Source organism: Tiliqua scincoides, chromosome 4 (assembly GCF_035046505.1).
Source record: "Tiliqua scincoides isolate rTilSci1 chromosome 4, rTilSci1.hap2, whole genome shotgun sequence".
NCBI classification, from domain to species: Eukaryota; Metazoa; Chordata; class Lepidosauria; order Squamata; family Scincidae; genus Tiliqua; species Tiliqua scincoides.
The window spans coordinates 125,615,437-125,903,794 of record NC_089824.1 but is presented as its reverse complement, the minus strand read 5'-3'; the positions used below and the strand labels follow the sequence as shown (position 1 = coordinate 125,903,794).

Genomic DNA, 288,358 nt, shown 5'->3' with positions numbered 1-288,358 from the left:
GTTTGTTTGTTTTAAAATAGGGTTCAAAATGTATTATTGCCTTACTGCTTGCGCTGCTTTTGATGTTTATCTTTGTTGCTGTTTTTGGGGTCTTCATATATTTAACAGCATGAGTCTTGGGGGTGATTTTTCTGAATTCGTTGTAAGCTGCCTTAAATGCCCTGATAATAGTGTGGTTTACTAGTAACCTGTGAAGACTACATGAGGTGATAATGGTAATCTATGTACTGTTGGAATGCTGCTTGATGCCCTAAGGCCCTGTTCCAGCTTTGATTCTGTAACTTATCAAGGATGGTCACTTAAAGCAGTGATAAAATGCTATAAATTGATCTGTGCTTTGCATTCAATGTTGAAAGTTTCATGAAAATGCAAGAACTGTTACCCTGCACATGCCCGATCTTGTTTAATCTTGGAAGCTAAGCAGGGTCAAGCCTGGTTAGTACTTAGATGGGAGACCGCCTGGGAATACTGGGTGCTGTAGGCTTATACCATAGTCTTTCGAGACTGGAGGTTGCCAACCACCACCAAATTCAACAGGTTTAATATTTTAAGATAACCACCTGGTGATTGAGCAGCCACACAGTTCAAAACCCAGTCAAGCTGAGCTCTGCACAGCTCAGAGCTCAGTGTTGCTAGGAGTCCTGTGATTACTTATATGATGACATTGTGGTGCATCAGGAAACACCATCAAACTTCCATGTAGCTGGTGAACAGGTCCGAACAGTGGCATAAACCTCTTAGGAGGAATATTACTCATTAGGCAGTTATCTTAATTTATTAAGGGCGTAATCCAGAGGCTTCCTTGGGCTGGCGCAAGTCCCTTGTGCCTGCCCAGGAGGGTCACAAACATGCTGTAAGGCACTTTTGCACCTCCTTGGGAGTCGGCAAGGCCGGTGCGCAGAGGTGTGCCAGCTTACAAAGGCTAACACAAGCCTCCACACTGACACAGGCAGCGAGCCTTGTGTCAGCCCAGCTGGGCTGACGCAAGGCTCTCTGGTGGGTCGGGAGAGTAGGGAAGGAAGTGGGAGGGAGGCATTCTGGGGCAGGAGGAGGGTGGGCTGTGCGTGGCCCCGGAGGCTGGTGGGTGGGGAGCGGGAGGCGGGGCTGGGATCCAGCACTTCAAGCTTCAAGCTGCTCCACTCTCCTTGGACTTGTGCCACCTCATGTTTCCCCTTACCTCTGGCTGAGCTGCTTTGGGCCCCTATCCCTCTTGGCTCGCCTGTTCCAGCATAGGGTAGGATTGTGCCCTAAATCTGTTGAATATGCATTTTCATAAGCTTTCCAGAGAATGCATTTCTGTGGCCATGTATGCCGCTGAAATTCTCACAAGAGAAACAAGTGATGTGGGCAGCAACATCTTTAAGGTATTAATACCCCAAAATATAAAGTGCAAAATAATATATTTCACGGTAAACTATGGGTGTTAAAGAAATGTGCAGGGCAGATGGGATTCAGATGGAAGTTTTAATGAGAACCCTCTTGGTTTAAGACCACCCAAAACATGGAACCAGAGCTGAAAGAAGCCAACTACCTACTGTAAACTCATTAGTAAAACTGAATTTTGAGAGGTTAAAATTTAAGGAATAAAAGAGACACTCTGAGCCTGAAAGTTCTGAAATGTAGGGACATTTCAATTATATTCTATTGAAATAGGATATGAACTATGGAGCTGTGAAGTCTAAACTAGGCATTTAAAATAAGAAATGCCTGTGTTGAAATGTCAAAAGGAAACAGCTTCAGTTTCATGGAATTTTCGCCTTTGCTGCCCCTCATCAAGGGAATAGAGAGAGGCTTCAGCTTTTCAATATCTGAAGCTAGGCCTATCAGCTCACACCTTGGATACAGTATTTATTTCTGAACTGGAGAATGGTAAATGGAGAATGGGAGTGGAGGAGATTAACAGACCAATCCTGAGCTCCCATGGCACGCAGCTTCGGTGGCACCGAAAATGGCTGCCGCCAGATCCTGCGCACCATGGGCTACTGCAGGAAGCACCTCGGGAGAAGGGGATTTTCATCCCCTTCTCCCAGGTAGGGGAAGTAGCCCCGCAATGGGGCTATTCAAGTTACTGCCAACCAAAACGTCAGTGGTAGGTAAAGGCGTTCGTTTAGAGCACTGAGCCCCATACGAACGCACAGGATCCGGTGGAGCAGAGCGTCACTGGATCTGCCTCCCTCCCCCGGCACACCTCCCACCCACCCTCTCCCCACCTCCTGCCTCCCAGTCACGCCTTCTCCCTGCCTTCTCTCCCCCCTCCGCCTGCCTCCCCCCACCCCGGAACACCACCTCTCCACCTCCCTTCCCGCCCCCCGCTTACTGTGCCGTGGCTCGGTGGTCCATGCAACTGGTTCCACCCTCCCCCCAGCCAGAAACCCCTCCACCCACCTTCCTGCCACCCTCCCCACACCACTCAGTGCTCCTGCTGTGGCATGGACATGCTTTCTCTCTGGGTCTCACAGATGTGCCTTACAGCATGTTGGCAGCTCTCAGTGCTGGCACTAGAGCGCCTTAGGATCACTACTTTTCCATGGTCAAATCATTACCTGGTAGTGTTTTGTCTTTTCTGCGCTCCCATAGCATCTGTAAGGGGAGACCTAAACAGATGGTCTGCCTCTGGATTGAATGGATTCCTGAGGACTTTGGGGGATTTTCCATTTGCTATAGGTGATGGCTATAGGTTGATGTCTTGGTTGACTTCCGGAACAGAAAAATGGATAGCATCATCCAAATTTTCCCTTGTCAGAGCAACTATGAGTACAGTATTACTAGGTATTACTAGGTATTACTAGGTAACAATGAGTATTGTTAACTAGGAGCTTCTTTCTGTCAAATACCTCTTCCAGTATATGTAATACCTGAAAAGATGGAAACAAACAACACAAAATGGGTTTTTTTTACATACCTTTTCTTAATTGGACTCATTAATGGTGAAATTTTATGGATGTTATGAAGAGATACTTTATAAAGCAGTTTCAAGGCTACTTGTTTATCTCAAGAACAAGAATGTTCTATGAAAAAGTTCATATTTGAAAATAAACCATACAACATTTGTACTTAAAGAAATATCTCCTGCTTCTCAATTCCCTTGAGCTTTGCAGAAATCTTTCTCATGATCTTAGCTGGTATAGTAACCCACACTGCATTGCTATCTTCAAATCCACAACAGCAATTTTATCCTATTGTGTGTAATAAAATGGTACTGTGTTCTGCAGATTAGATGCTGGAGTAGCTCATTAGATTAGATGCTGGAGTGGCTCAGGGTAGACCTAGGACAAACCCGTGTAGTTTATACACTTCACAAGGGGAAGAGGGCTGATTAGAAACCCCCTCACTCCCAAGAAAACCAGCTATCACAGTTTGATCTGAGCTTTGAGGGATTCGAGGCACCTGCTTGGAATTAAGAGGCCCTGGAGTTCAGTAGCTTTAGATGGAATTTGTGTGAAACAGGAATATATGGAAGTGGAATTGAATTTTAACTTGGAAATTCATGGTCTGCAGAAGCACAAACATAAGAACAGCCCCACTGGATCAGGCCATAGGCCCATCTAGCCCAGCTTCCTGTATTTCACAGCGGCCCACCAAATGCCCCAGGGAGCACACCAGATAACAAGAGACCTCATCCTGGTGCCCTCCCTTGCATCCGGCATTCTGACATAGCCCGTATGTCAGAAAACGAAGTTGACTACAAGAATGCTTCCGCACAATGATATGAGAAAAAGGTAACTTTGAAAACCAGGAATGTCTCAAATGGAGATGAAAGATTTGAAACTCCTGAGGTTTTCTAGATTTCGGTTTTGGCAGTGCACTCGATCGGCTGCACATTTAAAAACGGAAATGAATATAATGCAGACATTTGTAATATTTTGACTCTGAAGGTTTGCTCTGTAGCATTTCTGACCAAGGCTAAAATTCAATATAAAAAGTGCAAGAAACCTCTAAAACAGCCAGTCCTGGGTATTATTTACTATGGTTGAACTTCCTCTAAGCTGGCTGCCACACTAATAGATTCTTACTTTGCTTGGGAAAACAGCTTTAGCTGGTTTCCAGGTGATTCCAATTTCCTACCTACATTTTATTTGTAAAATCTTTTTAACAGATGCTGACTACGTCAAGGAGGGGAAGCCCAAGTCTTGAAACGCATACGAAAATCTTCACATGTGCAAGGTCCTTTTAGTCCCTCCATGGCCCCTGCTTCCTGATTCTTTCCTTCCCTCCCTAAAAGAAGAAACTCTCTGATACCATTTCTTCCCCTTCTTTCCTAGCCCATTGCTTTGGGATATCTTGACTGCAGCCGGTTATGCACCCTCTGTCCAGTCTCTCATCCTAGGGATAGTAAGAACCAACATTTTCCTTCAGTGGGTGGAGAGAACAAGTCCTAGGAAATACAAGGATAAATGAAAGCTATGGCAGCAGCAATATCACTAGTACAGGACTAGTTGACCCATGGTGGCTTTTGGGCCTTACTCCAGGGCAAGGGGACAAATGTTCTCTTATCCTCTAGCCAACCCCCCCCCCCGAGCAGTATTTCTCACTATGGGTTGGGACAAACTAGGTGGGTCATGAACCAATTTCAGGTGGGTCCCCATTCATTTCAATATTTTATTTTTAATATATGGGACTTGATGTATGTGACTGCATTTGAGGAAATGTTACAGACCTGCACTTATAACAAGCTACTATGTATATTCTTTTAACAATGTTAGTCAATGGGACTTACTCCCGGGTAAGTGTAGGTATGATTGCAGCCTAGGATTGTTAAAAATGTCCCTGCTTGATGATGTCACTTCCGGTTATGACATCACTTCCGGTGCGTCCTGACAGATTCTCATTCTAAAAAGTGGGTCCCGGTGTGGCCACACCACCACTGCCACATCACAACATGGGGAGTTAGGACTGGGCCCTAAATGCTGCATTTTCAAGCAAGCATTCCATAGAGTGACAATATGGGTCTGATGAAATAGTTGTTTAAATGTGCAGAAGCAATCTGTGAATTGCTTGTTTGATCACCACCAAGTATTCTCAGTGTTGTCAGAACAAAGTGCAATGTAACAAGTACAAGACTTTAAACCGACACTATGAAGGGACATGCAAAGAGAATATTGTTTTTACATATCTTTTTATCATTTTAAAAGGTTGGGAGACCTTTTCTAAAGACGCTGCCATTCCAGCCCTTGCAGGGATACTCACGGCTTTTCATCAGAGGCAAAAATGAAATCAGCAAAAGCAAGGTAGCCCCAGATTTCACCAGTTGCCACCTTATGTTCTCAAGAAATCTGATATCTTAACTGTGTTTCCCTGATCATGTACATCAGGGGTGCTCAAACTTTCAACTTTAGGGATGCTGGACCTTTAACAAGTGTATAGAAGAGAGAATTTCAGCAGGTGCAACTTGTCATCCCAAAGATGAACAAGCTGCACCTGCTGAAATTCTCTCTTCTATACACTTGTTAAAGGTCCAGCATCCCTAAAGTTGAAATTTTGAGCACCCCTGATGTACAGAATTTCCTCCACTCCAGGGGAGTGAAACTGGTTTGTTTTTGAAAAGGTCCTAAAACTCCAGGTAATGTGCAACATGCCTCTCTGTGTAGGAAACGTTGGTCAGGATACCAGTTTTTCCAAATTACACTGCAAAATAATATCAATCGCCTTTACTTACTTGTTGTTAAGGAACACGACAACATGGCTGCACAGTACCTGTGTATATATACGTACATTCAGAGCACAAAATTCATGGCATACACATATACATCCCATTCTACAAATGCATCCATGACCCTCATCACTCATGCAGTAAAGCAAATATAATTTGGCTATATTTTTTCATCCAGCTTTGAATTCTTCAGTGTTCACAACCAGTAAAAAGGGAAAAACCAATTAGACCTGTACAGCTCTGGCTCTGGATCACCCTTAGGGCACAATCCTAACCAGGCCTACTCAGAAGTAAGTCCTATTTTGTTCAATGGTGCTTACTCTCATGAAAGTGTGGTTAGGATTGCAGCCTTTCACTCCCGAATGTTCTTCCTCCTTCAGAAGTGATTGACTTAAATTCTAAATTTTCATAAAAAGTTAATCTCTCCCCCTTGTGTCCCACTATTCCCCCTTCTCTCAAACCCCTAGAGAAACCAAAGCCCAGATCCTCACCCACTTTCCAGCACTGGCATAACTGTGACAATGGGGCGTGTGCTGCATCCTGCAGTTGGGTGTCACTCATTGAGGCCTCCTCAAAATAAGGGAACGTTTGTTTCCTTACCTAGGAGCTGCATTGCCCTTATGTTGGTGCTGGAAAATGGGTTAGGGTTGCACTCCAAGTGATCTGCCTGCATGTGAAAACAAGCCTTGAAACTCCCAGAGCATTTTCTTCCTCGTGATTGTGCAAAGTTGTGCATTGCTCAATGTATGGTCCAAAAGTTTGATGAGCTTAAAGTATTGCGGAACATGAAATCAGAACATTTCAGAGAAGAGGGGTTGATTCCAAAATATTAAGATTTTTAATCCTGCCATCCATCCATCACTTGTGTGAAAGATTGTTCAGTCACAAATAAGGCAGGACTGAAGGATCCAAGTATGGTGTCAAAATTACGTTTATTCCAGGTACTTTTGAAGAAATCAACAATTGGCTTGATCTTGAGCCTTGCTATGTATGAAGGGAGGGAAACAAACAAACCAGGTTAAAATATGCCCTCTGTGTCCTAGTATCGTGTTTACACAATGTATACTAGTGTCCACAAAATTGCAAATGTAGCCATATCTTCCTGCTTCCTAATTTTCAGGTTTATTAGCTACTAAACAGAGAGCCAGGGTGGTGTAGTGGTTTGGGAGGTGGACTTAGACCTGGATGATCCAGGTTCAAATCTCCCCTCAGCCACAAAGCTTCCCGGGTGACCTTGGGCCAGTCACTTTCTCTCAGCCTCACCTACCTCACAGGATTGTTGTGAGGACAAGAAGGAGGGGAAGAGCAGCTGTGTAAACCGCCCTGAGCTCTTTGGAGGAAGGGCGGTATAAAAATGTGAATAAATAAATAATAAATAAATAAACAAACGAACAAACAATTTCCTGTCAGAAGATGTGGGTACAACAAAGCTCTTTTTTCCAGGCCATCTACATTGTGAAGAGGCTCTGATGCTATAATTTCAAGCATATGTTTAAATACCCACGATTGTGTTTTTCAGCTGTTCAGAAAAAATATAGGGGCCAACCATACCTGCCCTCAGATGGAATACATAATTTTGGAGACTCCAATAATTCATGTATTCTAACAAGCTTTATTATTAATTCTTGTTGAAGATCATTTCAGAATATGAGCATGCAGGTAGGTCTTCAACTTGGGGCTTTAGATGATCAGGCAGAGATTTCATCTATGCACTGGTCTGGTCAAACAACTACAAAATGGAACTATCAGTCAGACCAGTACAGAAGCCTCATGAACACTGCTAGGCTTCAGCTGCCACTTCTTGCTCACAGCTTTCTCTGCTGCATCCCTGTTCTTGGCTTTGGAAAGATTGAGGTCTGATATTAATGATAGTGCAACAGAATTCCTTATTATTTAACCTTCACGGCTTTTCATAACTTGCCTCTCCGAGTTTGAGTTGCAGTGGTTTGTAGCGATGCATTATATATTCTATGAAATGCCACAGAAATGATGTGATGAGAAGCATCATCAAAGGATCCTTCTATAATCCACTAAACAAAAAAACTGTAAACAGCAACTGTTGAATTCAGTGTTCAATTTGCTGTCAAGGAAAGCAAGTGACATCCTAATAAGAGAGGCCTTACAGCCTCTTCTAAAATCTATAGGAGATCTCCTCTGTGAGGCTAATTTCTACCATAATGAAAGTTCTGCTTTCCTGATGATGATGCATTTTGTTCCATAATCTTTTGCTGTGTTCTGTGTAAAAGTTTGGACTGTACTATAGAACCAGAAACTGTCACCAGCAGAGTCAGTGCCATGTTTGGGGGGTGGGGTGGAGCTTAATTATAGCCCTGCACTGGGTATCCCATGGTGCAACTTCTAATTGTGTGTATGCACGAGCATGGTCATGCTCCCCCCCCCCCCCCACACACACACACTCATGGTAGAAGAAAGTATCCCTCAGTACTGATGAGGGAAGAAGACAGTCATCCCATTCCCTTTGTTGGGGATGGGGTAGTTGCCTTCTTTCCTCAGTAGCATCTACCTATTCAGTAGTGTCTACCTGCTCCCACTAAGATGATAACTGAATGGCATGCCTCTTCCAGGCCTCTTTTGTCATCTCCTCTTCCAGCCCTTTGCTTCTGTGAATACGTTCAATAGAGACTAGAGCCTCTGAGGAAGCCCAATTGCAGTTGTGAAAGGCAGGAGAAGGCAGCAATGGAATGACAAAGCTTGTCTGAGCATGGCACTCCATCACAGCTCCATATAAAAGGCAGCTACTAAGGGGAGGCTTCAAGAGTCACCCATGTGGACCAGTGACATGCAGTGAGGTCCAGGCCAGGGGAGGCAATATGCATGCTGTCCCGCCTCCCTTCCTCCCTTAAGCTCAGTCTCTGAAACACACACCTCTCCCCCTCCCCCCAGAAATAAATAAATAAAGATCAGCCTCTGAAACACCTTCTCTCCCCCCTCCTCTGGAAATTCTTTAAAAAAACAACTCGCCTCTTCTTTCCCATCAGAACTAGAGAGAGCTCAGCACAGCCCCCCAGAAGCAACCAAAAAGCTGCCTCTCCAAGTGCTATACAGAACATTCTCTATACAGAGCAGTTACACAGAGTGCGGGCTCCCTGCTTTTTTCATGGTTTTTGTTTTTTTTTAACAGAAGAGGAGCAATTCTCCCGGCTTCCCCCACCCCCCAGCTTGCTGATGAAGACATCCTGCTATTTTTTAAGTGAAAGACAGTCACCCTGTGTTTTGTTTTGTTTTTTTAATTGGAAGACTCCCATGATTCCAGCCTAATCTGCTGGAGGCAACTCTTCCAGATGCCTCCCCAGAGACTGATGACACAAGCACTGTCTTTTTATTCTGGGGCAAATGGAGGTTGCTTTAATTGCACAGGTAGCTTTAATTGCACAGGTGGCAATCCCTGGCAGCTTTAATTGCATAGGTGTCCCTTGCAAGCCACCATAGCAATTGAGCTGATTCACAGCTCTCCTTGTTCCCTCCGTGTTTGTGCACATGCTGCTTTAAATGGACAGAGCTTAAGCAGAAAGGAGCAGCTTGGAAAAGACAAAAGGTATTTTTTTTGTAACTTTTTGGGTTCTCTACTTTTTAAAAAAAACATGCTGGATTAGATGAGGCTCTGCCTCCCCTGACTGCTCATCACTGATGTGGACCCTCAGGAGTCTATACCTGATCTTGACCAGTGCTTGACCTGATTGACCTCTCATGCTGCCCATGGTCACCTATGACACAGGTGTGACAGATGCCTGAGAGAGAGAGAGAGAGAGAGAGAGAGAGAGAGAGAGAGAGAGAGTAAAATTACATTATTTTTAACCCCAAGTTCCAACATTTAGATTGAGATGTAGATTGAGATGTAGAGGGCAGGAGGTCTGGTCTAGAGGGTAGAGCCTCCGTCTGCCTGAAGATAACATCCACAAGGTTGCCAGTTCGAGGCCACCGGCACCATGCGACCTTGAAGCAGCTGACAAACTGAAGCCGAGCCATTCCATCTGCTCTGAGCGTGGGAGAATAAAGGCCAGAATGTGAAGCCAGATCGGAATGAAACACCTTGAATGTAGTGGTTCTTGAAAGAAAGAACCTTCTTTCAAATTGTAAAAATCCCTATTTAATAAGGGATTTAAATAAAAGCCTGCCTATGTAAACCGCCTTGAATACTTGAATAAAGTCTTGAATAAAGACCAAGAAAGGCGGTATATAAAAACCTGTTGTTGTTGTTGTTGTTGTTGTTTTGTTGTTGTTGTTGTTGTTGTTATTATTATTATATTAAATTGCACGGGGGCAAAAACCTGGGAGCTTTCTAAAATGAAAATAAATTTAAATTTAAAAATTACCATTTTTTTTTCACCATAGTTGAACGAAAGAGAAAATAAATAAATAAATAAATAAATAAAAGACAACCAGCAATGACTAAAAAAGAACAAAAACTTCTCTCAGGATATGTAATTCCTTCAGTGTTCTGGAACCCAGATGTGGAAGGCCTGTTAGGTCAGAATACGGCAACAGGGAGGAGAGAGAAAATTTTCTTGCTACTGGGCCAGCTTTACTTCATTGTAATCAGGCCATTAGCTGCCCAGAATAAGATCATTCTTCCACAGCTTGTAGCAAAAACAGTTTATATTGTGCAAAATTGCTACCAAATTTACTGTGATGCAAAAATCCTATTAGACACTCAGGCTCATGTCTGTGCAAGTATCTTGCACACATAAGGAGACAATTAGTAGCCTAGCAGTGGATACTGAGAACTTAGAGCCCAATCCTGGGCTCGGCACACTGGCTCACCACCTGCGTGCACTGTCACAAACGTGCCGTAAGGCACATTTGCGGGCCCTACCTCCAGGTGAGCACCAGTGGTAGCCCGGCACTGGCCAGCGCTGGGCTACTGCCGGGCAGGTGCCCAACCTCCACTGCTTGGCGGTTGTGTGGACCGCCGAGCAGCAGAGAGGTAAGTGGCAGCATGGGGGGAGGCGGGGGGGAGGCGTTCCGGGGAGGGGGGAAGCAGGCGGAGGGCAGGGAGAGGGCAGGAAGGAGGCGTTATGGGGAGACAGGAGGCGGGGAGAGGGAGAGGGGCGGTTGCTGGAGGGTGGGAGAGGGGAGGGAGGGTGGTAGAACCAGTAGAGTGACACTCCACCAGATCCAGAGCCTCTGTGTTGGGCTTGCCGCCTTACATGGAGGCTGTTGATTCACCCCCAACGTTTTGGTTGGGGGTGAATCAAGTAACCCCATTGCAGGGCTACTCTCTGTAGCTGGAGGAAGGGGATGAAAGTCCCCTTCTCCCGAGGAGCCGGCAGCGGCTGCCTGAAGCGTGCAGAATGCAGTGGCATCCATGCAGGATTGGGCTGCCCGTGGCCTTACTCTATCACAAGTTAACCAGTTTCAGAACAGTCTTCATGACACAGATGAACCAGGCTGTGGCAAGAGATTGGCCCTCACATGGTTTCTTAGGACCATTCTGTGTCAGATTCCTTTCTCCGTTTCACACCTGTGGAATTCAGCTTCTAAACATCAGACTTTTGGAAAACGGTTGGTTAAAGAAAATAGGTTTTACATTGACATCAGAAAATTTAGGAGCATCTTGTGGAATTATGAAGACTAGCAGCCCAATTCCAATAGGATCTTTCAAGTAGACCTAGCAGAGCTGCAAGGGCTTATCCTGGGGCAAGGGAACAAATGTTCCCTTACCTCAAGGAGGACTTTGTGGTTTGAAATTCCCCCTGGGATGCAGCATGTGCCTCTTTAGCATGGCTGCATCAGCATGCAGGAGGTCATTAGGATTGTCTGGTTCATCTGTTTTCCTGTTTTTCGGCAGTTATTTTTCTTGAGGACCCTCAAAATGGGACCATATCTTTATAAATGCTTTTAATGATGTACTGAAAACTATCTGAATTAACAGATTGCTCCTTTATATAATTTTGAGTGTTATGTGTACATTCTTATATGCGAGGACATGGATCTAGAGAGTCAATAAACCCCTTTCTGGTCTATTCTGCAGCAGTCTGATCTTTCTGGTCTATGATTCTGTTTACAAAAACCTGGGAGATAGTAAAAAAATTATAGGAGTCATTTCCCAGGAAAAATCTGGTTCATAACCAGTTGTCAGTTTTAGGTACCTAGATTTTTGCACCCCTGTAGTTCTGTGGGGTTCATTTGCTTTAAACTAATTCATATCAGGCACAATTCATTGGATTTACCCTCTACCTCAAACTGCACTAAAAAAAAATCCCCACAATAATAATTCCATCAACAGACATTTGGTTCATCCATATTATTCCTTGTCACTAGCAGTTTTTAAATTGGTTATTATAGAATTGATTGATTTGCCACCTCCTTCTAGATTCATTTTATCAAAATCATTTCCAGAAGCAATTTCCATCCTTCTCTCCAACCCGGTTTTAAAATCTCTTTGAAATTAAGAATGGTATTTTTGAGTGATGAGTGTCACATGCCTATCTCTTAAAGTCTCTTTTCTCCCTCCTTTCCCACCCACACCAAAGGCTCAGGGAGGCATATGGTGATTGGCTAGCACTGCTCTAAGCTGTTTTTCTGGCAAATCGAAGAGAAACAGTGGGAAGGCCAGCTTTATTTTCCAGATGGAGCTGTGAATATGCCACTGAAGTTACACAGAATTCAACCACCACAGCTAGCACATGGGGCGAGGAGCTTTCCAGAAGAAAGTTGTGATGTGCATGGGTGGGGGGTTATGGGGAATGAGTAGGCTCTGGCTTGGAGAACTTGGGCTTTGGATCTACAAGCTGAGGAATACACATCAAGCAGCCCAGGCTAACTATCACCTAAAATTTAGGAGGGGCATTTTTCTCCCTTTGCTTCCCCCTCACACCCCCTTAGGCCCAGTCCTATCCAACTTTCAAGTGCTGATGCAGCCTCAATGCAGCCCCGAAATAAGGGAACAAATGTTCCTTTACCTTTACAAGGTGTTCATGTCTGCCCCCACACAGCAGGATGCAGCACATACCCTGTTGGTATGGCTGCATCAGTGCTGTTGAGTAGAATTGGGCCCTTAGGGCCCAAATTTATGCAACCTCAGTGCTGGCGCTGAGCTCCAGCCTGGTACTGAGTGTCGCAAACATGCCCTAAGGCATGTCTGCAGCACCAGGAGAGGCCAGTGATCCTGCAGTGAGTATTTTCAGGGTCAGAGCAGGTGGGGAGTGGATAGAATGGGGTGGGGAAGGGCGGGGAAGGGGGAGGCACTGGCCTGCAAGGGGGTGAGACTGGCGGATCTCTGCTGAAAAACCTGACACAGAGGCTCTCAGGTCTGCACTGGCAAAATACCCGGCACAGACTTGAGAAGGCCCATTGTGGGGCCTGGGGGCTTCCCTGTGGAAAGGGGATGAAAGACCTCCAGCAACCTCAGTGGTGCCACCGGATGCAGCAGTAGCCATTTGGGTTCAGTTGCATCCGGTGGAGCCACCAAGGATAGGATTGGGCTACCTGTGTGGTTTATTTCATTTCATTTGTTTTAAAACATTTATGTCCTACCTTTCCTATCCAGAGGGCAGCCCAAGGTAACATATAGAGAATTAAAATACAAGAGCAGTCAAATAAAACATAAAAACAAGTTACACCAACAAAGCACTACATCACTACATATTGTAACTGAGCAACAAATGCAAACTAAAAGCCAACGAAAGATCACCCACTAAAGGCTTAATGAAACAATCAAGATTTTACAGTGATCAAAAGATCTTCAGACCTTATTGGCCTCTGTGGGAGGAGGACTTTATAGAGTGGGCACCACCAATATAAAAAAACCCTGCTCCTGGCAGACATTTCTCTGGCGCTAAAAGCAAGGCCTCTGTTGATGGCTTGAAGTTTATGAGGCGGCTGAAATGTGAGAAAGCAGTTCTAAAGGTACGCAATGGTTATGACCATTGATTTTCTACTCAATGGCTGTGTCATTGGTGTGTTCCCTTGTGAAAGTTGTGGATTCATTAGAGCTCTTGTAGGTTGGATTCAGACACTTATCAGGTGATCATCGGATTCCGAAAATGGAAGAATAGATGAAGTCCCTGACCACCATGGGCTGGTGTCACATGAACCCCAGGTAGAAACCCAAAATTCTACCCCATCTACCCAAGAGGAAGTTCACAAAGAATGAGGCTTATTATGGGAATGCTCATATCACATGGCTCATATCAATTGGCATGGTCAGTGTTTCCATGCAGGCTAGTCCTAGGGCACAGTTGTTTCCAAGCTCTGCAAGGAGTGATTGGATGGCAGAGTAGAGACAAAAAAAACAAAAGGCTTAGCTTAATAGTGATCCAGGACACTATTAAAATGGGCAACATGCAATGTCAGCATTACGCAAGCTCCCAGGAGAGGGTGGTGATGTTTACACTTGGTATGACACAATCTTAGTGCACATGGAGGAGCATAATACTGAACTGTTTCTATATGAATCTTTGGTCTGACACAGCAAGATTTTACTTTTAGGCAGGACTTAGCTTGTCACTACAGAAAGGACATGATAATTCTATGGTGCTTGGGCTAATTGTCAATGAGACCCTAGACTTCTAACCCAACCCTTGCTATTTTATCAACAGTCTAAAAAAACAGGACACAAGTGACAACCAAGCCACTCTGTCGCCAACATGTTCATGTTCTACACATCTTCTGGACCAAGTGGGAACGGTATGAGATATCATTCAGACAAAGGATTTGGACAGTATTATTGTAAAAAAAAAGGGGGGCCATTTAGTCAGATACTGGAGTCAGCCAAAGGAAATAAGACATATAATAAATGCTGCCCTTGTGTCTAAGTCTGTGAAACCTGTCCAGCATGACTTTATCCAGGACATAACACCTACCTTGGTGTCAAATACAGTGCAGCAATATTCTGGTAATCAATCAGAAATCACTTTATCCATCCAGTCTTAATAAAGATATATTTCAAGCAAACACCTTGAAACAAGTAGGTATTTCAAGTGTGGGAATGGATGAAAAGTTGCTTATGAGTGACAGTAGTTATTAAATCTGGCATTCCAGTTACTATTCAAAACCTTCAAGTACGTTAGTCATCCCAGGTTAATTCTGATACTTGCTGCCGTTTTAACCTATGCACAAGCATCACGAGCGAAACAATTCGCTGCAGAGGTATCAGGTCACAGGCTAAGAACATAAAAGCCCCACAATATCACTCTTGTGCAATTACACCTGGGAAGCTATGTTCAGCTGAAAGCGTTGGCAAGAGCACAGATGATAAAGTCTATAAATGGTTTAAGAGGTAAACATCAAGGAGTCAAAGGAATTGCTGAAGCCAGTACAACCAGTCTTCAGCTAGTAGTGATAGACAGGAAATGATAGAGAGGAAGACATGAAAATCACTAACAATGAAAGTCATAAGCGCAGTTCATATGTCTCTGAGGCACTGTGAGTAGTAACTAACCAAAAACTGCCTCCTAGGGTTTTTTTTGCACCTCCACCTTGGAATTTCCCCTCATGTGAGCTGCTCTGTTCATATCATCGCTTTCCAGTTCCCATGTCATCACTGGCCAGCTGGCTGGCATTTCCAGCACAGAGGATGAACATGTGATCAGCATAGCCCATGTGATCTGTTGCTTTCACCACTTGGAAACCATGCCACAAAATGATGCTTCTTTTTTTTTTTAATGTCTACAGAAAATTATTACTCAAATGAATCTGCCACTTCAGAACTGGAACTTATTCAGAACCACATGGACACTTAACATTTTTTGTTGCTAGACCTTTAGACTGGAGATTAAACTTCCAACACAAGGAGTAGAAATCATATTACACAAACAGGAAGAAGTATGTGCTGTTTCTTAACATTACAGGAATTCCCAGACTTTTGTTTGGTCTTTTGCTATGTCCAGGTTTTGTTTAAAGCCCTCTCCCGCAGCAACCCAGGAAACAGAAATCTATAACACTTTAGTCTACCTGGCTAGGATTCATCCAAATCCCCTGCCTTTTTGTTGTCACCACTTTGTAATTCAGCCATTTCACAAAATTAATAGAGTTTCATAAAAGGACATAAAAACAGAAACAAAGGGTGAAATTACAAATTGCTCCTGACATGGGGCTACCACCAAAAACATTCCTGCCCCTCTTCTCCTTAGCATGTAGTATCACTCTGTTTCATTCTATCACATTGTGCTTTTCTCTGAAGCGCATCATCGACTACTACTACTCGCCAGGTCAGGGAAAACACACACTATGATGACAAGTATGCTTGAATAATATAGGCAAGGGAATAAGTTGACTCAGGGATGCCTTATTAATTTCTGAGTTTTTGCAAAGTTAATGCATAGTTTTTGTTTCTGTGCTCAGAGCAAGTAGTAGTTTAATATTAAGGAATAGAGGTGAAGTATTAATCTTTCAAGGTCCCAAGCTCTGTAGGGCTTTAAAGGTCTTAATCCTGAATTGGGCCCAGCACTTTCGCACCCTGGAATGGGTGCAAAGCTGGTGTTACTCATTCCTAATGGCTGGCAGGGGATCCTTCCCCAGCATTGGCCACTCATTGGCTCTGCAACTGCCACCACCTCCTTCTCAGTTTACTCTGGCAGCACTTCTGTGGTAGCGGGGCTAATTGGATGCAACAGTTGGCTCCTTCGACATCACACCTATGGCACACAGATTACACAAGGATGGTGCACCGGGTTCATGGCGATGATGACACACGGATGTCATATGGATGACATGCTGACTTCACAGTGATGACACACCACTGTTAATGGCAATGATGGCCTGCCGTCAGGATGCTGCTCTGTGGATCACAAGCTGTGTTGGTGCTTCCATAGGCGCTTGGAGTCTTACTGGGAAGGGCTGCACCTAAACTGCTTTGCCAGAACAGATTTGGCGTTTGGCCCTTGTGCCAGTGTAAGTGCATGGTCAGTGTGACATTGCCATGACAGTGTTAGGATATGATGGATGTTTTGCCAGTGTCCATGAGACAAAAGCACAACCTCTGAATAGGATTGGGCCTTTACTCACCAGGGTTATTGTAAAGACAACATCAAGACAATACATACGAAGGACTATGCATGCTCAGAAAGTCTTCTGTGAATGTTCAGTATTCCTGTTAATACACCCTCCTCCCATAGACACAAACACACTTTTTAAATCAAACAACGTGGCATATACCCTGGGGTGTACAGTGTATGTTCACACAGACAGCCAAAGGCTCCAGCCTGGAGTATGAAATAATCCTTCCAAAGAATTCTATTATTGTGCAGTTCTTAAGAAAAAAGACATAGCGTGTAGAAAGTGCTTTGTTTGGTACATTGAAATTGCTTAAATATATTATCTCAGTAATCCTTCCAGCAACCTTGTAAAGTAGGTCAGAATCATGATCCCTTTGTTGCAGATGCTGGGCTGGTGGCTGAGAGAATAGCAGCTCGCCTAAAGCCCTCCTCGTGAACTCATAGATGAGATTTGAACTAGGGACTTCTCTCAGCTCAAACTTGGAACCACCAGGCTATATCCACTCTCCTCCCAGAGCTGCCTTTGACTGAGGATAGATCCCTTTCCCTAGATGAAGGAGGTCACACCAAATCTTCGGCATCAACAGGTGCTGAAAGGGATTTATTTATGGACTTATTTAAAATACTCCTAGCCCACCATACCGGGCCCCTTTGAGGTGCTTACAAAATGAGACAAATTTAAAAACACAAGAAAAAAAATAAGCCATCTAATTTAAAACACACACACACACACACAGACACACACACACACACACACAGAGAGAGAGAGAGAGAGAGAGAGAGAGAGAGAGAGAGAGAGAGCGAGCGCGCATACTGGGAAAAATAAACCCAGGAGAGAAGGGAAGAGAAAATCATCCCAAACTACAATAAAATGATATTTTAGTGCCTTGTCAGTGTGCTGTGAGATGAAAAAGGTTGAAAATTGCTGAGGTAAGGGAATGTACTCACTGAGGCTGCAATGGTCCTGGGAAGTTGGACATCCAATTTTCCAGTGCAGCCATGCCAATGGGGCATGCACTGCATCTTGTGGTGGGGCAGCAGTCACAGAGGCCTCCTCCAGCTATGGGAACATTTGTGACCTCAGGGCTGCGTTGTGGTTGCACTGGTGCTGGCAAGTTGGATAAGATTGGGCCCGTAGTAACTTGTGAGCTATGAAGGTAGAGTGGAAGACGGGTATATTATGAATTGAGCAAAAGGGTGATACAAGAGGGATTAAAGAAAAAGAAAACATAAATGGATTGCCTTTATAAATAGAAACAAGATGTACTTTTGGATATCAAAACTGAACGTGCTTTCCATTTATTATCCAAGAAAAAAAAAGTGCACCACCGTTTTCAGTGACACCGTGATGTGAAGACAATTTTTTTTTAAAATGTTGGAGAACTTGTGACACGTGTCCCTTTTGTTCAACAGGCTCCTGAACGTGCAAGTAAATTTTCCCCAGAGAATGTGCATTCCTCAGCACACAGACACACAAAATCATCCCCCCCCCCCACGGTATGGTGTTCATCATCCCACACCCCCCCACACACACACGCTCTTCCCCAGATCCTTAAGTGAACCCTGCACAGAAGCCCAGCCAGCAGCTCGCTGTCTTTCTTCTCCCGAAGTAGATTGGAAACATCCCCCTCCAGAGAAGGCAGAGTCTGGGACGCATATGAAAGGCATCAGCGTGTTTCTCTGTGCACCACGGAGGCAGAGAGCCCAAGCCTAGGCATGTCTACTCGGATGTAAGTCCCATTAGAGTCCATGGGGCTTACTCCCAGGAGAGTGTGAACAGGCTTGTAGCCTCACAGCCCAAACCTAGGCATTTCTACTTAGAAGTAAGTCCCACTGTAGTTAGTGGGGCTTACTCCCAGGAAAGTGTGGGTAGGATTGTATCCTTAGAGCCCAATCCTATGCATGTCTACTCAGAAGTAAATTGCATTCTATCAGTAGGGCTTACACCCAGGAAAGTGTGAATAGGATTGCAGCCAGAGAGCCCAATCCTGTGCATTCTTACTCAGTTCTTACGCAGAAGTAAGTTCCACTGTAGACAATGGGGCTTACTCCCAGGAAAGTGTGAATAGGATCGTAGCCTCACATCGCAAACCTTGGCATGTCTACTCAGAAGTAAGTCCAACTGTAGTCAACGGGGCGTACTCCTAGGTAAGTGTGGCTCGGATTGGATCCTCAGAGCCCAAGCCTCTGCATGCCTACTCAGAAGCAAGTCCCATTCGAGTCCAGGGGGCTTCCTCCCAGGAAAGCGTGGGCAGGACGAGTTCTCTCTGACACGCACAAACACACACGTGTGCGGGGGGTGTGGGTGTGTGTGAGGGCGGAGCGTCTGGCCGGCCAGTCTCCACCCCGCCCCAGCCGAAGAATGACTTCACGCTCGCAGCCTGCCGCTTTTGCAATGCTGTCAGCGCGCGAGCCTCCGGTCGTTCTTGCGCGCGAGGCCGGGCGCCTTGGCCGGCTGCGCGCCGGAGAGGCGAGGATGCCCGAGTGGGGCGCCAATGGAAGGGCCGGCTGCGCCTTCACGTGACTGGCTTTCCACACGGGCGCTGTTTCAGGGCTGGGCGGCCGTGGGGTGCCCGCGCCCCGAGCGAGCGGACAAGGGCTGCGCGGAAACGCGGGGCGCCCCGAGCCCGGACTGGGATTTGCTCGCGCCAGGCTGAGGACGGAGCGGCTGGCTGGCTGGCTGGGCGACGGCGGCAGGAAACGGTGAGCAGCCCGGCTCCGTCTCTCCCTGCTCTTTTCTCTCCTCGTGGCGCAGCCGTCGTGTGTCTCGGGCATGTGTCAAGTGTTCGCAGCGCTGCCTTCCCACACCCCTCGCCTGCCTGGCCCTTCTCCCCCACCCGCTGTGCCGAGGCAGGTGGGACAGGCTCTTCCAAGGCGCCTCAGACACCCAAACTGCACATGGGAGACTTCTCCCTCAGGGCACTGTCTGGCACAGCCGCGCTGCTCCGGGTCCTAGACAGTGTGTGGCTTTGTTCCTAAGTGAGGAGGGGGGAGGAAGAGAGAGCGAGAAAGGGAGGGGGAAGAGCCCAAGCCTGTGCATGTCTCCTCAGAAGTAAGTCCCATTATCATCAGTGGGGCTTACTCCCAGGAAAGTGTGGCTAGGCTTGTAGCCTCTCAGCCCTATGCATGTCTACTCAGAAGTAATTCCTATTATAGTTAGTGGGGCTTACTCCCAGGAAAGTGTGGATAGGCTTGTAACCAATCTTATATATGTTTATTCAGAAGTAAGTCCCATTAGTGGGGCTTATTCCTGGGAAAGTGTGGCTAGGATTGTAGCCTTGCACAGCCCAAGCCTATGCGTGTCTATTCAGAAGTGTCCCGTTATAATCAGTGGGGCTTACTTCCAGGAAAGTGTGGCTAGGATTGTAGCCTCGAAGCCCAAGCCTATGCATGTCTATTCAGAAGTAAATCAATGGGGCTTACTCCCAGGAAAGTGTGGATAGGCTTGTAGTCCTACTCCCTGTGTCTGTACCTTGTTCCTTCCCCCCCCCCCCATTCATATTCTGTGTGTAATCAGGATAGATCTGAAACCGAAAAAGGGGGGGGGGGTAATATATGGACAAACTTTGCCAAGTCAGCTGGCAGGGGCACACCACACTTTACAGGCATCTGACAGTTATTAAAATTAGCTGGGGTGGGGGAAAGAAAGAAAAGGAAAAATCAGTAAAGTCACTTTCCGGCAACTGGCTTGGAGATTCTTCACAATGTACTGAAGCAAGGTTCCTCTACCTTGTTGTGTTCTTGCAAAAGGAGCCAAGTGGAGCACTGCAAACAAAACACAAAAGAAAATCTCAGTTGTCAGCTTTGTTGAGCAAGTAAGAATATTTGAACCTGGAATAATTCAAGTCTGAAGGAGGGCATTGGGTGTGTGTGTGTGTGTGTGTGTGTGTGTGTGTGTGTGTGTGTGTTGCTCTTGGAATCCTGCCTTTGATTTCGAATTTGCTTAGATTCCCAATGGCTTAAAAGAAAGGGGTGTGGAAGTCTTCCTAGCAGAAGATCACAGGAGAGAAGGAATAATAAGGTATTCATAAGGAGACTTTTGGACTCTTTGCATACCCGAATAAATTGTTGCTTTGCTGCATCAGATTTATGAGTTCGTAGGCAGAAGCAACAGACAAAGCGTAAGGGTGTGTGTGTTCTTCTTCACTCCTTGACTAGCAGAGAAAATGAATTCAGGAGTCTTGCAACAGAGTAACGCACTTTGATTTACAGCTTATGCTCCCATAAAGAAACCTTGGCAGGCATTAAAAGTAGGGGGAAAAATGCAATCCTTTATGAGAAAGTTGCATTCTGAAACTTGCTTCACAGGGGAGCAGTTTGAGGATTGGGAAAGTGGGGTGGGGAGAGGCGGGACGGCTAGAAGGACAATGGAAACCGGATTCAGATTCAGACAGAGCTAGGCAGGGTCTGCAAGAAAGTGTGGGCTGGGAAAACACACACACACACACACACAGACATGCATGCAAACACACAGACCTGTTTCTAGGTTGGCCTTTGAAACAACTGGTTGAAAAATATGAATTTGAATGGGAGAAAATGGTAAGGAGACTCCAGACTTTCCTAATTACAGCTTGAAATAAATCTTTGCGGGCAGAGCTTTGCTTGCTGTGGTTGTTGGGGAACTGAACCCAAGGAATGCATTTTCGAAAGGAGGATTTGACGTAAATTATCACAACCTTTTTTCTTTTCCACACAAAGGAGAAAAAAAAACAGCTATCTTCTATTTTTCCTCTTCTTTGTCTGCTGTACTGTTATCTACACCTCCCCCAACCACCGCCCACTGTGAGCTGAGACACCTGAAGGCCAGACATAATGATCAACAGAGCGCTTTACTCCAGCCTGTCTGGATTCCAGCCAGGTTCCCCCCTCCTCTTCTCCAATCAAGGAGCCTGCACGCAATGCACGCCAAGCTTATTCTTCAACTGCATGCAGATGAAGGGTGGAAGTCTTACCCATACTGTGGCAAGGCTGAGCCAAACAATATTCCCTTTCTCTTGCTGGGCAGGGATCAGTTTAAGCACGTGCATTTCTCCCATTTACATTTGCAAGCAGTTCCACTGTAGGCACCCACATATGGTATTCCTCCAGTGTCTGCATAGGCACCCGCTCTGTTTCTCATTATATTTTTGTACCATTTGCTTTAGAGTTTATGTGCTGCACACATTACATATACTGTGACAGTTCTGTGACTGTGTCCACAGTCTATGGTTAACAGCAAGCATGCATTTTCTAAAACTGGACTATGCACATGTGAATTGTTTATGCAGCGGTATGCTCATCTGTGTTTTAGACTATGCAGAATAGGGGGGCACAAAAATGCCAAGAGAATTCAGGAACTTTATTTTTTCAACACTGAAATGTAATAAGCTTCAGGCTCTTTGATCTTCCTGATATCCCCATTGGTAGGCAGTTAGCATTCAATTCCAGGGAACACTGCTTGGCTAAATCCTAGGACTTCCATAAAGTTTGACTTCTGGACAGAATGCTCCTCCTTCTATCCATTGAGTTGCACGTACTCATTTGATGTAGTCTGTGAATGGATTTAAGAGGGAGCTAAGTAAAATGAAAAGCGTATTTAGAGGCAAGTTGCCAGCTGTTTCTGCCTGAAGCAAAATTCAGAACAAATCTGAAAGGTCTTATGCAGGTGAAACATCTGTAGGAATTTGGAAAGAAGTGAGCAGAATTTTGATAGGACTAGCAAAATACTGTATCTTAGGAGGGCTTTGCATACTTTATTTCCAACTGCACAAGCGTATGCATGTTTACTTGGAAGTAAGCCCCACTGTATTAAGTGGGGTTTACTCCCAGGAAAGTGTGTATAGGACTGCAAAATTGCCAAATGTCAAGGGAAATTAAACTTTTTAAATTATATATGATCAGTGATGTTTCGGGGAGGGGGATATGTGACAAGGTGATACATCTCTAATTCAAACTTGCTTCATATCTTTCCAAGCCAGTTTCATATCACTGCCAGGTTCATACCAAACAGTGCAATGATTGTTCTGTGTAAGAATAAGCATTATGATGTCTTTATCACAATGATTGTTATGGAGAACCTAGTGTTTATGAAGGAGGGCGGGAAATTATCCAACTAATATTTAAGTGCAAAATAGTTGAAATTGATGCGTCTTTTAGGTTTACTCCAAGTAATTAACATCCTAGTGAGGTTTTGTTTTTGTTTTACTTTGCAATGCCCCGTTCAAATAGTGTCCAGTATTTCTATTAATACTAGTATGAATATGTATATACAGCTTTTCAACAGGAGTAGTTCACAAAGCAGTTTACATAATAAAATAAATCAATAAATGGTTCTCTGTCCCCCAAAATACAGAAGAGACATGAGCAACAGCCACTGGAAAAGACACCATGCTGTGGTGAAGAGGGACAGTTGCTCTCTCCCTGCTAAATATAAGCGGACACCACTGAAAGTTGTCTCTTTGCCCAGTTAGCAGGGATCATGTTCTCTATTATGTTCCCAAAGTTTCCCTGCCCCACTGAATGAAGGCATTTATATGAGGGGAAATAGTGCACTGGGATTCTCCAAATAATTATCTGGAAGCATTGTCTGCACACGCATGGCAGAGTAACATCAGCTAACATGTTAACTGATATGGTGTAACAGAAATTTCCTCAAAATATATGTTTAAAAGAGGCAGTCTATAATGTGGTTCATGTGTAACACAAGACACAGTGTTGTATGTTTATCAGACTGCCCTCTGTCTTAGTGCTGCTACCTTAGAAACTCTTCACTCACCATCGGTGTGAGTAAAGTCTAGCTGAAGCCAGTGAAATTAAGTCAGTGTAAGTGTTCAGTATATAAGCCCCACAAATCTATTAATGTTAAGACACTCATTCCACTGTTATTAATTCAAAATAAATAGTAGCTCCTCATTCTGTTTTCATGATTAATGTCATTGATTCAAGTGTAATTACTTCTTAAAATGTTTTAATTGCTTTCTGTTCAAACAACCGGGGAGGTTATAGCATCCAAAAATATGCATTTATTCTCCTCACCTACTAATTCAGTGCATGGGCTGATAGTAAAAGAGACTTTATATTCCACAGTTATGTAGAGTTATTTCATAATCAAAATTGTGGTTTACAGTTATATATTTAAAGGGCACGTGGAAGAGTGTAAATAGTCAATTAGAATTTCACCACAATGTTTGTGTGTGCAAAATCAAATGCGGTAAGTGATGTGATTTACTCTAAATGTCAAAACTGCTTCTCCTCAGTAAACCTCCTCGATGGTGAAATAACCCAATGATCTAAGACAACTTTAAAATAGTATTGTTCACAATAGAGATAACACCCCATCCCCAAAACAGTGTGTGTCTACTGCAGGGTTGCAAGAAGAATGCACATCAGCCAATAAAACTTAACCATCTGATCCAATAGGGAAACATGCATTGGAAGCAGTCTTCTGTGTGCGTAGTGCATCCAGTCTACGTGTACATTCACACCTGGTTGCACTGGAGTGGCCGTCCAAGCCCAACTGAACTAGCTGGGTGCACCTTTTTGATGGAGATGGATATCATTTGAGGCCCCTATTTGTTTGTTGGTTTATTAGCAAATTTATATACTGCCTTTTCCCCAGGTAACAAAAGTGGCACCCAATTGCCTATATGTGACTTGTGCGGAGCTAGAGCTGGATTGTCTGTTTAGGACCCACAGCATATACACACTTTGAAAAATACCATGTTGAAATCCACAATCTTCTGTAGAATGTTTTCTTGAGGATAAGCCTGATTTCAGTTGGGCATAGGGTGGTACCACACATTCCGTATAGTTCCATTATTCTTTTTTCATTTTAAATAATATAGCCATGGGGCAGCAGTTCATTAGTGCATTAAAATTTCTTCCTCTGAAAATAGTAGCCACATCCAGTCATTAGCTTTTTGCACATTTGCATATGTTGGAGTTTTTGTAAGGAGCTTTTCATCTCTGTTCTAACTGAAAAAGTTAGGTTTGATTTTACCGAGGTTTTAACATTTGATTTTACCATGACCCCGAATTGCTCTTAAATTCTTAAATTACTCTTGTACGGTTTGGCATTTTGTCTGTGGCAGTTTACCTTCTGAAATTGTGACATCTGATTTAGAAATCTGGTTCCTTGGAATTCCAGTCATAAGAAAGGCAACTTTCTCTCCGACTTCAGAAATCAGTATGAAAATGTATTTCTATCATCTGCAAAAGGATCCAAGATTCAGGTTAGACTATCTGTGTCCTCTTTATCTTGTATATGTATGTGTGCATGCCTCCCCAGTCAAGCTCCTTCTAAACTCTGTTAGGATCAATTCAGGTGTTAGCTCATTTCCTGTATGAACACCAGCGCTTTCAGCAATATGGCCATAAAGTGCAGTTATGTGCATTTGTAAACATGTGGGAACATGCAGGAGATATGCTCTGGGAATTGCATTTGGGTGTGTCTCCTGTACCATGTGTCCACTCTGTGTGTGCAAACATGATAATGCTTCATGTGTTAAAACTGTTGATTGCTACACCCACTGGTGCTCAGGAGCAGATATGCTGGCTGTGTGAAGTATGAATTAGTGCTTATCCATATCTCTCCTCAGATTACGCTTGTTAAGGATTGCTGGGTGGTTCAAATTAGGCAACCAATGTTGATGTTGCTGCTTCCGTTCTAGAACTCCTTCCTTACCATCTGTCCTCACCCCCAAACCATCACAGTGCATCCTTCAGCTCAGTGCATGAAAAGAAAATAGAAGAGTTCAAAAGAGGAGCCATTCTGACTGCCTCTAGAACCTTTAAAAATGGGGCAAGGTTGACAATGCAGGAAGCAATGGATGTTTTCATGTGTGCCTGCTTAAGTCATTGCCTACTGCCATCGCTCTCTGCAAACTGAGATCAGACAGTCACTCAATCCCCTTTGCCCCAGCCCAACACTTCAGGAGGATGAGTAGGCACTGAATGTAGCAGCCGCCTCCAAATTAATCTAGCAATAACAGCTTTTTAATAGAATGGCTTCTTGTAACTGGCTGGAGTAGAAACGAACAGCCCAATCTTATTCACTACCCCTCCCATCAGTGCAGCAACCACTGCATCCTGTAGTAGGGGACAATTGCAGAGTTCTTATCCAGGTAAGGAAACAATTCCTAATCTGGAGATAAGCCTTTGCAGTGAGGAGGGATAGATTCAGACCTTTAACAGCTAAATAGCTGTCGCAAGTCTGCATTGACCCATGTTGCAGGATCACATCTGGGAAGGGGGTTAGGGTATTGACAGCGCCAAGACCACCAATCCATCCTCTCCCAGGCCCAATCCACCCATCCGCACCCCCTTCTTGCCTTCACCCTGCCCCGTTTCACCTCTCTCTGCCCCGTCCCACCCTCCCATCACCCCCGCACCTCTTCTGATGATTTACCTCCTCTGATGATTGGCAGAAGATGCCTTGATGCAGGCAGGAAGGTGCAGGTCTTCCTGCAACATGCTAAGTACTCGGCAGTGCTGCTGGCTACAGCAGGGAATGTCAGTAGAGTGTAGGATCTGAGGGTAACCGGTAAGTTTAAGATTGGTTTCTGTGAATATGAAAAATACTTAAGATTTAAGAAACACTTAACTCTTCACACTCTGTTGCATGAGAGCAACCAGCAAACAGGAAGTGCATCCTTTAAAAAGGTACCTCTCATTGCAAATGTTTCGTGCAGCATTTGGTGGGACTGTGACTGAGCCACCTGTGGTGAGCCTGCTACACTGTCTCTTGATTAGTGAGATTAATGGGGATTGTTTCCCCTTTTCTCCCCATTTCTCCACTATAAATGTGGTTTGTAACTGATTATTCACAAATTTGTATGGAAATTTTACAAATTTTACAAACTTTTACTAGTGTTTCTTACCAGCAGTGGGGAGAATTTGAAGAGGTTTCATATTGATTTATTTTATTATTTACTTTATTAAATGTAGGGACCTGTTTGTTTTTATTAGTGGAGGAGGTGGAACCTAGTAGCTGCTAGATTTTATATCTTCTAAAGACAGAGAAACAATGCTGACTGTTTCTTTGTCGCAGTAGCTGTGCATAAATTCTGAAATCGGTGTCTGGTACCTAGTGAAGCTAATAAAACTAAGTCTGCTTAACTGCTCCTGTATTCCATCTTAAGACTGTTACAAACTGCAGTTGTTGGGACTTGCCATCATTTTTCTACACCCTCCCTCCCCCCACTACTTTTTTGTTCAACTTGCAACCTGATGAAGAGTTTTGGGGCCTTGAAATTCTGCACACAAGTGAATGACTTTGTACTTGGCTCTAATAAAAATGTAGCTTCCCCCCACCCTGAATTTAAAATGTCATGTCTTCAGGGTACGATGTATGTCCCTGAATCCTAAATGATGCTGGGAAGATTACTACAGAACCATAATTGATAAACATCCTGCCAAAAAACCCTGTGATGCTCAGTCAAATGTAGTTTGTCCTAACTTTCTGCCAAAACACCCTCCCAGCTGCTTTAGTTCCTCATGGGAGAAAAATAGTCATGGGAGGGTTAGTGGAAAACATCGCCAAGAAGAAAGGGTTATGAAGCCCCTCTCCCTGTCACTGTAAAAGAGAAAACCCACGAAAGACAAATGACATGCACATTCACATACCAACAATATATAGTGTACTCAATTACAAAACAGATTCACACACTAAGAATGTGTCCAGAGCAGCACCCTTGTCACACTGAATTTCAATTCAGCTTTGTCAATCACTATCCTTTATGCATTTCCTGTTCATCTATACTTCCTCCTTCTTGAATTGCTTCCCCCCTTTAGGTAATGCTGAATTTTTGCAACTGTAGTCATTGCCCAAAAAAAGGATAGACAAATTTAATTTTAGATTTTACTAAAATCAGCAAATTGGCACATCAGTTGCAAAGGGGCATATTATCTTATTTAGTAAAGGCAAAGAGGGAGATAGGGCAATGACTAGGAAGAGAGACAGTATGAGGCTTCTGTCCAGAAGAAGCACAAAAATGTTTATATACAGTGCTTCTTTACATGAGGCACAAGATTTCCCATGACAAAAAATTAAAGTGGTATAATCCAGAGTATGTAACTAAAGCAAAATGTACACATGTTATGATCTGCACCCTGAAATCAAGTGATTTTTCCGTGTGGAAGTTCTTACTATGTAGATAGTACTTAATATGTGAGCCCACCCTTGGAGGCATGAATAGAAATTTCTCAGAGATATTCATAGAGCACTGAAAGGGTGGCTAGTGTTTTCGCTATCTTGAACAAGGCTGGGTTTGGCTGCTCCAAAATACTAATTGAACTTGGTAGACAATAAGAACAAACTCATGCATATATATAGAAAGGAAATTAGCCACATGGTCATTTTTTTCTGAATTTTTCTGAAACAAAAAAAGTATTAAGGGAACCTGAATGTAAACATATTGACCTTCTGATTCTTTGGCAAACTTGCAGAAAGAGAGATTCTACGTCTGTGTTGTAATGACTTTCTGTATGGTAGAAATGAACCAGATGGCCACGTGTTCTTTTCTTATTTAGATGAGAGTTTTCCTTTCAAAAACATCTTTCTTCCTGACCTGCTTAAAAATTCCAGCAAATGAAATCAGCACAGGATTTTCAATTCTAATTGACCATGTGCAGAGGAAGGGCCAGTGGAGAAATCAGTAGACCCATTGTGAGACACACTACATCAATCTCGCCTTTGTCTTGCATCCTTGCTAGCCAGAGCTGAAATAATTAGGAATATTTGATTTATATGAGTCGGAATGGAATGGTTGGCCGAACAGTTTGGAGGAGGAAGGCCGGGAAAGGACATAGGTAGGGTCCTCTTTCGAGACTAGCCGCATCAAAAGCAGCTGTGCCATCATCTCTCAGTCAGGTTCTCTTGTTGCTTATTCTCACTAGTTATGAGAAAAACCGCAGGCGTTATGGGGAAGGGAGAGAGTAAATTATAGCATGCTTGATTCTTTGCCATTGTTAACTGAAGGGTGAGGGAGCAAAGGGAAAAGTGGCTGAGATAGGTAATTTATAACTGTAGAGTGATAACAATCTGCAGCAGTAATGTATCCAGTACTTTCTTGCTGTGCCTTTTAATAATCTACAGACTTTTTCTAAGTGCAATCAATGACTATAAGATTCCAATGATAATCTATTAAAATAGTTTTCAAACAAACATTGCTTTCTTAAAAAAAAAGGAGGTTTAAAAATCTCCTGGGATTATTAAAATATCAGACTCTTTGTTTAACATTCAATAATAGGCATGTAATAAAACCATAGACACCATTTTTCTACAGTTTACTACTTTTATGTCCCACTGATTTGGAAAGGAGAGATTTAAGTTTAACAACTTTTCCACTGAAATCAGTAGTATTTTGGCTGCAATCCTATATCTACTTACAGCCCAGTCCTAACTAATTTCATGTGCAGTGATGTGGTGGCGCTGGCACGTACTATGCTGAATCCTGTGGAGGTATTTTGGCTGCTAGAGTTATCCACAGGGTAAGCCCTAGCAGCTACTATGGGCCAACTTGAACTCATGCCAGCTATATCACTGGCACAAGTCTGCGTTGATCTACACAGGCAGATTGGGCCCAGGAAGGGGGATAGGATACGGTGCACATAGGTGCTGTCCCTCTTCCAGGCTCAATCAGCCACCCCACCCCATTGCCACTCTTCCCTGGCCCTGTTCCAGTCCTTCCCACCCACTCCCTGCTCCTGCACCACACGGGCAGCCCAATCTGCGGTGCCAAAATGGCTGCCGCAGCATGCATGCAACCAGGCAGCCACTGGCGGCTCCTTGGGGGAAGGGGATATTTGTCGCCTTCCCCCAGGTAAGAGGAAGCAGCTCCCCAATGGGGGCTACTTGATTCTATGGTAGCTCTTTAGCTGCCGCAGAATCAGAGTCCCATGTCCAGGGTGATCAGATCTCATAACCACAAAAGAGGATAAGGAACCCCAAAATGTTGGACATCCAAGAAAAATGTAGGCCATGACAAAATAAAAGCTAAAAACACTTGTATATTGATTTCATGTGGTTTATTTAAATAGCATATTACTTACTATTAAATTTAAAACTATATTATGTATAATTTATTATAAGAAGGCCATGCACTGCCTGCAGGGGCCTGCTCACAGGGAAAAGGAGGACATTTAAGTTCTTTTCCAGAGTACTAGACTGAAAAAGAGAACATGTCCCCAAAAAAGAGGATGTCTGATCTCCCTGCCCATGTCGGACCGTGCAGTTCCACATGGGGCTCAGGATCTGGTGAAGCAGAGCTCCACTGGTCCCACCCCCTACCTCCCTGCTCCCTCTTCCCTCCACACCGTCTCCCTACCCTCCCCCACAATGGAATGCCTCCTCCCCGCCTCCCCCCAAACCCTCATTCACCTCTCCACTGCAAGGCGGTCTGGGCGACTGCCGGGTAGTGGAATGTGGACCCAGCACCAGAGCTGACCCATTGTGCGCTTGAGCTGGACTAGCTCTGGTGCTGGGCCCGTGGTAAAGGCTCGCAAGTGTGCCTTACGGCATGTTTGCAATAGTGCATGCTGGTGGTGAGCCAGTGAGCAGAGTTCTGAATCAGACCCTTACCAGGTTCTGCAGGTGTCCCTGCGACCACTGGGAAGGCTCTATCCTTCCCATTGGCATGTTGGGTAAGAGCGCTGTTGCAAAGCACTTTAAGGCACATTTGTGATCGCATCCGGTGCCAAACACGTTTTCTGCCAGCATGTTCTTTACATTGAATTGGGCCTTTAGCTGGGAGTAAGTTCTGTTGAACTCAGTGGGACCTACTTTTGAGTAGACATACATAGAATTGAACAATGCAAGTGCTATTTTTGTTCGTTCATGAGTCACATTTTAACATTTTCATTTGCTTAATTTATGTCAATCATAAAGACAAAATTACCTCAGGAGGAATTGAAAATCATTTTAAAATAGAAGAGAAAACACAGTTTGGAAATTATAGTTTTATCATGCATAAAGGGAGTCAGGTTATTTGGACATGCTCTGATCACTGTTTACACATTTCCTTTAGTCTTCATACCATAGTATCACCAGTGTTGCATAAGCCCATTAGAAGTGTTTGAAAATGGAGGTTTTTTTGAAAATTTATTGAATTAAAATGCAAAATGTAGTCTGTGTTTATATTCACAACTGAATGTATGATTCTAGTGCTCCTTACTCATTACCTATGGATAGAGGTGTTTGAAAATGTGGTTTTTTGTGTTTTTAATACAATGCAAAGTGTGGTCTGTTCAAGATCATGCAGTGAGTTCCTATAATGCTACAGTAAGGCCCAGTAGGTTTGGCCAATACCCCACGTGAACTATCAGAATGTTCTCCATCAGAGTGAATTTCTGTACAGATATGAAGGGGTTCTTAAGTGTGGAAAAGGTTCCCTTCAGTCAGAGAATCTGAAAACCACCAGCCTAGTCCAGAGGCATGCCTCCTGTTGTGGCCCACTACAAAAAACTTCAAGAGATTAAACAATATAGTACTTCTAGTTTTCAGTAGGTGATGATATTAGGTAGTTTCTGTCATGAATATTCAAACTTCCATTAATTTGCTTAGTCTTTCTGAACATTTAGTTATACTGGGTCAGTGCCATATCTGGTGATAAGGTGTTCCAAAGGTCAGTTGCACGAGTGAAACAAGAAGTCTTGTTCCTACTAATTTTTGCTTGCAGTGCAAATATCATGAGGTGCTCTAGTTCTTTCAATAACTATTTGATTTACTTTTCCAAACAGTTCATGATTTTAAGCTCTCCATTAACATTTTTCTTCATAGTCTCCTAAATCTTTACCTAGTTAGAGTTTTCATAATAGAAAGGCATGCAGCAGTAGCATTGCTAGGGGGCAGAGTGCCACAGTAAGTATTGCAGGCACCCCACTGCACCATGTAAGTGGTTCCTCCCACTCACTGTCAGAGCCATTCCTGGCAGCGATAGCAATGTGCTGCATGCTGCTGTCACTGCCCAGAACGGCTCCAAAGGTGAATGGCTGCTTACATGGCATTTGGGGGCTCCTTTAATACTTACCGTGTTGCTCCCACTCCAGCCATTCTAGTGGTATGCAATAGCCTGGTACAGTCGGTCAGGGCTGGTCCAAGTGCAGTGCAGATAGTCTTCACCCATAACATCAACATCAACCCATAACATCAATGCTTGCATGTGATTTCAGTTGGTACCCTTAAACATACTCTTGCTGGTTCACAGCATTTGGATTTTGCTCTTCTGCTTGTGGTCATAACTGGAATAGGTGATCCTTGTAAACATTTTACACGTTTGATGTTTGATAGTAGAATGAGAATCGGTCAAGAAGAATGTTGGCCAGTTTTAAAATTTCTATTTATGTGGAGTGAGAAAAGAATTGGTAGAAACATACAAGAACTGAGACACAGGGTGGAAATCCTGAGATGTTGGGATGAGCACTGTAGTCATCCTGCCAGTATTGGAGGCCATAGAATAAATCAGTGAGCCCCAACAGTGTGTAGTTTCTTCATGCAGGTGGGTAAATAATCAGATCTCAGGCTAGTGTGGGCTGCCCCCCAGGTATAAAATGCCATGCATGATTCCAGGAGAATGGTCTGCATCATAAACACTGTGTGTGAAGACCACAAGTTTGAAGGTGTTGGTCCTTTCCATTTTTCATTCCCAGCTTTGTCCCAGGTCTTTTAACCAGTTATCACATCTGTAAAGCAGAAGTATGACATGTCATATTTTAAAGTCTCAAACTGTGATTCCAGTGGAGGACAAAATGTGATGCTAATAAATAGGTTAGAATTCATAGACAAGACATGTGTCGCATTCATAGACAAGGCACAAGTCACACTCCCTAGAGACTTCAGACTGAATTTGTCTACATAAATGCTGTAAAATTAACCCTTGTAAACAAAGAGAGAGAACAGACCTTGGTAAAGCTTAGGGATAAAATAGGCATTGACTCATAGTTAATTACAAAGTAAGAAACCATATCCCTAAGAGTGTTGCGGTGGCTGGATCCGTTCCACGGGATAGAAGATTTAAAATGGAAACATTGGTTGGTATAAGATGATTTTCACTGTTCTTCATTGAATAGAATGGAAAGCTTCCTCAAAAGCAGCTAACTCTAACAGTTGTCTCAATAAATAGCATTTCATCCGTTTGCATCTCTTTCCTAGCAGATTGTTTTCAGTAAATGCTATTTATTTGTACACTTTACTGTGACAGCAACAGGAATAGGAAAAGTCAGCTACTATTAGCATAAAATGGTGGTTTGTTTCAGTCAGATCTTAACAAACTCATTGATCCCAAGCTTACCTAGTTCTTCCTTTGGGTTTAGTGGCAAAGAAGGATAACATTGCTCTCTGGGTTTTGCTCTTTGTTGTCTCTGTGTGAAACTTGCATCAGCAAGACATACAAGTAGTTAAATGACATTATGTGAGAAGTTCCATTGGCTTCAAATGTGATGCGGTTTGTGAACTTTCCTCAGTCCATGGGGAAGGTGGAGGGGGTCGCAGCAGCAGTTGAGAGAGGCAGGGGTCAGAAATGGAGCACGTCTGATGCTTGAGCTTGTGTACCATAGGCTGGTGGTCTTATCTGTCAGTTCAGGAACGAAGAGGCTCCCATCGCAGCCAAAAGAAGCACAATGTCGTCTTTTTATATTACCTCTGTCTTCTCTGTAGCCTGACCAAAGAGTGCAGGCTAGGTTGCAGTTAGATGAGGGCAAAATTTGCCCTCGCAGCAGACTCTGATGTCAGCTGCACAGAGAGAAAGCCTGAGCACATTAACCTGAGCACATTAGCCTGAGCACATTAGCCTCACCCCAATGCTGGTGCCAGGTTGCTGAGGGTCCTGGAGCAAAGCTCTGGACAGGGCCTGCCAGCATTCCCTGCCTGCCCTCTGATGGCACTATGAGTGCTACCACTGCATTTAGTACTGAGTGGTCAGGTTGTTCATTGGTATTTTGGCAGGTGGGCCCTCTGTGGGCATAGACCCTTAACACCCAACCTGGCTGGCCCTGTCACAACCCCTGTGTGTTCCCTAGTTCTCCCCTTTTTTCTGCCATAAACCTGGATGGTTGTTATTTGCTCCCACAGGAAAATGCAGCACTGCATTTGTGGACACTTTTGTGGTGAGAGCAAATCTTATCTACTTTCCCAGATAATGCGGGTCACTAGACTCTCACAGACAGAGATCACCGCACAAGTATAATGTACCTCTGATTGGAGAGTGTGCCAAAGATCCTTACAGTGGACACAAGTCCTTGGTCCAGAAGCTCACCACCCTTCTTAATGAGGGACATTGTGGTAGTTAGAATGAATACACTTTTAACCCTTCAATAGTTAAAAAAAAAAAAAGTGTTCTTGGGGAACAATTGTTTCCCGGGTGCTGCTGAAAACACCACTTGGACCCTTTTCCTTTGGTTTTTGACCAAGACCAAATAAAAGAAAGCATCTAGATTCACAACAGACCTTCAGTGGCTGAGCAAAGTCTGGAGTCTAAATAACATTTGGTGTGTCAGCCTGCCATTTTGTGGCAACAGAAAATTGCTTTCTGACTCACATACGTGGGACTAGAGCAACAACAACCAAAAAATAAAGGGTCTTGCTGCCTTTTTCCACTTCTGTGCAAACACAGTGATATTCTGCACCAAACAAGGAAAGCTTTATTCTCTCCACTGGGCAGTTTGCAGTAGCCAGCATTTGTGTGCTTCCCAGTGCCTTTTCGTTGGCTTCTGGTGATATAAAAATGGATTAAGAAAGTGAAACAGTAGCAGTTGCCCCATTGTCCCTTTCTCTTTCACATTCTGGGGTGGGTGAAGTGGGAAGGCCGGCAAGGGGTAGGGTGTCCTGCATGGAACCTCAGACACAAGCCATGCACATGATGTCATTTGCTTACAAAGTAAGTTCTGGTAGGGCTTTCTTTGCCTGTCTAGTTTTAATGACAAGGCTTCCGACTGCATTAGCATTTGAACTGGTCCTCTGAGCCTTCAGACAGGGATAACAGAATTGCATAAAATAATTAAAATATGTTTACAACAACAACAACAGTATTTATATACCGCTTTTCAACAAAAAGTTCACAAAGCGGTTTACAGAGAAAATCGAATATCTAATGGCTCCCTGTCCCAAAAGGGCTCACAATCTAAAAAGCTATGTTTAGCTTCATAATGTCAGTTGGGAAGTGCATTGGTAAGAATCTAGTAGTATGGCCTGAGGCATGCAAGTGAAACTGTGCAACTGTTGGCAGAGTCAGAAAAGGCCCTCTGTACACTGGTGCTGCTGCCCTTAGCTGTCCTCGGAATCTCTGTGCAGATTAAAGCCTCTGATTGAAGCCACAATATCCAGTCCTGAGGAAGTTGGGTAGTAAAGTCAGAGTTCCTTTTTTCCTTTCCCCTTCTTGTTTTGTTGTATATTTCATAATGTTTCCTTCTTTGCATAAGGGTATAATTAGGAAAAATTAGTTTTTTATATCTTGCCAGCTGTTTTCTGGCAAGGTTCTTAAGTCTTGAACAACTGCATGACAGAAGGAAATTCAGCAGGTGAACTTCTATCACTGCAAATATGTGCCAAGAGGATAGTAAACTGCTGCATTTCTGTTTGTCAACAGCAGTTTAAAATGCAGAAGCCCTGGCAGTGGAAAAAGTTGGCAACTTTATCAAAGCTAATTTCTTTTATATATTTTCTGGCAAGTTGAATAAGGTTCCTAAAGAAAAGGCATAAAGCAATAATATGAACATTGGTCTTTAATAAATAGAATTATTCAGTTAATTGCCATCCTCTCTCTCTCTCTCTCTCTCTCTCTCTCTCTCTCTCTCTCTCTCTCTCTGATATTTTTTCATTTGTGTTGGATGCAGTTTAACCGTATTCCCAGGAAAACAGAAAGCTAGCAAATAACGGTGGGAAAGAAAAATCTGTACTTCTTTTTAAGTTAAATACTGTGTTCTGGTCTTTTAGAAATGGAGAGAGGTGAAAAGCGGTGTGCCCCAAGGATCTGTCCTGGGACCGGTGCTTTTCAACCTCTTCATAAATGACCTGGAGACAGGGTTGAGCAGTGAAGTGGCTAAGTTTGCAGATGACACCAAACTTTTCCGAGTGGTAAAGACCAGAAGTGATTGTGAGGAGCTCCAGAAGGATCTCTCCAGACTGGCAGAATGGGCAGCAAAATGGCAGATGCGCTTCAATGTCGGTAAGTGTAAAGTCATGCACATTGGGGCAAAAAATCAAAACTTTAGATATAGGCTGATGGGTTCTGAGCTGTCTGTGACAGATCAGGAGAGAGATCTTGGGGTGGTGGTGGACAGGTCGATGAAAGTGTCGACCCAATGTGCGGCAGCAGTGAAGAAGGCCAATTCTATGCTTGGGATCATTAGGAAGGGTATTGAGAACAAAACGGTTAGTATTATAATGCCGTTGTACAAATCTATGGTAAGGCCACACCTGGAGTATTGTGTCCAGTTCTGGTCGCCGCATCTCAAAAAAGACATAGTGGAAATGGAAAAGGTGCAAAAGCGAGCAACTAAGATGATTACGGGGCTGGGGCACCTTCCTTATGAGGAAAGGCTACGGCGTTTGGGCCTCTTCAGCCTAGAAAAGAGACGCTTGAGGGGGGACATGATTGAGACATACAAAATTATGCAGGGGATGGACAGAGTGGATAGGGAGATGCTCTTTACACTCTCACATAATACCAGAACCAGGGGACATCCACTAAAATTGAGTGTTGGGCGGGTTAGGACAGACAAAAGAAAATATTTCTTTACTCAGCGTGTGGTCGGTCTGTGGAACTCCTTGCCACAGGATGTGGTGCTGGCGTCTAGCCTAGACGCCTTTAAAAGGGGATTGGACGAGTTTCTGGAGGAAAAATCCATTATGGGGTACAAGCCATGATGTGTATGCGCAACCTCCTGATTTTAGGAATGGGTTAATTCAGAATGCCAGATGTAGGGGAGAGCACCAGGATGAGGTCTCTTGTTATCTGGTGTGCTCCCTGGGGCATTTGGTGGGCCGCTATGAGATACAGGAAGCTGGACTAGATGGGCCTATGGCCTGATCCAGTGGGGCTGTTCTTATGTTCTTATGTTCTTAAATAAGTGGAGTAGAGGAATAAGGATTTCTTTTTTAAGAGCAATAAACTTCTGGTTATTTTGGTTGTTTATGGATTACTTATGCCTTGAAAAGAGAACACCCTCAGAGCTGGAAGGTGACACTGCAGGGGTTGTCTGGACTTTTCACTGAGTGTAAAGTCTGTTTAGTCAGTGCCTTCATGCCTGACACTGACCTTTCCCCTCTTCTCTACTCCCTTGTCCAGGTGCACCCCCTTGAACTGCTAATTAGTTTGTGCATGTTTTAAATACACATTCTGCAAAGTGTATTAGTATTAGTATTCAGTACAGCGTAGATCCTGTCCCATAAACATAACCTCAAGGCGTACTGTTTAATGCACAACCAACCTTGTTTCCTTAATGTTTCCATTACTGTCATCCTATTAAATTCCCCAAGGCCCAAATAATTCAGTGTCCAATTCCCAATTCCCTTGCTTGTGGCATTTTGATAAAATCCCAGTTTTTCTTCTTCCCTGGTTAACCAGGGGCCCAGAGTGTACATTTGTAAGAATTGAGTGATAAATCTTTTCTTGCACTGTACTTCATGCTTCAGGGGTGTGTGTGTGTGGGGGGATTTGCATTCTTGAACATCTCCACCAAGTTAAAAAAAAAAAAAAAAAGGTAAACAGACCAATCTTGCAGAACCTGGTTCCCTGAAATGCTAGTGGTCTGTATGTAGGGAGTTGTTCATGAAGAAAAAGGATTCAGACATGCAACTTCTCACTGGCAGCCTGAATTTGAACATGTCAGGTTTTATTCTGCTGATTGTGTAAATCAATGATGTCCAAATGACATATATTCCATATGGCAGAGATGTGGCCTGAAATTTTGACTTTGTAGTTCTATTTGCTAGCATTGCAGCTGCTTACTACCTTGCACTTACCAGTTTCATCAAGTGCACTGTATGTGTTAACATCTGAATACAGTTTTAAGAAGGCAAACTTCTAGTCCCCATGAGTGCAGAACAAAACATTGGCACTGTAGAAGATAACACAGCTGCAGCTTTATTGCTTCCTATAGCTAGTAGCAGATGTGTAATTAACTCTGATACCTATCCTATGGGCTCTCTGTGATGTCCGAACTAGTGTTGTGGCAGCACAGGATGCCTTACGGTAGCACAAAAGCCAGGAAGCACTTGTGCGCTGCCGGGCCACTGCTGGGCTGCTGCCGCCAACACCAAAAGGCTTGACGCATCTGATAGGAGCTCCAGGAGGTTCCACCAGCACCAGTGAGTTGCACCAAAAAATATTTTGCAGGCTTTCTGATAATCCACCCCCCCAACACGCAGGGCAGCCTCTGCTGGTATGTCCACATGCTATAACATGGGAGGTGATAGGATTGGGCTGCTAGACTACATTGGTAATACAGTAGAACCCCTTTAAGTTGACCACCCAAGGGACCAGAGGAAATTGGTCAACATAGGGAGGTGGTCAACATACGGGGGGGGGAAGGCATTTAAATATTATCATGTTTAGCTCCCAGGTCAACTCCCAGGACAAATGCAAGGCCAAGTTATTATTTAGATTGGATTTTTAAAAAGTTTTATTGCAAATATAAATGAGAATTGATCCTCTTGTGATGGTTACTATTTATATCATCTATATCTATATCAAAAGACGGAGAATAAACAGCCCACAATCAGTGTTTAGAAAAACCCCTGAAAATTCATAAGCTTAAAAAAAATTGTAAGTTAAAAAAAATACTTGGTTTCATAGCAGACAGGCAGACCAATGCTATCCCTTGCCAGCCCATAGCATTTAGCATGTTACATAGCCCCAACAATTAAAAAAACAACAAACCAAAATACTTTTTTACTTAGGCTGCCTGGCCTCTACTGGGTCTCCTCAGATTCACTAAATGCCAGAAGGTGTTTGATATGGTCCCTCGCTAAAAGTTGTTGAGAAAACTCCACAGTCAGGGAATAAGAGGACAGGTCCTCTCATGGATTGGGAACTGGTTGAGGACCAGGAAACGGAGATTGGGTGTCAATGGGCAATTGACAAAATAATGAAGAGAGGTAGAAAGTGGAGCACCTCAAGGATCTATCCTGGGACTTGTGCTTTTCAACATCTTCATAAATGACCTGGAAACAGGGATAAGCAGGGAGGTGGACAAGTTTGTGGATGACACTAAACTTTTCTGATTGATGAAGATCAGAAGGGATTGTGAAGTGCTCCAGAAGGATCTCTCCAAACTGGGAGAATAGGCAGCAAAATAGCAGTTGTGTTTCAATATAAGTGTAAAGTAATGCACTGGTGATGGGAACCAAAGTGAAAGGACAGTGGCTTCACTATGCACAAGCAACTTCATGTCCCTCACAACTTGGTACATGTCCAGGTACAATCGGCAGCCGGCGCAGGTCTGTCGGCTATGTGCAGTGTGCTCACCTATAAAAGCCCTTTCTGCATAGGGAAGGGATTGTCCTGTGGCTTCTTGCTTTTCCAAGATGGGACAAACCAGACAAAACACAGGCCCACAGTATCGCGTTCAGTGGGCAACTTACGGAGGGTAAATTAATACTCTGTGCAATGGTTGAAGTGGTCAAGATACAACTTACGGAGGTGGTCAATATAGAGAGGTTGGTCTCCCATAGTGTGTATGCAGTGTCTGTCCATACTGTGAAAATTAGGTCAACTTAAGGAGGTGGTCAGCTTTGGAGGTTCTGCTGTATATCAGGATCTATACTTGAATCCTACTGGAGCATCCGCTGTAGATGTTAAGGCAGCATGCTTGCAATTCCCCGTTTTCTTCAAACCTAAATGAAACAAAATGTAGAAGTTGCACTGTTAGGGACTTCACTGTTGAAGATACCTTTCTTTACTATGAGTCCGGCTCTCAGTAGAGGTAATTTTTTGCGAAGTTCTACCATCACAATAAATAGAAAATAATGACTGAAATTTGGGGGCTTCTTTACCATCTTGAGCCAAATTCTGCTCTAGTCTCATGTGATAGCTGGTGCCCCTGAATGAATCCAAAGAGGCACCCAGCAGCTAAAGTAGAGCTCTGATAAATGTTGCAGTGTAAATGGGAAATGAGTGTACACTGTCTTTTGGCGGATTGACTGAATAGCCAAAGTCTGTTTAAGGAAAAGTTGTTGTTTTCTGGGGGCCGTTATTGCTTGAAAATAGGTCCACTCACCCAAGCATTTGCCCTATCCCCTGCACTGGGCAAAGTGGGAAAAGGGTTGGGGCGATGGTTCAAGCAAAGGGTCTTTGGTTGCTTGGGGCACTGATTTGAGTCCTCTTTGAGCAATGATTGCAAAGTCTAGTTCAAGCGCTTCTCTGCCTGGGATGGGGGGTGGCTTCAAGTTCATAGCTTCCTTGACCCCTTACAAGGTTGTGATACAAGATGAGTCGGGGTGGGAATGCCAGAAAGGAAGACTAGATTAGGAACAGTCACTTGTTGTTTCCTCTTAGATAGGTCCCACATGAAATAGGGATGGAATGTGAGGAGAGTTCCCTGCATATTTCTGTTTGATCTTAATAATGTTGTGACCTGTTTAACCCAAACTCCCTGTCTCGTGTCTCCTTGGGACCATTCTGGGCAATTGGCACTTCCCGTTTCTTATATCTACAAACGTGTTCAGGTAACTAATACGCTTGCTTCTCTGATCCTATGGCTAGCGTGTATTCTCCTAGTGTGTTTTGATTTGGTCACTGTTGTGACATTCCCTGTGTGTGATGCGCTGCTGCATGTTAGTGCTCTGTTGCTGGGTTCTATACCAAAGATTGCTGTGTTTTGCTCATGCTTTCAACATCCTTTGGATGTGCTGTTGTAATAGTGAATTGTCCAGGGAACCCAGGGCCCGGTTTTGCTTTTTATCATTATGCTTCATATTTGGAGTGCAAATGTATCAGAAGAATGGGAAACATCAAGTAGATAAAAGCATGGTGTGCCTTTAGGCTGGTGAACCAAAGGTCACTTCCACCCTAGCTGCTAATTCTAGAATTGCTGGCTTTTGTTTACTTGCTGTTCACACCCTGTGATTGTGTATACGGTCCACCCAGTTTCTGAGTGGCTGCTCCATTGCATTCCCTGGGGAGGCTGAGCTCTCATCTGCCTCAGCTCTAGTCTCCTGGAGAGACTAGAGCTTGTGGCAACAACACATCAGTCACCCCTACCCCATGATAGCGTAACCACTCAGAAACTGGAGCATGTGTGAAATCGCATGGGAGGCTGAGCTGTTTCCCTTCATACTGCGATTGTTATCCTGGCTGCACGGCTCTTACACTTTCCAAACTTCCATAGCCAGCTGCAAAACATGTCTCCATCTGGTTCTCAGTATGTTTTCCATTTCTTGCCATTTCTTTGCATGGCATTCTCCACACTTTTCCACATTCCTTCTTCTCTTGTCAGCTGCTTCCAGTCACCTATCCAAGGTGAGACTCAAGATGATACTGCTTGGCTTTTTCAGACAAGGCGATAGCTCCAGGCAACTTTTCTGGCATGTCAAAAAGTATGACATGTGTCTTTGATTTTAATTCAGAAAAAGTAGGGATTGCACACCAAGTGAACTTTTAACACATCAATATATAATTGCACATATATTGCATTCAGTGTTAGTTACAACAGGTTAAGGAGAATACATTCTAACTGAAGATTTTGGGGAAAAAAGGATTTAGATACTATTAAAGAAATCAGGAGGTGCAAGGCACTTTTAACTCAGAATATATGCCTGGGGAGCACAAAAGGTCAGACATAGCACATTTGTAGTAAACTATCAGTAAGTGAGAGCATGAGGGAAAAATCTACAGATAGCAAAAAGGTTTTGGTTCCATAACAGCCCAAGACATTTTGGTGTCCAATAAAGAAAATCCATTATGTCCCTCATAATGGTGATGAGAAACCTTTCTTACTCCTGGCATTCTTGAAAACTGGTTTAGGGGGTCAGAGTTGGGTTTGAACTTTAGAATTATGTCCTGAATGTGTGTAGCAACTTTCATTTTGATATATCTATATCCAGTGGCATTATCTCATTATGAACAAACATACAAATGGACCAGTAGTTAAACTGAAGGTCTCACTTTGTCTAGTAAACAATCAAGGCATTTCCAGTCTTTAAATGGTACCTTAAAACCTGCTGTCTGAGCTGGACTGCTTGCCTGGTCTAATATTAAATCTGCCCCTACTTATGTCAAGAAAGTAGATAACTGCTTTGTCCAACTCTGATTAGATTGTTCTTTGTTCTAGACATGTAGAAGGGCAAGAAGTTATGCAGAGTGATTCAGCCTTGTCCATTTAAGTCCTGTTTAGCTTCATCAGTCATTGCCTACATATTTTCAAACCCATTTTTATAGCCACATGGACTGAAAATTACCTTAAAAAGAAAAGAAAAAAGATTCTGAAAATAGAGACTTGCAGGATTTTAAGTTCTATTCCGAATACCAGGCTGATGAACAGTCCTGTGCAAGAGTAGTGCCCACGGGTCTGACTGATTCACTGAAAGGCAGCTCCTTGTGCTGCTAGGGTTAAAAAGACATAACAAGCGGCTTGTTTTACAAGACATGTTATATTTTATTTTGTGCCATGTAATGCCTGAAGAATGTTATCCTACATTGCAAAGACAATGGAGCTTCCCTCCTCCCGCCCCATTACACCAGAACATTTTTTGAACGTAGAACTCCTGAAATCTGTTTCACCGAGAGAGCCTTTGACTGTACCAGCTGTCCAAACATGTTTTTCAGTCTTTCTGTGCCCGGACTCAAAGCCGCTGAATTAGAGCTTCACTGTTAGGTCAAAAGTTAGTCTAACTGCAGGATCTACTAAATACAAAAAGGAAAAGAACTGCATACTCTTTGCATGGTTTCTGTTGACACAAAGAGCCTGGTCTACTAGAAATGCATTCCAGCTCTGACCGAACACTTCTACTAACTATTGTAATACTTCAGAACACTATCTTTTTGGTTGAGCACTAAATATTATGTCAGCACCCCCAGACCTGCATAGAGTCAACTTAGTTCACCTGAACCCTCCAAAGGAGACCAGAGCTCTGCTCAGGTCACCTCTGGAGCGCTTTCTGAAGCCCACAGAGGCTATGCGCTTCTGCTTCTGCAGGCTTCAGAATGACCGAAAAGGCCAGTTTTGGTGTAAGGTTCTGGTGTAGGGTTTTTTAACCTTCTCAGCCTTTCTGAAGTGTGCAGAGGTCGCATGCATGGATGCACGTGGCCTCTGCAGGCTTCAGAAATCCCTCCAGAGGCAACTGGAGCAGAGCTCCTGTCCCCTTTGGAGGGTTTAAGGGACCGAAAACTGTCCATAGTTTTCTGTATCCACGGGGGATCTGAGAACAGATCCCTCACAGGTACCAAGGCCCCACCTGTTGGGCCAACTGGTAGAAACACAAAATATATAAATGTGTCACTATTCCAAAAAAAGAATTATAGAACTTTTCTTGAATGTAAATATTCCTAAGATTTAATGTTCTGTTTTCTGATAACAGTTCATTAGTATTTGCAAAGCCATATGAAACCTTTGATCATCTAAACTCCAGATAACCAACACTCTGTACTCTAGAAAGATGGAAATTTCACAATTTTTACCATTTTTCACAATTTTTGGCAAATGCCTTATTCATTAAAACCAAGTAATTGAAAGAAAAATGGCATCTTTATAGACACCATTGTTTGTTCATCTTCTTTGCTACAACAAGGTCCTCTTACAGTCAGATCCTAGCCATAATTCCTCGAGAAATAATTTCCATGGGAATCTGTGCACAAAAAGTGAGGTGATAAACTGAGGTGGTAGTATCTGGACTGCTTCATATCACCCTGTAGGTGAGGAGTCATACTTTTTTGAAACCTCTTTCAGGCAGCAATACAGTCAAGCCTTGGCATCCACAGGGGTTCCATTCCTATAAGTCCCACAGATGCTTAAACCCACGGATAAACAAATCCATGGGTGAGAACACGCCAAACCTCCAGAGGTGCCCTCTTGACATATCTGGAGGTGTTCTGAGCCCAGGGAGGCAACATGTGATCTCCCTGGGCCTCAGAACACTTCCATGGCATGACCTAAGACACTCCTGGTAGCAGCTGGAGGGTATAGGTTGGCCCTCAGCACAGGTCAGGGGGTCCATGTTGAATCACATCTATGGATGCAAAATCTGCAAACACAAAGGCAGGACCTGTATAACAATAAAAAAAACCTCTGTGTATGTAGTAAATGAATATGGTGAAGGAAGGGTTTGGTACAAATCTCTCCCTGATATTCTGGTTTTCTACATGTAGGATAATTTTTATCTGGAGAATACTTCAAAAATATGACTCCCACCTGCAGTCTTATGTGGGATAACTCAGAATTTTACCATATCACTTTACCACCTCATTTACCCAAGATCTGCTCTAAATAATACACTTGCCTTGCACTGAGGTGATAAATGGCTAAATGAACTCAAATATAGTGTGAATTAACACACAGGGCTTCCTCCCTGTTCCGTCTCCAGAATCCACCTCAACTCCCCAATGCCTTGTTCCCTTGATAAAATCATTACGTGGCATTATATCATTAAGGCAGAATCTAATGATTGTTTTTACTGCCACTGTTCTTTCTTATATTTGTATGTTTTAATATTGTCTGCGGCTCCTTGATTTTGTTTTTGAATATTATGATTGTTTTAAACTTATTTTAGTCACTTTGAATGTCCATAGTTGTGGGGGAAGGGTAGGATAAAAGTATATTAAATAATATGTAGGGGTTTTTCACTCCCAAAGGTGAGACATAGGATTGCAACAGCAATAGTGGAACATCTGAGTAACAACATATAAAATGTGGCTACATACCAGGACGCTCCTTTCTGAAGACGATTAAGGTTTCAGTCTAATACATGCTTACTAGGGAGTGAGCTCCACTGAATACATTGACATTTATTTCCACATCCATTGGATTCTGTTTCACTGTTTTAGTCCTACAGTTGCTGACTTACAAGTAAATTCCATTGAACATTTAGGTCAACCTGTGTCAACTTGTATAGGATTGGGCTTTGTGTAATACTATTTTCTCTTTGGCATATATTCCTTTTGTATCACACCTTTTTATGTTTTCCTTCTGTATTTATAAATGTTACATTTTTATGTCTTTATTTTAAAAAAAACTACAACAAACTTTTGTTTCTTACAAAAATGCACTCAATAGAAAACAATAGAAATAGAAACAATAGAAATGGTAACTAAATGTACTGACAGAATCTTTATCTAAAACGAAACCTTACCCATATTTTAGAGGTCTCTTCTTACATGCTCCACCTAATTTCTCCTGCTTCTGCATGTTTCTTTTTCTTTTAATGCAGTAATCTAATAAGGGGAAACTAACTGCTGTTGGAAGTGTTCCCTAGTTAACCATTTGTTCAGTGTCGTTCAAAAAGGGAGTCCATATAGAGAGGAGGAGGAGCCAACAGTGGATGAACAGACATGTCCCCAGGAGCTCCTGGGAGACAGTTTGTTTTCCCCCAAATACTGCAGGTCTTAAGAGGACCTGAAGATCTTTGTTAGGAGAGACAAGATCTTCATCGGTGCAGGTATCTGGGAAACTGAAAGCCCGACCGGGGGGGGGGGCTTCATTCTCAGAGAAATCTAACTGTTTGTGACAGTATTGGGGGAGATGCAGTGATCTGCAATCAAGCTGCTGGCTCCATGCTGAGATGCCATATGGAGGGGAAAAAAAAAAGCGTGAAGTATAAAGTTTAAGCTGGAAATTTAAGATAAGTGTTAATATTGTCCCCTGCTCTGATTGACTGATTTGGCTAAAAGCCCTGGATATACTGGAGGCATTAACGAGAGACTTCTTAAGGAGGTTGAAAGTGCTCTTTTTCTCTGTCGTGGAATAAATTGGTGGTGGATTATAATTACAACTATAACTTGGGTGTGAACTAAAATCCAGAATTATTCTTGGACATAATTGGATATAAATATAATTCTCATTAGATTTGAAAGAGCTTTGTTTTCTCTACACCAGAGACAGTGAGACTGTTTTCTTTCGTTTTGTTCCTCTCTCTGTTAACCGCACTGAACTGTTATCTGCAAGAGGTATGTAAGGAATGCGGATGGCAGAGTAGTAATGACGTGGTGAAAGTAAGGAGAATAATACATTGTGGACATCTAGTGGACTAGAGAGAAATTGCATAATGGATTCTGTTCCAGAAATGCGGATGCAGAAAATCTTGATTAATACAGAGAGATTGCTTGTTATGGAGCGACAACAGCTGAGTTGGTCCTCGTAGATTCAAGCCAGTCTGGAGATTCTTTCCCAACAGATAGATGTGTGTAAGGAACAACTGGAAAATGTGAAGAAACAAGCAGAAGATAAACAAGGGAGTGAAAAAGCGGACAAGGAGGAAAATCAGCAGGATGATCAACAGGACGAAGAAGAGGCGCTGATGGAGATCAAGAAAGATAAGATGGGCAGAGTAACAGGAGTGCACAAATCACAAAATGTTTTGGAACAAGGAGAAAATATATCCCAGTTAACTGGAAGAATGAACACACCCTATATAAGAAAGTGTGGATCTATCATATTCTGTTATAGAGATAAATTATTAAAGATATTACAGGAGAAAAAATCGAAAGTAAGAAAGAAAAAGAACCCTGAGGGGTAATTTGAGAGTTAAAGAAAATTGGAGGATTTATTCAGCTAATAACAATGGCCCAAATTTATTAGAAGAAAAAAAGTATGAAATTGATAAATATGAATTAAAATGTATTAAAAAATATAGCTGGAATTGTTTTATATGTGGTTATTATGTCAAAGAAAAAAAGTGCAATTAGATTGGAGTTGATATAGCTGAGGTGATAATTTTGGTAATTAGATTATTTTGTTTTAATATTAATGAACAATTGAAGTTAGTTTACGCTTGGTAGAAAGTGAATATTTAGAAAATACAGTATAGGGCATTAGGGAAAATTTATTGTATATTATATAAATAAATGGATAAATCAATAAGAGGTAGAAATAAGTAGATTAGGAGATATAGTATGATTAATTAGTAATGGTATATGGTATTTAGCATTCCTAAATGTATGTTATATGTTTGTATATGTTAATAAAAAATAAATATAAAAAAGGGAGTCCATATAATTAAGAAGCCTGACACTTAGGAGACTACCATTGTTGTAAGCTGGGAACCTGTCCCCTTCTCCAGAATGGTAAAGCCATTGCTTTTTCCACTATCATGTGTGCTCTTTTGCTGCATTCAGATTGTCGTTCTCTGTTCATCATGTTTTCTTTGCTGCTCAAGGTTATCTTTCATATTTAGAAGACCAAATGGTGGCAAATAGGAATGAGCCTTCCAGATTTGCCCTGAAGTTCTCTCATTTATTCCTCAAATGTTTTTACAACTGGTCATCACCATGCGTCACAACCGCCATCCCAGAATGTTGGGTTGATTCTTCCATTCTGTCATCTGCCACAAGCATAGTTGTAGTGTTTCCTTTGTTTCTGCCTTTTTGAAGCATGCATGGTAGAATAATCTCTTAGCCTCCAGTTTGATTTATGTTTTATGTGCCCATGCAATTAGATCATAATGACCAGAGAGGGACAGTGAACTCAGAAGGATGCACTTATTGCAATTTTGGATGATATGTTTATGATTTATGTGCATGTTGAAACTAGGAGCTGCAATTATATTGGGATAATCCAAATGAAGATAAGTGACAGTGGAATATGCTAGTCACGTATTCATTATTCAAACTGGATAGCACCAAGATATTTTAACATTTCTTTAGAAGTAAGATGATGAAAGCAAATTTTCCTGTTCCCATAATTTCTCTAAGCCCAACATCTGGATGAGGCTGAATGGAATGTCTGAATAGCACATCTGTTTCAAGAAACATTAATAGAAAATGTGGAAAGAGTAGATGCTATACTATTTATAATGTCATGGTAATATCATTCAGTCTTCACCATTAAGAGGCAGCATTATAGATTTCTCAATATGTTTTAGAGAGCAATATTTTTTGCCTTGAAATCAACTTATTGAATGCACTGGAAGATTTGAACTTCTATTTATGCTGATTAAAAAGAATAACAAATAACACTTTTCAGCCTAATTATACTTGCATGGCATTTTCTCAGATTTGCTGCATGCCTCCAGAAGACTGAAAAGTGCATTCTGAACTATAATGCATAAAATGGAGCCAGTAGAAAAAAATGCGACTGCATTATTACAGAGGATGGTTAAAAGTGAATAGTCTTGGCTTTCCCCAGCAACTTCAAATTAGGCATCTGCAATTCCTTCCAATTAACTATCTTAGTTTGCAGAGGTACAGCAGATCTAAGCGTGGCCGTTTTGTAAATCCTCAAAGCTAAAGGATCTCTCTGTAGAAGTGGAGAATGCCTCTTACCTCATCTCCTCCTCAGCAGAACAATGCCGACCCAACTTGAGGAGAAATGGGGAGGAGTGGGTAGGGATGCACACCTGAGATGAGGTAACATTGATGGTGATGACTGTCTTATCCACTGCCTCCCCCCTTCACAGGCTGAGGAGGAGGAGCAAGAGGATGGTGGTGGCAGAGACAGCAGCCCTCTTACCTTGCTCACTACTGCAAACGGGGAGGAGGCTGTAGCATGCAGCCTAAGAGGGATCCTGCCACCATTGCCATCCTCTCTTCTCTTCAAGTGAGGAGGAGGTTCAGGCCCTCTTTCCAGTTCACAGCTTCTCCCTCCCTTCTTCCCCACATACCTACTTCCTCCTCATGGCTTTGCTGTGCAGTTTTGAAATAGTGCAGCAGAGCAGGAAGAAGAAGGAAGTCAGGAAAAGCAAGAGTGGAGTGGTGCTTCTTCCAGTTTTTGTGTGTGTGTCCCAATCCACAACTCCGTTTCAAACCAAAGAGCAGAGGGATAGGCAAGGGGACAGATGGGGGCCATGTGAAGTGGAGATGGTGGATAGACCCAAATTGCCATTTATGCCCATCCAATGCCTCACCTCATAACTGGTCTGACCCTGGAGCAGTGGCGCTGCAAATAATATTACAGATCTCATTAAGAGATGGAATCATTGCATAGTGCAATGTGTGCAGTAAAACAGTTTAGCACTGACTGGCAGTTCCAATCTGTGGTAGTTTAAGGATTCCTCCAAATGGCCAACATTGTTCATTTTATGTGAAGTATTTTTCTGTTGCGGATGCTAGTTTATTCTTTTGTTCATAAATGGACTTTTCCACATTTGTATTCTGGCTCTTCTCAGTTTGGAACTATGAATTAACTTGGTGGCTGTTCAAAATTGAATATAATGGGAAATTGGGTCTTTTTCACTGAAAGCAAAGTAAAACTTTCATGCGCCTTTTGGATGCCCATAAAATGAAAATTTTTTCCCCTTTGTACTTGTTTTCTTTCTGGTACCATGCTGTAGTAGTAGTAGTAGTAGTAGTAGTAGTAGTAGTAGAGTACCTGAACATTTCATACCCATGAACAGAAAATGGGGGGGGGGCATATCCATGGATCCTGTTTTCAAAGGATTCCCTTATCTGTGGATCAGGTCTGCCCCCCCCCCAGTACGCACACTCCTTCCAGAGGTGAGGGGAGCAGAGCTTGCCTCCAGAGGTGGGTGACCCCACAAGACTGCAGGGATCTGCATTTGCCTGATTTCACAGTTTCAGGTATCCTCAGGGGGTTTCAGAACCCCCGAGGATAAGGGTGCATGTCTGCATAGAAATTGGGAACAGCAGAGGTGCTGCTGGATTTCTGTTATGGATACACTGAAGTTACAAGCATCAAAATAACAGGGCAGATCTCCCCTGAACTCAATGTAAATTAAAAATGAATGAAAAATGAATGAAAAAGTAGTGCATTTTTAAAATGTTGTTAAAATGTACCTCTTTTCCAATCTCTCTGCAATTTTCAAGCAGATTTCCTAAGGGAGTAGAACAAACCAGAAAATTTCATGCACTTACTTTAGTTGAATGATAACCAGCCCACCCACCCCCCATGTGGTGATGTAATGGTGCGATTGTTGCCTCTGCTGCATTTGGTGGGGGAGTTTTGGCTGCTGGAGGTCTCCTTTGAGTAAGTCCCAGCAGCCACTATGAGTCACATTGGACTGCCACCAGCAATATCACTGGTGCAAGTCCCTATTGATGCTTGCAGGGTCAGGCCTGGGAAGGGGGTTTGGATTCTGCAGGTGCCACCACTGTTGAACCTGCCCTGATTTAACCATCCCCATTCCATATCTTTCTCATTCTGCCCTTTCCTCACCCTGTTCCACCCGGTCCCTCCACACCCTCTTCTGCTTATTTCACCCCCTGCACTGGGCTAACCTACTCCAGTGGGCCTCCAACATCCGTCAGCACACATGAGAAGGCTCCGACCTTCTCACCAGCAGCTTGCTGCCACAAAGTGCTTTATGACTGCTTTGTTGCAGCCTGCACCAGCAGAATGTGCATTTCACCATCGCTACTGTTTCATTAGATTGGCTGAAAGTTATGATTCAGAAGATGGAATGAATTTTTATCAAAATCAATGCAAAATGAAAACTAACAAAATGAATCAAATGGTCAAGAAAACAAATGATACTAAATGTAGAAAAAAAAATGAAAATGAAAATAAATGAACATTGTTCTTTTGCATATTCCTAAATCTGGACATAAATTCTTGGTCCTTGTTTTATTGTGTGACTTTGGTCCAGTCACTCTGTCTCAGATTCGGCTCCTTATTAGTACTTTCTGGTATATTTTCGGATGAATAGGTCAATTGAAAAAGACTTGTGGAGTAGAACACGTACAGGTGTGCCACCGTATCTACAGGGGTTTGTTCCGGTTAAGTGAAACTGTGGATATTGGTGAATGCCTCCCCCTCTCCAGAGCCATGGGAATCTCTGCTTCCCTTGTTTCCGGATGGTCCTCTGAGCCCAGCAGAGTTCGCAGAAGTCCATCCAAGGCCTCTGCCGGCTCAGACTGAGCCTGACTGTGAAAAAAGTAACTTCTGGTTTCTCCTGTATGTTCTCCTGTATGACCTATATGTTTACAATAACACAAAGGATGTTGCTGTTTTAGCACAATGTATCATGGGCTTTAGCCCAATATTTAATTTCTTGGTTTAGTTAGAGCACAATTGGTGCAAATATCAAATACTCAGTTCATATTGGGCAAATACAGTCTGTTCTCTTTGTATGCAAATTGGCTTATCTGCAAGGCGCAGAATTGCCATCTACATCTCATTATCTGCAAATTGTTATCGGTGAATACTGTGCTGGTGCACTAAGGGTGGGGGGGCTTGGCACAGCTATGAGCAGGCAGGCAGGGGTGAGACGCTGCGGAAGAAAAGAGACAGTTGCCTCTTCGTGAGCAGAAGACAGTGCAGGCACTGTGTGGGAGGAGATAAAGAGATGCCTGTAAAATATAGACGTAACAGGAGAGGGGGTTGCAGTAACTGTCAGCCAATTATATTCCTCATTTTTTTAGAAAGTTGTCTGGATTTGGTCAATTTTCCACCTCAAGCGGGCATTGGTAATGGCCTGTGGAAAATCTGATACATTTGTGTCCAGATTTGCCTCACCATCTTGGGTACTATCTTGGAGGTTCCATCTGAACCTTCACAACCCTGGTGATGATGAGAAGCTGATTGAGAGGTCTCTGGAAGGCTGAGGGCAGCTCTGGGCTGGGGCAATCCCAACGAAGGAACTAAGACAGGTGGAGGAGGAGGATGGGTGAAGCAACCTCCCTCCCCACTGCTGAACTCTGAGGCCTCATTATTGGGCCGGCAACCTTCTAGATGTTGAGGGATAGCCAACACAGAAAAATTGTCATCACCACGTTCTTCAGAGCATCTAGGGATATTGAGCATGGAGAAGGAAGCATTAGATCAGTGTTGCTCAATCAGTGGTACAGGTACTACCTGGTGGTGTGTGGTGGTACTCATAGGACCCCTGGACACCTGCCACCCAGGAATGCAACACAACAAACAGTGGTGGAAGGCTCCAAAGAATGCTTTTCTTCTCTCAGAATGCCTTCCCATCCACCCTGAGCCTCTTACTGGTATTTGTTGCATTGCCTCTAGCCTCCCAACCCAGAAGTAACTGGCAATGATGTCATCACCATTTACTTTTGGTGGTACTTTAAATAGGTGGACCATGTGAAGTGGTATGGAGGAGCGCAAATGTTGAGAAGTACTGCATTAGATGTTCAAGATATTGATGAGCCCTTGCTGTCACCCAACCTCATAGGCTTCTAGTTAAATTTCAGGTTTAAAGGGTTTATGGTGAAGAGGGTCCCCTGAAACCTAATCCCATTTTTCCCATAGGTGCAGTGATTCAGTATCTGCTAATTTAGTATCCACTAGGGTTTTCAGGAACCTAACATCAGCAGATAACAAGAACGGACTGTATTCAGAGGATAACTGGTGGATATCAGAGATTAGAATACATAGACATTACACAGACTTTCTCATTAGAGAGACTTTCAACTATAGGGTCAAATAATAGTTTATTTCCTACCATGCAGTAGCGTAGCTAGTGGGGGTGGGGGGCAATCTGCCCCGGGTACCACCCTTGGGGGGGTGACACACCACAAATACCCCAACACTCCTAATATCACAAAGGTTAGGAGTAACCCCATCATGCCATATACCATTGGATGCGGAATTTCAAGCGGAATGCAATGCAAAACATCAGATTGAAATATCTCCTTACCATCAAAGGTTATGGCCAAAAAACCAGAAACAAAAAATGTGTGGAACCCTATGGAAAATGAAACCGAGCCATATAATGCGTTTACTCGTGAGTAGGCGAACTTGCCATCGTTCGTTGGAAAGGGCAGGCTGAGAGGAAACCAATGACACCGGAATGGTTCCTATCCAATGAAAGCAGCCCCCCAAAAATACCCAAAAAGGAAGACCCTCCCTCCAAGCAGATGAATGTATTGAGCCCTATGAAAAGAGAAAGTAAGCCACAGGATTGCATTTACTCGTGAGTAAGCAAAAGTACCTTGGCTCCTGGTCGAGTCAGGCAAAGGGGAATGCAAGGCTAGCTTCATGGTCTCCATCTGATGAAAGTGGAGCTCAACAAATGCTCCAGAAGGCAGCATCCCCCCCCCCCCAAAAGGATAAAACAGAGGCTTCAGCTGGTAAGGTCCATTTTATTTGTTTTTAGACCTGTAAAGCCAGGTGGGTCCTGATAGTGCTATGCTTGAAATATAAGAATTTACACTGAACTGGGCACTGGGGAGGGCTGAAAATCTCACATATTTTTGTGGAAGGGGTGTTCTTGCAGGCAGGGTACAGAGAAAATTCACTTGGTGGAACAGGGCTGGCTTCCCCTTATTTATCTGTTTTTCTTAATTATAAATAATTAATTTTGCTTGATAATGTCACTTCCAGCCATGAGATCACTTCTGGTGAGTCCTGGACAGATTGTCATTCTAAAAAGTGGGTCCCAGTGTTAAAAGTTTGAGAACCACTGCCTTAACTCAAAACACCCAAGGAGACGTCCTGGGGGCGGGGGTTGACACCCTAGTGACCAAAACTCTGGAAATCGTGACTTTTAGGAATAATACCATCATTTTATATATACCACTTGATGCAGAATTTAATCAATTGCTTGTGGGGAAATATTCACTACGTTTATTTTCTGGCCATTATTATTATTAATTTCGTGTCATGACTATTACTATCTCTCAGTCTCACCTACCTGACAGGGTTGTTGTGAGGACAGTATAAGGGGAGGAACCATGTACACCACCCTGAGCTGCTTAGAGGAAGGGTGGTATAAAAATATGAATTAATTAATTAATTAAATTAATTAATTAATAATACAATTAATAATTATGTCGTATGGGGTGACAAAAATTTATGGGCCCCGGGTGTCAAATGACCTAGCTACGCCTCTGCTACCATCAAACCATAGACTGGGGAGTAGAAAACATTTTATGTAACATGTTACGTGACTACACAATTTATTAATGCATAAAGGCACTTGTGCTCACTGTAAGGGATAACTGTGCAAGATACTCAGTTTATGAAAGGATCATTTTCTTTTCATGTAAGCGCATTTCTAAGAAATCTATTACCAATAAAGGTCATTTCAATATGTTAATTTATTGCAACATAAATGTCATCATTCATTAAAACTATTTAACACAAGCACAACTTACTTAGTTTAATTACTGAATCCTTGCAAGAATAATTGAAATTTCAACAGAGAAAGCAATACACAGTTTCTCATTACTGCTATCCTTATATACATTTTACAAGTCAAACCACAAAATATCCTAAATTATAATAGATGTAAATGATAATTAGGGATAGCCCAGAGCTTTATAGACAAGAGCTAGAAACTACCAGAATTTAGCAGATATTTTTCAGTCAAAGCACAAACATTTGCTTTTCTTTTCATATTTTAAGCAGGAATCTAGTGTAGTTTTTATTTCACAAAACGGCTTGCAGGAACTGATCACTTCCCCTCCCCCATATGAAAGACAGTCAGGGCCTGGTGCCCTCAGACCCAGTATCCACTGTTTCAGTCATCTGCTGATGTGATACCAGGGATATCCTTTAAAAAGATAGGGAATGTGAAGAGAATGCTAACAATAGTTTTTTCCTATTGTGCAGCGAAACTGCTGCAGGGGGTCTTCTGAGCAGCCTGCAGCCTCTTCTGGTCATGGGAGACACCTCCTTTTACCTAGTGTCTCTCCAGAATGCATCACAACCAGAAAGATAATGCATCACAACCAGAAAGATAATGCATCACAATGACTGAGGAGAGCAAAGAAGAAGAAAAACTGAATCCAACCTTAAGTTATGGCTGAGCAATTAGTTAAACCTTACACAAGAAGACATCAATTGTAGTATTTGTATTGGCCCTTGGCTATCACAAAAAGAGGACTGAAAATATCGATTTTCATTTATGAAATCATAGTCATTAGTTTTGATTGGTTAATGCTGTGCTTTGCCTATAAATGGGAGCGGTTTTGCCTCTCATAGTAAGATGGTTTGTATTTGCCATCAATTTCCCTCTGATTATCTATGTGGTTGACATTTTTCATGTTTCTCTCATGTTTCATATCATTTTGATACCTCTCTACATAATTAAACCAATACTGGTTACCAAGCTACTGTTTCATTCATGTAATTCATTTTTGAAAAAAACCCAACAAATAGTTATGTGACAAAAAACCCACAAATTGTGCATGAGCTTTGGCAGGCAAGTTCCCACTTCTTCAGTCAGAGGACCTTGTGCCCAAAATATATCCTACAGAAAATATGGTGGGCATTACAGTGACACTGGACTCTTAGCAACCCAATTCTGTCTAGGATTGGTCTGCCAACTGGAGTCCACTGTGATGGTGGAAGGCACTTCCGCTGTCACAAAATGTCAACAGCATGCAGAGTACTCTGTTTTTCAACTCCACATCTGCTGTCAAACCCTGCCGCACCGGACTGAGAGGATAAGGCAGTGGTGGGAACAAATCTGGGCAGGGAGGGGGAGGAATGGAGGGTAGGGAGGCTGTGGGACTGGGTGAATCTGGCAGCAGTTGTCCATGCCAGATTCTTTCCCGTTTTGCAAACCTCCCTGCCCCCTTTCTCCAGTGACCTTTCCAGGCTAGGACTTTGCCTGGACAAGGATAGTCTTTCCTGTCTCTGGCTCTACTGACCCCTGACAATACTGAGTCCCTCTTGACAGCTGCCTATGGCTTACCCCTGCCAGCTATTCCTACATATTCTTCAAAACAGTGGCATTCCTTCCAGGATGATTTACAGATTTACAGAGAAGTTGTGACTTAGTATTCAGTTCCATGCTCATGTACCATATAGTTGTTAATTTCACACGTACAAATGAGATTGGGGGAAATGGTTATTTTTACTTGTCTTGCCAATATTGAATGTATCAGACTTTTGTATAAGAAGATTAGGAATGAAATTTACAATTTAGTTGTTGTCATGAGCTACTTATTTTGTGGCCAATCCTAAAAAGATCTAGGAATATACAACTTCGTACATTTAAGAATTGGCAAAAACCTCATTCCACCGTTTGTTTTCAAGGTCACTGCCAAGACCATGCTTAGTATACAATTTGCATAGGAGACATGAGAGTAAATGGAGCCATAATTCAGTACTTCAAGCCCTATTCACCCAACTAATGTTAACTATATATTTCTGTGACTTTTTTCATGTAGTTGACTTCGATTTCCATAAATGCCAGCCTTTCTGCAAGCAGGGTACATCAAAGAAGGAAATTGCTTGACCCCGATTCTGATCTCGTTTATCCCAGTGCAAAACGAAGGCAATTCCGTGGAGTTACTACAGCAATGAAACCAACATTGTTTCTAAATATTTGCATTTGTGTAGATCAGAAGAATGTAGTTCAACAGCCCCTCTCCCTTTTTTGCAAAGTACAATGTAGACACAGTACTTTTTGGACAGACAGTGACTGATGCAAGCAATTACTGTATAATGAACTTACAAGCAATCTATGTCAGTGCTTTCTAGTCAGTGGCACTAGTACTGCTCGCGCAGAGCTGTGCCCCAGTTATGGAACAAGCAATCCCCTACTGTACACCCTCAAAAGGTGGTATTTGGAATGGCAGTACTTGCAAAAGAAAGTTGAAAAATTGAAACAATAGATTGTGCAATCCTGTTGCAGGACTTTTTTCTTTGCAAAAATTTTCAATTGCAAATGGGTAAAACATGTGATTGAATGTTTTTCCAAATTATAAAAACCCTTTCAACATGTCATGCGAGGCAGGAAGTTCTATCCTTCCCTTCTCTTTGGCATACTGTTGGGAGTGTGCAATGAGTTTTTTTAAACATGAAGAAGCCTCCAAACATGTAGCCCCCTCCTGCTGTCTGAAGTGGCATGACCTAGGAACAGATTTACAATAGAATCTGTGTATAATATAGGACCTGAGCAGTGAGATCACTAGACAGTCCGTGACAGGTTGACTGAAAACATTCATCAGTGCATCATTGGATTACCAGTGGACTGTCTGTGCGGTGAGACAAGTAAAGAGCTGCATCATTATGATTTAAAAGATCAAAGTGCACTGTGTAACCCACCGCACAAAAAGGCATTGTACAAGTAGCCCTGACTTCCTGGATAGTCACAAAAGTGTAACTTTTTCCATGTTTTAAAACACACACATGCAACTTCTTTGCTAAACATTTTTCAAAAGGACATTTAAAAAAAAAAAATATTTGGGCTGTTCCTCCTATTTCTTATCATTGCCTATTTACATCTTTGTTCCAGGAAATGTCTAGAATGCCTTCTGGTTGCTTTTAAATAAACATGAAAGCCTTCTTTGCAACTGAGTGGATTTTAAATAATTACAAAGGGGGAAGTGTGCATGGATTATGACAACTTGGAGTTTCTAAAAGGTCAAGAATGGGAGGCAGTCATTAAAATGCATTAGCTTTATCATTAGACCCCAAGTCATCTGCTTTCATGTAACTGCATTTGACTTGGGAAGACTTTTAATATGTTTGCAGAGTAATCTGTTCCTATAACCTTAACACCAGCAGATCTAAACTACACTGCTCAGCTGGGATCTAATGTTTTTCAGCACAAGTTACTGTTGTAATTTCATTTGTCAGTAAAACCTTGTTTACTTGCTTCCTGTTATTAATTATGGGAAACAAGATCCTTTCAGACGGGAGAAGAGGCTCTTTTAACTCCTGTCTAGACTTTTCAAGGAAAGTATTGATGAACGCTTTCATATTTCTGCTAACCCAGAGATGGAGATAACAATGTGTTTTAGCATAAACAACGTAAAGACTCGTTATTTCATGCCACAAAATATCCTTGCAACTCCTACCCCTCTTATTAGTCACTGCAGTAATAATTTCTTACATAGTTGGATACTTCCTTGGCTTGTCAGACTGATTAATTAAGGGCTCACAGTAGGAGCTCAGATCTCAACAGCCTACAGAAATGGTAAAAGAGCACATTCCTGGGTCATAAAATATTAGAAAATAGGCTTACTTGTTTAGCAGGAAGGAAACCGCCCAGTACAAAACTAAATTTTTGATTTATTTATTTTTGTTTTGTTTTGTGAGACGTTTTGACATCTGCATATTTTTTCTAAAAATGCTCAGATTGTAGAAAGAAGCTTTGAGGGGGGGAAAACTGCAGCTTACCTAGTAGGAGTCTCTTTATTGAGAAAATAAGAGAACATAAGAGTCCAAGCAATTATTTGTAAGATAGTTTTTTTTAAAATAAGTTAGGGGACTTATTCTAACTCTCAAAAAAGGAGGAAGCACATGAAAACAGCAAATTTGCCCACTGTAAGAAAGCATGCATTTGCCTACAGTTTACTTTGTGAATTTTCTTCCAAGCCCAGCCCACTTCCCTCCCTATTTTGACTCTTACTGTCTAGCAGTTGTTTTAAGAGCTTTTGACTCTCTCCAGCTATGAGAGCTCCCCTTTTCTAAGCCCCACTAGTACTGCTGAGTGGACAAAAAATTACAGATGCGGGAAAAGCTGACAAATGACTGCGCGGTCCCTCCCCCTCCCTGCCTTCCAGTGCCTCGACAGTCAGGCTCCTGCCAAAACATGCCTGAAAGCTAGCAAAGGAGACAAAGACACAAAGATCCCATTTGCTCGAGGAAAATAGACTTCATGTGTAAAACACCAGTGAGAAGAATAGAAAGCTGGCAAGATGTCCGTAGCTTCAGAGGCAAAACGCAGGAAAGAATATTCTTAGGAAAATGGGAATTGTATACATCAAGCTCAGCAAAATAGCTGCAAAGAGACAGTTTAGTAGCATGATAGCTTATACGAAGAAGATTGAATGGGAAGTCTTGAGTTCTGTGGAATACAAGGTAATCCTCTACTCCAGGCTATGTGAACTCTTTGCCAATTTTTGTTTTCAAGAACCGCAACAAGGAAACTCAGAACGTGCGCTGGCAATAAATTATGCAGATAAAGTAAATTTGCATAATTTATTTTCAAACAGATTTGGATTCCCAGAATTTGGAAGGTTTTCTATAAGTGGAGGGAAGATGATGGAGGACAGAAATGGGTCAGGGAAAAGGTAATTGGAAATTGGTCCATGTCATGAGCTACTCTCCATCTGATACCACAGATCTCCCATAATCATCAGATTATGATACATGAAAGTGAGAAGTTCTAGGCAGATAAGGCAAATTTTAGAATGCTTTATAGATTCCAAAAACACCCAGCAGAATAGTCCTAGAGAGTACCTAGAAAGTGCCCTTATGCAAATATTTAGCACCCAGTGAAACTGAGCTTTCAGACATGAAAAATGTGAAATCTGCTCCCTCCATAGAAGCATAGTGTCTCTCAAATCCTATTCTGCATGTTCTGCTCTGCCTAGCCAAGGAGACCTCAGAGCATAACCTTGCCAGAGGCATGAGAGACACAGTGCAAACCTGGCCTCATGAAAGGTGGACAGAGTTTACGTTGTAATTCACCACAGTGTGCATGTGCATTGCTTAGTTGATCAGTGCAGTGATGTGCATTGCTTACTGGGTCACTCTATTATTTTGTCAAGTGGGGAGGAGAATTGTAACATGTGCCTGCACCCAGTCATAAACCAGTGAAGCAGAGCAGCATGTGGTTAGATGTTATGGGTGACCTATATTTACCCAGAGATACCAAAGTATTTGACTGCCCAAAGCGTAGCCCTCTAAGAATACACAATAGCAGGTGAGGAGTGGTTCTCAGGCTGGTTATTACCTGTGGATAGTAGGGCATTTCTGCTGCTCTGTAGCTATGCTCATGGCTAAGAAGTGACTGCCTGTAGCTTGCTTGGCCACTCTGGTTCTTGGCTTTCTTCGTTTTAACCTTGACCTTTCTAGTGGCAGCTATCATGTTATCTCCCTTTCATCTTGATAACTAGTTCTGTTTCAGTGGCCTCAAGCCATTTTGTGGCCCTGTATTTGCCATGTGTAAGACAACTGAAGGTTCACCCACTGAAACTTCAGCTATTTTCACAGAAAAACCATCCTCTCTGGTTTACGGTATATTTACATTATCTTGAGTCTGTGCTTGGGAAACCTCGGTCCTGGACCACATGTTACATTTGTCACATAGATTTTTATCTTGGGGCAAATTGTTCATCCCTCTCCTGTAACTTCAGGCCTCACTCACTGCCATCATTTGGGTCTAGTTCTCAGAATGAACAGATAAGGTTTGCAGATCTAGATTATACTACTTCAGCTGAGGATAACATAACTTTCCTTACACACAGAAAAACTAGGTACTAGAGAATAAAGTTCTAGCAGTCTTCTCCCTGTCATGCTTGATTTGTACCTGGAGAAGTGTTTTTCCAGGATGGAGCATTCTGTTGTGTTGGTCTTCACCTGTTGTATGAAGTGACAGAACAGAAATGGAGTTATTGCCTCAACTCTCACTAGTGTGAAATTGGCTTTAGTGAGTTTCTCCTATCTATTTCATTGTGACCACTAGTGAAACCAGGGAAACTCACTCCATGATAACATAAAGGTACATTCCTATCCAACTTCCAGCGCTGATGCAGCCGGGCAAACAGGGCGTGTGCTGCATCCTGTGGTGGTGGTGAAGTCACAGAGGCCTCCTTAAGGGGCTGCATTGCAGCTGCATCAGTGCTGGAAAGTTGGAAAGGTTTGGACCCTGAGTGATGCTTGCTATCATAGCTAAGAGGTGGGAAGGATGCTTGGAAAGATGCCATTCCCCATGGGGAACACATTCACAGCTCACAATATTTACTTGCCTTCCTGTTCAGCTATTTATCATTTCTCTCTCTCTCTCTCTCTTTCTCTTTGTCTGTGTGCGTATTTTAAATCAAAAGTTCACATACAGCCATTGACTTAATAAAATAAGTATTGCTGTAAAGATGCACATGAGCTTAGCAAAGCAAAAGTTTAAGAGTGGTGCAGAACCAAAGTTTTTCAAGATATGTCAATCTTTTGTGAAGTTGTTTACTAGTCAGAGTGTCCTTACAAGAGCTGTGCCAAAGTTTAGCATTCTTGGCACATCATCCTTCTCAAACACAGTGCAGAAGATTTGCTGCTGTTTGGCTTAATAAGCCCCCCTTGGCTGGTGTTCACTACCAAGCTAAGTCTAGCCTGCCTTTGAGCCAACAAATCAGTGGTTGTAGTTGCATGGGACTAACTATAAAAGGAGATCATGAGATTTCTCTAAAGAAAATCAATTTGTTGAGCAGGAAGCTGGGATAAAGTGGTATAAGCCAGGATGGGGTAACACAACCAAATCTATCTTTAAAAACGTAAGATGCTACTTTTCATTATCCTTAGACATCAACCACAGTCTGTATGGCAGGATTGCCCAGATTTGGAAACTGGTATTGGAGCATTTGTGGGCATAGGTTGGTTCATGTGGCCATGAACAGAACCATTTACAAAACTGGAATATAACTTTCTGATGATGCAAAATGGACAATTGAATCAAACAGATGTTATTTTTAGCAGAGGATGTGGTACCACATTTTATTTTAGCACAGGATCCTGATGTTTGTTTGTTTGTTTGTTTGTTTTTAAAGGACCTACAAATCCAGTCTTATTTTTCTTAACACATATTCTTTGCAACTTTGTACTGCTGGACAAAAACTGGCATATTCTGTGTGCTTCAAATGAAAGTACATAAACACTGTGATCTCAACCACATCACATATGTTTTAATAGGACATGATTGACTTTAGTCATTTTCTGTTGAGCCAGAGACAAGATCTGTTCTAATCGCATAGCCTCAGTAGTCCTAAATTCATCAGTTTTCTTTGATGGAACTGATAGGGCAAGTTTATCAAAGCATTATGTTTATCAGGATCCATGCAAGGTCTTCAGAAAGAGTTTCAAAGGACACCATCTAAAGATCTAGCACTTTGCTACCAGCAGCAGAAAAATGAAATGTGCATCTTCCTCTCAGTAGGGCAAGAATATAATAGATTGTTGCAGGAATGGCAGCCAGAGGAAAAAGTAGCATACACACTTCAGATGCATTTGGGGTAATGGACTGCACATTTAAAATCTTCACTTCTGGCAGTGAAGATAACCAGAGGGTGGGAAGTGTTACAGTGGGTGGAGCAGGGTGGGGAGGAATGGGGGAGTTTCTGAGTGGGAGGACAGGAGGTGGAATGGGAGAAGGAGGGGATGGATCTCATCAGCACAAACATGCACCAAATCCTAACCCCATTCCCTCTCCTGTACTTGCCTCAAACATGTGCTAGCAAAATGGCTGGTACAGATTTGAGGAGACCACTGGGGCAGCGGAAGATTACCCTGGGATAAGGGAACAAAAGTACTCCTACCTTGAAGAGACCTCCAGACTGCGCCCTCCCCTTTGCAGGATGCAGCACACATTCCATTGGTGTGGCTGCATCAGCAGGGAGGATCTAGTTAAAATTTGGCTGTTAATGTCTATACCATGTTGTGTTTTGCTTTCTCTGTTTCTAAAGGCTTCATCCACTTTTTATGTTGTTTTGGTACTTTTTTCCCTTGTGTTTGTTGGAAGAAGGGACATATGCAAAGTTCCTAAACGACACTTTTTTCCATCTAAGCAAACAGAAGAAAACAGATCTGTATTTCATTTGGGTGGTCATCCTAGTGCTTGATTTGCTAGATCTTAGGGTTGTTTCAAGGGTTACTGATTTATCTATTGAGTCATACAGCCCCCAAATAGCAGGATTAGCATTAAGCAGGGTAAAGTGGCCTGCCATTTGGATTTTTGGCATCAGACACCAAAATGTCCTGGGCCATCATTACCAGGTAGGACAAAGCAGGAAAGAAAAAAAAATTGAGTCCTCTGACTGAGACTTGAAATTATTGGTTCCCAGACACATTCTGCCCCCACCATTGGCAAAAATGCAATTGTGCCAGTGGGGATGTGTGCTACGTCCAGTGGGGGGGGGAGGGGGGTGATTGAGAGGTCTTCCAAAGATAAGAAAAAAATATTTTCCTCTTGGCTCTCTGTAGGCATCCTGGTGGTCTATGAGTCTCCTCAGTCCTATGCCACCTATATAACTGGCATAAGTCTAAGGAATGAAAAGGGAAGGGATGGTTTGAGAAAAGAAGGGATATTATTATTATTATTATTAACAGTATTTATATACCGCTTTTCAACTAAAAGTTCACAAAGCGGTTTACAGAGAGAAATCAAATAACTAAATGGCTCCCTGTTCCAAAAGGGCTCACAATCTAAAAAGATGCAAATGAATACCAGCAGACAGCCACTAGAACAGACACTGCTGGGGGGAAGTGGGCCAGTTACTCTCCCCCTGCTAAAAAAAAAGGAGCACCCACTTGAAAAAGTGACTCTTACCCAATTAGCAGGGGTGAATGGCTAGTGCCATTAGCGTTAGGGTAGATTAGGGTAATGCTACCATTAGCGTTAGCCATTAATGCCAACTAGCCATTAATAGCATGCTAACTAATGCTAACTAGCCATTAATGGTGTTAGCTAGCCATTAATGGCTAGTGCCATTAGCATTAGCGTATGCTAGTGCAGCCAGGATCTACCCTTTGCCCTCCTCCTTTTCTGCCCTCCCACTCCCCCTCCTCACCAACTTACTTAGAGCAATGGAGCCCCTTTTTGCCCATTTGCAGCAGCAGCCTGGAAGTGCACAATAGTAGTCCAGCTTTTGCACTCCCACAAAAGGCTTTGTGCTGCTGGAATTCTGGCAGCACAAGTCCCAAATAGGATTGAGCCATTAATGTAGGCCTGTCGGTTCAAACAAAGCTTGCTGCTTTAGGAAGTGGTCTAGTGGTCTGCAGCCCCAGGAAGGTAGTAAGTTTATCGAGCCTGGTGGGCTGCAATGCATGAATGATGGCTGCTTTTGGCTTAGTGGATTGTGCAAGCTTCCTATTACTGAGAAATAGGTGGGCAAAGTTTCCCAAATTTCTGAGAAAATAGATCCCAATCCTAAACATTTCTAGTTTTCATGTGTTTGTATAGCAGCCCTATAGTGTGGATACAATGTTATTTGCAGTATTGCATAGCCTACAGCAGAATAATACTGAACATTTATTTGCAAGAACATTTATTTGCTAGTTCATACAACTGAGTTCTTGGGACCACTGTAGACTATTAGAAGCAACTGAAATAGTTATCAGGTGCAAGGTGGAGTGAAAGTCATATACAGGTGGACCCAATTTATCCACGTTAGTTCCGTTCCGTGACTCAGCGCAATTAACAAAAAACGCATTGTGCTGAATTCCCATAGAGTTACGCAAACATGCTGCAGCCTGACACTTCCGGATGGGAGGAAACTAAGGCCACTGTCCTCAATCCCCTTTCCTCTGCTCCGTACTCAGTTGCCAGCTGTCCTGCTTCTTTCACAGTTGGAATGGTGAGTTTGCTTGGGAAGTCTTGTCCTTTGTGTCCCAGGTGGCCTCCCAACAGTGTTGCAGGTTCTTTTCCTCCTCTTTGCTGCTGCTGCTCCTGCAGCCCTCCCTGGCCACCATCATGGAAACTCCTCTGCCCCGGAGCATTCTGGGACTTGTAGTCTGGCTCTCTGCTCACCCTCACCTGTCTCTCCAAGGCTTCCCAAGGCTTGTTTGGGAAGGCTTGCTGGAGCAGGAGAGCCTGCATCATGGGGGGGGGGGGGTAATTCGGCAAACACTCCCTGGGTTTTTTAAAGCAATCCCCTCTGTTGCTACCACACCTGCCCTGTGTGTGTGTGTGTGAGAGAGAGAGAGAGAGAGAGCACTGCAGGTGTTCTGGTTATAGAGGGTTTTCTGCTCCCTTCTTCAGCCTCGGCTGGCTCAGGGGCTCCAGGAATGTTACTGTTCCTCTGCAAGGGGAACCTCTTCCATGGCTTCAGGGTTATTCCCTGCCCAGGTGAGGTGGAGCCTTTTTGCAGTGTTTTGGGCTGCCTGGAAATGGAGCCAGCACAGGGCAAAGGAGGCAAAGGTGTGTGTGACTTTTAGTACCCCCACCCCATTCGTGTTGAAACAAATCTGAAGATAAAAAATCTGTGGATAACTAGGTTGCACCTGTATTACAAGTATTAATGGGATCTCCACTGCTGTCAATGGAAGCCAAGCCACCCAGTATCAAAACAGCATGCAGGTTTTGCCTCCATCACAGTGATGTCCACAATTGCAGAGCTTTAGTTTTGCTCATGAGAGGAAATGGCAACTGTTTATGAATATGGGAAGTTGTGGAGATACCACTGGGATTGAATTAATCCCATCCCTTGCACATGCACATCCTTGTGTGCATGCACACACACAGACACCTGTTGTTAGTAAACCAGCTGCTTCTGGTAACCCAGGGAGCAGCTTTTCCCTGTACTGGTGTCCTAGATTTTAGTCAGTTTCTTTGTTTCATAGAACATAATGAGAATCAGCCAGCTCCTATTTGTATAGCCCTGCTTTGAATTCCTTTTCTTGGTCATGACTGAGTAACACTAAAGTGTGGCAAAGAGACCGAACCTGGGAAATGTATCTATATGATACCTTTATGTGCAGCTTACAGTTGTGGTTATTTTGTTATCTTATATTAATAACAGGGATAAACAGTAAATTACATTCCAACCCTGTCCTCTGCCACACCGTAACAGGCAGCCGTGCCAACACAGTTTGTGCTACATGCGGCTGTGGTGGTGGTGTGGTGATCAGAAGGCCAACCAGTGGTAAGTAAAAAAAAAAAAAAGTAACCTCTGGGTAGACCTTTTGGCCACCTATGGCTTTCCTCAAACTCATGGTTGCTATTTTGTTGGTGTGAGGAGAGGTGGAATAGGCTAAAAAATTGGGGATTCGATCCTGCGTATGCCTTTTCTGCCAGGATGTACACCTCCAGCCTGCTCCCCACCCTTCTCCCTCTATACCCTAGAAGCCCTCAAATCTCCCCCATCCCAATACCAACTTTTTTTTTTTCTATTCCAACATGGATATCAGGCCACTCAACAGCATTGAATTTGAATTCTTTTTTTACCTGATAGCATGCCAAAAGAACATCCAAAGGCTTCCCCTTCTGATGGCATGCATTTGTCTGGTATAGAAAAGCGAATGAATACAAGCGATTTAATACCCGTATATTAAGGAAATCTTTATTATGCATCTGGGTTAAAATGCAAAGACATATACGGTAAAAACCCCGATGGGTGGCGCCGTTGGAAGCATGTACCCAACCAAGTTTATTAGAGACAACTAAAATGTTTAGATATGAAAATTTATTGAAGAAAGTTGAGAAATTAAAGATAAAATAAGAATTGTCACGGTAAAGTGTGGAGGTGGACTGGTGGACTCGTTTACAATTAGATTCAAGATTTGGGAAAGATAAACAAGAAGGTTTTTATATGGAAAAGACACAATCTGATAGATTATTTTTAGAAATAAAAAAAATATATCAAAAGAATGTATATGTTCTTACTGGATTTTGAGATGCAAGAAGAAACAATTAAAAAATGTATGATAAAATGGGAGCAAAATATAGGCCATAATATCACAATAGATCATTGGGAACAGATTTGGAAGCATAATATAAAATTTACTAGAGCAACAAATGTTTTATAGATGGTACATGACACCTAAAAATTGGTAAAAATGAAACAGAATGTATCAAAAAGTTGTTGGAAGTGTAAATGTGAAGAAGGAACATTTGATCATATGTGGTGGACAAGTAAAAAAACGCAAGTATTTTGGAGAATGGTAAGAAATTTAATACAAGAGATTGTTGGATTTACTATACCATTGAAACCTGAATTATTATGTGTTTTGTGTTATGTGTTTTTGTTTATATTTGTTTTTGGAAAAATAAAAAAAATAAAAAAGATTTCCCCTCCTCCCTGAACCCAAACAAACGCTCTCTGGATAATAATGAACGATCCATCCCCTCACCTTCAGCAGTCAGCTTTTAGATGGTGTTCCAGGTATTTTTCTGCATCCAGTAAAGGGGAGACTAAGCAGCCTTACTGCATGCAGAATTGCAAGTGCAGTCATTCTGTTTACAAACGCTGGGATATTTTTGAATCATCTTTCACAGTGTTATATGCAGAAAAAGTGCCATAATCTATTGTGTGCTCTCCCTGCCTCTCTAGGTCTTTCTGTGACAGAAGGCCAGTTGCTTTTGTGAGAACCTAATCATTTCTACAGAGACAGTGCCTGTATGGTGGCTAAATGGGTGTTTTCCTAAGTAAAACAGGCATCTGATGAGCAACAGCAATGATTTATAGAAAACCTCACTTCAAAGAAAGGAAACAAGATTACAAGTAGATGTATGCATAATTACATAATGATCCCATCCTTTTGTGTGTGTCTGGCATGGTACGTTTCACTTGGAAATACTTTTTTCAAGACCCTTTGTAGCCATTTAAGAAAAGAAGGGAAATAGATACACACTAAGGTGGTGAAAAAAGACAGTAGCATAGGATATCCTTTACCAATAAAACTTTGTTTTTGGCAAATATGTGTAATATTTGTGCTATTATATAAGACTGACAAAATGGCAGTCATTATGACAGCTGATGGGGGACAGGGAAGGGAAGAGAGGGCTTCTATATTGATGGGGGATGGTCCAATCTCTCCATATGTTGAATTGCTAGTGAGGACAAATCACCTGTTGTCAGGAGGACAGATTTTGCCTATAACCAAAGGTGTTCCTAAGTGTTTTGAGGTTTCCCCATTAAAGAGAAGAACAAACATTCACTGATATGGAAAATGATAAAGGCGTATACTTGGGGATCTCTTTGAGATGGTGGCTAAACCTACCTTCTCCCCTGATCACCCTAGGCTTTTGGTGACAGCTTTTACCATCAAGATTGTTCCTATCTGCATAGCCCCTCCCTGAGTTCCTACAAGCTGAATGTGACGGAATGTTGAGAATGCAGAATGGAATGTTGGAACTGCTTGAAGCAGCAGAATTTGTGACTTGCAACTGTTTGAAGCTGCAGGAGTATCTGTAAATAGCTCTCATCTTATCCAGGGGGAGCTTCTGTGACTTATAGAATAGCGCAAGTCTCCCTCATACACGCATTCCTCAGACTTCATATACCACTTGTCCTATCATACTGCACATCCCAATATGCTTCCTCTGCTTTTATATGTAGAGATATGTACTCCTAATTACATTAGATTTCCTTTTATTTCTTTACCAGATGGATTGGGAGAGATAAACAAGCAACAAACCTGACTCAAGGTATCTGGTATCTCCTGTGTTTGTTCAAGAGGAGCAGATGTTATCAGGTCTCCAAGGTACGATACAGAAATTAGTCTGTTCTACCATTAGATTATTAGAAAATGATTCAAGTAAGCGGTTACTGTGAACTGTATCAAAATGCTTGAGATGAAGAAATGTTTGAGTCATTTTCACTTAATTGCAATATCTGGTTCTTTTTGCATGTATTCATTTGTAGGTACTTTGTACCAACTTCGTTGCATGTCTGATATTTGGCACTAAGACCAGTTTTTTAGAATGCCAGATTTCTGGATGTATTTTAAAAGGAAATTTCTAGTTCTAAATAGCATGGAGATTAATTTGCTGCTATTTGAAGCTGCAGGATTGCCCAAACAACATTCTAATCTTGTGTGGGACTTGTAGAACAACATTGATCTGTCTCAAAGCTTTCAACTATATTCAGGCTGTGATCTCATAAACTCTTACCTGGCAGTAAGCCCCACTGAACACAGTGGGAAATAGTTCTGAGTGAAAATGTTTAGGATTATCCTATTAAATGTTTACCTACACATTCTACTGTGACCTCCACACTGTTTCTGTCGTGATCTGAAGGGTCCCCCACTGCTCTCTGCAGGGGCAGGCTGAAGTATTAAAATGAAAAGAGGATGAAGCAAGGTCATTGACTGATCATTATAAGCCATTTTCAAATCAAAGTGAGGTGCATTGTCCCATAATTAATGGAAGCACTTTGTGTACTGACAATGCCTGCTACAACAGAGAAGATATTATACAGGGTAAAGGTGACCAATCACAGTGGGTAGCACTGAAACAAGACCAAGAGGCCCTGAAAGTATTGAAGCCCTAGAAATCTCATGACTTTCCAAAAAGCCAAAATGGCTCAAATACCGTACTCCAGCTCAGCTTTTGGAGGGAGTTTGAGCTTTTGTCTGCAGTTTGAGTACACTTGTCACTAATGTTCAGAGCCAACATCAAGGATCTGCATTGTAGGGCACCTGTTGAGGGCTCAGAGTCTTCAAAAAGGCCCACTGCTGATCCCTGAGACCCCATTTGTGGCTATAGCCATAATGTGGTGATATTCAAGGATGACCTTCTTGCGACCCACCAAGGTCAGATCTTTGATGGCAGTTTGACTTGGGCTGTCTGGAGCCAGTGCTGCTAATAACTGTGATAAATCTTAGCCATACAGCCCAATCCTAGGTATGTCTATTCAGAAGTAAGTCCCATTATACTAAATGAGGCTTATTCCCAGGTAAGTGTAGATAGAATTGCAACCCAAGTCTCAGGTGTAAAAATCACTTCCAGAAAAATGTATGCATATTGAAAACAAAATGTTTTCAAACAAGCAAACTTGCATGCATTTTGAATGCAAAGACTTTAGTCAATCTTAAGAACAAAATAAGGGGTATGGATTTTCTCATATCCATTCCACTATTCTGGTTCAAATACATTATGCGAAGAACTTGCTGTGTAAACAACTAAAATAGAGATAAACTACACAGAAGAGACTAACAATGTAAGTCACTGAAGCAGAAACATTCCAAAATCAATGTACTCCAGATAAATGACACCTCTGAATAAACCTCCTCCTTCCTTCAACTGCTGGTGCACATGGCATGCCTTTTAATATTGCCAGCAGAAAAATTTTTATGTGATCAAAGTTTCCAGGGCTATCTACCATTTCTGTATACACAGAGTGTATTTAAGACCCTTCCTTTCCACCCCAACTCCCTCCAAAGAGGAAAAGGGAAAAAAAGAGATCCACTAATTTTAAAAAGCCTTTCCAAGTGGTCAGACAGACTGGAACTTGGGAATTATAGATGAAAGGAATGAAATGAAGGTCTGAAAGCTATAATTTCTCTTTTTGTGGTGGCATCAGAAGTAGCTGTTAGAGGCAGGCAAATTAAAGATTTGGGCTTCCTCAGACTGTTAGCCTAGGAACAGAAAACTACCAAGAAGAACAAATAATTTGCACCCATTTTTAAAACTTCAGTAACTTCTTAATGTTTTTTTCGTGCTCTGTTGGTTTCCTTGTCTTCTCACTTTTTCCAGTGGCTACTCTCTTCCTTACGCACGCTCAGAGATTGCAACCCTAAACTGTTTTGTTCAGTGTTGTTAACAGTGATTGTTAGAACTCTGAGGGTTTTCACATGCAATAGCCATCTTCAAATTCACTGAACAACTTTTCAGTGGCAAGTGTGTTCTTGTGGAAATAAGCACCTTGCAGGTATGGGGGCTTGTTATCCTAAGGAGCACACGTGGAAGGCAGCTGGAGAAAGCATACTTTCCTGCTGCCTCTGGGGCACAGTGCTGCTCCATGCCTGCCAAAAAACCCCAAGGGGTTGTCTCCCTGTAGAGAATTGCTGCAGAGTTAAGGGAAAAAGTGAATATCCACCTCCTATACAAGGGAAGAGTTACATTCATCTGCAGATGAGGAAATTATGATACAAGCCACTCTATGAATGGAGCTTTACAGCCCAATCCTAACCCGCACTGGTGCCTGCACTGTATCCAGTGCAGCTTAGGAGCGTCCAGAGCTCTCAGGGTATTTTTGCCCTTATCCTGAGTAATGCCCCAGTCTTCCAGACCTGATCCACCCCCTCTTCTGCCCTCCCCTCACCCAGACATGCCCTTTCCCGACCACTTACCCTCATGTCCCCCTCTCCTAACACCTGCGCCACTTGGTGGCGTACTTGCCTCCACCGGTGGCCAGGTAGCCCCACTGGCACTGTCTACTTGTGTGGTGTCACCAACGTGCCTTATGGTGCAGGGGATTGTGTTCTTAGAATTGTGCAGTTAAGAGTGACATGTATTAGAATAATAATAGCCCTTACCATTTATGTATATGTGTTGCAGGAGTTCAAAATGTTTTATAAACCTCCATCTCCATCCGTCCCTCCATCTCACAAGTAAATTGTTTGATAGAACTCACCCATATGACTTCGGGATTCATGTTATGAATTTCCCAGTCCCCACTCTGCATCATTGGCGACTGCCAGAAGGGGCAGTTAAGGAGGGACAGATCTCTCTTTATGTTCCATCCACAATTGATGCCGGTTCCTTTGATTACTGTTCCACTCTCCTCTACTAAATAATCCATATCCCTAAAAATCCTTATTTAAATATATTTTTCCCCAAACATTTTTTGGGAAATATTCCCAACTATTTTCATGTATCTCTTACTTAAACAGGTGGTGCAATGATATGTAGCAAAACACATGTTTAAATAGTATTTTTCTGCAAACATGTGGAGTTTATAGAATCCATAGACATGCCTGTATTAGAACCTTTGGAAGGTTTGCAGTCCAGATTCAAAGCTCATCACAAACTTGAGCCTGAGATGAATTTGCTAACATCCCTAGAACTCTCTGAAAGATGGGTTTGACTCAGATAGTGAGTTCCACTAAGATACTCATGCTGCATTCTTACAAACAGGGGAGTAGTCCCATTTAACTTGATGGGATTTACTTCTGAGTAGACATGTATCAGATTGCGATCTCATTGTGGGATGCTGAGCAGTGGTGCATATAACATCAAGCTCAGTTCCCAGGAAACAGTTCTGTAAGGGGGAGTCAGAATTATCTCCATATTGCACGTAGGAAGCCTCAGTTAAAGCTGAAAGAAGAGTGATTTGCCTCCTAATGTGCTTATGGCCAAGGTGAGATTTGAACTGAGGATTTCCCTGGTTCACAACTCAGCCTCATATACTGCATCTTACTTTCAGGGAAGCAGATCTTGAGCACGGATATGGATGACACATGCAAAGCCTCCCTTGCATCAGGGTCTTTCAGCAAATTATGAGGAATGCTTATCAAAGCAAGGGAAGTGAAATGGAGGAGAAAGTATTCTCGATCAAGGCTGGGGGCTTGTTTGCCCCTTTCGTATGCTCATGGTTTTTTTAAATTGGGGGATAAATAGCAGCTTTTATGAAGAGTGAGGCTCGCCACATTTGCTGACAAGCCATTGCCTTCTCTCTGTTGAGTCAGCCAGTCTCCCAGATAAAAGAAGTTTGGAAAGAAGGGTGGGAGCGAGTTCTTTCCCCTGCAGTGAGGACAGACAAACCCCCACCATTATCTGTGCCTCTTTCTTTCCCTAAGCAGCGTTCACGTTAAATATGCTCCGTAAATGTTTTAAGCTGTTTATGTCCTCCATTCTGGTCATGTCTACACTTAATGCCAGACTGCAGAAGGGTGTTAAAGCTCACCTTCTTTAGTGGACTTGGATATATTCTCTCATTGCAGATTTGTTAAGGGCTACATGCTCTGTCTTTCCAAAGGGAACCCTTGAAAAAAGTTGGTTTTTTCCCCCACTCAGATCCCTCAGCATGGTATGTACTCTGAATTTCTTTACATCAGAAGGGGAGCCTTCCATTCTGATTAGGATAGCTTTGGGGGCCCCTTCATATGGCATGTTGCTGGGACTGAAGTTCTGTCCTACTTATTATATGCATAAAAAACCTCAGCAATGGACGAGAATCAGATACGAGGGCATGTATCATGAATGCACATCATACCATCTGTCTGTTCCATTTGTCTGCATGGTTCTGCAGTCAAAACAAATCCGTCATCCCAGATTTGCTGGTGGTGGGTTGCCTAGGAGCCAGGATTACAGCATTACTCTCAATTTTTTTTCCGTTCTTTTTGGTGGTTCTGTCTTTCATGATAGTGCTTGCCTCTTCAATTATGTTTTTATCCAAGATCTCAGTGGTCCTTTGAAAACTTTTCATGAAACACGCTCAGTTCCTCTAAGAGACAGGCTCAGTATTACCTCCTAGTTTAGGCAGCAAACTGGAGGAGAACAATGATTTATGTGTCACATTCCACGTTGTGCAAAAAAAATACCATCAGAGGAAAAGCAGACAATTGTTTTGGGTGGACCTGTGAAAACTCATAGGTTGCTTACCTCTGATTTCCTTGTTTAATCTGACAACTTTATCTAGCAGAGACCCTGTTTCAAACAGACTTAAATATTTACAGGGAAATCTTATTTGGAGAGGAACTGAAGTCTATATGCTTCATGCATAGGTGAAAGACGGATGCGGGTTCCCCCCCAATGGTTGAAGATGGTATTGTAGAGGCCTCATTGCCTGTGGCATGTACACACCTCCCTCTTTTGCAAACCTGCAAAACCATTTTGTTCAGAGACAATAAGAACAGTTTTCTGATGTAAAAAAAAGAAAAAAACAACGCACATGTACTTTTGAGTGTGCATGGGAAGGAGGCGGATTTAAACTGGCAAATCGTAATCCCCAATTTATGTGTTTGCACATTTGAAACATGCCTACATGTGCATGACCTCTGCATAAATAAGCTCAAACATGACTAAGGATGGCTTTTTGTGGTGCTCCCTGGACCTCTGTGTGTACAGGTTGTACATGCAGAGTGACAATGCAGATGTGCAAATAAGCATGTGAGAGCAGGGCTTGCTCCTGCAATTACTTTTCCCAATATGCGTGCTCACAGTACGGCATTTAGATTTCTGGAATGTAGCACGCATTTTTATTGTCAGCTTTTCTTGATTCTCCCCCACCTCATCAACTTTTCATTAGCAAATACTTTGTAATGTCAGTTAGTGTTTTAGTTTCATACTGGAAAGGTCTAGATATGGATTTCTTAATTAGCCGTCCGCAAATTCTGATATCAAGGAATCTATACCCAGTGCTTTGGACTTACAAAGTAATTAAAAACAGCGTCAGAACTAACATAGGAAAGAAGAGAGAGAGGAGTTATTGGTATTAGTGTAGTCAAGTGGGCTAAAGGCTAGACAGTGCTCTGAAATATTTGGGTGTCCCTTTCCTTCCCACAATCTTTGAAAATGCTGTTTTCAACGAATGTATTAATGACTACCTGACATTCACAAAATCTCCATCCCCTTCCACTCACATTCAGTGCTTTCCAACATGCAGAAAATATATCATGTCTAAAAGTTGTAAAATATAGTTTCTCTCAAGTCTACATCAGAATAATTAGCTAAACATAAGCACAGAAAAAATATAGTTTGTGATTAAATCACATGTTTTGTTTAAATCACATGATTTTCCCGGGGAAAATGGAAACAAAGCAGGGAATGCACAGCCGCAACTTTCCTTAGTTTGAAGAAGAATGGGATTTTTAAATTCATATTTTTATGGCGTTGTCACTGTGTGCCAAGTGATATCAGTGGCACAGAGTGCTTTTCACCAACAGAAGCTTGTGTGCCCACAGTGGTAGCCTGGACATATTGTCCATGCTCTGGTAACCTCCACATCAGACTGCTGTTATTGGGCTCCCTTTTATGAGTGTTCAGCAACTGTAGTTAGCTCACAATAGAGTCACTAGGCTGTAGAAGGGAACTGAACATTGTGACCATATCGCTCCGGTGCTTAAAGAGCTCCACAGGCTCCCAGTCTGTTTGTGATCACAATTCAAAGTACTGGTGTTTACCTGTAAAGCCTCAGATGGCTCGACACCAGGCTGCCTGAAGAATTGCCTCCTGCTACCTGCCCAGGCACTAAGAACTTCATCAGAGGCACTCTTCTGGATTCCTCCCACCCTCTGAGTTGTGGCCTGTGACACCTGGAGAGTGAGCCTACTCATCATATTCTGTCATTAAATTGCATGAAATTTCTGGAAATATTTATGTGTTGTATATATTTGTTAGCATCGTATCGCATGGTTTTGGTAGCCTGTTGTATGCAAGTCAAGGCTACGTGTTCTGTATTTCTGCAACAGACTTTAGTTGCTCACTTCTGATTACTTGCCTGATCCCCATTTACACTGTAACATCTAGCGCTGATTACTGTGTCATTCCTTCTGAACTCTTTGAGCATGGCCAGCACCTCAGCACAGGTGTCCCAAGGGTGCACGTCACCAGGTGCAGCACTTACCTGCTTGAGCTTGCCATTCTGGAAGTTCAGGGGGTGGCGTAATGACATAATCATGTCTTCCCCTACCTTCCAGGTCATCGCATTGGTTTTAATGCTAATAAGCTCGCCTCTGGACCGCCTCCGTTCAATGATCTTTGGCCCTCTCCGGGCTTAGTTACTTCATGCTCTCGCCAGTGGGAGCGCAAAGTGGCTAGGCCTGGAGAAAGCCCAAGGGAGCCAAACAGAGGCTCAGGAGGAGAGATTTGGATGGGTGCTTTCCCCCTATGATTAAAAAAGATCCAGACGTGAAGGGAGGTGCTTGGATGTGCATGCCCCTTGAGCAGATGTCATCAGTTGCATGGGGCTGTTCGAGTATTGAAATGTCATCTTAGCCAGCTTGCAGATAAAGCTAAGCATAGTACTTATGAAATAACTCAGTGCCTTAAAACACAAACACACATATGCATGGTTTCCAGCGCTTTATATCAATAATTTGGGTTTTTTCCCCAAGAATTCTTTTAGTGCCATATGAATGCAGTGAATCGCACTTGGCTGTAATTGTCACCAGTCCTTCAGTGATTATTATCTGTGGCAAAAGGAAAGCTCTGTTATAAATTGTTTGAGCAAGCAGTTGGGAGTTTACAAAACTTTACAATCAAAGTGCAGTATGTGAAATTATTACACACCTGGAACATGAGCCAGGCAAAGGTAAGCACTGTAAGTACTGTTGATTTCAGTAGAAATGATTTCAACACATGCTTCCAATTGAAATCAGTGGATCCAAAGTGGTCTTAATTTTGTATAGACTGAATTTGTGTTCATTGGGGGGGGGAGAGAAGGGTTAATCCAGGGTTAGCCATAGGAGCTGTGGGGCCCTATTGAAAGCACTTTTTGCTGGGCCCCAGGTTCACTGCCAAGTTCTGCAGAATTTTAGATATATAAATAAAATTTATTATAGACTTTATATTTGTATGGTAGAAAAGAAAGCAATCAAAATGTGTTTAAAAAGTGAGCGCGGAGCACATTTTAATACAAAAATTGCATACAAGACTAGAGTAGATGACCCGAATGCAGGGGGCCCTTGGGCACAGGGTCAAATTGGGAGCAATTGATCCAAATTGCTTAAATCCGGCCCTGGCTTAACCAGCAATATACAGAGTCACTATTTGATTTAAAGGTTTATGAACACTTATATCAAATCTCAGAATGCTGGGATCCATTCGTAGCTTTAATCGTAAAACTATACAGTAGTCCTTCATCCATGCTAAGTTTGCTATTGTAATGAAAATAAACATCAATTTAGGCATTTCTGCTATTTACTTAAAACATTCAGGTTGACTTGGTGCACACAATTTTTTGAAAGCATTGTAAGAAATTACAGGAAGAAACCCCTTGGTTTTTCCAGTGGAACTACTGTCTTCATTATATGCCTGTTTGTGTAGAGGAGGGATTGTCAACCTTTTTCATCTCATGGCACACTGACAAGGTGCTAAAATTGTCAAGGCACACCATCAGTTTTTTGACTGTTTACAAGGCGCACTATGCTGCTGGTAAGGTGCTCAGATCCCCCAGTGTCCCTACTATTAAATGACCCTCCCTAAACTCTTATGGCACACCTGCAGACCATCCACAGCACACCAGTGTGCCATGGCACAGTGGTTGAAAATAGCTGGTATAGAGGCAGAAGCAGTAACTGGAACTAAGAAGATAATCTCCAAAGAACACTTCATATGTAAAGTATATACTAGCTGCTCCATAGAGCCCACTTCAGAGAATACTAAATGATGGTTTAGGTTTCGTGCTACTTGAGAATCTTAAAGATGTGTTAAACCATGTAATTCAATTGCTGTGATCACAGATGCTGTGTGATTTTTTTTCCCCACCCTTGTTTTCTACAAGAATATGATCTTTTTTGCTTGTATGTCATTTTCAGTAAGCCATATTATCTTTTTTTAACCATATAAAATATTGTTGTTAGATTGCTCTTTCTAGCTCAATAGAGATAGAGAATACACACAAACCATTGTAGCAGGTGGACAGAATGGCATTCGCTGGGAGGTGGAATTATAAGCAGATTGTGTTTTGATGGAAGTTGTAAATATATTTAAAAATACATAGATTTCTCAGCCGCTAGCCTTCTTCTTGAAGAAATGGGAAGACAGACATTCAGGCTTTGCTATTACTGTGCCTTTGACATAATATACATAGCTGAATACTGCCACTGTTTGTACATCCAAATGCACTGAACTCATGTAGGCTCAGGAATTTAGGAGACAAAATGGAGGCAAGCAGCAAAATTCGCCAAAGGTTATCATAAGATATTATTGAAAGGGCATAGAAATATGTATTGCTGATGAAGTAGTACACTGTTTACCAACCGGGGGGGTCACGGCCCCTAGAGAACTGGAAACAAGCAGCTACCCACTTAAAGTGAGTGGTGACATGGGTTAACAGGTGGACAGTGGTGATGGCATCTCCGGGATCATGCCGCTGCCATGAAAAAGAGGGGTTTGTATACCTGGGGGTTTCCATGACCCTTCAGAGGGTGAGGGGAGCACACAGTCCCCGTGTGGCCTTTGCACGTCTCAGAACAGCTCCCTAACTTGATTGCAACCCACTTCTGGTTTTGTGATGAAAAAGTGGGTTGCTTTTGTGTTCGGGAGCCATTTTGAGGCACAGGGAGGCCCAAAGAGGGGACCGTGAGCTCCCTGCACCCTCTGGAGGGCCATAGTGAACTTTTTTTTTGCAGTGGCAGCATGATCCCAAAAGTACTGTCACCCCTCCCCCACAAACACTTAAAGTGATCCGAATCTTTGTTGGGAACCACTGGAGTATTATGAGGAAATACCAACAGACACACAGGCCTAGGTCAGGGGCAGTGAGGAACCATGGTAGCGTGTTTTGCTAACAAGGGGGCACAAGCCTCAGGTTCATAAACTCATCCCTTCCCCCATACTTCATTTGCAAGGATGGAGTTTAAAACTTCAGTTGCAGTTTGAAGAAATAAATGACATTGAATTTGGGAAATTGTGGCTTCTTCTGATTCTGATTCGCTCCTGGTTTGTTTTAACTAACAATGGTTTTCCTGATTTAGATGTAGCAGGAATTCAAACCATGATTGGAAGCTTTGTCTTTAAAGGGCGAAGCCTATGGGCTTGAGAATTACATCATGAGATGTACATGAGAATTGCATGTCACATAATTCTGATGCACTGATGCTTTGACATTCTCAGAAACTAGAGGGACTATGAATATGAAGCCTACCAGTCTAGCGGTTTTCATTTTCTGCTGTTTGCTATGTTTAATTTGCATTTTGCGCTAGACGCATTGGGGAACATTTTAAAAGGAAGAGCCATGGTAGATATTAAGGATGACATATTCTTCACTAATACCTCTGTTTAGTCTTTTATGAACGTATTGTGCTCCCCAGGTATGGTCAACATTGCAGTTTGCAACTTCGCTATAAGGAAAACAGGATTATTGCTCTGAAGGATGGGTTCGTGTGCAGCACAAAACTATGCATGCCTGTTCAGAAGTCATTTCCACTGTGTTCATTGGGGCCAGATCCCTAATGAGTATGTTTAGGATTGCCCTTTTATTTGCATTATGATCATTGCTTAATATGCAAGTGCATGAGTGAAAATTCATGCGGAAAGCTGTTTCCGCATGGCTTCTCATGTGTTTCTGACAGTTACAACCCCACCATTTCAAAGCTGTCCGTTTTTCTGAATTTGTGGTTGCGCAGTTGAAGTTGCCACAATTTCAGGGGAAGCTGCTGCATATTGAAGGCTGACTGCATGGGTCTGTGTCCATAGAGTTGCATTTCAGCAACAATCACATTGCCGATCAAATGCCTATCACCTGTCAAGGTTAAAAGGGGTCTGGACCTTTTCTTCGCCACAGTATTTCAGCTAACTGCAACATTGCTCCTAACAGTGGTTAAGATCAGACTTAAAAGTATGGAAAGATGAGATCCAAAGACAGATCAGTTTCTCAAAAACCCTTTTAGCTATGTTTTAGAACACCAACTTCTTTAAAAAAAACAAAACTCTGCATTACTTCCATGATTACAAGGATGGTTCGGATGCAGTAGGCATTTCAGAAGAAACCCTTGTTACTTACACAGTGTAGATGTGTATGTAAGGAATTTGAGTAGAAGGTAATCAACTCATCCAACCGTGATCTATTTCTCTACTAAAATAATACAAAGTCTGACAACAGAAAGGACATCCAGCACTAGATCTGCCATTATGATCTCGGTTCACTCTGTTGAGTTTCAGCAGCTCTGGAATCTTTGTCTGTTGTGTAAGCTTTCCTATATGCTCCAATACTCCGTGGCAATTAAATGAGACTCAGAAAGGCAGTTTTGACCTCAATTTGTTGGTTTTCATCAACTTAAAAAAAAAAATGACCTGAAGCATTTTCTTGGGGGTGGGGAGGAATCTATTTGTGTTCTACATACCATTCGTGGCTGCCTTATCCTATGGAAACAGCTGCTCTATGGAAGATTAACTGCACATATTTTCAGAGATGGGGCTATGACTCTAAAACATAAAACAACCTTTGTGGAGTGAAAGTTGCTTCCTTGCAGTGCACTGTAGAAGAATGGATGGTCCTTCATTCCTATTTTTTTTTGAAAGGCAAGCTGATGATGAAAATGGCAACATAGGTAACTAGTCTGGAGACAAATTGGGGGGGGAGGTGCAGGGATTAGACGAAAGGCTCAGAAGGGCTGGCTGCTGAAAGCAGCAGTTGCGAATTGGATTTTTATAATATTTAGGATATCACAATGTCATCTCATTTTGTGTTTGCCTGCACAATCATTACTTGCATTGTACACCATGGACTGCTGCCAGCAAGGACTGGCAGACAACGTGGGTCATTCTGCCTAGATGAGAGGGGAGGGAGAAACTGACGCAGAGCTGACTTTTTTTTGGTGACACCCTGGTGCCAAACGTCACATCTCATTCCACCCCCATACACAATGAGACCCCAAAATAGACTTGTTGACATGCTTTATGTAGGTGTTTATTTTTTATATGCATGGAAATGGTTTGAGAGAATACACTCTTGCCTTTACCAGTAAGATACATATAGCATTAATAACAGCAGACTTCAATCTAATGCATACAGCATTATCTGCAGACTTGCAGTACAGTCTGTGTCATATCAGTGAGATGCTGGGTGTTTGACAACATCCTCTGATAGCATAATTGTATCCCTTCCTTCCTGAAATTACACCACTATTCCACATAACATACAGACATCTGGAAAACCTACTGTGTAAGGAGCAGCTGTGGTTCCTGTGCTAAATCAGGAAGTCAACTGGATTTTCCTTGCGTTTTGTTCAAACCGTTTGTGTAACTTTAGAGGTATAAGTATTAACTGTTTTCAGCAGCAAAAAAAAAAAAATGTTAAAAGAATTGGAAACGAGCATTTCCTTGTACGGCAGATTTTGCAAGATGTTCCATCAGATTTTCAAAAGTTATGTTTCAAACAAACCAGATTGAATCTTTTGTTAATCTTTATGACCTCCAGAGTTATAGGGACAGCAGCCAAAGAGAACAAGGGACAAGCATTCAGGGAGAGAGAATACAACTTTATTGATAGGACCAGTGATTGCAGCCAGTTCAGGAAGCCATCACATTGCACATTTGATATGATCATATTTATTGTTTAAGCCAGTAGTTCTCACACATTTCGCACTGGGACCCACTTTTTAGAATAAGAATTGGTTGGGACCCACCGGAAGTGATGTCATGACCGGAAGTGAAATCATCAAACAGGAGCATTTTTAACCATCGTAGGCTGCTATCCTACCCACACTTACCCAGAAGTAAGTCCCATTGACTATCATTGTTAAAAGATTATACACAGTGGTTTGTTAAAAGTACAGTTCTGTAACATTTCCCCAAATGCAATCATGTACCATGGGAGCATCAAGTTAATATATTAGAATATTTAAATGAATGGGGACCCACCTGATATTGGCTCGTGACCCACCTAGTGGGTCCCAGCCTACAGTTTGAGAAAGACTGGTTTAAGCTACTATACCATAATCATTTGAAATACATGATGAAAAAGTGGGAATATTATTATTATTATTATTAAAAATATTTATATACTGCTTTTCAGCCAAAAAAAGAACAAAAAAAAATTCAGGATAAACAGGATAAGCATTCCATGTTGCTCAGATTTATCTTGGTACAAAATGTTTCCTTGCAAATGGAAAACAAAAAATCCAAATTCCAATTTCAAGAATGGACAGGCCTGAAAGCCTTAAATATCCATATTAGTGAGGCAAAATGTGTCCTCCAAATACCTCATTTGAGGCCATCCAGATGTGGAGATTTTGACTACTAGATGCATTTGCTCCCCAAAGCATAGCCAAAGTCTTTCTCCTGATTGACGTCCCAGCCCAGCTCCCCCGTTGTGATCTTTTATTCTGTGCTGAATTGTAAAGCTTACAGCCAGAGCTCATGAAAGCAGCCTCCACCTGGAGGCGGCTTTAAATTGCTCCCCGTTGCGGCTGCTTCCATGCAGTGAGCTGTTTGTGCACAGTGGATTGCTGGGTCAAGCTGAGGGAATTTCTCTCCACCTCACCATAAGCATCCTTTAAAAAATGGAAAGCGGCTTCCAGGTGGTGGTGGTGGTGGTTCTGTGTGCACTAATGTTAGTGGCTCCAGACACATGGATATCCAAGTTGTTCGTATGCTACAAAACCCCTTCACAACAGTTCTGACAACCGGGAGTTTTGGCCCTTGTGTAGTCAGTTCTTTCAGCTACAGTTTTCTCCTGCACACTTCTGAAGGTTATGGTGTGAGGGCCCCTGAATGTGTGAGCATGTATCATATCTTGGAGTTGTCTGGAGCCTGCTAACCAGTACATTCTTAGGATGCCTTGCTGGATCAGACTGTACCAACTTCCCATTTTCCACAATGGCCAACCAGATGGCTCTAGAAGTCCGTAAGCAAGACTTTAAGGCAATAACTCTCTCCAGTTGTTATTGTCCCTTCACAACTGATAGTCAGAAATACACTGCTTTCAATATGCATGTTTTATAAGTCATGGCTAAAGATAGGCATTAGAGAGCTTATGGAAAAATAAAAATCACAGTTTAAACCTATCTGAACCAGTTGTCATTTCCACATCAAAAGTCCATGAATTCCATAAATTGTGCATTGTGGGAAGAAATCTTATTTTTTAATAAAAAAAAGTTAATTGATGTTCAGTTCCTATGCTATCGGAACTAGCATTTATTTTTAAAACTACTTATGCTAGTGCACTCTCCTCACGCAAGCAACGTTCCACCAGACGATTACGGACAGGTGATCACATTAGTAACTTCCATAAAAAAAGTTTCCCAGTTTCCAGTACATCCTGCTTGTGGAAGTAATCACTGCAAGTTTGCAAGGGTGCCTCCACTGATGACGCATTGCTCACGTGATAAGATGGCTTGGATATAGTCCAGATGTTACAAGCTCGAAGAAGACAATTTCTAAATTACAGTAACTGAAAACAGGATATAGAAGTATCCCACACAGTACATAGCATTTGCTTAAGATGACAGATTTTTAATATTTGAGAAGATTCAGATATGTTGCTATTTGATGTATATACCTACTGCACAGATTGTCAACTTTCAGGCTTCTCAAATGATTAAAGATTTTTAATTAACTAGTCATGTGTATTTTAGCAGTTGATTGAGTTTAAATCAGTCTGCATGTCACCAAAACCATGTCTACAACTTTTGAATTCTAAGGAAATATAAGACAGATTGGAGGTGTGGGCTTTGGTGGCATTAGTGTATGCCGGATTCTGTCCCACCTTCCCTGTCCAACCCCAGCCTAAGGGCCCATGAAAGGGGATGCGGGAGTGGGAGATAAATTGTACTTGGGCCAGGGGTCTAAAAAGGGGCCCAGGAGCCAAAGCAGGGGGCCCAAAAATTTCCTTAGATCTTACATTTTCTGACCTGTGTGTGCTCCCTGAGGCATGTGGTAGGCCACTGTGAGATACAGGAAGCTGGACTAAATAGGTCTTTGGAGTGATCCAACAGGGCTCTTATGTTCTTATGATCTCACCAGGCTCCAATGAGAGGGGGAAGCAGGGGGTACATTGTGCCTGCGCCTGGGGTCAGTTTCTTGGGATCTCAGAAGGTGTTTGCATATATTATGTGAAGACTAGCATTCCCATTTTGTATAAGCCTACATAGTTTTATATGTCATAATTCATGGACATTATAATCCAATGATTGTATGAAATTATCGTCCAATGGAGATAGGAAGGATGAGTTGGAGGTGCTTGGACATGTGCCCTAGTTCATCTTAAAGGTTGGACATGTACATTTAAACTTGTCTGTTTCAGGGATTACCTTGTGTAGCCTTTGCTTGCCAAGACCATACATGACCATACATGTGACCCAGACACTGACACACACACATGTGGAATGGTCTCCTTAATTACCACAGGAGGCACTCTGTGTGGGAGTTGCCTCACTAGAGACTTCAATGAAAAAGGAAGAGGAGCTCCAACAGATGAAAGTACAGCTGGGGCCTTGGTATCCATGGGGGATCTGTTCTTGAATCCCCCCATAGATACAGAAAACAGCAATCCACGGTTTCTGCCCCTTTAAGTCCCCCCTCCGCAGGCAACTGCAGCACAGCTCCAATCACTTCCGGATGGTTTTCTCAAGTTCACAGAGGCCATGCGCTTTCGCCCATGGCCTCTGCAGGCTTCAGAATGGCTATTTTGCCCCCAAAAATGTAACTTATGGTTTCCAGAGGGAAACCGAAAGTGACTTTAATGCCCTTATAAGGCATTAGGAAGGAGGCCTAAGGAAGGCGTAAAAACGTCACCTCCATTTTCACTTGGGAATCTGGAAGTTGCATTTTTTTTTGCCCGAAACAGCCATTCTGAAGCCCACAATGGCTACAGGCGGATGCACACGGCCTCTGCAGGCTTCATAAAGCCCTCTGGAGGTGACCGGTGCACAGCTCTGATTGCCTCCAGAGGGCTCAGGTTGGGCCAAGTCTGGCTCAATGTGGATATGGGGGACCCGCATTGAGTCAGATCCACAGATACAAAGGCCCCATCTGTACTTAATTCTGTGCACCTTCAGAAGTAGTTCCATCTGTTTTCTCTTACTCCTGAAGATCAGGTGCAACCCTTAATCCATCGTGTACCACACTTTCAGGCCTAGGATTTTCAGGCCACATTGCAGCAAATATTGTGTTATTGCAGCGCCACTGGATTAAGACTACTGCAGAATGAGTGGGGTTAACACTGGTTCTTATCCATGTGGGGGACCACTCTATTGGCCCTGCTCTTCACTAAAGAAAATCTAAGTCTATCAGAACTAATACTGCTTTCAACATTATATAAGTGGAATTTGATGTCTCCAGACCAGCAACACCTTTATTGCAGTGAGCCTTGTAATCAACCTATTCTTGCAAACCAACACCACTGGGAGCTATCTGTGGTTCTGACCATATGCTGTCTAGCCAAAATATCTCACAGGTCTTGGCTTGGAACAGAAGAGAACCAGATCTTGGTCCACCTATCTTTTCACTGGAAGAGTATAGGGCATCGACCTGATTTGTGCAGTATCCTTAAGTATATTTGAAATCTTAAAGAGAAGATGTGACACTTGTTTTATATTATCAATTATTATAAATGTTATAAATATTACAAATGTAAATTTTTTGCATGGTAATTCATTGTATATAGTCACTGAGGGCCCAATCCCAACTGGTCCTTGGGCTGGTGGAAGTCCCTTGCGCTGGCCCGGAGATGTAAAAGTGCTGTAAAGCACTTTTGAGCCACCAGGAAAGGAGGAAGGCTGGCACACGTGTGTGCTGGCCTCTGGAGGCGACACAGTTCCCACAGAGCCGGAGCACCTGTAGGCTCGCGCCAGTCGAGTCAGGCATGGGGGCTTGGGGAGGGCAGGGGGTAGAGTAGAACGGGGATGTTCTGGGGTGGGGGTGGGCAGGCCTGTGGGTGGGCCGGACCTGGGCTGGGGGTAGAGCCAGGATCTGGCCCTTGTGCAGGATCCTAACCCCAGGCAACTTGGTGCAGCATCAGGGTGCTTGGATCTGCACTACCTCTTTAGGTGGCGCAGATCCAAGTAGACCCATTGCGACTGCTGCTGCATTACCCAGGATAAGGGGAATGAATTCCCCTTGCCCTGGGCTGAGCCGCAGGTAGCCCTAACCCTGTGCTGGATATGGGGGCAGGCCAGCTGACCTCCCTGTTCCAGCACAGGTTAGGATTCAGTTGTGAGTGATCAGTAATGATTATTTAAGCAACAGGTTCACTTATAAGAACATAAGAACAGCCCCACTGGATCAGGCCATAGGCCCATCTAGTCCAGCTTCCTATATCTCACAGCGGCCCACCAAATGCCCCAGGGAGCACACCAGATAACAAGAGACCTCATTCTGGTGCCCTCCCTTGCATCTGGCATTCTGACATAACCCATTTCTAAAATCAGGAGGTTATACATGCACATCATGGCTTGTAACCCGTAATGGATTTTTTCTCCAGAACCTTGTCCAGTCCCCTTTTAAAGGCGTCCAGGCCAGATGCCATCACCACATCCTGCGGCAAGGAGTTCCACAGACCAACCACACGCTGAGTGAAGAAATATTTTCTTTCGTCTGTTCTAACTCTCCCAACACTCAATTTTAGCGGATGTCCCCTGGTTCTGGTGTTATATGAGAGTGTCAAGAGCATCTCTCTATCCACTCTGTCCATCCCCTGCATAATTTTGTATGTCTCAATCATGTCCTCCCTCAGGTGCCTCTTTTCTAGGCTGAAGAGGCCCAAACGCCGTAGCCTTTCCTCATAAGGAAGTGCCCCAGCCCAGTAATCATCTTAGTCGCTCTCTTTTGCACCTTTTCCATTTCCACTATGTCTTTTTTGAGATGTGGCAACCAGAACTGGATACAATACTCCAGGTGTGGCCTTACCATAGATTTGTACATCGGCATTATAATATTAGCCTTTTTGTTCTCAATACCTTTTCTAATTATCCCAAGCATAGAATTGGCCTTCTTTACTGCTGCCGCACATTGAGTCGACACTTTCATCAACCTGTGCACCATCACCCCAAGATCTCTCTCCTGATCTGTCACAGACAGCTCAGAACCCATCAGCCTATATGTGAAGTTTTGATTTTTTGCCCCAATGTGCATGACTTTCCACTTACTGACATTGAAGCGCATCTGCCATTTTGCTGCTGATTCTGCCAGTCTGGAGAGATCGTTCTGGAGCTCCTCACAATCACTTCTGGTCTTCACCACTCGGAAAAGTTTGGTGTCATCTGCAAACTTTGCCACCTCACTGCTCAACCCTGTCTCTAGGTCATTTATGAAGAGGTTGAAAAGCATCGGTCCCATGACAGATCCTTGGGGCACACCGCTTTTCACCTCTCTCCATTGTGAAAATTGCCCACTGACACCCACTCTCTGTTTCCTGGCCTTCAACCAGTTCTCAATCCATGAGAGGACCTGTCCTCTAATTTCCTGACTGGAGTTTTTTTAGTAGCCTTTGATGAGGGACCGTGTCGAACGCCTTCCAAAAGTCCAGATATATAATGTCTACAGGTTCTCCCGCATCCACATGCCTGTTGACCTTTTCAAAGAATTCTATAAGGTTCTTGAGGCAAGACTTACCCTTACAGAAGCCATGCTGATTCTCCCTCAGCAAGGCCTGTTCGTCTATGTGTTTTGAGATCCTATCTTTGATGAGGCATTCCACCATCTTACCCTGTATAGATGTTAGGCTGACCAGCCTATAGTTTCCCGGGTCCCCCTCTTTCCCTTTTTAAAGATTGGCGTGACATTTGCTATCCTCCAGTCTTCTGACACTGTGGCCGTTTTGAGGGACAAGTTGTATATCTTAGTCAAGAGATCAGCAACTTCATTCTTCAGTTCCTTAATAACTCTTGGGTGGATGACTTATCCACCTGGTGACTTATTGATCTTTAATTTATCAATGAGGTCTGAAACATCTTCTCTTTTAACCTCTATCTGACTTAATTCCTTAGTCAGGAGGAGCCGTTCGGGCAGCGGTATCTGCCTAAGGTCTTCTGCCGTGAAGACAGATGCAAAGAACTCATTTAATTTTTCTGCCATCTCTAAGTCTCCTTTTATCTCCCCTTTCCTTCTCTCACCATCCAGAGGGCCAACCGCTTCTCTGGCAGGTTTCCTGCTTCTAACATATTTGAAGAAGCTTTTATTATTCCCTTTAATGTTGCTGGCCATGCATTCCTCATAGTCTCGCTTGGCCTCCCGTATCACCTTCTTACATTTCTTTTACCACAGTTTATGTTCCTTTTTATTCTCCTCATTAGGACAAGATGTCCATTTACAGAAGGAAGCTTCCTTGCCCTTTACAGCCTCTCTAACTTGGCTCCTTAGCCATGTGGGTACCCTCCTGGATTTAGTGGAACCCTTCTTTCTTTGTGGTATACACCTCTGATGGGCTTCTCTTACTGTTGTTTTAAGCAGCCTCCATGCACTCTGGACTCTTTTTACCTTCCCTTTCAACCTCCTTTTAACCAGCCTCCTCATTTGAGGGAAGTCCACCCGTCGAAAGTCAAGGGTTTTTGTGAGAGATTTGCCCTGTATTCTTCCCCCAACATGCATGTCAAAACGGATCGCAGCATGATCACTGTTCCCCAACGGCTCTGTAACATTGACATCTCTAACCAGGTCCTGTGTACTGCACAATATTAAATTCAGAGTCACCTGTCCTCTGGTGGGCTCCATGACTAGCTGCTCTAAGGCACAGTCATTTAGCACGTCAAGGAATCCAGTCACCTTTTTGTGACCAGAACACAAATTGACCCAGTCAATATGAGGATAATTGAAGTCCCCCATGATTACAACCTTGTCCCTCCTTGTCACCTCCCTGATCTGTTTCTTCATTTCAAGGTCCCCTTCCGATTTCTGGTCTGGAGGACGATAGTACGCCCCCAGTATTACATCGCTCCACAGGCCTGGTAATTTAACCCACAGAGATTCTATGGTGGAGTCAGACCCGCCTTCAGTCTCTGCTTTGCTGGATTCTATCCCTTCCTTAACATAAACGGCCTCCCCACCTCCAACATGCCCCTGTCTGTCCCTCCTGTAGAGTTTATATCCCGGGATTGCAGTATCCCACTGATTCTCCGCATTCCACCAGGTTTCCGTTATGCCCACTATGTCAATGTTTTCCCGAGTCACCAGACATTCCAGTTCTCCCATCTTTGCTTGGAGACTTCGGGCATTTGCATAAAAGCATTTGTACACAGAATGCCTGAGGGTGGGCTGCTTATTCGCTCCTTTGTCCCCACATCCTCTCACTGTGTCAAACCGTCTATCACATCCCATCACGCTACCATTCCCAATTTCTTCTCCTACTCTACTTTTACCTTGTTGTTCTCTAACCTCCCCATCTGTGTCCCATAGGGATGAGGAGTCCCAAACCGGATGCCCCTCGGCTCCTGTCGGCCTTCCCCCAGGGATCAGTTTAAAAGCTGCTCTGCCACCTTTTTAATGTTATGCGCCAGCAGTCTGATTCCATTCTGGTTCAAGTGAAGCCCGTCCCTCTTGTACAGGCCCCGCTTGTCCCAAAATGTTCCAAAATGTGAACATTATATCAGTCTCAACTAAATTCACAAGAGGCTGTGTGTATGCACTTGAGAGTAAGCACCATTGAATTCAGTGGGACTTGCTTTTGAGTTAACCTAAATAGGATTTCCTATATAGACCACATATTCAAACTGATTTACAAGCCAAGTTGTTACTTAGTGAAGTTGTCTAAGAGTGAATTCTCAATACTGGCACTAGAATACAATTTTCAGGGTGGAGAGGGGTTCCAGAAGGCGATTAAAGCAGTTTAAAACAAATTCAAGTTTGCAATCAGATATGCCCATCGTATGTCCCACAAGTTTAGGAAAGAATTCTTTCCTCACAGTCAGCTACTGTTCTTGCTCATGACTTTTCTCCTTCGGATTTTGCATATTTATCAGTGCATTTTGAAAAGGTTCCCTTCTAAAGGCCATTCAGAAATTAGCACTTTCTGTAACTGGACTCCATATGAAGGAGCTGTGGGACAGCTAAAATGTTCAAATGGATCTATCTTTCATTTAAGACTCTTGTTAAAGTTAGGGGTAAAAACAGACAAATTAGATCCTGAGGAGCAGGAATTTTGAAAATGCAATTGTTCTGTAAAGCCTGAGTAGGAGTGAACCTATCAACTGGAATTGCACTGAAGATTGCCCTGTGAACACCGCCAGGCTGAAAAGCACACTTTCAAAATGGCAAAAAGTTTCCAGACAACCCCCTGCATTGTTCTAATTCCTATTTTTTTCTTTTTACTCCTGTCCAGAACCCCAAAGTGTAGTGCCATTTTGAGCCAATCAGGGACCATGCCCTGAATGCCACAGTGCCTTCCAGTCAGTCCAATGTAGCTGAGCACCATTGTCAACATCAGTTTCCTTATTGTAATGCAGTACAACAAAACAAGGAGCATTGGCCTAGTTGTTACAGCAGCTGGAATGGAATTCCTCCTTCCAGTACCCATTCTAACACATGTACATTTTTTGCCCTCTTTTCAAAGAGCCTCTGAAAATCACAAGAAAAATTCAACTAAGTGTGCCCCCCTTTTTCAGTGCAGTCCTGCTATCAGCATTTACGGACCTATGCTACGTTAGTATGAATCAGGGCCAAACTGCTCTGTTTGGAACTGATGTGCTTGTTTCTCCCTCACTCTCAGTAGCAGTCATGGGAGCACACAGTCTGGATTGCACCATTACGTGGGGAGAGGTGGGTGTCCTTGTTGTCATCCTGATCCATATCAGCATGCCCCCCCCATATGCTGCCACTTGCCCCAGGAGGGTAGCTTCTGTTGGCACCAAAAGGAGCTTCCCTCTCTGGGAAAATGGAACTGGGATTGCGGCAGAGACAGAGGCTTAGGGTTCCCCTCCTTAATGTTGCAGTCCAAACTCAGATAGTGTCCCCTGCAGCTGCTTTTTAGAGAAAAAGGAAAAACCAACACATCAGCTCCAAGCATTTGTTTAAAACAACATGACGTTTGTTCTTGAATCAATTTCCTTACTAATTAGAATATGAAATCCCTGCTTTTGGGATATGATGTTTGCTTGTCTTTTAATACCAGTTTGTGTTGCAGTCTCCCTACTCTTGATTCATCTGACACACTAAGATTGCAATCTTGTACAGACTTACCTGAGAGTACATTTCAGTTTATTCAATGAGACTTACTTCTGACTAAACAGAGTTTTGCTGCATCTATGTCATGCCCTGATAACGCAGGACCTTGCTCATGAGTATGCATGCCACGATAAATTGGTTAATCTTTACGGTGCCATAGAATTCTTGATTTTCCTTCTGCTTCACTTCAATAAACTATGACAAATAAGGACTACTGAGCAACATCTTCTAAATTCTTCACTGCTGAATAATGGAAAGGGAGACCCAATGTATGTTCACTGAAGGCCACTCAACTTCTTTTCATTTTTCTCCCTTAGTCTGACAAAAGTCAGGTTTGTAACCCTTTCAGAAATGGTGTCAATCTAAGCAGGCCGCTCCAGGTTTTTCTTGAAGTTGAAATTTCAGTTTTATCAGAGTGGAGATTAGTGAAGTGCTTGTGTTTGTTGACAGTTGCTTGCTTTGTATCACATCTGTTACTTCAGAAAATTACGTTTTTGAGCTGAGATCCAAACAATGACACAAACTATACTTCCAAGGGGGCCTTGGGCTTGTGTTTCTCAGTTAGCAGCCCTTCATGCCACATAGCAAGCAAGTTTTGAAACTGAGGGAACGTTCAAGAGTGCTTGCAACATGGCATGAGGTTCTTTTATTCAAAGGCAGTCAGAATTTCCATTGGCTGTGTCCAAGCCCTTGGGCTGCCTCAAGTGACTGTTTTGATCCCAGCTCTTTTTTTGATAGGCCAGTGCTGTATTCCATCAGCAGCAACACAATGTGCTGTGGCTGTGAAAAGGTCAAACTCATTGTTGAAAAGTATTAGGATAGAGATAGAAAATAAACCCATGGTGCAACCACATTGAGAAAACTGTGCACAGTTCTAGTTGCCCCACCTCAAGAAGAATATGACAGAGCTGGGAAAAGGCAATCAAAATGATCAGGAGATCATATGGGGAAAGCTAAAGCAGTGGAGGCCTTTTAATTTAGAAAAAAAGGTAACTTCAGGCCAAATCCTATCCTCCACCAGTCCATGGTATGCATTGCTAATCACTGAGCATGCGCTGCATTGCTATTGGGAGTGGGCGGGTGGGCAACCAGGCAGCCCAGAAGAGGTAAGTAAAACTTTTTCTTACTTACCTCTGTGTAGGTCACTGCACCACCAGTGGGTCTCCTCAGACCAATGCCAGCTATTTTCACCAAGGTTTGGGTTAAGGAAAGAGGATAGAATCTCGGCATGTGCTGTTGCCACTGAAATCCTCCCCCTGCTGCCCCTAAATTGCCCCCTGTTCAGCCCACTTTCTGCCTCAAACTGCCCATAATCTCCTGCCAAACAGAACTGCCACCAACCTAGTTACTCGGTCTGGGAGCCACTGTCTTGCATGGGGGCCCCCCTGGCTGTTTGTACCAGTGTCCCCAAAGTGCATAATAGTGGCAATGCTTTTGTGCTGCCACTCCAGTGCTTATACAACGGCAGATTGCAAGATCCACCACTATAAGCCCTAGATAGAATTGGTCTGTAAGAGTCCAAACTTATCCTTTGTTGGCTCAGACCGTGCAGTGCTGCTGATGGAACACAGGTTGCATGCTGTGGGCTGGCAGGAGAGCAGGCAGCCCAGGAAATGCAAGTAAAGAACATTTTTACATACCTCTCAGTGGGTCTCCAGAGTCTCCTCAGACTTATGTCAGCTCTTTAGCTGGCATAAGTCTGAAGAGATTCAGTTCAGGTAGGTCCGGGCTGGAAAGAAGAGAAAGAATCTGGTAAGTGCTAGTGCCACCGAGATTCTGCCCTGAGACCTCCCCCCCCAGCCCACTCCATGCCTTTATCTGGCCATGATCCTCCTCCAAACCACCCCTGCCACCAACTTAATAACAACAGCAGACTGGTGCCTGCGTGTGGCCTCTAGCCATTTGCACATGTCCACTCCACAGAATGGCAGAGCCAGTTTCATGCCGTTGGCCTGGAACTGACAATGGCAGATTGTGAGAACTGCCACCATTTTGCTTAGATTAGGGGTGTCAAATTTGTTTCATACAGAGGGCCAAATAGCATTCATCATGTCTGCTGAGGGCCGATAGTAATGTCATTAAACAGGCCATCACCAAAAATAAACACTTTTTCTCACTTAGTTGCAAATGACAGAAGAGAAAACATGCAAATCTTGATCATATTTCAAGATAAGGGACAGCCCAATTTTCATGTGACTGCCCTTTCAGCAGTAACACCTCAGCACTGCTCAGAAGCTGAGAGCCTGAAGGCCAGATAAAAAGCTTTCGAGGGCCGCATCCGGCCCCCAGGCCTTATGTTTGACACCCCTGGTTTAGATAGTATTGAGCCATAACAGAGGGGCACCATAGATGTCTAAAAAATTATGACCAGTAACAGAAAGAGAAACATTTTTCTCCCTCACTCATAATTATAGAACTAGGAGTTACCTAATGAAGCTAATTGGCTATATCTTCAGGACTTCCTTCAGGAAAGGAAGTACTATCTCACACAGTGCTTTTTAACTTTTGGAATCTGCTAGTACTGGAAGATATTATGACGGCCACTCGCTTAGAGATTTTTCCAACTCAACTCAATGCAATTGTAAAAGATATATCTATTGTCAGCTATGATTCACAGGTGAAAATATGCAGAGGACGTATAACAGAGAACCAGAAGCTGGGAGTGTTCCCACATGTATCTGGCTTACCTCTGTTGGAAGCAGAATGCTGAAATAGACAGACCATTGATTTTGTCCAGCAAGGCGATTCTGATGTTCTTTACCCTTGGAGGAAAGGCTGCGGTGACAGCTATTGAGGAACATTGTTGCACAGGACCATAATGAACGTTCACCTCTGATCTCACACCTGCGTCACAACTCTGCAGTGCCACAAATAGGCAGATCAGATTACAGGTTGCCTATGGGTTTCTCTATTATGTGCGTGACAACAAAGAACCACTATACTGTACATAGCATTGGTAATTGGGAAGTAAATTTAATTTCTCCATTCTGTAACCCAAACCATCCCATCCCCACCTCATTGATGTGCATTTTCTCCAAACCTTTTATATTTGTTTTGGTAATTTCAGATGCTTTGTGCCCACTTAGAACATACATCCTACCCATCAAAGTCCAAAAGGCCACCTATTAGTGTTTTGGAAATCATGGTTGATGGCCTGATCCCATTATTGAAAATCAAGAGCAGGTTGTTCACAGAGATCAGTGCTGAGACCAGAAGCAAAGGCAGCATTGCATATATATACATTGGAACCCACTAACTGTATTTGTAACCTTTTTATTTATACATACTGCTCACTATTAAAGCAATTGACTATCATTTCCATATGCCCGTGAAGAGACATTTACAAATGAAAATAATCTGAGTATAGCTCAACAGTTTTTCCATGACTAACTTAGATGATGCTACAGAAGATGGTTTTAAAAGCCTTCTTTGTTCTCTTCTCCCCCCACCCCCACTCCCTCGTCCCTTACCAATTTTAAATACTTACATTTCTAGGCAGGCTTGAGTTGTAAAGTAATATTGAACTTCTTATTGAGGCCAGACCTTTTTTCCTTTGTTTTTGTTTTATATGAGCCTAATGGGATTATATTCTGGGTCTCCCACAGCTCCCATGAAAAAGATCAACGTATATTTTACTCAAAGTCTGATATTTGTTTTTGAATGAGTTATGAAAGAAAAAAGATGGCATCAGATGTAACACCATATAAGCTCTTCCTCCAGTAAGGAATCAAAGACACTGCCATAAATGTTAGTTCAGAATTGCTTTGCCCCTGTGTCAGGACCTTGTGCCTGTGGCAATTTTACAGGCGTGCTGAAAAGCTCCAGAAAATGATGAAAGCTGTAGAGTTCTACCAACTAAGAATGGCATCATGTTTTTCTTTTTAAAAAAGTAAGTTCCTAGTCCTTTTGGTTATGGAGTTATGCTTGAAAGTGCAGGTTTATACCTGGTGACTACACAGAAGCCAGAGGAGTGACAACTAATGAAGATTTTTAAATGCTAATTAAGGTTGAGTTGCATAGTCCAGTGGCAAAGAGATTGAGCTGCAAATCAGAACTTTCCTTGTTCATTTCATCACTGCCATGAGCTCAGCATATGGCCTTAGGCGAGCCATGACCACTTCAGCCATAGCTACCCATCCATCTGCACTATGGGGATAATAGTTACTTATCTTACAGAGTTGTTGTAAGGACAAGACCAATATAATATAGTCGATGTGCTTGCACACTCAGAAAAGTACTATAGAAATGCTAAGTACTATCCAAAATATTCAGATTTTGGAGATGGGATTCTCATTTTCCTTGCCCCTGACTAGCAGAATAACAGCCCAATCCTACTAACTCCCTGAGTGGAGGTGCAGTGGTGCCAACGTGGCATCTGCTGCATTCCTGGTTCAGAAACCCTCGATGCAGGTGCTGGAGTATCGGCTTGCGCTGAATGGGGTTGCACTCCCTCTGAAGGAGCAGGTCCACAGCTTGGGGGTCCACCTGGACTCGCAGCTTCTCCTGGATTCCCAGGTGGCAGCTGTGGCCAGGGGGCCTTTGCTCAGCTTCGGCTGGTGCACCAGCTGCGGCCATACTTGGATCGTGCAGACCTGGCCACGGTGATCCATGCTACGGTGACATCAAGGCTAGATTATTGTAACGCGCTCTATGTGGGGCTGCCCTTGAAGTTGGTTCAGAAACTGCAACTAGTGCAGAATGCGGCGGCCCGCACGGTTACTGGAAGTAGGTGGTTTGACTCTTTCAGTCTGCTTCTCCAGCGGCTGCACTGGCTGCCCATTCGTTTCCAGGCCCAATTCAAGGTGCTGGTTTTGACCTTTAAAGCCCTATACTGCTCTGGGCCAGGGTATCTTAGAGATCGCCTACTCCCGTACAATTCGGCTTGTCCTCTTAGGTCATCAGAGAAGGCCTTTTTACAAGTGCCGCCGCCTAGGGAGGTACGTGGGGCGGCGGCAAGAAATAGGGCCTTCTCAGTAGTGGCACCAACGCTATGGAATTGCCTTCCCCTTAACTTAAGAACGGCTCCCTCTCTTGTAACTTTCTGGCAAGGCCTGAAGACCCTTCTGTTTAGACAAGACTTCTGAGTTCCTGGCCTTTTTAACATCTTTTTAACATCTCTTAACATTCTTTAACATCTCACAGGCCTGATCCTTTTCTAATTTGCTGCCCTGTGCTCTTACCCGATTAGTTTTTATCTGACTACTGTTTTTATGATATGTTTTGTTTTTATCTGCTTTTAAATTATATTTTTAACTTGTTTTAACCTTGTTTGTAAGCCGCCTTGAGTCCCTTCGGGGAGAAAGGCGGGGTAAAAATAAAGTATAATAATAAAAAATAATAATTCCGTGAGGGAGTTTTTTCTCCTTGGAGAAAGGCCCCTGCCAGGCCAGTAGGTCAACTTGGACCTGTACCAGTAATATCACTGGCACAAGTCTGCATGGATCCATGAAGGATGATTGAGCCCAGAAGGGGTTAGGAATCAGCAGGTGCCCATCCCCTTCATGGACCCGACCCATCCTCCTCCCTGCAGTGTCACCTCCCAATTCTGCCCACCCCTACCCTGTTCCAGCCCTCCTCACCTCACTCACGCCCCCTGTGTGATCTTATCTGGGGCAATGGGCGTCCAGGGTCCATTGACATGTGGTGCTAAGCACTTGCTGTTTACCTTCTCTGGCAAGTGGGAGAACCAAAGGGGCATACTGACAGAACACCTTTTGTGACAGGCACTGACTACTTTATAGTAGTCGACACCATAGCAGGGACGGATCTGAGGACACGCGGCTCTACGACGTCTGTATATGATTGTGCTCTGTGACTCTTTATTCCGCATGCAATTCAACAGATATTTGAAGAGACCCAGTGGGCTGTAACAGATGAAATGTTGGATCAAGGCAATCTAGGTTCAAATCTCACCTCGACCACGAACTGCAGAAAGTGATTGAAGGGGCCAGAGCTTCCTGTTAGAGCATGTGTGTAAGGTCCGAGTTTCAATCCCCAGTATCTTCAGTTCAAAGGCTCTCAGACAAATTGACAGGTGCTGGAGAAGATTGTAGGCCTCTGGAGGGCCTTTAAATGTCACTTCCTGTGTTCAACTGAAAACATGCATGGCTTCTCTGGCCTTTAGAACACCTCCAGGGGAGACAGTGGGCATGGGAGGGGCATGATTCCAGGTGCCACAGTGGCTAGGACTGTCACTGTCCTGGTCTAATTGCATAAAAAGATGGTTCATATTGCTGACAGAGCTGCCTGGGGGAATCCCGTGCATACCAACCTGAGCCTAGAGGATAAGCAGCATGCAGGTGTGATAGCAAGGTACTGTACATTTGATCCAAGGTGGAGTGCTATCCATGGAGATATGCTACTAATATTTTCCTGCTACTAAAAAATAAAATCCATATATGGCCTATATTCTGCCTTTTGATTCATTTGTATAACACCTTCAATAAGTATTTTACTTTACAGAATTCTGTCAATAAAAGATGAAAAAGACAGGCCTCTGCCTCAAAGGAGCTTACAGTGTAGAATCATGGTTCCCAAACTGTGCGCTGCAGTGCCCCAGGGCACCCACATGAAACTCAGAGGGGCACCACAGGCTAGTTTAAAGGTGCCACAGGATATTTAAAGGAAAACAACAAGGGGTACCATGAAAAAATTACAGTGGGCCTAGGGGCGCCATCAGAAGAGAATGTTTGGGAACCACTGGTATAGAATTTAAAGTTGCCCTGATCACAGCCAGGATAGTTCAAAAATGTGCGATTTGGGAAGCCTTGTAATCTACCCCCCTAGCAAATGTTGTCACGGTTTATGCAAACCTGTGAGTAGTTTAAAAAAATATTTCATGTGTCTCACACTGCATTATGTCATGTAATAACTGGTGTTAGCTAAAGCTTTGTGGAATAGGGCCTCAAAGAAAATAGCTGAATTACCCCAGAGAGTGCAGTTAAGGTCCTAAATATACACAATGTTGAAATGCTATTTTCATAACAGTATTTATGCTGGAGAGTGCAACTAATGGAACCAATATGCTTAGGATTAAGCATTTTATGCATCTGAGGACAGAATTTTTGTACCCGTGAGAAACGATTAGAAGATTTTTGAAGCATTTTTTTTCCCAATGGGAAGGCAGACTTTGCCTTTATCTGGATATACAATATATAGGGTGAAGACTTGCCTCATTGTCCAAATGGCAGTTTATCATATTGGCGGCCCAATTCTATCCAACTTTCCAGCACTGATGTAGTCATGCCAACAGTGCATGCTCTGCATGCTGGTAAGGGAGCAGTCACAGAACTCTCCTAAAGGTAAGGGAACAAATGTTCCCTTACCTCAGGACTGCATTGCAGCTGCATTGGTACTGAAAAATTGGACAGGATTAGACCCTTGGTATCATTTGGTGTTTGGTCAATACAACTGCTCACTTGTTTTCTTCTCATGCCATCAGAGAATGTGGAAGAAGGAACAGAACTGTGTCTGCTGGCCATGCCCCGAAGATGAAGCGTGTGCTGACCAGGCTTTCTGTCACTGATGTACCCGATGGCCACGTCTTGTGGCAGCCATGCATTCACCATGCATAAAATAAAAGTCATATAAGTATAAAAAGTCTCCCTGACAGCTGTAATCCTGGATGGTCAGGGCTCCAGCTAGCATCATTGGAGGAACTGTTACGTCTGTCCCTCACACTGAATGTGTAGCTTTTGGGAGGCACAGCCAGCAGGCATGTCAGCATCAGGGCATGACTGGCTGGCATGATTCCACTCCCCTATTCATCACTCATTGCTAAAGAGGGAGATGTGCATAGCCCTTATAGTTTCTCGGAAATGGTGAAGTGAATTTTACCACTCCTGTTTCTTCAGATTTCTGAGCATATGGATGTGTGGTAAAATTCTCCTCACTGCGTGGCAGTAACAGAAGACTGGTTTACCAAATGTGTAGGGTGCGCAGCCCTCCACGAGCACCCTGGATCCCTGTGGAACTTGGCTCCACAGATCCTCCTCCTGCCTGCCCCCCAGCACGCCTCCTGCCCACCCCTCAGCACGCCTCCTCCCCGCCCCTGCTGGCCTCCCCCCTCCCCAGAACGCCTCCCCTATGCCCCCATCCACATCCGCACCTCCCGTTCCGCAGCCCAGCGATCTAGGAGACCGCCGAGCCATGGAACTTGGGCCACCGGCCGGCACTGGGCTAGCACCGGTGGGAGCCCGGCGGTGAGCCTTACGGCACGTTTGCGACAGTGGCCAACAGCACGGAACTAACTAACTAACAGCCCAATCCTGTGGTCGGCGGCTAGGCTCCATCTGCTCAGAAGTAAGTCCTATTATAGTCAGCGGGGCTTATTCCCAGGTAAGTGTGGATAGCAACCCTGCTCTGGAACAGGCAAGCCAAGAGGCTTGGGCTGAATCCAGCATAGGAAAGGGACCCAAAGTGGCTCAGCCAGAGGTAAGGGGAAACTTTTCCCATTAGCTCTGAGTAAGGCACCCAGGCCCAAATGGGTCTCTTTGCACTTGTGCCACCTCCTGAGGTGGCACAAGTTCAAGGACAGTGGAGCAGCTTAAAGCCGCTCCAAATTCCCCTGGAAAGGGGACTACCAGGTTACAGTCCCGCCTTCTACTCCTCTCCTGCTCCAGGGCTGTCCGCCGCTCGCCCTCTCCCACCCCGAAACACCTCCCTCCCCACCTCCTCCCCTCCCACCCGAGAGCTTTGCATCAGCCCATCTGGGCTGATGCAAGGCTTTGTATCTCCGTCAGCACAGAAGCTTGTGTCAGCCTCTGCAAGCCGGCATGCCTCTGTGCACCAGCCTTGCCAACTCCTGAGGAGGCAAAAACATTTGTGGCCCTCCTGAATTGCACCAGCCCAAGGGCACCTCTGGATTGCATCCTTAGTTAGTTACAGTCCACCAGATCGTGGCTGCCAATTTCTAAACATCAAGTCCTTCCCAAGGACCTAGGACAGTGGTTCTCACACGTTTAGCACTGAGACCCACTTTTTAGAATGAGAATTTGTCAGGACCCACCCGAAGCGATGTCATAACCGGAAGAGACATCATCAAGCAGGAAAAATTTTTAAAAGCCAAGGCTGCAATCTAACCCACACTTACCCAGGAGTAAGTCTCATTTACTATAATTGTTAAAAGACTTTCAAAGTACAGGTCTGTAACATTTCCCCAAATGCAGTCACATACCATGGTAGCATCTAGTCTAATATAGTAAAAATAAAAGTGGGTTCCGACCCACAGTTTGAGAAACACTGACCTAGGATATTTAGAGGTATTTGCTATTCTAAGTACTTCTGCTTTTTGCAGCTCATATGTGGTAATTTCATTTACACAGAAGGTGTGCAGGTGTTTTTCCAAGTTTTTTGGTATGGCACCAGAAGCACCCACTACTATTGGTACAGTTTTCACCTTTCTTTGCCAAAGTTGTTTTCAGAAGGTCTTTGTATTTGGTTGCTTTTTCATGTTCTTTGTCTTCAATTCACACATCCCCAGGTATTGCCAAATCTGTAATACATTTTTCTTTTCCACTACTGTTAAATCTGGGGTATTATGAGCCAGCTGTTTATCTGTTCGGATGCATAAATTCCACTACTACTACTACTACTACTACTACTACTACTACTACTACTACTACTACATTCACCGTGATAGGGCAAAAAATGCTTCTAAAAGACAACTCAGGAGTCTACAGATGGGGTATAGTCCTCATAACCCCATTGAATCCAAAGGCAATACACTAGATTGTCAAGACCTGTCTTGGATTACATATTCCAGACATAGCAAATGGGGGTAAGAGAGTTGAAAGAATATCTGTAAAAATCATGTGCCTTAACTGTTCAAAGACTTCTGTAGCCATTCTGAACTATTGGTTGTTTACTTCCATTACCTCTGAGAAGCTTCTCTTCATACAAGGCTGCTTCATAAGTAATGCCTAGATAGGTAGAAGCACTTCTACGTGAGAAACATGTGCAGCATACATTATGGTACAAGATATCTCTGTGGCCTAAGGTTGAGAGGTTGGAGGCACTGAAGACAGATGTAGGAAGGAAAGGGAAGAGACTAAGCAGGTGGACAAGTGCTGCAAGAGATTAAAATTCTGATCCATCCCTATTATGATACAGGAGAAGAAGGATATAAGTCTGAGCGCTCTGACTGAGGGCATAGTAGTCAGAAACCCATGGAAGCTTTTCTTTAGGAAGAGGAGGATTTGGGTACTATTAACCCCCCTCTCTTCCATTATCCCTGACAGTCAAATCCTATGCAATGCACTTTGCGTCAATGGAACAGGGTTCACTGTAACAGGAAGATGGTTCATCAGAAATGTCAGAGGAGGGAGGGGTGGACTTTCGATCATTTATTTTGCTCTGCTCCTCTGCCCTCCCCTTAACTACCTGGTTGCTTTCCTAAGCAGTCAGGCAGGTGAGGAAGAGGTGGCTGTGATGTGTGTGAAGTTTTTTTGTTTTTTTTTAATCATACACTGAGGCAGGCTCTACTTACATGCACAAACGTCGACAAATGGAGCTCTGGACAATGTATATCATTTTTTCAATTATACATAAGTGAACAAAATGTAAATCACTGGTATTCAGCAGCAGATCATTTCTAAGTAGGATCTGACAGCAAGATGTACCAGAAACATTGAAGAAATGGAAAGATCAGATCAGTGTTAATCCATCCAGTTTCCGATTGGCTCTCATTTCTTTCATGTCCACATTCCAATATGCATTCAGCCAGGGAACTAACATTCATCATATGTGGCTAGCTCTCTGAATGCCCCCTTCCAAGGGGGAGAAAATGTATAATAAAATACCACCACATTTGGGTGTTATTGAAATCAAACATGTTTTGTAAAGCAGAATGGATTTAGTAAGGGGTGTTGGCTTTGTTGACAGTGTATGAATTTTATTGTGGTTCATGCATGTTCAGTAAAATCTTCTTTGGTCTGAACATCTGCAGTACAGACAGCTTCAGTTCATTTGTTTGAAAACATATTTTGCCTTTATACGCCGTTGTACGATTTGTAACAATTTGAATATGATATTTACCTGGGCTCAAGGCTGATTTTGTGGCTCATATGCTTACCATTTTACAGAACAACAAAATAAAATGGTAACAATTGTTGAAATGGGTTTTCCAAAACAAACTAAAAAATTGCTTCTTTACTCCATCCTCAGTCTGATCTTTGTTCTGCCTGCCTGCCAGTCTGCCTGTCTGTCTATTCATGTTGTATATTGAAGGTTTATTTCCCCTCCTTTATTAAAATATAAAATGTGTGCCAATTCCTTTTTCATTTCTCATCATATGTAGTGTCCCCTTGAGCTGAATGAGGAATGTTATGCTTACCTTTATATAATGAAAATGCTCTACAACTGGTTCTAAATAAAAGGAATAACAGCTACAGTAACAAACCATTTTGATCTAATTTTCCAAGAAGTTGTTTTTCAAGGGAGATAGTTACTACCAACATTCAAGAAGAATTTGGGCATTCTGCCTCAGGTAAATCATGTGCTACGTTTTGTGGGGAAACAAAAATCTCTCATAACATTACTTTTGGACTTGCTACTTATAGATTTTTAACAGGCACTGTCCATCTGGCCAGAGATGATAGATTTCATCCATTAAAGAACAGTAATCTTGAAAATGTAAAAATCTGCATTGTATGTTGTGGTCTCCTGAAAGTTTCGTAAGGGATTCAGTTCCACACATCTGTAGTTTGTCACCAGATTTTTTTTATATATACATGTGGTGTTACATACATCTTCATGTGGAAAACTTAGAGCACAATAGTGTACATTTGCACCTCCATTCGAGTCAGCTGTGCCGGCACAGGGATGTGCACTGACCCGCAGAGCCTAGATCCAGCCTCCGTGCCAACCAAGCTCGGTGAGTTTGCACCAGCCTTTCCAGGAGGAGGTGTATCGGGGTGAGGGGAGGACAGGAGGTGGGCGGGCAGAGAGCAGGAGGCAAGGACAAGATCCGGCAGTTATGCCGGATCCTATCCCCATGCCTGGGCAGTGTGGAGCGGCTCCAGGCTGATCCATTCTACTCAGATCTGCACCACCTCTTCAGGAATTTTTTCCCCTTGCCAAGCCTCAGTCAGCCCTAAACTTCCACTGTATACAGCACAGTCCTGCCGGTCTGCCTGTTCCAAGGCAAGTTAGGATTACGCTACCCAAATTTCAAGGGTAACCAAGGAGAGTTTGGATATAACTAGCAAGGTTTCTTACATTCATATTCTTCCATAGAAATGTAAGCTGCATCCTTAAAGTGTGTGCAGTGTAGCCCTATGCATGCTGCTCAGAAGTGAGACTCACCGAGTTCAATGCAGTTTACTCCAAAATAAGTGTGTGTGGATTGCAACCTCTGAGAGCTAATCCAACTGACTACAGTGGGGCTTTCTTCTACGTAGGGTTGGGCTCAGTTGCTCTGTTATTCAAATAAAAATATTTGGTTCCTCTCATGGTCACTATAAACCTACAGATGGCCATAAGGCAGATTGGAACATCCGCAAGATGATTGCTCTTTAATGGTTGAAGGCTAACATTTTTCCCTTGGATGGACAGTGCTAGCTTTATAGAAAACATGTATGAGGCAAGTCCAAAAGCACTGAGTAGCATTTGAGAAGGCTGAATTTGGATTTGGTTTCAGATTCATTTCTGCCTTTCCTCACAATCAAGGCAAAATTGTCTCCATGTTTGTCTCAAATCCATTATGTGCTTATGAAAATTGTCTTCAGGGTTAACATTTTCAATTAAATAGAACTCAAAATCTCCCCCTTTGCCATGTTTCCTTTTTCTCACTAGCTGTCATATTAAGATATTCCCCTCTCCATGCTGACTACAAATACAGGCATGGTCTCTTGGCTGCCTACACTTATAACCATCTGTTACAATGGCTGAGTGCCCAGTGCAAAGGAGTTTGCTTCATTTCTCAAAGACAGAGGTGTTAAAGGTTTGGATGGACAGGTGATAGACAGCTCTGACATCTTTCTGCAGACAGGTTTTTCACCTTGGGGCATTTTTTCCCCTGGCCTAGTTTGACAAGATTACATCTGTTGGCAATTAGGGCCCATAATTTCCCTCAGCAAAGCACTGCCGTATAGTAGGAGATCACCAGTATCTTCTTCTGCCAAGAGAAGGATTATTTCATAGCCAGAACTCTGCCAAAGAGCATATCTGAATAGTTACAGCTTCCAGACACACTGTTCTGACAATCTCATATAACCATAAAGAATTCTGTCTGGTGCTAACAAAATACTAGAAGTCCAATCACGTCATTGGCTTCACATGGCCAGTCAGACCTCAACATTACACCCCAAGCTAATGTCTAATGCAAACTTACATTGCCAAATTATTATGAGTGTAGGAACACAGGATACATACATGATATACATGAGAGAAACGAGTGGGGAGTTTCAACGAGTAGTGATGGTGCCATGAAAAATATTTTCAGAATCCTCACGTATCCAAAGTTTGGGAATGACTTAACTTGTGTTCATTCAAGCTTCCAACCACTACTGTTCTATGCCCTTTCCCTGGCCCACATTGACCCAGTGACAGTGAGGATTCACATTTGGAACATTAATTAATATTGCTACGGACTACCGGGAACCATGGGAATTGCAGTTCTCCTGGTTCCTGACATTCCAAGATGTCAAGAACCATACTTCCCATAGTTGGAGACTACACAGTGTATACTGTGGGCATTAGGAACTATGGGAACTACAGTTCCGACGGTACATGTTCCTGAACCTATCCCCTCTAGCAGCAGCCTCCCTGCTCCCTTTTTCTCCTCAGACTTGCACCAATTAAAGAGATGGCACAAATCAGAGAAGACCCACTGTAGTATGGGAGGCTTTTGGAGGAGGAAAGGGATTTAAATTCCCTTTCCCTTCTGAAGCCTTCCTCTCATCCCCCCTGCCCTGCATACAGTGTGCACTTTTTCAGTGCAGCTGCACCTTTGGGGGAGGGGGGAGGATAGGACTGGGCCATGAGATTATTAATCCTGTCTCATCTCCACTACAAACTTAAGGTGCCCTTCAGCTAATCATTTTGTTTCTGCCTCAGCATCCCCGAGTTGAGCCCTGAGAATATAGTAATAATTTTAACCCTTCTAGCTTCTGCAGTTGTTGTCATACCAAAAAATAGCACAAAAAACACAAGAAGTACATTGAACATTCCGAAAACATAAGATAAATGTGAAGTATAATCATTCTTAACTAGCCAGTGGTCCGGCCGTTCATGTTTTAAAGAAAATCCACTGTTTCCCTGAACGCAAAATGAGACAGAGAAGTTTCTAGCTGTGCTTTATATACTGTAGGTGGGGGGCCTCTGTATCTATGGAGAATACGTTCTTGGGCACCCAGGGATGAACAGTGTGAAAACTGCGGATAAGCAAATTCACAATATTGGGCTCCTTAAGCCCTCCTGGTACATTGATCACTGAACCTGGAAACTTGTAAATGTTAGAAAATCCAGATAGCATTATTCCACTGTTGATCTGGAGACACAGGGCCAGATCAAGCGACTTCTTTTCTCAGCACTGGCAATTATAGGTGAAGCCTGTTTCTCTGCGGATTTTACATCTGTGGATCTGGCTCAAAGTGGGTCCCCGGACCCACTTTGGGTCAGATTTGGGCCCCACCTTAAACCTCTGAAAGGGACTGGAGCTGCACTCCGGTCCCCTCCGGAGGACTTTCTGAAGTCCACAGAAGCAGTTGTTTTATGTGACGTTTTATGCCTTTTAAGGCATTGTGGGGCCTTTTAAAGTGACGTTTTATGCCTTTTAAGGCATTCTGGGGAAGCCCTCCCTCAGGAAACCGGAAGTTGCATTCTCTTGGCTCTACGAGCCATTCTGAAGCCTGCAGAGGCAGTGGGTAGATGCACTCTGTGCCTGCAGACTTCAGAAAGTTCTGTCTATTTGGAGGGTCCCCTTCGCAGGACTTAAAGGTGCCGATCACCAATTTGATTATTCGTGAATTTTGGCATCCATGGGGCGTCAGAGAATGGATCTTCCACAGATACTGAGGCCCCACCTGTATCACATTTTCAAATTTAAAACGAGATACATACACAAAGCATACTATAGCTCCTACTAGAACAACACCAGGAAAGCCATTTTGTGCTTTCTGGTGCACTCCCAAGTGCCTTGGGTCATTTTCCATGATACAAATGAAAGTGCTGGGATGTATCTTTTCTCCTAAGCTGCAGTGAGTAGTTTTTGGGGCTAATTATATGCCTAGGTAAAACTACAGTAATTTTCCCAAGTACTTTGAAATGCTTAGACGGGTTTTTTTTCATCTTACAGTATAATTTTTAAGAGAAGCAGTAAATCAGCAGAGTTATGGAAACAGCCTTCTTTCAGCAGGAACCCATTAGATATATCGATGTGATGTATTTCACTATTTTACTCTCGTACTTTCCAGACCCTATTTTTTACTTACTGGTTCAGTAATAGCCTGATCCAACCATAGCTTTGCATGCTGGGGGAGGGGGGAGGCAACCTGAAGGCAAATCAAGCTCTGCATAAGCTTACAGGTCATCTATGGGTCTCTTTGAATCCGCACCAGCCCCTATGACTGTGAAACTTCAATACCACTGTTGTAAAAGACTCAGTGGTACTATGAATATCATGCTGCTGCAAGGCCATTTGGAGCCATCAACGCAAAGCTTTTGATAGCTCTGTGCACCCGCTACCAGGCTGTGTCAAACCCTATAAGTTGGCAGCAGGAACATGTTGTGGATTGGGAGGTGGTGGATCTCAGCAGCAATAGAGTCAGAGTCCTGTTCCCTCTTTTTGACCCTGCCCCTTTCCTCTCCTCAGACATACGCCAGCAATATAGCTGGTACTAGACGCTGTTCCAGAACCACCTTTCAGAGCGCGATACCATAGTCTTTCGAGACTGAAGGTTGCCAACAACTGAGGTTAAAGGAGACTCATAGGCACCCAGGAGCCTATGCAAAGATAAGTAGAAAATATTTTTACTTTTCTCTGGCAGATCTCCTGATCACTCTCTGCCCCACCATTGGATGCAGCACATCCTCCATCAGGGTGACTGCATTGCAGAAAATTGTGGGAGATAGAATTAGGTTGCTAATCTCAGATGTCTTCTGGCTGGCTGTAAGTAGCAAAAGAAAGCATTTCATACCATCCCAAGGTAATTGTTTCTCCCCCCTCCCCCACGTTTAGGAGCAAAACATTTAAAAAGGCTCACCATTAGCCTCTTGCCTAACAACCCAGAAAAATTAGGAGCTTCTTTGGGTGCCTGACAATGAGAGGCTGGAGAAGCATGCAGTCCTTGCTGGAAAAGTGACTGTAGTCATACAAACATGAACTGTTCATTTAGAAATGAGGCTTGGGAATAGATCTGCCCATTTGCCGTGGTCCCAGAACCAGTTTCTTGATTTTTCAGAAGGGTGTGAAAAGTACAAAAAGGGCAGCAAAGAGCAAAAAACAAGGAGATGGTTTGCACAGTGCAGTAGTCAGATGAAGCCAACACAAAAGCCTACATCGAACTTACACCACCACTGTTAAGAGCTCTTTTTATCAGCAGAAATCTGTGGTCCAGTGAGCTCTTTCAACTCACACTTGTCCTTGCAGGAGGAGGAGGGAGAACGGTGTTCAGATTGGAATGTTCAGTAGTCTGCAAGAGTTGAATGTGGTTGTTCATCCGCAGAGTGCTTCTGAAAGAGCAACCAGATTTCCTGGAGGCAGGGGCTGTGAGGCTGCAGGTCCCAAAACCGCATCAGGAGCCTCGTTGACTTCAGTCATTGTGCAAGCTAAGGAAGTGAATGAAATGCTTATGAATGCGGATGTTTTTTTTTAAAAAAATAATGTCTTTGAAAGTACAAGGCCATTTATTTTGAAGAGCCATGATCCACCTTTTCCCCCCTCTTGCAGTACACTTCATCAATTCACATCTACAGTTATAATCCAGCAGTTTATATTTTATATCACAGAATTATAGTCAGATTTCTAAGAGGTAAATGAAATACTGAAAGGCAGCTGACGATAGCATTTCCCAGTGAGGTGCTGCTAAATGGGCTGGCTGCAGTTATCTGCGCACTTCCATGGGGATATGTCTGGGCAAATGGTCATGCATTTTTGCCTAGCGATAACTCACCAGAGCAAGCATGTAATCACTTGGCAAATTTGTTATGTGTGAGCCCCCCCCCCCTTCTTGCATTATGCTGGTAATGCAAAAGTAGGTCCTTCCAACAGGGTAAACATCAGAAGCTTTGGGCTGCATAAGAGGTGTTCACTCTGCGGCTCTTTCCCACACAAGCACTGACCCAGTTTCTGGAAGAGGGAATGCTGGTGTGGGAAATAGCCTTTGCATGAGCTTCTCTCACATGGCCAGGGTTTTGTCATGTTATGGAAGGAGCCACGCAATAGTGGATTCTGTAATGCCAGTGCAACAGAAGGAGGGGCCTGTGTATCTTCTTGTGAAACAGTGCGAAAGTGTCATAGGTTTTCTTGATATTTCTTTCTCCATTGAGAGAACGGTAGCCAGATATCATAGAAGATGATAGCCAGTAATAGACCCCCACTAATAGATGGTTGGTCACATTAGGCACAGGCCAAGGGCAGGAAGTTGCAAAACTATTTTTTTCCTCTGCACTCATATATGCATACACTATGTGCTTGTTTTGCACAGTAGAACTTCAGAAGCTGAAAGAATCTTGCTTTAAACTCTCTTGATACCACTAGATTACCAGGTCTAATAGGATGATATATGCATACGAGTAAATGCTGTGTGTGCATTTCATTGGAGATGGGAAAGGAAACCAGATCAAGGAGCTGAATTAGATTCTTTTCAATATCACTGATCATCTGTTCTGGGGGAGGTACAGAGGGAGAGGCTGGATTCAATTCTCTTCCTCCATCCTCCTCCTGAACAGATGATCCGTGGTGTGTAGTTCCAGCTCTTAGAGCAGACTTTTTGACCCAGGGAAATGTGCACCCAGCACTTGTGTTCTCATGCATTTCCTCCTTTTGCAAAGGGGTGATTATGTTTCAGACAAAACACATGCATAATATGAATCTACTTTTTATTCCACTAAATTAAAGCCAAGTTTAGCCTGATTATGACTGATTGGCAACCTTCAGTCTCGAAAGACTATGGTATAAGCCTACAGCACCTGGTATTCCCAGGCAGACTCCCATCCAAGTACTAACCAGACCTGACCCTGCTTAGCTTCTGAGATCAGACAAGATCAGGCATGTGCAGAGTAACAGTTGCTGCATGACTGTTCACAAAGAAAAGACAGATTTGGAAGTTCATTAGTTGGTTGTGCGCAGTCATCAAGGAAGTCTGTGGTAGAGCTGCCTTTCCTCAGCTCCAAAACTATGTCATATTCTCTCCCACACACAAGCCAAAAAAGAGACCTTCCCAAATCAAATTGCAACTGTTAAATTCCCATCCAAGAGAGGTGATGTGGATGGGAAACTACATTCAGAATTAACTCTCTCCCTACCTCCCTCCCTCCCTCCCCCATGTGTGTTGTCTTTGCCATGAACTGATTTTCAAGTCTTCATCCTGTTTCCAATGGTATCTGGATCTTGGCCTGCTTGCTGTGTGCCAGACTCTGGTTCCAGTTCCCACCGTCTAGAAAGTTGGATTGCCAAGATACTTGCTAAATTATTAGAACTTAAAACATGAAGTCAGGATGAGAATATTTGCTTCAAGGATAATAATGAGAAAAGCAGTTGTCATATGACTTCGGCTGATTTACAGAACAGATGCGCATATATGATTTATAAACACTGAAATATGTGCCTCTCATCTACAAATAGTAGTGTGTTCCATTAGCAAAGCTGGTAGGGAGCCTGTAGTCCAGAAGTAAGGAGCAAGTATTTATTTTGTTTAACCCATTACTTCCCCATTTAAAGTTAGTGCTCAACTTCTTTTGAATCCAAATGTGTACCCTGTGGGCAGATATAAATAGCAGTTTAGAGACCCCATCATCATAATCATTAAGTCCCAGCACTGCAGGTCCCTGAAGGTGAGTTCACATGCTTAATGGACCTGATGACCCTCTTCTTTTGAGCCTGATTAAAGTATGCGTGTCCTTCACCACCACATACATATGATGCACCATTCCATGTAGTGGTCTAATTGGTGTGATACACAGACTGAGCTTCCGTTTGTATAGAATGCCCACATCCTGTGTTCATGGTAGATCAGGTTGTACACACCCTTTCCTCTGCCACAGTAAGAGGATCATCAGGCAGGCTAGCTAGTCTGAAATGCTGAGGTGCAACTATTATAAATATGTCCAACTAGTTCCACCTCTAGGAACTAGAGGAACTAGAGGTTGTAGGAAAGTTTGCTCGAGTTGCACTAAAGAGGCTCCAGGTACTTGCAGAGAGCGTTTATCCAGAATCACAGTGCGGATTCCGAGCCAACAGGTCCACCACTGATATGGTATTCTCCCTTAGACAACTGCAGGAGAAATGCAGGGAACAACGGCAGCCACTCTTTATAGCCTTCATAGATCTCACGAAGGCTTTCAACCTGGTCAGCAGGGATGGCCTCTTCAAAATTCTCCCCAAGATTGGATGTCCACCCAGGCTCCTCAGCATCATCAGATCCTTCCACAAGGACATGAAGGGCACTGTTGTCTTCGATGGCTCCACATCAGACCCCTTTGACATCCGAAGCGGCGTGAAGCAGGGCTGTGTTCTTGCACCAACCTTGTTTGGGATCTTCTTCGCTGTCCTGCTGAAGCAGGCCTTTGGAACTACAACAGAAGGCATCTATCTCCGGACCAGATCAGATGGAAAGCTCTTCAACCTCTCCAGACTGAGAGCAAAGTCCAAAGTCCAGCTGAAATGTCTGCGTGACTTCCTCTTTGCTGACGATGCAGCTATCACTATCCACTCTGCTGAAGATCTCCAGCAGCTCATGGATCATTTTAGCAAGGCCTGCCAAGATTTTGGACTGACAATCAGCCTGAAGAAAACACAGGACATGGTTCAGGATGTGGACTCACCTCCCTGCATTACAATCTCTGCGCATGAACTAGAGGTTGTCCATGACTTTGTGTACCTTGGCTCAACGATCTCCGGCACTCTTTCTCTTGATACTGAGCTAAACAAACGCATCGGTAAAGCAGCTACCACGTTTTCCAGACTCACAAAGAGAGTCTGGTCCAACAAGAAGCTGACGGAACATACCAAGATCCAGGTCTACAGAGCTTGCGTCCTGAGTACACTTCGCTGTACTGCAGCGAGTCATGGACTCTTCACTCACAACAGGAGAGGAAACTGAATGCTTTCCACATGCGCTGCCTCCAACGTATTCTCGGCATCACCTGGCAGGACAAAGTTCCTAACAACACAGTCCTGGAACGTGCTGGAATCCCTAGCATGTATGCACTACTGAAACAGAGACGCCTGCGTTGGCTCAGTCATGTCGTGAGAATGGATGATGGCCGGATCCCAAAGGATCTCCTCTATGGAGAACTCGTGCAAGGAAAGCGCCCTACAGGTAGACCACAGCTGTGATACAAGGACATCTGCAAGAGGGATCTGAAGGCCTTAGGAGTGGACCTCAACAAGTGGGAAACCCTGGCCTCTGAGCGGCCTGCTTGGAAGCAGGCTGTGCAACATGGCCTTTCCCAGTTTGAAGAGACACTTGGCCAACAGTCTGAGGCTAAGAGGCAAAGAAGGAAGGCCCATAGCCAGGGAGACAGACCAGGGACAGACTGCACTTGCTCCCAGTGTGGAAGGGATTGTCACTCCCGAATCGGCCTTTTCAGCCACACTAGACGCTGTTCCAGAACCACCTTTCAGAGCGCGATACCATAGTCTTTCGAGACTGAAGGTTGCCAACTACTAAGTTCCACCTCTAGAATATATCCTTAATATAGAGCATGTTCCATTGTCCAGAGTACCATGGGAGAAAGGTGGGGTAAAAATGCCATAAATAAATCCATAATCCCAATCTAGTTTCTAGTTTCCTGTGTGCTCAAATGTATTCCTCAGTTTCTTGGATGTGTGTGCATTAAGAGCCATATCCTATCCAACTTTCCTGCGGGTGCAGCTGTGCCCATGGTGCATGCACTGTATCCTATGCTAGGGGAACAGCCACAGAGACTTTCTCCAGGTAAGGGAATGTTTATTCCTTTTCTTCAGGGTTGCATTGCGGCTGCACCGGCACTGGAAAGTTGGATAGGATTGGGCCCTCAGTGGAGGGAACAGAGATACAAACTTGATTAGCACCCTCCACTGAAGTGAATGGAGAAGATGTTGCAGTCATAAGAACTCTGCTCATGCATCAGAACTTGGGAGCATCATCATTTAAAGATTACTTATTAGAAGTTGGGTACCGTCAGTACCAAAGAAAATTCTTAACAAGATCCGATCAGATGCAGTGAAATCTCTGTGAATCATTCTTCCAAACAGCAACTGCAAATGTTCTAAAGTGGATAAAGTAGTAGTAGTGCACACATTCAGGGCCGCCCATCTGTGAGGCCAACGGAAGTTGTCACCATATGCAACGAATTGGAGGGGGGCGCTCATCTCTGTCCACCTACTTCTCCCATGCTGTTCACTGCTCCTTTTCCTCCTTCAACTCCTTGGATTGGAATGGGGGGGGGAGTGAGAAAGAAAGAGGAAGTGTGGAGAGGAAGAGAGTGCTGAGCTAGAACACTGAAGAGCAGGAGGAGCAGAGGCTGACACCTCATTGGGTACAGTAGGTATTGGGGGACAATATTTGCCATGAGGACAATATTAGGGGACAATATTTGCCATGCAGCCTCAGGCATCTGGAGGTCTTGGACCAGCCCTGCACACATCTCTGCTTGAAATTGGCATACCTCATCATCATCCTAGGATTGTGTTGCCCACATGATTGATTAGATGAAGCATTAAAATTTAACAACGCAGCCCATTTTCAGAAAGCAAGAACACTCCAAACATATTTCAAGTGCCATCAAAGTAGCAGTTTGCAAACTTGCGTAAATGTAGGGAGATAAATGTTTGAGTGTCTTTTTTCTGGTGCGTTTTTTCCCAAATCTGTCAATGATAGGTAGTGGTTCACATAGTTGTAGTTCACATAACTGTGGAAAGCTGGTTCACATAACAAGGGGCGCAATCCTATCCTGCGCTGGAACAGGCAAGCCAAAAGGCTTGCACCGTATCCAGCACAGGATAGGGGCCAGAATCGGCTCAGCCAGAGGCAAGAGAAACATTTCCCCTTACCTCTGGGTAAGGCGCCCTGGCCCCTATGGGTCTATTTGGACCTGTGCCACCTCCTGCAGTGGCGGGAGGAAAGCGGAGTGGCTTGAAGCTGCTCTGAGCTCTCCGGGAACAGGGGTTGGGATCTGGCATAACTACCATATCCCAGCCCCACCTCCTGCTCCCCACCTCCTGCTCCCCACCCGCCTGCCCCTGGGGCCGCCCACTGCCCGCCCTCCTCCCGCCCTGGAACACCTCCCTCCTGCCTCCTTTCCACCCGTCCCAGAGCCTTGCATGGGCCCAGCTGGGCCCATGCAAGACTCAGGGCCTCCATCGGTGCAGAGACTTATTCCAGCCTCCGCAAGCAGGCACGCCTCCACGCGTCAGCCTTTCCAAATCCTGAGGAGGCACAAATGTGCCTTATGGCACGTTTGCGACCCTCTTGGGCCGGCGCAAGGGACTTGCACCAGCCCATGTGCAGTTCAGGATTGAGCTGTAAGCTTCTCAAGCCTTGAGGCTATTCATTAGGGCTGCCTCATTACAATAAATGGATCAAATTTTTTTGCAAACTAACAAATATTATTTGTAAATAAATAAATAAAAATATTTCTTTCTAAATCACCTTTTTAAAAAGGCTCATAATGTTAGGTGGGCCCTGTTACAGTGTCATTTTAGAAAGTGGGTTCCAGTGCTAAAAAGTTTTGAGAACCACTGGTCTAAAGTACCTGACACAGTGCTATAGATCCATCTAACAAGTTGTTTTTCTCTTCACAGGCTGCAGGTCAGGCAGCAATATGATGCATCTATGATCAACAGAAGTTTCAAGACAGCATGAAGTAAAACCATGAAAAAGGGTAAATATTAACTAAGGACACGATTGGGAGGGTAGGAAAGGTATGTGTCTATGTGCCACCAAATATGCAATTCTCATCTGGTGCAAACTGACACCAGCTTTCCAATCACTTTACATCACCTTTCATTGGCAGAAAATCAATTGGCAGAAAAGAAAATGTAATCTTTTCTTTTACATGAAAATCTCTGCTTTAAATCCTTGCTTGCTTTTTCTTTTCTCAAATGGCAGCTTTCCTTGTCAAAGATTCCTAAATATCAAAAACATAACATCTACAGATGCATGGTTTTCTCACTGGCATGTTTGAAAAATGGAGAGACAACCAGTGGGGAACCAATCTTATGTGTACCGCAAAATAGATCTCTCCAACTAGGCTGGTGGGGGGGAGGGAATTTGGTGCAAATGCCTGGTTTATCAAGCTGATGAAAATAGTATTCAGGACCAGCTGAATTCAGCTTTGTCTGGCAGTTTTTTTTCCAAAATGGCCAGTTGGGTGATGGAAATCTCTCTCACACACTCACACACAAATGCAAGTGAGAAATAAAGGGAATAACTCTAGGAACAAAATTACACATTACAATTTATGCATGTGTTTGGCTCTTTTCTCTCCTTTTCTCAACAAATATCATGGGGGGAAAAAACCAAAATTATGGCAGGAGGTTGAGGTGTTGAACTCCTGCTGTAGTTCCTATACTGATCACACGCCTGCACACATGTAGTTTATAGGTTTTTAAAGCTTCTGTGGACCGTAACATACCATAAGCATTAACAGATGTAATAAAATGTAGACTAGCACACATGTAATTTTGATATATTATGTTTGCATGAATCACATATCATAATCCATCAACGCATTAACAGAAGCACCAACAGTGTGTGTATATTGTCATTTTCAGAACATTGTCTTAAATCTACAGCTATGTTGACTAATCAGTTCATAGTAAAGATTTTACAAGATTTCTAAAAGTGTATTCCAATGTAGTTTTTCATTCTCCCTTACTTAATAATAATAATAATAAAACTTTATTTTTATCCCGCCCTTCTCCCAAAAAGGGACCCAGGGCGGCTAACAACATATAAAACAAATTAAAACATAATTTCACAGATAAAAACATATTAAAAAACACATTAGCAGAACCCATAAAAACAGTAGTCAGAAGAGTCAGAATAAAAGAGCATAAAACAGCAGTTCTTAGAGGAATCGGGCCTGTAAAAAAGCAACTAAAAGATATATAAAAGATGTTAAAAAGGCCAGAACGTCAGAAGGCTTGGTTAAACAACAAGGTCTTCAGGCCTCGCCGAAAGGACTCAAGAGAGGGAGCCATTCTCAAGTCAAGGGGAAGGGAGTTCCACAACGTTGGTGCCACTACTGAGAAGGCCCTATTTCTTGCCGCCGCCCCACGTACCTCCTTAGGCGGCGGCACTTGTAGAAAGGCCTTCTCTGATGACCTGAGAGGACGAGCCGGATTGTATGGGAGTAGGCGATCTCTAAGATAACCTGGCCCAGAGCAGTATAGGGCTTTAAAGGTCAAAACCAGCACCTTGAATTGGGCCCGGAAACGAATGGGCAGCCAATGTAGCCCCCGGAGAAGCGGGCTGACAGAGTCAAACCGCCTAGCTCCAGTGACCACACGGGCCGCCGCATTCTGCACTAATTGCAGTTTCCGAACCGTCTTCAAGGGCAGCCCCACATAAAGCGCGTTACAATAATCTAACCTCGATGTCACCGTAGCATGGATCACCGTGGCCAGGTCTGCACGATCCAAGTACGGACGCAGCTGGCGCACCAGCCGAAGCTGAGCAAAGGCCCCCCTAGCCACAGCCGCCACCTGGGAATCCAGGAGCAGCTGCGAGTCCAGGTGGACCCCCAAGCTGCGGACCTGCTCCTTCAGAGGGAGTGCAACCCCATTCAGAGCAAGTTGATAATCCAGCACCTGCATCGAGGATTTCCGAACCAGGAGAGCCTCTGTCTTATCCGGATTTAATTTCAGCTTGTTAGCCCCCATCCAGATCCTCACTGCTTCCAGACAGCGCTCCAGGCCCTCAACCGCCACCCTGGAGTCTGGAGGAAAGGAGAGATAAAGCTGGGTGTCATCAGCATATTGATGACACCCCACTCCAAACCCCCGGATGACCTCTCCCAGCGGTTTCATGTAGATATTAAATAGCATGGGGGACAGAATTGAGCCCTGCGGCACCCCGCACCTCAATGGCCAGGGTGTCGAACAGGCATCCCCCAGCACCACCATCTGGGACCGACCTTCCAAGTAGGAGCGGAACCACCGCAAAACAGTGCCTCCAACTCCCAACTCGGCCAATCGGCCCAGAAGGATACCATGGTCGATGGTATCGAAAGCCGCTGAGAGGTCCAGCAGGACCAACAGGGACGCACTCCCCCTGTCCAGTCCCCGGCGTAGGTCATCCACCAAGGCGACCAAGGCAGTTTCCGTCCCAAAGCCCGGCCTGAAACCAGATTGAAAAGGATCCAGATAATCCGCTTCATCCAAGACCCTCTGGAGTTGGGCCGCCACCACCCGCTCAATTACCTTGCCCAGAAACGGGATGTTGGAGACTGGCCGATAGTTGTTCAACACATTGGAATCCAGGGAGGGCTTCTTCAGGAGGGGGCGAACCACCGCCCGCTTCAAAGCAAGCGGCAGTGTCCCCTCCCCCAAAGAAGAGTTGACCACCCTCCCCGTCCACTCAGCCAGTCCCCCCCGGGCAGCTCTTATCAGCCAAGCTGGGCAAGGGTCAAACAGGCAGGCAGACGGCCTCACACTCCAAAGGAGTCTGTCCACATCCTCAGGCTGCACAAGCTGAAAAGAATCCCACAACACTGGACAAGCAGTTGCCAGGGGGACATCGTCAGACACTGTCAATGTGGCATCCAAGTTGTGACGAATACGATCGATTTTATCTGCAAAATGTTGTGCAAACACGTCACAGCGGCTGACCGTGTATTCCTCCTGGTCCACTGGCGGGGCCTGATGGAGGAGGCCCCGCACCACACGGAACAGCCTTGCCGGACGGTTATCAGCAGACGCAATGGTAGCAGAGAAGAATGATTTCTTCGCTGCTACCACCGCCACGGAGTAGGCTCTGTAATGAGCTCTACTCCGTGTCCGATCGGATTACTTTGATTTTGATCCTTTGTTAATATGTCTTCATCAGTGATTTCTCCCATACATAAATGACCTTGATGATAGCATGCATTATGTGGTATTGTAACTCTTCCTTCTCTTCATTCACTAACAGAACAATCCTATGCATCTTCACTCAGAACTCAGTCCCACGCTCTCAAGTAAGTGGGGCTTATTTTTTGTTTGTGCTTTGCACTGCAAACCTATACACACTTGCCTGAGAGTAAGTCTCATTGAACACAACAGGACTTACTTCCAAGTAAACATGCCTAGATTGTGTTGTAGATTGCATTCTTTGTGGCATCAGTAGAGTGTGCTATCCCATATCACATAAATGTTGCTTGAGCACCATGGCTGAAGACACTGAGTGAACGGACAGCCCAATCCTATCCTTCCAAAATGGCGACTGCTGTATCCAGTGGGGCCAGGGAAGCAACACCAGCTTTCCTCAGGGTAAGGAAACTGTCATTCTCTTACCCCATATAACACCCAGGCAGCCCCAATGGGTCTCCTTGAATCTGCACCCACTATTGAGGGGGCGCAGAACCCAGGAGACCTGTCTCAAGTTTCCTGGCCCAGGAGGGGGATTAGGATATGGTAGCAGAGTCTGCCACTGTCTCCACCTCCCTCTGGGACCTGCTTCTTCCCTCCATGCCCAGTTCTGCCCCCTTCCCACCCTCCCCCCTGCCCTGAAAAGCCCAGCCACCACGAGCGGCCTTACTCACTGCTGGGAGCTCTCAGTGTTCATCTTCAGGGGCTGAGCTCAGCGCCAGCAGTGCACTGTTAGCGCCAGTGCAAAATTGCCTTATGGCAGTTTTGCAACAACCTGGGTCAGTGGCACCAGTGGAGCACCGGCACTGCGGCCCATAGGATTGGGCCCTGACTATGCCTGTGACATCCTGGAGACAGACAGGTTCCATGCTGTGACTTTTCCCCATTCCTGCAAATGATGAAACAGTTTCACAGTGTCAAAACTAGCAATGTCTTCTCTCCAAGTTGCATGGCAACATCATAAACAGCCATGCATTATAATTGTTCGCAGAACCAAAAGGCCACGCACAGCTGTTCAGTAAAAGTCTGCAGAAAGAAGAAATATTGAGGAGTTCAATATCAGAATTATCAGTCCTGATCAGATTTCTCAAGCAAGCATTACTGGCAGCAGCTTCTTGGGCATGGAAAATTATTCTTGATTCCACTTCTTCATAGTCTTTGCTTCAGACCCAAGTTCTCTGAATGCTAAAATAGATGGCATCCAGGGTTGGATTTTTTGTTTGTTTGTTTGTTTTGTGGTAAGTTGCTGGTTAACTGCATAATTTTTCCATGAGTTGTCAATGCCTGACCTGTTATAGGAGCATGTCAGTCTGTCCTGGACAGTTCGCCTGGATGAAGTTCAGTTGAAATGCCCTGTTCAATGCCCTGTTCAAAGCCTCAGCAATTCTGGTATTGGTTTTCTGGTCAATGCTCTCTCCAGCCACAGCTGTAAAAACAGATCTTCTGAAAAATATAGTAAACTGCACCCTGTTCACAGATCTGATCCTGTGAAGAAACAACCATAGAAATGTACAAACCAAGACGCTACATTATTCCAGACTGTTTTAATGCTGTCCCATTTTGGAGTGAGCTTTAATGACTGGACATACTGCTGCTGGCCCTGCCACACTGAACAACCTCAGATGGTGCCTCCGTGCTCTTTCGCTTTGCACAGTTGGACAACTGAAGTTGTGAAGCAGTGAGTGCTGAACAGCAAATGAGTCCTCTATCTACAATGCTTGTGCTTTGCAAAATCATATTTACACAGGCTGTGGGAGAATTGACTTTTTCCACAGTTAGGTAGAAATGAACCACTTAAAAAAAGAATCGGGTTAAACTACATACGACATCTCACACTGTTCTCACAACCACGGCTGGATGAAATGTATCAGTGTCAAAAGTCATGTTCACACACATCCGTGATCGTTTTTTCACTGTCGTTCATTTCCAAACATCAGGAACTTATCCCATCCTTGAGTATAGGCCTAGAGATTGGGAATAATTGCTAATTTACTCTTGTAATACTTTGGGCCCAATCCTCCCCCCCCAATAGCATCCAGCCACACCAAACAAGGGTGTGCTGCATGCTATGGTGGAGGTGGAGAAACCATCAGGAGGCTGCAGAGGGGAAACTTGCTTTCCTTTATTCCTCCATAAGTGACTGCCAGTGGGGTCTCCTTATTTTTCTTTAGCTGGCACAAATCCATGGAGACAAAGGGGCTGTGATGCTGGTGGCCATTTTGCATGTGCAGCCACAACCAGCAGCAATATACTAGGCTCACCGCCAAACTGAGAAAAGTAAGTCTGGCAAAATGGGGCAGGGAGCGGGTGGAATGAGGGAGTTCTCAGGCAGAGTGGAAATGGAGAGGGAGGCGAACCGGGGACAGGATCGGTGGGCAATATCCTGCCCCCTTCCGTCTCCACTGCTGTTACATGCCTCAGACTTAGCCTGCTGATCAAAAGTGTTCATGGCACTGTTGGTGGATTTCCCCTGAAAGCCAAATAGTTCACAATAGTTCACTTACCCTATAATTCTTTCCAAAGCTCTCCGGCAAAGCCATTGGCATGGCTGCATCAGCGGGGGGGGGGGGGGGGGGAGGTCAGATAGGATTGGGCTGTAACAAAAGAAGTTTCCTCCTCTAGGAAATCCATCTATTTATCAATCAAAACCTGTTTGTGGAAATTCTTCAATAGATCTTTTGAACAGCATTTACCTGTACTCATTGGTCCTGCCCCCAGAGAAAAGATATCAGTCCCAGTGGCATTCATGTCAATAAGCACTGCAACTGTCTCTTGACTGAACTAAGCCACTTCTGCCCAACTTTGCATATATGCAACAGGGATCAAATGTGTACACCTATGGGCTAAGCAGGAATGGGTTAAGCTTATTTTTTTTTCCCAGCTAAAAAGTGTTTATATTTAAATGGAAATATTCTGAAAACATTGGGTCCAAGTTGGCCAAAATTAAGGACCTCTGTGTCCCACTGATTTCAGTGAGAGAGATTTATGCACATGTCTGGTATTCCCACTGAGACCAATGGAATTTAAATGTTCTTAATTTGGACAGGGCTGAGCCTCTTTTTATTAATTAGACATTGTCACGTATTAAGGTACATAGGACTGAACCCAGAAAGGTGCCAGCAGATTCTGCTCACACAACTTACAGTGTACCCTTGACAATCAGAAAGTGCTCCAGATAGGATAGGGAATAGGAAATGCAGTGGGAGCAAGGATGCACCAGAAATCAGGAAGCCATCTCAGGCAAGCAGAAGTACCTTTCCAGTTGCACAAGGCACCTTTAGATCCAACACACATTGGGTTTTTTTTCCATTCACAAAAACTAAACAGCACACAAGAACCAGATACATCTCTGTCTCTGAATAGTCTATAACATCCATGTTCTATTTACTTATATACGGAATCCACTTGTTTCAACACAATCACATGCGTGTAGGTCAACAGACAGTCATAAGCACATGTATCTTGACCCTCTAGCCTCATATGTAAATGAAAAAACCAATTGTTTCCTCCTAATTAATGGGCTTGAAGATGCCACTTGGCCCAGAAGTAAAGCGAATGTTCTGTGGAATACAACACCCATATCTTCAATTTAGGTCAAGCCATCAAGATGATGTAAAGGACTGAAGACGGAAGATGAGATGCTCTATTTCACATATACGCCCTCTGGAAGGGCTGGCAAAGGCAGCCACTTAAATTAAGTACAGGTCATCAGACAAGATATTTAATCTATTCCTAAGACAGACAACTTCCACAGCTGAAATCCCCATGGCCTTTAAAGCAACACAATGAACTACTTCCTCGTGTATTCCTGTCAAGTCACGTTAGGTTCCTTCTTTTTTAGAAGTGATATTTCATGTATGCTTATGACTGTATTGCTCAGAGCAAGGAAAAGTGTTTTGGTTTATTTATGACCTACTAACCTTAAATAAAGAGCCAAATAATAAAAAAAAAAAGTTACAGCCAATCTGAATGTTCTCAGAAGCCCGGAGATATGAAATGAACATAAAATAAATCTGGCATTTGTAGCACAAGCCAGCAAAGGCACACATGGCCAATCTGCAGGGTTTCTTTAAAAAGAAAAAGATGGAAACCAGATGATGGAAGGAGGTTGGGGGGGTCATTGTTACCCAGTGTATAATGTAAAAGGCAGACCACAGAACTGAAAGTTTAGGAGAGAGCTGGGATTTTCAGATTGCACTCAAGGTGAGAAATAACAGAAGAATGAATGGTAGTACTGAGCTTTCAGATATTTTATGGGGGTAGTGGTGGAAGTGAAAAGCAGCCAACTCTATTGTGTGGAGCCTGAATGGAATGGAGTCCTCACAGCTAAGGGTCCCCTGACTTGATACCATAGAAATAAAATGATGTCAGACGAAGAAGACAGCGCTTGAAAAATGAATACAGAAACGAGAGTATAATAGGGAGATGTTAAACATGACTGACCCTAAACCATGAAGTCTCTTCTCTTTATTGGGACGGTTGTGAACACATGCAGATACATTCAAAAGACTACAGGACCCAAGCATTTGGTAGCAGTGACACAGAATAAGTAGAACTGAACTGAAACTACTCAGTAGTTTAAAGCATCAGAATAGGGAAAGGATTCCAGGAGTTTCAAGAGTTTCAAGACCTGTTGGGATGAACATCACTAACACTGGTGGTATTTTTTGGAATCAAAATTTGTATAAAGGAGTCGCTCAGGTTGTTCAATGCAGGACAAAAATCGGAGTTAACAAGGCTTACAGTGTGATAGTCAGTCATCACATAGAAAGCTAACCATGTGGTTCCCCCAGCATTTTTCAAGTCAGAGCCAGATACCAGTCTGAACCTACCAAGGGAATGCCCTTTAAATGGTGCCCCATCATGAACTCTCCTCCTCTCTGCCATACCATTGGATGCTCTCAATGGATCATGATGCTTTTGGAGTTCCCACCACCACCACTGCCCCTAGTTGTGGCTGAAAAATAGGTTGTGATAGTATACACACTTACAGTGCACATACTTGTGTGGGAGCAACGAATGGAACTTACTTCTGAGTAGACATGCAAAAGCTTGTGAGTAAGTTTAAAGGCCTAGAATCGATCCACCCGTGAGTAAGGTATGAGCGTGGATAGTTTGGAATATAGAAAATTGTTTATGAAGCTAACTTTTAAGTGATGCACAACCATTTACCCCACAATTTAGAGACTTGATAGGCATGTTAGCATACTTGGCATATATTGCCTTCTAACTAGTCAGCAAGTACAGGAGCTGTTTTCAGAAATAAAAAGAATAAAGCAAATATTAGGAAGAACTGGACCTCTAATAGAGATAACTTGGGCGGTGATCAAGATAGGACTTTTTGTCAGCAACTACCAATTTGCAATGTGCTCTCACAGATTCTCACAATGAGCCTGAGCCAGATATTGGTATTTGGTGGATTATCCTTTGGAGGGAATTCCCTTCAGTGAAAGAAAATCTGCTCATCCTACAAGGAAAAAAGGAACTAACTTCATTCCTGTGTCATTTTTTGATCACAGGTCATAATTTCAAGTCTCTTCTTCCCTTGGTTCTTATTGGGAATTAATCAAATTTTTGTTATAATGTATGCAAAAATTTTACCTAAGGTTGCAGGAAGATTTAAAGAAATAGAACTCCTTATTGTTGTGTTTTGTGCTGAAAGGACTATCACAATATGTAGTATGAAAAATGTGGTGATCACAAAAGATGACAGCTAGATGCAGTGCATTATTACCAACTCACCCACCAAAACCAAGCCAAACAGCTTTGAGACAAATTTGTTACAACTGTATGATAATCTCCCCACACAAAATCCAGCAGAGGCCATATAATCTGGAGTATGTGGGAAAGTGTGAAGTTCTGCCAGAGGTGTCACTTAGGCAGTGGCAGAAGACTAACATCCTCACACTTATACTAGGCCCAATCCAGAGGTTCTATACTGCCTGACAGTGGCTGGTCCCTATGTTGTATATTCCTTTATGAGCTTGAAGAGGGCGCTGAGGTTTGGTTGCTTACAGAACTCAGACTCATATCATGTCTAGACCAAGACTTTCCTAGTTCAAGCCTCAGAGTTCCTGACATCTACAATTTGATTTTTTTAAAATAAGCAGTTGCCATGACAACATTGCAGTTACCTTAGGGATACTACTCATCATCATGTTGGCAACCTTTAGTCTCGGAAGACTATGGTATTGCGCTCTGGATGGTGGTTCTGGCACAGCGTCTAGTGTGGCTGAAAAGGCCAATTCGGGAGTGACAATCCCTTCCACACTGGGAGCAAGTGTAGTGTGTCCCTGGTCTGTCTCCCTGGCTATGGGCCTTCCTTCTTTGCCTCTTAGCCTCAGACTGTTGGCCAAGTGTCTCTTCAAACTGGGAAAGGCCATGCTGCACAGCCTGCCTCCAAGCGGGCCGCTCAGAGGCCAGGGTTTCCCACCTGTTGAGGTCCACTCCTAAGGCCTTCAGATCCCTCTTGCAGATGTCCTTGTATCGCAGCTGTGGTCTACCTGTAGGGCGCTTTCCTTGCACGAGTTCTCTATAGAGGAGATACTACTAAAAGTTGCTTAACTATGGCAAATCATCCCCATCTTGATCATAATGTATAGGAGCAGAACCCAGGTTCACTATAGCCCTCTTCAGATGTTGTGGGACCATAAAGAGTCTCCATGGTTTCACAAAATCCAAAAGTACACCAGAAAGCTCCATCCTCGGCCACCAAAGTACTCTAAAACCAGTCCACTATCCCTGCATAATTTATCTACAGCGTCCTAATCACTGGTGGGATCTGCTCCTTATTACAATGCAATTTCTACGAGCATGGTGGAGACAAAGCAATGGAGACAAAGCTTGCTAGCACACTCCAAGATCTTGCCAGTGTGGACAGTGGTTAGAACTTTCATTTTGTCTGCTTTTGATTTCTCGTTCTCAACAAAGAACTTCTGACTGATGCACATTTACTTGCAAGTCCCATTACATTCAGCTGCACTTACTCAAGAATATAAAAGTGTGAGGTTGGACTGCTTCCCCACAATCAACTGTGATCTAAAACTACCTGAGAGGCTGTACTCTTAACCATGCCATCTTTGCATTAAGTTCTTATGGCAAGGGAGCATCAAGGGATTCTCAGTCATGCGAACGGCCATCCCCTTGAAGCTTACACAGTCGAAGCTTGAACATTTTTGAAACTTCTTTTCTTTTTGTGGCTCAAGGTCAAATTGGTACATGGGGAAGATAGAGTCATCTGCATGTGTTTAATAGTCAATGTGTTTTATGTTTCAATAATGTTCTCTGTCCTTGGATTCATAAACAATAGTATTTGTTTCTGAAACCCCAGAAAAGGCATGAGAGAAATTCAGAGATGTACAATTGGGAGCCATCCTAATGTAATGGCTATAGTGCATCTTATACATACTTAGCTGGGAGGAGGCCATACTAAATTCCATGTGACTTACTCCTGAGTAGAGACTGATTTGATAGTGATGGACATTTGATTTGCTTTTGCTGTAAAGCTCCATTCCCCAAACAAATAAAGTTTAAGCTTTTTCCAAAAACAAACTACATCACAACAATAACAGGAAAGAGACTTCAAGCCCAATCCTATTCTATCCTAGTGTTGGCTCTGAGCTCTGGCACTGTGTGCCATAAATGTGCCATAACGTACATTTATGACACCGGGAGAGCAAGGAGCTCCAACACTGGATCTGTGCCAGTCGGTGCTGGGTCCAGCGCCAGGCGACCAACTCTAGGGGAGCACCCATGGTAAGGTGTACTGCTGGGCAGTGGTGCAGGGTTTCTGGGCAGAAGGGGAGGTGTTCCAGGGCAGGGTGGAGGGAGGAACTGGGGCGAAAGTGGGGTGAGACTGGCAGAGTCCTGCCCCGCTGGATCCTATGCTCTGTGTCAGGCTAAAAAGCCTGACATGGAGCTCCTCCAGTCTGCACTGGTAAAATACTGGCACAGTCTGAGGAGACCCAGTGCAGCCCCTGTAGCCATTCTCGGGTGAGAAAGTCCCTTTCTCCCAAGAAGTCCTCCAGCAGTCCTGGCAAGACTGCTGGATATTGCGGTCACCATTTTGACACTGCTGCACTCAGAGCCACCGCCACCGTTAGGATTGGGTTGTTAGGCTGCAATCCCATACACACTTACCCAGGAGTAAGGCTTCTTGAACTCAGTGGTGCTTACTTCTGAATAAACATGCTTAGGATTGCACTAAGTACATACAGAATTGCTTGATAGAGCAATCTAATGGGATAGGTCACCAGCCAAATTCTATGAGACCATTGACTTAAAACAGAATGATCTGTGGAATTAAAAACAGTTGTCTTCTTTATCTCTCTCCTCCCCCATTTCCAGACATTTAAGGATGGATGCTACGCAGTCAGTGGAGCCTTGCTTCTTGTGGTTGCTTCAGTGAACATTCAACGCTGTCGGTGAGTTTGGGATTAAAGTGAAAACCATCGACCGTTGATTGTACCCTCCAGCTAACCATCCTCCTCCTTGCTTCATGCTTTCAAACCTTTTACTGAAGACAGTCACAAAATCAGCACACAAGCGTTTGTCTATTTGTCTTCCCTTGCAGAGTGTTCTAAAAAAAAAGGTCACAATCAACATTCATTGCTGTCGGTGGGTTTAACTATGTGGACAAGCTCACTGAACAATGAATGCAACTGTGGCCCCACTTGTGACAATTCCGGAGGAATACTGGCTTTGAAAGCAGCATCAGAAGTGGAAACCTTTGACCGAAAGCCTGCCCTTCTTAGGTCAAGAGGCTGAAACATGATCCAGTTGTCTGTTTAAAACGTGTTTTTTTGGAATGGGGTAGTAGGGAATCACCAAGAATGCCATTGCATCATGTGTAAAGCAAAAGTTAATTTCATTATTCTCTGACATTTACTACCTGGATTGGAGATTCTCAAACTTTTCCGCCATTAGTATGAAAAAACTGTTACTGTCCAAGCGTCTTCAGGCTCAACCAATAACTCTCATCGCAGAGCTCAGTACTGCCCTCAACTACGAAGAAGAAGGCTAAAGAAAAGGGGATCTTGCAGAGCTATATGAGTATATAGTATAGTTTGAGAACTGTGGTGGTAGGGTTGTAGGGAAACAGAAAGAAAAGACAGACTCAGTTGTTCCTTAAACTTGATCAGCAGCAGATAGACCGAGGAACATGACTTCCTTGATGGCAACAGTTGGGCCAAGTTAAGATCCAATGAAAACACCACCCAGGAGGTATCAGGGAGGAGGTCACCCTTTCTAAAGAGACCTGCCTCACATTCTGGACATCATCAATCCAACAAATCTCTCTCCCCACCACCACCACACACACAGCTCCTTCGTTTTCCTCCAGACGACTGTCTCTCATTCTGAAAGTACTTTGGGGGTGATATGGAACTCGTATGTGCTGCTGTGATAACAGCTTAATTTAATTTTGTTCTGCAATGTTACCCTAGCTTTGCGTATGTGATTATTTTGCAACGTTATACTTTAAAGGCTTACTTCTGGGAATATAATTATCATATCTGTCGAATATATTTTTTTTGCTACATGCTCCTTTTAATGATACCCACACCCAGGGTCCCTTTAATTTCCTAACAGCAAGACTTCCTATACAACTGACACCAACAATCACTTGCCAAAAGTGCTGAAAGGCACACACAGACAGAGAAAATAATCAAGTGATATTTTTGTTTTAAAAAAGAATAAAAGGAGTTATTCTCCTTTTCCAGATGAAAACAGCAATTCATGACAGAAGCTGCTACTTCAAATAATTGTCAGAACTTAATTTAGGAACATAATGCGCAAGTTTAGAACTGCTGCCACAAATCACTTGCTCCTGAAAGTATTATGAGTTAACTTATTTCCCTTATGTATTATGTGCTTTTAAAATATTCTCGCCATTGATCAGAATAAAGAAATTAGTGGTTGGAACTGACAGGGTCTTGTGAAGACAAATATTCTTCTTTTAAGTCGATTTTTCAATGAGCCTCACTGAGACCTAGCAATAATTAGTCATGCGATCATGACAGTTCCAGGTGAAACAAGCTTCATTTGAGATGAAAAATGGCGTATTCTCTCATTATTTCATAATATTTGGTTGAGTAAATATTTAAAATTGTCAGTGTTTCAAGTGCTTCATATTAGAATTGTATAACACTCTCCACAATATATGAAGAGTTTCTAATATTTGTAAATTGTTACAGAAGCAAAGGGAAAGACATGGTTCCCATGTACCAACCAAAGAACCAAAGGCTCCTGGGAAGCTACACCTCTTCATTTGCAACAAGAATATATATAACTGCAAGCTGTTTTCGCTGCCATAAGACACGTCCTGTTTTGGGAGTCTTGCCATGTCTTTGTATGTGCTTTTGCATGCGTGTATTAGGGATGGAGTAGAATATACGTTTTAAAAAGTAATTGAAAGATGGTATTAAAACGTATTTTGATTAGAGAACAACACAGGAATTCTAAAAGATCTGGAGAACATGCTAGGAGTGGAACTCCACCTTCAATCCACACAGCAGGTACATGGTGCTACAGGAATCAAGAGATTTACAATAGCGTCAGGGGGTAGGGGAGAGGAGCAAATAAGAGTAACCCAGGAACTTGTAGAGGAAGAAAAGGAGGGAAAAACATGTCTCACTGAGGGCTCTGGAGCCCTAAAGAGCCTCTAGGAGTCCCAGTGAGCACCCATGGAAAGTTTGTTGATTCAGTGATAATGCCATTGCTGAGCACATGGAAATGAGAGTCTGTTAGAACTGCAGCTGGGCAGGGCTAAGGACCAAATCCTATCACACTTTCCAGCACTGGTGCAACCATGCTAATAGGATGCGTGCTTCATTGTGCAGTGGTGGAGCAGTCACAGAGGCCTCCTCAAGGTAGGAGAACATTTGTTCCCTTACCTTGAGACTGCATTGTGGCTGTATTGGCACTGGAAAGTTGGATAGATTGGGCACTAAGCCAGTGCAGGAGCACTTTAAGAGAGCTAGGGAGGAGACAGAAAAGATGAGAGAGGGCAAAGGACAAGGAGGCAGCACAGGGCAGGCAGATGGAGAAAGACTGAAATGGAGAAGAGAAGCTGGCAGAAGCAGTCAGAAGCCAAGAGGTCAGAACACTAGGAGGGAGGGAGGATGGACTGGAGAACGAAAGAAGAGGGAGTAGAAGCCCAATGTATGAAAGAGGAACAAAGTCTTTTATTCCCAGGGCTGAAAACCTTACTTCAGGCAGGAAATGGATTGTCCTCAGCAGGAAGAGGAATCTGTATTGCTTAGCAGCCACTCTACCATCTGAGAGCTGGTCAAGGTGGAGGGCTTTGGTGCAGCAGCCAATAAGTCAGCCAGGCCAAAAGGATCTTTTTGCCAGACTTGCTCTTGAACTCCATCCCCTCCTTGCTCTGTGCAGTCGAAGATCAATCTGACAGACCTAAGTGCCATAAATGCACATAAAAGCGGACGTGATGACATGTCTTGGGGCCAAGACCCTATTATGGTTCTGCGTTTCCCATAAGACACAATAAACCTTTTATGAAACCTTGGTCTCTAATAACATTAAGGTCCATCCAGTCCAGCATCTTGTTTTCAACACTAGTGAGTCAAACACAATCAGGGCAGGAAAGTAACCAATGTTCCCACCTAATTGGTTGATGTTACCTGCACAGAGCACTATGGTGGTTGAGCACACATGGCTGTAGCCCTGTAGTTTGCGAGCTGTGTGGGGTCAGTGACTCCCGGGGCTGGGGGTACATTGCCTCCCAATAGCAGAGTGGTGGGCCTTGTCTTTTCTAAGGTGGGTGACCACGCTTCCTCGGGCAGCCAGCACTGCAAAATCAGCCTCCCTGCTTGCTCTTATCTTCATATGGCTCAAAATTGAGCCGCTTTTGGAGACAAGGGCTACACATGCACTGGAGAGGGGTGACAGTGCAAGCACAGGTGGGGTGCCACGCTACTCCATGATGTCACCTGGCCCTGGAAGCTGCCAGGCTTGGCAACAACATCCCAATCCTACCTAAATCCCTGTGCAGAGATGTAGCATTGCCAGCATAACATCTGCTATATATCATGGGGAGGTTTCAGGCTTCAGAGGTTTCTTCAGGGTAAGGGAACATTTGCTCCCTTTGCCACAGGTTAAGTCCATGGCAGCACACTGAGTCTACTTGGACCTGGACCAGCAATATTATTGGCATAAGTCCACATGGACTTGTGAAGGTGGATCGAGTCCTGGAAGGGGGTGACAATTTGGTGGACACCACCACCAACAAACCAGCCCTCTTCCCATGCCTGACCTGTCCCTGTTGCCTCCCCATTCTGTCCACTCCCACATTCACCTGCCACCTGTGCAGACTTACCTGCAGTTGTCAGTACATTGCTGCATGAACCTGGTCATTCACTGCTTCCAGCAGTGGCTGGGCCGCACTCTCTGGCATGTCACATTTGCAACAGCTGCAAATGAATGAATGAATGAATAGAATCCTTTATTGGCATATAAAACACACAAACAAATCTTCAACTATATAGGTCAGCCAGGTAGCAAATCAACTCCTTGATGCTGCAAATGTTACACTGCTGCAATGCATGTTCCGGCAGCATAAGTGGGGGATAGAACTGGGGACTACCCCCCATAATTTTAATGCTGTCAAAGCAAGTAGCTATCACTACATCTTATGGTTCCTTTATACTTACTTTCTCTGCCCTGAAGCCCCTTGGCAGTCATTTTCAGTGGAATCTTCAAGAGCTAGTATAATGACAGAAAGGAAAAAATTTTGCTCCTGCAATTCTAGAACTCGAGATTTCCTAGTTTCCTTCTCAATGAGCTCTTGCCGCCCATTTCACCTTTTCTTCCTTGCAGTTCTCCACTATAATCATTACCAAAAATTTACCCTGAATCTAATAAAATCCAAAAAATATATTTGCACAATGTAATTTGATTATATGAAGTTGTTTTTCCTTATCACAGCCCATGGGCATCTTGCACACATGAGATGGGTGTGGGACTTGGGTCTCTTCTTCCTAATACAGAACCTCCAAAGTTGACCACCTCTCTATATCTACCACCTCCTTAAGTTGACCTAATTTTCACAGTATGGACAGACACTACATATACACTATGGGAGACCAACCTCTCTATATTGACCACCTCCATAAGTTGTATCTTGACCACTTCGACCATTGCACAGAGTATTAATTTACCCTCCATAAGTTGCCCACTGAACACTAACAAGGAAGCAAGACCACAGTTAGCAACATCAAAAAATGTAAAGATGAGTACTTTGAGAGATACCGTAAGGAAAACGGAGTCCTACGGTGAAAAAGAAAGAAAACTTCACTTGATGAAGTAAATGAAGCTACTATGCTGGTTCAAACAAATGAGGGCAGTGAACGCCAGCATCTCAGGGCCAATGATCCAAGAAATTGCTAAGAAGTTTGCACAGGAATTTGGGGTAGAAGATTTCCAAGCATCAAGTGGTTGGCTTGAAAAATTTAAACTGCGACACGAGATCTCCCAGAAAGTCTTGTGTGGTGAGTCAAATGAAGTTCTGGCAGAAGTTGTTGAAGAATTCATTACTAAGTTCCCGGACTTTGCAAGAGGCTTCAAAGATGATGACATTTTTAATGCTGATGAGTCCAGACTCTTTTTCAAAGCAATGCCTGATAGAAGCCTCGTCATGGAAGGTGACAAATGTAAGAGCAGAACCTGCAATGAACCTGATCCAGAAACAATATTCCAAGCAATATTGTCCGAAGTACAGCCCAGCAGAGAAGTGAAGGACGCACCCGGGGAAGAAGAAAGTGAGGACTACATGGACACAGAGATTCCAAAGGAAGGGGATGTTGGGCATCTGATATAACAGTTGAAGTCATATGCCGTGAATAAATGTCCAGGCATGTTGAATGGGATAGCCAGCATTGATTGTGCATTTTCTTCTTATCTTTACACAAAAAATAAGAAGCAAACCAGGATTGACTCTTTTTTAAAAAAAGAATAATAATTCACATACAGTATATGTACTGTATGTATGCAATTCTGAATGCATTTTTTCTATATCTTCACTGTATAGGTATGATATCTGTAGGTATGCTATCTGTAATAAAGACTCTAAAAATATTTTAAGTACAGTATTACATATTTTTCCATATGTTGACCACCTCCCTATGTTGACCAATTCCTCCAGTCCCTTGGGTGGTCAACTTAAAGAGGTTCTACTGTAGTTATTTTTTTACTTGAATGATATTCCCTTTGGCTGGCACCCTTAATTTGTTAAGAATGTTAGGAAGGCCCGGGAATATATCCTCCGAAGGTAAATAGACTGCCATATTAAAATACCAAGAGAAGACACAATCTTGAAATCATATCTGAGATAAACTTATGATAAGCATACTTTGTAGATTAGTAGTGCAAAGTATCCTGCAGATAGACCTACACACCATATTCACAACCTGGTACACAGTTGTGCACACTTAATCCTGGATGAGGGATTATTTGTCTGTTGTTTTTTTTTAACATAAAAATTAATGATGTACATTTTTCAATGATGAAGCAATTTTAGAAATAATTCATACCAGATTTTGGTGCAAGATGGTAAACGAATTGGCCTTGGCAGTTTTTTGTGGGTTTTTTTGTGGTTTTTTTTTGGCCTCTTGTTTTTTAAAGGAGCCAGTTCAAAGAAAGGGAGGGAAGGGAAACGCAAACCACAACAATCTTTATGGGATTTGGAAAAAAACAGAGACAGAGTATGTCTAGAGACACAGAAATAAGATACTGCTTCCTGTAATATTAGTGAACACACAGCCGAAGTCTTTAAAATAGTCATTTAGCATTGACTGTGGTTCAGTTTACAAGTGTTACACATCCTACAAATATTCCTGGGCCCTTCTGTACTAATGGTATAATAATAGCAAAAAATTCCAGTCCAAGGACTTAGTGAAATTCAATCCCCCTCCCCCCCCAAATTTGGTAAGTAATGGGAATAAAAGATTTCCCAGGATAAACAGCTAGTCACATTTAACGTCCTGCATAGAATCAAGATGGACTTCCGCAGGTGCCCTTAAACCAGATAGGAAGCTGTTCCCTCTGAATTAGCAAAAATGCAGTTTAAAAAAAGAAAGGATGCTATCTCCCTTTGCTGTGCTCCAGAGAAGTCTAAATGTGTCCTGAAAAATTCATACCCAGTCATTCATATTGAAATTCTTTCAACATTGTCATTTGTAGCAGCCGGTAACTACATTCTCTTGCAGGGGATGGGTAGGAAACAGCTTGTTCAAATATGCTGTGAATATGCCAGTGTTTGCAAACTAAGGTGGTCTCTCATTGTGGAGCAGATGAGAGCTAACAAGAGTGTAAGGGCAGCAAAATTGACAAGAGGTTTTAAAAGATGCCCATGTGTGCTGTTGTGGTTTCATCAGTGGTAAAAGTTGGGCATTCGTGGAAGACTTGTCTAACTGATACTAAATGCTTAAAGCAGGCAAAGTCCTTTTGGACAAAAAAGGGTCCTTTCAGGTAAAAAAATATATTAAATAGACACTTACATGAGTAATAATACTCTGCAAGTGCTCCCAAGGAGCACTTGTCCCTTAGAGATGAAAATATTTTACCCACATACCCTGGGGAACAGAAGGGGGGGGAAGGCAGCTGCCACGATCAAATGATGGCTGCCACCAGGATCCTGGAGCATATAAGTAGAATAAAAGTGGCTGCTGGCAAGACATGATTATCCTTGGAAGCTCCTTCCAAATGCTATGGTTCAAGTAAGAGTTTACCTCTTATAATATTAATTTTAAACTGAAACACACCCCTCCTCTCTCACAGAAAAACATCAACTGTCTTCTGAGAAAGAGAAGGAAGAGGACAGCATTCCCTCCCTTTATTGTCGTACCCTTCTAATTTGTAGAAAAAAATACTATAAGCCATCTTGGGTTCCAACCAATGGGGAGGAGAAAGGCAGAATATGAAGACTGATTGAAAAACACATGGTGATGAATGGGAATTATATTAAGATAGGGATGGAAATGACTTTTGCCCCAACCAAAATTTGGTCTGGAAACATGGGTTGCAGCTGGAGAAGAACAACAAGCAGAATGTGCTACTAGACCTCCAGAGCATCAAGAAGGTGATTGTGCCCATCTAGAAACTCCACGTAAGCGGGTGCAAGTGTAGAAACAGAAAATATGGTGGCATTCAGGCTTGACCTAGTGATAGTTATAGATTTGCTTCCTTTTGCATATGAACAGCCCCAAGCCATTTGTGGACTAATTACATAGTGCCTGGCTACTACAGCTTTAGCACTAATTTGTGGCAGACGGAAAACTTTTAAAAAGTATAAATGTTAAAAGTTTGCAAAATGGCATATAAGAAGTTGTTATACACAAAACCACATTAAAATACAGCCACAGATAAAAATGCAGTTGCATCACAGAAATCACTTTCAATGTTATTCAGATAGATCACAGTGTACATCTCCATTTTCCTACAGGATATGCAGTGCCAGTGATGGTTCAGTAGTGCTCCCTTGCAGGGAAAATTCACTGTGTTAATGAACCTCAGGTACTCCTTTCAACTCCTGCAGTAAACAACTGTAGCTCTTACACTGATGAGCCACATATCAATTGCACGATTGATCAGACGGACAGCCAGACAACACTAGGGAGATAAACCTTTTGACTTTGCATCATCCTGTCAAGTAGCAGAATTTTATCACACATCAGAAACAGATGCTACCATGTGTTTGTTACCATGTGTACAGATGGGTGATAAAAGTGGCAACCTGTGTTCACCCATTGTCAGATCACCGTTGATCATGTTATAGCCAACCACCTTTTGGAAACCTTCCCGCAAAGCACTGAATGCATGGCAAACAGAAGGCCAGGCACACAGTGCTGAAGTTTTAAGATTTGGGCATATTGACATTAGAGATCAAATGTTCACATCTAAGCATAGAATCTACCTCTCATTTGTGTTGTTTACAAATGGCCCCATTCATGCATGATTGAGAGTGTATGCAATCACATCCTACTCCCCCCCAAAACCACCCATGCCATTAAAATACTGACATGAAGGGGAAGTGATGAATTCCGTCCATGCAATTATGAAAAACAAAATGGGGTTCAGGAAGGGGAAGCAGGACATGAGCACATGTCTTACATAATGTGTGAGCAGAGCACGCTAGGGCCCAATATTGTCAAAACAGGCCCAAGGTGAGTAAAAAAAACTGTTAGGTTTGTCACGGCTTCTGTCACAACCTCTAGGATGTTGTATTTTTTACAATGAATTCAACAGATCCTCACTGGTGACACGTACAGTAAATGCAAGATGATCCTGAGCTTGCTTGACATCAGCAGCACCATTTTGTGCTGCCTGGCCAAACTCTGTCTTAGGGACCAGAAAAGCTTTTCAGTCAGTCTTGCCAGGTATGCCTCTCTGTGGCATTTCCTTTATTATTTTGCCATGTCTGCCACACACAAGGGTAAGGTATGTTTGATCAGTTCCCTCTAGTTGTTGCCTAGGATGGTGACATACAACACCAGGGACCAGCAAATCAGTTCTTCCCGACTAATTAATGATTGAGTACTTTCGTCAACTCTTATTAGCATGATAAATGGTGTGGGGGATTCACTGTCCAATCCTTATGGTTCATTTAAAAGGGCAAGACCGTTATTTCCAACGAGAGTCAAGCACACTTCAGACAAATATTCAAAGTGGGCAGAGCGATTGTGTGAGGGGGGAAGCATGCCCACACCCTCTAGCCATATTCACTAGATCGTCTCCCTTAGTAGTTGGCAACCTTCAGTCTCGAAAGACTATGGTATCGCGCTCTGAAAGGTGGTTCTGGAACAGCGTCTAGTGTGGCTGAAAAGGCCGATTCAGGAGTGACAATCCCTTCCACACTGGGAGCAAGTGCAGTCTGTCCCTGGTCTGTCTCCCTGGCTATGGGCCTTCCTTCTTTGCCTCTTAGCCTCAGACTGTTGGGCAAGTGTCTCTTCAAACTGGGAAAGGCCATGTTGCACAGCCTGCCTCCAAGCGGGCCGCTCAGAGGCCAGGGTTTCCCACTTGTTGAGGTCCACTCCTAAGGCCTTCAGATCCCTGACCCCCTGACAGGGGACAGATCGTCTCCCTGACCCCTGGACATTCCTGCATTCAGTACTATTTTGCAGAGGCAAGTGCTGAATGCACTCAATAGGAGCATGGCCAGTGGTGCACTGGGGCATGGCAAGCTGCCATGGTCCCATGCCCCTCTCTGCATGTTGGTTCCCCACAGAGGCTGCGACATCTGCACACAGTTTCAGTTCTCTGTATCTGATACATGTATAAAGTACATATGGCTTGACTGGAGTTGCTCCAGGTCAGGGATGGCCTAGACAGCTTCAAAGCCATGTCAATGCTATCTTATACTGTTTGAAATGGCCTAAGCAAACATCTGACGGTACATACAGGTGACAGAAAGTATCTGCTGAATTAGTTTCAGCATTTCTTGAGAATAAATGCCTTGGCCATTTTGTTTATCCATTTTGCACCTAGAGAGCCTTCCCAAATTGCATGAGTGCACCAACTCTTGACACTGACTTTTCGGAGGCCCTCAGTCCCCCACCCTCTTCCACCTAGTTTCTGAGCATAAGACAAGTTCTCCTTTGTGCTGCAGGAGTGATGTAAAGGTGAACTGTGGCTGCTCCTTCCCTTTCCATTGCCTGGCAAGTATCCCTGGACCATGGCTGGCAGGACAATGCGACATGGAGTGAGGAAGCCTTTCCCACTCACCTTTGCTGCCCCGAATAGCTCTGATGGTGAGTGGGAGGGGGCACTTACACATTGCATAGTGGTGTCTGCAGTACTTATCGCACTACCTCTGCTCTGGCTACACTACTGCCAGGCAGCGAGAGGGGGAAGCAGCAGTGACAGTGAATGTTAGTGGCTGTGCTCTTCTGCCTCCAGCTCATAAACTGAGGAGAGCTCTCCTCTGCAACGCTGCTGCCCAGTTGAGCACTGGGGCTTCCATGGATAGGGCAGGTGGGGCCTGAGGGAGGCTGGGCCCTCAACTCATGTCTGACCTGGCTGGCCTCTGACCTCCAGTATGCACCTTCTTGAAAAGCAGGTTGTGTCTAGAGTAGCGACTGAGGCACATAGGGTTGTCCCAAATCTTACAGAACTTCTTCTCCATACTGTGTGTTTATTCAGAGGCATTCCCAGAGCTCTTACAAAGTGGTGGTGGTGGCAGTGATGGAGATGTGGTCTTGGTTAACACAATAAATTGTGGAATTGGTTTGAATTGACTGTTTTCCCCTCAAGCAAATGCACCAGGAGTTTAAAAGCAATGTGTGTTTTCTTTTTTTTCTTTTTTTAAAGAAGTACAAAACCTTTACACTGACAATAACAGCCTTGTCAAAATTACAAGCTTGCAGCCATTAATTTCTCCCTACTTCTCTCTATAATGTTGCTTGAACACTTCTCAGTAGGACACCATGACCAAAGAGAAAATTGAGACTGAGCCAGTCTTCTGCTCCTTACATGCCAGAATTCAGACTTTTTTCAGGTATAAGAGCCAATAAAGCTGAAAAAGAAATATTCATATCGGTACTGTATTACCTTTTCCTTCCAAACTGGAAATACTCCAGGAATTAAATGCCTAAACTGCCTCAACTGACAGAGAGCTTCGTCAAGAAAAAAAAATGACCTTGAAGTAATATATCACTTGGAAGAAAAAGTCAGATATCTGGAGGCCAAAGAAAATGTTGTGAAATCACTCTTCCCCATCTCATAAAAGGAAGAAAAAGCCACCAATCTCCTCATTTTGGCTACACTGAGATGGCACAGGTGGTTGCCCCAAATGTCAATAACACCATCTGATGTGTAAATCATTTTAATTACCAAGTACAATCAGTACTAATGGATGCGTTTGTGATGAAATAAGAAATTGTAGCAAGATCCCAGCTCTTGCTGAATCTGCTTTTTAAAAAAAATTCCCTCAGAGATCTCCAGCCACTCAATCCAAATAATGCTGTAGTACGGATCTTTCTGGACTGAGGCATTCACTGGTGGCTTCAGTCAAATTGAAGATGAAGTGAAGGCAGTGGTATCCTTTGTGTTGCAGTCCCTTTCCAGTTTGCTTTTCAAAAGTTTGTCCCTAGAAGAGGAATCTGGTAGATGGAGAAGGATGAGGAGGAAGGGGGGAAAGAAGAGAACACAAAAGCAGAGTCAGAGAATAAAGAAAGACATTTCTTGGTGTGTCCAAGCCTTACTCTCCATGTTCTTTTTATCAGTGATACAGAAGCAGGCTGTAGCTAGCAGAGCAGAATGCCAAACCAGTTGGCAAGTCTGACTCAGAGATCAAGGAGTAACCCCAGACCTGCTCAGGCCTATTGGTGCAAAGAGACTGACTCGCTTGTGTGGCTGGACTCCGTGCAGTTTCAACATGGCCAGAGTTGATTGAGCATAGGCTGAATCCCTGCCCGGTGTTCCCCAGACTCATGTCTTTGCACCACCATAGACTGCATGCGATCTACCACATGATTGAGAAGAGAGACCCTGTCTAAACATTACATCTACCAGGAATATATAAGCAGCCATGGCAGTTAAGGTGGATTGTTGCCACATGAGTCCTTCAGACCAGACTCTGTGTGATACATACATAGTTTTTATGTGAGAGGTTTGGTTGACTAAGGCTGCAATCCTAACCGGCGGTTATGCCGGCATAGGTGGCCCTGGAGGGTTGCAATTGTGCTGAAAAGCACGTTTGCACCTCCATGAGCAGGAGCTGTGTCGGCACATTCAGATGCGCTGATGCATGGACAGAGGCAGAAACCTCCACTGCGGCTCCTGCGCTGCTGCTTGTGTCAGTGCGAGTGCGCCGACACAAGCAGCAAAGGTAGGCGTGGGCGGGAGGGGGCGTTACTGGGCAGGGGGAGGGCGAGGGGAGGGCAGCCCCAGGGGCAGGCACGTGGGGAGCCGGGGGTGGGGCTGGGACCCAGCGGTTATGCTGGATCCCAACCCCTGTCCCAGGGGCAAGAGGAGCGGCTTCAAGCTGCTCCACTCTCCTCGGACTTGCGCCAACTCCAGAGCCCTGACCTTACCCACAGGTAAGGGGAAGAGCTTCCCCTTGCCCGTTGCTTGCTGCAAACCCTCCTGGCTTGCCTGCTCCAGCGCAGGTTCGGATTGCACCCAAAGATGTCTAAAACATTTTTTTTTCTTGTTCCCTGGAAAATACTCCATGATCCATGTCTTGTTGCTAGGTTGAATCCCTTTTCCAAAACAATGTTGTTGCAAATACTACTGTCAGTCAGACAACACTCATACTTTGAGGGAGAACCATGGAGACTTGCAAGTTGGTATAGGGCGCAATCCCAACTCCTTATGTCAGTGCTTTCCAGTATTGACTTAAGGGCAATGCAGCTGTGAGGCCAATGAACAAACATTCCCTTACTTTGAGGAGGCCTCCGTGAGTGCCACCCAACTGCAGGATGCAGCACATGTCCCATTGGCACTGCTATACCAGTGCTGGAAAGCACTGACATAAGAGGTTAGGATTGCACCCATAGTCTCCACAAGAATGGCCACTCTAGCATTCCCACATGCTGCTGTGGTGGAAATACAGCCTCATCATACAGGAACTGATTCTAAACATTACAGATGCTTCACACATAAAACCTTGTGTATTTTAATCTGCAGTCAGTTGAGGGGAATACCTGAGCTGGAATGCAAGACCCAAACCACACATGGTAACAGTTCTAAACAATCAAACTTATCACACAAATACTTAAATCAACACATGGTGAATGTGTCATCTAAACTTTAGCCCTACTCATGTGTTTGCTCTCTGGTGGACAGCAAACACATAAGGAGCTTTAGAGAATTATGTAAGTTGTTTATTTTAAACAAGAAGAGCGAAGCATGCTGGTGTGCTGGAGGGAGAAGGAAGCTGCTGCTGTCTTGATCTCTCTCAGGAAGCTGGAAGAGGAGTACAGTGCTGACTGGAATGGCTCCTTGAAAGTGGGCTGCAGAATGTAGTGAACAGATGGGGGAGGGGTGCTCATCATTTTACCATTCCTTCCAACTCACCTCTTGATGTAAGCCTTTCAGACAGTGTCATGGGTGGGCCAGCCCTGGGTAGTCATGCATTCCTGCAAAGCCCCTCACATATTTGCTCACCACAGGAGACATACATCTGAATAGGGTTTAGAACTTGGTCACACAAGAGCCAGTTAGTTACCCTTCAGGAATCATGAATGAAACATTCCCCAGTCTCTTCTGAAGATCAGTATTTTCTTCTCATGTTAATGCATATATCTATCTGATATAACCTGATCTAGGTTCCAGAGTTTGTGTCAGAAATTCTGAGTCTTGAACCAGAATCTTTCATGGTCTGAGATCAGGCTCAGATTTCAGAGCCTTCTTCTGGTTCAAAAGGGAATAGGCAATATGGAGCCTATGGTTCAGCTAGGCCCACCATACATATTTGAAGCCAGGCATTCTGCCTTTAGTGGTTGGCAGAGGAGGCCCTTCTGCCTGTTGCACCCAGTCTTTGTGTCTCCATCCCCTTAATTCAGGAGCACTAAACTGAGGAGAACAGCCTCCAGGGGTAGCTTTGTCTGCAGTCTAGACCTGGCAATCTGCTAAAGATTGTAATCCATACATTACTTCCTTCTTTTAATCTATCTTCAGGGATGGCACTTAAAATCACATACATTATATTATAGTAGAATAACTACAGTAACAAACGTTGCGTAAACATGCTCATTTATGTTTAGAAGATTAGGGCAGTCCACACCACCTGATACATATCTGGAATGTTCTTTATTCTATATGGAAATTTTTTAAAAGAGGTTTGAGACATAAATTTGCATCCAAATTCAGTGCACGGGAATAGCAGGACAACCGGGAACACAATAGGACTGAGAAAATAGTAGGACAAGCCTTTCTCTGCTCGGGCTTGCCTCTTTTCAGTTGTTATCGGGTTTAATCACGAGAAGAAATTCAAGGTAGCTCAGGCCTTGTGCGTAAGGTTACCTTACAGACCATTGCTTGTGAGTACATGTAACAACTCAACATGCTAAATTATGTAATAACATGCTAAACAACATGCTAAGCATGTAACAACAAGCAAAATTATTCCACAAGACTTTCTTGAAAAAAAAAATTTTTCCTATCAGAAGAATTTTGCAATACATGAAACTCTTACGTCACACAGTATGCATGCCTACTCAGAAGTAAGTCCCTTTGTACTCAATAAGACTTACTCCCAGGAAAGTGTGCATAGGATTGCAGCCTACAGCCCATTGTATCCTCAGGATGCAATGGTGGACCTCGCAATCAAGTGGGCCTCCATTGCACAAGCTGCTCCAACGGTGGGCGGCTCACTGCCAATGGTGCAGCAGGGGGTAAACCCTGTGCTGGCAGCAGCAGGCAGCAGAGCATCGTAGTAGGTAAGACCACAGCAGGGGCAGGGGGGATTGTGCTGGGGCAGGACCAAGGCAGAGCAGCGGTGGAACTTGGTGGCACAGTACCCATGAGATCTGGAGCACCATTGCAGGCCCAATAGTCTTCCCTTGGGGACGAGGGAGCAGCAGAGGAGGTAAGTTTAAAATTTCTTCGCCTGGTCCCCAGCTGGCCTGCAGGATGCAACAGAGGCTGTGTCCGTGGTGCTGCATCCTGCAGGCTGGCTGAGGATAGGATTGGGCCCTCAGTTTCGTACAGTATTTTCTGTCTAAATCAGCCATTTTCAACCACTGTGCCGTGGCACCAGTGGTCCACAGGTGTGCCACAGGAATTTGGGGGAAGGTCATTTATAGTAGGGCCAATGGGGATGTGAGCCTCCACTGGCAAAATGGTGTGCCTTGTCGATTGTCAAAAATCTGATGGTGTGCCTTGACAATTTTAGTGCCTCATCAGTGTGCCACAAGATGAAAAAGGTTGAAAACCACTGGTCTAAATGGACCGGCAGCAGCTGTCCAGTATTTTATCAGGCAAGGGTCTTTGGCAGCCGCACCAGGCATTGTACATGAGGTACAGCACTCTTCCCAACCTCAAAAGAGACACTAAGAAGTTTTTTCTTAGTCCTGCAATTCCTGGTGGACAATAGGATCACTGCTGGTCCACAGATTACGACCATTAGTATGCAGCAAAGGTTCCATTTACTTGGTTCTGTTTTCTTCTGCTGAACCAGGAAACAGCTTTGCCTTCTGTTATAGCACAGCTTCTCTCAACACCAAGAAGCTGTTTGGCAGACACAGGTGTGTAAGGAGCATTCGGAGCCTAGTCAAACTCCGGCTCTCTAACTAGCTGGCAGGATGTTTTGGCTCTGCTTCAAACACAAGGGAAAAAATACAGTGGCAAGGCAGCTGGACCAAAACTGAATTCCGCTGGATTTCAAATTCAGATTAATACATAAATTAACCGCCAGAATTTACAGCCCTGAGACATAACAATGGCCAGTAGCTTACATGTTGTTTTTTTTAATGATCAGTCAAACTTATGGAGGAAAGTCTAGCAGTAGTCATTAGCCACGATTTTAAAAAAAACAAACATCAATGCAGAGAGGCAATATATTTCAGAATACAAAAGAATGGGGATAAACAACAGAAGCAAGACATCATCTTAATCTTCTGTTGGTGACAATCCAGTGGCATCTTACTTGCCACTGTGGAAAGTAGAGTACTGGACTAGATGGACCCTGGAACTGTCTTTCTGTTTTTCTGAATCATCACCGAGATGGCATCAGAGGGACAGAGATTCAAGGCGGCTTTAAATAACTGAGGTTTTGAGTTAGGTCTTTGTACAGAAAGAAATTCTTGCAGGCACCTTCTGTATGGGGGGCTAAATTCAGTTTTGTATGGTTTATTTCTCTCCGCCCCACCCCAATATCTTGCCATCCATCAATATGCAGTAAATGGAGAAGAGTGTATATACAAGATCTCTAACAGATAAAGCACAGGAAATTGGTGGAAACTGAATCTGAGAACTGTTACATGCTGCCCACTTTCTCAAGTGATGAGATGTTCCAAGCATAGTGCTGCCAAATTCTCCTTTGGAGGAGAGACCATGGGAGGATTATGGTGTTTTGATAACACAGTGTAAGAAAATGAACACTTTTGTATTCATCTCAGTGTTTCAGTGCTTATAATGTTGCTGCAAAGATTTTTTTTTAAATGCCACTATTTTTGGCATAGCTATAATACCACGTGTATTACAATGCATTAGGCCAGTGTTTCTCAAACTGTATGTCAGGACATACTAGGTAGGTCACATGCCAATTTCAGGTGGGCCCCTATTCATGTAAAATATTTTATTTTTAATATAGTAGATTTGATGCTACCATGGTATGTGACTGCATGTGGGGAAATGATACAGATGTGTACTTTTAACAGGCTATTATGTATATACTTTAAACAATGATAGTAAATGGGACTCCCAGGTAAGTGTGGGTAGGATTGCAGCCTAGGATTGTTGAAAATTTTCTTGCTTGATGATGTCACTTCTGGTCATGACATCACTTCCAGTGGGTCCTGACAAATTCTCATTCTAAAAAGTGGGTCCTGGTGCTAAAAGTTTGCAAACTGCTACATTAGGCAATAGGATAGATAAGAACACAAAAGATAAGATAACTAAAAAAAACTTTGATGGCATAAAAAAAACCAAAATTACCATTGGAATCAGTGCCTCTGAATTGTATAAGAAACATTACAAATTTGACATAAACAATGTTTGTGTTGCACAGTGTAATGTTTGGTTTACAAATATACAAGTAAAGCATCCGGCGGAAAAAAAACAGCATGTGATACTTTATATCACATCCCCAGTCAAAAGGCCTCCATCTCAATGCCATCAATTTTCAGCTCCTTCTTTCTGTCATTCATTCAACCCCTCCCAAACACTGAAAACTCTTGCTTTCTTCACTCACACACCTAATCACCCTTAATGGGGGATGGGGAGTGTCATTTCCTCCAACTCTGATAGGTTTAAAAAAAAATTCGGAATATTTCAATATCTCTGGATAACACCCAATCAGCTCCATTAAGAAACATCTAGTGGCCATTAAGGAACATTAACTAGGGCTTCTGGCTATTACCCAGGCATCTAACTTATAAAAGAATTCCTGACTTTCAACCATACCAGTATGCACTTTTGATTAGGAACATAAGTGCTTTTCTGGATCAGCTGAAGACCTACTTAACCTCTGTAAGAATCCCAGCAACCAGCAGGCACTATAAGTAGGTGCTCCGCTAGAAAGTGGCCAATGGTCCACAAGTGGACTGAGATCTACTTTCTGCCCAGTAACATAGCAATTTATAAACAAAACATTTATTAAATGCCACTGGCGTACCCAGGGGAGTTGGGGGGTGCAAATGCCCCAGGCAGCACCACATGGGGAATGGCACCACAACCCTTCCCTGCCGCCATTTTTTTTCTTCTTTTTGGGGGCCCATTTTTGATACATCAGAAGGCCTTCTGGGGCCTTCAAATGCCAAAAAAGCACTTCCAGTTTTCCACAATAACTAGAAGTGACATTTTTAGGCGCGAGGTAACATTTGGCAGTCCTGGACCCAGGTGGCACTGGGCCAGGTTCACAATTGTTAGGTGCCCAACACGATCATTAGCCTACCAAAGAAATATCAGAATGATGTACTTCTACCTAGCATGCTAAGATTGGCTATAATTCCAAAACAGGAGGCTGTATTAGTATCACCTTCACAGGGACAGGCAAGTTCACCTTCTTGGGTATCGTAGAACATGACGTTTAAGTAGAGAGAAGGCATGATGGCTCCAATGCCTTTGCGGTTGGTTGCTAACCCAAGAGCCATTATAAGCAGCCATGCAAGTGGGTGGGCCAGGAATGGAAACACCAAAGTCAAGGCCATGGGAAATAAAACTAGGGACATAGTAGCATCCAACAGTGCTTGGCAGGGCTCTCAGCAAAGTTTGCATTTTCAGCATTTGCAGAGCAGAAAATGTCAACCACGGTTGCTGCACCTTTCCTGGGCTGAGGTCCTCTAGTTTCACCATCAGTGTACTCCTTCTCGCATGCTGCTAAAAGCCTATAAGTCTGCGGTTTTCAAACTCTCCGGGAGTTTGAAAGCTGCAAGTGTTTTGCAGGGGAGGGGAGGGAGGCAGCGGGGGCGGGGGAAAGGCAGTGACGCGATCCCCAGGATCGCATTGCTCAGGGAGACTGCAGGGACTGGGATGTACTCACCAGTCCCTGCAGCAGCAGCATCCTGGGGATGCGGGGAGCCCTGCATGAGTGTCTGCAGGGCTCCACAGCCTGTAGAAAGCGAAAGTGGAGTGATTGCGCTCCACTTCCGCAAAACCGGGGAAAGCTGCTGCAGGGACTGGGGCTACATCCCAGCCCCGTTAGCGACGCGATCCTGGGGATTATTTCACTGCCTTCCCCCTGCTCCTTAAGGGGGCAGAGGCCAGGGCCCTCAGGCTGGGTCATCACGATGCCCCAGTCTGAATACCACTGCTATAAGTAGATATTTTGCAAATAAATTGTTATCAATGGTGTGAAGCTGCCTGATACTGAGTCCAACCACTGATCCATCTAGTTCAATATAATTGGTACTGCCTGGTAGCAGCTCCAGGATTTCAGGCATGGTCCTCTTCCTACCATACCTGGAGATACCAGGGTTTGAACCTGATGCCATCTGCTTGCCAATATTTGCTTTCTAACTGAGCAAAAATCTAGCAAGCAACCATTTTCTATAAAGTAACTTCAAAACATATGCAGTGTTATACAATATCTTTTCCCCAAGAAATATGGTGGCATTTTGATCATCTTTTGAAGTGTGTGTCTAATATTTTCGTGACAATTAGAGCTCTGCCAGCTGCTAAATTTCTTTACTCTTCTTTACATGCAACATATTTGTGTTTTCAGAGGAAGCCTAGGCTAACTAGAATTTTTGGATCCCATATACCCCATTCAGTATAAATTAGTTATTTTTATTATTTTTCATCGTTTGGCAGCATTCTAATTAGCTTCCCTGCTTTCAGTTCATTTCACAGGAGGGGCTAACTTTCTGAAAGCTCTAAATTAGCTCTTGGGTAGAAGCCACTTTTAAATTTTGGTCTACAAGGACATTAAATCAGTCCCTAGGAATTTAATTCAGATTTATCTCCAGCAGTAGGGGAGAAAGTAGGCTGTGTGTTCTTTTGCTAAAGGGAAATGCCAAAAATAAACAACTGACTTTTTCGTTCTTTAAAGTCATATTAGAGAGGGAAATAGACTCACAATGAGCAATTATGCCTTTGACTTTCATGTCATTTTACATCATTCTATGTTCAACCATGCTCAGAAGCCAGAAGACAACATTCTAGGTCAGTAGCTTTTGCCTCTAGAGTATTTGTTATTTTGATAATTAAATTAGATACATTTAAATAACTTAAAAATTCTGAAGCGGCAACACAGTCACTGACAATGCATGGCCCACTGCCACATTTAAGCTATAATGTTTTAACCCAAGCATCAAAGTTAGTCCAGATGTTTACCTATCAATCCAAGGGTTTTCTGGCCCAGTTTCAAGACTCAAGTTTCCCTCATCTTTAGGGTTGCCGTATCCCAGTTCTCTAAGTCCTCCGTGCTTCTTAGTCTGGGCAGTCTAATTTGCACATTAGACAAATTGCTTCCTAACTATGCAAATCAGGCACCCAGAGCCATTTTTTGAGTCATTTTGACTTGAGTCCGAGACTTTTTGAAAAGTGAGTCAAGACACAGGAGTGGCAAGAAAGCCCACAAGCAAGAACACTCACAAAAAAGAATTGCAAACACAAACAAAAGCAAGTCTTGATGCAAGTCTATTCAAGTCTTTTCATTTTTAGGGTGAAATCCCTGAGTCCCAAGTCAGTGCCCAAGTTTTTAACACGTGTAGCTCGAGTCTGAGCGAATCACCCAAAAATGCATGTTTTTGTGACTCAACTCAGAGTCATGAGTCTCAGCCTGTCCCTGTTTAACTCAGTATTTTTTTTCTTCTCACTGGGTGAGGCACCAAAGGGTTTCAGACAATGGTCTTTCCCAGCCTGCTATCTGAGATACTATTAAGTGGAGATGGGGGGGGGGGGGGAACTGAACCTTGGACCTCACAAAACATATGCTCCACCAGACTTGCTTAGATTACATTATGAGATTACTGTTCTAGGCTACTCGGTTGACAAGAATCATCAGCAAATCCCAACTCAGCATTCCACATGGACTGACTCGGCACCCTGGAATGTGTCCCAGAATCCTCTGCAGTGCATTTCTTGCAGACTTGCAGATGTGGAAAGGATTTCCTGAAGGTACTTGGGGGGGGGGAACCACTGGCATAGTACATCACCACCAATCATTTCAAGATTCAGAGACCATTCCATCCAGAATTAAGTAGGAAATGCAGAACAAACCCATTTGTTGCCCTCATAAAAATGATTCTAAACAAAAAGGCCATTGTGTCTGCTTCTGTGCCACAGGAAAGGAAGGTTTTCGGCGCTGAACATTTGCAGCTGCCAACAGGTGCTGTTGCGGGTATCAGTGTAAAGGTTCCATTCACTACACTTTCCCGCTCCCATTACGTACCCTTCTGAGAAGGAAAACAGGAGAAAACAGAGAGATCGTTATACCAGCCTTAAAAGCCTTCACACCCTGACCTCAGTTATGTGTCTCAAGCTGTGCAGATCATAGAAAAGAGGTAAAAGTTGTCCAGAGAAGGGTATTTTCTGCTCCAATAACCTTGTCTTTGTTAATATTCAGCTTGGAGAGGGGGGAAAAAAAGAAATGTCAGCCCATTTTTAAATGCAACACACAGGTGCAGTCCCTCCGCTATGAACAAATAGATGTTTACTTGTCAGCATTTGAGATCTCTAAAAGCGAGACAAAGAAGAATCAGAAGTTAAAATTCAGAGGCCGGTAAAGAGTTTACTTTTTTAAATGGACCTTTGAGTATGTGATTCTTTTAACTATTTTAAAGACTTTTTTTATTTGCTGTGTGGCTTTTGGCTCTTGGGATGTTTTATATTGTTTTTAAATTGTGACATGCTTTATTCTGTTTTCACTTGTGTACGCTGATTCTAAATTTGGGAAGTCATTTTAAACGTATAAAGATATGCAGCACCTGACAATATTTCTAAAGAGCATAGTGGCAATTATTATTATTAACAGTATTTATATACCGCTTTTCAACTAAAAGTTCACAAAGCGGTTTACAGAGAAAAATCAAATAACTAAATAACAATCCATATAGTCTGTGAGCCCACTAGGTTTGATGGCTTTAAATTTGACAGAGTCATGGAGGAGACCTCTGTAGCTGGATGCTAACTCCAGCTTCGGAGGCAATATGTCTCTGAACACCAGGAACAGTGGAAAAGCAATGCACCTTCTGCAGAACGAACTGATGGGCTACTGTGAGAAACAGGATGTTGCCTAGATGAGCCTTTGACCTGATCCAGCAGGGCTCTTCTTATGTTCTTACATGAAATGTATAGAGTTCATAAGGCTAATTAACGTCACCCCTAGCAGAGATGCTCTATGGGTCGAAGCAATGGATGCACAGATTGCCTGCCCGTTTTTATTCAGTGGTTTTGTCACTCCTGGGGTTCCACTCCAGTCGTCTTCCATCACGAAGGGAGTATTTCAGAATGCTGATAACTGATTTTGTGGAAGAAAAAGGTTCGTCCTTTGGGATTTATAAATATTTAAAAAACACATTTCCTTTATCTTCGTTGCTTTAGCACACATGCACACCAGAACTTCAGTGCAGTATAAAGTCAATAAATAAAAAATAAGTTAAACAGCAATACACAATTTTTAAAAAATGTTTAAAAACACATTTGTGCCCAGAATCATTTTTTTTTAAAATTTAATTCTGTATTTAATTTCAATTTTTTTCTTCCTGCAAGAACACACCGGTATCCTAGTGCAATATAAAAATAATAATAATGAACTAATTTACAGTCAAAAATTTACAAAAAAAATATGGAAAAAGTCACTTTATTTAAAAAAAAATAATTTTGATTATTTGATTATTGATTATTTGATTATTGATTATTTGGATTTTTTTTTGTTTTGCTTCCTGAAAGAAGCACCAGTGCACCCCAAGTCATACAGAAACATCAGCAAAAAAAGGATCAACCTTTCAACCAGCACATGAGCACAGACGTTCATTCCAGAGGGACTTCAGCAGAAATCTTCTGCCGAGTGGATTGGGCCCTCATAAGGAAGATCCATCGGTCTTCCACATCCAAAATGTGCTGCTTGGGGGTCTCTACATCATCTTGCCTCATAATGGCTGGACCATTCCTGTACACAGAGCAGAGGAACAGAGTCTTTTCTGCAGATATCAAGGAATGGATGGACCTACACAGTAGGCAGGCACTGAAACCCTGTATCCTGCTTTTCCTAGGGACAAGCTACTTCCGTGGGTGGGGAAAGTTCAGAGTGAAGGGGAAAGTATGTTGGATTTTCACAGCCTGCTGCTGCTCTGTTTCCTAAGAAATACAGCCATCAGGCTTTTGTTACCCATGTAAGCATGTGACATTTGAGCCTTGTTCAGGGGGGAAAAAGCCCACCCCCAAGCTCAGTGAACATACAACAGGAGGAGAGGAGTGGGCTCTCTCTCTCTCTCTCTCTCTCTCTCTCTCTTCCCCCAGCCTCATTCTCTCCCCAATATTCCAGGTGGCCTTCTCTCTTGGCTGCTGTGCATTTACCATTTCCATGAATGGGAAGGGCTGTGGAGGACTTATCCCTACTTTATTTGTGGAGGGTTTATCCCTTCAATATGGAACTCTGGGTTCCAAATATTCTGGGCCCAAGCCATGATTATTGAAATATTGGTCCTGCCATGTAGTTTATCATATTCAGGCAGAGTGAATTAAGTGTGCATTATAATCCTTAAATACTGGATTATTTAAAATCCTTACATAATCCCCAACTTCCAAATTCCTCCTCCTCCCCCACTTTTTCCTCTTAGACTCAGAGAAGCCCTGCTGCAGGCCTATGTTTAGAGCCATGCTACAGATATGCATATAACCCTGTTTAGTTATTTACAAGTACCTGTATGGAGGCTGAATCCTGTTGTTGAAGTGCAACACGCAACAAATGCAGTACCCACATTTTCCAGTTTTCATCTGGCTCAGAATGTGTTGGAAATGAGAGATCTAAAATTGCAGAGCTTATCTCAGTGTTTCAAGAGGTACAAATCCTGGGGGCGTGTTGGCACTGAGAAGTGGGCAGGTGAGAGGTGATAATTGATAAGATGAAGAAAAAGAACCCTCTAGAATGTCTGAAAAGAACCTTTCCTTTGAGAAATGGGAAAGAAGAGTAGTGTCAATTTCTTAAGTGGTATGTGGGAGTGGTGTATAATTTCACACACTTCCTACAAGGCACAGGTCTCTGCTGCAGCAGACAGACCTGAGGAATGTCAAGGAAAGTGAAAAGAGCTTTCGGTAAGAGGAACACAATGTCTCTGGGGATTTTTGCCCGTGCCTATGATGGTGGCATTCATGTGGGAATGTAGGGAAAAAGATGCGTCAACATTGTATTACAGATGAAGCAAACCCTTTAAAGACAAGCAGCCCCCACAGGAATTGTAGCAATGCACTAATATATTGACCGCCAGCCCCACGACAGCTTTCTCAAAAACGGAAAAAGGCACTGCCGCTATAGTTCAGATCATGAAACCGGAGCCTCAACCCTTGAAGCAATCTTTCACACATTTCTACTAAACTTATCCACCAAAAAAAAGAAAAAAAGGCAGCAAGGAGTCCGCTCCCAGAATGGTGCCTGGGTGTCTCAAGAGCTGCTCATACATCGCACATTTGTAGACAGGATGACTGCAAAACAACAATGCTGGGGGAACTTGCTTTACTTCGTCACTTTCATCTCTAAGTATCTAAGTTACTCACCAACCCGTGTATCTTTATGAATGACTTGAACACAGCAGGAAGTACTATTAAAGATGTACATTCCAGGCCCATAAATCAGAAATTGCCTGCTTGTTAGTAATAACTGTACAAAGTATATATTTTATAAGGAATGCAATTAAAGACACAAACATATGTCTAAAATTACTAGAGACTTTACTACAAAACCTATCAACAGACCTTGGCTCTCCATCAGGATACACTTACTTAGCTAGTCAGCACATTATTTTTTTAGGGGTCATGTGGCAAGATTACATACTTGCTTGGAATAAAAGCTTAAGCTGCTATCACTCATGTCTCACTTGACACCTAGGTAAAGCTTCTGTGCTCCACACATAATAGAAGTATGTCTAAGAGTCTTGTGTGTTTTTCCCACATTGAATGTTTCAAATGAATCTGAAACATGTTCCAAGCAGCTTCAGAAAAGGACATATGAATGACTATATATGCAGTACTATACTACTTATGGGATGGGACTGATATAACTGTTCAGATTTTCCTGAAAATGTTTTTTTTAAAGGGGTGCCATAATGAAAGTTAAATTTTGCAAAATCCCAATCAGGGTTGCTGCATAGTAAGTCTACATGCCAGGTTGGTCCATGATTAAACATCTCTCACCACAGCTGAAAGGACTAACCCATGTTGATGGTGGGTGGAGTTGAGCACGCTCAGCTGTGTCCATCTGGGTTATTGGCACAGCACCAAGAAAGGCTTAAGGAATGGGGGAAGGGGTTTTGCCATGACGTATAGGAATTCCATCTCTCCAGATTTCCTGTCAAGCAGGGGATTGGTTTTCAGTGTTTGTACTGGGTACAGGGCACTATGGACAGACTGGGTATTCAACTGAAGTACCAACACCCCACTGCCTAAAGTTTCCCTGCCTGTACTGATGGGGGAGATCTTGAATTTGGTGTTGACACCCAGGCTGATGCTACTGGGCAACCTCATTAAAAAAAAGAAAATTAAAAAATTTCCATGCCCCCTTTCTTGCCTATGAAAGCAACCCAAGGCAGCTTGCCATAAGACAAAATAAAACACAATCAAACAAGATGATTAACAAAAAAAAAAAAAAAAAAGCAGCATAAAACAGTGGGAGGGAGGGAGGAGGGAGGCGTTCCTGTGTGGGGGGAGGGCGGGCAGTGGTTGGTCCCGGGGATGGGCAGGTGGGGAGCAGGAGGCAGGGTTGGGATCCAGCACTTATGCTGGCTCCCAACCCCTGTTTCCAGGGAGTTTGGAGCAGCTTCAAGCCGCTCTGCTCTCCTTGGACTTGTGCCACCTCAGGAGGTGGCGCAAGTCTAAGGAGACCCATTGGGGCCAGGGTACCTTACCCAGAGCTAATGGGAAAAGTTTCCCCTTACCTCTGGCTGAGCCATTTTGGGTCCCTATCCTGCACTGGATACAGTGCAAGCTTCTTGGCTTGCCTTTTCAAGTGCAGGGTAGGATTGCGCCCTAAGTAAGTATGCACAGATGGGAAAAGACATGTGTAGCAGCATAATCCTGTGCACATATACATAGAAACAAGCCCCATTAAACACAATGAGACTTCCTTCATGAGACACTTTTAGGATTGCACTATAACTTTGGACGCCATTAAGTTTCTCCTGCAGCCACTCCCTCATGGTGCCCCACAGGTTACTGGTAATCATGGTCTACCATTTAAGAATCTCTAGAATAGGGGACGCTTGTCTATATTTTATAGCCAATTGTATAATCCTAACATATGGACCTTCACTAACAGATGCTGTAGAGCTTAACTGAACCATGTGTACATGCTGTTTCCTTCTTCTCTCAGGGTGTAACCACCCATTTTCACAGATGCTGACATTAGTATGCTTTAAAGATCATCCATCAGCTAGTTAATCAAAGCTGATTCCACACCAGATGTTAAGGGACACCTCAAAAAGAAACAAATATTCACTGTCTCCAGGTTACAACATATATTCATTGCACAGTTATATTAAGAGAATGATAGATTACATCAAACAACCACATACACATATGCACACTCAAATAGGGGATCTGAGCTCCTCCAAATCTCCTCATGCACATGTTTGTACAAATGGAAATGCAGTTTGCTAAATGCAGTGCCGTTCAGGGCTCCAGTGTCTAATTTTTTGAAGTGAAAGGTTTAAAAAAATATATATATATATCTAATGCACACTTTGATCACCGAAAGTCTGCCAAAATTCTTCCCCTATACAACCTTTAGAAAACATTGAATCTGGCAAGTACCAAGATGCATTATTATAACACATGAACCTGCAAACGTTAAATGTTGCCTTTCAAATGCTGTTCCATAAAGTCAATATTTTGTTTTTAAGATATTAAGCGCAGATTAATGGCCCAATCCTATCAGGGCCGTATACTGACAGATCTCATGATCCATTCGTGTAAGGCTGGGCCCGACATCACATGAGCAGCTCTGACAGTGGGTGGCTTGCCACTAATGGCGCAGAAGCCGAGAAGTTCCACTTCCTCCCCATAGCATGCAATGCTGCATGGTTTGGGCTGTCAAAGGGATAGGTTTGGGCTGTGAATCCATTGTAACATACAATGCTTATGAGTTTGTGAGAGATCATTTTAATATTTCCCTCCTTCTCTGTCTTTCATCCTCTCTCTTCATATCCATTGTATGCAGGATCTGCCTGTTTTCACAATGGAGGTGGGGGTTAAATTGCTTGGATGAAGACACTATATAAATTATTAGTGTTATAATCTACATGGTCTGAACAATTTATAGCCATGATATATCATCTCCATGAGATCTGCCTGAAGTGTAGGTAGGATTCACAACACCGAGGGGAGCCTTGCAACCATCACGAAGAATATATTGTTCCTCCAGAAGGACTTTTCCCCTCTGTCTGGGTGAAGTTTCTCCCTTCCCTCCCTGTATTTTCTTCCAGTTTTCTGTATAGTCTGCCTTGCTTTGCCTTTTTAAACTGGTCTTTATTCTGTACCTCTCAGTTTGCACCTTCCCCTTTGCAAAGTCTCCGCTTCCTTAAAGGCACCATGAAATTATGCAAAGCTTCCCCCCGCAAGTCCTCCCACATTTCCCTCCTGCAGACAAACCCTCTCACTCCTAATGAGGGGAGCCAGTGAAACTCAGCAGCTGCCTTCACTCACCCCAGATAAGCTCATAATGAGAGGCACTGACTTTGTGGAACATTAGTCTTCCATTGTGTGCACATGAAGGGCAGGGCGAGTCTGCTACAGGCAAATTCCCTGGCGAGCACCAAAGATTACAGACAAACACCACCAGAGTCATGCTTCACATCAGGAAATTGGTCAGAGGCAAGCAGAAGGGAACACTTTTATGGAAGCCAAGGACAAATGTGTTTGGCCAGGGCTGATGTCAGGGTCTCTTTGTTACCCTTGCTATTCCCCAGAGCTCAAGACGGTAAAAACGTACGATGGTGGGTAACAATACATACTGTCAAGAATCCCAGTGGGGTGGCTGGTGTGTGCTGTTTCATATCGGCATGAACCTCTGCTCTGAGAGAACCTCAGACAAGCCTGGTTAAACTCATTAACTTCTAAGCTCGAGCTGAAATAGTTGGTGTAAATAATTGTAATTGAATGTGAATCCTCCAGATAAGGAACCGAAAACATGGCAAGAGTCAGAAGGATTCCCTTTCTTCACCACTGCAAAACAGAGCCACACATTTGAAAAGGTATGGCTGTGTTGTCTGGTAATATGAAAATCAGTACTATGTGCACATTTTCAGTGATGGTAGCCATAGAATTAGGGACGATAGTTCAGGCAAAATCAACGAGGGTAGGAGCATAGGCTCAGGCTGGGTCATGATGGCCATGTCTGCTAGTGACAGTAGGAATAAATCGGATAATAAATGGGATAAATGGGTAGGATTAAATTTATAATAATAAATAAAGTGATGGGAGCAGAAAAGAGCCCTTCAATTTTTTGCTTCCATTTCTATTCTTCCATTGAGTCACAGCAGACACAGTTCCTGCATGGATTTTATCAAAAAAACGGCAGCAAAGAGAAGTTTTTTTAAAGATCGCTAAACAGATCCCTTCTGACATGACCTTCACAGCGTGTGAACTGCTGGAATCCATCTCTTTCACATACTACGAGGTAACATTGGAAGCTTGGAACCAAATGGGAGGAGCCATAGGTTGGACACAGCGACCATCATGGCTAAGGCTGCAATCAGTACTACAACTTTTTTTTTTTAATTGGTACTCAGAATAAAAAGGAAATGGATATGCTTCCAGAAAGGCCTTCTCTGCAAAAGTTGATGTCAAAGATTCTCCAGGTATTATTAAAATAAATATGTTACTGAATATACCACAAATATGCACTTAATGACATTTTCTGTCTCTGGATTTTTGTTTCCATTTGACACCTGTAGCATTCATTACAGAACAGATTAAAAAAATATATCTAAAAGGGTACAATTCAGTACATTTTTTTTTCATTTGTTTTGAAATGAATTGAATGTTCCTATCTAGGAACATGTCATTCTATAACTATATTGCTGTATGCCTTGACCTGCTTGTTTTAGGCATGAAGGCTGCTCTCCCTCTCTCTCTCTCTCTCTCTCTCTCTCTCTCTCTCTCTCTCTCTCTCAGTAGTTAGGGACTACCTCGGAGCTGCATTGCTCATATCTTGGTGCTGGAAAGTTGGCTAAGTTGGCCTTTCTCTCTCAGCTAAGCCTACCCACAGGGCTGTTGAGAGGACAAAATGAGATAATCTCATTATTGCCATCTTCAGCTCCTTAGAGGAAGGATGGGATACAAAACATTTTGGACATTGTCTGATGCTTAGAAAGGAAATGAAAGCACAGTTGTATTCACCTTCTATCCCTGTTTTTTTCTCAGCAAATATTCTTAAAGTTTCTGAAGTTCCTGGTGTTATTGTTTTGGCCACTTGCTCTGCCCCATAATTCTTTTTTCCTAGCCATACTACTCATAAGAACATAAGAAGAGCCTTGCTGGATCAGGCCAAAGGCCCATCTAGTCCAGCTACCTGTATCTCGTAGCGGCCCACCAGATGCCTCTGGGAGCACACAAGACAACAAGATACCTGCATCTAGTTGCCACTCCCTTGCACCTGCCCTTCTGAGGTAGCCTACTTCTAGAACCAGGAGGTTGCACAAAACCATCACAGCTTGTAACCCGTGATGGACTAAATCTGTCCAATCCCCCTTTAGCAGAGGATCAGGCTCTCAGGCTCTCTTTTTAGCATTTCTAGGACTGCTGGGAAACCATATCAATCACATGATCACTAACAGCTGTTGCATTAGACTTTTAATGAATCACAGTATTCAAAGTGGGGAGGGAAGAATATTGGAACGGATGATGGAAAGTGATTGCACAGGATGCCCCAAATAGGCAATAGCAAACAGATTCAGATTTCAGGAAGGGAGAACTTTACTAAGCCTTGTAAAAATGGCTCATATGTAAAGAACTTTGTTACAAACACCATAAACCATCCCAAATGTGCCAGGAGTCTGCACACAAAATAGCCCAGGCCTAACCAAATTCCATTACAGTATGCAGACATATAGCAGCCCCTGGAGGCACCAGATTCTTTAAGGCTACAATCCTGTGATGGGAGTGAGCACCACTGAAATCAGTGGGACTTACTTCTGAGTAGACATGCATAGGCTTGCGCTGTAAGGTTGGTAAGTGCTCTCCCATCAGTTGCAGCATCATGTTCATTAAAGACCTAATCTGTAAGAAGGAGGAACGATTAGCAGATACTGAAGAAGATACTTTAATCCAGAAGCAGCACGATCTCCAGTCATTTACCCTCCCTCAAAGAGAAGGTTAGACCTCTGGGAAGGTAGAGAATGCCTCAGCTCCCAGACTCTCTTTTCCATCCATCTGGCTCTCTTTTCCATCCTCTATACCAAGGATTTTCAACCTTTTTCATCTCAGGGCACACTGGCAAGACACTAAAATGGTCAAGGCACACTATCAGTTTTTTGACAATTGACAAGGCACACTATGCTGGCAATGGAGAGCTCACATCCCCAATGGCTCTGTTAATAAACTATCCTCTCCCAAACTCCTGTGGCCCACCTGGGGACCATTCGTAGCACACCAATGTGCCACGGCACTGTGGTTGAAAATATCTGCTCTATACTTTGCGCTCTCGCTCTCTCTCCCCTTATTTTGGGGGTGGGAAGGGAGAAGCCCATGCCAGGTGCATTACTTTGCCAGGGAAGGAATAGAAATATGTTGTTGTATCGAATAGAACTGTTTCAAAATAGGACAGCACCTTATTGAAATGTATATTCCTTTTAAATGAAGAGATTGATTCCAGGTCATATCACAAAGGATATATTCACTTTGCACATTCAAACACTTTCTGTTATTCCACCCTTTATTACACTTCCACACCAAAGTGGCTTGTTAAAAATAGAAAGTGTTTCTTTCCCAATTCACCGCCACCCTGGGATAGAAGAACATATGCTTTAAGGCTGCAAAATGCAGTGTGACCACGAGCAAGTGAAACAACTTCCAGGGCTTATATTAAACAGACAAATTGAGAAGTCGTTAACATCGGGAGAGGCGGTCAGGCACAACCAGCCAAATTCCAGTCCAGCCAACACAGTTTCTGTAGACATCCTTTGTGCTGGGCTTGGCAAACAATATTTGTGAAGGGATTTCTAGTTTCGCATCCTTGCCATGAAGCTCACTGGGTGGCCTTGAGCGAGTCATTTGCTCCGGGCCTAGCCTACCTAAAATGGTTATTGTGGTGATAAAACGGAATAGATTTGGGCACTCTGAGTAACTTGGAAGAAGGGCAGGACATAAGAAAAAAATATATACTGAGGGTCTCAAGTGCAAATACTTCAGTAAACTGACTCCATGTCTCTAGCACAGTCTTAAAACAATAACTGGTGATTTTAGTAGGTGCAACTGTTAATGAGACCTTAGTTAGTTTCTCTCGGAACAAGATCTGCCATACTGTACAACAGAACCCAGAGGGGCCACTGCTCTACGGCAGGGTGAGGACCAGAATACACAGAAGGGGAGACTTCTTTTTCATAGCAGCCATCTTCAGTCTTATCCTTCATGATAGATCTTAAACTTCCTCCTGTTGCCAGCATGTGTCCTAAGCCTCAGTCTCTTTCTTTCAGAATAGTCTGAGAGGGGGCACCAATGTCGCCATAATAAATATGGAGAAAAGGGCAGGAACCTGACTGGAGAGGTTCTGATCTCAAAAATAAGCATATAAACAAACACCAGGCTACTCAGACAGCACCCGCGTGTCTAACGTCTACCCCCTGAATTTCAGAGTCTCTATGCAGTTAGCTTCTGCGCTGTGGTAGTATCAACCTTCTCCTCTTCAACTGTTTTCACTAACTTAATTCTCCTCAATGTCACTCTCCCCCCTCTTCTTTGGGAAAGTGAGATGCTCACACTGAACAGTGTTAGTGTAAAGAACATCTGCAAGTCACTCTCAGCAGGCTGAAGCTGCCCTGAGAGCATGGAACTCCAGGAGGATTCACACATGCATGGAGATAACATCACATGGTTTCTCTCATATGGTTTCTCTTCGTTTTTGATTAATCAGCGCTGGATGGCGATTTGCAGCTGAATGGATTTCATGGCAAAATATGGCATTTTTGAAGCGACTGGCTGTTTTTGTTTGGTTCGGAGGCCTACTCCATGCCTGAGGCCTGGGCTACATTACTGTTGCCATGGGGACTGGGGATTTCCATGATGGGTCCCTCAGCTGTATTATTTAGAAGCTCTCACTACATAAGGCATGGTTGCCACTAAACAATGAAGCTGAAGCAGGTGAGACAGTTGCTGCAGGGGTGACGGTCCCCACAGCAAGGCTAACACGTCACAGTATTACAGTGCTGGACACCTGGCTCATTTGATGACAAGCTGAGTTGGATAAAAGTTCTACCTATAGCATGAAAACTATTTCATACGTGTAAGTCACCATTTGATGCCTATGAACGTATGCCTCAGTGCTTCACTTGATCACATACCAGAAGAGGGCTAGCAGTATGGGGAAAAAACAAAAACAAAACAGTGTGAACAAGCACAAACAAGCAACTCGGCATAATATCAGCTTCACACTGTCAAAATCATCACTATCACCTGTCCAATTTGGTACCAGTAAGAGTGCAAAAGATGTCAATAGCTTGGTTTTGGATAACTAGGAAAAGAACATCTCAATCCGCAGTGATAATGGTGATAGTTAATATTCAAATCTAACAACAATTTTTAAAAAAATTGTTCATAGATTGAATTCCATAGCCCCATCATTACCCCCAAGGGGCATGGATACCCCTGGTTAAGAATCCCTACCTAAGGCTTTCCTGAAATGATGCTACATAAACATAAGGTTGGCAGCAATCTCTGTTGCTTAATCTGGTATGGTTCCTTCCCCCAAAGGCATCCAGCAAGCTAACAGCTGGACACCTGTGTGCATATATATGCAGACAGCCCTCCTACCTGCCTCCTGTTAGTGTTGTATTGTTTTCAGTGCCCCCCCCACTTCCTGTTTGCAGACAGCACAGAGATAGCACTAGCATTTATAGATAGCACAGAGACAGCGACACACAGGAGACAGCAACAGGAGGGCTGCAATCAGAAGGAGATAAGTCATTTGGGCAATGAATTGCAGTTACGTGAAACCACGGGTACAGTATCCGTGCATATAGGGGGACACCTGTACATGTGAACAAATGCATCTGAAATGTAAGCATGGATAAACTATGAAAGACTTGGAGAGGTCCTGAAAGGAACATTCATCCCCAGTCTGGAAAATGATTGAGAGATGTCTGGAAGTGGACTGAAGAGCTTTACTATTGCAATCTTTGACACTGTATGAAAAACTCCCTACTTTGACTAGACTACACAAGCCAGGATCAGGTCAGAGATAGTCTCAAGCAGGCAGTGGCACAGATTGTTATTCTTAGAGTGTATTCACAATGCTGCACACTGGGGCAGCAGAGAGCTGGCTGTGGATTCCTGAGCCAGACAACCCCCAGTAGTGCTTGGCTGGAAGCAAATCAAAGGGTGTTTTGTCCCTTTAAGTATTTAGAAACATTTTGGAGGGGACAATGGGGGAGACCCACCCTTCCCTTAATCTCTTTGGCAGACACACTGGTGAACTGGGTGATCAAGCAATTTGTATTACTTCTGTATTAGTTTTGATACATTTTATAAAGATTAACTTACATTTGAAATGCTTTAGCACAGCCTGGTGGACAAACAATGTAATTATACAGAAATATACACACATGTATCCTCATGCTTCAAGTGCCTGAAATTAAGACTGATGAATAAAACACCTATATACACATCAGAGTGTTAAGATAAAAGACTTTACTATCATTCTTTCATTGATCCAATCCCAATCTCCCACCTCCATTTCCTTCCTTTTCTTCCTATGGACATAGTTCTAAAACTGCCTGCTATGCACCTGCCAGACTGCCTTGCAAGTCCAGGTAAGACTAGAAAGATGGCTTGGAAGAGATCCTTGCTGCACATCACTATCAGGGGCTCACCAAAAACAAGCAGCAGTGTTGGATGTCATCTACCTCTTCCCAGCACTGGATGTCCTATGTAAGGAGTTCAGAACAGGTAAAGAAACAAATCCAGACAGGGAGCAGAGTTACTGTGGAAGTCAAATTGCTCCCAGATTTCACCTAAACCTTGACATTTAAGGTGAATTTGGGTCTTTCCTGTACAGGTGAAATGCTTTGGGGAAAACAAAAAAGTGTCCATAAATCAACTTGCAAAATGATCTTATGCACAGGCTGCATAAAAGTCAAACAGCAGAGACAGGATACAGTTCTCTGTCATACGTGCAGGAAATGTTAAAACAGGCAATTCTCACTATGTCTACTTCAAAGCAGTTTTTGTACATATATAGTCCTGGTACATAATTGTAGAAGCTCTTGATTTGTATCATTATGCAATCAAATTATATTTTCTGCAGTAGTATTACTGTTATTACTGAAATGCTATTGTGCTGCAAAAAGTGGAGCAAAGCCTTTTGGCTAGCTTGATTGAGTTCCTGATGAACACTGATGCCTGGTGGTTATCAGAGGCTACTAGAATGTGCAGGTTGCCCCTACTCAGTGTCAGATTTACATATGGGCCTGAATGGCCCATGAATGGGCTGCAGTTCAGGGCCTCATAATCTATGGGGGCCTCAGCCTCCAGCCAGAAAAGAATAATTAAATTTAAAAAAAATTGCCATTAATTGTATTTATTTCATTTGAAAAAATAAAAATCAGGGGCATACCTAGGCCAAAATAACATAAGCAAAAGTTCATGTTCTAGACTGAAAAGGGTAAAGAATTATCTATGGTCAATGATGTTCCAACAATGGTTTTCTGATCTAAGCATTCTCTGCAGAGAAAATGATCAACTGTGACTTGCTGATTTTAATAATTGATAATTTGGCATCCCAAAAAAATTGAAATAAGCTGTTCTGACTTTGTATATAGTGTAATGTTTAGCTATGATTCTCCTGCAAATGTTCAGTGTGAATGTCTTCATTAATTCCATACTTTTGTAAAACTTATTAAAGGTTATAAATTTATAAGTTTCCTTTCTATCAGTGCTAAAATTTCAACAATGTCCTACTTTCACTGATAAGGAAGAGAACAAGGTTTGTTTCTCATGATCAGATGCTATTAGGTTTGGGCCTCCCACGGTCTCCTAATCCAGAGCCATCAGTTGCTTTAAGCAAGGACTGCCCTTATCTAGGGGCTAAAGTGGTGTGTTCTCTCTCTCTCGCTCTGTCTGTGTGTGCGTGCATGCACAGTTGGATAACAAAAGAGAAATAGCCTGTTGGTTTGTTCTCATGTGAATTTTTAGGATCTTAATTGGAAGATCTTCTCCAGGTCCTTCCACCTGCAGAGATGAGGCGAGCTGCAACTGAGTCAAAGGCCTCTTAAGCAGTAGCACAGCAGTAGATAACTTCTTTTCTGAAAGAAGTTTGCACCTGTTTGCACTTGTCTCACTAGTTTTCTGATGTCAGGTGAAACCAGTTTTATTCCCCTGAATTTTTAATAGACAATTGATGTTATTCTTCTCACACATTTAGCACCGGACCCACTTTTTAGAATGAGAATCTGTCAGGACCCACCGGAAGTGATGTCATGACCGGAAGTGACATCATCAAGCAGGAAAATTTTTTAACAATCCTAGGCTGCAATCCTACCCACACTTACCCAGGAGTATGTCCTATTTACTATCATTGTTAAAAGAACATACAAAGTAGTTTGCTAAAAGTACAGTTCTGTAATATTTCCCCAGTCACATATCATGGTAGCATCAAGTCTAATAGTTTAAAAATAAAATACTGAAATGAATGGGGACTGACCTGAAATTGGCTTGCGACCCACCTAGTGGGTCCTGGCCCACAGTTTGAGAAACACTGCTGCAAATAAATAGAGAGAGTAAGAGCAAAGAAGTGATTTTTGCAGCTGCAAGAAGCAATCTTGGAGAGCTGCTTGACATTGACATGTTGACATTCTGGGGGGAACTGAAGTGTCTATAAAGAGCAAGTCTGTTGGATTGAGACGGTTGTATCTGTGAGCCTTGCCCACCATGTGTTGAAGGTGAGAGGACCCGTCTCACTCCCTACTGGTGTGCTATTACACTTCTTATAATTGCAGGGGGGGGGGTGTTGATGTCATTCTGGATTCCAAGCTCCTTTCTCCAGGGGGCAGAGAAGAAATTGCAGATGAATTTAGGAGCTGATCAATGAGCATTACTAGTACTACTGTATAAACGGTACATTCTTGGCCCGTGTCAATGTTCCCAAAGTTTTGATGTCTGAGAATACTTTTTTCCAAATTGAAATTGGAGATATGCAGCTTTAGAGTAATCATGTATGGTAAGAATTACCCTCAAAGCAATCCACCCATTAAGGGTTACTTTGGACAATACGGCCAATCAGTTTGGCCCATCATATCTTACCTCCTTCCTACTCCAAACTGCAAACTGCCCCTAAGCCAAAATGTAGAAACATACATTTTGGGTTTCATGAATCTATCTTTAAACAGCATCAGCCCACCTTCTTATACTAACACCAACACTTAATATGCCTCAGAATAACATTTTTTAGCTGATACATTATTTTTTATTTTCTTGGAACATTAAAGAAAGCTAAATTCCATTGCAGTGGAAGTGAAATGTCACCAGTATAATATATAAAACTCTTTCATATCATATTTGTGAGACCCACAACATTTCAGAAAGAGTAGCATAGAAACCAAGACGTAAGAAGAAAACACATTGTAAGAAAAGTTATATTAATGTCAGAAAAAAAGTTTAAAAAAACAACTGCGCTAACATAACAGAATCAAAACATCAACTCAATATTTTGCCAGCTTTTTACAAAACAATCTATGCTTTTATCAGATGTCTTGGAGAGCCAAAACTGAACTGTTAAGTGAATTTATTTGAACACAGTGACATCTTGAGGCCAGTTTTAGAAATGCTAATCTTGATAGGATTTTGCAGCTCTGTTAATGCCCATTGCTTAACTTCAATGCCCTTGGTTTGTGCCATTCCAGTTTATATAGGAATCTGTCTATCAGATCTATCTTTGCTTGACAAATATCCACTGATTAAGTTATAGTTTATCATTACTGTTCTGCACACCTATTCATTATGCTGTGCATTAGAACCAAAGGATTAGGGTGTATTTCTTACCTGCCCATTTTGGAAAGGCCATAAAATTAATGTTAATTACTGCAGTCTGCATACAAAGAAGAACTTCTTTAGGTTTCCCCTTGGCAAACCCAATGGGATTCCTTTTTGCTTTGATGCCTGATCAGAAGCTTCTTTTTCAAACTCCTCTTAGTTTCAAAAGTGGTTTGTCACATGGCATGCTGTGCTTTGTATATGGCCTTTACTAGAAGGATAATGGCTATACAGAACTGGTGGTATCTAATTTTGTCCTAACTATTTTTTGTTGTTAGATTTACTTTAAGATCATAGGTAAAATAATAATAATTATAGCTGCTATACAATTTAAGAAAAGAACAGAGTACAAATTAAATCAAACAAGTAAAAATGGCACAGCCACACACAAACACAAAAATTCACAGTGCATTATAACAACCCACAAGTTTCAAGTGGCTTACTCCATATCGTACCATGGGAAACACAATTCTACATTCCAGGATTGTACAAAAATATTTCTCTAAAGAAAATAGAGGCTTGGATTGAGAGAGAAAGAACTATTTCTCTTTGGGGTCTTAATTTACTTCAGAATGCAACTAACTGACATCTACAGATGCTCTTAATTGGAAGGGTTTAAAAAAGCTTCTAGTTTATGTCCATTAAAACTGGATTTGTGGGTCCGTTTGAAGAACTTTCTGCTTCCCTAGAGTCATCTTTGGCTTTGGAATCTTCTTGCATTTCCGCATCATTTCTGGTTTCCTGAACTGGATAAGAGAGGTCGATTTTAACTGAGTCAGCCTCATTTTCCTTCTCCACATTTTTTTCAATATCAACTTTGTGCTCTTGGCATTTGCTTTTTTGCAGCTGTCCATTCTGGGCAGGATACATACTAGCAACAGTATCATACAGAAACTCATAATCTTCCTAAAAAGACAAAGAGAAAGAATTAGCAGGGGCAACCCACTAATGAAGCCAGGGAAAGTGGCTGCCTGGGTGGCAAAATTAAGCACTTCCATGGCAGAATGATTGTTTACAGCATTTACATCCCACCTTTTACCAAGGGCATCAAAGCGGCTTATAGAGTGAAACACTGAATGTCAAATAACAATCAAAAATAACAAATAAAAAATCAGACAGAACTGATGTCTGGACCTGAAAGCAAAAATCTATATTACAAACAGCAGTTAATAGTCCTACTTGGTTGTACATTGAGGGGAGAAAGAAGTATAATGCTTACAGGTTATTGCTTTATTGCAGTTTTAGTCTACTGTATTAGGTTTTAGTTTTAATTGTTTTTTACTATTGCATTTTGTTGATTGAACTGTTATTCTTTTAAGCTGTTTGTGCTAGCCTCTTTAGATTCATTCAGTAAAAGAATGGGGTATACATGATTGTAAATAAATGCCTCTCCACCCACCCATTGAATTGTAGTGATAATGACAGAATTAATGCAAAATAAAATCCCAATTACTCAATACAATTTACTTACAAAAGAGACAACCATTCCTGATCTGGCTCTACGAAGACCTTTCACAACTTGGAACACATCTATTACACCTTCTGTCTCCGCACAATCCAAGAGGTTCATCAAGGCACAGAATATTCCAGTTTGCTGGGAACCATCACTACAAAGTATCACAGAAAAGAGTGCTAGTCTATGGCAGCAATATGACTGAAAATCAAGCAACACCTTTGAATAGTATGGTACTGTTGTGGCAATCCTGATGTTGGTCTGAGCCAGCACCGCCATCGCTGCGCCAGCTCAGAGTGTTGCCAACGTGCCATAAAGCATGTTTGCGACTACTTGTGAGTTGGCAGCACTGGCTAAAAGACGTGTGCTAGGCCGCCAGTGCTGAATCCAGGAGCAGCACTGGCTGGAGCAGAGAGTCTCTCACCAGGGTCATGATGAAGATGGTGGGGACGGGACATTTCTGGGTGCTGTGAGGTTCGAAAAGAGGCGGATTGGACCTGGGAAAGGCCTGGATCAGTGGAGGCCTCCTCCGTTGTATTATAACCCCCTTCCCGGCCCTCCCAGCTTTCCACCTGGCTTTCCACCAGCTAAACAGCTGGCATGAATCTGAGAAGTTCCATTGGACAGAGTAAAGGGAAAAATATCCCCTTACCCCAAGGAGACCTTCAGCTGCCTCCTAATCTGTGCTGGACACAGCACAGGCTGTGCGGCCTCGCTGGGTTGGTACAGGTTAGCATTGGGGTACCCTTGTGCAAAGCCAGAGTGCAATGGCAGCAGCATACCAAGGGTGGGTGATAGCAGCACCTGCCCTGGGTACAACCTGGACAGTAACAAAATGGACATCAAAGCTTATATTGATAGTTATTAAAATAATCTTACAGCCCAATGCTACATAACCCCCTGCATGCTAATGCAGCTGATATATATACACTGCTGAAAAAATGAATACGTTGTCCGATCCACACTGTTATGCGATTAGGTCATTAAGTGAACATTCAGCCCAGTCTAGTGCCTTTGATGTGTAAAACGACACTCCCTGCCAGACACTAGCTGGCTGCACAGGCTACTGGAAATAGATTGCCCCTTCTTTGCATTAAGAGCCTCTTTATTGTATACACAGACACTCTGCTGCAGGCTACGGGAGACCTGACTGCCTCATTAAGAGCCTCTTTGTTGTGCTTTGACCACCGTCGAATATGCAGTCTGTCATTAACTGAACGGTTGTTAAGCGACGCACACCTGTAGAGCAAGCATTTTTCCCACTCTCATAATTCTAGAGCAGGGGTGGGCAAACTTTCAACTTTAGGGATCCTGGACCTTTAACAATTGTATAGAAGAGGGAATTTCAGAACAAGATGCAGCTTGTTATCTCACAGATGTCAAGCTGAACCTGCTGAAATTCTCTCTCCTAAACAATTGTTAAAGGTCCAGGATCCCTAAAGTTGAAAGTTTGCCCATCCCTGTTCTAGAGCTTGGTGGTCAGCCAATGAAATCAAATTGCCTCTAAATTGAGTCAAAGTACTTTGTCACACGACACGCAATTAAGTCATGAATATCACTGCTAGAAGAACCCCACAAGTTGTAGGGATAGATACTAATTAGGATAGATGTAAAGAGGGATTACTTAGACAATTCATGGAGAATAGATCTCATGCAACCGAAACCTTTGATCTGATCCAGCAGGAGCTAACCACAGCTAGCACCTTTTCTACTCTACAACTCCTGAACAGGAACAGTTTGACTAGCACACATTTCTGCAGCAGGACCCTTAAATGTTCACTCTAGTGCAGGTTCCTGGGCAAGGGAGTGGAGGCACAAAAAGCTGCCTCCCATGGCACTGTGCAACACAAACCAGCCTAAAGTAAAAATGAGTTTTGAAAATGCCACACACAGATGAAATCAGGCCTTGGCATGATGAAATTTCTCCAAAATCGACACCTACCGGCAGTGAACCACAAGTGGAACATTCTTGTTGTATGTTTTTGTTTCAGCTGTTGCCTCTGGTGATGGAAGCTTCTGTTTGAGATTCTGGATCATGGTGATTAAGTCACTGGGGTTTTCTGGAAGAGCAAACCCTTTCCACTTCTGATACTGATACTGGAACACTTTTCGAGTTTCTTTCCTCTGCAAGAAACAGGGGCATAGAGAAGCTCTTCAAAAGATGGCAAAACAACCCAGAGAGAAAAGGAGTCATATAGCTGATAACATGAAATAAACTATGTGCTGGCACAGAAACGCCAGTTGAATCCAAAGGTGCCTTGGATGAATAGAAAGGCATTTCCACATGTGCAAGGTGGCTCCTCACCTCCAAATTCTGCCAATTCACCAATTCATATAAATCAAAAATCCATATTAAGAAATTATAGCACCAATCAAACATATAAAGGAAAACAAATCAGACCTCAGAGTTTGATGTCTGTGCTTGTGTTTTAAGCTCTCCTTTAAAGAAGAAAATAATGTTGGAAGGTAGAGGGAGTCAGTTATTATTTTACCTTTGTGTGTGTTAGATCAAAGACACGAATGGTGTAGCTGGAACAACAGTTTGTGTCTTTCAGTTCAACAGTCAGTCCATCATATGTCTGTTTTCCATCTCCCCAATACTGCGCGCAAAGTTCCTAGGAGTGAAGAAAGGCAAAATCAGTGGTTCCAACATTGGAATAGTGGTAGTTTTGAGTTGGAAAATTATGGTACAGAGGTATTTGCAAAGCCAAACCAAGTTCCCCCAGACCTGGCTGTTCAAGAGTCAAATTAGTATTTCATCTTTGATTTGTTAGGAAGAACATGAAAAAGACTTTGATATCAAAGGAAAACGGGGCCACTCACACCCTATATGCATGGAAATAGACAAAACTCTTGTGGTAATCAGATGCCAATAGAACTTTTGGGACCTATTACTGGCTGATGGTCCTCTTCCATTAGACTCCCATGATAGCACAGCGAACACTGCTATGCATTCAAAGCAAATTTGAGCCTGAGATGTCAACAGGCACTGTAGACCAAATTGAAAAAAAGCCTAATAATTAACTTTGAAACCCAGGACTCACACTCCAAGCAAACAATAGCAGTCGTGCATTTATAGCACATTTGTTATGTTCATACATTTATAGCATTTAGTTTGGTGTAGAAATTATCCTCAGAACTCTGGAGTATCTGTAGGAAATGCCTTTTTGTCTGACTAAGCAAATCTGGATTTATCATTTTAAAGTTTCAGTCCAATGCACACTTCCCTGGGAGTAAGAACAGATGAAAATCATGGAATTTACTTCTGAGTAAACATGTACAGCGCATCTTTTTCAACTGAAAACACCTTTGGCTTTTGGAATAAAATATTCCTTTTCAGTTAACAGAAACTGAATGTTAATATTTCTGTGTCAGGCATAGAATGCCATGGCATAATGCTGTGAAGACGTGACTCACTTGAGTTTCATCTTTCAGCTCAGTCAACATAACAATAACTTTCACTTTCTTTTGATAAATCATGTTCCAGAAGTCACCAATGGTTTCTGCAAGTGGCCCTTGTGTTGCTATCATTGCATTCTGAAGCCAGTAGCCCTGCAAAAAAAAAACAAAAATAAAATAAAAAAAAAACCACCCAGAAATCATTCTGAAGTAATATAATTAAGAGTCACTTGTCACGATACAGAAATTAATTTAATAGTAAGTCAAAGTAGTGTGAGCGAGTTTTTAAAAAATCACTGTTGGAAGTCTCCTCTGTGTAATGACCAAATTCAGCAAAATAGAAGTAGGGTAATGTTTATATTAATTCAGGGTCAAGTTTTTCAAAGATCAAAGGATAAGCCCATGTTTAGAGCCCAATCCTACCCAACTTTCCAGAGCTGATGTAGCCATACTAATGGGGCATGTGCTGCACCCTGAGTGGGGGCAGTCATGGAGGACTCCTCAAGGTAAGGGAATGTTTGTTCCCTTACCTTGGAGCTGCATCGGTGCTGGAAAGTTGGATAGGATTGGGCCCTTAGTCTTTCATAGCTCCTTATGCACAGAACCCAACGAAACAAAAATCAAATCAAGCCAAGGTGGGCAGAAAGTTAATCCACTGCCCAACACAGCATGGGTCTCTCCTCTACGGGGGCTTGGGAAGTGTACCCATCACTCCCCAGGGTGCATCACCCAGAGCAGACAGTCCCCCAATGCCCACATTACTGCTCTTTTAGGAAGTCCAGTATCACACTTTGAAAATGATAGATATAGATGGTAAGTCCGAAGTACTATGCTTCAAACTCACTCTCCGAACAGATATGTGGTGTCCCCTCTCTTTCACCACTGCCCCAAAACCCGGTATTTTTTTCTCTCCGATCCTTGTAATTCTTATTCTCAGACGTAACAAGCTTTAAGTGCACCTAGTATCAACAAAGTTAAGTTCTCCAGACACATACAGTTATATAGGAAGCGTTGATATATTTGCTGGGTTCCTCGCAGTCACTTTCCTCATCAGAGGATTCATTGGAATCATGATCACTCTCTCTGCTCCCCTCCTCTTCATGTCTGAATAATACTCTGTTGTAGTCATCTGTACCACAAGAAAGTCAGAACAGGATCGTTTCACAGGGTAATGCCAATCATCACTCTATTACAGAACCTGTATGCAAAATCCACAGCTACTGAACATTCTATAATGACAGGGAGTGCACTACATGGATCTACATTTTAACAGGCTATTCTTTTGTTATATAAATTAGAATGGAGTAAAATAATCTGGTTTGCCCCCCCCCCAACTTTCTGATTTCCCAAAATATCCCTAGGTGTAACCTCCTTATAACTTCTCCAACTCTATGGATCTTAGGTTTCATGCTTTCTTAAATAATCCTACTTGTTTTCATGAAGTCTTTGATTGTTTTAAACCAATAGTGTCAAACATAAGGCCTATGAGAAGCGCTTTATCTGGCCCACAAGCTCTCCCAGCACCATCAGCAGCAGCTGAGCTTTGCTGAGATGTCACTGCTGAAAGGGCAGCCTGTCAGCCCATGTAACCATTGAGCTTTTCCATATCTTGAAAATATTATCAAGATCTGTGTACCTTCTGTTATTTGTAGCTAATGATTTCCTAAGTGAGAACAAAGTGCTTATTTCTGGTCCTGACCTGATTAATGACATCACTTTCTGCTTAATTACGTCACTACTGATCCACAGCAGGCATCATGAATGCTATCTGGTGTGCTGTTAGGCAATGAGTCTGACACTCCTTTGGCTTCATCCCAACTGCAACAAAGTCTGCAGGCCAGATCAGACCATACCTCTCCCTGTTGGAATTACATGAAGGTGACTAGCATACCCCAGTGGTATTCAAACTGAGGCATTGCGATGCCCCAGCCTGAGGGTCCTGGTCCCTTTCCCCTTAAGGGGCGGGAGCATCCAGGAGGCAGGGAGGAGGCAGTGGCACGATCCCCAGGGTCATGCCGCTCAGGGGGGCTGCAGGGCCTTGGTGCACTTGCCCTTGCAAAACGGGAAGCGGAGTACGATTGCCCCACTCTCACTTTCCCTGACCCGGCTCCCCGCAGCCAGGGACAACTGCTGCAGGGGCTGGAGGGTGCACCCAGTCCCTGCAGCCCAGTCAAAAGGGGAAGTGGGGTGATTGCGCACTGCTTCTGGTTTAGCGGAGCAGGGCACGATCGCTCCGCTGTCACCTTCCCTGACCCAGGAAGTCCTGCCGAAGGTCGCGCAGGGCTCCCCACACCTCCACGGGGCTGCAGGGGACTTGGGCAAGTGCACCAAGCCCCTGCAGCCCCCCCCCCGAACGGCACAATCCTGGGGATCGCACCACTGTCTCCCTCCTGCCCCCGCAAAGACTTACTGCAGGATTCAAACTCCCTGCGAGTTTGAAAACCGCAGGCATACTCTGTTCACTTAGTCTGTTCACGTGTGCTATAATGTTTGAATCCACCATGAAATCCAGTAAATACAGGTGCAGATTGCACAGTTAATTGCCAGATTTTATCTGGGAAAGAGACTGCATGAAATCAGACTACATTCAGAGGATTTTATATTTGTAGACCATATTTGATGATAGAGCTGGGACTGACCATTCTGAGTATGCAGGGGGGTAGGTGGGCATGCTGTCACTGTTTGCCACATATATGGGCTGGACTGAAGAGAGGAATCATCAACTTGGCCCTATGCAGCTGCATTTTATCACCTTCATTCATTGTTATACCAGATGCTCTTTTTTCTATTTTCCCTCTTGCCCCTATTTGACAAACTCTTTGTGCAAAAATTTGCCTGCTTTTTTTTTTTTTTTGCTATTTTGTAAAATACCAACTATATGGCATTACATACATACATAAATAACAAAAATTGGCACATCTGGATTAGGTCAGGGGTTTTCTTGTTTCCATTAAACTTTGCCAAGTAACCAGAAAACTATGCTTCTTGCAATTTTTTTCCCACTTAAATACTCACATGGAATAACTGCTGAACTCCGGTTTTTACTTTTATTTTCCTCTCTACTGCCAGTTCTCTGTGACTGCCAATTCTTGTATGCAGGCAGCCTCTAAAGAAACAGACAGGGAAGATTACACAGCATATTCCAAATACAAGCTCTTTCTTAAGCAGCACTTAAGAAGAAATACTACATCATCTCTCAGCATCCCTTCCTTCATTTCCTTTCCTTTAAATAGTTTCATTTTGTAAGCAGTGTCTGGTCTAGGTAACCAATTTCACTCCTAGGCAAAACTTACAAGCAGAAAGAAGGAGATGTGCTTGGAAATGAACTGCAGAGAGGCAGAATACGTATTGTCCAAGCTTTTCATTAGATAAGTAATTTCATTCTCTTTTGCACTTAACAGAAGTGCCTAGAAAGAAATAATTTACCTGGAATTCAGCTTCCAACAGGGATGGATCACTGGGAGGATCTCTTTTCTTCAGGCAATGGAGATAGTTGCACAGTTCGGAGACACTGACCTCTGTTTCACCATACTGAATGTAGTCAACCAAAGCTTGATGGATCAGGATGTATTGTGTCTAATATTCCCCGGGTTGTGTCAAAAGCAAAATTTAAGTTAAAGAATTGTATGCAAAATTAAACGCTTACAAAACAACATGCAGAGTAAAATTATTCTGACCCAAATTTTGCTAACTATGTTATTTTATTTCATTTCATTTCATATCATTTTAAAGATTTTTATTCCACTTTTCCAGCGCTCAGGGCAGAGTACAACTATAAAACATACAATTGATAGAAAGCACAAAACCAATTAAAATGATACTGGAGAAGTTAAAAGACGTAAAAATAGCAATAACATATAATAAAAGTAGTGTTAAAATCAGCAACCACATACCTACAGGTGTTAATTTACAAAGGGGTCCCCAGGAGCTTCAAAAGCCAAGCAGAATAACAATAATTTATAAAGCCTGCTGGAAACCAAATAGAGAGGGGAATGTCCACAGATTCTCTGGAAGCTGGTTCCAAAGACATGAAGCCACAAGAGAAAAGGCCCTGGACCTTGCCACCATCCCCTTGGCTTCAGATGGCAGAAGGATCCTAAGCAGGGTCCTGTCTGATGATCATAAGAGATGTGCAGGATTATACGGGAGAAGGCAGTCCTTGAGGTATCCTGATCCTTCCTATGCCACAGGTGGGGGTGTTTGAAAATGTTATGTTTTCACATATTTCATGATTTGAAAGGGAGAAAGCAGAGTTTTGTGTTCTCTTTTTAATTAACTTTAAACGATTTTAAAAGTGCACTAGGTAGGTGATATACTGTCAGTAGATGAGCCACAGTATTATGTCCAACCGGAAAAGCAACCTTTTTTTAATTTCTGGAAAATATCTTAAACACAAAAACGCAGTGTGTTGTTTTTTTAATTGAATATTTTAAAAACAAAATGTGGTGTTTTGCGTTTTTATGTATTCTTAACCAAAACAAAAAACAAAACACCTCCAGTCACAGGGCTTTAGAGGTCGTCACCGACATCTATAATTCAGCTCAGAATGGAATGGGCAGCCAGAGCAGAATCAGCCTGTCAAACCCCAGTGAACAGCTGAGCCACCACTTTCTCCACTAACTGCAGTTTCTGAACCATCTTCAAGGGTGGCCCCAGGAAGAGTGCATGATAGAAGTCTAAATGATCTGTCACCAGGGCATGGACCACCAAACAGACAAAAGGAAATATTTCTTTACCCAGTGTGCCACAGGACATCGTGATATGACTCAGCCTAGTTGTCTTTAAAGGGGGATTGAACAGATTTGAAGGAAAAATCCATCACAAGTTTACAAGTCATGGTCACTCTATGCAATGTCTGGGTTTTACAGGTAGCTTATTTCTGAATGCCAGACTAGGTAGCAACAGGATACAGGTATCTTATTGTCCTGTGTGGTCCCAGAAGTACTGAGTATGGACCACAGTGAGATACAGGAAGCCAGACTAAGAGCCCAATCCTGGGCTCAGCGTGTGGCTCACCACTGGCGCGTACTGTCGCAAATGTGCCATAAGGCGCATTTGCGGGCCCTACCGCCAGGCAAGCACTGGTGGTAGCCCAGTGCTGGCCAGCGCCGGGCTACTGCTGGGCAGCACCCAACCTCTGTCACTTGGCGGTCGCTTGACCGCCAAACAGCAGAGAGGTAAGCGGGGGTGGGGGGAAGGAGGCATTCTGGGGAGGGGGGATGCAAGTGGAGGGTGGGTGGAGGTCGGGGAGGAGGCATTGCAGGGAGGCAGGGAGAGGCATGCCAGAGGAGGGAGCGGGGAGGGAGGGAGGCGGGACCAGTGGAGCAGAGCTCCACCAGATCCAAAACCTCTGCATTGGGCTCACCCCCCAACAGGGAGGCACTTGATTCATTGCCGACCTTTTTATTGAGGGTAAATCGAGTAGCTCCATTGCAGGGCTACTCTGTTTACTCGGGGCAAGGGGATGAAAGTCCCCTTCTCCTGAGGATCCACCGGCAGCTGCCTGAAGCGTGCAGGATGCAGTGGTAGTCATTTTCGACACTGCTGCAGCCATACACTCTGGGCAGCAAAGGACCAGGCTGTGAGTGGGCCCTTGGCCTGATCCAGCAAGGTTCTTCTTATGCTCTTATCAGTTTCCACAATCCTGACACACTCAAAAGACCGACTTCCCTGCTCTATGAAGTCAATAAATAAGATGAAATAAACATGAAATTAACGTAATCCTTGATTATATAGCTCACATGAATGGACGACTCACATGAGCTCTTAAAGGCACATATTAGCAGCCCAATATAATCATTCACAGACCAATGAAAAAACAGGTTGTTGCTTACTAACCTTTGAGCAAAACGAATCAAGAAAGCAGAGAATAGGCAGAAACTCCTGCCTGAGAACAAGTGGGACTGTATTTGACCACCTTGTCCAATCATGATGCAGTACGAGGGTCCACTATCTCTCCCAATAACTGATAATATTGCTATAGGAAGAGGTGCTTCTAACTTACTAAAATATTTTCTGAATTACACGATCTGTTTACCTCCCTGACAATGCAATCACCATCCCAGCTAGAGCTCTGGCCAGGGCTCTCACAATTATGTATCATGAAGATACAAAACAGGCACAGAGACTTCTTAGTGCCAGGCCGAAGCACTAAGAAAGAAGCACCTTTAAGAAAGGTGTAAAATATGGAAAAACAGGAAGACTTGCTGCTTTAATAGTTTACTGACAATGCATTTACTTTTCATGTATTTGTTTTGTGATGCTGATTTTGGAAGGCCTGCTCTGGGACTGTTCAGAAAAGTGAAGTTGAAATGGTTTAAAATAGATAAAATCAAACAAATAAGGTGAATTGTCTCTCTTGGCATCTTTCCCAAGGCATTTTGCAATAACTACATTTGGCAGAAAAATTTGCCAATTAAGCCAGCTCTGGAAACATACCTCCACTTGAACCATAAGGCATCGCTGTCGCCGTAACTTTACGACATAACCATAGACGTCCACCCTTCCTTCTGTCTCCAATCCCTCCAGCATTGCATCAATTCCAATATATGTTCCAGTGCGCCCAACTCCAGCACTGACAAAACAGTAACAATGAGAAAGGGGGAAAAGAACATCTGTCAAATGCAAAATAGTCAAGAGTTATTCAACCAGTGAAAGAAACTGAAGTTAATCTTCAGTTAACTGCAGTTCTTGTAAAGGCTAGCAAAGGAAGCCAAGAGAACAGGTTACCCCAGCCTTCCTCTCAGCTGCATGTTTCTTTGGCTAAGGCTCAAATCCTAACCAACTTTCCAGCACTGGGATAGCTGTGCCAATGGGACGTGTGCTGCATCCTGCAGTTGGGTGGCAGTCATGGAGACCTCCTCAAAGTAAGGGAATGTTTGTTCCCTTACCTCAGAACTGCATTGCCCTTATGCTGGTGCTAGAAAGTGGGTTAGGATTGTGCCCTAAGGTGAATTGTCAGCCTTTTATCCATTTGATAAAAAGTATCAGCTTCTTTTTATGCATGTTAATTTAGGTAGCAGAACTTGCCAAAACTGACAATGATGCTAATGCTCTCTGATTTAGCTGCAATGTGAAGAGATCACAAAAGTGAGTTCATGTTCCATGTTAAGTTTTACCTGCAATGGACCACAATGGGGCCGCTAAAAAAGTTGCTGAGAGCATTCACTCTGCGGCGCAGTTTCAGAAGGAGATGCGGATCATCAGGTACCCCGTGGTCTGGCCAGCTTGTAAACTGAATGTGGGTCACATCTCTTCCAGTTGTCTTTTCTCTTCTCTAGACAGAAGGGTGTGTGTTTGTAACCATTTATTACTGCCATTTTTGAAATCAAAAGCAAAGAGTAAAGAAACAGGGAAACAGGCTACCTACTAGGAAATGATGATCTCTGAAACTGGCTGGAAGTGTTGGAAGACTGAGAATGCCTTCCAGACCTGTTCCTCATACCTGCTACTACTATAACGATGCCTCACGTCAGACCCTTTTAGGGCTGACCAATCTACGAGGCCAACTGAGGTAGTTGCTTCAGGCAGAGGTTGGTCACCTCCACCCACTTCCTCACCTCCATTACTCCTCCTTCTGCTCCTATTCTTTGAATAGGAAAAAATGGGATGGCACTCTAGCTCACCACCTCTCCTCCCCATTTGCAATATGGGATTTCATACTAGTTATCTGTCTTACAGAGTTGTTGTAAAACTTACAGCATAATTCTGATGCATGCTTACTGAGAAATGCTTACGTCTCATTAAGTCTTATGGGGCTTACACCCAGTTAGTATGCATAGGACTGCAGCCTTATTGAAAGAGTGCATATAACCCACTATTTGTAATTTTGACTTACATTTGTGATATGCAGCTTCTGAATGTTGTAGTCAGGACACACTTTGCTTTCATTTATCTTCACAACAATGTCTCCATAAGATGCTGTCTCCTCCTCCATAGAAGGCCAGTATTTGGCGCATTTGATCTGCAGAAATGCAAAGGTCATCAACTATAAATAGCCGTGTAATGAATGTCAATATCATTGGCTCCTTTTTCCTTCTTTCTAAATTGTAGGGATGATGCACTTTATTTTAGTATTCCATTGAGTCCTGGTTCTTTCCCATCAAGAAAAGAGGACGTTCCACTAGCAGATAGGCCTACTAGGATTGACCATAAGAGAGTGAGATTTTTCTCCTTTGACCAGCAGGAAACGACATTGTTTTCTGCAAGAATTCTGCATAGCTAGTAAAGTCATAAGCAGCAGAGAATGACTGGTTTAAAAGACATACAAGAAAACTTTGGCTGCCTTTAGAAAGCACCATAGGTGACGGGGCGATCCATAAATAAATGGGTGGGTGGATGAATAAAGTAAGCAAAGCATACACCAATATGCATTTTATAGTAATCAAAGCAATGGAGTATGCAAGTTTTTCTCACCCTGTTTCCTTCTTCACAACGAGTCACCATGACAACAATTGTTGCCTTTTGCTCCCAGATCATTCTCCAGAAATCATCCGTTGTCTCATCCTTGGGACCTGGCAGAAATATTACTTCAGTTACTTGGAACTTTTGAATGTGATTGCGCTAGCTAAAAGGCAGGTAACGATAAGCATGAGTCATTAATTTCTGTTAAACCATATTTAATGTATTATAGTCAATATCCTGCTCTGACACGGGCTTCTAGGGGTTTCTGATCAAGTCCTACATACTTTCAGCAATACTGAAGCTTAAGATACTCCCTGAGCACTACTGGTACCCATGTCTCATTACCTTTGCTTGAAGAGAGAGTGTAACTCTCCCTGAATTCCATGTGCCTTAAAAGTAAAGCTAAATCACTTAGGGCGCAATCCTAACCCCTTACGTCAGTGCTTTCCAGCACTGGCATAGCGGTGCCAATGGGACGTGTGCTGCATCCTGCAGTTGGGTGTCACTCACAGAGGCCTCCTCAAAATAAGGGAATGTTTGTTCCCTTACTTCAGAGCTGCATTCCCCTTATGTCAGTGCTGGAAAGTATCACTTACTTCTGAGTAGACCTGGTTAGGATTGTGCCCTGAATCATGTGCCCTTACTGTTTTACACAATAATCATCTGGAGAGAGCAGAAAAGGACACAAACAATTCAAATAGTAGAATCAGTGTGTGTTACTGAACAATCATCTTAACACGCTAATTCTTTGTTTTTTGATAAAATTTTTAATCAACAGAATTTTCAGAAAGACACACTTTTGTGCACTCTTTGTTAATACATAAGGAATATTTCCAAGTGCATCTCGTTTGTTCAACAAGTCCAATAATATCACCATCATCATTGTTAATTTGTTTCCTCATGCAGACAAGTCAATCAAGAAGCAGAAAAGTATATTATGTTGACTGAAAGATTTAAGCTAGGCATAAAATGATGAAAGGAAAAAAAAATATACACTACCTTGGGCAGCAATGTACTTTCTTGGTTCTTTGAAACCCTATGATATAAAGTCATATATTATGATTTTGTATATAAGCATTCAAGAATCCACTAGCATTTGGACAGTGCTAGGAATCACCAAACTATGGACAATACTTCATTAGTAGATTATGAATGACATAGAAATTCTGTTAATGTAAATCACTTACATCAATGTGACTGGCGTTTATGTAGTCGGATCCTGGGTCACCGGCTATTCCAGAGAGTTCCACGCGGTTGTAGTCATCTTTTCAGATGGGCAATTAGAAAAAGAAATCAAGATAAAGAATTGCCTCAGACTCTTCGGTTTGGTAACATTTTGGAGAAGAGAGGGAATGAAAGATTGTGGGTATATATTTGAATATATACTTACAAGGGAGGATATCAACATAGCGATTTTTGTTCTGGTTGTAGGATTTGCGTGCCTCTTTGATAGAGAATTTAGTGAAAACTCTGGGAATGCTCTGCAAAAGACAGTATCTGCTTGAGTAAAAAATGTTTTGTCAAGTGGCTATAATTATAGGAGTAAATGTCTGAGGGCCCAATCCTATCCAATTTTCGATCGCTGGTGCAATTGGGTGTGGGCTGCATCCTGTGATGGAGGGGCAGTCACTGGGATCTTCTTAAGGTATGGGAACATGTGTTCCCTTATGATGGGGCTGCATTGTGGCTACACTGGAGCTGGAAAGTTGGATAGGATTGGATCCTCATATATTTAGCTCTTATGGATCACATGTTTACTCAGTAGTAAGTTCCATTTTGCTCAGTGGCGCTTACTTCCAGATAACTGCATAGGATTATAATTGTGTAGGTGCAATCCTATGCACGTTTACTCAAAAGTAAGGCCCGCAGTGGTTTGTTCCCGTGTAAATAAGCAGAGAAATACATCCTACAACTGTTTCAATAATAACCATTTCTTGTTATCTGCTATCATGCCTTCAGTTCCACATATTTAATTTTGCATGTATGAACACTTAAAAATTCTAATAAATTTAGTGGGACTTTCTTTTGAGTAATCATGGTTAAAATTTGGTGCTAGAAATTGACATAAACTTCGCAACCCCCATGTTTTCCAAGATGTTAATTCTGTTTATTGCAGTTTATACAATAAATTGTATAAATATTTATACAATATACAGTGGATGGTGCATCAGTGAGGAAAGATTAGCTGTGGGCAACTATCAGTTAGAACCTCAGAGTTCATAGGTCAAGATCCACACTCAACATGATTATTTAACTGACCTTATATAAGGGCTGTTAATATATTTTTGCTATTGTGAACTGGATATGAGAAGTCCAAGGTGTAGACTTGGTTTAATATCACATTGCTACAGGAAATGCCAGTGAAAAGGCTTGACAAGACTGACGATTATGGGTTTCAGCAAAACAGGCCTCAGTGACTCATGGACATTCACTATTATGGAAAGACAGCTGTCATGAAAGGAGGGGGACTTCTAGCAACTACCCACTGATCCAGGGGGGTGATGCCTAGTGCCAAGTGCTTACTCCCTTCCCATCCCCCACTCTTCCAATCGGTTTGGACATGCAGCTTGGTAGAACAAGACCTGTTAGAGGTCTTGAGGGGCAGGAGGTCTAGGGGCAGGAGGTCTGGTCTAGAGGGTAGAGCCTCCATTTGCCTGAAGATTAACATCCACAAGGTCGCCAGTTCGAGGCCACCGGCACCGTGCGACCTTGAAGCAGCTGGCAAGCTGCAGCTGAGCTGTTCCATCTGCTCGGAGCGTGGGAGGATGGAGGCCAGAATGTTAAACCAGATCGGAGTGTAACATCTTGTATGTAGTGGTTCTTGAAAGAAAGAACCTTCTTTCAATTTGTAAAAATCCCTGCGTGGATTTAATAAGCCTGCCTATGTAAACCGCCTTGAATAAAGTCTTGAATAAAGACCAAGAAAGGCAGTATATAAATACTGTATATTATTATTATTATTAGATCTAGACTGCTGACACCAGCCCCAGAGATCTGGTTCCCAGAGAGGGGGATGGGGACCAACTAGTAATACCTGCAGAGCGGAGAAGCTGACAAATCCATTGATCCCAGAACACAGCAGAGGCTTTAAGCCAAAAGGTTTTATTAACAGATGCAAAAACACAATGCAAACAGGCTTGGTTTCTCACAGGTTAATGTTCCCTGAATGGTGTTGGCTCTGCAGGAAAGCCTCAATGTGTAGGCCCTGCTGGTCTAGGTAGAGAACCTGGATCCCAACTCAGCCTAGCCTGAGCTGAGGGGACCAGGAGCTCCCAGCATCTGGAGGGGAAGGACAGACCAACACAATCTGAAGCTAACACTCCATCCTGGCTGACACTTGGTCCCTGTCTGTGTCCCTGGGGCTCTCCCCAGCAGTCTTCTACTCTGTTCACCAGAGAGTGGCTCTCCCTGTCTTGCCCTGAGAGAGAGAGAAAATCTCCTCAGGCCTAGTTATCTTTCCTCTGGCCCTGGCTCCCCCAGCTCCCCAGTTCTCCAGTTGTTCTCCAGTCTCACAGAACCGGAAGCACCTCAGAACTGGAGGGAAAATCCTCCACAATGAAATGCAACTGTTAACTACTTCATCACAACAACTCTGAGCTGTTCTTCAGAGATGAAAACAGAAACATCAGTTCACCATGAATTGTGTACATGATTCTTTGTGACGCGGGTCATTTGGAAAAGGGAGGAGGTTCATATCTGGAGGAACCGAGCAGAACTCCCTATGAGGCTATATCTCTTTCTGCAACATGCTACACTGAACAACATCACAATGTTACTGGAATAACAACCTGCTGCAAAGCTATACAAGTATGATCAATTTGGAAGTAGATCCTTTTTTTCTTTTGGTCATCTTCAAATGAAGCTCTCATCCTTCTGGACCGTGTGCCCAGATATTGCCCAGAATTTCTGCATGTCCTTTACTCTGTACTGCTCTTTCCACAAAGCGAAAAGGCTTGAGTTGAGATCTTCTTATTCCCCCACCAAAGAAAGACCAGACATTAGTACAAATATTTCTGAAAAATGGCTTACTTTTTTATTAGATACCAACCTGAAATTCGTCCAAGAAGAGTCTTCCTTCATCTGCTATCTTTCTCTTATATGCTTCCCACAATGACTCTGCAGGAATTGGGTCTATATTCATCAGATTTTTTTCATAATCTTTAAAGCACACAGAAAAACATCCATATCATTATGTTGGTACTTTTAACCTGTACAATGGAAATGGACTACAAATTTAAAAGTATAGCCCCAAAATTCCTCCCCCCCCCCCGGTCACAATTGTGCAAACACTTTGTAAAAGTCACTTTTTCTTCATTTTGCTTTGAAACAAGGAGGAAAACAGTGAGAATCTAGACTCATACTGCTAGAGGACATTACAAGAGGTGATTATGAGAATGCTAACAGGATCTCCTCTGCTGTCCATTTCCTTGTTAGTGTTCTTACAATCACCTCCTATATAATCCCTGAACAGTATGAGTCTAGGTTCTCTCTGCTTCCTGTTCCAAAGCAAAATAAAGAAAAAGTGATTTTTACAAAGCATTTGAACAGAGAGGTAAGTCACAATCATGGAAGGGGGAGTAGGGTTCGCTGCTATCTGCGGTTTCAGGTATCCACAGTGGAAGCAAGTACCTTATGTTGGCAACCTTCAGTCTCGAAAGACTATGGTATCGCGCTCTGAATGGTGGTTCTGGAACAGCGTCTAGTGTGGCTGAAAAGGCCAATTCAGGAGTGACAATCCCTTCCACACTGGGAGCAAGTGCAGTCTGTCCCTGGTCTGTCTCCTTGGCTATGGGCCTTCCTTCTTTGCCTCTTTGCCTCAGACTGTTGGCAAAGTGTCTCTTCAAACTGGGAAAGGCCATGCTGCACAGCCTGCCTCCAAGTGGGCCGCTCAGAGGCCAGGGTTTCCCACCTGTTGAGGTCCACTCCTAAGGCCTTCATCCCTGCAAATATTAGGGAACACCTATACATGCTTTTGCAGGCCTGTAATACATTTGCAGTAACAATTAAGTGACGGTTAGAAAACTAAAGTCATTTGCTCAAATGATACAATGCATTCTTTTAAAAGTGTGCACATGTTGATCCCATGTGAACAATAGACCTCTAAAATGAACATGACCCTTGTGATTAGTCTGTAGCAGTGGTTTTCAAATCTTCTACTTTTCAGCAGTGGTGGATCTTCCCAGTCCTGTGCCCCGGGGCAAAGGTCCGTGATGGCAACCCCCTGAAAATCCGCTACCTCTACTCACCTGTGGCTCACAGAGCCTCATGCAACCTGGGGCTACACTGGGGAAGCCTCCTAAAACTTCCCCAATGCTATAAACTGTGCTTCCGGGAAACTGGAAGCACAGTTTCTGATCCTGTCGGGAGCCTCAGAGAGGGGTCCTAGAGGATTGCTCCCAGGGCATTTGCCCCATGGAACATAATGGCAGGTCCGCAACTGCTTTTCAGAAAACCTCTCCATATCTATTTTTCTGTGCAAGCACTCCTGCATATCTGCTACACAACACTTGTTCCACAGAGCATTGTAAGTGCATAGTCTATGCTTGCGGAGTGGTAGCCAAGTTCCCTGGGCCTCACAGTTGCCCTATGTGAACTCAGAGTGCCAGCCAGAACACACCCAACACACTTTTGCAGTTGCACTCTGCAGGAATAGCTCAGTGGTGGTAGGCCAGCTGCCATTCAGAAAAACTTGCCTGCCTTCACAGATTTCACTGAGTAACCTCAGGTATACTTCCAAGGAATCCCAGGGTTCCCTAGCACACACAGAAGACTAATGTTTTATAGAAAGGGTGGAGGAAAGAAGATCATTTTCTGAACATGGGAGAGGGGGGAGAAGCCTGCATCTTGTTCAAAAGTAGTGATTTGCATTTTTATTTACCTACTCTGTTTTTAGCATCTCTTAAGAACAGAGTCAGTGGGGCTTCCTCCCAGGAAAGTGTGGATCCGATTGGGCTGTGAGGTGTCAGGGGCTGGCGCTGCAGGGGAGCGCTGCAGGGGAGAAATCGCAGGCATATTTGAATGGGGAAGAAGCATGCTGCTTTTGCTTGCTGGGGTTGCTGGCAGAGAGGGAGGAAGATTGGGGGTCTGTTTATGAATGGGGGAAAAACACGCAGCTCTCTGTCTGCTTCCTAGTTTGTTTGGTGCTTGATGCCAGCTGGGGGAGGGGGGGACTGAGAGAAAGGGGACAGACAGCTCCCTTCTGTGTGTGAATGAGGAAAAACAAACTTCTGCCCTGGGGGAAGGTGCCCACCAGCTCCCCGGCTGACTGTGTTCCTTTGCTACTGCTTGTTTCCAGTATGGGGAGGGGGGGGGAGAGAGAGAGAGAGAGAGTTTGTATTTGTGTGTGTGTGTGTGTGAGTGAATGAGAGAGAGAGAGAGAAAGAGTAAAACATGCTCCTGCAGGGAGGGGGAGAGGGGAGGGAGCCCATGCTGACTCCTCTTAAGTTTGTTTTGTCCTTTTCTCTGGGAAGAAGTGTATTAGGTGTGTCAGGAGATATTTTAACACCCCCCCCCTTTTCTGCATCTCATGTGTATTATGAATAAGCTCAGTAAAATTCATTCATTCATATAAGTTCCGTCTCTAATGTATTCATTTATGTACATTTATTCAAATTTGAAATGTAAATTCCCCTGGCCCTGACACAGTGTTGGAGAGATGATGTGGTCCTCCGACCAAAATGTTTGCCCATCTCTGGTATAGGCCATAAAGATGGGTACTAACTACTCAGCAGTCTGGATATAAGGCTGGAAGGCTCATCAAGTGATTCAGATTATTGTCTGGTATTGTGATGGCTACACAGCATCACATAAACTCCAAGGAACATGGTTCAGAATTAGGTACAGATGCATGGGCTGTACAGAGAACTAGACAAAATATTCCCTTGATGTCTATACTTGCCAAAAGTACACCATAACAGTACCTACCTGTGGGAACAAGCACCACAGATTCATCTGCATTTCTGTGGGAAGCAGAAACAGTTATGAACACTACAAACAATGCTCCATGTTATCAAACACTCCTTTAATCAAACTTGCAGTTACTTTGGTTGAATTTGGGGTAAGATGTTAATAAATCATAGTCAACTTTTCTATGATTCGGTCCTATGCCACTCTAGTAACAGTAGCAGACTGGGAGGGAACAACTTAGCTCTTTCTCTTGCAAACATTAATAAATTCCCATGGAGGACAGACCTGGCATCACATGGCAATATTGCAGTCTTCCTGTCCACATGGTCTTCAATTTGGATGATATAGGAGTGCCATGATGTTACATAGTCAAGTTCAAGGTGTGCAGGTGACACACATTTAACATGTGTGTTTGGTACTAGGTGCCTGCCTGGAGAGCATATGGCCAGACCGGTAACACTGCTATTTTATAGGACTGATGGCAAGAATCCTCACTAACCTGGCACAGGAGACCCATTGGAGACCAGGCAGCTTACAGGGACAAGAATTAAAAATGTCTTTACTTACCTCTCCTGGGCTGACTGGTCCCCAATGGCCCACAGCATTCAGTTAAAGCTGTGTTGGTGGCACTGCATGCTCTGGATCAGCCCTGGATAGGATTGGGACGCAACAGTGCAACCCTATGCATGTCTGCTCAGAAGTAGATATCACTGAATTCAATGGGATTTACTCCCAGGTAAGTGTGTTCATGATTGCAGCCTAAGGCCCCAATACTAAGGTGGGCCAGTGCTGGTGCCATAAGGCATGTCCTCGACACCCAGAAAGGAGTGAGCATTGGTGCCTGTTCAGCGGTTGGACAGACACAGCCCAAAGTACGGTAAGGCCTCCAGGCAGTAGATAAGGCCTTGGGGGCAGGGGAAGGCATTCCAGGGTGGGGTGGGGTGGGGTGGGGGAGGAACCAGGGTGGAAGGGGGGGTGAGACCAGTGGAGTCCTGCTCCGCCATATCCTATCCTCCATGTTGGGCTGCAAGATTTGAGAAGCCCCTTTACAGGGCTTGGGGCTTTCCCCAAGAAAAGGAAACTGTCATCCCCTTCCCCTGAGAAGACCATTGGTGGCCCCAGAAGTGACACTGGATGCAGTGGTAGCTATTTTGGTGTCGCTGCACCCAACAGGGTTGCCAGGGATAGGATTAGGCTGTAAGTCACCCCACTAGGAATCCCACAGGATTCTATGGGGTGCAAATATATATTAACCCCTCAGCTTTAGGGCCTCACATTTTTTGTTCTTCATTCCACTGGCCACTTTTTGGTCTGATCCATTCTTTGTTCCTGGGTCCTGCCTGCCTTGCTATTGGTCTATGGTGGATTGTTAACCAGCTAGCGCTGCAACAGGTCACTCTCATTTCAACCTCCATTGGGGAACCACTGTGCTAGCTGACAGTAACACCTCACAACCCCATTCTTTTCTGCCTTTTCTATTTCCTTCTCTCCCCAAGTGCTAGTGAAACTTCAGGTGGGTCAGTGCCCCTGCTTCCTCTCTGCCTTTTGCACAAAAAGCAGCTCAGCTCCCTTCTCCAGCACCTTTCAAGGCTACTCCCTCCCTTCCATGTTCAGATCTTGCTTCAAGCCCTCCAACTGTCTGTGAGACCCCCTTTGTCTAGGGAGATTTGTGTAATTGGCCTCTGGCTACCAGGACCCCTGCAATGCAACTTTCCTAATCTTCAGAGAACAGGAAAGATAACCTTGGGCTGTGGTGCAGCAACATCAAGGACCCACCAAATCCCCACTAGTTTGCCTTTCTTTGTCTCCTGTGAAGTCAAATTAACTGCACACTTAGTGACTGTCTCTTGCTTTCCTTTCTGTAAGCGTTGGGGTGTGTGTGTGTGTCTTTTTTTTCCTTGCTCCTCCTTCTACCTGCTTTCCATAGGGCTCCATTTTATGGATATGCTAGTGGTAGAATTTAAGATTGAGTATGCTGCCAGTTCAAATCCCCATTTGGTTCTTCAGCACTTTCAGTAAACTTTGGTGCATCCTAACTCTTGTCCCAATCATCTTTTCACTGCCGAATTAGGTATCTGTGCCATCTGCTTTGACACAGGATCTCTGCACACAATTGCTTCCCCGCCATGTGTGTATGTTATGTGTGTTTAAAAAAGCACTGCTGGTAACAGTGAGAGACCAGATCACGGGAAAATCTCACAAACCATCTTACAAGGTATTCAATGAGTCAGGCCCCAGCCTGCACCTGAAAGAAAAGGTTGTAGTCCTCTTGCCTTTATGCAAATATTTGGGAGAAGGAAAGAAAGAACATTACCTTGATTTCTCTCTATTAAGGATGTAGATTTTATACAGGACAAGGAGTAATGCCAAAGATGTCACAATGATGAGGAATGCCAAAAATATGATCAGAGCTTTAGAATTGTCTGGAAAATGGAAAGGGGGGAAAAAACAATGAGGTGAGCAATTCTATTGGAAGGTTCTTACAGAATGTCAGTAAAAATGAATTATTTTTCTATACAGCATTTTGATTTACAGATTTGAGTTGCTCACCTCGTCTTAATAGGTTATTAACTTCATTAGTAAATCAAAAGGAGTGATTTAAACTTTAACTTACATCCAGTTTTTATTGGAACATACACTGGTTCTGAATAATGCACTCCATTGTAATAGGTTACCTAATAAATAGAAAGAACAATAAATGCAAATTTTATTTCTCAAAAGTTTATCACCAAAGATAAGTAACATTGTGAAACTTCCAAAATGTCTATTTATTCTACCTAAACTTGAAAGCAAACTGTATTATAAGATCTTGAAATGGAAGTCAATACTTACTGACTTTTAAAAAATCTATAAATTGTAAGCCGCTTTGGGCATCCGCTTTCAACAGAGGAAAGAGCAGGGTAGAAATCTTTTAAATAAATAATAAATAAATTTAATATTTCAGGAGGTCTTCAGTAAGAAAAGACAAAAAAAAAATCACCCTACTTTTGAATATGGGTGAATAAGAATTGTCTACTGAAAAAAAACAAGGATTTACCATATGTTTGAAGAAGGAGACGGGCAGCCCAATCCTGAGCTGCCCGGCCCATGGGGCTGTAGCGGTGCTGAAAATGGCTGCCACTGCATCCAGCACTCCCCAGGCAGCTGCCATTGCCTCTTTGGGAGAAGGGGAATTCTGTCCCCTTCCCCTGGGTAAAGCGAGTAGCCCCGCAATGGCATTACTCAATTCTACAATGACCCAAGGGTCGGCCCCGTCCTTTTCCCACCCTCCTCTGTCTCCCCTTATCCCAGAATGCCTTGTCTCCACTTCCCCCCACACCCCACCTACTTCTCTGCCTGGCAGTCTACATGACCACTGAATGGAAGAGATCCGGTGCTCCACTGGAACTAGCCAGCACCAGGCTAGCACCGGCACTAAGGCCCACATACGTGCCTTATGGCACATTTGCAACAGTGCGCATCGGCAGTAAGCCGGCGTGCACTCTTTAGGATTGGGCCCTTAGTGTCTGAGAAAATGGACATTCAAATAGACTAGCAAGGTGGGATTAGTACCCAATAGTTCTTTAAGCAGCATAAAGAAGATTCAGTCCTTTATATCGCTGAAGATAATGATAATTGAATGAGTCCAGTACGAAGGTTCATGTGAATTTTAGATTGTGCATCCATAGATCATCTATCCAACAAGTCATCCCACTGATTTGGAAGAGAAGGCAACACAGCATGAAGGTCATGCAAAGAATCCCTGGATAAGGTTCCAGCCCAGCAAAAGAGATTTGGGAGCACAAGTTGGTTTCTATACAAGTGGCTAATTTCTCTCACATGGGTGATCATCAACTTTCTCTTTATGAGAGAGATAATTTGAGAGAAAGGTCATAACAAAGCAACCTATCCAGTGGGAAAAAGTGGATCACCTCATGCTACCTAAGGGTTTGTCAGTCACATACGCATCCTAAGACAGCTCTTTCTGTGAGGCAAAGGCTGAGTCTCCATTGCTCCTGGCAAGTATGCTTATTAGAATATGTTGGGCTTTTTAAAAACCTCATTTACATGAATACATCTTACTGCTTCAAAACTTTATTTCTTTTAATTAATGCATTTATATGTGGTTTTTCTTATGCTCAAAGCAGTTAAAAAAATTAAATACAGGTTAACAAGAAATCTGAAACAGACTACAAAATGTAATCACGTAGCCATTAATGAGGAATGAATATCCCAGGCCTACCTAAATCTCTCCCACTAATGCAGCCATGCCAACGGGGCATGCACTGCATCCACAGAAAAGTTTCAGGTCCCAGAGATCTCCCCCTGTTAATGGAACATTTGGTCCCTTACCCAGAGATAAGTCTCAGCCACCCTGAGTGGTTCGTTTGAACCTGTGAATATATCCCCTTATCCCGAGTTACCGTCCAGCCAGCATCTACCTTGCATTGGATACAGCGCAGGCTGCTCAGCTTGGCTGTTCCAGTGCAAGTTAGGTTTGGGCTGCCTCCCTGAACTTCAATCTGACGCACTCAGTCAATTCAAGTTGTACAAATACTCAAATGATATCCCCCCTTCCAAATTAGCAATATATCAAGAGTAAAACTTGTAAAGCACTATGCACTTACAGAAAAATTATATCCTGTTAAGAAAGAAAGGTCTTGGATGTTGAAGACACATGTACTTTTTTTCTCATAGATTTCCTTCTGATGGACTTCGTTTAAGACATAGAATTCATCAGGCCCATTTGGGAAGTCTGGTTTTGTGCAATTAATCCTAACTTCATTGTTTGCTGTATCTGATAGAGATGATTTGATGTTGTTCACAGGTGTTGGCTCTGTTCAAAATAAAAATGAGTTGCACTTTAAAACCACAGTACCTTGCATTACAGGACTTTAAAAACAGGATACATGTTGTCTTAGGATTATAGGTGTAAGAGTTTTCTGGTCAGAACTACAGAAGACATTATGGGACATAGTTGGCTGTTGCTGCTGCCAGGGGTATAGCTGGGGGGGGGCAAAACATTAAGTATTGCAGCCGCCACACTGCGCTATGAAAGCAGCCATCAGAACCATTCTGGGCAGTGACAGCAATGCACAGGAAACATCATTTGGTTCAGCAAGCACTGCCTGTACTTTGCTGTAGCTGCCTGAAATGGCTACAACGGCAAGTGGGAGGGGTCACTTACAGGGCACATTTGTGGTGCTTGCAGTACTTATTGTTTTGCTTTCCCTCTAGGTATGCTACCGACTGCTGCTGCTGCTGAAAACAGCAGTTCTTTCTCTCATCCCCTTGTCTCCATCAGTCATCTCTAGCAATACAAACTATGTGACTGGACATCTGTGTACTTAGCATTTGGGCCCCACCAGGAATGGCAGTCAATGGAGTGAGGGTGGGGAAACTGGTAGTGCAGTCACACCATGTATTATGAATTACAGGGGAAAGAGGAGGAGATGTGAGAGCTCTAGTCATAGAACTGTTCAATGTAACCCACTGTGTGGATTTTTTTTTTTTTTTTTTTGCCAGTTCTGGACTTGCAGTTCTGGTTGGTGAGAGGCAGGTGTCCCCCCACAGCTCAGTCTGCAATGACACCAGGGTTTCTCTTTAAAGAAAATTGTGATTGTGACTCAACACCACCTTTAATCCCTGTTTGCTACTGCAGCCTTTAAAGGCCTGTACCAGTGATTTTCAACCTTTTTCATCTCACAGCACACTAACAAGGTACTAAAATTATCAAGGCACACCATCAGTTTTTTGACAACTGACAAGGCACACCATGCTGTTGGTTGAGGGCTCACATCCCCCAATGGCCCTAATAATAAACCCCTCCCCCAAACTCCCAGGGCACACCTGCAGACCATTTGTGGCACAGAGTGTACCACAGCACAGTGGTTGAAAATGGCTGGCCTATACAAATTTTACACTGATTTCAACCCTCTTCACAGTGTGAAAACCCACCTTGCAGTTTGGGAGCTGCTTCAGTATGGTGTGAGTCTGCTTTGCAGAGTCACATCTATGGATAGTATGATCACATGGGTGGGGCCAGGCAGGTGGGTCTTTTCTACAAAACTGACACCCCTCACCCCAAACACTGCAGTGTGGGCTCACACAGTGCTGAAGTGGTTCCAATAATGGGGGAGGGGCCTGAGGGCCATCACAAATCAAAGGTACTCTGGTATTTTGTGCTGCAATTACCTGCATACATATGAGGCTGTTGGAATGTCACAGAGGTAATGTCATTTGCACTTTGTTTTAAAAAACAATCTTATAGTGAAATTGTAAAATCATGCTGTTTTGATGCTATCTTAGACCATTCAGAAATCCATCTTGGAAGAAAAAAGCTGTGTTTCATAGTACTAGGAGAATAACTGCTAATTAGGAAGATTCTCATGAGGTTATCAGCTTGTTTCAGGCATTCAAAGTCAAAGTAGCTGGCCTGCTAATTACAAACTGGCTGCAGCTGGGTGTTCCACAAAGCGAGGGGTCAAGTTGCTCCTGGACAGGCCTTCTCTCAAGTAGGCATTTAGAACAGGGGTTCTGAACCTTTTATGATTATAGACCTATCAATGGATTGCCCAATATGCCTCATACCCCATTCTTCAGACTGTTGAAATCATCAGTCCTATTAGGTACCAGTATGACTTTGAATGATATTAATGGTTTGGTTTTACTTTACATATGTATAGTTAGGAACAGAATGCCTCAATCAGTATTGATAATGGTGACAGATAGTAATCTAATCTAGGATTTTTTTTAATTGTTCAGAGATCAAGTCCTATACCCCCATCATTTGGTTCATGTACTTCCAAGGAGTATGTAAACCCCCAGTTGAGAATCCCTGATCTAGAACGTTCTGTGATTGAAGGCCTCTCATTGGCTTAAACCTATGGACAGGTACCTGATGCAATCCACCTGGGGATATTACATCATCCTAACTTTTTTGAGGGTCTGGAACAACTGATTGGTTAGAACAGATAGATACTTTATTAACAGTCATCTGACCAGCTAGTCACAAAACAACACAACAAAATACACAAAATTAAAACCAACATCCCTTTACACATATATAAAATCATAAAATCATCAATTTATACTCTCAATTTTCTTTCTTATCAACTGTGCAGCATGGCAGAAACGGGCCACCCTGAGCGATATATCAGGATTTACATCAGACAGCAGAAAGGCAAGCTGCTCCTCCACCTGCATTCCCGTTACAGCGCCAAAAACCGGGGAAATAAATTTATATCGCAAATCATCATAATTTGGACATTGCAGAATAATGTGGGCAGTTGTCTCCACCACATTATTATGGCAGGGGCACAGTCTCTCTGAATAAGGACGCTTTGCGTAACGCCCCAAAAGAACTGCTGATAGGAGTGCATTGCACCTGGCTTTAGTAAAAGCAATCCTGAATTTTGGAATAACGATGTTATAAAAATACCTGGCAGGAGAAAGCGTAAGAGCTTGATCCCCAAGAAAAACATATGTAGAAAGTCTGGCTCTCGCAGATCTCATTTCAAGATCCACCAACCTCTGACGCAAAATTTCTTTTGCGTCTCCCAGGCTCATCATCAAGACTCAGGGGAAATATCACAAAAATTAAAGTAATCCAGGCACCTCTTTTCCCAGGAGCCTATAAAGGGATCCAAAAAGATCAAATGAGTAAAATTACCCTGTCTCGAGAGAATCTTCAAGAAATAATGCAAGGCATTTAGCCACATCGACATCTCTATACTTGGGATACCAGATTCCAGCCTAACCACAGTATTCGGCACACATCGGGGGACATACATCAGTTGACGCAAAAATTTGGTCTGGATACCTCTAAAGACCTGGTGTTTAAATATGGGGCGATCTCAGAACCATAAAGCAATTGAGCCCTAGTTTTAGCATTATGCAGCCTTAGAGCCGCAGGGAGAAATTTGGCGCCTTTGGATGAATAAAAATGATAAATGGCACCAGATTAGAACAGTATTTCTCAGACGGTGGGTTGGGACCCACTAGGTGGGTTGCGAACCAATTTCAGGTGGATCCCCATTCATTTCAATATTTTATTTTTAATCTGTTAGACTTAATGCTACCATGGTATGTGGCTGCATTTGGGGAAATGTTACAGATCTGTACTTTTAACAGGCTACTCTGGATATACTTTAAACAGTGATAGTCAATAGGGCTTACTCTTGAGTATGTGTGGGTAGAATTGTTTAAAATGTTCCTGCCTGATGATGTCAATTCCTGTCATGACATCACTTCCGGTGGGTCCTGACAGATTCTGATTCTAAAAAGTGGGTCCTGGTGCTAAAGGTTTGAGAATCACTGAGTTAGTAGTTTCTCCAAAGGTACTTCTCAGGTATAGAAGACCATCCCTGGAGTGTTTTTAGCTGCTTCCTTTTGCCAGATTTAACAGAGCAGCCTGCCAGGGAGGGTGCAGGTACAGATGCAGCTTTCTGTACATGCTCAGAAGCTATGTTCCCAGATGTGGTTAACCTGTGTTAGGTTAGAACTTAACTTTATTATTTTCTGTTCTGTTTTCCATATAATCCCCATGTCAGTATTATGAGAGCTTTAATGTTATCTTATGCCTTTTTATTAATCTTTACAGTAGTGTGTGATTCTTGGTGGGAAATTCCTGGTTCAATTAAATCTGGTGCTGGTCACATGGTTACACTATTGAATGTTTTGCCTGTACTCCGGAGGAAGAGTTCTGAAGTTTGAGTGCTTCTGTTCCTCTGAGTAGCTAGGATGCCTGAAGGCCTCTTACTTTACCCAGGGTTAAGGATTCGCAGTAACAGGGTGGTGATAGCCCTATGTTTAGGCTAAGCTAAGCTGATTTAGGGTCTCTTCAGGCCAACCCATGACTGACCTTCAGTTGGGCCTGGCAGGATTTTGATTTTTCCCTGCAGGACAACTAGGTGAGTTGTGACAGAGCGTTGTGACAGAACACACACACACACATACAGTGAGAGAGAGAGAGAGAGAGAGAGAGAGAGAGAGAGAGAGAGAGAGAGAGAGCAATGCATTCCACTGTACAGAGTGGAAGGTATATTGGTAGGCTTTTTAAAAAGGAAAATAGCAATTTAGCTGTTTTTAAGGGGGGGAAAAACCACAAAGTTTTCCATAGAGCACAACTTACTTGCTGCATCAGTGAAAATATTTGTGGAAATTTTTTTGCTTTCCAGTCGTTTCTGGTCCCTGTTCATTGTGTATGCCCATACATACACATGATACTTTTGGAAAGATGCTAAGTTATGCCAAGAATAAGTGGTATAGTTGGGAGAGTTTAAACGCGTTTCATTAACAACTGAAATAGAAAAAAAATGGAATAAGTTAAAATTGTCGATGTGCATAAAAGTTAGCTCACAACGTTTTATAACACTGTACTGTCACACTAAGAGGAGGCAACCAGAGATGCCCATGCAGATGAAGCTGTGGGGCCATGAAGGTAAGAAGTGGTTCAGTTCTCACTGACTCCCATTCACTACTGTGGGATCAAACAAACAAACTACAATCCAGATACAAATCCTTTCCATGTAAGGGTCGTTATGTGTTGCATGGTTCATCCAGACTTACTTTGGAATGGAATTAACAGCATGACTCCATTCAGCACTTAATATACTATTATATTCCCATAACAATTTCATAATGCCACCAGAGGAAGAGGGAGAATTATTTGCTAAGAGACACTCAACACACCCACAGATCAGTTTGGGTTGACATCCAGACATTTCTGGGTTCATGTCCAGGTTATGTGAAATACCCTGGATGAAGCTCTTCTCCACCTGGCATTAGGTAGACTGTTGAGCAGCCCAATCCTATGTAATTCTTTGCGCGGCTATGCAGCAGTCCCAATACAGCTTCTACTGTATCCTGCAGTGAAGTTTCAGCATGTTGACACCTTCTCGGGGTAAAGTAATATTAATTTCCTTGCCCCAGGATAAGCCCCAGCAGTCACCAGTGGTAAACTCATACCTGTGCCACCTATAGAGCAGGTGCAAGTCCATGTTGACCCATGAAGGTGGATCAGGCATGGGAAGGGGGTTAGGATTCGGCAGGCACCACTGCTGCGGAACCTTCCCCCTTCCCAAGCCTGATCCACCCTCCTCCTAGCCCTGTCACCTCCCCATTCTGCTCCCCTCCTCCTCCATTCCAACCCTGGCCATCTCCCTCCCGAGCCCTGTACGAACTTACCAGCAGTGGCAGGTGTCTGCTCACTGTCATTGCAGGGAGCCAGATGCTTGCTGCTTGCAGCTGCAACTAGGCCTCATTGTCTAGTGCTGTCACATTTGCAAAAGCTGTACAGTTATTCACGTTGCTGGAATGCTCATTCCGGCAGCATATGTGGGGGATTTGGGCCACTAATTTGATTCTTCAACTCAGGAGACTTGCTTCTGAGTAGATATGCATCGGATTGTGCTGTACATGACCTTAGGCAAGACATGACTCTGTCTTAGATCCCTGGCTGCAATATTGGGAAAATAATACTTGTTTACCTTACATGGCGGTTGTATGTGCAACATCACAGTCAGCCCAATCCTACCTAACTGCCCGCATGGAGATGCAGTTGCTCCAATGGGGCATGCACTGCATTCCATGGGGGAGTTTCAAGCTGCAAAACCCTGAACAAGGTAGGGGAACATTTGTTCTCTTGTCCCAGGGCAAGTCCTCTCTACCTGAATGGGTCTGCTCCTGCACTGCATGGCCCAGGTGACACTGAATGGCGCATTGTGTTTTGTAAAGGTTGTAGAGGACTTTACACTTCTGTAAGGAACACGAGGCTCTTTTAGGATTGGGCCAAAAAATATACGTGAAGCACTTAGCACATAAATCAAGTGCCTAAACATATGCCATCAATTTCTATTCCCATTTCTGGAAAACTTTCATGGTTTGGATACAGACTTGGTTCGGTACTTGCTGGATGGGAGAAATGAGTGTCGTTCAATATATGTTGCAAAGTATTTATTTGCAGTGCTGTCAAGGCGTAAATTCCTCTGTATTTCTATTCCCCCACACAATGATCCTGAACAATGACTAGTTGCAACCTTGGATGTTTTAATTTTGTTTACGAGATGGATATTTATGCCAATAAAGGTGAAATGAAATGAAATATACTATTATCACTTAGTATTATTATGCCTATTTTTACAGTGCCATCTCAGAGAAGATTCAATAGGATCCAGTCTCTGATCTACGATAAGTGAGGGGATTCAAGCAGGCATTCCATATTGTTTATTTACTTTTCTTTTGCCAGACTTTCAGCACGAAGTTATGCATGTCTACTCAGAAGTGAATCCTATTGTTTTCAATCAGATTTAGTGCAATGAAAGAGTACATAGGACTGCAGCTTTAATGCTCCTATTGGTTCAAGTGAGCAAGACCTCCATTTTCTGAAAGACTCCGTCTTTCCTTTTCTAGCTTTCTTGACCACTGTTCCCTTTAAGCTCCACAGCCATGCAGCTTGAAGATGAGCAATGCTGAGCTCAGCACTCCTAGAAGTCTGGCACTGATGTATGGTGTCATTGCCATGCACCTGGAAACACTGCCAAGCCACTGCAGTGATGCAGACCCCTGAAGGGGAATATTGTCCTTGACCCCACTCATGATCCATGCTAGCATCTTCCAAGACTTGGCAACCCCTTTCTTAGTGGTATAGATTTAAGCTGAGCTTCCAATATCTTGGTATCATGGATTGGAAGCCCAATCTAAACCTGCACTGGTGCAGCCAGGCTGAGTGGCCTACACTGTATCCAGCACAGGTTAGGAGCAGTCTGGAGGTCTCCTCAGGGTAAGGGAACATTTGTTACCTTATTCCGTGTAATGCTCCAGTCTGCCCAATGGGATTATTTGAATCTGAGCCAGCAGACTTGCTGGTGCAAATCTGGGTAGCCCTGTGTATGGCTTTCAGGTCCAGGTAGGCTTAGTAGGCTTAGTTGCCTGCGCTGTATGCTTAGTAGGCTTAGTTGCCTGTGCTAACTGGTAGGCTTAGTTGCCTGCGCTGTATCCAGTGCAAGGTAGGTGCATGTTAAAGTGCAACTTGGAGTAAGAATTTTGTTATCCTGTGTTGCGCGCCAACCTACCCTATGGTGCTATATGTGCAAATCCAAGCAGCCTGTGTAACACTGGTCAGGCCGGGAAGCGGGGTTAGAATTCAGCCTATGCTGCCATGGCTGGTCCCAACTCCTCCCGGGCCCTATCCACCTCCTGGTCTGCCCTCCCCCCCCACCCAAAAATGTTCCTTCCCAGCTCTATTCCACTCTCCTGCCACCTTCCTTTCCCACTTCCTATGCCAACCTGCCTAGGCCGGCACAAACTTACTCCGTCTGGGCACAGATCTGGCACCACTAGGCCAGCGCACGTCTGTGCGCTGGCCTAGCCTGCTCCTGAGCAGCCATGAACATGCTTTACAGCATATTTGTAACACTCAGGAGCCAGCACAAGGCATTTGAGCTGGCTCATGGGAGTGTTTGGATTGCATTGTTACACTCTCATCCTTTAGGGTTGATCAAGAGAAAGCAAATGTTGCCAAGCTCTCATCAGCTTTCCCCTAGTACTCTACTAAGTTTAGGAAAGACGAAAGGCTATGTGGAGATACAATTGTGTGTATCCCCATAGTAGCTCCATCCCCATGTACCAATAAGGAGAGGTGGGAAACTCTGTTGAACCCTATGGCAATGGCTTCAAGGCAAATGCTAAGCCAGAGAGACTGGATTATGCCACAGCCCAATTGCATGGAGAAGACTTTTTTGGGTTATGATTTAAATTTTTTTTGTATTTATTACATTTGCATTATGTTTTTCCTTCAGGGGGTACAGAGTGACATTTAACCCTCATGGTACACATACGGCATAGGTTAGGTTAACTGACTTGCCCAAACCCACGTTGTAGGCATCATAGCTGGGTAGAAATTTGAACCTTGGTTTCTACTGATGTTTTTTTTTTAAAGTTACACAAAACAACTGGAGACAGTAGCCTGGATGTAGAATCCTATCTATATGCACTATAGCAACCTTATATAAAAGATACATACAAGTTCAGTCTCATTATTCCCAAGGGTTCGATTCCCAGAACTCACATAGATGGCAAAGATCGTATTAAAGCAAATCCATTTAAAAAACAATGTCCCTTTGCCAGGCGATTTAAAAACAGCCTTGCCGACCTTTGTAATGCACACAGAGGCAATAAGTCCAGGTGCTTAGAAAGGCTTCACTCCAAGGCAAGTGACCCCTCCCTCCCCCAGGAGCCCAGTGCATGGAAGAATGGTGGAGGTGATAATGACTTGCATTCTTTCACATAGGGGGAAGAGAGGGGTCTTGCCTGGGAGTGAGGCTGTTCTAAGTGCCTGGAGAGAGAATGATTGATGGGTTGTCAGCTGGCTGCCTTCTCTCGAAATAACAAGGCTATTGTTAAACATCTTTTTTTCTTTGATTTAAAGGGCCCTTCTCATCGCATTGAGATAAAACCGCAGGTGAAAAAACCGTGGATAACTAGGTTATACCTGGACAGGGTTTTGACTTAGAAATGCAGACTATGTAGCCATTAATAGGGCCATTTGTTTTGCTTGTTGGTTCTTCCCAGTTGATTGATATACTTGTTGAGTTATGGCTCTCTGTAACATTTTCAGGTTCTCCTGGATCTGTTATAGAAAACAAACAGAAAATATGAAGTTAAAAAGCATAGTTATATTACTACAATGACAAATCCATCATTAATGAAATGCTAACAATAAAAATCATGGTCAAAAAAAGAGAGATAGGAATATTCCAATAAACAAAACACACCATTCTTTCCCAACAAGCTATGGTTATTCAGATAGCCAGTCAGCTTAGCACATCTGCAGGGGACAGAACAGTTCCTGCCAAAAAGACATAACTATAGACCAACCTCATTTCACGTGGAATGTAAAAGGCTTACAAAGTGTTGCTGGTCAGTAGGAGAACCTGTTCTGGATGGGATAGAACTCCCCTGGAAAAATCAAGTTCACTGTTTGGAGGTTGTATCATATTGTGGAAGACCCTTGTATTTTGAGGCCTTACTGATCTGCATAAGTTCTTCTCAATGGTTAGTCTGCCCTTTCATAGCTTGGTAATGGCCCAATCCTATGTGGACTGGCTGACATCACAGCGCCTCTTCCACTGGTGCTGACTGTAGTAAAGCAGTCAGTGTCAGTCATAAAAAGTGCTCCAAGAATGCACTTGTGCAGGTCAGAGGAAACCCATTGCAGAGCAGGAGCCTTACAGAGGTATAAGGAGATTTAAATCCCCTTTCACTCTGAAACCTCCTGATCTCCTCCTGCCCCGGCTGGATACAGCATGCCCATTTTTGGCACAGCTGCACTAGCAGCGGGGGGGGGGGGGAGGAATGTATAGGATAGGGCTCTTAGTAGAATTGCTGACTCATGCTTGGTTAGCTTTGTTACACCATGAGTGGTCGCTGCTTATTAAGACGAAACCCCCTTTGCTGTTATCACATCTTAAGATGCTCTGGACATCAGTCCAAGGACAAGCACCTGGATAAGGTCACATTTCAGGGAGTTGCATCATACACTTTTTCTGAGGATCCTTTCCCTATAAAAGGGATTTGGAAGAACTCATTCAACTTGCATCTGGCATTAGTGCAGGTGGCTGCAGGCATGCAACGCACCTTGCCCATGAGAGGAACACATCTATAGAAGGAGCACTTCTGTTCTGGGAGGACGTAAGAGCCCTATATTTCACTCTGTTTGTTTGGGGGATTTTGCTCGTGAAAAGCTAATAAATCTGGTTTTTGTTTTCTTTGCGTTATGGCAATATAAGAGTCCTCTAGGATGCAGCTTTGCTCTTTGATGATCAGGTAGTAGTCCTAGTCAGGAATGCCTTTGCATAGCTTTGGTTGCTAAGCCAACTGTGCCCCCTACATAACAAAAGCAGATATGGTCATTGTAACACATGACCTAGTCACATCAAGATTAAACCACTATAATGCATTCTATTGGGCTACTCTTGAAAAGCATTCAGAAATATCAGCTGGTCTATAGTATGGCATTGGGCAAGCCCACTCTTAGGAGCATGTGACTCCCATTTTAGTACACCTATACTGATTACCAGTTTCTTTCCAGGCTCAATTCATGGTGTCTGTCTTTTATCTTTAAAGTCCTAAATAGTATGGGACCAGGGACCCTGTCCTGAACCATGTGCACAGGTTCACTGTTGGAGTGCACTGTCGCAAACGTGCCATAAGGCACGTTTGTGAGCCCTTACCGTGGGCCCAGCACCAGAGCCAACCCAGTGCGAGGCCGCAATGGCCCAGCTCCGGCGCTGGGCCCTCATTCTACCACCTGGTGGTCTCCCAGACCACTGGCGACGAACAGGTGAGTGGGGGTGTGGGGTGAGGGAGGGAGGAGGCAGGCAAAGGGCAGGTAGAGGGCAGGGAGGAGGCATGGCAGGAGGAGGGAGTGGGGCATAGGGGGGCGGGACCAGTAGAGCTTAGCTCCACTAGATCCAGAGCCCCATTTTAGACCACACAGTTCAATATGACAGACTCTAATTCTGTGCCAGCTCGAAAGCCACCACAGAATCGAGTAGCCCCATTGCAGAGCTACTTCCCTTACTCTCAGGAAGGGGACAAAAGTCCGTTTCCCCCGAGGAGCCACCGTGGGCTGCCTGATTGCACGTTGGATGCCGCAGTCACCATTTTGGCACCGCGGCAGCCCCACGCACTTGGCAGCTCAGGATTGGGTTGCCTGTTACTTGAGGGACCATCCCCACACCTTCATTCATTATATGACACTCTACTGTATGTTTTCCCTCATTGAAGGTTCACTGGGGGGGGGGGAGGAAGGGTGATGCAGCCCAGAGCCTTTTTTAGTTACACCCCCCCCTCCCCAGGTTATGAAAATTCTTACCCCAGGAGGCCCACACAGCTCCTTTGGTATTGATTTTTTGACATTTGGCAAATACTTTTTTCTCTCCAGGAATTCCAGTTTTGCTGATTTTTCCCTCTATTGAAATTTTGGTCGTTTTCCCCCTTGCTATTCTGTCTTCATGCTTTTATCATCCAATAAATGATAAATCTTCTATCATAATTTATTATCTGATACATTGTTTTTGGTCATTTTACACTGTTGAACTGATTATATTGTACAATATTATATTGTAAACTATATTGGACCTCCCCATATCCACAGGTCCCATATTTACTGTTATCCATGGTTCTCAAATTCCCTTCCCCTTGTCACACTCATGACTCATCTCTCTTTGTTTGCAGACGCATTGCAAAAGGAAGATTTTTTTTTTCTTCATTTCACCTTGGAACAGAAAGCAAAGGGTGAGAACCGAGACTCATAGCTGCTAGAGGAACACTACAGGATGCAATAGTAAGAACACAGCTAGGAAGTGGACAGCTGAGGACTTCCTGTTAGCACCCTCACTATCACCTCCTGTAGAGTTCCTTCAGCAGCTTTGAGTCTAGGCTCTTGCAATTTGTTTCCTGTTCCAAAGTGAAATGAAGAAAAAGGTGACTTTTGCAAAACATCTGCAAATGAAGAGAGGTGAGTCATGAGTGTGGCAGGCAGGATGGAACCATGCTGCCATCCATGGTTTCAAGTATCCCAAAATCTGGAACTCTTCCAGTCCCAAGCAGTCCAAATACACCCACCCAACCAAATACACCCGAATTCATGGTAATTTACAGGAATATTCAGTTCTCTTTATGAGTGCGTGACTAGCATTTTCTTTTTCTTTCTGTACTGCAAGGATAAAGTTAGGAACTAACTTTATAAAGTTCAGTAGACTCATATGCAGTCTAAAATGTTAGAAAAGCCCTAAACAAAGCTTATTCCGGTTTTTAAAATTGGTATCTTACAAAAGAACATCCCTCTTCCTCTCTGGTTTACCCCTCAGAAAATAAAATGCATAGCTCTACCAGTAACATATCTAAATTGAAACTAAAAGGGCCATACCCTTGCTAACAAAGTAAGAGGCACTTTTTCAAATGGGTGCTCTTCTTTTATTTAGCAGGGGGAGAGTAACTGGCCTCCTCACCCCAGCAGTGTCTTTTCTAGCGGCTATCTGCTGGTGTTCTTTTGCATCTTTTAGATTGTGAGCCATTTTGGGACAGGGATCCATTAGTTATTTGACTTTCTCTGTTAGCCACTTTGTGGACTTTCAGTTGAAAAGCGGTATATAAATACTGTTAATAATAATAATACTAATACATCTGGGTACCTGCAAGCACACACATACTCCTCACTGCAAAACTTCCATTTTGCAAAAACAAATGATAAGTCCAATAGATAAGTCTGGGATGAGAAATCCAATAGATAGTGAGGCAAAGAAAATAATGTTTTGATACTCACTTCCATAATCGGTTTTCACCTGGATGGTCTTTTCGTTCACCAATTTATCTTCTAAGTACATTTGTGATGTGCAGATATACATCCTGTTGGGTAATAAATTTTCCAGTGTTTCTTTGGAACTGATTATGTGATCTGTAAAAAGTTCAAGATACAATTATCCTGCACATCAAGGGTGCTGTTATCTACATGCTGAGAATAAAAATTATAACATTTATGCACAATCCTATCCTCCACCAGGTTACACAATGTAGTTATGCTGCCAGAGACTGCGCTGCATCTACTGAGGTACTGCATCTGTTGTGCTGCATCTATACTGCACCTACCTCCCCCACTCCTAACTTTCTAGCCTCACCCTTGCTCTCTACTACATCCCTTTTCTCCTCAGTTGGTTTTTCCTCTAGCTGGTCTGGGTTCCATTCACTGTGTGTGTGTGTGTGTGTGTGTGTGTGTGTGTGAGAGAGAGAGAGAGAGAGAGAGAGAGAGAGCACATCAGCCTCAAAGCAGCACATAGCACAAGTTTTTTCCTCCTATTGCGAAAATTCTTAATTCAGAACAGGTACATACTATCTTCAATAACTGACCCACTCAGGCCCACCGTAAGAGCAAGACTGAGTGATGTGCCTCTGGCAGCTGAAACTTTGGGGATCCCTGCTATGGATGCAGGCTCAAACCTTATCAAATTCAGCAAAGCCATTTAAAATATGCTGGTCTTCCAACTCACTGTTGCTATCTATAAACCTATATACATTTATACACATGATAAGCACACAATTAGAGAAAAGTATTTTAAATCAGGGTCAGGATCCATCAAATTAAAATAAAAATGTGGGCAATTACTATGAAACCCTACCGGGAAGATGACATGTATTGTTGTAAGTTAAACGGCACTTGAATTTTTTAGGAATAGCCCAGTGTAAAGTCACAGTGGTGTTGGTGCTGTCACTTTGTAACTCTCTTCCAACTAAAAAAAGAGGAAAAAAATAGTGGTTATATTTACTTCAGTAATAATCTTTCACATTTTGAAATAAATGCTCCCTAAAACTCTACAGGTCATTAAATATTTTAGTATGGATTACATAATTTACATCAGATTAACATACTTTTCAGTGTTTCAATGTTCATGCTGTAAGAGCGCACTTTGTTTGTTACATAATACACAGGTCTACAGTGGAGAAAGTAATAAATGTATGCTTAAATGAGCAGGTACCATTAGAGAAAACTAAAGTGCAATCCTAACTTGTGCTGGAACAGGCAGGCTGGTGGGCCTGCGCTGTACCCAGCGCAGGTCTGGGGCTGTCTGAGGACTGGCGTGAGACAAGGGGAAACCTTTTCCTTTATGCCAGGGAGAGCCACAGCAGCCCCAGTGGGCCTACTCAGATCTGCGCCACCTAAAGAGTGGTGCAAATCTGAGAAGTCCGGGATTGCCCTGGCAACCTGGGAACAGGGTCAGGATCCAACACAACTGCTGGATCCTGGCCCCACCTCCCCCTCCTCGCCCATCAGCCCATTTGGTGGAGGGGGGGGTCATGGTAGAGAGGTTTCAGGGTAGGGAGGGGAGAGGGCAAGGGGAGGGGAGGGAAGAATCCCAGCAGCATTGTGTCCCCTCTTTTCAAACCTACCCCACCCCATTTCTATCCTCAGACTTATGTCAGCTACATAGCTGGGGTAGGTCTGAAGTTACCTATGGGCCCCCACAAGGCGTACACAGAGGTACGCAGAAAATATTACTTTCCTCTGGCAAGTTTCCTGATCACCCCACCACCATTGCATGCAGCGTGTGCTCCATCAGCATGCGCATCATTTTTAAGGGTGGGGACTCGGCTGTAGGTTCTTTTTTAACTCATGATCACAGAACAATGTTCTGAGCAGACACTTCTAAAATTTCTACACTTCAAGATTAAACCCGTTTAATAGTCCCTCTTCTGAGCACCTTCATCAAATTATAATTCCTGGAATTTTCTGATGGAAGCAGAACAGTTCAAATGTTATGAAACTAATATTCTTTTGTCATGAGGTAGGTCCTAAGGATACAGTTGTCTGCGCATCATTTTTGGGTATGTTTGATTTGTCTGTTTGAATCTCTGGGCAACATATTATTGAGAACCTACTATAGGTTTTAAGCTCCTAAACTCTGAAAATAAGGAATAGAATACCCCAGTGTAGTTCTTGACTTTAAATGACAGATTTACAAATGTAACTCATTTTTCTCATTGTTTTTCATTTTCAAAACAATGACTTGAAAAAGTATCTTCATGTTTCAATAGAACTTTCTTCTAAATATGGTTGTGATATTGTGCTTGTTGAAATCAATAGCAAAACTCTTAACTCAGCAAATTTCAACCAGTGTGCCATGAATGGTCTGCAAGTTTGCTGTGAGATTTTGGGGGAGGGTCATTTATTAGTAGGGCCATTGGGGGATGTGAGCCCCCTTGTCAGCAGTGCAAAGTGTCTTATCAATTGTCAAAAAACCGATGGTGTGCCTTGACAGTTTTAGCATCTTGTCAGTGTGGAGTGAGATGAAAAAGATTGAAAATAGTGATTCTAGTGGGGCAGGACTGCAACAGTTCTGGTATTACCAGCACATTCTGGTACAACAAACAACACACAGCAGACTTTTCATTAGCAGTACCCCAAGTGCTTTCTACGGAAATATTGACTCTTGAACTCTATTAGTATACAGATCAGTATACAGGTCCAGTATACAGGTCTATTCATACACGGATTTTTTTATACACGGATTTGACTCAACATGAATAGCCCCTGCAAATGAGAAGGAATGTGCTGATCCCTGGAGAAGGGGAAAAATGTATCCCTTTAAAATCAGTTTTTAAAACTGAACAGTCCTTTAACAGCCTCCTTAATGAGAGAGAGAGAGAGAGAGAGAGAGAGAGAGAGAGAGAGAGAGAGAGGGCAGCTGGCTGACAATTCAGCAATCCTCCTCTCACCTGAGGACCCCTCCCTTCCCCCAGTATGTGAAAGAAAGGTGATCATTTTGCATTGGTGAAGGGAGGGGCTGAGTGAAGTGCTGATGGATTGTCTTCTTAATGACTCATCTTAGAGTCAAAAGGTCAGCAAAGCTGTTTTTCAATCAATGGAGCAAAGAAACTTTGTTTTTTAAATTGATTTGCTATAGTGCGTTTTTTGTTATCCACCTGAATGCTTGGAACGGAAACCACGTGAATAATTAGTCTCAACCTGTACATTGATTGAGTAAAGACAATATTCAAGTGCCTCTCCATTTCCTTCCCCCCCCCCCCCTCACATAACACTCTTCCAGTTGTCAGGCTTTGGGGCTCTTAAGGTAGCTTGCAAAACTGAACAAGAAAGTCATAAAGATTTTGCTCAAACAAATAATAAGAATTCTTGCTTACCAGGTGGAACTGGAATGACTGCAATATTTGTGCATCCGAGAAAATATAGTTGAATTGTGCTACATTCAGAGAGGTTACTGATTGTGTTTTTGTGAAATATACAGTTATATTCAGTTCCACAAGCAACTTTCTCCAGTTCAAGGCCATACCCATTGAGGTTTGCAGTGACAAAGAAGTTATCACGTGTATAATTAACTAGAGAAACCTGATCAACGAGGTCTAAGAGAGAGAAAAAACAAATGAAAGTCGCAATGCTTTTTGCTCTGAAACATACTATTTTTTAACAGACAAGTAATTGTTACTGTACATAACAGTCTCAATAAAAGGACAGCATGCATTGTCACTGGGCCTACTACTGTTTTAGCATTGGTACTAGAGATGAGTGAGGTTCTTTAGGTTTGAATCAAAAACATTTGCAAAGTAGCCAAATAAATTTCTTCCAAGTCAGAAATAACCCAGTTCCTAAACAGAGCTTCAAAAAGAAGTTCATTTCATGGGTTCTTCAGTGGGAAAGATGAGGAGGGAGAAAAGACAAAAATGGTCTCTTTCAACCCTGAGGCAACCCTTAAAAAGGCTTCCAATGCTATTTTTAATCCTAATTTTTTTGAATCCATTTTTAAGAGGGTTAGAAGAAAGACCACCCCTTAAAAAAATAAGGGACCCTTAAAAATAACTTTGAAAGCAAGCCAGCATAGAAAATCAGCAGAAAAATGCTTTGTTAAAGGGTTTGATCCACCAAACAAGATGAGGGGGTTTATCCACCAAACAAAAAACACTTCCGATAGGGAATGCTTTGTTATCCACCTCCTCCATTTTTCTAAGGAGAAACTCTTTAAAACTCCCCTGTTCAGATCGTTTAATGGAAGTGTACTACAGTGAATGGGGGGTGGGGAAACTGGCAATTCTTTTCTGCGTCAAACTGTACAGTATTAAGGAGAATTTTAAGGTTCACATCTCCTTGGATGCAAACTTTTAAAAGCCCTGAAATTTCTTTCTGAGCTTGACTTGAGAGAATTTTGCCAGCATGTCTTGTTGGCATAGATTTTAGGGTATCTTCGCCCTCCCTCATCTATCTGCAAAAATTCTATATCTCTATTCAGACCTTCAGAAATTGTGACCAGCAAGCTGAATGAAACCCACCAACCATGCGTGAAAGGACCTTTAGTTTTTTGTCGCTAAAGATTTCAGTGTTTGCTTAAATGTAGATATGGCACCTTCATTCACGCAATCATCATCAATGTTGTTCTGCTGTTTCAGAGCAGCCAATGCACAGGTCCATTTGGAAGCTTATGATTCTGAAGCCACTTACTGTCAAACATGTAGGGGCTGACTGCATTGAAGAAAATGCATTTTACATGCTGGGCATGCTCTGTAGGCAGCATTCAGGAGTACATGTGAATAATCCCAGCCCATGAAAAACAACGGCTATTCCAATCCCAGAAATTCTCATGTCAAATATATTCCAATGCCCAGTATCAACGAGTAGTGACTTGAAATTAACTTATGAAGCTAGCTTTTTATTTAGTGACAAAAAATGGAGGTACAATATATTACAGTATATTATACTGTACATATAGTACAGTATATGCTCTAGGTAGGGAGCAACTTGCAGGTAAAGAAAACTCTGCTTTGTATTCTAGCATGTTCCTGTATAAGAGAGTCTTGAAAAAGATTTACATTTCATGCTAAAAGGGATGGTGCCAATGCATTGATATACCATTCCACATGTCCTAGTCCAGGGTTTCTCAAACTGGGGCACTGTGACACCCCAGATTGTGGGCCCTGGACTCTGCCCCTTAAGGGGCGGGGTCAGCGGGGAAGACAGTGACACGATCCCAGGATCGCATCGCTAAGCAGGGGGTGTAGGGACTGGCATGCACTTACCAGTCCCTGCTGCAGCCTCCTGTAGCGCTCCCCATGTCTTAAAAAGTGAAAGCGGAGTTATTGTGCTCCACTTCCAGTTTGCAAGCGTGATCACTCCGCTTTCACTTTCTGAAGGTTGGGGAGCCCTGCAGAGGGTCGCACAGGGCTCCCCGTACCCACGGGAGGCTGCAGTAGGGACTGGTAAGTACATGCCAGTCCCTACACCCTCCTTAGCTATGCGATCCTGGGGACAGCTTCACTGCCTTCCCCTCACCCCCACTGCCTTCCCCGCTCTCCCACAATGACTTGAGAGTCGGTGCTCTCAACATGATGTCAATTATGGTGCATCTGTTCACGTATGCGGTATGATGGTAGCAAGGGTTATTTCTAAATGACCTTATTTTAACATGAAGACAGACACACAGAAATGTCTTATATGAATAAGAGGTACATGTGAAGGGGCCCCCTTCAGTGGCATTCAGTGGCATTCAGTGGCATTGCTGGTCACTGCCCTGCCTGGGTTATACCCCAAGGGGTGCCGCCCCCATCTGGAGATGTCGCCCCCCCCCATACCTGCTGCCTTCCTCGCAGGTGTTCTGAGGACCAGGAAGGCTGCACAAAGCCTCCCTGGCCGAAAACCTGACGTGTCGATTCTTGGCCCCCAAAAGGCTGTCTGAAGGTTGGGGGAGCCGTGTCAGCCTTCCCGGTCCTCAGAAGGCCTTGTAAGACCTTCTGGAGGCCAAAAAGCAATGCTTCTGGTTTTCGGCCGCAAGCGGCTTCCCCAGCCCTTAGAGCGCCTCTGGGGTGCAGCCCTCAGATCAACGTGCCAACTAAGTGCTGCAGGAGGCACTGCCAGGGGAGTGCATGGTGGCACAGCACTGCCCCCAAGCCTGGTATCTGGGGCATTTGCACCCCTTATCCCCCCCTCAGGTACACTACTGAATTTATTTGCATTTAGATAATTCCTGAGAATCTGTCTGTGCCTGTGAAAGGATAACAGGGAAAAAAGTCTTTAGTGAAATTATCAGAATGTGTTTCTTATTCAAAAAGTTACATTCAAACTTACTGCAGTCTGGGGTAGTCGTTCCTGTAAGAAAGAAGACAAAATATGAGAAGTTGGTTTGCTGCAAATGTCTATAATGTGAAGAATTAAGTCTCCTTTCAACATCAGTTACATTTTAGGCTTTTTCCACCTCAAACAGATGTTTACTAATAATGCTTTGTCTAATTGATTTATTCATTTTTCTTCACCTATAAAAGCTTAAGTGTACATTGTATTGATTAATACAAACATTGCATAGTTATTAACAAATTGGTGTTCAAATTGGCTACAAACCATTGCGAAGCATTTATCACTTGACCACAGACCTTACTGGACTGATGCTATCTACCTTCCAAGTTAGTGAAGGCAAACATGTCCAAGGAAACCCCAAGGAAACAGGTCTCAACAGAAGCAAGAGCTCCTGACCAGATGAGGGCATCGCTAACCCAGCATTTGGGTTGTAACTGGTTACAGCTGATCCATCCAGCTGCAGAAGCCTCACAGGAAATCACAGTCTCTGGCCCACGAAGTAGGTCTACTGTGTATACTTGAGGTTTGCCAGAACTCTGCTGCCTGCACTTGTAGGGTCACCATGCCAGTGCAGTGACACCTGCAGATCACACTCTTACTCACAGACACAAAATTTCAGATGGTTATATCTGTTTCTGGATGCAAATATGGTCTGGTTTTCCCATGAGAACCTCATTGAAATGGGAACTTGTGCAAGAACACCTGAACTCCTTGCTAGTGTGTAAGTTCCTAAATGAAGTTGTTGGAACTCTACAATTCATGAAAGCTGCTAGTATCGATCCAGATCTAGGATCCTGTGTCCTAGACCAGGGGTCTCCAAACCCCAGCCCGGGGGCCAGATGTGGCCCACAGCAAGCCCCTTTCCGGCCCACGGTCAACCTCTTATCCCCTGAAAACCTCTGGCCCACTCAACTGAACATGACCAGAACTGTGCTCTGATTGTGTCTGGAGGGTGTTCTGAGGGCCAGAGAGGTTGAATGAATGAGCCCATTCATTCATTTATTCACTCATCTGAATTCCATCTCTAATTTATATATTTAAATTTTATATTTAAATTTTTTTTCCCGGCCCTCAACACCACGGCAGATATTTGATGCAGCCCTCTGGCCAAAAAGTTTGGAGACTCCTGTCCTAGACTCACAGAGACTGTGTCTGTACCTATTGACTGCAAACTCTTGGGCACTGTGTTGGTAAAGAGAGAGGCAGCATTCCGAAACACGGCACCCTCCCAGTGCTACATCCTTCTCCCCCAAAATTACTCATGGTTCTGATTAATACTTCCAAGATGCATGCATATTTGCAAGAATGTGCAGGCATCTTGCATACTCCATTTTCTAGCAACAGGGTAGCTTTTGTTGAGGTGAAAGAAAGAAACACACTATAGCAGGGTAGGCAGGAGGAGGAGGGATGGAGGTGTCATTCACATTAACATGTATAAATAAAATTATTTCATAGGGTCTTTTGTTTAGACTGGTTAATTGCTTTCACAGTTAAGATTCTTCTTATGGTTTGCTGCTAGGTTGACTTGCTTAGATTTTTCCCCATTTATTGTTTTGATTTGGTGTTTGGATTGTTCCATAATTGAGCTTATTTTCATTTGTATTATTTGCACGTTGTATACTACTTTGGAAGCTCTACTGAGTGCAGAAGTGATGGGCAGGCCAATTCTATTGGACTGCCCTGCTGGCAGAATGAGTGTTCTGCTAGCATTAACTGCTTTATGGCAGTTATAAACACTAATCTGGTTTTGCAAAATGCAACAAGGCACCAGTGGCATAGCTAATGAACAAGTAGCCCGGTGCAGAGCTCAAAATGATGCCCCGGAAGTGATGTCACAACCAGGAGTGACGTCACAACCGGGCTTTTTAATAAGTGCAAATTGGGGGGAAACCTGCCTCCTCCCCCCAGCAGTTCACCACCCACTTGATCTGCCACCTCCCCCCAGCCAGTGGCATAGCTAAGGCATCTATATGCTACCTGGGATCAAAGAAGATTTTGTAGCTCCCTCCCTCCATGACAAAATCAAATTTAATGAAGTAAACAAATAAAAAGTGTGCCCGTTATTAGTTAGAGACACTGTGCTGGGGTGAAGAGGGACAGTTATTCTCCGCCTGTTAAATATAAGAGGAGCATCACTTGAAAAAGTGCTTCTTTACCAGTAAGCAGGAGTAGCTGTATTATGATACATGGAAATGAGAGCTGACGCATATTAACACCTTATTGGTTCCATGCTGCATCATGACAACATCACATTGGCTCTCAGAACATCACATTGGCTCTCAGTGTCATGGGTCAGTTCTGAGTTAGGAAAATTCACTTTTTGTTCCATAAGGCAGTTGCATTTTCTGGTTAATTGGCCATAACTTTTGATAGAATACAGATATTCCAATGGGGTTTATTTCACTGCATTCTGCATTAAATTACCTTTCCAATGATATATAACATGATGGTATTATTTGTACATACCAAATTTTTTCACAATTTCGGCAACTAGTGTCAAGTTCAGCTTGTTGCCCCCCTAAAGCTTGTTGCCCAGTGCAACTGCTAACCCTTGCACCCCCTTAGCTATGCCACTGCAAGGCAACATGCTTTTAATTGTGCGATTAAGACTTACTCATGAGTAAGTCCCATTGCATTCACTAATGTACCCAGGATTGCACTGTAATGCAATAAAATATTAAAATCGAATATTATATGGTTTTTGGCCCGATCCTAATAGCTCCTATTACCACCAAAACAAGTGTTCTGGAGGTGCGAGGTGCTATCCAGCTGTCACGAAATGCAACATGCCAGAGTGTGTGGGCTGGCTGCTGCCAGAAGTGGTGAGTAGCCGACTCTATGTGCCAGCAGACACCAGAGGACCATCAAGACAGGTAAGAACATGTAGGGGGTGGGAAGGAGATTTGGGACAGGCAGAAATGGGCAGCAACAGGGAGGAGCGGAAGATAGATCAGCTGAAGTAACACATGATGAAACCCAACCCCCTTCCTGGCCTCAATCTGCCTTAACAGATCCCCACAGACTTACCCCAGAGATATTGCTGGTGAGCTATTAACATAGATGATACTAACTCAGGATGATGCCTCTGTCAACTATAAAAGTTTTATTCTTTGACCTTCTGACCTCCAATGTTAAAATGGCTGTAATGCTCACGTAACCTTTTGTACTACTTATTGCTACTTCTTTTGTTCGTTTGTATGTCTCATATGCCAATAAAGGTAAATGAATGAATGAGAATATTGCTGGCGCAGGTCCAAGTAGACCCAGCAAGCCAGCAGGGGCCTTCCCCAAGGCAAGGCAACAAATGTTCCTTTAACCTGAGGGGCCTCCAGAGGTCAAAACTTTCCTACAGGATGCAGCTGATGCCATGTTGGTGCCACTGATTGCTGCATGGGGAGTTACAGAAGATTGGGCTGTAATACATTGGGCAAATATAGTTTCCAGTTTATGCAAAATAAAGTCAAATATTCGATCTTTCCGAAAACATCAAAATGGATATTTTGCCTCTATGTAGCACTCCAAAAACACCAAGTATTGATTTGCCCTCCATGTTGTCCATCTGTTGCCACAAGGCCAACCATAATAGTTAATTTTATTGTGTGAAGTTTTCTATCCTCTACTCAATTATCGCTCAGTTGACAGCTATTCAATTATGTCCACCTATAAGCTATTTCAATCTTTTCAGCTGTCAATAAAGTTTGAAGTCAATTCCATGGTTTGCTTTCTCATCAGAAAACTAACCATTTCTTTGACTGTCTTCATTATTTCTTCCCGCTACAGCCTGACCTTATAGCCGTTCCTTATACGTATATGGAATTTTCTGCATTAAAATTTGGAGAATACAGATTCCAATTATTGCATCTAATATCTCACTTTAACTTATTGACTGACAGGTCAAACTGCTTCAGTAACACAACTAAGAGCCCAATCTTGAGGTCCGTGGCATGGCTCTGCGTTGCGAACTACAGTCGCAAACATGCCATAAGGCATGTGAGGGAGCGGGCGGGAGACATGTCAGGGGGAGGGAGAGAGGCGCATCCACGGAGCTGAGCACTGCAGGATCCAAGGTGCTCGTGCAGAGCTGCACGCCCTACACGAGCGCCTTTACTTTAGCGCCGACCTTTTGGTCGGCGCTAAAGAGAGTAGCCCCATTGCGGGGCTGCTTCCCTTACTTTGGGGAAGGGGATGAACATCCCCTTCTCCCGAGGAGCTTCCCGCGGTAGTGCAGGAGGCTCAGGATCTGGCGGGAGCCCCCCGTGGAGCCGCCGAGCCTGGGCATGGTGGGCAGCTCAGGATTGGGCTGTCAGGCTGCAATCTTAACCACGCTTTCCTGAGAGTAAGCCTCATTGAACAAAACAGGACTTACTTCTGAGTAGATCTGGTTAGGATTGTGCCCTAACAGCGATACATTATTTTAAAAATCTGGTTATTTGTTACATTCATCATTATTTATGATTCCTTGCAGTCTACTAATTGTTTCTCCCTCTTCTTGTAGACTTTTAAAGTTGTACTTTTAATGTCTGATAGGCCGTTACCTCTATTTCTGAAGAGATGCAGAAACTGAAAGGGTTGAAAGCAAAAAGGAATAAGCTTTGAATCATACCAGTTCTGAAAGAAGAGATTCCAGTTACCTGAATGTATTTTATCTTTACAGCTTTAGCTAATAATGGAATTCCTCATAATTTATATCGTGCCAGGGGATGTCACACTGTCAGATTTTTTTACATTTATATCCTGCCTTTCTTCCATGATGGAATTCAATGTGGCAAACAGAAAGTTTTGAGGCAGTCTCCCATCAGTTTTACTGGCCAGACCCAGGCATGCTTAACAGTGCAATCCTATGCATTTCTACTCCAATTGTGTTCAGTGGGACCTATTCCCAGGTAAGTGCGTAAAATATTACAGCCTACCTTCAGCTCTTATGCTCTGAGGCTTATTTCTGTGCTTAACAACCCCATTTTCTCTTATTTGTTTTCATTAATTGTCAGTCCAACTCTAACCACCTTTCCAGTGCCAATGCATCCAAAGTGCACCTCCAAATGTTCCTTCGACTTGAGGAGGCCTCTGTGAGTGGCCCCCACCACAGAATGCAGCGTGCATCCTATATACTTATACTAAGTGCTGAGGCAGAATTCAGAAGTGGTTCTTACACAGATCCCATTCATATCAAGAGGGCTTGCAGAGGAAAAAAACATAATAAAACAAAGGAAGTTTAGACTGCATTCAAAGGTATGCATGCACGCAGTGTTAGGATTGCTTTGGTGTGTGGAGGTTTGTCACCTATTGAGGGGGAGATTGTGGGCGCTTGAGAGATGCTTGATGAAGTGCCAGTGGATGGTGTAAAGCTGATATGCGAGGAAGAATTTTTCGTATCATCTGCCGGGGGAATAAACAGAACAAGTTAGCCACAAATCTGGTAATCACAGATATATTCCCACAAATTGCAACCATCTTCAAGCAGAACTGCTTGTAGAGATATATTATGTTCTTTGGAAAAACAAAGTTAGAGGAACAGAAGTAACACTTCAGATACATTTAAAACATTTCACTGGAACTGATTAACACATTTTCATTCTGTATACAGCGCCGTAAATTCTAAAAGTACTCAGTGGGAACTTCTGTAAAGTGGAGGTAGAGAGTGATGGGAGCTTTGGGAGTTCAACTTAAGGGAGTTCAACTGATTTGTTCTAAAATATATGTTGTATTATAATAAAATAAAGATAAAATATTAGAAAAGGTCTATATTCTAAACAATTTTTGCCATTATGATTTGTTCAGGGTGGTCATAAGTTCCTAAGAATAAAAATGTGCAGATTCAGGATTGGTACCATTTCAGACTGCGTAGGGACTTTGTGGCCACCCTGCACACCAAAATTTTAAAATTAAATCAAGAAGAGGTTACCATTACCATATCATTGTAAAAGATAAAACCATAAGGCCCCCAACTAAGCAAATATATCAGCAAAGCACATAGTATTGAATGTTCAGCAGCCTGTGCTTATAATATCAGCCCCATGAATATCTTAATAAAATGCCAATTTCATCGATAAGAGACCATTATGTGGTTTCACAGCAACTTTGCAAACCAGATTTTTGAGACTTCCCAACGAAAAACTGCTGCACAAACACCATTGATGTTTGCTTGTTTTGATAAGTAATGGATTAAAAAATGTATTGTCTGAGGCTGGACTTACTCAATTCAGGGAGCAGCCTGTTCAGTGGACACAGGACAAGATACAGGTCTGGAGAGGCTGGAAAGGTCTCAGTGGGGCAGGGCCCGTTGAATGGAGCAGCCTGCAAACACTGGAGCAGACAAGGAGCAGCAAGTGGCTGCAAGAGACTTCTTTCCTCCCAGGAGATGAGGCTTAGAGCCCAGAAGGCAACCAGGCTGGATGGGTGGAACCCAGGAAACAGCCAAGGCCAGGGGAATATAATAAGAGGACCAAGGATGAAAAAGAGCTGGCAGTTACCCAGAAGGGAGGCTCCAGAACCTGTGAGGTTGGAGAAGGTCCTGAGGCAGAGCAGGAATAGCATGCTGTAGCCCCTCCCTAGTTCCACTCTGAGCCCCAGGGAGGAAGAGGAAGTCAGCCCTGAAGAAGTCAAGCCCAGTGGGCATGGCCCTGGAGGCCCTATATAGGCGCTGCCTGTACCTGGGTAGGAACCCTAGAGCAGGAGCTCAATATCCCCCCTTCTTAGTGCCCCTGACAAACATATATCCTGCCATTCTATATACTGTATATACAAGGTAGAAACTGTAAAGCATCCTGCACAGGCATTCCTTGAAGATTATGTTCTGGTTATTTAAAAAAATCAAATAAGAGTTGATGTTTTCAGAATTCTAGTATGTAAAAAAAAAAATAATTTCAACACAAGAATACCCTCATGAATAATTTTACACATGTACAAATATTAATTTGTCATCTATGTAGCGTTCCCAATATTTTTACTGCTTCTATGCCTTTGACGAAGGTATGAGAGGCAGAGCTGGTAAAGCTTTCCTTTCCCCTGGCAGGGGAGTAAAACAATGTGAAGATCACAGTTTCAGAGCCAGCAAAAAAGTTGGTAAGTTACATATTAAGTAACAACTTGTTTCCCAATGAACCCTTTACATTGCACCACTCTGGAGGCTGGATTTCAATGCATGGATCTGATCGGTGTGGAAAGCAAGTGACTTGCAAGCTCCATCTATGCAGGATACCAAGGACTAGGAAAGGCTGATAATTGTGCTGTGTTTGGAAAATGTGTACATAAAAGTTGACCCTGCATCTTTCAAGTCCATTGTAAATGTGGTGTCTTGGAAAAATAAGTTTACCTGAGAACATTTCACACAAAAAAAGCAGAAATGCATCCTGCATACATATAGATGGGTCCTCTTTCTCTGCAGATTTAGGATTGATGGATTTGACCCACCGTGGGTCCCAAACCGTTGGCTGAGGACCCACTGAGTCTCCCAGACACAGCCAGAACCTTGTTCCAGTCGCATCTGGGAGCCTTCCTGAGGCCTGCGGAGGCCCCCTTCAGCCTCCGCAGGCCTCAGAATACCCTCCAGAAATGACCGGAGCACAGCTCCAGTCACATTCTGAGGTCTGGGTGCCCTGACCTGTGGATTTCATTATTTGTAGGTTTTGGTAACCACAGAGATTCCAGGAACGAAACCCCCACGGAGGCTGAGGCACCACCAGCACACAAAACTGTGAAAACATTAGGCTTCGGTTAAGTTTGTACATCTGATTATACTTAACCTTCTCCCAGAATGAATGAGTATGCTAAGCAGTTATATGCTGCTGATGCTCTTGGGGCACTGAAAAAAATATACAGCAAACCTGTTGGTGCATGCGTGGTGGTTGAGGGAGAGAATGGAGGAAAGGCAGCAGTGCTGTTGGATGTCAGACGGCTGAGCCCAGTGGAAGACTCTGAGATTGCATGGAGAGTGAGAGATGAGATGCTTGTTGGAACGACCACTGTAGTAACAAAAGTGCAAGAGTTTTAGCATTGGTGTTATGGTGCAACAGTCAAACTTTAAATAAAAATAGCCATGTGCAACAAAAGGAAGAGAGTGGAATTTCTGATTCCTTACAAAGGCTTCTGAAAATCATTCAGTGATACTACTGCAAATCATTCAGTGATAGTACTGTAACATATGGAAAAACCGGGATTTTAGTGCTGGGATTAGCATTAGGACAGACAAAAGGAAATATTTCTTTACCCAGTGTGAAATTGGTCTGTGGAACTCCTTGCCACAGGATGTAGTGATGGCATCCAGTCTAGCTGCCTTTAAAAGGAGATTGGACAGATTTCTGGAGGAAAACTCCATCACACGTTATAAGCCATGATACGTATGTACTGTCTGAGATTAGCTGGTCGCTCATTATGAGGGCCAGGTAGGAATTTTTTTCAGTCATCCAAATTAGCCATTGATTGCAATTTTTTTTGCCTACCCCAAACTGGTAAGGGAGGGATATTCAGTAGGTTTCATGTATTAAAAATTGGTCACTGCGTTCAATAAAGTGGCACAAGTTCAACCCAACTGCAATCCGGTGTCTTTGCTGGGGTGTGTGTGTGAGAGTGTAAATAGAATGCTAGATGCAGGGAGGTGGCAGCAAGATGCAAGTATCTTGTGTGTGCTCCCTGAGGCATCTGGTGGGCTGCTGTGAGATGCAGAAAGCTGGACTAGATGGGCCCTTGGCCTGATCCAGCGGGGCTCTTCTTATGTTCTTATGCCTGGTGAAGGATGTTATGGCTTCATTCCAGCAGCTCACGTTAACCCACATCCAGGATTCCAAGAATCCTTGGGACTCATACATTTCCCTGAGAGGGTCTCACAGCCTCCTGTCCTAAAGCTCGATGGAGCTCAGCTCTCAAAAACCTGCTTTAAAATTGTTCAATTGTTGTGGCAACTGTTTATTGTTGAAACAATGAATACTAAAAGATCCTAAGTGCACAATACAGAAAATTTTGCAACCTGTGCCTGATCATTCTTTCCATCCCAGCGATGACCATTCACATTTTCTGCCAACAAGACAAGAAAAAAAAAATCTAGATATGATCTACTCTTGTTCTTTTAACCGAAGCTTGATCAAGCAGAAATCAGCATGTCAATCTTTCCATGGGATGCTAACAGGCGTTAGCACCTGCTTATGTCTGCAGATCAAGGGTCAAACTATATGTGCTATCAAATGCCTTGCTATCCAGGATACATGTTAATTTTCCTCACTAAACAACCACTGGATCAGGAGCAACCCCCTCCCCACACCTGGCTAGGACTGCATATGTGAGTAGGCAGATTTTAAACATCTGCTGCAGTTCCGATTCAGACTGGGATGGATGGAAGGCTTAAGGATTAAACCTCTCTACCCTTCTGCCATGGTCCCTGTCCATAAGGGCTGCTCAGGCAGCTGTTTACACTCAGGAAAATTAAAATTTGTGAGGACCATTGAGGAATTTAACATCATGTGGCCCAAAGCTGTGCTTTTCTTTATTGGTTCTTTCTGTTTCCATTCTGCCTACACTTCACAAGGTTTCCTTCAATGTCCATTCTGCTCTCTTCGAGAAAAATCCCCAGATATTTTGTCCATCTTCCAAAAACATAAATATTTATATACATATTTTTTTCCAAATATTTTAATGTATTTCCCACCCAAACGTCTGGTGCAATAAAATGTTGCAAAGCACACAATTAAAGATCTGGATGTTTTTATGCAAAACATATGGAATGCACAGAATCACAGACATAACCGTATCTTATAAAATTTGATCCACTGGGGAGCAGGTGGGGTCCAGAACCATGCATTCCATTGCGAATTTTAGTAAGAGAGGAATTTGGTCATGGCCGCTTTAACAGCACAGGGGCAGTTATTACTCCCAACAATATCTCATGTGTTACACTTGAGCAATGTGGTCGATGCTAGGAGTGCCAAAAATGTGAGCTGCCCATGCAATTCCAGCTTAACCTAATCATACTATCAAAAAACCTACCCCTTTGCTAACTAAGCATACATTCAGCCAGGTTCCTGGCATGAACATCACCAATGGACTAACTGGGCTAGTTTTACATTTGCAGTGCCTGTGGATGCTGAGCAGCTACCAAAGAAGGTGCTTATTTCTTAGGATCTATACAAATGTCTTCCCCACTTCCTGTTTCACTTTGTGCTTAAACACACAGAACTTCCCACCACACTCAGCAGTCTAAATTACAGAGCTGGTTACCACCTGTTGTTTGCTGCACTCCACTGCAACATCACATTTGTATTATCTGAGGAATGCTTCCTGTCCATGGGTAGGCACTCAGTAGTTGAATGTGTGTGTGTGATGGCCCAAACCCATCAAGGGCCTAAGGCAAGGGATGTTGCAATCAGGTGCCAGGTGCTGTAGTTCCCATTGTGGTGGTGCAAAAGCCAGGCCGCCATAGCACACGATGGACCCACTGGTGGAAATTGCCAGCGGTTCCACATGCACACCACACTTGCCCAGATGCTCTTCTGGCCCAGATAAAGTGGTGGGGACGGCAGACTATGGGTCAGAGCAGGTTCCGGGTGGGGAGAAGGAAGGTGGCAGGGAAAGGACTGGAGGGGGGATCTCAGCAGCAAAAGCGCACACTGGATCCTATCCCCCATTTTCAAACCTACCCAGCCCCCTTCCTCTCCTTGAACTTATGCCAGCTTCATAGTTAGCACGGCTCTGACAAGACCCATAGGTGGCCAGGCCTACGAAGGTGTAGTTTTTTACTTACCTCTAGTTTGCCTTCTGCTCACCCCCCTCCCCACCAACTGCATTGGTGCAGCTGAACGCTACAGCATGGCAGGAATAGGTCTGGGCTGAAAGTGAACCAGTGGCATAAAAATATGAATGATCATTTGTACCTATTTTGATTTTTTTTCAATAAACATTCCTTTTTCCCTGAAGAAATGCAACCAGAGTCATATAACCTGTACTAGAAATCTTTCCGAAGCAAACCTGTGATGTTGGTGGAAGCAGCAGCAGTACCAGTAGAAGCAGTTACGTTAACAGACATTTCAGTAGAAACAGGGGTCTGGTTAGCAGGAATCACTGTTTCATTTGTTGCGGAGCCATGTTTTGCAGGAGCCGTGCTTGCAGGTGAGGGCGGAGTGGAGTGTGGAGGTATGGTGGAAAGGTTGGCAGTGGGCGAGAAACGGGGTTTTCCTATGGTGAACCATTATGGGGAAAGAAACAACAGATCAGCCATCTTACACAGCAGAGCCTTCCACAGTGAGGTATGAAATGACAAAACACCCTGTACAGACAGTCTGTGGGCATTTTTGACAGTGAGCCTAACACACCTGCTAATATGTTTAGAAAGTTACAAAATATGGCAGCGTTTGAATCAATAACCTCCGGGTCAGAGGCTGAGACTTGCTGGCTGCTATGGGTTATGTATGCACTGCCCTCAAAGTTGTCTTCAGACACAGAAGGGAACAGAAATGTGCAACATCAGTCTCTGTTATTGGCAGACAATATGAAGCCTCTGGATTGGCCAGGCATAGCATAAAAATATTAGGGGCACTGCCTTTTGCATTTGCATGCCGCTCCAGCGCAAAGTCCTAACCTCTATATGACTGTGTTCATCTAAACCAGGGGTCTCCAAACCCTGGCCCAGGGGCCAGATGTGGCCCGCAGCAAGCCTCTATCCAGCCCACAGCCAGCCTCTTGTCCCTTGAAAGTCTCTGGCCCACTTGACTGAACATGACCAGAGCTGTGCTCTGTTTGCATCTGGAGGGTGTTCTGAGGGCTGGAGAGGCTGAGTGAACAAGCCCATTCATTTATTCATTCCTCTAAGTTCCATCTCTAATTTATTTATTTAAATTTTATATTTCAATTTTCTTCCGGCCCTCAGCACAGTGCCAGATATTTCATGCGGCCCTCTGGCCAAAAAGTTTGGAGACCCCTGATCTAAACGATGACCCCTTCATCGCCCCAGCTTCAGCACAGCATTAGCCTCCAAAAATGTTTGCTAGTCTACTACCAAATCTCTTCTGCTTTACAGAAGTTTACCTGCTTTACTGTCTGGTGACACTTCTCACTTGCTAAACATGAGCAAGCAAGTGGCTGTTTACATGTCTGATCTCTTTCTTTTGCACTGCACAATAGACTAGATACTGTTGGGAACACAGGAGGAGAGGCATGAGCCCTCCAAGCAAACATCACGTGATAAGACTGCACTCTCATACTTCTTGTTAGTTAATCCAGAATAATCACCACTCTTGGATTACACTCACTACTCACTACAGACATTAATGCAGATAAGAGCAATAGGAAGTTTCTTTTCCTGATTAAGCATATGGTACACCTTATGTTTTCAGAATGCGGTTATACAATAATAAATTGTACATTTAATTCTGCAGCATTTAAAAAAAAAGACATTTCAGTAGAAACAGGAGAGCCAGGATGGTATAGTGGCTCAGGAGTTGGGACTGGTTCGGGAAGATCCAGGTTCAAATTCCCACTCAGCCAAAAAACTCTCACAGTCTCACCTACCTCACAGGGCTGTTGTGACTATAACAAAGGAGGGAAAGAACCATGTACAACTGCCCTGAGCTCCTGGAGGAAGGGCAGTATAAAAATGTGAGAAAGAAAGAAAGAAAGAAATCAAAAGCAGGATAAGGCCCAAGAAAAATTATAGAAATGCAATGGTGGTGAGGAAGAATAAATAATAGTTGGCAAATAGTAACAAAATAAGTAAGGCCCTAATAAAACAATAAAGTTGACTATATGGTTATACTTGTGACAATATCAAATCCACTGAGTTCATTTACAATAAGTATGCACCACTCTTCAGCAGCAAAATTAAGAAAAAATACACAGCTTTATCTTATTCATTCTTTATATATCCACATGTATAATTTCATTCTACAGATTCCCATGCAATATCTATTTAGGCACCTGCGTATAAATCAAGAGGTTGATTAAATCCTCAGTATCTGTGGGGGATCTATTCCCGCCCCCCGCCCACAGATAACAAAACCAGTGGAAAATGAAATCCACAGGTTCCGACTTACAGAGCCTCCAGAAGCGATCAGAATCTTGTTCTGGTCTCATATGAAGTCTTTCTGAGACCTGTAGAAGCTGTGAATGGCCACTACGGGCCTTAGGAGGTCCTAAAAGGGAACTTCTGGTTTTTGTAAAAACCTTTCTAGAACTTCCACAGATCATTCTGAGGCCTATAGAGGTCATGCATGGCCTCTGTAGGCCTCAGAAAGGCTTCTGGACATCACTGAAGAACATCTCCAGTCATGTCCAGGAGCTCAGGTCCAGTCCTAGATTGTGGGTTACGAACCTGCAGTCTATTAAGATCGCAGATTACAAACAAGGTTGGACCTGTGCTTCCTGAGTCTTTCTACTATGCACATTAGTCTGCTCTTCATCCATTGGTTGTTATGCAGATAAAGAGCTGTGCTGATGTGAGGGCTGTGCATACACACAAACATGGATTTAATCATGACCCAAATACAGAAAATATTTCATAGATAAATAATTAAAATAAACAGTATTATCTTACCAGCTGAAGGAGAAGGAGAAGGAGAAGGAGAAGGAGTTGCAGTTGGCTGGTCTAGAAAGATGGAGAAAAGGATAAAAACAATGTCTGTGATATAGGTTCGACAATAGTTATAACATCAATGTTTTAATTATTTATTTTTAAATGTACAGCATACTCCACACGCATGGTTGCTTGGAACTTTCAAGGTTGCTAAGAATATACAGTACTGTAATCAGCAATAAAGCAAATAAAAAGGGACAATCTTCAACAGTATTACAGTTCAACCTGGAGATTATCAAGGCATGAGAATGTTTGTAGTTGGTAAAGCAACAGCTGGTGAAATGTAGTCTTGACTACAGCCACCACTCAAGCATCAGTGCAAGGATCAGTTCGAAGCACATCCATCCTTCAGGGGAAATGCAACATTATAGTAGGAGATCAACTTTCAGATCAATCAGATCTCCTACCATCAACATCCATCATTAGCAATGCATCTGGGCTTGCTTCACAGGTGCATGCATATAATAATAATAATAATAATAATAATAATAATTTCTCTACACTTGATTCTGTATCCTACAGGGCTGGTAGCTCATATTTTCTATACTTCCAGTCTGGAAGACCTTAAAATAGAGGCCCCTAGGCAGCAGAGGAAGCAAACTGGTGGGATATTCTAGTTTTATGAAGATGGGGTTATAATCCAGCTGTACTTCTTTTCTGATCAAAGAATTCAGGACCATCTCACTTGAAAGCAGCACTAAATATATTTGCCGCTTCTTTCTATCTTCTCATAAACCGGACTAGGATTCCTTCTTCTGTTTTTTCTATCTTTCCCCAATTCACCTGAACAAGGGGATATTGGATAGCCTTCTAGCCAATGTCTTCCAAAGCAGAACAATTGAGCAGAAGTCTAAAATGGCAGTTGTATGAGCAGAGGATTATTATAGTACTAACTGCTAGTCCAATTCTGGTGTAACTTTGTTGTTTATAGTCACACAAAAGAATTGTGTACTTGATGCTTGTGTACCAGATGCTTTAAGCAGAAAGCTAATAGCAAGACAAGCAGGCAGGAAGCCTGTAGCTAGAGGGACTACTCAGTGCATGTTGACAGGAAACAGCTCAGTGACACATTCACCGGTCTTTCCTATGCATGAAGGCCCAGATCTCAGTAATGCATGCACACAGAACTGCTTGTGCAATCTTTCCATCTTCCCAAAGGGAATACAGGTGTACACCCCTTAGCGACCTACCTGCTTATGCCGGGATTGCATATGCAACGACCACGTGTAGTCATGTGGTCATCGGGGTCTCATACCCCCACTCTCCCAATGCGAGGGGAGCTCAGCTCCCCTCACCTCCAGAGGGTTGTCTGAGCCTCCCAGAGGCAGCACACATCAGAGCGCTGCCTCTTCAAGGCTCAGACTGAGGGAAATTGCGCCTTTTGTGCAATTCCGGCTTCCTCTGTGAAACCAGAAGTTGCATGAGAGATGCGATTTCCCTCAGTCTGAGCCTTGCAGAGGCAGAGCTTTGATGTGTACTGCCTCTGGAAGGCTTACACAACCCTCCGGGAGCAGAGCATCCCCTTCCCTGTGGAGGGTTCAGATTGCGTCGAGCACCACTTGACGACGGGGATCACAGTTAACTGGCGCACAACTGTAGTCAGCTTACAAATAGTGTCATTGATGTATTGGTCCACATCATCACACTATCACACATGGTATTCTCATACGAGGGCAAATGTCTGAATTCATACTAGCATTGCCCTAGCACATCATCGGTTTGTCCTGTAAGACATATTTTCCAAAGTTCTCACTATACACAAAAATAGATCCAGGTAACCCCCCCCCCCCAAATGTTGCCCCTTCATGGTTGCAGTTCTGGACACATTTACTCATGAGAAAGTTCCACTGAACACTGTAGGAATTAAGCTTTCTCTGAGTAAACATGCATAGGATCGCACTGCATGATTTTCTTTCTATTGCTTCCTTCTAGATTACTACTAGTTCTACTATTTTCCTTGAGAGAAGCTGTTTGAACCTTGTCAAGGTACAAATGGGAAAATCCTAGAGGCCTCTCTCTGTCTCACTCTTCTTTCTCATCTTCAGTTCTTTAGGGTTAGAGCACAATGAGATACTTCTTCACTACTCCCCTGTATCTGAAGCTCCCCTAATCCACTACTCCTCTTATCCAAAGCCCTTTAGTAACAAGCTGTATTGGACTATTGAACTAATTTTGTTTATTATGGAGATTTCATCCTGTTTTATCCAAAGCTCAAAGTGGCATATAATAAAAACATAATAACTAAAACTAAAATAGATACCATATAATGCAAATAGGCTGGTAGCATTAAATACCAACTAGCACTAGTACCATAGGAGTGGATTAAAACGCCGAATAGCCCTAAATTGGTTGCAAGGTAGTTTGGGGGAGCAGTAAGTTCTGGTTCAAGTTCAAGGCAACTGAAAGAGTTTGAATGCAGTTTCAGCATATTAGAGGAACAATGAAACAAACCTACTGGAACCAATTTTCAAGTGCAAATTAGCCCCCAAGTTTTCATAGGAAGAACTCTGGGTATCCAGCACGGCTTCTCTTATTCACATTATCAGAAAAGCTCAATGGAACAAGAAGTGTTAAAGTATTCATAGCTGATTTAGATAAGTTTAAGTAGAAAAGGCTATACACCTGACCTTATGGAACAGGGTTCTTCGTGCAAAAAGAACTTTGCAAACATTAAGAGCTGAATAAAATGAAATGAAGTCAGCATGAGAGGGAAAGAATTATGTTGTTTCTCCCAGTACTAGTAAATCACCTGGGAGCTATTAGTAATGAATAAGAACTTTACTAAAGACAGCCCCAATTAATTTGTGCTACCTCATTTTATTCTTGCAAGTTTCCAGGGCAATACAGTATTAAGGTATCAGAGTTACCTGTGTCTCCTACTTTCTCTTTGCTTTCTCTGTAGTAATAAGCAGAATGTTTAAAAAGAAATCAATAGATGGCACCATAACATCAAATACTATAACAAAATGTGTTCCAAAGATGAATCTGTTTCACTGTATCCTGCTAATGGTAAGTCAGTATGACAACTGGAGAAGCCCTTTATAAAAGAGCAAAAATTGAAAATCACAAGGCAGCTGATCCTATACCTATTTAATTTTATGTCACATGCTTCAAAGGGGACCAAGGCATGGAGTGGCATCATTACAAGATATCACAAATTCAAAAATACTACTAATGTTAAAGGAATAGTGCCATCTATGCAATTCAATGCCCATTATACCACCTCTCCAATCATCATCATCATCATCATCATCATATTATTATTATTTCAATAGAGGACCATTTGGATTATTGAAGTTTTGACTTTGGGTCCCTCCCTACTCATTGTGCATTGGGGTTGTTGTAACGGTAGAGAATATGTTGGGTAAAACAGACATCCACTCCAATACAATTTCTTTTGGAGAAGCTATGGATGTCTTATGCACACTAACAAAACCTGACCAATTCCAACATTACAAGTCAGGAAGGAATTTTTTTGAAGGTTATACAACTTGGAACTCTGATTTCTGCTTGCTTCTTTCCTTCCCTTTCACAGATCATTTTTTTATTTGCCCCAATTATCCCTATTTACTTTATCCTGATAAAGACTGTCCTTAGTAAATAGGGACAATTGGGGCAGTCCCTATTTTCTGATATATCTCCCTGGCAACTAACTGTGTCTATTTGCTTTTAGATTTTGTTCCTGTATGTGCATATGTCATGGCAAAGAGAACACAAGTCATCAACATTTGCTACAAATTGTTTTGAGTGAACATACGATTGATTTTATTTTCTCATATTCCCATATTTGCCATGCTTCATATTTCCATATTGAGAATAGTGAATATATTTTTGTCCTCCCAGAGAAACTTGTTTCAGATATGCATGTATTTGGGGGGGGGGGGGTTGGTGTTGGAGGGGATTCATTGAAATTGCATCATAGCACCAGCAGGAGTCATTATAATGAAGACTTTGTGGGTGTCTGCACTGAAACTACCCCAACAACAGAGGTTCTTCTTTCAACACTTTGTCTCATTAGTACTGCAAATTGTTACTTGCAGTTTCCTCTACCAGTAACAGGCCTCCCCCAACTCACCCCATCACAATAAAAATACATTTGCTTAGTTTTCATGAAACAAATCTGTCTCTCAGATGATCTTAGAGCAAGGCTGATGATCAATGTCTCAATGACCGTCAGTGTCCTCCCCTCTGCCCTCTGCCTGCCCTTTCCCTCCACCACTGTTCCGGGATTTCTTGAGAAACCTCTGGTGTCTCAGAGGTTAGCAGCGTCTGAGGTGCTGGGATCTCTGGTATTAAAATAAACAAACTGCAGCACTGTGTGAGCCAATCTGGTGTGTGTTCCCTCAAAAGTGCAGTAGCTGAACAGAGAGAATGCATCCTCCGATGCATCCTCAGCATCACCTGGCAGGACAAAGTTCCAAACAACACAGTCCTGGAACGTGCTGGAATCCCTAGCATGTATGCACTGCTGAAACAGAGACGCCTGCGTTGGCTCGGTCATGTCGTGAGAATGGATGATGGCCGGATCCCAAAGGATCTCCTCTATGGTGAACTCGTGCAAGGAAAGTGCCCTACAGGTAGGCCACAGCTGCGATACATCTGCAAGAGGGATCTGAAGGCCTTAGGAGTGGACCTCAACAGGTGGGAAACCCTGGCCTCTGAGCGGCCCGCTTGGAGGCAGGCTGTGCAGCATGGCCTTTCCCAGTTTGAAGAGACACTTTGCCAACAGACTGAGGCAAAGAGGCAAAGAAGGAAGGCCCATAGCCAGGGAGACAGACCAGGGACAGACTGCACTTCCTCCCGGTGTGGAAGGGACTGTCACTCCCGAATCGGCCTTTTCAGCCACACTAGACGCTGTTCCAGAACCACCTTTCAGAGCGCGATACCATAGTCTTTCGAGACTGAAGGTTGCCAACGTGAACAGAGAACAAATGTAATCCTTGAAGTCCATGACTGACTTGAATGTCATATATTTAAACATTCATTTATTTGAAACTGCATATTTTCACAGAGTTTCAGGAATTTCTTCAACAAAATTAAATGAAAGCATAGAATACAGAGAATTTCATCACTATCCCTATCATGCAGCAAAACTCCACAAGCTTCAGGTCTCTAGAAGTTAAATCGTGAAGAAGTGGAACAGATGCAAAGAAATCTTGACTGTAATGCATTAGCATAGATGTAGTTGGTATTTGGAAAAATACTGGGATTTTCCTACAAATTGATCTAATAATAAGTCTCAATTGGTGGGGTTTGGTATGGAGTCTTAGGGCCCAATCCTATCCAACTTTCAAGTGCCGGTGCAGCTGCAATGCCACCCCAAGGCAAGGAAACAAATGTTCCCTTATCTTATGGAGGCCTCTATAACTACCCTTCCACCATAGGATGCAGTGCACACCCCATTGGCATGGCTACACCAGGGTTGGAAAGCTGGATAGGATTTGGCCCTTATGGTTATCTACATTTGTAAGGAAATACACTGAAAATCAACTGTGGAGTTTTGGATACGTAACAAGAAAAAGGCTTTCCAATGCTAATCATCCAGTATAAGATTAGGAACTGAAGAAGCTGTAGCAAAACCAGACCGCTAAATCCGGCACAACAGTGGCAACAGTTCAAGATCAGAAAGATAGGGAGGCCACTGCATAATGTCTTGAGATTGATACTAGACAGATTACCACCAGGTAGGTAATAAAGAATCTGGCAATGTGCAATTCTATGTTTAAAATGAGATCAGAATGCATTGCCCCCACTCAAACACAAGGGGTTACTACTGCAGGAAGAATACTCATCATATCCAACACTTCACAATCTACTGAGTCGAATTTCCTACAGTACATATTTGCTACTCCTGACCTTTGAGACTACAGCAACAGATTGTGCACTTACAGCTGTACTCTCACACACCTTTTTTAAAATGTATTTACTTATTTATTCATTTGTTTATTTGCAGTTCATTCAATCATTCATGGCATTTGTGTTTCACCTCTGTAAAGTTCAAAAAGACTTCCAACAGAAGACAAACAATAAAAAGCAATAAAAACAAATTTTAAATAATAGTAATGTACAATCTACTCCAGTGTTTCTCAAGGTTTGTCCTCCATTATACCACTTCAAATGATCTATCTATTTGAAGTACCACCAGAAGTAACTGGTGATGACATCATCACCAGTTACTTCTGGGTTGGGAGGCCAGATGCGATTCAACAAAGAGGCTCAGGGTGGATGGGAGGGCTTTTTTGAATGTGGAAAGGCATGCTCTGGAGCTCTGCCCACAAAGCTGAACCTCCTACACTGTTTGTTACGTCTTGCTGCCAAGTGGCAGGTGTCCAGGGGTCCTGTGAGTACCACCAAACACCACCTCAAGTATCACTGGTGGTACCCGTACCACAGGTTGAGAAACACTGATCTAGTCAACATCAACAGAAACCCCACAGGCCTTTCTGAAAAGGCAGTTCTGTAACCTCTGAAGAGCTGCAAGAATATAAGAGCTACAAAGTCAGCAGAGAGACAAAAGTCTTCCCAAACGATTGGAGCAATTACCGTATAGCCCCTATGTTGTTACATTATATAATGTAGATCAATCGTTCCCAAAGTCCTCCATAAGAGTTGGGGCTGGGCTATGGAAGCGATGCGATTCCCAGGATAACACCACTGCTGGGGCACAAGGAGGGGTTACTTACCTGCAGCTAGCACCGGATTCTGTGGAGTGCAGGGAGTCCTGTGGACCCCTTTGCAGAGCTTCCCAAGTTACTAAAAATAGAGATCGGAAACCACTTCCAGTTTCAAGATTGAAAAACAGAAGTTGTTTCCAATTTCTATTTTTAGTTGATTGGAGACTTGGAGAGCCCTGCAGAGGGGTCCGCGGCGTTGCCCACACCCACTGGAGGCCACCGCAGATATGTTTTAAAAAACTGGCAGCTGCGTGATCCTGGACATCGTATCGCTGCCATCCCCCACCCTGCCCCTTAAGGGGCCAGGGCTGAGTGCTTCCCTGGCTGGTGGGTCATGACCTGCCAGCTTGGGAACCGCTGGCGTAGATACATGGAGCAGGGACCACCCATAGAACGCATACAATGCTTGGATCACATGGAAAGTTTGCCCAATCCATCCATGTAGACTAGAGTGTCTGCATAGGTCAGTGATTTCTGGTGGCCATGGTCAATCACCCTTGGAATCTTTTTTTTTTTTTTTTTTTTTTTTGCCGTGGTGACAAATTTGGAAAATAGAATGACTCTGAACTTACATCCCAACATTAAATATCTGGATGATGACTTCAGCCTTCACTAATACTGTAATGCTGAAACGCTTGCTATTCCACACAGCTGTTCATCTTAAGCAAGGCCTGAAGAACTTGAAATTCAACCAAAACAAACACAACACATCAGATGTATATTGTGTCCTGTCAGGTACCTGACAACTCAGCTGTTAGTGCAAGGCCAGGCAGGCAGAACAAATGGGAGCTTTAGACCATCAGCCATGACTGGTGGCCCATGTTTGGCTTCAGGTATCACAAGCTACTCATTTGTGAGCCTGATACAAGTACTTATTTGCTAAAATAGCAAGCCTTTCTGCCCAGGCCATTAGCTCAATATTGTCATTTAGGAAATCCAAAACATATGTCAGTTGCAACCGATTGTGGATTTTGATCTTTACTGTTATGACTCTTGGTAGACTTGAGCAGGTATATCAAGTCACTGCTATAGATCCAGCTAATGATTCCTTTGTTAACATAAATGGTTTCATTTTGCCTTCTTCTGGTTTAAATTCTCCCCCCCCCCCAGAAGCCTACATTAAAAAAAGGAAGAGGGTGCAGCACCACTGTGGTTTAGAATGTAAGTTCTTCTAAATGGTGAAACATGGTTACCATAGCACTGGTGTGCTCAAGGCACCAGCCCACTCTGAGTGCTAAAACCACAACTTCTCCAGTGCAGATACAAAGCTTCCTGATTCAAATTCTTTTCTACAAGTATGCATCTGTAATCATGTTTGTCTGTAGCAGAGACTAGAAAAGGTTAAGTTGCCCTGCTGGTCTCATAAAACAAGGACTGATTAATATTATGAATCAGCTCTAATACGCATATAACAACTCATATGGGCAGTCTACTTGCATAAGACCTCAGTGACTACTTATAGGGAAAACCTTATGCAAGACCTCAGTGACTTGGGAAAAAAGGATTTCTGCTTTCAAACTTACAGTACTCATAGAAGTAGCTGTTGCACCTTTCCCATATGCTAGCTACACCATTGTTCTGAAAACATCTCATAAGAAACAGAAAAACAGCCCCCCTGGATCATGCCAAAGGCCCATCTAGTCCAGCTTCCTGTATCTCACAGTGGCCCACCAAATGCCCCAGGGAGTACACAAGACAACAAGAGATCTGCATCCTGGTGCTCTCCCTTGCATCTGGCATTTCTGATGCAGCCCATTTCTGACGTAGCCCATTTCTAAAATCAGGAGATTGCACAAACACATACCCGTGATGGACTTTTCCTCCAGAAATTTGTCCAATCCCCTTTTAAAGGCATCTATGCCAGATGCCATCACCACATCTTGTGGCAAGGAGTTCCACAGACTAATGGCATAGTTTAAGCATACTTTTTCATGAATTACTCCAACACCCTCCAAATAAACATGCAAGACACAGGTTTTGGTAGACTTGGCCACGTTATTTAATATTTAACAAAATAGCAGCTGGGTAAGGAACTGCCTTAAACCTCTGGACATGCAGGCGCTAAATAGGGAAATCATGTTAGCTGTCTACCTCCCGCTTAGCATAAATGGGCATACCACCTGACTCAAGGCTGCACTCAGCAGAAGACCAAGTGAGCCTATCACGGCCAACCCCAGTTGAGGCAGCTGGACAGCACTGAACCCCCAGGCCAAGCCATGGAGAAGCATCTGCCAAATCTAGCCAGGGGTCTTGCCAGCCATTCTCACCAAACCAGACAAGCATGTATGAACATTCCTGACACACCCTGACCTTGCTTGCCTCAGAATGGACACTGAAAGATAACCCTACCAACCCTAACCTGCACAGCACCTTCTGAAGGTGACCAACAAATCAATCAAATTTGGCAACACTAAACCTGGCCTGAATGCCCACATCCTGGATAGGTACAAAAAAACCTGCCAGTCCCATGCCAATCTGACTGAAGGCAAAAATTCCCCCCCCCCCATGAAGAGCAACCAGCTAATCCCAGACTGAATGAAGGGCAGGAGGAAGGGGATCAAAGCAAGGGTGAGGCAGGAGCTGACATGCCTGCCTTGCATCTTTACTCCTCCCACAGAGCCCAGTAAATAGGCTGAAAGCCTCAGCCCCACCTGTAGGGAGGGGTGGAGGCAAAACCCAGTGGTATGCAATAGAGCACCACCATCATTACAGGTGGAAGTAGGCTATTCATACCTTGAAACATTTACTTTTGCAGTGTAAAAGTAATCCATCAGAAACAAATTAAAAAGCCACAATCAATTAATACCTTGATTAGGCACAACTTAAATGGCACAAGGGCAGGAACAGCAACTTTTGTTGTTCTCCAGAACATTTGCTCAGGCTGGATGTTAAACAAAGCAAAACATGTAAGGGGTAGAGAAAGGGGGGCAAGCTGGTGGACAGGTTATATGATGAATTAAATTGCTCATGGCACTCTAGCAGTCACCGCACACCAGTGGGCCTCAGCACATGAACTGGCAATGACCAAGCTCAGCTCTAAAAGTACTGCAATTATTTTAATGTTGGATGCTGTGACCACAGACAGACACCTTTATTGACATACAAATGGTAATATTAAAGAGAGATAGTGAGTTAAAATTATCATAATAATGCAGACACAATAAATTGTCTTAAAGGTACAGACACAATTAGCTCATTTACTGCACAGCTTAATTACATAAGCTATATAAACAGCAACCTCCTCAATCTTTTCAGTTATAAAATCATTTAGAATAAGGCCATTTTTCCTGTATCTGACTAGTCCTTCATCTTTATCGGGATCAATCCTAAATACTTAGAGATCAGAATAAAATGGGCAATACAAAAAGGATTGGAATGGACTTGATTCCCTCCACAAATACAGCATCTCTTGTCATATGAGATCCCCTGTAATCTTCCATATAGAACTGCCAAAAGGATGACATTACACCGGGCCAGGGAGAAAGCTTTGCGCTTTCACGGGCATTGTAAATAGGCAGCCATTTGATCATGATTGATTAGAATCATAAGGGGAACGGGTCTTAATTGCTGCACTCTGTAAATCTTGGAATTCAATATCTAAAATTCTACATTTGATCCTTCAAAATGCTTCTGCTAAAGGTATAGATCTCGATATATCCGAAAATACCCCACAGAGCTGATTTTTTCTCAAGATGAACTCATTAGTAATATTAGATTCATACAATAACTGATGTAAAAAGCTAACTTAATCAAAATTATAAAACCACAGAAGTATTTGAATGGTGGTCCCGCACACAAAGTCATTTTTGCATGAGCCTAAGGATCATTTCCTATATCACCTCTGAAGCATAGCTGCTGATTCCATATGGGGAGATCAAATGGGACAGTCAGATTCAATGGTGACGCCCACGCCAGACTGGAAAGTAAATGTGTCATTTCCACCTTTCTTCTGTTATTGGTGCTGTGTGGGACTGAAAAAACAGCAACCCCACAGCAATGGTAACAGAAGAATTGGCTCCAGGGAAACAACTCCAGATTTTCTATCCTCAGGTTGGCTCAAAAATAACATAGATGAAAATATTCTAAAGTTTTAGCTATACATGGACATGTCACACATTTTGAAGAGACAACATGGGTTTACCACTGAATAAATATTCAATACGAGGTGCAACCAATCACAGTTCCCTGACGATTTCACCTGTCAGATACATGTGTTTCCAAACATGCATTTGTGACATTCACATACTGCATTTGGAGGTGCACACACAAAACATCTTTAGCTAGACATGTAAAATAAGTTAACAAGTGATTCCCAAATGCAGATGACTAAAAAAGATATGCGCGTAAACAAGATACTGCTCAGTGGAAACAAACCTAAACCGAGGAATTTTTGTGAGAAAATAATTGGTGAAAATTAATGAGAAACAATTAAACTCATCTTGTTGTGTTAAATTATCTCAACTTAAACATAAAAGAAACTGAAAAGGGACAAAAATAAGCCTGATCACACAGGTTGATTTGAGACAGGAAAACAGTCATTGTCTTTCTTTGGAACGGATACGAAGAGGGTTTCTAAACTGTGACGTCTGAAATGGCTTGTATAATCTTACTATTCCCTCTTCACTAAGTAAAATAAATGGAACTGACTTGTCCATGCATTGCACAATGCTGCAGCATGTACAGTCCTAACAAAATACAGCAACAACTTGTCATTGCTTCATTGAGACCTGAACCAAATGCCTCAGATGTCAGCAGCTGGAAGAGTTCTGAAGCGAACCAAGTGGCTTCCTGAGAAAGCCCCATAGCTGATGGGAGTTATGATTTAGGATACAAATCTTTGGAAATGTTGTCAACTAGAAAGCTAACCCAAATCTAAATAAGTTTAAATAATTTCAGTAATTACTCATGTATGACTCTCATCATCTGTTGTTATGAAGTAGCAAAGTACCCATAATTTTGCTCAGGGTACAATTCTTACCTGCGCTGGAACAGGCAGACCAACTGGCCTGTGCTGTATCCAGTGTGAGTTTGGTGCAGACCGAGGCGCAACTCAGAAAAAGGGTATTTCCTTCCCTTTACCCTGAGAAACGCTTTAGGCAGCCCTATGGGGCTACTCGGATATGTGTCCACAAATTCGCGGGCACTAATCCAAGCAGCCCGAGTAACGCTGCTTGGGCAGGGGTTGGGATTTGGCTTGCAGTGCCGTGGCTGGTCCCACCCTCCTCCCGAACCCAATCTGCCCCAGACCATCCCCACCCCACTCAGGAATGCCCCCTCCTAGCTTCTGTTCCTCCTTTTCCCTGCCCTCTCCCACCCCGTGTGCCTGCCCAGGCTGGCCTCTGGAAGTGAAGCCAGCTCTACTACTCCTGAGTCTTTGTGAACATGCTTTACAAGTATGCTCCTGACAGCTGGGAGCCAGCACAAGGGACTTATGCCAGCTCGGGGAAGGAGAGGGGCGTTGGATTGTGCTGCCTGTGGGATTTGAATGGTGGGGTTGTATACACAGGCAGATAATGTAAAAGAGTTCTCTTCCCTCCCACCAGCCTGACATGTATTTACTACAACATAAATTCTGATTTATAGAATTTACAGTCACTGAATTCAGTGAAATTTCACAAGACGTCAGTGCAGTGAAAATTCTGTTCAGTGACAGGAATGGTTAGACTATAAGACAAGCATAGTACTTATCTATTTAACTATAGTTTTCTATTATTCATAATATAAGAAAACACATTAATTTTGGCAAAATCACAATCTATATTGGCATGAAAATTTAGTTTGGGTCAATAACATACAAAAGACTTTGCTGAGCTGAAAATAAATTGTTAAGGTGAGTGCACCAGTGGTGGGCTGCAGTATGGAAGTTTAAGGACAGTGGGGAGAGGGCAGGTGGTGAGTAGACCGGGCCCAGGAGGGGGATGGAATTGGCCTCCAGCACTTAGGCTGGATCCTAATGCACCTCCTGAGCAGACCGGTCTAACTCTGGGCTGCTTGGATCTGTGCCAGCAATTTAGCTGGCACAGATTCAAGTAGCCCTATTTCTGTGGCTGTGGTAGTGCTCAGGATAAAGGGAAACATCCCTTTGCTCCAAGTTGTGCCACAATCACCTGCAAGCCTACGCTGGATACAGCGCAGGCCAGCTGACCTTTCTGTTCCAGCACAGGTTAGGTTTGGGCTGTTCATTATTTTTTTCTGAACATGTTCATGCAGAAAATAGGCTAAAGATTCAATACTGGCATCAGGATTTGACATTGTTAATGACTAATTTCAATATTTTAAACTTGATCATATTATGTAATTAAAACAAAATTCCAATTAGTATCAGATAATACATTGGTATTCCAATGTACTGGTATTCCAGTTGTAGAAAGCTTGTGACATTTCATATCTTACACTTGATACTACATATCTGACAGTATTTGATAGGCAACAGTATTTAATATTTGACTTCTAATAGTTGATTTTTCATATTTGATATATGGCAATGTATGTACTGTGTGCCTCAGCCTGCTGCAGGTGGTATCTCGGGAGAAGGGGATTTTTGTCCCCTTCTCCCGGGCAAGGGAAGCAGTCCCGCAATGGGGCTACTCGCTTTACCGCCAACCAACCCCTGCTAACTGGGTAAGAGGTACTTTTTAAGTGGGTGCACTTCTTTTATTTAGTGGGGGTGGGGGAGAGTAACTGGCCCTCGCTTAACCATATGCACATTTTTGGGGTGTCTGCTTGGGTCAATGTGCCAAAAAGGTTTAGGAGAAAGAAGGACGATAAAGCAATTAAATTAACTTTCTTGGGGTACCTGGCAGGAAGTCCTATCGTTTTGCTGACCAAAACCGAAGGCTCACATTCTCCCGTTCAGCTACATTTAATGAAAATGGGGGCTGGGATACAATTGAGGAGAGTTCTGTGTTCCTGCCAAGTTCTCGAGCTGACAATTTGTTGCCACAACAACTGGCTGATAAGCGGGGAGAAAGCCAAGAAGGGGAAGATGACATTTTAACCCCTGTGCAGCCAAAAATTGAGCCAGAGGCTCAGGCTGAAACACAGCCCTGACGCTCACAGCATGTAACCAAAGGTATCCCTCCTCAGAGGTTTGGCTTTGAGCCAACAAATGTTACAGTATGTAATGTCACTGTGCCATGCTTATGTGAGGAGTCATGCAAGGGGGCCAAAACACCAATGTTGCCAGAATGCCAAAAGACTGACTATGAGGAATTGAGCAGGTATGTCTCACAGCCTGAACAAGCTCATTGGTTAGCAGTAAAAAGGGAGATGCATTACCTAAAGGAGACTAAGGACTACTGCTTAACCATTCAGCCAACAGGGGAACCTGTGTTGTCCGCCTACGTGGATGCAGACTGGGGTACCAATGTGCAGACCAGAAAGTCCACATCTGGGATGGTGATAAGATGTGCTGGTGTCCCAATAGGGTGGAAATCCACAAAAGAGACTTATGTCTCACTCTCTAGTTCAGAGGCTGAGTATGGTGCCCTATCTGAACTATGCACTGAGCTAGTCTGGTACAAGCAGCTGGTAGAAGACCTAGGCCTAGACAGTGAACAGCCAGTCACTGTATATGAGGATAGCCAGACGTGCATTGCCATGGCCATGTCAGAAAAGGTTAAGGCCAGAACGAAACATGTTGGTATACGTTATGCCAATGTAAAGAACGCAGTGAAGGGAGGACTGGTAGAATTAAAATATTGTCCTTCAGAATTAATGGTGGCAGATGTAATGACCATTGGGATCTATCAAGCACTATGACATGGTGAACAAGCTGGGAATGAAAGGTATGTAAATGTAACTGTATGTGTATGGAACCTGTATGTGTATGTAACTGTGAAATGATGTGAATGCCAGAATGTAAGTTCTATCCAACCTGAAATTAGGAAGGGTGTTATGATATATGCCCCAGGCCTATAGTCAATTTACAGGCTGGATAGGGCAAGGCTAGGCCCTAATGTCTTGGCCTGCATACATGTAGTATAGCCCAGGTACATCATGGGATTGGCTGATGCATCAGGGCATAGCAGGGATGATGCAATACCCTGCAATAACATGTCACCAGACAATAAGTCATGCAGTTACCAGATCGTAGCCCGCCTCTCATTGGCCAGCGGCAATATATATTGCAGCTTGTGCAAGCTGCTGTGAGGGAGATGTTATGTGGAGTGTCTGTGGGAAGCTACTGCTGTGTCTGCACCTCGTTATTTACCGGGAGTATCTGCCCAACCTTGAGTCTCTGCAGCTGCGGTGTTGGCTGCGCACCTGCAACAAAACTGCTTTGTGAACTTTCCGTTGAAAAGCGGTATATAAATACAGTTAATAAGAACAATAACAACAATAAAGGCGTTCGTGTAGGGTGCCGAGCCGAGCAGAGCTCCACTGTACCCACCTCTCTGCCTCCTTGCTCCCTCCCCCAGCTCCCCTCCCACCCGCCCTCTCTCTCCCCCCACCTCCCTGTCATGCCTTCTCCCCACCCTCTGCCCTCCACCCATCTCTTCCCTCCCTGGAATTCCTCCTCCCCACCCTCGCTTACCATACCACGGCTCGGCGATCTTGAGACTGCTAAGCAGTGGAGGCCGGACGCCTGCCCGGTGCTAGCGCGCACCGGCCAGCGCTGGGTTAGCACCGGCACTAGCCTGGCGGTAGGACTCACAGACATGCCTTATGGCACGTTTGCAACAGTGCGCAGCGGCACGAAGCCGCTGCGTGGAACTCAGGATTGGGCTCTCAGAATGCTACATATGCCCCATGTCAAAGCCATGGATGCTATTTGCTAGGAAGATTTCCCCATTGCACTTAATAGGAACTTCTCAAAAATCTCTTGCACAGTTCCTATTCATTACAGTGAGATTTGCACAGTACAGCTTTCCAGTGGACTGTCCCCAATGTCATCTGCCTTAAACGAACTCTTGACTTGAATTCTGAATCATTGTCTAAGACTGGAAAACCAGTAAGACCAATAAGAAAACCTGATAATTTTTTCTGAAGAGAATTTAATAAAAATCCAAAGCAATTGTGAGAATGCTATTACCAGATATATGAGCAGAGATGTCCTACTGAAAGCATAGTTTAATTGTTCACAAATATATGTACACTTGTATCTGCTATAATCTCTCCTCTTTACCCATTCCTTCTCTCACAGTATTGATCCTTAAGAATGATTTGAAAAGAATTCATATTAAAGTCATGCCAACCTGACTTATTTACAGCCAGGGCAAGACCATCCATAAGCAACTGACAGCCTAATCCAGAGGTGCCCAAAGCCCAGCCCTGGGGCCACATGCGGCCCTTGAGATCTCTCAGTGTGGCCCTCAAGGAGCCCCCAGTCTCCAATGAGCCTCTGGCCCTCCAGAGATTTGTTGGAGCCCACACTGGCCCGACATAACTGCTCTGAGCATGAGGGCAACTGTTTGAGCTCTCATGTGAGCTGTGGGATGAGGGCTTCCTCCACTGCTTGCTGTTTCACATCCGTGATGCAGTAGCGGCAGCAAAGGAAAGGCCAGCCTTGCTTTGTGCAAGGCCTTTTATAGGCCTTGAGCTATTATAAGACCTTCATTCAATTATATATGGTCATTTTTGATATATTCATTTATGTAAATTTATTCAAATTTTAAATGTAAATTAATTCTTTTTTTCCCAGGCCCCAGACAGTGTCAGAGAGATGATGTGGCCCTCCTGCCAAAAACTTTGGACACCCCTGGCCTAATCCTATCCACACTTTCCTGGGAGTAAGCCCCAGTGACTCTAATGGGACTTACTTCTGAGTAGACAAGCATAGGATTGGACTGTAAAACAGTTGCCTCAGACACAGGACAACCCATCCATGAGGCCAACTGAAGCAGTCGCCTCAGGCAGCATATTGGAAGTGGGCATCCACTTCTGTTGCCCCCCACTCACTTCCACTGGGAGGAGCAGAAGTTGTAGTATCACCTCATAAGGTCTGGGGCAGCATTTGGTACACTGCCTCAGGCTCCAGAGGATCTTAGGCCAACCTTACTCAGACAATAGATTAGCAGAAGACAACCCCCTCCACCTGCCCACTTACCTCCACTCCTGTGACCCCCTTCTGCTGCTCCCTGGATTGGAAAAAGTATAATGGAATGGAGCAAAAGAGAATGTATGGAAGAGAGGAGAGTTCTGGGTTAGAGCAAAAAAAACACACTCTAGCCCACCACTCTCCTTTCCTTTACAGTTTCTTTTTGTCCCTCGCTTCCTTTTCTAACCCAAGAACAGGGGGGGCGGGAAGGCTGGCACATTACCAGGTAAGCCAGCGACAGCATTTGGCATGCTGCCTCATGCCAGGTGGTGCTGGGCCAGCCCTGCTTACAGCAAGTATAACCAATTTCTGTATATTGCTGCACTTCAATCAGCAGTCCAAATGTGGGAAGTACACTCCTGACCCCTTCTGGTGAGAGGTTTCCTGCTGTAATAAAGTCAGTGCAATCTTACTGTTACGATATCATGCACCTTGGGATGGTTTGGATCATTCCACACAAAACCTAAAGAACATGCATATCTTAACACATGAAATAGCTCTCTAGTGAGTACAGGTTGAGCCTCATTATTTGCGTGGGTTCCGTTCCAAGCACTTTGGATGGCAAAAAACGCACTATAGCAAATCAATTAAAAAAAACAAAGTTTCTTTGCTCTGGTGATTTAAAAACAGCCTTGCTGACCTGTGTGATGTAAGATAATAGTCATTAAGAAGACAAACCATCAATCAGTCCTCCTCCAAGGGCTTACAAAGGGGCTTCAGTCAGTCTTTCCCTTCACCAATGCAAAGTTATCACCTTTCTTTCACATGCTCAGGGGGAAGAGAGGGGTCGCCTGGAGAGAGGATTGATGGATTGTCAGCCAGCTGCTCTCTCTCTCTCTCTCTCTCTCTCTCTCTCTCTCTCTCTCAGTAATGAGGATATTATTAAAGGACTGTTCAGTTTTTTAAAGGGATGCATTTTTTCCCTTCTCCAGGGATCAGCACTTTCCTTCTCATTTGCAGGGGCCATTCCTGTTGAGTCAAATCCGTGTATAAAAAATCCGTGTATAAATAGGCTGGACCTGTACACCAAACCTCTGAAACACATTTCTTTTCCATACTAGAAGGGACTAAAGGCTATAGCTTAGTGGAAGAGTGCATGTCTCGGGTTCAATCTCTAGTATCTCCAGGTAAGGTAAGGAAAGACCCCACTGCTCATGCAACTATGGTGAGCAGCTGTCAGCCAGTTGAGACAGTATTGAGGAATGAATGCTCTGAGTCAGTAAATGGCAGCTTCTGTGTTCACAAGATTTGAGCACACTTAAATTAAAATTTAATTAATTAAAATTAGAGGAGTTTAATCAATCAGTTAAGGAAATAAAAGGATTCATGGGTCAGATCTCGTTCAAGGATAAGGCAACCAGTTGATCTCTAATTCTTTGCAGTCTATGCAGCACAAACATAAAAGAGGAAGGAAGAATGAGGGAAACACATCAGTGTTCTCTTGGAATGAAGATATCTAAACATGATTGTTTTGCAACAACAATGTGCATCATAGGATTCCATGAAGCGACTGCTCTGCCTATTGTAATCCTGAGAGGACTCTGAAAAGTCTGTAACAACCGTGGAGTTATTTAAATCACAATACTGTGCAGATACTGCTCCACCAAGCCTTGTACAACAACTTACTTTTCCAACAAACTGTCACTTGCGATTCCAACATTTCTTTGCTCTAAGCTTAATGGAGCCTTCAGCGGGTCTCGTCTTCTCTGCATCTGAGCCCCAGCCACCATGTCACCAAGAAACGGTGCTCTCTAAACCACATTGCTCATCTTATTTGTCTTCCATGACCCAGATTTCTGAAGAAAGTACCTAAGTATTGCTGGCTGATAGAAATCTAGCACCTGCTGCTTCAAAGATCTAAACCTGCAGAGAGGGAGGGAAGCAGCAGGCAGCAGGGCTTTGTTCCACCCTCCTGCAGGCAGCCTAAGTTTCTGGTCCACAACCAAGTTAACTGCCGCAGAGTACAGGTTCTGCCTGCTTTTTGCTCCATTTTATCAGACCATTTTTAAATTATCACACCCTTTGGGGCACAATCCCAGCCCAACAGGGGCCTTGGATCATAGGTGACACAGAGGCATAAACCATGCAGAAAGCAGGCAGACATGGAACGTTATATTAATAATGATTTATTGATGAAAACAAAGGAGTGATTTCACTTTCGAAGTATAACCATTCAATACAGGACATCCCTCATTATCTGCAGGGGTTCCGGTCTGCATGGCTTCCGGTAGCCATCAGAACACCTTCTAAGGCCTTTGGATTTAAGGAGGGTTGAGGAGGGTTTTCCCAGATGTCCGAAGTAACATCACTTCTGATTTTTCCGGAAGATCTAGTTGCCTTTGGAGGGACCATGTGGGTCAGACCCACAGGTTCGGGGACCCGCAGATAATGAAATCCGAGGGTTCCAAATCCATGGATACAGCAGGACCACTGTATATGAATACAATAACTTAAGACTGGGTAGCAATCCTTTGGATTCCTCAAGAACAGAGACATTGTCTCACTGGCATCAGTCCAAAGGAGCTCTTCTTGCTCTTTTATAGTCTCGCTGTGTAAGCTTCTGGCAGAATTTCTTTATATGGACAGGACTTCCTGACTTACCTCAACCTGGCAGTCTTCGCTCAGGTAAGAGGTAAGCAGAATAGATAGAAAAGGCAGGAAACAGTTTAACTCTTCCCTGCCTGCCTACCCGGGGTGACCAGATACAATGGAGGACACAGTGCCGCTACCTTTGACCACTGTATAGAAGCAGGAATTTGGATAGGTGTGGCTTTTTAAACCCTTCCATATTGAGCTACACCGTCTCTCTTTTATACAATAATTAAGATACAGGTACAGGCATTCTGTTCGACACTATATCAGGTCACCCTGTGCCTGCCCCTCTTGTTCAAGCTTCCCTGAGGTAATTTCAACTGGTCAGACATTCCAGTAATATAAAAGAATCACTTTAAACATTTCCTTAACAGTTTTGATTCTACTTCTGCCTTCCCTCTCCCTAGATTTAGGTATATTTAAAAATCCTGAGGTAAGGTCTTTGAGATAAGGTCTCCTTTTTAATACATCCTTTTTCAAAACTAGGTTCACAGCTGGTAAAAATTCAGGAATTGCAATTCATTTTATTTCATTTATTGTCTGAGGAGGGGAGAAGGAGCTTGTTGTGTTTTATTTTTTTGCTTAAGGTACTTGTTTCAAGAATTTTTAACCAGATTTTTTTCTGACAAAATGGCACTCAATGGTATGTATATATATACTTTCCAGCAACCACAGTGTTGTCTCCAGGAGACAAAGGGGTGGTGCTCCCCATATGAAACCTTAAAGCTTCAAAGATAGTGGGCACACCCTTGGAGGGTGGTGGGCGCTTCACTTTTCCTCAAATGAGTGAATAAATGCCATGCACTTATATGGGAAAAAGAAGTGGTAAACATTCAGGGACACAACTGAAGAGGCAGCAAAAGTTGCACTTGGCCCCTTGTTTTCCCTGCACCTGCACTTGAGAAGCAGGTTCTTTTTGCCTCTGTCCTAATGGTGTCCCACGTTTCAGCCCTCCAAAACATTTTATTACAGTGTTATGCACTACCTCTTTAGTGCTTTGCAAGCTGATCACAGAGAGCCTCAGAATGAGAAACAGCATGTAAGATAATTAAGTAAATCATTTCACTTTTGCAGTGAAAACCACTGGTTGGGTCTGCTTGATTTCTTCAGCTGCCTGAACAGTCTTGTACCTAGATGAACTAGGAACTACAGTCTTCAGGTATATGTTGCTTCATACGTATGCCCCTTTGTATCTAAATATATGTATTGGGCTTTTTCAGGAAGTTGCAAGGAATAAATAGTTGAGGTATTAGAAGATGCCTGGTGCATACTGCTGTTCTAACGTGTGTCATACGCAGAACTTATGGAAGCCACTAAGATCTGAGCAAGCCCCTATCTGCATAGCACTAAATCCTATTGGGTCCTCTTAGGGCATTTCACCCGCAAGATTTACCACTGAAAATAATGTTGTGGAATATATTCACTGGTTTGCGTTCTAATTTGTAACAATACATTATGAATTTGCACAAAAAGGGTACAATTCAGCTGAAGCAAACTACTGCAGCTTCCCATTTATTCCAGTGCAAGAGGTAAGCATGCATTTAGGCTGGATCATGCCACATACAGTGTCCACAGCCACAGAAATTCCACAGACTGTGGAACTCCCTGCCTTGTGCCTTGTCAGCTGAAAACACACTCCTCTTTCATCAGACTTTCAGCAAAGCTCAAAGTTGGGCCATTCTCTATATCATTTGAACTGAGCCTATTTTCATTTTTACTTATTTTTGTTGTTATTTTTTGCATTTATGATGTGATATCTGAGCTTTAATTTTTTTTTTTTCATTGTCTATCATTGGCCTGTTATTTTACAGGCATCATGTGATTGGGATGGAAAGCTAGGGCAGAAAATTTCAAAGCAATCACTCAATGTGATAAATAATTTTTAAAATTCACCATAACTTCTCTTCTTATTATTCCTTCAAATATGTTCAAATGGCAAAACAATTAATAAGAAAAGAAAGCAGCTTTACTTTCTAGCTCTGAAGAATCTTAACTAAAGAATTGTAATTTGACCTTTGCCTGAATTACATATTAAAGCACTGAAAGAAGATGGTAGGCAAGGGGAAATGAAAGTAAAAAAAAAATCGTAGGTGCCGAATCTGTGAGAGAGGTTGAAGCTTTGAAAGTCTGCTGCGGACTTTAAAAAGCCTATACTTTAGGCCTTAGATAAAGCCTTCGGGCAATAGCTGGGAGAACATGTGATTACATGCTCCAGTTACCCTCCAACTCCTTTTCCTTTCTCAGAGACAGCAGTGAGGTTCGTGAGCTAGGGAATTCAACAGACCTGTAAACATCTTTCCTGACCTTGACAACAAGATATTTCGGAGGTGTACAGTGGCATTTCAGTTATTACCGGTGAGACAGAGAGAGGAGGGGGGAATGAGCAAACTATTACAAGGGAGAGGACATCAGTGCTATTTGTTTTGTCAACAAAACAAACCTTGATTTGCAGCCACAAAGATAAATGCTTGGCAGTGGAATGTGTGCAAGACTACCAGTAAGGATGCCAAATAAAAAAGCCCCACAAGACAATGTTGCTGTAAAGCAACAGGGGAACATCTGCAGTCTAGCGTTGAAAGATGCTTGCAAAACATCTGAAAATGCTAGAGGTCAACTTTGATTTTTTTTTATTGGCTTATTTTTTAAAAGTGTCTTAATTGGACTTGTAGAACTTGGCTTCATTAAAGTGCAGAAAATTCTCTTCCTGGAATCTTCTCACTTGGTGCAGCAGCACAGCTGTTATAAGGCACATCTTCCTTATCTCAGTTCCCATCAATGTTATGGACAAAACTAGATGTGATATTATCTCCTTGGCCCTGACATGCTTGACTGTCTTTCTGCAAATATTATGTGCTTTAACCATGGTGGCTTTAACTATGCCCAGTCTTGATCACTCCCCTGTCCCTTGCAACCTAACACCCCCCACTCAAAAAAGACCCCCATTGGTCAATTGATGAATTTTTTGGTAGAACATGAGGGATACACAATGTGCAGGTACATTCAGCGAGGAACTACTGTGGCATATTTAAAGCCTGTAAAGTCATGACCAACCAAACTGAATTCAGCCTACCTTGTCCAATGGGAATCAATAAACCTGGGAATCAGTAAAGCTCTTAGTTTTCCTGCTTCCCTTGGACTTCCGAAAATGACACTGGACACATGACACAGGAAAACCTGGCACAGCTGTTGAATTGTGTTTGGCTTGGAGGCATTGCACTTTGTACAGGCCTGCTTTCAGTGCAAACTGATCTGAGAAAGTCAAACTGCCAAATAATAATGGGATAATAACAGTAATGTGGCTTTATTGGTGAATTGGATATGCCGCATGTGGAATGCTTGAGGTCTAAATGCAAGGGTGGATGGGGGAAAAGAAAGTAATTTAAAATAATGGGAATGCTCACAGCCAGGTGTACTAATGTGCATATTTTAGTTTGTTCCCAAACCAACCCACATTAAGCTTATGGAGAAAGTCAAAATTATATGTCATATTCCCTCAGCTGCCAAAACTGGGTTGCACTTAGAGTGACCAGTTTTCCTGAAATTGCCATGTCTCCCCCCCCCCCCCAGGCAGATGGGAAACAAATACGCCTGTTCTAAGCCAAACTAAGCAAGAAGAGGATGGGACAGTGGCCGCGTGGAGTAGTGGGGCAAGCAATAGGCTGGAGGAGGTAGCCAGTAGCAGTGCCTAGGAGAGAGGGGTAAAGGGGGTAATTTGTACCTGGGCCCAGGGTCAAAAAGGGGGCCCAGGAGCCAAAGGAGGAGGCCCAGAAATTTCCTGGCATCTTATATTTTCCATTCTACTCAGACTTGTTGCCTGCCTGGGATGCTGGGGGCACTACCATGAGCTTGCGGCTGCAGCTATTGGCAAGCCATATACGCTGGGCTGAGGAATGCATACATGGTACTCCTTAACACAGTGTCATATCTGGGAGGAAACTGGACTGCTACAGTAGCTCTTTGGCTTGTGGATCTGTTTACCATGAAGGAATGTATTGGAGCTCAAAGATACACCTGTGGGGCTATAGCTGCTGCAGTATGTTTTGGTGTAAACAGGACACTTTCCATTCTAGTGTGAGCCTACATAGGATGATGCTCATTTTCTGCATGATTTTCTATATTTAAAAGATTTTAGAGAGACTTAGGAGTATGTTTGGTTTTCCATACTACTGTATCTAGCTGCTGCCATTTGCCCCCCACCCTGTTTTACCCCTCCTTGCCCCCATTCTGCTTGCCTGTCACCACCCTCCCCCTCTCTGTTTCACCCCTCCCCACTTGCAAAAGAAACTTCGTACCCCCTGAAAAAATTCCTCTCAGAGACCCTGGCCAGTAGGTGTGGGGCACCCCTGCCTGCTCAAAATTTCCTCAGGTTCACTATTCAAAGCAGGCTCTTCAGCCTGCCTCATGCATGCGCTGGCTCTAATGCAGGGCAGGCCCATCCATGGAGCCAACTGAAGTGGTCGCCTCAGCCAGTAGATTGGGGGCACCTATGCATCTCTGACCTGCAACTTGCCTCCACTGCTCTACTCCCTGTACTGGAAAAGAAAGAAGGGGGCAGAGAAGAAAAGGGGATATGGGGGGAGGAGAATGCTGAGCTAGAATATTGGGTGGATCAGAGGCTGGCACGCAATCAGGTAAGAGGGGCACCATTTGGGATGCCACCTCAGGAGTCAAGAAGTCTTGGGCCAGCTCACGTGGCAAATGTGAATCTCAAGTCACTTGGGGGGACACTGCTGCATTTCACCCTTTTATAGCTAAGCTTCATTCTGGTACCAGATTCCCCCATTTTTCAAGGGTTGACAGTCTTGCAACATCACCAGACTCACCTCAGAAATATTTGGATGTATCTTCCCTGACCAACCTACTTGTGTATGAGCATTGATTGAGTTATAGATGGTAAGTTTTTTGCAACTTTTTTTTTTCTAAGCAGCAGCTTTAAATTCACAGAAAGGACCAAAATATATCTAAGTACAGTATTTAGATTTAGATCCCTGCAACTCTCCCATATCACGCCTAAAAGCAATCATAACAAAAACTACCAATCAATTTCAACTTCATTTCAGAAATTGTTTCTTTTATGCTTATTGGTGAAAACAAACCACTGTTGCTCAGACCTTCAATCAAAACTTTGAAAATGCCTTCTCTGCCAGACCTTGCTTTTCATAAGTGTCAGTGCTTGGTTAAAATTTCTACGCAAACGAGAATGCCTTCAGTCTTGGTTCACAAACTGCAGTGCAACTCCTCAGAGACAACTGCATTTGCAAATTCGTGCACTGTAAAAGGAAGTGCTGCTACACCACCCAGATGTGACTAAATTTGGAGGGTTGATACTTTTCTGTGAGAAAGTATATAACATACAGAGGAGCTTCTGTAATCATTTAGGCAGCAAATGGATGCACACAGTTTCTTTCATTTTCTTAAGACTATAACTAATGACGCTAATGCTTTGGTGGGGGAAAAATGTGAAGACAAATGTGTATCCTAGATTTTTTTTTAATCTGTGGAAGGAGCTTCCATCTGCAGAAGGACTTGTTCCATGAGTAGAAGGAAATCTTCAGATACAACCCATTGAAACTCAGATATATGGTGCTTCATGGGGGCAATGGCATAGCTACTCCATCTGGAACCCAGGGGTACATTTTTTAACACACACACTTCAGAAGGCCTGAGGAAGTTACTTTCAGTTTTCATTAAAACAGGAAGTGCTTTTCTAAGGCCTTCTGAGGCCTGGGGAGGCTGTGTGCCAAGGCCCTAGAAAGGTACTTCTGGTTTTTACAAACAGCCTCCCTGGGCCTTAGAAATGCACCCCTGACACCCCCTAGGCGTGGGACCCAGGGCAATTGACCCCTGCTCCCCTTAGCTATACCGCTGGATGGGGGGTTGATCCAGCTGCTATTTTATTTAAAAGAAACAAGCATGCTTTTGTTTAAGTTTATGTATGCTTAAATGCCTAGGATTTATGTAGAGCAAAAGTGTCCTTAACCCACCTGGAAATCAAAACTATGAAATGCTAAATAGAATGATGTTCAAAAAGTCCAACACAGTCATATTTAAATTCAAAATGCGGAAATTTCTCAAAATGAAACAGCATAGTTAAAAGGAAACTGAGTGGAACTCTAGCTGTCTCTTCTGTGTGATTTCTGCCAACAACCGCCTTACTCAAGGACAAGATCAGGCCCTCCTTGCACACAAAAAAGAATTTTGTCCTGCATCATCCCATTTATTGTGGCAGTAAACTCACGTTGCTTTGCTTTAATTTTAAGGTTAATAGATCTACACAGACTTTGGAATGTTCTATCCAGAACATTTTTCCCCTCCTGAAATCTATCTTTTTCTTCTAAAAGGACCAGAAGATGAGGCTTCAAATATTTGCTATAGTAAAATGCCTCATGTACATTCTGGACATTCACTTCCATCTGTAATAGGTAGCAGAACTGTCATTTTATGTTCAAAAAATAAAAACCAGATTCCAGAAGGTCTCCAGATATGCCTTTCTGTCTGACTAGCATAGATGTAGGATTGTTCTACCTACACTTTCTTGAAACAAATCATAGATCTATTTGTCTGACATTATCACAATAACAATCAAACGACAACAAAAATTCCCCATAACCATGCAGATTAAAGAAATCACTCCTAACTTTATAAGTCAGAAAGAGAATTTCTGAGGTAGAAGTAATTGAGTAGTCATATACAGTGATATATACAGCCCAATATTTAGATAAAAATAAGTGCTGATTAACCATTTTTGTCCAGCCCACAGGTGTACACATTTGATCTCTGTTGTGTATATGCAGAATTGCCTTAAACAAACAAAGCTTTGGGGGTCAAATACTAATTCAAGGGATATAGAAGGATTTGAAATGTTGACTTTCAAGCATGCTTCTTTTGCAGTATAGAAATCACTTTAAAAAAATACACACACACCGGCATTAGAGAACACCCCAACTACGTACGGGTGGGTTTCCATATAAGCCAACTATGTAAATGTGTCTGTGGTTTTGTGTACGTGTGCTTTTTCTACCAAGCTTCCTTTAAGAAGCACTTGTTACTTGTTTTCAGTATCAGGTATAATGGTACACCACCAAAAAAGAATTCCAGGTCTGTGAGGCTATGTTAGTCCAACGGTGCTATTTTATATGTTATGGGAACTTACAACACAATCTAGATGTTTACTCAGATGTCCCACTGTGTTCAATGGGGCTTACTCCCAGGTAAGTGTGTACAGGATTGCACCCTTATTGTCTTGCACCTGAAGTATGATTGGAGGCTATATATTCATGGCCAAACCCCTCACTCTGCTTGTGGTATAACTGCTAAATTGCCTTGCGAAAGTGTCTCCAGGAAGATCAATCTGTCACTGCTACTAGTCAAACATTTCAGGCTCAAATAGCAGATCCAGAAAGTACTGGAAGGGGAGCAGACCAACAGCCATACACAGAACCAATTGATTCAATCCCAAACCATTCTGAACTCTGCCGTGCAATCCATTATGCTGTGGCAGACAAACACAAACTACATCATGTTAGACTGCAGCTGGTAGGACGATGCCTCTTGTGTGTGAATTAGTCCCAGATGGGAAAAAACTCCCTGCAAAGAGAAAACTAGCTTGTCAGGGAGAAAAGCTGAGCCAAGCCTTCTTAGTGCGTGTGTGTACACACGCCCAGGGCATTTGCTATATGGAACAGCATTCAGATATGAGATTTTCCACCCTCCCACCCCCACATCTGAAGAGATACAGTCCAGGAAAAAACTGTCTCATGGTTTTGTTCTATGTGCAGTTCAGTTCTTAATGTGCATATAAAATACTATTTCCAGGCCTGTTTGCAAGTTTGATAATATAATTGCACTTTTCTATTTCCGGTTTAATAGGAAACAGGCTAATTTTGATTCACTTGATAATGGTTCCACCCATCCATACAGATTCCTCAAGTTCCTTGGTAGGTCCATGTGACAGAATTATATCTTTGCAAATCAGTTACTTGCTGCTTACAGTTAAGCATTGTTATTTTATGATTTTATCAACAGATACAGCAACTAGCAATCACAAAGGCAACTGTTAAATGCAGTTCTTCTAAGACTTTCTTTTCATAGATACTGACTATTAGATACTGTCCACTCCATCACCTCAAGCTAGAATAGATCAAACTAGAAGCAATTCTGCCCACCTGACCAGGTGCAATTACAGTGTAATAATATTACACTTTCTGTTTTTAAAAAGATTTTCAAAACTACCACTTTGGACACATTATCATTTTATCAAACATGCCAATTGAATCTACAGAAAACATTTGAAAGAAACCTGACAAAATATCGCAAAATGGATTAAACTGCAGTGTTTGTTCATTGCACTTGCCATCAAGCAGACAACAAATAATTGTGTGACAGATTGGGTTGCAGGCTTTAATTGGTAGATTAATGAACTTGTTACTAGCTCCTGAGAAACCACCAAGGGGCTAAAAGGACAATTGGGGCAACCTCTCCCCACTTTCCCAGTAGCTAATGAAAGACCCTGTGCCCTGAGGGAAAGCATGAAAGGAGAAATCTGGACTATGGAGTTCTGTCATCAGCTCCGAGAAGCCATTAAAGACCTCAACATCACTTTTTAAATCTTCTGCAATATGTTGTAAACCATTGTGAGTGCCTTGCCAAGGAAGGAAAAATAATAAATTGGGGGAGGGGGGCATTAACTGGTGAGACCAAATTTTAATCAGTGGAACTGTGAGTTATTGTTTTTAGCCTATTTTAGATGTGTTATGAAACTTTAGGTGAGTTGTTATTTTAGGCTAAAAAGGGGTTTAGACTATTTGGTTCTTGTGCATTAAAATAATAGGAAATGGGGAAAAAAACCTTAAAATGGCCTTTCCTTTTTAGAACAAGGAGTAGCTTTTGTTTATTAAATGTAGGTTATCTTATCTTATATTTCTTTCAACACTTCTAACATGTTCTTTATTTAAAGTATTTTTTTCTGCATCTCCAGCTTAAAGACAGCATACAACACATAGAATAAAATACAGTAACAATCAAACGAATGAATCACAACAGCAAGCCACAAGAATTAAAACAGAATCAGCAATAGAATTATTCATTAAAAGCCTTATAAAGCAATAGAATCTATCACCTGTTTGAAAGCCTCCAGGAACATAATCTGGAAAATATCTTTGGAAAGGTGGTTTCAGAGGTGTGGTGCCACCATAGAAAAGGCCCTGTCTCTTTTCCCACCAACTGAACGTGTCAATGTCAGACCGGGCAGCAGGGACTGTGGCTGATTATAAGACTTGTGAGGGCAAAGATGACCCTTAAGGTAACCTAGAACCAGGGCTTTAAAGGTCAGTACCTTGAAGTGGACCCAGAAACAAGCTGGCAACCAGCATAACCTGTACAAAATAGGTGTTATGCTTTGATACAAAGCACCTATATGAATGTTTTGGTAATTTGCACATACAGTATTTTTACAACTCCAGAGGTATGTTTCTTGTAAAAAAATATGGGTGAACAATGGGCAGCCCAATCCTAACTTGCACTGGAACAGGGAGGCCATATCCAGCGCAAGGTTGGGGCCCAAAGTGGCTCAGTTTGGGGCAAGGAGAATCACTCCCCTTACCCCGGGTCTAGCTGCAGCAGCCCTAATGGGGCTACTCAAATCTGCGCCACCTTAAGGGTGGTGCAGATCCGAGCAGCTTGCAGCTGTGCCTGGCTGCCCAGACTTATATGTTGGAACATATAAGTCCTGTTCAGAAGTGTGGTAACCATGGAGAGTCTCCATAAATACAGCACCTCTGTGAGCTGGCAAGCCATGCCCCCATGCCAAAATGCCCATAGTTCTGCCTCCTCACTCTCCACAACAGAGTATCTGAAACTCCACGGAGAGAACATAAGAACAGCCCCACTGGATCAGGCCATAGGCCCATCTAGTCCAGCTTCCTCTATCTCACAGCGGCCCACCAAATGCCCCAGGGAGCACACCAGATAACAAGAGACCTCATCCTGGTGCCCTCCCTTGCATCTGGCATTCTGACATAGCCCAAATCTATGTCAATTGGATCAAGTCTACCTATGTTTTGGCATTGTTTGTAGGTGAAGTTAACAGTAAGGAGCACCAATGAAAGTGTGGAGTACAGAAGAAAAAGAAGGGAGCAGGCAAGTTTATTTTACCTGGATCAGGTAAATCAGGAGGTTGCGCATACACATCATGGCTTGTACCCCATAATGGATTTTTCCTCCAGAAACTTGTCCAATCCCCTTTTAAAGGCATCTAGGCTAGACACCATCACCACATCCTGTGGCAAGGAGTTCCACAGACCGACCACACGCTGAGTAAAGAAATATTTTCTTTTGTCTGTCCTAACCCGCCCAACACTCAATTTGAGTGGATGTCCCCTGGTTCTGGTATTATGTGAGAGTGTAAAGAGCATCTCCCTATCCACTCTGTCCATCCCCTGCATAATTTTGTATGTCTCAATCATGTCCCCCCTCAGGCGTCTCTTTTCTAGGCTGAAGAGGCCCAAACACCGCAGCCTTTCCTCATAAGGAAGGTGCCCCAGCCCCGTAATCATCTTAGTCGCTCTCTTTTGCACCTTTTCCATTTCCACTATGTCTTTTTTGAGATGCGGCGACCAGAACTGGACACAATACTCCAGGTGTGGCCTTACCATAGATTTGTACAACGGCATTATAATACTAGCCGTTTTGTTCTCAATACCCTTCCTAATGATCCCAAGCATAGAATTGGTCTTCTTCACTGCTGCCGCACATTGGGTCGACACTTTCATCGACCTGTCTACCACCACCCCAAGATCTCTCTCCTGATCTGTCACAGACAGCTCAGAACCCATCAGCCTATATCTAAAGTTTTGATTTTTTGCCCCAATGTGCATGACTTTACACTTACTGACATTGAAGCGCATCTGCCACTTTGTTGCCCATTCTGCCAGTCTGGAGAGATCCTTCTGGAGCTCCTCACAATCACTTCTGGTCTTCACCACTCGGAAAAGTTTGGTGTCGTCTGCAAACTTAGCCACTTCACTGCTCAACCCTGTCTCCAGGTCATTTATGAAGAGGTTGAAAAGCACCGGTCCCAGGACAGATCCTTGGGGCACACCGCTTTTCACCTCTCTCCATTGTGAAAATTGCCCATTGACACCCACTCTCTGCTTCCTGGCCTCCAACCAGTTCTCAATCCACGAGAGGACCTGTCCTCTAATTCCCTGACTGTGGAGTTTTTTCAGTAGTCTTTGGCGAGGGACCGTGTCAAACGCCTTCTGAAAGTCCAGATATATAATGTCCACGGGTTCTCCTGCATCCACATGCCTGTTGACCTTTTCAAAGAATTCTATAAGGTTCGTGAGGCAAGACTTACCCTTACAGAAGCCAGGCTGACTCTCCCTCAGCAAGACCTGTTCGTCTATGTGTTCTGAGATCCTATCTTTGATAGGACATCTCATTTGTCTCAAACAAAGTCTCTGTAGAGAATGCGGGGGGGGGGGGCGGTTTGAACTATAAGAACTGTGTCTATATATGGGGGGGGGGTCTTCCCAGCTTGCTCCTGGAAGTCCTGTAACTATGGAGATGCCCCATGCTTCTTAACAGGACTTCAGTTGTTTAGGGTGCAATCCTAACCCCTTATGTCAGTGCTTTCTGGCACTGGCATAGTGGTGCCAATGGGACGTGTGCTGAATCCTGCAGTTGGGTGTCACTCACAGAGGCCTCCTCAAAGCAAGGGAATGTGTGTTCTCTTTACCTCAGAGCTGCATTGTCCTTTTGTCAGTGTTGGAAAGCACTGACATAAGGGGTTAGGATTGCACCCAATGTGAATTAAACAGTTTGCCATCCAATTCTATGAGGGAAGTGATAGTTGTAAGTTTGGCTGGGATAAAAACATATACAGGGGCAGACTGAGGACCATGGAGGGTTCTCAGGATGTGGTGAAATTAAAGGACTAGGAGCACAAGAAAACTGAAGGAAGGGAGCCAAGTAAGTAAGTTTAAGAAACTCGAGGGAAGCATAGGTAAAGAATTAGGTTTGAAAATAGAAGAAGAGACAAGGAATTGAGGCAAGAAGGAATTTAATAAGAATTGAGCTGTGTTACTGATGAACTTCTGAAGAAATCTCACAGTGCTTAAGATCAGGATGGACTTAAGCTATGGAAGCTGCTCAAGAGACTGAGCAAGTGGTTCAAGAACAAGTGGTTCAAAGCAGGAACCTGAAGAAACTGTTTGTAGAGACATGCTAACAAGAGGAGTTGTCACAAAGAAAGTAAGACACAGGAAAAACTGCGCATATGGCTTAGTGACAGGAAAGATTGTATACTATTGGCAGGAAGGAAGTGGTAAGCAAGACAGGTTTACAAAGTTGAGGACTGTGGACCAGCAAGGCAACATGATACAAGGTTGCTATATGAAGCTGCTAGATCTTGACTGGGAAATTCTGCCAGTTTTTACATCCATTGTCACAGGGACTTCATGCCTGGCAGCCCAAAATGGCAGCCCCCCTCTCAAAAAAATGTCCATGGTTGAGGACTGATTTGTACATAATAATTTGATATAATGAGCTAGTTCTTTTGACACAAGCTTCTAGTAGCTCTTTAAGGTCAGAAAGGAGTGCCTTTGGGGCTTAGTGGTTACGTGGAAACATTTTTTTCCTTACCACAGGTCAGTAGACCTGAGTGACTCAGACCTGAGTGACTAACTGAAAGTCTAGTATTTATGCCATTTTTTATTTTAATAGCTATAAGCTATAAGCGTGCCCCCTTATTTGTGGAGGTTCCATTCCAGAACCCCCACCTGCAGATAGCTGAAATATGGGCAAACACCCATCCCCATTATCTGGGGGTCTGCAACCTCTGCTCCCCTCACCTCTGGAGGGGCTTCTGAGCTCAACATAGACCAGGGATGTCTGTCCCCGGTCACTTCCAGGCTCCCTGGCCACTTCCAGGCTTTGTCTAAAGACAAAGCTTTAGAGCTCAAAACCCGTGACTTAGTTTCACGGAGAAACAAGAAATGATGTTTTTAATGCCTTATAAGGCATTAGGAGGCCTAGGAAAGTCCTTAATGACGTGCGGGAGTGGAAATGTGGCAGGGGAGCCGGACTCGATCCGCGGATAACTGAATCCATGGATACAGGATCTGTGGATATGCCCCCCTGTATTTTAGATTGTTTAAGATGAGCCACCAAATTCTACCTAATGCCCCACGCCAACGGGGTGTGTGCTGCATCCTGCAGGAGAGTTTCATGCAGCAAAGGCCTCCTCAAGGTATGGGAACATTTGTTCTTTTGCCCCAGGGTAAGCTCTCACTGCCTTGCTGGGTCTACTTGTACCTGAAGCAGCAAGGCAGATCAAGGCCAGGAAGGCAGTAGGATATTGGCAGTGCTGCTGTTACTAATACTGCCCCCTTCCAGGCCTTGATCTGCCCTACTCCCTGCCCAGTCTTCTCTCCATTTCTCCCTTTAACTGCTCTGTTCCTCCCACCCCCACGTGCTCTCTACACTGACTTACGAGCACCAGGGCTCTTCCTCCATCAGTTGGCACGTGGACTTGGTGGCTCAATATTTGCGATGGCAACCAGACCACACTGAATGATGTGTCATGCTTTGGGACAACTCTAAAAGACCTTTTGCTTTGAGAATGCTAGTTCTGGCAGCATAAGGATCTCTTAAAACTGGGCCATGGGTGTATAACAGCCTAATCCTATCCCCCACCATACTATAGCTTGCAGCCGAGCCAATGGAGCTCACATCACATGCTATGGTGGAGAGGACAATCAGAAGGCCAACAAGAGGTAAGTAAGCTTTGGGTCCTATTTTGCTGGCGTATTTGGGAGCTATTTTTCTGATGAAAGGAAATGGGTGAAATGGGTTTCCTTTCCTAGGAAAGGAAATGGGTGAAATGGGTTGAAAAATGGGGGATACGATCTAGTATGTTTCTTTGCTACCAAGATCCACCCCTCCAGCCTAAAACTTTGGGATGCAATCTGAAGGATATTTTTGCTAAGCTGCCAACATCTCTCTAAAATCAATGTTTGGCATAGAAAAGTCATCAATTCACTATTGGATAATGAACTGTGACCCAGATATAATATTGATAGGTTGCTGGTTCAATATTCTGAAGAACAAGGGACTAAATGGACCTCTTGTCTATTTCTAAAGAAATGTTGATTTTTTAAAAAATTAGCGGTGCATCTTAAAATAAAGAGTGAGTTTTACAAACAGGAGAGGACCAGCTTAACAGTACACCAAACACAAACTGTGAGCTGCAAATTATTGCATAATCCCTCATGCAATTCATTTCCTCTTCAAACATTCAAGTAACACATCGACCCTGAATGAGTTATACTTTTTGCAGCCAGAATAAACTTTTAAAATGAAAGCCTTTGGAAAGGAAAATCACACTCGTCACAGTGTCCTAAGTTACTGTGCATTTATATTAGTTAGAGTAGCCTTATCATTGCAAGACTCTTGGCAATATCCTATTGCAAAACATTACAAAGGCCAACAGTTTAATTGCAGTAGAGTGCAGGAAGAAGTAAACCCCACAGTATGCTGGAGCGTATACTTCCGGTGGAAAAGCTGGAACAAGTGCTCACTGAGAGTTGGTTCTCACAAACAGGACATGAGTAGATAAACCTGTTTTTCAGTTGTGCCACTTTAGACTACAGATGGAGGCACATATAGTTTACAGCAAAATTGTATGCATGTCTACTCAAGTGTGAGAAGTACAGAAAGTGGTGTTATGTGTTTTTATTTCATTATCATGATTTTCTCCCACCTCAATCTATCAGGTATACTCTCAGGAAAGTGTTTATAGGATTGCAGCTTTAACATTCCTTTTATATTGAAAACCAAATGTCAAAAAAAAAAAAAGGGTCCAGGCAAACTGGTGAGGCTTACTGAAAGTCATGGACATCAAGGGATGGAATATGGCAGGGCATTATGAGGCCACCATGTTAAAACGTCATTATTTTTCCATGAAAATGTATAGAAAAAGAAAAATTAATAAGTCAAAACTAAGTTGACAGTGAAAACAGAAGCAAACTACATCATAACCCATACAGCAATATATAAACAGGGTCAGGAGGGCATTAGAGTTTACTCATAAAAGGTCCCACCTGGTAAATCTGACACCAGAATCCTCAGTACTAATAGTAGTGGTAACACCCAGTGTGCCATTGGGTCAGATAAGGCGTGCTGGGGAGACCCAATGCTTTGCCCCAGGGTGCCATGAAATCTGGTACCAGTACTAAGTGGGGTGCCAACAGCACAAATGCATGGTTTGTTTAGCTAAACCATGCTTTTGTGTTATTTCTGAGTCTGAGCTTTTCCACTAATCATAGTTTTCATGGAAACAGCAATTCATGATCTGAATTCATAGTGTGAAGCTGATTTCTAAACCACAGTTTCTGCTAACCCCATTTTCCAATTATGTTTGAATTCACAGAGCACTGACGGATTGTTCTATCTCAAAAAGTGTTGCACTGTAGAGAAGGAAATGAACATATGAAGTTGAATTCTGAGTCTAAACAAGGGCTGTCAAACATAAGGCCCGGGGGCCGGATGTGGCCCGCGAAAGCTTTTTATCTGGCCCTTGGGTTCACAGCTACTAAGCAGTGCTGAGGTGTCACTGATGAAAGGGTAGCCTGCATGATAATTTGGCTCTGCTAAATCTTGAAATATGATCAAGATTTGCATATTTTCTCTTCTGTCATTTGCAGCTAATGTGTTTCTAAGTGAGAAAAAAGTGCTTATTTCTGGTTATGACCTGTTTAATGACACTACTTCCTGCCTAATGACATCACTTCCGGCCCTCAGCAGGCATCATAAATGCTATTCAGCCCACTGTATAAAACGTGTTTGACATCCCTGGTCTAAAGCATGGTTTGATTATTGTACATCGGAAGCTCAAACCATGGTGCACCTCAAAGCAGGTTTCACATGTCTGAACCAAGCCGTACTGTGGATTTCTGATGCCAGTGCTGCATCTGAATTTTATACTTAGTACCACAGTGTTACAAATTTGTTCTCTCTCTTTTTCTTTTCTTTTCTTTTCTTTTTTTTTTTTTTTGGAGGTTGGGCTAATGTGGAGAGTTAGGGGTAGGGGTAATGTGAAGTCTAAGTAGGGGTAGGGCACAAAAATGTTTAGACTGAAGGATTAATAAAATTCACAAGGATTGCTGTCATCTTTGTATCTTATCAGTTGTGTCTGGCCACAACTGATGCAGACAGAAACTTATTGGAGACGTCCACTAGACCTTTCAAATAGGAAGCTGACTAGTTGTGAAAATGGGTGAAAACTGCAGGTTGGGAACAAGGCTTCACTCTATATCTGAGGGCAAGGTAGGCTTTAGCGCAATGCTATACAAGTTGATTCAAAAATAAGTTGCATTGTATTTGGTGAAGCCTACTCTCAAATAAGTGTGCATGGATTTTAGCCTTTATTACTGCTTAGCTAATTAGTGCTTAGCTGATGAACCACCTCATCAGTGGTTTTGTGCTATTCTCAAATAAAAGCTATACTGAGCACTGGCGTAGCTAGAGGGGGGTGGGGCACTAAGTTTTGCAGGGAGCCTCACCACAGAGTGCAATGGGCCCCTCCCCTTGGGAGCCATTCATCTCCATTTAGCCTCACCGCAGCGTGCAAGCGGCTCTCCCCTCCCCTTTGGAGCCATTTGGGCGGGGGGGGGCAAAACGGAGGCGAATGGCTCCCAAGGTGAGGGGGAGGTGGTGCTTGTGCACTGCGGGAGGTTCCCTGCAAAAGTTAGTGCCCCACCCTCCCTCTAGCTTCGCCAGGGATACTGAGAAAGGTCTTAAAACAATGGCTGAAGCCAACAGCCAATTCAAGTCAACTTATAGTCCAATCCTAACCTGTGCTGGCACAAGTCTGCATGGCCTGCTCTGTATCCAGTGCAGGTTAGGAGGTGGCTGGAAATCTCCTCAGTGTATTTTTCCCTTTACACTGTATTGAACCTCAGCCTGCCCTATGGGGTTTTCAGATCTGCACCAGCTATATAAGTCAATAGCTATACACAGAGGGAGAGATAAGCAGTATATAACTATAGAAGCTATATAACTGGCACAAATCAAGGAAGCCCAGTGGGTTAGGATACAGTGGAGGAGGCCTCTGCTCATCCTGCCTCCTCCTGGATCTGATCTGCCCATCATTCTGCTTTTCTCCGCCCAGAAACACCCCCTCTCCAGCTCCATGCCACTCTTCCCCCACCCCTCCACTGTCTGATGCAACCCTACTTGCACCATTCAGCCAAATGCCTGGATGCAGTGTTGCACAGTCTCTTCTCTGGGCAATGCAAATGTGCTTTACGGTATGTTTGTGACACTTTTGCCAGTGCAGCAGCCACCATGCAGCTGAGAGCACAGTTAGGACTGAGCTCTGAGTGCCAAGAGTGAGCATAAATAGACCCTTCTTGCAGGTTTTGCTATAGACCTATGGATTAATATTTGCTGAAAAAAATCAACCTTCAAATAAACTTTTTGAACCTTCAAAATTCCCTTTAAACAGTCACCTAGATCTCCTAGTTACTCTCAGAAATGACGGTGTATACTGTACAACATTTGCATATAGGAATAGATACAGATTAATCATGGGAAGGCAACAAATTGAGCATCAGCATTGTATTTTTTTCTTTGTTATTTACAAATAAAGATCTCTTGACTCTTGTAATGTTGCCTGAAGAGATGAAAATGAATTTCCTGAATTCTAATGTGAAGTTCCAAGGCCTTTGATATTTCCTGTGTTGTACTCAAAATGGATTTCTGACCCATTTTTCACTACTCAGTAAAACTGCCACCTTTGATTCTCCCTTGAAAATCAAACACTGTATGCACTTCATGAAAATTCATAAAACTAGAGTCATTCCTCATTAGAGAGAGGGGCTGGTTTATCTGAATGTCCAACACAGATAATTGTTTGACTAGACTATTGAAAGCCATTTTCGCTTTCTTTTCTGAATGATATACTTTCATTAGGAACCAACATATTTATACTACCAGTACCTCATAGTACCCTGGGGGCTGGGGATAAGAATAGGCCCTCAGTTTGGCTGTACTTGTCGTAAGAGGCAAATAAACAGCCACTGGATAGATGGGACTCGTTAGCCTGGGAAGGCAGCTCATCTGACAGAAGGAAAACTCTGATCCCAAACCTCCACTGCCTTGTGGCTACATCCAGTTATGGAAAAGGCTTCAGGAGTCAACCTCGAGGCTTCCCATTAAAGAGTCACAGTGGAAGCACATAATCAGTTCATATCATCATGTGCAGTGCTGATATCTTATATGAATATCATATTTTCTCCCCTCCTCCCTTGCCCTAGCTCATGATATGATCCTTGCCCACCTAGGACATACTGCAAGCATCACATGAAAAATATAGTTTTGTGAGTTTTCTCCCATAGATTGTCCTTACTGACATGTAAAGTACATAAACACAAAATGTCATAAAACAATAAAAAGCGAAAGTCCCCTTCTCCCGAGGAGGCAACAGCGGCTTCCCGGGGCGCACTGGACGCTGCAGCTGTCATTCTGGCGCAATGGCAGCCCTGCGTGCCGGGCAGTTCACGATTGGGCTGTTAATCTTCCTAAGCAGACACAAAATTAGTGGGTGTGTTTAATCTGCCTTATTTATAGAAGTCCATCCGATCCAGCTTTTATTGACAAAGAATTCAAATGTTTTAAAACATAAAGTCCATAGTGCCCAGCATATGTATGATAAATAAGACTGCATTTTTAGTTCTGTCATATTTATAAACATGTGCAATGTCTCCTGATTAGACAATTCTCATTCTGAAGTGGTAGTATCAATCACCTGCTAATATTACGAGAAGTGCATTGACAATCCTGACATTGTCAGGAAGATCCTGACGTTAGGAAGTCCACTAGAATGACTTCAACAGAAGCTCAGCCATTATGAAATTCTGGCTGCAGGCCACATACAAGTTGAGCTGGAATGCATGGATTTTATAATGGCTTAGAGCTTGTGAACTCAGTAAGACCTAAAGCGGAGGTCTCTGTGTGCTTTAGAGGCTTTCTGAGAGGCATTTCTGTTTTTTTGTCAAACCAGAAGTGCCTCTCCGAAGCTTCTGGGAGGTCCTCTGAGGGGGAAGGAGGTCGTGTGCAACCTCCCCATGCCTCCAAACACCTCTTGGGCACAAGCAGAAGGCACTTTCTCATGTCCAGGAGGTCCTGTGAGGCCCTCCAGACAGGGCTGGGACCTGGGGTAAATCAAATCCATGGGTCCCAAATTAATTACTTCTACTGTCAAACACAATTACCTTTTATTGGGACTTATTTATAAGAGCTGGGGGAACATACTGACTGGGGTTGCAATGCTATAAGCATGTATCTGGAAATAATACATGCTTTTTTTTTTTTTTTAGCAGGGGGAGAGTAACTGGCCCATCTCACCCCAGCAGTGTCTGTTCTAGTGGCTGTCTGCTGGTATTCATTTGCATCTTTTTAGATTGTGAGCCCTTTTGGGACAGGGAGCCATTTAGTTATTTGATTTTTCTCTGTAAACCGCTTTGTGAACTTTAAGTTGAAAAGCGGTATATAAATACTGTTGATTGTTGATTGTTGATTGATAAGTCCCACTGAACTCAGTGGGGCTTACTTCTGCACAGTTATGCATAGGATTGTAGCTTGAGCTGTGAATCAGGACATCCCCTGTTCAAATCTGCCATGAATTCTCACTAGGTTGTCTTGGGCAAAGCACTGTGCCTCAGACACAATATGTGGCTATATTTAGGCTGCAATCTTATACATACCAGCCTGGGAGTATGTCTCATTGAACACAATGGGATTGTGCTGTTAGTCACCTTACATGGTTCTTCTAAGGACAACATCAAGTATAATACATGTGAAGCATTTTGGGCACTCAGAAAACACAATAGAAACCTTATCTTTACTAAACACTACAAAATCTAACTGCAGAAATCAGTTACCCTGCTATAAAAAATTTGTCATTTTTTTCAGTTTTGAAAAGAGACTTCAGGCAGGCTTGAAACCCAGTTCTGTAGGCTTTACTCTTTCCCAAAAGTCTCTCCTGTTTTCACTGAACTACAGCAAAAACACTTGATTTTTTTTTTAACATATCCTGTACTGTATATAAGGATTAGTCAGTCACCCAAGCATGATCAGGGATACAGCAAATGTTTATTGGTTCATATTTCACTGTGAAATGTAGTAGTTGGAGGTTTCAAACAATAATACCAAAAAATCAACAAAGCAGTTACCTAGCATTTGAGGTGTCAAGGCTCACCTGGTTTGGCACTGTGATATGGAACGCGTGTATATCTTTCTCCTGCTCTTTGAGCCCATTAGAGACGAGAGAAGGGAGCAGGAGTAATTTGCTTCACTTGCATGATTTTAGCAAGGGCTGCAGACCCCCTGGCTCTAATGAGACTGCACTTCTGCCCTTTGATACATTGTCAATGTCACCCTAACAAGTATAAGTACTCATCTAACCAGTGCAAGAGCAAGCATTTTGCTTTAAATGGAAAGAGATATGACATGCTTTGAAGTTCTTATAAGAATTTGATGATTACATGGAATTGTTTCCATAGTTATATGAGATACATGTAGGATTGCTAACAGTCTGGTACACCATAAGAATGCATATACAGTACACACTTTTTAGGACGTGTGCATGCTGATTGACCAGAAATGCCATGAGGTCAGAAATTCAGCCACCAGGGTGGCCCCTGGACCCCCTACTCCCTTTGTCTACAGTTTGCTTGGAGAGAATGTGAAGGAAAATGACATCTCCCACTAAATGCTTATACAATAACAAAGGAGGAGGAGGAAGCCCAGTTTTCCAAACTCCTCTCTCAGTATTTGGCTTGGTGGTGAGAACAATTAGGTGATTAATCACTGGCCCTAGTCACCTCTTGACTGCCTATCCCCCACAATGGCATCACATGTCTGCAACTGCATGGTCCCTGTAGTACTGATCCTCTGAGAAAATGGTTGGTTTGTGATCTACATATTGAGAATGTAATCCTCACAGATTGGTTTCAGTGTAGACTCTTTTGCCTTTTATGAGGTCAAGCAAAATCTGGCAGAGCTAAGAGTATCATACTACATTTTGCTGCGCTTAAGAATCTTCAACATGGCCATTTATTCTCCATTCCTTATTTACTTTAAAACTGGTTTCACGAGCGCTACCTGTACTCAGAACCTCTATTCCAAATCACAACCCCAACCTGAAACTTTATGGTTCATATGTGTGTACCTAGAAACCTTTCTTGGTACTAGGCAAAGGTGTTCCTAACATACATTTTCCTAATATTTGCTTTGTGTTCCATCTAGCTCATTTAATGAACAGTAGTTGCTATAGGAAATATATAAAGCAGCTTTGATCTGCTGCCTTTTTCTCCTCTCCTACCAGTTGTTCAGATGTTAGTCTGACTTTTTTTCATCATTTGCCAAGTACAAATATTTCAAAAGCAATTTAAAAAATTGCTCCACAGAGGCTCCCTTTATATATATATATATATATATATATATATATATATATATATATATATATATATATATATATATATATATATATAATAATAACTTTCTCTAGAGTTGTGGGATTGTGAATGAGGAGCAAAAGGATTATAAGACTTTGAATCTACAAATAGAAACCAAGCATGCATACCAACTGAGGCCATGTTGACACCAAGGAAATAATGGCAACCACAGTATAGTAAAAGGAGAAGTACAGAAAAAAAAATGGTAGAAAAATAGCTCTTTTTTCTGTTAACATTATCTGGACTGTGGATTCACAGGTAGTTTTGAAATTCCTGGTACCCAGGGCCACAAATGGTTTTGATTTCAAAGAGAGGAGAAAATGCCTGAAAATAGATAAATGGTCTGGCAGTTCTTGAAAGACCAGCAAGCATGACCTGTTTGCAAGGCCTCTGTTTTATTGATATATTCAGTTGGAACTCAGCAGACAGCTCCACATGCTAGAAATTTATTATCCAGCTGTGCTTTACTGTTTATATCTTATGACAACCTTTTCTCTCCAGCTCTGAAAAAGCCTTTAAAGTTAATAAACAAAATGATTTTTTAAAGATATGGAAATATACAAGAAGCACAGGAAATCTGTCTGAATTGCCTTCCCTCGCACCCTCCCTGCAATGCTAAAAAGTCATAGATATAGGAAAAGCGGCATTCACAATTGTACAAGTATTTTTTTAAAAACTGATATTTTTAGAGGCAACTCAGTTTTTCATTATTTCAGAGTCCTGCACCACTGCATATTCAGATCCACCTGTGACTTTGGCACTGAAAACCATATATAAAGAGAGAGAGAGAGAGAGAGAGAGAGAGAGAGAGAGAGAAATCGCCTTCCCATCCAGTCTCACCACCTCTCAACCCAGTTATGAGCCATTTCCCTGATTTTAAAGAAATAATATGCTGACAACCAACACAATCCAGCCACACGTCACTCACATTAATACAATCTTGACAGTTTACTGTCTAATTCTATGCCTAGTTATGGAACTGAAACAGCTTTGCTTGCCCTGGCTGACGACCTAAACTGGAAGCTGAACAGGGGAAGTTGTGTTCCTGTTTGTTTTGCAGACTTCTCAGGGGCATTTGATGCAATCAACCACAGTATCCTTCTGGACTGTCTGACAGGAATAGGGTTGGGACACAGCTTGGCGCTGGCTCTGCGCCTGTTTGCCAGGCAGGTATCAGAAGGTAGTGTTGGAATGCTGCTCGACCCCTTGGCCACTGGTCTGTGGAGTCCCTCAGGATTCCATCATGTTTCTTGTGCTATTCACATCTATATGATGCTGCAGGAACATCAGCAATATGCAGATGATACCCAGTCATACCTCTCATTTCCATCTGGCATCAAGGAGACTGCAAAAGGTCTTAATGCAGTGCCTGGCACATGCCTGGTCTTGTCTGATCTTGAAAGCTAAGCAAGGTCAGGCCTGGTTAGTACTTGGATGGGAGACCACCTGGGAATACCGGGTGCTGTAGGCTTATACCATAGTCTTTCGAGACTGAAGGTTGCCAACCAGCAGCTGTGAAGGACTGGATGCAGTTAATAAAGTGAAAGCCAGAAAAGACAGAGGTGCTGTTAATCAGTATGCAAAACTGATTCTAAGATTGGTTTACAGCCTTTTCTGGATGAGGTTGCACTCCCCTTGAAGGATCATGCTATAAGAACATCAGAACAGCCCCGCTGGATCAGGCCATAGGCCCATCTAATCCAGCTTCTTGTATCTCACAGTGGCCCACCAAATGCCCCTAATGCTCGTAGCCTAAAAGCGCTCCTGGACTTGACTTTGCTTCTGGAGTTGTAGGTGGTCCTTTATGGCAGTATAAAAACTGGGCCGCCGTCATGGGCATCTGGGCCCACAAATGGGCAGCAGCAAGGCACACACAGAAGAAGCTATGGAGGCTTACATTGGCACCTGTAAGTTGGCGGTGGAGGCATGTCATGAGCGGAGGGAGAGGGCAGAAGGAGGGGAAGGGTGGAATATGCTATATAAATAATGCTTAAACATGCAAGCCATATAACACGGTACAGTAAAGGGGAAGGAAATTCTGCTTGACTTCCTGTTCCTCGCCTCCACCCTGCCTCCATCAGCTCTCTCAAGTAACTACCATTCTGATTTAGAGGGCTATTCACTATTGAATCCAAACATAAAAGCAAAATTGGGTCCACTTGCCTTCCTTAAAATAACTCTTTAATGTTTTTCAAGCATCTGTTTTTCTCAATGTTCCATATTGGTTTGTGGCCATCGCTTCCACTTCTGATAGATTGGGAACACCAAAAAATAATATGAAAAATCCTTCTTGAGCCGCATAGGATCATATTGAGGCACCAGATTAAAATTCATTCTATAATAGCATACGTAAAGGTAGCCAGCTCATATTTTTTAAATTGTATTTTCAAAATATTCTTAAATTTTAAATATTTAAAAAGTGTAGCAACATGTAAGTAATATGTAATAAGAAAAAATGATGAGGAGTGAAACAAGGCAGAATGAGCTGAGATAATGAGCAAAATTTATTATTTAATTTAATGGCAACCAATGGAAAATTATTCTCATGTAAACAGTATAACGAGGAGGGCACATGTTCAAGGTCAGAACCATGGTAGGGACACTGTTCTAAAGCCCCCTAACCTTCCAACTTCCCGATTGCCCATCAACCCCTATGCACTATGTCCAGGTTCCGGCTGGGCACCCAGCTGGTCAGAGGCATCCCAGGGGGAAGCATTTTCCCTCCTGGCTGGCAGCCCTTCCAACAAGTCCACAGAGCCCCTGCAACAGGACCTACAGCCTAGGGAGGCTGCGCACAGCAAAACAGCTGCAGCTGGAGCCGAGACTTTGGAAGAGAGCAGTGACGTGGGCAGAATACATGGAGGAATAGAGACACCGAGGGAGCAAGGGGGTAAAGGGGGGCAGGATCATCTGACAGATCTTATCACACCAGGGAGGGAGGGAGGTGCAGGTCCAGAGGGGGCCGCAAACCCTTTATAAGGTGGGAACAGGCCAGGGATGAAGATCAGTGGTGGTGTGGCTGGTGAGGAAGCTGGCTGGCCTGTGAGCCTACAAGGAGCCACAAGCAGGGAGAAGGATAACGGTGAAGCTTATCCCCTTCCTCCATAGCCTGTCTGAGGTCTATTGCTCTGGACCTGCAAAGGGGAAGCTGCCCCCATTGCCTGGCAATGCCGTGACCTCTTGTGGACCTCATTGAGCCTCAGGTGCAATTACACATTTCTCATAATATGTCATTTGGCCCTGAACCCGCAACCTGGCAAAGAGACCGAAATGAGGTAGTGGCAGGCCTGAGAAGGGGAGGGCAAAATCCAAGGGGCCCAGGCTTCCAGGAGGCCCAGGCCATGACAAAACAAACTATACTGTACCAAAGCAATTTATTTCAAAATAAATTTAAGTACCCCAATCTTGGTTTATCCAGGGATGTATTTCCACTACAGCTTTCATCCATTTCTAATGAACTTCTATAACCCAAAGCATGCTGTAGTTTGTTCATAGCTCTAACAGCTCTCCGATTCCTTTACAAACTACCCCAATACATTGGGAGAGAGAAGTGCATTCAAAGTGGATTAAAGCTGTAGTGGAAACATAGCCCAGGTCTTCTGAATTCAAACATGGGAAAGTGACACCTTCAGACCAGAACTACTAGCTCCAAGTAGTAGGTCACCCAGTTCAGAACCCAGAAATTCAGTTCAGTTCACTGAATTTCTAGACCCCAGTAGTCAACTCCACCCCTTCTTCTAGTTTAATGTGTGTCCAGAACACATGGCACTGAACATAAGAACAGCCCCACTTGATCAGGCATAGGCCCATCTAGTCCAGCTTCCTGTATGTCACAGCGGCCCACCAAATGCCCCAGGGAGCACACCAGATAACAAGATACCTGCATCCTGGTGCCCTCCCTTGCACTGGCATTCTGACATAGCCCAAATCTATGTCAATTGGATCAAGTCTACCTATGTTTTGGCATTGTTTGTAGGTGAAGTTAACAGTAAGGAGCACCAATGAAAGTGTGGAGTACAGAAGAAAAAGAAGGGAGCAGGCAAGTTTATTTTACCTGGGCTTTGTTTCAAAATCATCACTTAGTAATGAGGAAAGATAGTGAAAGCCAGTGCTTGGATGCCTGTGCATTATTAGAGGAAGAAAAAGCAAACGAGGAGCACTTTGCTGAGGCAGAAGAAATGCAGTAGCAATAATCAAAGTAAGGAAATTATCCCATTCTGATAAATGTTTTCATTTAGTCTCATTCTTACTCATGCTAAGCTAAAACTGTCAATTAAAAACTTGTTTTTATGATGTAGTAACATCTGGTTTGTAGGAAGATTTAGGAAGCGGGAGTCTAATCAGGCATCTTGCCCCCAAGCCAATGCCAGCTCTCAGTGGCCCTGGGGAGTGACTCATATAATTTGCTGTACGTATGGATCAGCTAGGGCAGGCACGTCAAACTCAGTTCATACAGTGGACGGAATAGCATTCATGATGCCTGCTGAGGGCTGGAAGTGATGTCATTAGGCTGGAAGTGATGTCATTAAGCAGGTCATTAAACAGGTCACAACCAGAAATAAGCACTTTTTCTCACTTAGGAACTCATTATCTGCAAATGACAGAAGATAAAATATACAAAACTTGATCATATTTCAAGATATGAGAGAGCCTAGTTATGCTAGCTGCCCTTTCAGCAGTGACACCTCAGCACTGCTCAGCAGCTGAGAACCCGAGGGCCAGATAAAAAGCTTCTGCGGGCCACATCTGGTCTCCAGGCCTTATGTTTGACACCCCTGAGCTAGGATAATTAACCACCACTTGAAATGCTTTAAAACAAATCTGTGCAAGTGCTTAGCAAAAGCTGTGAGCATAACTTTGAAAGAGTAAAAACCCATAAATGCACCCACAAGCACTGAGCAGCAGATTCGCCTACTGTAAGAGCAAACACTAGGGTACAATGCTCCCTTCAAAAATGGCAACCACGAGAAGCTACCTTATTCCCTACTTCCCAGTTGTGAAATAATTTAATGCCGTCTCTGTGTTAGAAAATTCTCTAAATCTTGGTAGCCCTTAGGATTTCTATGGCAACAATTGGTTAGGCTAGCACAGGCCCTAGGCATCTACCCCATGAAGATAAAAGCGATAAAAACTGGTCTTTTGAAGACAACTATTGTCGTACACCCTCCCTTCCAACCCCTTTCCCTGCGTTCTCTGTTAGATGCTGCATAAAGTCACAATAGAAGTGAGCGCAGAGACAGATGCTGGCCTACCCTTTCTAAACAAAATGGAACAGCAGGCAACTGTAGAAAGTCAGTTTTGAAAATGAAAAACAGGCAAGGAAATGTACCGAGCATAATCTTGTTATTTTGCCTTTAAGGTGCCTTATCTACTTGTTTTCACATCCTCTACAAGTTACCTATGCTCGATTCTTGACAGCTATTTGGACAATAAAATGAAGATGGAGCAACATTCTAAGGCTGCAATCCTATGCATGCCTTCCCAGGAGTAAGCCCCATTGAATATAATGGGACTTGCATCTCAGTAGACATGCCTCAGATTGCAGTGTCAATTAGCTAACATCTTGATTTGGGATATTCACTTGTGCCAATTTTCCAGAATAAATCCACTACTATAGTTGCACAGGTGCCAAAAAGGGCCTCTGAGAGGCATTTTATCAGGGGGTCCCTTCTGAAAGGGGAGGGGCAAAACAGGGCAGGGGGAGGACCAGCACAGGGGCAGGAAGGGGTCAAAACAGAGCAAGGGCAGAAACAGCTGGAAAGGTCTCTGGAACCCAGGTCTACTGAGCTTCCTGTCGCACAGCCCAAATCTACTCGCCTGGTATGCCTCACCTCCCAGTTGGCCCAGCTGCCATCTTTTGCTCTCCATGAAGCCAGCTGAGAGCACAGGAAATTTATGGGGCCCTCCTTTGGCTACTGAGCCCCTTTTTTGACTCCGGGCCTAGGTACAATTTACCTCCTGCACTACCCTTTCATGGGCCCTGGTGCCACACTCTTAATGATGCATATATAATTATCAAATAGAAAGGATTACTTTTTGAATGGATGTTGGTTGAGCTGTTGTTTTATATTTATAGCGCAATTCTATCTTGCGCTGGAACAGGCAGGTCAGGAGGCCTGTGCTGTATCCAGTGCAAGATAGGGGCCCAAAGTGGCTCAGCCAGAGGTAAGGGGAACTCTTCCCCTTACCCCTGGGTAAGCCACCGCAGCTCCAATGGGTCTCCTCGGACTTGCGCCACCTCTGGAGGTGGCATAAGTCTGAGGAGAGCGGAGCGGCTTGGATCCACTCTGCACTGCTCGGGAACGGGAGCTAGGATCCAGCATATCTGCCGGGTCCTAGCCCTGCCTCCTGCTCCCCGCCCACCCTCAGTCAGGACTGCCCTCCCCCTGCCCTCTCCTGTCCCAGAATGTCTCCCTCCCACCTTCTCCCCACCCACCCCAGACCCTTGCGTCAGCCAAGCTCGGCTGACACAAGCCTCCCTGATCATGTTGGCACGGAGGCTGGATTCAGCCTCTGCGGGCTGGTGCGTGTCACTTTATGGCACGTTTGTGGTCCTCCTGGGCCGGCACAAGGGACTTGCGCCGGTCCAAAGGCAAGTTAGGATTGCACTCTTAGGCCTATTCACATGCTTAAATCAGGAAATCCAAAAACTACTGCAAAGAATAGTTTCAGAAAAATAACCACCATTGCTGCAAATTTAGGCATAAAACTGTTGTTCTAGATATCCACACTAAAGGGACAAATACCGTTCTTTTCCTCTCATTGATTAGTTTGTATATTTTTTTATCGTGTTTGAAATCACAGAATGATTCAAAGTCAGCTGTGGTTGATTGTACTGCAGTAGCTGCAAACCTTGATGGCTCTTTCACACATTCTCGCTTCAAGAGCCCTCCCCCAGTTCCTGGATTCCGGTTACCTCAGCAAAGGCAGTGTCAGGACATGTTCCTTGATACAATATGTTCCACTCCCCACCACTGCAGTCTTGAGGGTTGGTAGTTTCAAAATGACTTCGCAAACTTAGTAGTTAAATGCAGACAACTGGGTACTGGGAAAAGGTGCTAAGAAGGTGAAAATGTCCAGGGAGGTCTGAGATTTTATAACAGTCCAACACTTTTCTTTCATATATTTTCTGAGAAGCTGTGATAGTATGCCCTAACTTTTGGTAGGTATTGCTCTGATAAATACCAGAATTTCTGTAGGCCAGTGGTTCCCAAACTGTTTAGAGGCCCTAGGGTAGCCATTTTCAACTACTGTGCTGTGGCACACTGGTGCACCATGAATGGTCTGCAGGTGTGCCACAGGAGTTTGGGGGGAGGGTCATTTATTAGTAGGGCCATTGGGGGATGTGGGCCCCCTACCAACAGCATGGTGTGCCTTGTCAATTGTCAGAAAACCGATGGTGTGCCTTGACAATTTTAATACCTTGTCAGTGTGCCATGAGACGGAAATGGTTAAAAATCACTGCCTAGAGCAGCCATTTTCAACCAGTATGCCATGGAACATTGGTGCACCACAAATGGTCTATGGGTTTGCTGTAGGAGGGTAATTTATTAGTAGGGCAAATGGGGACAAGAACCCCCCCCTCACCGGAAGCCTGGTGTACCTTGTCAATTTTAAAACTGATTGTGTACCTTGTCAATTTTAGCATCTTGTCAGTGTGCCATGAGATGAAAACTTTTGAAAATCTTTGGCCAAGATTTCTCCCCCCCCCCCCCAAGTAACAGCTTGTTTTAACCATTTCTGCAAAGTTTTGCCAACCACTAAAAATTGCTGGGTTCCCTGACCCACAGTTTGGGAACCACTACTGTAGGCCACTGCTTTTCAAAATGGCAGCAAACCACTAAGTTAGGATCGTATTTCACTAGCAGAATAGAAAGCACAAATATGTTGCATGCAAATGAGGGGCAACACTCCAACAGCAGTAGAAGTAGGAAAAGAGGCAAGGTCCAACAAGGTGCAGAATATGTGCAACCTGTTAAGAAAATATAATACTGTATTTCCATATCAGGAAACCTGGACCTGCCACTTCCCTACTGCAAAGCAGGGACAGGCACAATTCGTAGAGCAGGAGAAGCAAAATAGTGATTAACCCAGGGTGTCAAACATAAGGCCCAGGGCCGGATGTGGCCCGTGGAAGCTTTTCATCCAGCCCTCAGGCTCTCAGCTGCTGAGCAGTGCTGAGGTGTTACTGCTGAAAGGGCAGCCAACATGAAAATTGGTCTCTCCCATATCTTGAAATATGCTAAACATTTGTGTATTTTCTCTTCTGTTATTTGCAGCTAATGAGTTCCTAAGAAAAAAGTGCTTATTTTTGGTTATGACCTATTTAATGACATCACTTCCTGCCTAATGACATCACTTCCGGCCCTCAGCAGGCATCATGAATTCTATTCAGCCCTCTGTATGAAACGAGTTTGACATCCCTGGATTAACCCTTTCCCTGCCTACTGCTTTTCCTTGTTTCCTGGATGCCTTACCCTCAAGCCTGGATTCCCAGATACATTTTTACTTCAGCAAATGGAGAAAAGAGACCAGTGGGGAAAAGAAACCCCTCCTTCCTACTTCTGCCTGGAAAACTCCTGTTTGCATAGAAGAACCTGTTTGCAGGAGAACCTAAGATTCCACACAAAAGTTTACCACTAAGTGTATAGTTTAGCTCCAAGGCAGGAGTGAAGTGGGACAGTGACAGGCCATATGCAGAACACCAAAAACAAGGGAGCAGCATCACAAAGTGAAAAAATCCAACAGAATCTCTCAGGGTGCAGGAGACCATTTATTGGAGAAATCAAGTCCCAATGAACTTGAAAATGGTGGGGGATAGGACATCAAGGGATAGGACAGCGATAGGACAGAAGTAATTTAGGAATCGAACTCTCAAAACTGCCCTGCAAGACTCTCCTTTTCCTTCCAGAGAGCTACCATTATCTAAGAATTCTATCCTGCCCTGATGAAGAGCCACCAGCTCAAAACACATTGGAACCATTAGTGGTAAAAGTTTCTGGTTTTGAAAGTTTCTGGTTTTGTTTTTTCCTTTACGTAGAAAGCACCATGAGCTGTAGATGATCTGGTGGTGTGGATGACTCAGGCAGGTGGGGAATAAGCAATGTGCAGGAGTTGGGGGCATACATCCTGTGAGGGTTTTAGGTTGATGTGGCTCCCAAAGGTGGGAGGTCATCATTTCATAATGTGAAAAACACTGCACTAGACCTGCCATTAATTACAAAAGTGGTGTGATGATTGGGCTCAACTCTTGTTCCGTCCCTCATCTGTTTCCCTTAAGAAAAGTCTCAGCCTAAGATTTAATAGAAAAGAGGCTTCCCTGAGACACTTTGAAATCAATGGTTTTGCAGAATTACTGCATGGTCCAGTTGTTTTGTGGATTCACTGTCTTCTTTGTCTGGGTCCAGCCAGGACAATTGCCCTGGACTGCTCATATGCTGACATTGACATACCCCAGTTGAATAGGCAGTCCAAGTTCACCTGACCAGATCAGAACGCAGGTAGGGATGTCCAGAGGGTCGTAAACTTCCCAAACAGAGGGACCAATGACATCATCAGCCCTAGTTTTCTTAAGATCCAGCTCAAGGCTTCTTAGGTGTGACCTAACTTAGTTTCCTCAGAAAAAGCATTTGTGTGTGTGACCAACATGCACATGCCTTCTGGGGATCAGGGTGGTGTGATTGGCTCTTCAACATGACTTAGGTCCCAGTCCTATCCAATTTTCCAGTGCTTATGCAGCTGCAATGTAGCCCCAAGGTAAGGGAACAAACATTCCCTTACATTGAGGAGGCCTCTGTGACGGCCCCTCCGCAACAGCATGCAGTGCATGTCCCATTGGCCACGGCTGCAACCGCGCTGGAAAGTTGGGTAGGATTGGACCCTTAGTTATGGAACAGAAAGATTTAGATGGAATAATTTTGCTTTATAAATTGACCTGTAATCACCAACATGTGTGCTTTGGTTTTGGCAAGGGGCAGATCTGGGAGAAAATCAACACCAGGCCCTCCACCCAATCACCACAGGTGGTGCTCAGTAAGTCTAGTTCATTCTGGACAGGTATAATTATACCTATAATGTGATTATATAAAATAAACACAACATTTAAAAATCACACTTTAGTGCGATAGGGCTTGAAATATGAGGAACTAGATACAGGATCTGAGATCAGGGAGTGGCTCAAAAGTTAATGGAGAAGTCTATTTTAAAGGTGAAAAAATTCCTCCAGTTGTAATGTTACTGCTTAAATAAACTTGAGGAAGCAATAACAGAGAAAATTCCATAGAAAAAATTGCAACACAATTCTATTGGATATTTATAAGAAATTATTAAAAAGAAGGGAAATAAGGAAAATTATGGCTGCAATTCTAAGCATTTTTAATAATGAAATCAGCTTAAAATCTAGACATGTTTAGGTACTGCTTGGTCTTTGAAAAAAATTCTAAAGAAATTAAGAAATAGATTCAAAGGAAACTCTTGCACACTGCTTTCAAAAGTAATGTTGTATTTGTCATATTGTGAGTACAGTATTTTGTTAATACAAACAACCAAACTATTGCATGCACAAATGCAGAGAAGCTTTCCCACTCAACTAACACCAGATATATGTAGGACAATTTATGGCAACCAACAACCTAATTGCATGGTGCAGATTACAGATGAACAAATTACCTTGGGATGAGGGTGTTTCCGAGGAGGTAAGCCAGTTGTCTGCATTTAACTACTGACTTTGAGAATATTTATGAAATGACCAACCCTCAAGAAATTCTTTCTACATTGATTTGTGTACTCCAGAATGCCTGAGGGCGAGGATTCTGGGGGCACACTCTAGGGTGCTCTCTATTCATGTGGGGTGCTAGACAGGTCTGATGATCTACCCCACCCAAATTGGGAGTATGGCATAGAATGTGTCCTACACATTGCTGTTCTCCAGTCTACCATATTCTCATTATGGTACTCTTAAGCGGCTCTTAAGAAGCTCTTGGCTTCTTAAAAACACAGTATGAGAAAAAGAGATTTTTAGACATAATCATTTGACTTTTTAAAGATTCAAGATGCCTTCTGTTTCGAGAAGAGCATTCAGTGGTACCCAAAGGAATGAATCAGAGACTGCTACCTACCTTCAGCCGCAGCAACCATGTTGACAAGGGCCAAGCCAAATGCCAAGAGTTTAAGCCACAAAAACATGGTTATATCCACGTGTCAGGTGTATCCTTACAAAACAGCATATGTGCCTGTCTATGGAAAGCAAAACAATTATTATCTCTCTGTGTAAAAAGTCTTGTAAAAGTCCAAATCATATGCAAAATATGCTAGGCACATACATTGCCGTGCGTCCTTATCATGCAGAGAGCAGCTTCCTCTGACACCCAAAGGCTAACCACTCGCTGTCACACTGTATACCAAAGTGATGTCATAGACGATTGTATCCACTTCTCTAAAAACACAGTTTTTTTCTTGGTTCAGTTTCCAGGAAGTCAGGAGGGTTTCTCATAAGTTGCTGTAGCAGCTTTGCTTCGACTTCCTAGTTCAAGCCAATAACTTGAAAATTCTGAAGAACTGAGGAGCATTCACTCTCAAATCTTGAAATGGTTCATCTGCACACTGCTTTGGAGAAGACAAAAATTCAAACACCTACATTTCTAAACAGGAAGAGAATGCAAACTTTTCCATAAAGCTGAGAATATAGTCTGTTAGGATGTCTAGGATGTCTAGTCTGTTAGGATGTGACAACAGGAGATAATCTAATAATGCTTAAGAGACTCATAGGCTAAAACAGACCGGGACTAAACACAGGCATCTTCAGCTTTGATTTAGGGAGTGATCTCTTCTAGTGCGGGTGCAGCACAGGAAGTGGCGTAGCTAAGGGGGTGCAGGGGATAGCAGCTGCACCGGGCAACAAGCTTTAGGGGGGCAACAAGCTGAGCTTGACACTAGTGGCCAAAACTGTGAGAAAAATTGGTAAGTACAAATAATACCATCATGTTATATATCATTGGAAAGGTAATCAAATGGGGAATGCAATGCAACAAACCCCATTGGAATATCTGTATTCTAGCAAAAGTTATGGCCAATTAACAAGAAAATGAAAACACAACTGCCTTATGGAACAAAAAGTGGATTTCTGTAACTCAAAACTGATCTGTGAGACTGATTGTTCTGAGAGCCAATGAGATGTTAATATGGTACAGCATTGAATAAGGTGTTAATATGAATCAGCTCTCATTCCCATGTATCATAATACAGTCACCCCTGCTGAGTAAAGAGACACTTTTTAAGTGGGGCTCCTCTTATATTTAGCAGGGGGAGAATAACTGCCCCTCTACGGTCCCAGCACAGTGTCTCTAACCAATAAGGGACATACTTTGTATTTATTTGTTTAATTAATTAAATTTAATTTTGTTGTGGAAGGGGGAGCTACAAAATCTTCTTTGATCCCAGGTAGCAGATAGATGCCTTAGCTTTGCCACTGGTTGGGGAGAAGCAGCAGAGCAAGTGGGTAGCAAGCTTCTGGGGGGAGGAGGCATGTTTTCCCTCGATTTTAAAAACCCAGGCGTGACATTACTTTCAGTTATGACATCACTTCTGGGGCAACATTTGGAGCTTGGCACCCGGCTACACAATCATTAGCTATGCCACTGAGCACAGGCATAGGGAAAAAGATCATTATGTCATGTTCCCCTTCCCTAGGCAACATGCACACAATTGGCTGGCCATTACCGGAATTTGGAAGTCTCCCATTTTTCCTCTCCAGTGCTCCCTTGTGGCTTGGTGCAATGAAAGTTACTTACCACAAATCACTGTGCATGTTCACTGGAAGGTAAGTGCCTGTGAGTTCAGTGGAGCTCAGTCCCATATAAATGATGATGGATTCTTGGAAGTTGAGTAACTTCTCCTTTCACTGTGCTAAGAAGGAGAGCTTGATGGGGATATAGGTGAGCACATACATACATTCTCAATATCTAGAATGACCTAGAATGTTGACTGCACATATGCTGAAGGAAGGAGAAGGAAGCAGAACTCTATAGAGCCATATAGCAATATCTCCAGGTATGGGTGCTGCATATGTTCAGAATAATGTCTTCCTTCCTTCATTACACCACCCTTTCTAGTGCCTGGCTCTTGAAACTGTCACTGTCTTGAAACTATCACATTTTTGAAACAAATGTTTTTCAACCCTGGACTTAAAGAAGAAAATACAGACAATGTCACAAATGAGCTATAATAAAAACCAGAGTCACTTTGCAACAGGTGGGGGGCAGATGTCTAAATCCTTAGGTAGGTTTGTGATGGAAAGACACAGGAGGTGAGACTTGATTTGGAAAACTGTACAGAACCAGAATGTCTGTGGTCTCGCATCCTAAGGTCGATTACACCAAATCAAATGACATCTCTGCCATAGCTTAGCAACTTGCAAACACTGAGATTTTGTAATATGCCCACAGTATAGTCTATTCATATTAATGAATCCTTTGATCATAAGCCATCTCCTCCTCCATGCCCTGCCCATCAGATGGCTCACTCAACTAGGTTGAAAACTGACCCCTCAGTACTGGTGGCAGTGATAGCCCAAATGCAACATTGGGGGTCTTTGCCCAAGGAGTCCTAGAAACCCGCATTGCCACTGCTGAATGTTTTGTGGTTACATGCAAACAATAGTTTGTGGGGCCTTGGTACCTGTGAGGACCCCTCACTAATACCAAATATTGCAGATAATCAAATCTACAATTTTCCACCACTTTCTCCCTCCAAAAGGCACCAAAGCTGTGCTCTGGTCCCCTCCAGAGGGCTTTCTGAAGCCCGCAGAGGCAGCATGTGTCTAGTGTGCTGCCTCTGTGGGCTTCATGAAGCCCTCCAGAAGGGACCAGAGCACAGGACCTTTGCATGCATGTAGACTTGCGCCAGCCAAAGAACTTGCACAGAACTTCATACACCAATAGAGCAACAGAGGGTTTACCTTGAGGTAAAGGAATGAAAGTTCCTTTACTTCAAGGAGGCCTTCTTATCGCCGCCCCTCCAGGCCAGATTAAGCTAGTTGCATATGCTATAAAGGGGCCCTAAATTTTTAAAAAATACACGCACATATTAAAACATACATTATTTCCTTGTACAGTAAACTAATTCAATTTTTTTTCATTTGCTATATATTTAATAGACTTCTGAGTAGGCATGAATAGGATTTCAGTTGGATTTGCCCCCCCCCCTTAAGTGGCTCCACATAAAGTTCTAAGCAAGGAAAAAGGCTGGAGAAAGACCTAGGTGGGAGAGGGAAAGAGTGGCAAACTGGGCTGCAGCTGTGCACACATTCATCATGCCTCTTACCTGATGGGCCTTTAATGCAGTTGGGAAGCCAGTGCAGGGCCCTCAAAAATTCAGGGCTCATAGCATAAGCTATTTTTGCTACTATGTTCATCCAGCCCTGCCTTCCCCCCCCCCCCCAATAATGGCAGGGGATAGGATTAGTAGTAGTAGTAGTTGGCATCCTTCAGTCTTGGAAGACTATGGTATCACGCTCTGAATGGTGGTTCTGGAACAGAGTGTCCTCTCCAGTGCGCGAAGCCTGGGTAAAGTAGGTATGGAGGATAGGCTGTTACCCATGCAGCAAATCCCCCCTCTCCACATCGCTGAAATGGTCCAATGGAAAGGCAGAGGCCAATACGGTTGGTTCCAGCGGCGTCGCAGGAGTTGCCAGAACGTGACTGTGTTCAGCCATGAACTGCCTCAGGGACTCCGGCTCCGGATTTTGCCTCGAGGTTGACTCCTGAAGCCTTTTCCATAACTGGATGTAGCCACAAGGCAGTGGAGGTTTGGGATCAGAGTTTTCCTTCTCTCAGATGAGCTGCCTTCCAAAGCTGACGAGTCCCATCTATCCGGTGGCTGTTTAGTCGCCTCTTACGACAAGTACAGCCAAACCGAGGGCCTATTCTTATCCCCAGCCCCCAGGGGATAGGATTAGGGCATTAATAACATACTAAGGGCCTGATCCTGCCGAACTGGTGCACTGGTATAGCACATGCTCTGCTGGTGCACCAGGCCTCTGCACGTCACAAAAGCATCATAAAGCTCTTTGCAATGGCACAAAGGTTGGTTGTGCCAGAAGGCAGAGGCCTTTGCATGCACACTGAAGGACACCCACAGAGAAGGTGAGTCCCCCGCTGGTCTGCGAAGAGGCAGGGAGGGTGGGGAGAGGTGGAACGGGACAGGGTGGGCAGCAACGGAGGCAGGGGTGGGCAGATTGGGCCCAGAAACAGGCGGGATTGGCAGCACCAGCGCGCACTGCCTCTTACCCCCCTCCCGTGGGCCTGATACACCAACACAGGTGCATGTGAACTTGTGCCAGCCATATTAGACCAACTGTGCAGGGAGCCTCTCACATCAAATCAAAGGAATGGCAGACCTTGCTAAAGCTGAAGATTTAATTCTTTTTCAGAATCCTTGTTTAATTCACACAGAGGTTGAGAAGGCCCCTTGCTCACAATCCTCAGAATGGCAATTCTATATGACTGACGGACCAATCCTAACCTGCACTGATGTGGCTGGGCCAAGTAGCCCATGCTGTATACAGTACAGGTAAGGAGCAGGTTAGAGGTCTCTTCAGGGTAAGAGGATATTTTCTCAGGTTACCCTGAGTAACACTGCAGTCTGTCCAATGGGGCTATTCAGATCTGTGCCAACTAAATTGTTGGCACAAGTCCAAACAGTCCAGTGTATGGCATTCAGACCTGGGAGAATAAAATATTGCAGAGTTCTCCTCCACTGATCGCACCCCCATCCTGGGCCTTATCAGCCCTCTCCACCCTCTCCCTGCCCCCAAATGACCCCTCCCTGCCTCCATTCTGTCTTCCAGAAGCCCCTGCACCACTTGGCACTTTTCTTACCTCCACTGGTAGCCTGCTCCTTCAGATGCATTGCTGGAGGCCAGTGCAGGATTTTCTGCTAGCACTGCCTGCACTAGATTAGTAGCAAACCTGCTTTCCAGCATGTTTGCAATACTCTAGGCCTGTGCAGCTGCTGTTGCCAGCGGCATTCCTGGGGCTTGTGCTGCTGCATCCCTTGATAGGCTGCCCCCTAACCCATAAGTAATTGGGGTGAGATGATGACATCACCGCAATTATTTCCTGCACACTCCGAGTGGCTGTTCTTTTCACTTTGAAAGAAGCAGGTGGCCACTTTAAGTGGTGGGGGGCAGTAGATGGTGTGCCACCCAGGATTATTTGCACCTTGCTGGGCCCCACTAGGGAGGCTAGTGGCTGTTGCACAAGCGGAACACTGCATTAGGATTGTGCTGTGAGTAACTGAACTCTCATTTTTAATCTACAATACAGTTGCCTATCAGATCGACTTAATTTAATTAAATTAATTTAAAACACTGCAATGGGTTAGCATTAAAACATTGCTTTCAGTTGTAATTGAGTATTACTTTATACAGGTCCAGTCTTGTTATACACAGATCTTTTATACACGGATTTGACTCAACACGAATGGCCCCTGCAAATGAGAAGGAATGTGCTGATCCCTGGAGAAGGGGAAAAATGCACCCCTTTAAAATCACAGTTTAAAAAAAACTGCTTTTCTTACTGTTGTAGAGACAGTCATGCAAGCAATTACAGGTATAACCTAATTATCCATTGATTTTTCTATCTCAACATGATGAGAAGGGCCCTTTAAATTAAAGGAAAACAGTCATTTAACAGTAGCCTAGTTAATGTGAGAGAGGGCAGCGGGCTGACAATCCATCAATCATTCTCTCTCCAGGCACTTAGAAGGGCTTCACTCCAAGGCAAAGCAACCCCTCCCCCCCCCAGCATGTGAAAGAAACATAATCACTTTGCATTGGTGAATGGAGGGGTCCCTGGCTGGGAGTGAAGCCTTTCTAAGTACCTGGAGAAAGACTGATTAATGGATTGTCTGCTTAATGATTCTGCCTTACATCACAAGGGTCAGCAAGGCTGTTTTTAAATAGCTGAGCAAAAGGACATTGTTTTTTAAATGGATTTGCTTTAATGCGGATTTTTGCCATCCAGGTGAGTTCTGGGAACGAAGCCCTCTAAATAATGAGACTCAACCTGTACATGAAAATGAAAGTTGAAGTAAAGTTATTGGGGCACCTCATTTGACTTCAGATAATAAAATGGGAAGTCCAAGTTGAGGCAGACTTCATGTGTCAGGCATGGTGAAAGACTTCGACCCAAGATCAGTGGGATTCTGTATCATCTGACATGTTGATAATGCTGTTGCTTAACCCTGGATTGATGCTCATACGAAGCCATTCAATGCACTAGAAACATTTCAGAAGCACTTTTTGAAACCAAAAGTAGAGAAGGCTCCAAATTTAGCTGCTGCAAAGCTGTTGACGGTTTTGTTCTCAAGGCCTGAATTGCTTCCTCTGCGCTGGTTTGGGCAAGCTCCTCCCTATCTCCCATGGGGAAGCCAAGGCAACCAATCTGCAGCTTGCAGTGCAATGGTCTCTTTGCAGAAGTCTGCGAGGAACTGAATGCAGAGAGTGAGAAAGGCTAGAAACAAGTTTCTTCACCTGTAGCTGGTTTTTTGTGAGAAGTTCCTTTTAAGAGGAAGTCACATTGCTCTGGTTAGAAGGTAGAGACAACACAATAGGCTGCTTCAGTTGGCAAAATGAATGCAAATTTGTGTGAAGTCCAATTTGGGATATCAGGAAAAGCTCAGAGGCCAGGCCACCTTGACAGAAGTCCCTTCACTCCACCCATGAAACAAGCCCCTCTTCTGCAAAGCTGTGTGCATTTTTTTTCTTGCCAATTCAGGGAGAATGCAGGGAATAGGAGATGGGTTTTTCTGCAAAGAGGCTCTGGGCATTGAGTGAATCACAATACCTAGGAGAGGAGATTGAGCAAAGATGTGCATGCCAAGCATTCAACAAAAGGACTTGGAGATGAGTCAGTGTGGCTGTACAGTGAGGTGAAATTTAACAGACTAATGGGGGGGAGGGTGCCCATGAAATCGAAATGCATTTTTGACAATGCATACACTCAAGCGCAAAACATATTTGACTAGTCCTGGAAGAAGCAGACAATGTCCATAATTTCCAAAATCTGTTAAATCATGGTCAGTTAAATTGAGGGTTCACTGTAATAAAAACTGAAGATTATTTCTTACTAGGCCTTCTAACCCTTACAATGAGAAAACTTGACTCTCTGGGCAGAGCTAGGGTAGAAAACCTCTGACTCAGGGGTTGATTCCACAGCAGTCTGAAAATGAAGGTAGGAGCCTGAGTCCAGCAGACCTGGGCAGCTGATGGGGCAGAACTTGTTCATTTGATCCAAGAGTAGAGTCTGGAAGCAGAGCCTTGTGGGTCTGGAGATGGCAACCACAGAAACTGATCTGTTCATCTGAGATGTATAGCAATTGCATGTATTTAGAAGTCTCTTGCCACTGGGAAGTCACAACTGTTTCCTCCACATCCCTTCCTCCAAAACTCCCTTTAACATCCCTTTAACTCCCAAAAACGTATTTGCAACAAATGGTGGTTTGTAGGCTAAACAGCTGCTGGGGTGGAATTTTTTTGAGGGAAAGTAGCATGCAAATAAGGAGGACTTTGCTGAGGTAGGAGAAAAGAAATGCTGTAGCACTACTCAAAGTAAGGATGTCAGAGGGTGGTGGCATCTGGTTTATAGAAGGGGGCTTCTTGCCCTGGGCCCTCTTATTATAAGAGGAAATAAGTGCTTAACTATATGATGAAAGCATCACACCTAGTTTGCCTCTAATATCATATATTGTTGTTGGCATCCTTCAGTCTCGGAAGACTATGGTGTCACGCTCTGAATGGTGGTTCTGGAACAGAGTGTCCTCTCCAGTGCTCACTGGGCCCGTTGATTTCAGAACTGCAGAAAACGCTCCACACTTCTTCAACTGTGGCCTGTAACATAGAAAGGAGTTTCATAAAGGCAAGGAATGAATGACAGTCACCTCTGTAACGAGAAAGGTAGAAAAAGAATCAAAAGACAGCCTCACAACAACTTGTAGAAGAGGGGGAAAGAGATTGAAAAAAAGAAGCAAAGGTGGGGAGAAGGGAAGTTGAATGGATGGGGCAAGAAGGAAGTCTCATCAGTAGGTGTATTCCTTGACAACATGATGACTGGGCTGCCAGCATTCTGGCTTCTTTGTCAGCAACCCTCAAAGGACCTTTTTCTCACCACCTCCTAGCTGTTCAGACACTTGTTTAAGGGCATAGTTGACAAGCAAGGAGGGGAAGCACATACAATGCCACAAACACCATTCCCCTTCTGCTCTCTGATAGTGTTCCAACACTGCACTTGCATTGCTCCTTGCATTTCATTTGGGGGCAAAAAATACATCGGAGATGTGCAGCAAAAGGAACGTTTGTCTTGGAACAGTCAAGAAATGGAAGATGCCAAGTTTGTGTGCTCCTCACTGTCAATTAGCCAGATTTTTGTTCCCAGGAGTTGCCAAGGTAACCTATTATACAATGAGATACTTTTAAATATGTATATAATATCTCTAATAATGTCAACCCCACAAAGCTTTATAGGGTGTTGGCTCAGAAAACAAAGTAAATTAATGAAATTTTTTAAAAGAAAGATATATTATGACTGGTAGGAGAAGGAAGATAAGGATTTAAATTGGGGGGGGGGATCAGCCTTAAAGAAGGAGACAAGTTTGCAGCGGGTTTGGGGGGGATCAACAATACAGAAAGAAAATAGAGAAAAAAGAAGGAGCAATTTAAATTGACTGCTCATAGATCATGGGTGGGGAGTCTTTAGACTTACAGGAGCTATTTTTTATTGCCATAGACTTGGAAGCTACCAGGATAAAGCAGCATCTTGGGGAGGTACAGCATGTCATAGAATCATAGAATAAAAGAATACTAGAGTTGGAATGGACCTTGGAGATCACCTAGTCCAACCCCCTGCTCAGCTAATGTCACAAAATGGCTGCTTGGGGAGGCAGAACCAGTCACAAAATGGCAGCTTGTACCATCATTAATATTTTATAGTTGTTTTTACACTTCCAAAATTCAGTAATCTGCTCTGGTCAATATTTCACCCATGCTCCAGACAAGGTTAAACTAGAAATTTCAACCTGGATTCAAAATCTGGGAACTGGGAAGGACACAAGAAAAAAATTCAAACCAGGCAGAGGGGTGGACAGAAAATTTAGAAGTGACTTTAGAGCACCATCTAAGCTATTATCTGAAGTTACCTTCTACCCATCCCTGATACAGAGGGGCCTGGGCACAGACTGTATCACTGGACAGAGAGAGAGACATGCCAAAAAGCAAACTTCCACACAGGCAGATGAGTTGCAGACTCATAGGTGAAGCATTGCTATTGTTATGTTTAGTTATAAAGCACCACCAGTGTGCATGACACTTTACAGACCAATATCCAAACATAAAAAGACAACTTCCTGCCCCAAGGAAGTTACAGTTCAGGTCTTAAACAATGGGAAAAGATATTATAATTATTAAGAATATTTATATAATGCTTTTCAACAAACAAGGAAAGAGTCCAGAATGGTTTGTTGTTTAATGAATGTATACCCTGCCTTTCTCCCAGTAAGGGCACCCAAGGCAGTTTATAAGCTTAAAAACATACAATAGTAATAAAGCAATAAAACAAGACAAGAAACCCAGTGGATTGCATACAATTAAACAAATTAAAATCACATTCAATTAAAATTAAAATGCCAGTCCATCATTACAGCCACCAAAAGCCCTCCTGAACAAAAAAAGTCTTGGTTTAAGGGCCCAATAGCAAACACTCTCAGCGCCAGCACTGGGTGTCGAAAACGTGCTGTAAGGCACATCTGTGGCAGCCAGAGAGGAAGTGCTGCTGGCGCTGGGCCAGTAGGCACTGAGCTTCAGGGCCGTGTGGAGGGCCGGTCAGTGGTAAGTAGTTTTGGGGCAGGGAGAGGTGGGGAGTGAGCAGAACGGGGTAGGAGGAGGAACCAAGGTGGGAGGGAGTGGGACTGGCAGAGCAGAGTTCTGCTAGATCCTGTACTCCTTGTCAGGCCGCAAGTCCCAATACAGAGTCCCTCAAGCTGCACTGGTAAAATAACCGACAGACTTGAGAAGCCCCATTGTAGGGCTTGGGGTTTTCCCTGGGGAAACGTCTCCTTCCCCCAGGGAGACCTCTTGTGGCCTCGGCAGTGCTGCTGGATGCAGTGGTAGCTGTTTTGGTGCCACTGCACCCAGTGGAGCCACCAGCTTTAGGACTGGGCAGTAAGGCCTCACTGAAAGGTCTCCAAAGAGGAAGCAAGCAGTTCTTAACTCCAAGGGGGAGGGAATTCCACAGCTGGGGTGCCACAACCAAGAAGGCCATATTCCTCACTGCCATCCCCCTTACCTCCATCAATGGTAGCATGGTTCCTATTATCATATGTACATAAGAGCTAGGCCAACTGCATCACAGAAAAGGTTTTGAGGAGAGTGTTGGTTACCAATCATTCTCCCGGATCAGTAAATGTAATTCAGGGCCACAGTGAACACTTTGCAACCAGGCAGTGAATTGCACCGCAGACTTGCATATGCAGGCCACTGGCTGCCACAGAAGGGAGAATTTTGTGCTGACTACATAATTTAGGATCTCAAGAACCTTTGCTAAAACAAACAACAGAACGTTTCTAACAGCCTAGTATACTAAACCAGACATGAAAGTTCTCCTCAGGGGAAGGGGATTTTCGTCTCCTGCTCCCAGGAAAAGCCCCAAGTCCTGCAGTGGGACTCCTCAAGTCAGTGCCAGCTATTCTTTCAGCGCAGACTTGAGAGACTCCATGTCAGGCCTTCTGTCCCAGTTCCACCCCCTGCCCTATCCTTCTCCCCATCTGCTTTCTACTCACTTCCCACCTCCCCTGCCTCAAAACTGCTTACCACCGACTGGCGCTGCTGGGGTGCTGGCCGGCCCCTCCACCTGGCACTGAGGCTCAGTGCTGACTGGTGCTGGCCCAGCGCAAGTGGCCCCTCCTCTCCTGGTGCCATAGGTGTGCCTTTACAGCATAATTGCAGCACCCAGCACCGGCATTGGAGCTCAGCGCCAGCACTGAGGTTGTTTAGGATTGCTCCCTAAGACTATATCTTGCTGAATCTTGTCCCACTTAACTGTTTAATCTCAAACTCCACCTCCTCTCCCTGCATTTCACTGAAATCTAAAATGTAGGTGAGGAGGAAGAACGCTTTGCCTTAGCAGAGACCTAAGGAAGAGCACCAGCATCCACTGGCACTTTAAAACAAGATGGAGAAGTTCACAGAAAAGTTGCAGGGAAGCCATTTGCTTGTCCCCATTAATTTCTCCATTCATTCTGCAGGCCAAAGGTACCTGTGCCAGTTTAATCAACAAAGTGCCTCACAGGGGAGGCAACAGCAATAATTATTGCTGGGGGATAGCAGATGCTATCTGAAGAAAAAGGTCCTGTATTCTCCAGTACAAGATATGGGTCTTTGGCATTTTGCTTTTCTTTGACATGTACTGTAGTTATACTGTCCTTGTATCCATAGCTCCTTTCTTATGTACATGCCACAGTTAGGAGGATGGCATCGCTACTGAATGCATATCCCACAGCAGCATCTCAATCTGTCTTCTCCTTCCAGGTTTGCTACCTTCTCAAGGCTGGATGTGCTTGTCAGGCAGCATTAATTTGTTCCCGCAGTTCTTCAGGTGCTTTTCAGTCTGCCGAATGACTGAGCTTGTATCCCAAATTATGAGATTGGATGTTTCCCTTAACATTATCGTACATGACTTTGTACAGCATTTTCATCTGAATGGACTGTCCCCATAGCAGTTTGCAGCCATCACAGAATGGAGGCTGAACATGCCTTTTAGCAAGAGGACTCGTAAGCATAAATCACAGCATTTACATGGAAGGCCAGTCTGCTTACAGTTATTCTTCTTGGCTGGTATCTGATATCCCTTCTTCGGTTGATGTGATTATTCTCTCTGGGGATATCCCTTTGAGTCTGACAGATGTCAGTGTAGATGGGCACATGGAAAGCATTACTTCTTGCTCAGTGCTCTGTCAAAGATGTGTTGCTAAAGGATGACAATTCAGCACAGAGGTGCCTGGGAACTTAAGATTTGAATCTGGGGGAGCTGAATCTCTCAGCCAGGAATGAAACTATGTTAAATGTGCTCAGCAAGCTGGTTCAGACGTGACTTGATGACTGGTACATCCAGTGAAGATTTGCACATGTGAATGAGACATCAAACAACCAAATCACATGTAACTTCAAATGCAGAGTTTTCAGCACTCAGTTAAAGCATTCAGCTGCCAGTCATCAAGTAGAATACAATAAAGTGATGAAATAAATTCCCTATGTGTGTCATAATTAGTCCTGCCCATGAGATTGTGCTGTTCACACCTATGCACTCCATTGCATCATTTCTCAAACTGTGGGTTGTGACCCACAAGCGGGTCAATTTCTGGTGGGTTATGGCATGCCACCCAGAACTACCAACACTTCTGGGTTGCCAAACTCCATGCTGGAAGTGGGTTATAGGGTGGAAAAGTTTAAGAACCACTGTACTAGTATGGGATAATATTATGGTGAAGGGGCTCTCAGGTTGCAGAATATTTGTATGAAAAAATTAAAGAGTTGCCTCAATGTGAGATTTCCGGAATCAGTGCCCTCGCTTTCCCGTCATCCTGGCCAATGCTAGATTATGATGCTGTTAGCATTCCAGAAGCATCCAATGGGTCATCTGATTTCATTACCAAATTTCTCCTGGGAGGAAAATAGAAGTATTGTGCTTTTAGTCTATCACAACTTTTTTCACTAGAGTTGGCTCACCTTTTAGCATATTTTGATAGGCTGCAGAAACTTTAAATTAATTGGTGGCACACAATATCAATAATCTCGGATGCATCCTAACATACAAGGCCATGCTCTAACTAGGTTGCTCTATGGTTCTGCACTGCCCTGATTTCCAATTTGTGGGAGGTTTATTGGAGAGAAGGTAGAGACACCTTCTAAAATCATCCCTATCTTTGAGCCACCACCTCTCCATCTGACAGTATTGCCCAGCTAACATTAAGGGTCCAATCCCATCTGCATGGTAGGCAGGAATGGGCAAATCCAGCACAGTTTGACTTGAATCAAGTCATGAGTCCTCCCTCCCATGACTTGAAAATGAGTCCTAACAGGCAGACTTTCCAAGTTGCCCAGAGCAGTTTTGCAATGCAAAGACTCAAATCTTTCCCCTTTAAAAAGCCAGCTGCAGCTCCACATTAAAAAAAAAAAAAAAGCTGCTGCCAGGATGTATGTGTGTGTCAGAGTTCTCTTTAACCACTCCCCTGATGTCCCCAATCCCTCTGTAAACAAGGTGGGAGGGGGTGGGTGCAGAAGTGGCAAGATGGAGAAAGGTCACATGCAGCAGCAGCGAGGCTTACCAATATGACCCAATCCTTTGCAGCTCTACTCAGAAGTAGTCCCATTTGCACCAGTTGTTCAAGGAGGCTTTCTCCTTCCAAGTAGCAACAGAGCCCAAAGGAGCCATGTGGTTTGAAAGCATGATCACTATAAACCACCTCTCCCCTCCCCCCTTCCCCGCCTCCCCCCCCCCCGGTCCGGGCTTCTCTAGCCAATTCCAAAGCAAGAACCCCCTTGGGCTCCTCCTCCTGTCCTACCTCTTCCAAAGGAAAGAATCAGACCACCCTTCCTTTGTCAAATGATCATCCGTTCCTTCAGAGATGGAACAGAGAGCTGGCTCCTGCCTCCCCCCATCTCCTGCTCAATGCAAAAGCAAAAATTAACCCTTTCCTGCCTCCTGTCTGGAACTTCCCAGCTGCTCTCCTGGTCTGAATGAAGACCACACAAGTTGTGTGTGGAGGGGTGGAAAAGGGTGAGGATCAGGTGGCTAGGGCTGGGGTTGGCAACCTGTGTTTTCAGAACCACATGCGGCTCTTTCAGTCCTCTGATGCGGCTCCCCAGTGGGGGCTGGAAGCGGGGTGCCCTTCCCCTTGGCCTCCGCCCAGCCAGCCCAGCCCCGAGGGCGCCTCACTCCGGTGCGATGTGCTGCACGGGTGGCGCGCAGGGTGCTGCGGGTGGCTGCTGGTGAGTGCGGGGCGCCACTCCTCCCTGCAAAGCTGCAGCACCTTTCCTGCAAAGTGCCTCCCCCTGCGCGCACTGCAGGTTTTGGTGTTATGTGAGAGTGTAAAGAGCATCTCTCTATCCACTCTGTCCATCCCCTGCATAATTTTGTATGTCTCAATCATGTCCCCCCTCAGGCGCCTCTTTTCTAGGCTGAAGAGGCCCAAACGCCGTAGCCTTTCTTCATAAGGAAGGTGCCCCAGCACCTACAAGGGAGCTACAAGAAGGGGCTACATTATAAAAATGGGACCTGTAAGAGGGGAGCGCATTATAAAAGTTGCATATACAAGAGGGGAGTGCATTATAAATTGGGACATACAAGGGGGAGTAATAACTATAAATCTCTTTATTGTATTGAAAAATACTAGTCATTAGATTTTGTATTTCATTGTACCTCTTTTACATTACTGTGGAAAAGACACAAAGATGACTATTTACTGTTGGTCAGGATTTTCTGCTAGGGAGGGCACCAGCCCAAGTCTTGCCTATAGCACCAAATTGGCTAGGGCAGGCCCTGGGAAAATAAATTAGTATTTAATTTAAATGTATTTTATTTTAGCTCTTTCGTTTTTTATATGTAATTCTAAATTTAAGATTATGGTGATCTTGTAACATTAAAATATGTTACATATTGTTTTCTCTGTAGCAGTTCATTCATTTCAAAAATGCAACACACTATAGCTTTTTTATACATAGCATAAAGGTAAAAAAAAACTATATATGCAGTGTTATCTTCATTTTAGATGTCAAAAGGGTTTTGTGGCTCCCGAGGTTTTCTTTTCTCCAGAAAACAGGTCCAAATGGCTCCTTGAATGTTTAAGGTTGCCGATCCCTGGGCTAGGGGAAGATCTCAGCAAAGGTGGTATCTGCAGAATCCAGAACTCTCATCCTAGGTCTAACATGCCCCCTCTGTCCTGATAGACCTGTACCAGCAAAAGAGCTGGCATATATCTATGTTGGACTTAATTTAGTGAATGACCAGAAAGGTGGAGGTAACTGCTGCTTGTTCCAATTATTAGAAACACCTCACTGGTAACTTGAGCTCTACCACCTGTTTGTTGAAGATATCTACATATACAGTATTATCACATTTGCATAGGAATTAAACTTTAGGAACACAGTAATAAATGCAGTGGGTCTTCATAGTTAAAACTCCAAAACCAGGGTCACCTCAAGAACTCCTAGCGCTTGAGGCAGCATGCCAAATGCTGCCCCTCCGTATGTGATATCTCTGTTCCTCCAACACTCTAACCCCCTACCCTTCTCTTTCTACACTCCTGCTCCATCCCCCTCTTCCTTTTTCAATTCAGGGAGTAGGAGGAGGGTCAGTGGAGACAAACAGACAGACAGAGGTGGCTGCCCTCATCCAAATGTTGCCTGAAGCAACCACTTCAGTTGGCCTCATGGATGGGCCAGCCCTGCCCAAAACACTGTAGCAAAGGGTTAATAATAATTGCTATAGATATGGTGACTCTCATTATCTCCTGTCAGCAAAATTATTGATATTGAATATCTTGGCTGCTACCAGAATTGTGTGGGTGAAATATTGGAAAGCTGTCATCCCTACCATAGAATGGATGATTAAAGTATTTGAACTAGCTGAAATGGATAGATTCACGATTTGATGAAGGCTGCAGTTCTATTCACACGTACCTGGGAATGATCTCATTTAACTCATTTGGGACTTACTTCTGAGTAGGCATGGGTAGGATTGCATTGTGGAAGAACAATTCATCTATGAATAAATGAATGTATTTTTGGTATGTTGGAATGTGCATAGTACATTCTGAACTGTTGAGCAGAACATTATTTTTGTAAACGTAGTCAATTGTAATCAATAATTTCAAAAAAAAAAAAATGAATGCAGCATTGCAGAACAAGGAGCAATAAAAACAACAATTGGAACCCATCAAACTGCATGACTGGTTCTGTGCATCCAGGGCACATTTGGACTTGTTTTTCTTGAACAGCAGACCTCCTTCCCCATCTTAGCTATATGCAGTGGTTCTCAAACTGTGGGTTTGTGGAACACCCGTGGATCGTGACTCAATTCTTGGTGTTCACAAAACTGATTAGATAGATAAGGCTATATGCATCAAGAGTTTAACAACCTACTACTTGGGGGGGACACTGTTACCCAGTCACCAGTAGAGCCACAGGCTTGAGTGGCTGGTGAAACTCAAAAAGCGAAACTTTTTGAGGAGGAGGAGGACTGTTTTTAACTGTTAAACAGTTTTTAACTGTTAAGAAAAAACCTTCTCTAATAAGGAGAAAACAGTTCTGTGAGAAATCTTCCATGAGAATATACTTGCATGTCTAGGATTTCTGGGCACAAGTTCATCAAACAAGAAAAGTTTGAACAGAGTTCCCCTTGGACGGGGTTTCCCGTCCTCCTCACAATAGTCATTGGCCTACAGCCATGAAGAAAACATATTGTGAAAGACAATTGCGTCAGTTACACTGGTTACTGTGCATGCGTTGCACATTGCTCAACACTGGAAAGATCATAAACTTCTAATTGGCAGGTGAACTGAGACACAAATTTTGCAGATGCACAAGCTTGCACAACAAGTAAGGATCAAATGTGAACAGCAACTGAAAAAGTCCTCGCAAACTTGGTGACAGTGAAGAGAAAACTTGGGCAGGATACAGTCTCGCTGCATTAATCACAATTTTATTTATTCCTTTATCCCATGATGAGATGTGCACCCTCCTCGCCATTCAATAATGGCATGAAATTGGAGGAAAGGAATAAAACAATGTATTGATGAATAGTAACAAAGCAGCAAAAGAATAAAAACCGAAATCATGCTGCTTTTAGCTGCAGTTTTCAGAGTGGTTTTATTATTTTTATTTGTCTTTTAAAGTGCTTTGCTTTTTATGTTGTTGTATCACAAGCTGCCTTGGGCTGTAATTTACACAAAAGGCAGGATATAAATATTTTAATAAAATAAATTGGGAACAGTAAACCTAGTAAAGCTGGTGCTTAAACTTTAAGAGACTCAGGATGGTGTTGTGGTTCTGGAATTGGACTTAGACTAGGAAGATCCAAGACAAATGTTTGTCTCCTCCCTCTAGCACAGGGCTCTCCAGACCCTGGCCCACAGGTTAGATCCGGTCGTCTTTCAAAGCCCTCTCCTGCATGAATGGTGCTTACTGTTCCACTAGGGGCCTCTGCAAAACGCTTCTGTGCACCCCTGTTCCTTGCCACATCCAACCGCTTCTGGCTTCCAACACCCCTGCAGGCTTTGTGCCTGGATTTCTGGGCAGAAGTAGCTGGATGGGGTAAGGAATGGGTTGCATGGAGGCATTTTGCGGAGACCCCTTGATGAAACGGTAAGTGCCGTCTGTGCCGAGAAAGCCTTTGCTGGTGCGCAGCGGTCTTCACTTTGGAGACTGCAGCTCTAGCATTCAGGCTGCCTGCCTGCATGTCACATTCCTCAGTTAAGCAAGAAACTTCCTCTTTTAAGAAAAAAAAAAAATACATGTTTCCACTGCTACTAAAGAAAATAGGCATGGGGTGTGTGTGTTCTATCTTCTATAGGTTCCTCCATATCTGCGGTTTCCATATCCATGGGAGGGGGAATGGAACCCCACAGATACAAGGGGATGCTTGGATACCACTCTGAGCTCCTTGGAGGAAAGGCAGTGTAGCAATATGATAAATAAATAAAATAAACAGGCCTGGGAAA

The 288,358-nt window shown here is 43.4% G+C and overlaps 1 protein-coding gene across 3 annotated transcripts; it reads right to left on the bottom strand.

Moving 5' to 3' along the window:
- Positions 1–160,867: 160,867 nt before the first annotated feature.
- On the bottom strand, positions 160,868–270,990 carry PTPRC (protein tyrosine phosphatase receptor type C). Of its 3 annotated transcripts, XM_066625340.1 has the most exons (31): positions 270,916–270,990; positions 270,712–270,829; positions 218,733–218,783; positions 213,043–213,180; positions 210,500–210,595; positions 205,214–205,234; positions 202,285–202,503; positions 199,764–199,874; positions 198,914–199,045; positions 195,077–195,214; positions 190,718–190,885; positions 186,213–186,421; positions 184,220–184,280; positions 183,920–184,028; positions 181,624–181,658; positions 178,748–178,857; positions 176,090–176,180; positions 175,887–175,963; positions 175,699–175,735; positions 174,712–174,809; positions 174,134–174,259; positions 173,415–173,572; positions 172,735–172,870; positions 169,723–169,872; positions 169,312–169,402; positions 167,292–167,425; positions 166,315–166,449; positions 165,390–165,512; positions 164,840–165,021; positions 162,916–163,051; positions 160,868–162,350 (listed from the first exon to the last, which is right to left on the bottom strand). In XM_066625340.1, the coding sequence occupies exons 2-31, from the start codon at positions 270,776–270,778 to the stop codon at positions 162,072–162,074; spliced, it is 3,618 nt and encodes a 1,205-aa protein (XP_066481437.1). In that variant the 5' UTR covers positions 270,779–270,829; positions 270,916–270,990; the 3' UTR covers positions 160,868–162,071. The 3 variants fall into 3 exon arrangements, with proteins under 3 accessions (XP_066481437.1, XP_066481438.1, XP_066481439.1); XM_066625341.1 differs by lacking the exon at positions 213,043–213,180; XM_066625342.1 differs by lacking the exons at positions 210,500–210,595; positions 213,043–213,180.
- Between the last annotated feature and the right edge of the window lie 17,368 nt (positions 270,991–288,358).

Coding starts and splice junctions, on each gene's coding strand:
- PTPRC (XM_066625340.1), bottom strand. CDS start 270,778: ATGTTTTTGTGGCTTAAACTCTTGGCATTTGGCTTGGCCCTTGTCAAC. Junction 213,181..218,732: donor TTCTCCTTCTCCTTCAGCTG/GTAAGATAATAC, acceptor TTGTTACTACAG/TGGTCGTTCCAACAAGCATC. Junction 173,573..174,133: donor AGAAGCTGCATATCACAAAT/GTAAGTCAAAAT, acceptor CCTTCTGTCTAG/AGAAGAGAAAAGACAACTGG.